Raw genomic sequence first — 280,761 nt, forward strand, 5'->3', positions numbered from 1 at the left:
ATTTTCCATTTCCAGAAATTCCCTTTTATTTTCAAGCCTACCTGTTCATTCCTGATAATCTTTTGTTGCTTACTCATCCTTGCAACTGCATCCATTATTTCTTTAAATATTTTTTTAACATAGTTGGCTTATGTTCTGTAACTGATCATCTGACAACACAAGTCTATGAGGGTCTAAATCTGTTGTTTATTTTTTCTGCTAACTCTCATTCATAAGGGCTCACCTTCCAATGTGCAGATAGGTTTTTGTGAAATGACTGCTTAACCTGCAAACTGAATTGTTGAAGATTTCCTCCAGAGACGTTGGCTTCTGCTTTTGTTCATGTTGGCTATCCCATGTTCAATTTGCTCACCAGTCCTCCAGGCCAAGGCCCAATGTCTTGGCAGCAGCTGGGCTATTGACCTCTGCTCTCAGGGAAACCCTGCCTCCTGTTTTCATTGCCCTCCCCCACTCTACTGATTGATATACTTGTCGAGAGAGGGTCCTCGGAGACTTCTACTACCTCTCATGAGACCAGAGATGCCTGAGAAAGTGAGTTCTAGAGCGTCACAACTGCCAGAAGCAGTAATCTGACTGTGGTGGTTTGTACTATGTTAACTTGGTTAAGCGGCAATTGGTTCCCAAAATCCTCTTCTTCCACGGTTGTAGGTTTGAGTTGACCAAGAGGAACTTGTGTGAGATTTAGAAGGCAAAAGGGAGGCCTTCTAAGGGCAATGGCCACTACTCTCTGAAAGCTGTTGTAGTCACACATGGTGACAGCAATATACAGAGGTGCCTGCCCTGCAGGGTCACGCTTGTCCTTGCTCTCCTGTTCCATGTTCAGTTCTTCTTCCATGACCCTGTTGACCAACAGCAACCTGACACCTATGCCCAGACACACAGGTGGTAGCCAAACAATTCCCCACAGACCTGCCCTGAGGTTCCCCATCACGGGGTGGGCGTGGCTTCCCTACACCTGGCTGCTGACCTTGTCTCCATTATCTGACTCCCTTCCTGAACTTTCACTTCCCCAGCTCCTTCCCAGTTGTATATGATCTAATTCCGATAAAAATCCCTTATCCCATAGCACTCATAATGTCTCTTCTCTTCAGACTGAACTCTGACGAATACACCCCCATGGCTTTTTTATTTAGCTTAATCAATATTTTTTTCTTTTTTTTAAAGCCAAAAATGTCTCCATAAAGCTTTCATTCAACCAACAAATCTTTACTGTTCCCCGGAGACGTGCTAGACACTGTGCCAGTTTCTGAGGACGTTTTAATTGCATTCAGGAAAAGACAAATACATAAGCATCACAATGTTATGAGGTAAATTAAATGATAGAACTCTGTACAGACCCAGGAGAGGGGCCTCCAAACCAGCTGGGTTTGTCAGAGAAGACTTTCAAATGCAGTAACCCTTGAATGGAGTGTTAAAATAAATCTCTCAAACTTGAGAAATGTGGGGCCTCTTCTTTAAAAGGTTAAAAGAGCATTATTATTAAAACAGGACAGATGCTATACTGGTTTTACAGTCTTGACAATAATTATAAGGAGTTCTAATAACTCAGACAAAGCATTCAAATGTTCTGTTTTTCTGTTCTCTTTCAGAGCTCCTCAACTTGTTAGCCTAAGTAATTGCTTTAGCACACCATTGCTATTCCCACATGCTACTGATAGAAAGTCATCCTGCAGACCTATAACATTCAGGTGACCTGTATCTTCAAAGGAAAATGCTAACTCTATGGGTAGGTTGATAATTTTGGAAGGAAGGAAGCTGCCAAAGCAGACAGATTCGTTCATTCACTCATTTATCAAATATTTATCAAGCAACAATAACATGCCAGAAACCAGTTGGCACTGAGGACCCAGTACCTGTAGTGGAAAACGACCAAGTCCCTGCCCTCAGCGTGTGTACATTCAATGATGACAGATGGTTTAAAACATTAGTAAATGATCTAAGTTCTGATATAATAAGTATTACAGGAAAACTAAACCTCAGTGAAGAAAGAGCCACTGGAAGTGGCTATTTTTGGTAGTCATCCCCAGGGGTTTTCAGATAAATAGGGAACTTTTTCTCTTGGCATCCAGGAGTTTGTACTAAAACTTTCTGGCTCCCTCTCCTAACTTCTATCCAGATGTTAAGAAATTGAGGCTTAGTATATGACCTATTTGTTCCCTTTTGGACCACATGGGAATGGTTGGCAAAAATTCCCAGGGGGTTACTGAAAACAAAAGTAGTAATTCCAACCACCTGTCACTTAAACAGAAGGAAATTCAGACTCTTTTGTTTTATTAAATACTAAAAAGCTTTTCATTACAACAGGTCTACTAAGACCAAACAAAATATGGTCTTGAATATTATTCAACCATATAAAAGAAGGAGACTCTGATATTTGCAGAAACATGGATGGACCTTGAGGGCATTATGCTAAGAGAAATAAGTCAGGCAGAAAAAGACTAACACTGTATGATCTCGCTTATGTGTGAAATCTAAACAAACAAACAAAATGAACTAATAGATACAGAGAATCAGTTGGTAGTTGCCAGAGGCAGGTGGTGGAGTGGACAAAATGGGTGAAGGAGGTCAAAATGTACAAACTTCCAGTTCTAAAATAAATAAGTCCGGTTATTAATAAATAGTAATGTACAGCATGGTGACTAACGTTAATAATACTGTTGTATAATTGAAAGTAGAGTAGATCTTAAAAGTTCTCATCACAAGAAAAAAGAATTTGTAACTGTATGATGATGAATGTTAACTAGACTTATTGTGGTGATCATTTTGCAATATATACATACCAGAGGTGCCAAAAAAAATGTACACAAGTGGACACTTTGGTCAACATTGCTCAAGCAGTAGTTCGCCGTCATCAGAAGTGTCTGGATGCTGATGGTAACCACCTTGAGCACCTCTTGTAATTGCAGAAGTCAAACGTGACTTGTATTCATCTTTTGCTGTCAGTATATATTGAGTATTACAATTAATAGTTTTTTCCTTTCTTAAAATGTGTTTACATTTTTTTGCACCCTCTGTACATTAAACCATCATGTTGTACACCTGAACGAATACAATGTTATATGTCAGTTGAATCTTAATAAAAAATAAATAAGTTCCCAAGTATGAGGTCTCATCACTCTTGAGTTCGACAGTGGTTGAGATTTGGGGATCCGCCTACAGGATTAGTCAACAGTTGCCTGAGTGTGATGAGATATTCAGGTCTAACATCTCTGACCCTGCAGCTCCATATCTTTCCAGGACACTGACCAATTTGCAAGGTTGGTAGATACCATGTGGTCAACATAGGCCCGTAAAATTCTTCCAGCAGACTGTTCCTAGGTTCTGGCAGTTTATGAACTGATAGAGTTCCTCTAACTTATAGTATTGTACTTTCTGGAAACCATTATTAAGAGTAGGAGCTAATCTCAGGGGCTAATCAAGAAATCCAGTTGAAAGACTGGGCCTAATATCTAAGAAACTTTTATCTAAATAAAGCAGTGTTTCTCAAAGTGTGATCCCCAGACCAGCGTCATCTGAGAACTTGTTAGAAATGCAAATTATAGGGCCATGTCCCACAGTGAATCAGAAATGATGGCGGTGAGGCCCAGCAATCTGTATTTGACAAGAGTTCCAGGTAATTCTGCTGCACACTAAAGTTTAATAAGCACTGATCAAAGGCATCCTAAAAAGGAATCGTCAGTATTACTAAGAAGCAGCACAGTGGTAAATAATCCGATAGACAACACACCTAAAAAATTCCAAGAATATGGCAAGCTGATGGAAAAAGTAAATCAGTAGGCTCTTCTTTGTTTGTTTGTTTCTTTTCTAAGAATTGGGTGCCAGTAACATATGGAACCAGTTAGTTCTCTGGTCTAACTAGCTGGACAGAAGCTGGGTCTAGATCTGGACAGAAGGCTAAGGCCAGAGAAGCAACTACCAAAAAAAAAAAAGAAAAGAAAAAAGTTCAGAACACCAGCAGATTTTAATATTTTATGGTAGAATTGGCCATTCTCATGCTCCACCCCATACCATGACACACTCAAAACACATCCATCTGCTTCAAGCACAATCCCACCCTGCCTGTAAATTATTTTCTTGCCCCCCAAATATGGCACACATTTAAAAAGACGTCACTGCATTTTATGGATCTGTGTTTTTTGCAACGCAAGGGCCATTAGTTGCATTCACAGCTGTGGCCTTCCCCACGCTAGAACACGTCAGGCTGCCAGGAATGCATTCTCTGAGAGCTAAGGAGAAAGGCTTCCTTTTGTCCTATGTTATGTAGTGGCTTCCATGTGCTCTCAGGCATGAGCAACACAGAAAATCTGGTCCCTTGGTATTCTGTCAATAAAAATTAGAAAGAAAAAACAAGAAACTATATCCTCCAAGATCACTGTCATTAGGAACTAAGAGAGAATGAATTATACACTTGGTAGAGAAACACAGAACTTACAATCAAATATACCTGTGGCCCTGATTTCAGACCCTTGGACTTGGCTGCAAGAAACCCTTTCTAGGTTAATTCCAGCGATTAATGAAGGATTGGATTCTACAGCCTAGGGCATCTGTGAACTCAAATGTCAGGCAAAATTATAAAGACAGTGAAATTCACCTTTGGTGCCCCCACCCCACCCCCACTTCTTTCTGTAATGCTCTTCATCTCCAGGTAAACCTTCTTCACTACCCACATTTAATCAAATTACTCTACCTTTGCAATGTCTTTGATCCAAATGTCTAAGGATGGGTAAAAACAGCATTGTCAGATTTCATAAATGTGCAGTGATGACTCAAACTGAAAGAAGACATTCTGTCACAAGAGAAACAGAGCTTGTCAAAGAAATTCATATTAAAATTGAGTAACTCTCAAATTACAGGTTAGAGAGCTTTATTTTTAGAGATAAGTTTTTTATATTTTTTTCTCAAAAACTAAATTTTAAAAAATGGTACTTCATTTCAAAGGCCAGGACTAATATTTTACTAGTATGGATCCATTAAAATTTATATTTGACAATAATTATGATAATTTCTATTTTTAAAGAATTTTTTTTTTTATTGGGGAATATTGGGGAACAGTGTGTTTCCCCTGGGCCCATCAGCTCCACATCATTGTCCTTCAATCTAGTTGCAGAGGGCGCAGCTCAATTCCAAGTCAGTTGCCGTTTTCAATCTTTAGTTGCAGGGGGCGCAGCCCACCATCCCATGCAGGAATTGAACCGACGACTTTGTTTTTAAGAGCTGGCGCTCTAACCAACTGAGCCATCCAACCATCCTCCAGGAGCTCAGCAGTAGCTCATTGTCTTCAGTCTAGTTATGGAGGACACAGCTCACTGGTGTATATGGGAATCAAACTTGCAACTCTGCTGTTCAGAGCTTGCACTCTAACCAACTGAGCCATCTGACCGCCCAAGACTCTATTCTTGAAATTGAATAGCAGCTAAATTTCATGCCCTGTAAAACACTTCATTCTTTTCCCATATCTAAGATAAGCTAATATACTGGGGGTGCCAAAAAATGTATACAAGTGGACACTTTGGTCAACATTGCTCAAGCAGTAGTTCACCGTAATCAGAAGTGTCTGGACACTGATGGTAACCACTTTGAGCACCTCTTGTAATTGCAGAAGTCAAAAGTGACTTGTATTCATCTTTTGTTACCGGTATATATTGAGTATCACAATTTTAATACAGTTTTTCTTTCTTAAAATCTGTATACATTTTTTAGGCACTCTCTGGGTATGTCTTTTCCATTTAAATATCAGTCATTTAACAGTTGGCAAAACTGGATATACTGCCTTCAGTAAAGTCCACATTTTTAACATTGCTCTCAACATTGTTTAAATATACCTTTGAATACATGTATATATATTTGAAATATATATTTGAATAGTACATATATTTGAGTATGTTTTTTAATATCTTTGAAAGTATATCTTTGAATAGCCTACTTCTAGGAGTCCAGTTCCCAAGTTTTCTCTGAGCTTTATTCTTCCGTCACCTCTTCTTTTTTCCTTTTCTTTCTGTTTCTCCCTGACAACAAAAGGTCCAAGGAAAATAAACTAAGGGTGAAAATATTTACAGTGTGATTCAGAGGATTTCCATCTGGGACTCCCACTTGAAGGAAAGTGTAAGATTCGGGACTTTCATTTACTACTTTTGTTTTCCCCCCTGCCAGGTGTGGTAGGCCCCCCTGATGGTCTCTTCTTTATCATCTTGCTGGCGGCCAGTGACGCCCGCTCTGTATGCTAACCTCTGGGCTGCCCCAAGAGGAGGAGAACGATCAGTTTATGAGGACAGGTGGAACAACATGCCCCCAACAGTCCTGCCAGGAGAAGCAGACTGCAGCACAACTTGCCTTGGCTCTCCCCTTTCCTTCCAAATTACACCATCAGATAATGTTTATAGGGGATGGAGGAAAGCCCTTGGCTAGAACTCAGCTGGTGCTCCCTGTCCTAGAAGGGGAAACATTTCCACCAAGACCTAATGAGAGGAAGGCCTCCCTGCAGTGGGGCCTCCCAGCCTAATGTGGGGTGGACGGACACAGCCCGAGTCCAGCTTTTAAGTGATAGGTAGTTTTCTGTCAGACAACAGGAGGTCCTCCCCGAAATGGCCTCGCGGTGTTCAGCCCAACGGCCAGAAAAGTACCAGATTGTAATTCAATGATTAAAAAAGAAATCAGCACGACATTCTGGGAGGGAAAGAGTCCTTTACAGAGAAAAGAGAGGAAGCTACAAAGACAATAAGAAAGAAAAAAAAGACTTAGGAAGAAAAGTTGCAGACTTGGAAGGAAAATTATAAAACTTAGAACTATGATAGAAAAGGAAACTATATAAGGTATGGTCTAACTATGACTTCCTAAAAGAGAAAGCAGAAAAAAGAATAATTGTGTTTAAATCTTCAAGAGCTTTTTTATAATTCACTGAAAAAAGTTACATGGCATAGGGTAAAGAAGGAAAGATTTAGGCGGTTACACAGGGACAAGAACCTACTGACAGTACAGGTTGATAAACAACAAAATGAGTTATTGAGTAGTTCTGGAATTTAATTATTTGGAGAAGTGTAAAAAGTGAATTCTAAAAATCTTTATCACACAGAACCTATTGTCTAGCACTTTATAGTTACCTGTCCAGACTACTCTATAGGGTTGTTACAAGTATCCAACAAGAAAGAGCACTTCTAATTCTTTCCATTCAGTCAGGTTTGTTGAATGAATGTTCCCCACTCTCAACTATTTCATAAATGGCATCTGGTTTAACCCCCATGACAATCCTGTATGGTTGGCAGGAAACATAATCACGTTCAATGCTACACTGAGGCCCAAGGAAGCCAAGTGTGCGTTCTTGGTCACAGAGGTAGCTACTAGGATGGTGTGAAGCATCAACTCCCTGTAAAAGCATTTTTGAAAAATATTAGTGCTGGTTTCCACTTCAGAAAATTCATTCAAAATAAGTTTTATTATTATAAGGGTGGAAAAGTAAATAAACAGAACTCTTTGATCTAGTTCATTTACTTGGGGGGATGGGTATATCCTGTGACATCTTCCTAATGTTTGAGAATCTGAGGCACTTACTGTGTTTGGGAATAGGTGCCCAAGTGTTTTCATATAACCACTCTCAACCAACAGAGCTAATAAACTAAAACGTACTGTGTTGCATTGATTCCACGGAAACAAAAGGCTGCCTTTTCACCGTGACAGATAACTGAAATGAAATATTTTCTGAATAAATATTTTTGGTTTGCTAAGTCACACAGGCAACTTTCATATTATGCATCAAAACAGACAGTCTTTTCCAAGTTAAAAAAAAATCACAGCTATTTTGTAAATAAAACGTTAGGTCAACATGATCCTGAGTATCTCTGCAGGGGCAGACTTGAGCCCAAGCTTTGATGACTGATTCTAAATCCATCTGTTATAATTAATAAAGATAATGTCAGTGACGTAACTGAAATTTCTTATATAATGGTAACCTCTAGATTATTCAACTTTTGATTATTCAAGTTATAACGAACTTCCATCCAAGATCATGGGAGAGGGCAAAGAAACCCAATGTTACATGGCCATTTAGACAGACTACATCCATAGCTCTTCATAAAAGTGCAGGAAGAGAAAATGAAGCAGATGCTAGAGAAAGGAACTGACACTGCTATGGACCATACATTTAGATTTACTTAATCTGCATTAGTTTGCATGGTAGATCATTTTACCATTATTTTAGTGAAATGGAAACTGATTCACAGAAATGAAGTCAGATGTCCAAGATCATAAATAAGAGGAGAGGCCAAGATTTGAATCTAGATATCTCAAGAGTCTAAAGCTCAGATGTCCAGAGTGCCTGAGCTTGTACCTATGTACCTCCCCCAGCTGATGCGCCTTCCTTCTCACTCACATACTCCAGCTTCAGCTACCCCAACAGGACAAGTTCTTCCCTTCATCAGGACAACTGACCTGTTTTGTGCTTTTGCTTAGAAAACTCGTATTACCACTTTACCTTGCTGGCTCTTTCTCGTCTTTCAGTTCTCAGCATCAACATCACTTCCTCAAAAAGTGGTGCCCCAATCCAAAATAGGGTCCCCTGGTATATGTCTTCATAGCACTCAAGACTTTTCCATTTCATTCACCATGTTTTGTAATTACACATTTAATGGTATTTCCTCCTTTGACGCCACCTTCCCCGCTGCTCTACAAGCTTCAGCAGTGCAGGAATCACATCCAGTTACTCTTTACGCTCTACCCAGGACCTAGCCCAGGGCCCAACCCACAGAATGCACTAAATAAATATCTTTGAATGAATGAGAAAGTGAGATATGGGAATTGTCTAAAATTCTCTACTACTTAAGGTGCCCCCAAATCCTAGACTATCTAATTAAGGTTAAGTTAGCCAAGAGCATTTACAATTTATGGTGGTAGAGGACTTCTTTAGGTTTTTACTGGTGTGCCCAAATGGGATAGTAGCAATGAGAAAAGAGACAATTACCCACGCCCTCCACAACTAAGATTGAAAGGACAACAACTTGACTTGGAAAAAGTCCTAGAAGTACACACTGTTCCCCAATAAAGTCCTGTTCCCCTTCCCCAATAAAAATCTTTAAAAAAAAAAAAATTCCCTAATCAAAACACGCATGAGAAAGCCATGGCAAACCTCATGCTCTGAAGCCGCTCACCATGCTGGGGCATCAGCGCTATCCTGGGTGGCAGTCAGTCCCCTGACAAAGAACCCATGGCTTTTCCTCATCAGTGTCACAGGTGTCACAGCCTGTCTGTTCTGGGTTACCAAAAGGCTGTCTGATTAAACCATATGCCTAGTCTCTTTACCAACTCTTCCATGTTCATTACTGCAATCGAATCCAGGCTAATCCTTTCAGGTTTTACACTTAAATGCATGAGCCTGGCCTTCCAATGATGTTCCTGATATTCATTCTGGGCTTCGCTTACAAAATTTGCTCAGGTGACTTCCTGTGGGTTAAAAGCGAATGCATTCTTGTTGAGCAAAGATTGGACAGCAAGTCAAAATTCCTCAGTTTCATGCAGTTCTGTTACCACCTAGCTACGTGCACTTGGAGGCCAAATCATTTTAACCCCTCTAACTTAACCAGCTTAACTTTCCCTTTTGTAAAATTATAATCAGCACTCTGACAGACGTCATAGCTAGTCTATGGGCTTGTAAGATCCTCAGAGACATTTGGGTGACTGACCCTTGTTCTAATTCTGCAGCTTGAAGATCAGAAAAGGTCCTAGACCAGACTGTGCTAGCCTGGGGAGAATGGGTATGTTAAAAGAGGGCATGGTGCTCGCTTCGGCAGTACATACCCTAAAACTGAAACAATACAGAGATTAGCATGGCCCCTATGCTAGGCTGACATGCAAATTTGTGAAGTGTTCCATATTTTTAAAACTAGAAAGAAAAAAATAAGGTATTTAGAGGTTTGTGTACACTGTATTATACCAATCTCTGTGGTCATGTGGTGTAACACCAATACTGGTGAGATGAGCATAAACGTCCATGGGTGGGGTGGGGTGAAGGATGGTTCTGCCCATTGCTCGGTGGAACTTCCTACAAGCTCCAATGTGATCCTCAGTCACTCAGATCTAATCATACACAGCGACGCGGAAGCCCTCTTTGAGAGACCCAGAGGTTTATACAGTGTCTGTCATTGGAGAACTTTGGTAATCTCTCCACCAGGTATCCCGATAGCACTTTCTTCCATTTCTATCCTTTAGATAAATACACCTTGACTCATTTCTCAAGTAGCATCTGTGTCTGGCCTCTATATCAGTCAGAACCTACTGTTGGTGTTTCTCAACATGGTTCAAATGCGCTTTTGAAAAATAAAAAGTATTTCACAAATACGAGTGATTATCACCAACTACCTACAAAGGTGAATTTTTTGAGCTCTGATTTCTTTTCTATAAGAAATAGATACAATATGGGATATGCAATTGAAGCAAATTCGGACTCTGTTGCTGCTTGTAGGCTTTGTGTCTTTAGAGAAATCAGTCTCTCGGAACCTGAGGATCACCTGAAAAGTGAAAATTCAATAATAGTTGTATAGAGTAGTATCACGCTCAAGATTGTGAGGGTGAAGGGAACCAAAGTTTTGCTACCCTGAGGCTGCCTTTGAGCATATTGATTTTAAGCTGTTTATTAAGAAACAAAAGACTTAGAAAGAATCTTTGACTCTCCCCTTTCAGATGAAAGACCTACTCCAGGAAGGCATCTGAGCATATTCACCTTAGCATAATTTGAATTAAGTATGGTAAATAGCAGGGCTACAGGCAGAGTCCTGTTAGTGAGATACCCCTGTTCACAATTGTTCCGGAGCTGCCCACCAAGAATTTACCTGCCATGTATGTTCCCTCTTCCTCAACGACCTGTAAATTGCCCATTCTCACTCCAGAAATCTAGGGCCCCTTCCCTGCTTCCCTTTCTCCTTTGTCCATAAATGTCTTACGTATATATCCAGTGTTGCCTTTCTGTCTTTGGAATCCCCATGCTTGTGTGAATTCCCCATGCGCATGTATTAAACATTTGATTTTCTCCTGTTAATGTGTCTCTATCAATTTTACTATTAGCTCAGCTAGAAGAACTTAGAAGGTGGGAGGAAAAGTATTAATATGTTTTAGCCCCCACAAGGGCAAAAGATAATACAGAAAATACCTAGTGCTGCACCAGCACACTGAAGGTGCTGATATTTGAATGGGAAATCAGAAACCCAAAAGTTGAGAGAAGTAAATGAATGTAAAAGTGTTGTATCTGTCAGAATATTTTATGATAAAATAACGAAGTTAAACTCCAACTGGCTTACATCACAATGGGAATTCATTGACACTGGTAACTGAAAAGTCCATAGGAAATGTAAACATCAGGCATTGTTCATTCCTGGAAGGTCCAGCTCCAGTCTCTGCAGTTCTCCTGGCTCCACCTACGCCATATGTTACCTCTCCCCAAGGCTGGCTTCCTTCACTGTTGCTGGATGCCTACCAGCACCTACCAGGCCCAAACGCCTTCTCCTTCACATCCAGAAAAAAGAGAACGTGACTTCTCACAATGAACGGGAGTCCTCAGTGTTGGGGACCCTTGAACTAGCCATTGTGCCCAGGTGCGTGCCAGGCACTGTGGCATGTAGAAGTAGGGAGACTGAGTACAGAGCCTGTCACACAACAGGGAAAGACAAATTAATGTCACAAAGAGAACCATAACATCCACTCTACTAACGCAATCAATGCTTCGCGGGTGACAACGCATTCCAAAGGTTTTCTAAGAAAAGAAAATAGCTATGAAGAAGCGTTGACTTCTAAGGTTTCTAGAATCCTAATAAGCCCAGATGGCAGGGAGAAAGAGTGGGGAAGGAACTGGCAGGGACTCTCTGAATAGCCCAACAAAAACCCCAAGGTGTAACGCAGCTCAGCTTGGAGGCGAAGTTTGCTGTCCTGGAGGGGTTCCTGGGAGTTTGAGCACCACCATCTTCAAGGCTGCTCTGAGGCCCCCAGAGGTGAGAATCACGGCACAGTCCTTCCTTCACTTTCTACAGATCTTAAATCAATAGGAGAAATAGAAAAAAAGACTTCCCAATGCCGAGGAAGTTTAAATGATGAAAGTTCCTCTCCTTACTTTTCCACAGCAAATCACAAACGCTCCATCAGTACCCCTGGAAAAGCTGAAACACTGACACAGATGCATCTCTGCTTAGAAAGAAAGTAAAACCCCCAGCACAAACCTCTTCAGATGATTTCCTTTCGCCTAAATAAAGCATTTGATTAGATCTTGGGGCTCAATTATCTGTACAGAACTGAAATCCACTCAAGGTACAAAGCAAAAAGGGAATTTGTTGGATGAATACCAAGTATCTTCCAGCCAGGAAGTACAGCTGGCCTCAAAAGGGACAGGAGTCACTTGACCAGGAAGTGAATGCCCAATTGCTTTAGTTTTCTATTCTAACCAGCTCTCCTGGCTTCACTTGTCCATGGGTCAGCTCTGGATTTACATATTCCTTGTTCAAGAGCCACTACTAAAATGTTGAGTAGTTCCTATGAACCAATTTCCAATTTCTGAGCGAAAGAGCCCACTGTTACACGAAGGGTCAGATATCTCTCCCTGGCCAATCAGTTCTGGCTGGGGAGGACAGGGTCATCAGGTTAGGTCTGCTGCCCACTCAGGATGGGTCGTAACAGCGGACTCTGAGGAAGGAGTGAGCGAGACGGTCAAAATGACCGATATGCAGACGTTAGACATGTCAGTCCTTTTCTATCAAGGTACAGTCAGTGTTGCTTGACATCATAAAAACATCCGAGAAAAAGAAACCAGTCAAGCAACATGGCCTAAGTTTAGATAACTAGTCTCTCAGCTTGGCCACATTCTAACTTTTTATGTATCCTTCATACAGCACAGTGTCTTAGTGCTGCATTGTTTTCACCTGCCACATAAAGGTAATTACTTTTGTCCTTGTAACTCACAGGATTATAGAAAGGCCAAAGAAATAACAGATACGAAAGTAACTGAACACATTGAAATGATGTTATTTGTACTTTGCACACTATAAAGCCTCTCTTTTGAATTCTAACTCAAACCCCACTGTTTCTGTGGAAACACTTAGGATTTCAAGGATCGGTTGTCAAAACAGCCATTTGGGGTGAATTCTTCAAGGGGGACACAGATTTTATGTCTCGCACAGAACTGGTGGAGTGTTTTATAAGTTACATGGTTACACAGCATATACATGGCAGACACGAGAGAGGAGAGCTACAAAGATTACAGAGAGGCAGAAAACTAAAAACAAAAACAAAAAATAACAACAAACTAAAAACAAGAGAAAAAAAATAACCCTCACCCCCAAGAAAACAAAAATAGATAAGTTAGAAACAGCCTGCAATATGTATTCCTTATCCATTCAGGATAAAAAGAATGGAAAGGGGCTGTAAATGAGGGCTTTGGATTCGATTTAAGAGAGAAATTCCTGGCAATGACAGCTGCTAAGCTTGTTCTGCTAACAAATGTATTTGGTTACCCTTTCCCATGCAATGGATGATGCATGGTTTGCCAGCAGGCTTGGTTGCATTCACCTGTTTCCCTAGCATCCAGAATGGCACCTACCCCTCAGTTAATACTGTCGAGGACATGAAAGTTCAGAGGCTGAGAGGGACAGCAATAGATAGCGGAGCCATTCTTGTCCCTTCTCTGAGCAAAAAACCAGTTCCTTAGCACCATGCAGAGAAGGGGGACATTTAACCTTCTCTGTTCCAATATAAAGTGTACCCATTATGAGAAGGTTCTCGTTTTTGTGGACTTTGAGGTGATCCCCAAAAAGCAAATGTCCCTCTATCTTGTTACCATTTCAGAGCAGCCTGACACAAAAAGCCCGCCGTGTATCAAAAAGCCTCCTGCTTTAGGTTTTGTGTCTGTTGATCTGCTCACAAAGGTTGGGCCCAAATTCGTCAGTAATCAGCAGTCTTTGGTGCTGTGTGTCAAGACACTGACTGAGCTTTCAGTACAGAGAACATCAATGTGGAACTGGCAAGTATCCCAGAGATGGGGGAGAGTTCTGATCTTGTCAATAACGGTTTCTCTGGCATTCGGTATCTCATTCAGCTTCTCCTGATCTGTTTCCTCATTGGTAAAAGAAGGGAGTTAAACGAGGTGATATCTCACGCCTCTGTTCTATCTATGGTTCTTAGAGTTACTGCACCTAGACAAACAGTTATTGCTCAAAGGGCAGACGAAAGCAAGTGTGATATTTCTTGAATGTTTTAATTCCATATTTTCAGCAACTTCTGAGTACATTTCAAGTCTGAGTCTTATATGATGGCTGAGGGAACATGTTTTTATCTCTGAGGGGAATGGGCCATCTTCTTCATCCCCGTTACGATGAGGTCAAAGGGGCAACACCAAAACACATTTTAAAAATAAAAAGCCAACTTCACTACCAAAACGACTTGAAAGAAAGAACTCAATGAAAAGAATTTTAAACCCAAGCAAACAAACACCAAACAGCCAAACTCCAGTCTGCCAAATATAGTAATATGTGATTTAACACATCCCTGCTGAATTACTTAAACTGGGTGACTAGCAGGTCCAAGCAAACAAACATCACCAAGTACAGAAATGATCATCTCAATTATGCCATGATCCAAAACAGTTTTTAGACAGACGGAAATATGTTGTTCCAAAGAACAAACAGAAACAGATCAGAACTTTCTTTAGCTTTTGTAGTAATAAATTAGGCTAGCAAATGGCTCTTCAATCTTAAGCAACTTCTGCCTAAAGGATTCAAATTGACTAGAATAATCTACAAGACCCCTTCCCAGTCTATCCCCTAACCCCTAATGTCCTAAGTCATCCATTGTATGTAATGAACTAACTTCTCTCTTTGGCAAGGGAACTTTCCAGGTACCATCCTAGGAAGAATTGAGAAAACAGTCATTCACATCATTTTCTGAAATACAGTTCAGAAAGGCTGATTTAACAGCCTTAATACTCTGCACTCTTTACACTTCACCTCTTCACAGTATTTGGTGGTCTCACAAGCCACAATAATATGCCATGCTGACATAATGGAGTGGATAAATGGAGTGACATAAATTCTATCGATTATTTATTAAAGAGTTTTATTGAGCGCCTTTGAACTTAATATTACACACAGATAGTTATCTTTATCTTATTTGTCATTTGGTTTTTTTCTAGGTTTTTGTCTGTTTGCAACTTGCCCAAAACTGACAGACTTCCATAATGCCTGAGATAATGATTGCACCAATCAAAAAATCATAAACTGTGTTTTTAAGTATTACTATTCTGAAATTATTTTCAAGTACTGTGGGATACATCCAATTAGTAATTCAAGTAGTTGTCATTGAGATTTTTTAAAGATTTTACTGGGGAAGGGGAACAGGACTTTATTGGGGAACAGTGTGTATTCTGGAACTTTTTCCAAGTTAAGTTGTTGTCCTTTCAGTCTTAGTTGTGGAGGGCGCAGCTCAGCTCAAGGTCCAGTTGCCATTGTTAGTTGCAGGGGGCGCCACCCACCATCCCTTGATGGAGTCGAACCCACAACCTTGTGGTGGAAAGTCCGTGCTCCAACCAACTGAGCCATCTGGCCACCTGGAAGCTGAGCAGCAGCTCATTGACTTCATTCTAGTTGCAGAGGGCGCAGCTCGCTGGCCCATGTGGGAATCGAACCGGCAGCCCCGTTGCCCAGAGCTCGTGCTCTAACCAACTGAGCCACCTGTCTGCCCCGAGATTTTCAGTATGTTTGAAAAACAATAAAGATGTAAAGTCAATGAGTTTAAGTGAACACTGTATAGTCCTGAGTTGGAATTGGAAGTACCCACACAAAACCATGATGTATTTGATGTATTTTATAGAAAAAGAAAATTATCGCTAGCTCCATCCACTAAAAAGGCCTAAGAACAATGACCAGCTCAGTGTCAATGAGCATCCCTAGCACCTAGATTATGACCTCTAAATACCATTTCCCACTAAGAGGAACCAGAGTTCCTTGGAGAACTAGCTAATTCCATGTCTCGGGCAGGAAATTTCCAAGATGAGCTTGGAACCCCTCGTCATAACAGAGAGGAAGGAAGCTATCAAGCTATCAAATGCTAGAGTCAATGTCAAAAGGGACTCAGGAGCAAACTAGAAATGGTCTCACAGACCAAAAATGGGCCAATTGGAGCAGGAAGGAGGACAATAACTGCCAACCGATCGAAACATATCAACTATGCTAGCATCCAGGATTTCATAATAATACTTAAAAACAAACAAATAAACTTAATCACCTTTGGAAGATGCAATGGAACCAACTTTTTTGTTGTTTTTTTTACTGTTGTAAAATACACATAGCATAAAATTTACCATCTTAAACATTTTTTTTAACTTTTATTTATTTTAAGTGTGTTTTCCCAGGACTTATCAGCTCCAAGTCAAGTAGTTGTTTCAATCTAGTTGTGGAGGGCGCAGCTCACAGTGGCCCATGTGCGGATCGAACTGGCAACCTTGTTAAGAGCACCACGCTCTAACCAACTGAGCTAACCGGCCGCCCCAGCACCTTAAACATTTGTAAGTGTGTAGTTCAGTGACGTAAGTACATTCACATTGTTGAACAACCATTACCACCTCTAAAACTTTTTCAACCTCACCAACTGAAACTCCAGACCCATTAAATACCAACTGCCCATTCCTCCCTCATCTCCATCCCTGTCAACCTATTATTTTGAACTGGTAAATAAAGGTTAAAAATGAAACATTTATCCTGCCCTTCCAATATGATTTATACCTCAGGGTAACCAAATGAAAGGATTCTCTTTTTGGAAGTATTCCAGGTAACAAATGAAGAAGGAATGCTAAAATTAAGAATATCACCATTTTATAAACACCAATAAATTAATAAATCAACACAATGATTAGTAATGGCAGATAACAGCACAAAAGGAAAACATTTTATACCCCCTGATGCTTCAAAGTATAAACTGCCACCTATGAAGTAGTAAACACACACACACACACCACCACCACCACCACCACCACCACCACCACCACCACCACCACAAACAACAAAATTACCTGAATCTGATCAAGCCTCTATAGCTAACTCCCAAATGTGTAAATACAACCAGCAAAATACAGTCCATAAAAAAACTACAGAAAATGACTTGAATTTTTTTCCAATAAAATGCAAACAGATAAAAAAAGTTTTTAAAGAAAAAGAGAAAACAAATATAACAAAAGAGACTTAAGATACATCAAACAATTACAATTGTAAAAACCTTATTTTGATTGACAATTGAAGCAATGTAAATCCTAAGTAGCTATGATATTAAGGAATTAATAATTTTAAGTACATTAATACTAATTTGGTTATACTTAAAAAGAGAGTCCTTATCTTGGAGAAATAGAGATTAAAGATTATAATATCTGGGATTCCTTAAAAATAATCATGAAAGAAACAGAAATGGTTATAAATTGATCACTGTTCAAGTTGGGTAATAGATAAAAAAGCATTCACTATATATAATATTTTGTCTACTTTTGCATACGTTTGAAAATTTCCATAACAATTTTATTTTTAAAGGCAGAAAACTAAAACCCAAAATGCAATTCTTGGGCTTAATGTATAATTTGAATTAGGTTTGGTCAATCTAAACAGCTCAATCTAAAAACAGCTGACATTTGTGCTTTTCTTCTGCTATCCACGAAAGTGATTTCCAGCACCAATTAAATTTCAAATAGTTGTGGCTTTCCAGGGTAATAGAAAGCTCAGAAAATCTCATCACTGTTTATCATACTTGTAACAGCACTCCTATTAAACTTATTCTTTAGTGTGAAATGTTGTCTAAGCCATTTATATAAATTTCATTTTAAACTTTCTAAAGATATTGGCCAAAACTTCAGTCATGCATTCTGCAGTCAAAGGTTGAAGAAATGGTCAAATGAAAATGTTTGTATGTCTTCTTTAAAACTGTTGAAGACATTCCCTAGAGCTCTTTACATATAAGCCGGACAATTCGGTTTGCGAACTCATCCTAGAAAAAGTGCTATATACCTCATTGCTGACTATCACTACAGTCACCTTCTAAGTACTCCCCTTGGGAAGCTATGCACCGACACTAGCACTTGGTCCATCCTTCAAAGCAATTTGGGAACTCTTTTTCAGGAATGACCATCAGAGCTGTCGTTGTATTACCCTTGATGCCTGAATGTCATCAAAATGTCTTCCTTTCAATATTTCTTTTATCTTTGGGTAAAGAAAGAAGTCATTGGGAGTCAGATCAGGTGAGTAGGGAGGGTGTTTCAATACAGTTATTTGTTTACAAGCTAAAACTCCCTTGGAGACAGTGCTGTGTGAGCTGGTGCATTGTTGTGATGCAAAAAGTTGTTGTGATGGCAAAAAGTTCAGATCGCCTAACTTTTTCACATAGTCTTTTCAGCACTTCCAAACAGTAAACTTGGTTAATTGTTTGTCTAGTTGGTACAAATTCATAATGAATAATCCCTCTGATAGCAAAAAAGGTTAGTAACATCGTTGCAACAAATTTGCGAACTTGTCAGACCTTGCATGCTCAAATCAGCAATTCTTTTTATAACTCAGTTCCAGAAAAAAGGTTTGTCTTTCAAGGGGGATAAATCTTTTCAATCATTCAAAAAATAATATAATGAATTTTGTTTTGCTTTTTGCCTAGTCTTCCAGGAAACTCAAAGCTGTATTTAATTACAACTGTGGGTTTTTTTTTAATGTGTTCCCCCTTTCCTTTATAAAGTTTAAATATTTTTTATATGAGTTGAGTCATTTACTGTGAAAATGTATCCTTTAGAATTAGTAATAACATATGTGATTCATGAACATTTTATCCACATTTTAACATCTCTGAAATTGGCATGCATCTTATAATCACCATAGTTTCCCAGAAGCATTTTTCTTATTTAAAATTACATTAATAATAATGTGTCATATTTTATGGCAGCTTAGATTTGACAAAATGTGAAAATGTCTTCAACAATTTTTAGCAGAATGGTAAAACTAGAAAAAGTAGGGTTGGAATTAAGCCTTATCAAATACTTCAATGTCTCTATGCCGTATTTCAAAGAACTGTTTCTCTTGCCCCCCAGCTTTTTAAAAGTAACATGTAACAAGGAATTGGCCTTTGCTATACATAATAATCTGGAAACATTTTGTACTCAGCTTATACTCTTTGCTCCACTAGAGAAAGTTATATGAGCTTCACATTTTAGCCACGCTATCAATATAGACTTGCCCAGAACTACATGTACAAAATATTTTATTTCAGATCCTAATGGCTCAACAAAGTTTATTAAATCAATGACTTCAGAGAACCATCACTGTCACTATCATTTAACCACCACACCACACAGCAACCACATCTCCCACCATATATATGTATATTATAGAAATCATTGCAAGAGTGGACCCCTGGAGAAAAAGATTTGGGATCAGCACCAATGTCCACCTATCTTACAAACTAACTGAATCACATTAGGCTTTTGCTCCATATAAATATATTTTAGAAATTTGTTTGACCTAAATATTAAGAATATGAGCAGAACCTGTGTATTTATGTTTGGAATACATAATAATATTTTCTAATTATCTTGTTATGCCAACCCATGAATTATGTATTTCTCTTGAGGATGTACCAATTTCATAGCAGGTATTCTTAAGGGCCCCACACACCTGGAAGATCTCAGCAGCCACTCCCACTGAGAGATTTATTTCTTCTTTTTCCATATTCTCTTAGCCCTTGTCATTTCCCTCACCTTCTGGCATTTATTTAAACCTTTCCTGTGGCTTTATTCGGCCATGATGAGGCAAAATACAATATAACCAGGAGGGTGAGAGAGTGGGCATTAGAGACCTGTGTTTGAATCCTGGCTCTGCCCTCTAACAGTGTGGCCTGAGACATGGCTTTTAATAGATCTCGGCATCAGTATCTTCACTTATAAAATTAGGATGACATGTTACAAAAATTCTATGAGAACATACCGGAGGTACCAAAAAAATGTGTACGCATTTTAAGAGATGTTATCAATGTATTACTTTGCGAAGTTGAATTGAATTATGGTAGCAATGTGTAGTATGACGTTCACTCAAAAGATGGCGTTAATCAAATGAATGCTAGTGTCACCATGGGACAGGCAGAACAAAAAAAATGGCGGAAGCACAGTTGTCATTCGAGGAGTGCAAGACCATTTTGAAGTGGTATTTGAAATTCAAGTAGAAGTGCAAAGACAATGGAGGCGGGAATATGCAACAGAACCTCCAACACGCCTAACAACTGCACGCATTCATGATAAGTTTGAGACGCATGGTGCTGTGTCTTCCCTTGTGATGTGCACAAGGGAAGATCCAGGAGGCCTGCACAGCAACAAGTCCTGCTTCTTCTGCTGTGGTGTTGGAACAGTTTACATGCTCAACACAGAAGTCTACCGAACAATGTTTGCTGTAATCACAAGTGTCTGGACGCTGATGGTAACCACTTTGAGCATGTCTTGTAATTGCAGACGTCAAATGTGACTTGTATTCATCTTTTGTTATCGGTATATATTAAGTATTACAATCTGAATATAGTTTTTTCCTTTCTTAAAATGTGTATACATGTTTTTGGCATCTTCTGTAGTATATGAGGAGCTTGACACAGTGTCAGGATTGCTATTATTAGTAGTATTTTTGATTACACCTTTGCCAAGAGCCAAAGGGGCAACTTCCTGGCCCAAATCTTACAGTGAGAAAGAAGGATTTATCAGAGAACTCCCAGGACAGGCAGCCATGGGCCATTCATTACAGTGGTGACTGAGCGCCCCTTCTGTGCTCCAAGCATTGCGGAAGCCATTGGGAAAACGGAGAAGAATACGAAACAGTCCCTGCCTTCAAGGAGCTTACATATAACCTTTTTGAGAAGAATTACCACATATGAAAAACAAACAGTAAATAAATAAACAGGAGAGAAGAGACTAATCTCCCCTACAGAAGAATTCCCAATAATTTATGTTGCTACTCTGGTCTCAGGTGGTTGAACATAACCTCCCATGCCTCAAGTGTGGGCTGCATACAGTGATGTCTTTCCAAAGAGGGCAGCATGGAAAGGGGGAACAAAAGACCAACTTCACAACAGAAAAATCTGGCAAACACTGCCTCAGCCAGGTAACCAAGGTCAACCTCAACAGTGATGTCATGTTGATAGTATGTACCCTTGACATGATGTGATGAGAATGTGATTTCACCTCTATGATCCTCCTCCCGAAAACTCATGACCCCAGTCCAATGATGGGAAAAGCATCAGACAAATCCCAGTCGAGGAACATTGTACAAAATACCTGACCAGCACTCTTCAAAACTGTCAAGGTCTTCAAAATAAGGAAAATCTGAGAAAGTGTCACAGCCGAGAGGAGTCTAAGAAGACGTGCTACATAAATGTAATGTGGTATCCTGGACAGGACCCTGGAACAGAAAAAGGACATTAGGTAAAAACTAAGGGAATCTGAATAAAGTGTGCACTTTAGTTAATAATAATGTTATCTGTATTCGTTCATTAATTGTGACAACTGTACCATACTAATGTAGGGGAAACTGGGTGTGGGGTATACGAACTCTACTATTTATTGATTTTTCTGTAAGCCTAAACCTGTTCTAAACAAAAAGTTTTTAAAAATCAATACAAGATAGCAAATCACAAGACAGAATGGGATTGATTCATTTATTCAGCAAATATTTCTTGAGTACCTTATTATTTCACTGGGGACTAGGGGTAGCGTGATGAACAGAGAAATTTGTGACCTTGAGGAGCTTATATGGGATGTGTGCTGGGCGTTGTAGAATTAATTGATGTTCCCTGTTGCAGCCTTCCTTGCTTAGGAGGAAAGTCCCAGTGGCATTCCAGTGGCAATGTGACCCCCATTACTTTTTGTTAAATAGGGGCAAACATGATTCAGGCCATAATTTTTCAGTGAGAGGATGAATAGAAAGAGACCTTGCATAAAAAAGGATGGGTCCTGGGACAGCTGGGAGCCAGCTGGCACAGCCAGCGTTCCAAACCCTGGGAAACAGCACATCCCTGGAAGCCCAGAGAGCATTTGCCCAATCACAGAATGTAGCCAGTGTAAGGTCCCTTTACTTTGTAGGAAAGGAAACTGAGGCCCAGAAAAAAAACGTGATTGCTAGTGGTCACTGGGCTAGCTCTAAAACAACTTTTTATATTTTCACTCCCCAGAGACTGTGGATATTTATTCCGTTGCTAGAAATCATCAAAAACTGAAAGGTTAGATGTATATATATTGCCTAATATTAGATGTGAACAACAAAAAAGAATCAGGAAAACTAGCCGTAGAATAAACATAACTGTGGATTAAATAACTTCAGTGATGGGAGTTTCTAAACTGATTATGTTCTATAACCAATCGTAGAAATTTATGGGATAATGCAAAATAAATGTATACTTCCAAAAAGGAAACAAATTCACTTTCAGTTCACTGTCACTGAAATAAAACCAAGTTACGTATTTATTATAGGGTTTCCAGGCGGGAATTCCCGCCCAGTCTCAGGAAGTTTTTTTGCTTTCCCGTTCCTGAATCCTGAGATAACACTGTTTTCTGTTCTCCATGATGAATTGTTTGCACAAAGTGATGGCCAATACTACCAACCACCTGGGTTCAATGAGCCGATTTTCCCAATTTCCCAACCAAATTTTCTCGGGATTCAGGAACGGAAAAGCAAAAAAAAATTCCCAAGAACGGGTGGGAATTCCCACCTGGAAAGCCTAGCAATAAATAGGGAAAATGTCTAAGAGACACATTGTGAGTACTACATTTATTTCCATTGTGAGTATTACTAGGTTCAGGGAGCCAGTTTTCCCGACCAACTTGCCTCAGGATTCGGGAATGGGAGAGCAAAAAAATTCCTGAGAACGGCAGAAATTCCTGCCTGGAAACCCGAATGTATTGCATTAGCTAAAAATAGAACAGAGAGGGGACCTTTAAAGTAAGAGCTTATCTACGTAAGTAATGAGCCACATCCAATCAGATAACCATACTATTCTTGAGAAACTTTTTAGGGCTCTCAGCAGCATCCTGAAGCCTGAAGATGCCACCTTGAGTATCAGTTTTAGAGGCAGCTCACTCCCCTACCAATGCCAGCCCATTCTGCACAAAGTTAGAAATACGACCAGATGGCACACTCAGGGAAAATTACTTTTGAAATTCAGTTTTCAACCTTTCTGTTAAGGATTGTTTTTAAACAACCACCAGGGCAGAAGATGCTTCCATGTTTTATCAGGGGAACACAGTGCCACATTTAAAGTGGAATTTGATTGAAAAAGAATGAAAAATTAGAATTATTAGCTTAATCTCTAACACTGAGCTAAGTATTATGCACCTTGGGCAGCACATGAGAGTCACCTGGAGATTTAACATGCATTGGCTCCATCCCAGACCAATTACATTAGACTCTCTGGGGTGGGACTCAAGCTTCAGTATTTTTTAAAGCTCCTCAGATGATTCCATTGCGCAGTCCAGTCCAGAATCTACAGCTCTACAGGGAGTTTGTCTAAATTTGAATATCAAATATACTTAATTAAAGCAGAGTAAACTAACCTGGCATTCGAGGAGTACAATGCCCTGAAATGGTATCCAATTAAATACAAAGCTATAATTTTAACAATTTGTCTTTTAAGTCAAATGTACCCAGATTGCTTTGACTTTTCCTCTCGTTTGCAGGTATATCCACAGCAGAAGCAATTACCTCTTTAAGTTCAGGTATTTTTTCCCTCAATACACTTACTGGTGAGCACGAGGTACAAACTAAGTGAGAATGAGAAATCTCATTCCCATTCCCACCCTCCTTGGTTGACCTTTCAGAGCAGAAAAATAAAGACTAACTTCTCTTAAATGTTTCAAAACAAAATAATTAAAATGTGTCTTTGGGTAAATAACCATGAAACTCAATGAGGTATTTCCTGTATTTTTTATAACACTCACAGACTCAGGGTCAATCATGGAAATAACTGCATAGTTTTGACTCTGCCAAATGGCTCCGCGGAATTACATCACAAGAAGCTGTTCCTTGTAGTTCTGAATAGCACGCCCCTCTTCAGCTATTTGGACACCTGCCTGCTGCCTTGTAGAGTGGTAGCATTTTTTCCCCCAGGATGTGAATTCTCCCTAATTATATAGCATCATGACAATTTGTCCAGACTAATTGGATGTGGTTATTCCACCCTGATTGAGGACATTCCATAAACAATAATGAAAAAGATAGCTTAATTTCGCCAAAGGCTTGAAATTTCTCCCAAGGAAAATATCAGGGATGGTGGCTAGATTACTAATGGGTTTCTAAGAGAAGGGTCGCTCTATCATGGAAGGGATTAAATCTTTAAAGCAGCCATGAGTATGAGAATCAAAAATCTCCCAGCCCACAAATATTTAATTGTTATTGTTTCTTTCTCTCCATAAGATATTCAGGTAGTGAAGGGAATGAAATCGACACTCCCTGGTTGCCTGGTGCAAATACTGGCTCATTCCAGATGGAGAAAATAGCTGTAAGACCACTACAACATTTGGCTTCCAGGCGGCCGTGGTTTAGGTTTCCTAATATAAAATGTACGGGAATACTATTCAGCAATGAAAAGGAAGTAAGTACTCATACATGCTACAACATAGATAACCTCAAAAGCATTTTATGCTCAGTAAAAGAAGCCATATATTGTATCATTCCATTTATATGAAATGGCCATAAAAGACAAATCTATAGAGCTGGGAAGTAGATTAGAGTTGCTTAGGGCTGAGGGTGGGAAAGGTAATTGACGGCCAATGGCCAGAGGGGATCCTTTTGGGAGTGACAGTTAACATTCTAAAATTGGATTGTGGTGATGGCTGTACAACTCTGTAAACTCACTAAAAATCATGGAATTGTACACTTAAAAATAGATGGATTTTACGGCATATAAATTATTGTTTATTCTTTCTAAATAAAATCCTATTCTTTGGACTAAAGAACATTAAAGAAAAAAGTTATCATGCCACCTCTCCTGGGTCTGGGTGTCTAAGCTGTCAGTCATGCAGGTCATTATTCTGTCACACCCCACATGAGTTCTGCTCTTTTCCCATTTCCACCTGTAAAATGTTATCAGGATTGGGGCGGGAAGGGGACATTTACTAAATCTCAGATTCTGTGCCATCACGACACTGGGTCTGGGAATTTGGAAAGGCGATCAAACAGAAATCCTTCTTGACCTAGAAAAGAAAAACAGGCGAATGTAATGAGGGGTCTTGGTCGCCTCACAAACGTGGCCCTCCTCGTTACAGTAAACGGAGCCCGCTGGGGAAAATCCGATTCCAGCAGAAATTTAGTCGGAAGGTTGGATCCCTAAGGTGCACAGCGTAACCAATCAGTCGACAGGATTTCGAACAAACACAGGGCATGCGTTTACCAAACCTAGGTTGGTTTTACTTTAGAAGTAGGAACAGTGTTTCCACGGGGGCACGAAGTTGCGAAGTTTTACCCTAGGGCCGCGTGCACCTGGTCGCCCTGCTGGGCCCCGAGGCCTCGGGGCGGGCGGTGGCCCTGCGCTGCCTCAGTCGCCTTGGCCGAGGCAGAGCCCGGGCTCCCGGGGAGGGCCGCAGCTCCCACCGTCGGGGACTGAGCGAGGGGAACCGTCAGTCCCCAGCCCGGGTGAGGCCGTCTCCGCAGGGCGGCCCCGCGCGGTCGCGGCACGTCGGGCAACCTACCCGCCCAGAGCGCAGTCCAGCTCGCGCGCACAGCGCCGTGTGCTCCGGTCTCACCCCGCGCATCCGCAGGCGTGGGTCCCGCCACTGTGCCACACTCGTCCCGACATCCCTGACGCCGGCTCCCGCAGGGTCTCCGGGACTCTGACCTGGGTCTTTGCGCCTCCCCCGGGGACCGATGCGGCGTCCAGGTGTCCGAGCCCCGCACCGCGGGGGGGTGGCGCCTGGGCGCGGGCCTCACCCGGCGGGGGGTGGGGTGAGGGTGGAGCCGGACGCCGCCGCCCTGCCCCGGGGGACCGGCTCCCGGCCCCCTCCCCGCGTGCCCCCCGCACAGTGCTCATGCGCGCGGCCCAGCCTTTATAGCGGCCGCGGGAGCCCCGCTTTCCGCACTCAGGCGCAACAGGGCGGATCCAACTCAGGTGTAGAGCCCTGGGCGTCCGGCGCGGGCGTGCGGGTCTCTGAGCCTGCTTGTCGGCGTCTCTCCTCTGTCGCTCCCAGCTTGTCTATCTTCATATCGCACCCACCACCCTGGTCCGGGTTGCACATCGATTCTGGGTTTGGCTCGATTTGCCGCCGCGGGAGCGTCGCCCCAGATCGAGAGGGCGCTAGCTCCTGGGTGTCCGAGGGGTGGAGGATCTCCGCGGGGCGGCGAGCGGGTGTAGTGGGGACGCAGGGACTTCTGTTCTCCAGGAGCCTCCTTCTTATTCTCCGTCTCTCCCAGGTCCGAGCAGCCCCCTCGACTACCATGGCTGCAGCCTGGATCCCCGCTCTCTGCCTCGGTGGGTACGCGCCCCTCACCGCCCGCTTCCCCTCGCGCCGAGCCGCGGAGAGGCTGGAGCTGGCCCTCGTGCTGTCCTCTCTTCGCAGGTGTCTGTCTGCTGCTGCTGCTGCTGCCGGTGTCGGCGAGCAGCCAGGGAGCCGGTGAGTGGCGGGTTCCTGGTCGGGGAAGCAGGCGGTGGGAGGGGCTTAGGGCCGGCAGGTAGCAGCGCGCTCAGGTGGAGCCGCTGGACTGGAGAGTGCGCAGGTTGGAACAGCTGCCGGGGGCACCCCCATTCATAACCACAGCCGATCTACTCCTTTACACATTTCTTCCAAGCGAGGGGGCCTCTGGGGTCTGATGGGGACGTTCTTCCCAATGAGCAGAGAAGGACCCCCCGCCCCCCCCCCGCCCGCGTCCATACCCACATCCCGGTATCCACGAAGGCAGCCGAAGGTCAAGACAGGGGTATTCGTTGAGCCTCACCGGGGACTCACTAGTCCCGGGTGTTCCATAGCGTTTGGGGACAGGGAGAAAGAAGCCTTCCAGACCCGACTTCAGACTGTCAGAGCTGACAGAAAGACGGAGAGATAGAGGCAGAGAGGCTTACATCATTGTCCCACCTTGTTCGACCCCCTGGCTGTTTCTAGATGTAACCCCTATAAAAAGCAGCATTCGAGAGAGTCTAAAGTTTGTTCCACATGGAGAAGTTCGAGTATGGGTGTGTGGTTCGGTTTGTTTTCTACAACATAAAAGTCAAAGTTTTTTCCCAAATCTATCCTTCGTTTTCCTTGAAAGGAGAAATGAGGGTAAGACCCCAGCCCCCCACACACACTTTCACTAAAGTCAGTGATGGCCACAGAAAACGGGAAGAAGGATTAAGGCTGTTTGATGACAGGTGTGAGGCTCATAGCTATGAGGCTACCGTTTTTGGTGAGAATTTTAGTTTTCCCAGCAATCTAGTGTGTTTCAGAGCTAAGGACTTGACCTTGTACCTGGCATCCTGCCTTCCCTTCCACGGACATGGACAGATAGGAAGGTACAGCTCCACACAGGGGGCTCTTAGAAGACATTCTTGTTAGACGAAGGCTACTGAATTGGGCAATATGACCAGACAGTTTTATTCTGTTTTGGAAAAAGTTTGTTATTAATTAACACTGTTTCAAAAAGGTTTGAAATAATTTCCTGTGTCTAGAAAATAATATTGAATAACATTCTCAATTGAATGTTTACAATAAATTGATGAATTAACATGTATTATGTTATCTTGTTTCATATTACCAAGGGCTTGTTTCCCCCTAACATCTTTTGTAGAATCAAAAACTTTGATTCTTTGTTAGTCAGGTTGACCATGCAAAACTTGAGAATATGAACGGTGCTTTCTAAAAATGCATTCACTGCCTGATAGAGGTCTCTGGACAGATCTGGAGCAGAAATAAACAGGTTTAATTCAGATAAAAATGCTCCATTCTGAAGGACTAACTTCCCTGTTTTCTGTCCTGCAGGAGTTGTAGAATGTTCCTTGGGCTGTGACCTTGGGCAAATTAACCCCATGGCTTTAATTTTCATTCTGTAAAATGAGTGATTGAGCTAAATGACGTTGAAGTCTTTTTACTGGTTTGCTTAAATTATGATTTAAAGGCACTGCCTTTGGAGGAGAACTGATATAAATGGTCCTCTGAAGCAAAGGATGTATCTATGAAAATGTTCCTCACAAGAGCAACCCAGATGTAATATCAGCACCTCAGCAACTATGTACACAGTTGTCATCAGAAGTGAGATTTTTATATTTCTGGAATGAATTAATAAATGGTCAATGACTAATGTTATTTTCTAATTCTGATCGAGTTCCCATTATGTATCTTTAAACTGATCAGAACAGAAAATTATCCCATTAGAGTTGATAGTGGCTGAGGACTAGATTAAATTGGAAAACTGATTTTTGGCTTGCTAAAAGCTGGAATGGTGTGGAACAGTACATCAGTCAATATTCCTAACTAGAAGTGTAGAAATCAGGGAAGTAAAATTTCAATCTCATATCCTAGTTTCCCTACCATCACTGCCCTAAGAGTCTTAAGAATTCCCTCCTTACTCTTCAGTTCCCATCGCTATCACATGCTTAACCAGAGGCCTGGACATCAGGAAAGAGAAAGCAGATGTCCTCTGCCCAGGGGGCTGCTCTCTTGAGGAATTCTCCGTGTTTGGGAACGTAGTATATGCTTCTGTATCAAGCATATGCGGTGCGGCTATCCACAGGTAAGCCTCACCATGCCAAGGCAGAGGGAAATGCAAGTGTGATTATTTCCTATCTCTACCTCGCCATCTGGATTTCCCACCTTTTCTTTCTTTTGGTGCCAGTTTTGGCATATAATATGGATATATTTTTAAGTTTTTCCTGAATATCCTTGAATGCTAGCTGCACAAGGGAAGCTTTCTGACTAAAGGCAAATTGCATTATTTCTTGATAGCTAGATTCCTGGGGTTCTAAAACATTCTTAATCATGTAACATACTACTGAGTTTTTACTATGTGCCAGCTATTGTTTTAACTTCCATGACAACTCTGCAACTGTACAAGGTAGGTAGGTACAGATTTACTCCATCTGACAGATGAGGAAACATATTACAGGTGTGTTCTTATCAATACTTAGGCTTAACAGCACAAAACAATCTTCCCAGGCAGATTTTTTACCCATGTAAGCAAATTTTTTAAAAGGCTAGCAGCATCCTTAGATGGCTTTCCTGCTGAGTTATTTTCTTGATTAATCAGAGCAATAGATGCAATATGGCACAAGTCAGTTGGATGCCCCTGAAAAGTGTGGATAGAATCTCAGCTGTTATTCTTGTGTTGCAGGGGAGTCATCAGCACCTCAGGGGGACCTGTGCGAATCTACAGCCTACCAGGTCGAGAAAACTACTCCTCAGTAGAGGCCAATGGCATTCAGTCTCAAATGCTTTCCAGGTGGTCTACTTCTTTCACAGTGACAGGTAGGTACAATCATTGTTCTTACTTTTGTGTAAATATTGCTTCCCACTGCCCCCCAAAAAGTTTTCTGCTTTTCTCAGCACCACCACTTTGACCTTGATAGAAAAACCTGTGATCAAAACTGAAGGGGTCAATTATGGGTTAAAGTCAGGGGACTTAACAGGTCAAGGATCCACTCAAGCAAAACCTGGGTAAATGGGGGAAGAAGAATCTTGCTCTCAGGAAGGCAATGGAAACTTGAATGCCCTGGCATTTACCAAGTAACACTAAATTTAAAACAACGAGTGAATGAATATGAATTCATTTTTGGCAATCTTTTTAAAATATCTAATAGATAAAAATCCATTTTGGTTCTTTGAAACCAGAATATAGCATTTACTCCTGCGGTTGCCATCACTGCATTTCATTTCTCATCCTATAAGACCCTACATTAGATTCATTATGCTTTGATGATAAAGAAGGAAGGGATAAAAATAGCCTTCCCTTTATTTTAACAGAAGGCAAAAGTGCTGCCCAGGAAGTCACAGGACAAGCAGTGTCCACAGCACGTCCATCAACAGGTATGAAATATGGAACCTATAGTTGCCTGGCACAGCACTGGGAACGTCTTTTTAAGAATGACACTACCTGTCAGGAGTTTCCCTATGTGGGCTTCTTGCTAGGGAGCCATTTACCTTTTGCTAATGCCAAATGCTTCCTTTGTTTAAGGTAAACGACAAAAGAAAACACCTGACAAGAAAGCTGGCAATAAAGGTAAGAGTCCAGATATCCATTTGGGAAAATAACAGTCCTCCCTATTTCCCTCCCTCCTCTCGAAACTGCTAACAAGATTTGTTTGGGTGTTCACAGACTGTAAAGCAGACATTGCATTTATGATCGATGGAAGTTTTAATATTGGGCAGCGCCGATTTAATCTACAGAAGAATTTTATTGGGAAAGTGGCTCTAATGTTGGGAATTGGAACTGAAGGACCACATGTGGGCGTTGTTCAAGCCAGGTACCAAACTTGTTGAGATGGGAAACTTGAATGATGCTTTGAATGATGACAAATGATCAGTCCTTTTAGTAGGTACATTAGTTTCAGTTCAATATAAGCATACTGAGTTGTGAACAATCTAGATTCCCAAACTATAAATTCAGGATTTGAGACTGCCTGAGCAGATTGGGTAGGTCTAAGTGCTTTCTTTTTGGAATAAAGGGATTTAGAGAATTAGATGCTATTTGAGGACCAGAAGGTAGACAGAAAGGCCTTGTTGCTCATACAAATTACCTCTGCACTCCTACTCTGCTCAATTCCTAATTTCTCTTGACTGAAGGAAGAAACAGTGATATGTCTATTCCTCCTCTCTATTCTGTTGTTATTCTTTTCAGCTCTTTCCATATTCCCTTGATTGGAGATCTGAAGTTTGATCTTTTAATTTGTATTCATTTAAAAATATTTATTGGTAGCTTTTAAGATTATAATATGTTCATTGTAAAAAGTTTGAAAGCCTTTTATATATAAAACACAAAGACAACTAATTTCCTAAATATACCCCCTTGAGATAATCACTGTAAACTGTCTTATTTCCTTTCAGTATTTTAAGAAAATATTTGATTGTACACATAAGTGTATTTCTTTTACAAAAGCTCTGGCTATAGAAATGTCTTATATTCTGTGTTTTTAGCCCTTAGTTTTCTGAGCATTTCACCTATCACAAATATTCTTCAAAAAATGATGTTTCATAATGTTCCTTTGCATGATTATTTAGCCATCCTTCCATTACTCCCTCACCATTACACATCACACTGCGAGGAACATCCTCCTGTCATCTGTGTGCCTTCACTGATGTAGCTGGATTCCTAGGAGTGAGATTGTGTCAAAGGGTTTCGACACTTTTAAGGCTTCTGAAATAAACAGTTAAATTGCTTTCTGGAGAGTTGTACGTGTGGGTGTTTCTCACCATTACTGGTTCTTAATTTAGATAGAATTTTTTTGGTGTGAGAATTTAACTTTGTTGTTCTACATCATTTAACCATTTGTTCCACACCTTTTTAAAAATGTGTTTCTTATCCATTAATTTGTGATATAAAGTTTACAAATTTAGGCAAGCCTGTTTCTTTAGTCCACTTGCTAATTCTCACATCTTTTCTACAATGCTTTCATTATTGTAGTGTTTTTTCTTTATTGTACATTTTAACATCTCATAGGGAAAATTCCCCTTAGTCCTTTTCTTTTTGTATTTTTTTCTTTGCTATTTTTACCCAATCATTTTTTCAAGATGAAAGCTGTATTACCTTGCAGACTCATACAAAGACTAGCTTCTCTCTAAACTTTCTGGTTTATAGTTTTTTCTATTTTAGAAAGAGCATTAGACTAGATAAACTACATCAAATGTTTCTATTTAAGCAGAAAAACAGAATATATCATTAAAGATGCAAAAATAAGACTAAATTTCGTAAATCATAATTTGGATAGTTAAAAAGTAATCATAAATGTGAAAAGGTCAGCAACATATGAAATCTGATTTTGTGACCCAACCCAACATTCCACTAGGTATATAGAAATCATACCTTCGGGTATGCAGAAATACAATCAGTGCTACTACACTTGAACCTCATTTTTTTTTTTTTTTAAGGAGGGTACAGCTCACAGCGGCCCATGCAGGGATTGAACCGGCAACCTTGGTGTTGTTAGCACCACGCTCTAACCAACTGAGCTAACCAGCCACCCCTCAAAATTCATGACTTAATGGCAAATGATAATGCCAAGATCTTACCATTTTGCACTTATGAAATATTGAGTTATCTAAACTTAACACAACAAATTGTGCTTTAACTGTTTTTACTCAACATGGTCTCTAAGGAACACAGAGTCCTTCTAAAAGTGAGCTGAAATTCTTTTAATAAATATGGCAATAAATAATAAACATGGAAAAATCTCAAATCTCTTACAAGACACGTAATTTTAAGATTAGGAAATGTCAGTATCATTTAAGAAAAATTCAGTATTGTAATACTTTGTAATTCATTGCCTTATAACTTTTCTCATTTTAAAACTGTTGGCCTTTGTGTCGTTGCGACTGCCTCTTCTGGGTGAACAGACCCAGGCTGTTCAGTGCTGCCAGGGTGCCCTGCTGGAGCATACCTAGCCTCACACCAGGCTGCCTTCCAATACCTGCCGCCCAACTCTGCAGATTTCCACTAAGCACAGTGCCCTGCGCCAAGCCTGGTTTCAGGAGCACCCTACAGTTTAGGCGTGGACTTTGGCATCAGACAAATCTGAGTTTAAAGTGCGGCTGTGTTTTGATGGGCATTTAGCTAAATGCTCTGGGCCCGTTTCTTCATTCATATGATAGGGATAATACTTTTCACCTTATAGAGTTATAATCAAATGAAATTACACATATTTCACACATTACTCAGAATATAATAAACCTTCAATGTGTAGCAATTGTTTTTGTTATATTTCTGAAAGACCCCTAAAAATTCAAGTAGGAATGCAATGCCTTAGGTGACTATATAATGTGGGATTAAGAAAGAAAGTTGGGCAGTGTCCAATTTAAAGTTTTTTTTTTAAGGTGTATAATATTGTTTTTCTCTTCAAATTCTCCCGGGGTAACATTTTTTGTTCATTTTTCCACTTAGTGAACATCCCAAAATAGAATTTTACTTGAAAAACTTTACATCAGCCAAAGATGTTTTGCTTGCCATAAAGGAAGTAGGTTTTCGAGGGGGAAATTCCAACACAGGTGAGTAGACTTTGGGACCTGGGATGTAACACAGGAGAGGGCTAGGAATGATCAGATATGTTAAACTATATTATACTCTTATATAAGGAGATGTGAAACTCTTTCTCCTGGCACTGAAACGTTGGGCAGGTGTGTACTTAATTATCTGAGCTACTCAATTTCTAATGGAAAATATACCAAAGGGTTGATATGTCTTATTTAAAAAATAATAAAGCACTGTGATTTACAATCCTTCCATCGAATAAGGCAGATGTCACTTTAGAGCAGTACCTGTTTGGAATGCTAAAAGGAAGCAAAGACCAACAGACTTATCTAATGAATGCAGAGGCAATGGAAAGAACTAGAGCAGCACTATGGATGGACCCTCTAGGGAGACTTCTTGTTCTGAGTCCTTAGAGGGACCAGTCACTAAGGGGCAAGATACACAGCGCAAGGACCTGAGTGGGAGTCATTTCTGTTGTTTCTGACTGATTGATGTATGGGAAAGAAATGGAGGCTTCTGGGAGGGGATGGGGTATGTCATGTGGGTTGTGAAGACAAAAAATAGGCCTGCCTTTCCCATCTTATGCATCTATCATAGAACCGGGTTCTATATAAAATTCTTAAACTAGGCGGCATCAAGCTGGTACAGGGAAATAGAAATGTCATTTGAGCAGTGGTGCTGATCCAGTTTCTTTCTTTTTTCAAACCTAGGAAAAGCCTTGAAGTATACCGCCGAGAAATTCTTCACACCAGAGACTGGAATGAGAAAAGGGCTCCCCAAAGTGGTGGTGGTATTGATTGATGGCTGGCCCTCTGATGACGTGGAGGAAGCAGGCATTGTGGCTAGAGAGTTTGGTGTTAATGTATTTGTAGTTTCTGTGAACAAGCCTATCCCAGAGGAACTGGGGATGGTTAAGGATGTTGCATTTATTGACAAGGTAAGGAGGTGAGGGGTGTCTTCTGTTACGGTACTGATTCCCTTTTGGACCTCAGTGCTGACTGGCCCTTATCTGGGCTAAGTTTGAACGTTCAAGACTTAATGCTTTTATAACATTTAAGAAACAGCTTTTGATCCCGTTGGGTATCTTTTGTGTCCCCGCCACCCATTAGGTTGTCTGTCGGAACACTGACTTCTTCACCTACCACATGCCCAACTGGTTTAGCACCACAAAATATGTCAAGCCCCTGGTACAGAAGCTCTGCACTCATGAGCAAATGCTGTGCAGCAAGACCTGTTACAACTCGGTGAACATTGCCTTTCTAATTGACGGCTCGAGCAGTGTGGGAGAGAGTAATTTCCAGCTCGAGCTCCAATTTGCTGCCAACATAGTCAAAATGTTTGAAGTATCCGACATTGGTGCCAAAATCGCTGCTGTACAGTTCACCTATGATCAGCGCATAGAATTCAATTTCAATGACTATAATGTCAAAGAGAATATCCTCGAGGTTATCAGCAACATCCGCTATATGAGTGGCGGAACAGCTACTGGTGAGGCCATTGCCTTTACCATGAGAAGCGTGTTTGGTCCCGTGAGGGACAGCCCCAACAAGAACTTCCTGGTCGTTGTCACGGACGGGCAGTCCTATGACGATGTCCTTGGCCCTGCCGCTGCCGCACAGGATGCAGGTACGGTCCTTGTCCTTGGTCTGGGAAGAGGGGCTTCTGGGAACACTAGGAGTAAATATAAACTGAAGCATTTATTTTATTGAACAAACACCTAGTGTCACAGTCATGTTCTAAGAGCTCTTCCCCGTAACAACTGATTTAATTGTCAAGGCAGCTGTACTCATCTCATTCCACAGACAAGAAAACAAACTTCCCAAAATACAGTAGTGGCTAGGCCAGTATCCAAACCCAGGCAGTCTTACTGAGCCCCCACTCCTCACCACTGTATGGCTGGGGGAGATACCAGGAGAACCCTGTCATGTGTCAAGGAAATGTTATAGGTTCTTGCATTTGGCTCAAACTTGGAATATATCCGCCCCCCATTCCCTATCACAGTTTATCGTAATTTACTATGAACCTATTTGATACCTTACCCTATTTAGTAGTTTTCAGTCTGGCATATGTTTTCTTAAGATGGTAAGGTTAAGAATAAAGATTTTAATTCTATTCCATCTAAACTTCCGTTTTAGTCTTTTCTTCTTGAGATAATGAAAACACCACTGTCATAAAAGGGTGTAAAAAGGTTTTCTTTCTCCCTTACCCCAACCTTAGTATTACTTCTGGCAAAGGCCACTAGTTCCTGAAGACATTAGCATGTGTTGCTGAGATGAAATAGGTCAACCAAAAGCAGAGCTTCCCTTGCCTGCCGTAAAACTGAGTGATTGGAGTCCAATATTTAAAAAACAAAAATGCTAACTTGGGAGGGGGGAAGAAGCCTTCCATTTTTATACACTCTTCTGCACTTCATTTTCCCGATTTATTTCCTAATGACTTAACATTTTTCCTTTTGTTATTAGCACTTCTAATGCATTTACAAAGTTTTCTAAATATTGGAGTATCGTTTTTATTAAGTAGAATTGATACATGCAATTGAAATGATACATTGGCTTATTTTTGTACATCTGCTTATTTTAAACATCAGCAACTAACCTATGTTGAAGACCCGTTTGCTACCACACCTCTTAAAAACATAGCTTACTGAATTGTTATGGTTAACAGGATTGGATTCAGGCTCAAGTGAATTCAAACATTTTTCCTACGTGATTAATTGAACTTTAGGAGGTTGGTCATACTCTTTTCAAGAAAATTACCTTTAGTGATAGTGAAGTAAAAGTTAACAATCAAAAGCTAGAAAATAGAGGATGCTTTCAGGGCTGTCATAACTATATATATATTTTTCAAACTGCAACTATATACTGGGTGTGAGCTAAACCACCTCAGCTTGAATACAGAATTAAGAGGAAAACTGACGGGGAGGGAAATTGACTTTTTTTCTTTAGCCAGGGAGAGGGATTGGCTGGTGGTCAAAATTGTTTCAAGTAGCTTTTACACCATCTAAACATGCTTTCTTTATATCTTAAGCATTCACAACTCAGCATCATATACCACTAGAGGGGGATGAAGACTTGGAGGGAAGCAGCTATTTCAGACACTCAAAATGTTATGGGAATTTCACCCAGAAGACAGATCATAGTCTACATTAAGAATCTACTAAACCACTACTTTTACAATAGGGACTGAAGTGAATCAAACTAATGTAATTATCACGCTGACCAAAATGTGTCATTGGCGTTAAAAGCCTTCTAGTAGTAGTTCAAGGGAAGGCAGATGAAATGTCTCAATGTAACAGAGAAATTCCAGCTTCACAGACATTTCTCTGTGGCTGTTTTTATCACCATATTTTTGCCTTTTGGGTAAAGACTAATCATCTCTATTGGTCAGTTTGCCAATGTAACATATAGATGGAAATGGAAGAAAGTTACTATTCAGACTAGTCACCACTCTCCCAGACAATGCAGCAGCCCTAGAAAACTTGCACCATTTATGCATCCCATCTTTTGTGCCATTCTTTTTCTATTGTAACGGCATATGACTCCAGTATAATATGGTGATGATAGCAGGCAGTACTCTGCCAATCTCAGACGGAGTTTTGACCATTTCATTAAGTATGTCTGCAGGTTTTTGGATTTTTTTACATCGTTTATCAGGTTGTTTCTTTTTTCTTCTAGCTTACTATCATGAATGGGTATGGAACTGTATCAAATATTTTTTATCAGTGATATGATTTATGTTAATGTGGTAAATTACACTGGTGGCAAAGCTTCTGGTTTTGACCAAACTGTTTAACCATGCTCATCACAATAACTGTTGAAACCTACCTAACAATTTGGTACAGGGGATTTAGTTCAGACATTACTAGGCAGTTTTCTCTGCAACTATGTACTAATGTATGAAAAATATGTATACGTAATCTTATATGTATGCTGGAACTTGGTTTTAATTCACTTAAAAATATTTCCGTTGTAGGTATCACCATCTTCTCTGTTGGTGTGGCTTGGGCACCTCTGGATGACCTGAAAGATATGGCCTCTAAACCAAAGGAGGAACATTCTTTCTTCACAAAAGAGTTCACAGGATTAGAAGCACTTGTTCCCGATGTCATCAGAGGCATTTGTGGTGATTTTGTAGCATCCCAGCAATAATGATGACATTTTGACAACTGAAAGAAAAAGTGCAAGAGAACATAATGTATGTTATATTCGCCTAATACTGAAATACTATAGAGCATACTAGGATCTGACACAAAACTATTAAAGATGGCAACAGCTGTAAGCAAATAAGCATTCATTTAAAGCTACTACCTTCTAATTACAATTTAGATGTAATTGTTCAAAACACTCTGCTAAGGCTTCATAATCGTGACCCTTAGAAACTCAGGAAAAAGGATATATTGTGGATTGAAATCTTAAGAGTTCTATTCTAACATGCGTATTAAATGTGTATATGTATATATATGCAAATTGCATAGCTCAATAAAATCTGATATTTAGACCAAAAGCAACATTGCTTCTCTAATCATTCTGTATTATATAAGGAAAATAGAAAACAGCTCTTTAACTTAGTTCAATTATAAATATCTTGACCCTAGATGTTGTCTTAAAACCAAACAACAATGATGTTATTTAGTACTAAAAATGTTGTAATTATGGATGAAATGGGAGAGAATTAGGAATCAGGTTTGTTTTGTAGCGTATTTTCACAATAATTTACAACTGAAATATCACACTGAACAAGAAAGAACTGTCTGGTATTTTTCTATATCCTTTGATGTGTATAGATATATTTGACTTGCACTCTAAGTCATCCATATACTGAAAAAAAAGTTGCTAAATTTTTACTTACCACTTATAAACACTTAGCTTTAAAGAAAAGCACATATTCAAACAGAAATGCAGGAAAAAAATTAGTTTTTGACTAAGCAATAAAACGACTAGTGAATATTACTCTAAGCTGTCTTATTTTTCAAAGTCTCTCTCCCTAGGGCATGGTAAAATTTCTATATTCACTAATGCAGAAGGACCAATCTGATTTTTTTCCTTAAAATCATGCAATAAGATTTTTTTCTTTCATTCAATTTATTGAAATGCCTATTGTTCTAGGCAGTATACACAGCCACTACCAGATTAAATAGTAGATGCTTCTGGTTAAACATGCTCGTGAAGTTGGTTCCTAAGAAGTGATCAGAATTCTATTAATTATCATTACCTCACCAAGAACTCTCCTCTGAGGTAGAGTTGCTCCGTCATCCCATCCTGTCTTCTCTAAAAACAGGACCTGTCCTCCCCCTCATCCACCTGCACACCCTGTCTCCCATCACTACCTCCCTGATGCTATCTGAATGGTTTTACAACCAGTTGACCTGAAAAAGGTGCAACTGGTTGAATATATCTACACCAGTAAATCTTTTGAGCCTAACAATTTACAGTTTGTGTAAAAGGAATGAAAGGACTATGTATCGGAGAGACATAACTGATATTGCCATTGATACTAGATAAAAATTTGATAAAATGGAGTATGGGAAGATAACCCCCCACCCCTCATAGAAAGTGGCAAATATGATGAATTCATGTAACAATTTTCATATAACTAAACAACTAAAATGGGTTCAACATGATTTTCCAATAGACCACAAATTCTCAGCTGAGAGTACCACACTCTTTAAAAATTTAAACTTTAGTGAAGACAGCCCTCTAATCAGTAGCCCTTTTTAAAATGCTTTTTCTTTAATTCTATAAAAGACTGAAGTTTTGAGGCATCTGAGGTAACCAGGGAAGCTAATATGTTAACTTAAAAGAGCATGACAGCAGTAATGAACGCTTTATTAAGTTACTATCAATTACTTTAGTAAACATAAGATCAAGAATTAACAACTAAAAAGGAGTAAAGAGATTTTTAAAAAGATGTATTATAATCAAACTTTTGTAGGCATGCCTAAATTTCAAATATACTAGCTAATTTATAACTTTTAATGCATTAAGTCGCTAGTCTTCGGTGAATAACTTTGAAATAAGAAAAGTACATGAATAATTAAAATACGAAAAAGTAGAATATGATTAAATATTGAGAAAGTCAACATATAAGGTTTGTATATAAAAATATTCTTAAACTTTTTTTAAAGTACCATTTAGGGGCGGCCAGTTAGCTCAGCTGGTTAGAGCGTGGTGCTCTTAACAAGGTTGCCAGTTCAATCCCCACATGCGCCACTGTGAGCTGCGCCCTCCACAACACATTGAAACAACTACCTGACTTGGAGCTGAAGGATCCTGGAAAAACACACTTAAATAAAAGTTTAAAAAAAAATAAAATTTCCCATAAGTCACAAATGAAAGCACACAATGAAAAGACATTCTTTTTGTATCCTTTTAGTCTTTTTCCAAATGTTTAATATTGTAGCGGGGGGAAAAAAACCAAAGTAGGTAAAGAGAAAAATAAACATATATACTAATTTTTATTCATTTAAGTTTTGATACATTCCAAAAGAGCCATGATGATAATCACATTTCAGTTCGACAGTAACGCATTGGTTTAGAACAGCTGCCAGAAATACTAGCAGCTTTGGAAAAACTTGTTCTTAAATTGAGAGAGAGATAGAGAGAGAGAGAGAAATACAGAGAGATCGAGAGAGAGAGAGAGAGAGAGAGAGAGAGAGAGAGAGAGAGAGAAAGAGAGAGAAAAGTGACCCTTTAATTTGTTCATTAAGTTGAATCTTCAGAAAACAAAAAAGCTAGTATTTTTAAACAATTTCTGAAAAGTTTTAGTGTTTCACCAGAAATGACAAACTGCCACTTGGATTTTTATGCTAGATGACAAAATTTCTCAATGTACACACACGTAATTTTTTTTGCAATAGGCATTCAACTAGAATTTCGCCACAAGTTTTCTTAATGTTACCTTCTAATTCCATTTGCAATTCCCTTCAAAGAAAAAGGATGATACTACCCTGGTGAAGGAAAAAGTTGAGATAGTAATACTTAACATTATTTTTAAGGACAACTTTTAATGAGTAATGCAGTTTATCCTCTGTTGAACATTTTGTGGAAACATGTATGGCTAAATAAGAATGACAACACTACTAACAAATTCATATTTAATAAAAGTAATAGGATGTTTAAAGAAATGCTTTAAAACTGCATCCCTGGGTTCTTTTTTTGTTATTTTGCGTTATCTAACAAATTTATTTCAACAATTTTTTTATAACCAAATACGATGAAATACTTAGAAAGGCTTTCTTAATAGTGTTAAATTATTCTAATCTTACTAGAATATAAATAAGCAGTACAAAGTTCAAAAGAACAACATAAAAATGAAGGACTCACTGTGAAATCATCATTTCCTAGTTTAATGATGGAGCGTAAAGTATTGCACTTTATTATTCAACATAAAATAATGTAGCCAACAGTAACATACAGGTACACAATTTAATATTTATTATATGCATTTTATATACATTATTTTGCAACAGCTGTATGTTTGCTATGTGGTACAATCTTAAAAATTTGCTGATTCATAGTTTGTAAAACAAAAACCTTACAAAACTCGCAAACTGATCAGAAAAGTTTTTTGGAAGACTAGAAAAAATATTTTATTGTCTTAATCATGCATTACACAAACAAAATCTTCAGTTACACCATAAAATTAAGCACATCTGGAAAAAATAAAACAGGGATAACTAGTCCCAACACTGATTTCTGTATCCTGATTCAACTATTTTTGTATCCTATTTGTAATGTAAATAAAAATTTACTCCAAATATTTTTAAACAAGATAGTTTTGTTTGGAATCATGGTAAACCAAGATATGTATCTGGGGGGAATCACCTTGGTATGTAACTTAAACTATAAAATATTCCATTTTTAGTCTATTTTAGACTATTCAATGGTTCCAAAATAGATATACAGGTTCCTTTAACACATTAATAAAAGGATAAAAAGACCAACAAAAAGTGAAATAAATAATAGGCTATTAGCAAGATGGATAATCCTTGATAAATAAACTTGTAAATACAGTAAGATGTACAAAATATCACATAGTGATAGAATGCCAAGATTAGTTTTTTTTACTTTTTTAAGAGTTCATTTGGAGTACTAAACCCCACTGTTTTCATTTTAATACACTTAATAGTCCCCGGTTTATGAAGACAATTATGTGATGATGAAGGTGATTTAGCATCTTATGGAGGACTTAGCTGAGCTGTATTAGGCAAAAGAAGGAAAGTGTGGTTACACGGCAGCGGGTCAGTGAGATCTCTGTGTTTTAGGGTTGTATAATGCAGGAAACTTCAATACAATCTTGAGCACTGTTGTGACAGGCTAAATATATAAAAAGACTTATAAAAACTAGAATTTTATCCAAACATTTTGTGCAACTAATGCTAAAATATTTTAAGTTAAATTTTCTTTTCTTTTTTTTTTTTAAAGCAAAATAAGTTTAAAAGGGAATCTGTGGCATTCAACTGATGAACAGAAGATCACTAAGAGATGAAAAAAACTACTCTTGGAGCTCACTTCCCCCCAACAAGAGCACCACATTCCTAACCCTAAGGCAGCACACAGAGTCCAAAATAAAAGTCCTTTTGCAAGATCAGACTCCACATTGGCTTAAAGATACCTAAAAAACAGAAATACGCTCAGTTCATATCCAGTATAGGCCACAAATACTGGAGTCCTTTTTTTCTGTCCCACAAAATACAGTAATTACAATTAAATTAATGAGCCTGACATTAAGATGTGATTCCCACCAATTTCTGCCTGCCCTAAATAGCCTTCATCAGGCAGATCACATGTAGTGTCATATCAGTAACCTTTTTTGATGGCAGTGATGTAGACCCTCTTTCTGTCCAAGCCAATCTGTAGTTATAATGCAAGTTTCTGTTGATTCACACAAAAACTTTGGCAAGGGCATCAGCCCCTGCACTGGCAATATATGCTTTTGATGGATGGAAAGCAACATCATAAATTGATTCATCTAATTTCTTCCTATGTGCTGTTATTTCTTGCACACAAGTCTTGCTGTCCAAATTCCACAATCTAATAGAACAGTCATGGCCTGTAAAAGAACAAAGTGTGACTGAGTAACAATTCTCTTATAAAGTTTGTGGGCAATACAAGAAGTTCAGACTTACTTCCAGACATCAAATAGATTCCATTAGGATCTACTGCTAGGCTTGTAACAGCATCCAAATGAGCTACCATAGAATGGATCATTTTACCTAAATAAAACATAACAGAGAAGATTAAGTTCTAACAAACAGCTACTAACTTGAGAGATCAGCAACTATAAAACATCGACATAAAAGAGACAATCACTACAGCAAACTTTTTTATTGTGATAAAATATACCTAACATAAAAGTTACAATTTTAACCATTTGAGAGGGTACAATTCAATGGCTTTTAGAACATTCACTGATGTGCAACCATCACCATTAACTAGTTGAGAACATTTTCATCACTGCTAAAGGAAGCCCCAAACCTATTAAGCAGTCACTCTTGTTTTCTCCAGTCCCCCAAGTCCCTGGTGACCACTAATCTGCTTTCTCTATGGATTGGCCTTTTCTGGATGCATCATGCAAATAAAATCATACAACATGTGGCTCTTTTGTGTCACTTAGTATAATGTTTCCAAGGTTCATCCACTCTAATATCTTAAAGAGAATTTTAATTCTAATGAAGAACTTTCCCAGTTACTTCTTATAAAGATGTCTGTGACATGAATTTGACAGTATTTGATAGAGGAAAACATAATGACTATAGGGTTGCACCAAAGGCTTAAGATCAGGTAAACTGGAATTAAAATGAAATGAGAAAGGATCTTTCTCATTAAGAGATATAAAGATTATTTTATCGACACGGTTGATGATAAATCACTAAAGAATATATTCCTACCTAAAGATTCTAGTATAATCAAATTGATTTATCCTTTGAAATGTCAATCATTTTACATAGTAGAAACAAGAAAGGGGAGGAGGGTGGAAGTATATTAGAGAAATTATTCTGGATTTCCCCATAGTAACAAAAACACTATTTTGGAAAATGTAACTTAATGAATACCTTCGCTGAAGATTTGGCAAGCAAATGGGATTTAAGGGCAAGTTGAAATTAAAAAACAAGTTGTGAACACAAAGTTGTGTTGCACAAATACTTTGGAACAAGGGCATTAGCCTCTGCACTGGCAATATATGCTTTTGCTGAATAGAAAGCAACATCATAAATTGATTTATCTAAGAAAGGAATAAAATAGCAAATACTGATACTTTAAAATTTTCCTCCCATTTCAATCAGCAGAGTCTTATTCAAATACCTGGGTTGCTCCTAATGAGAGATGGAGACCTTCTCCAGAATTCTAATTATAATCATCTGACATGCTTCTGGTCCCCTGATGACATATCACACTGGAACACGAACTAGACCTACTTTTGTGATGGGGCTACTTTTGCTATGGGGCTAGAGTTGTTAACCTGAATATAAAACCACAACACAATCAAGTATGCAAAAAGTTTCTCTGAAAAACATAAAACGTCCTAGCATTTTCTGGTAATACTAACACCATGTTTCTCCGAAAATAAGACCCAGCCGGACCATCAGCTCTAATGCGTCTTTTGGAGCAAAAATTAATATAAGACCCAGTATTACATTATTATATTATATTAAATTATATAAATAATTATATTATATTATTATTATATTATATTATATTATATTAATTACACTACACTACACTACACTATACTATACTATACCTGGGTCTTATATTAATTTTTGCTCCAAAAGACACATTAGAGCTGATTGTCCGGCTAGGTCTTATTTTAGGGGAAACACGATACCAGTTGAGGACAAAATTAAAGTTTCTCATCATTTCAAACCACATTTGTCTGATTAACAGAATAATTTTAGAGATTCTTCTCCACTATCCTTGAAGAACAGAAAAATCATGCAACTACTATCTTTAATTGCTTATTCCAACATAATTGATTTATCAGTTCTAGAATCCATTTCTCTCAGAATTTCTATTTAAAAATAAAAGAAATCCCAGAGTATGAAACTGTTGGCCTCCAGGACAATAATCTCAAAACAACAGGGTTTTAAGTAACAAACATCATTAGCTTCCCTAAAAAATGTCAAACCTATGATGGTAACTCTTAATTCACAAGTCTAGTTCTGAATTCTCTCCTGAGAATGATCCCGTATGTCCTAAATTTAACATGTCTTACACCAAAGAATGCTTTCATTCAAATAGCAGACCGATCCATTTCTTTAAGGGTGCTATAATTTTCCAAGTTTAACTCCCAACTCTCCTGCCTGTACACTAAATGAGTCCTCACTGATATGTTGTCAATTTAGAGTCAACCCTTCCTCTCCACATACTCACTTCAAAATGTGAGAGACTCCTCCCACCTTCATTGGACAACGTACAAAGAGGTGCAATGCTGAACCAAGTTGGATGCTGGGCTTCCACTGGTAACCACAGGAGTCAGAGCTTCTAACCCCTCCCAAGAACTAACAACCCCTCCTTCAGCAACACTAATTTGTAACTTCTCACATTTAACCAATTTCACTTTGGCCCCATGTCTCTGCTGCCACCCCTCGTCCCCGACCAAGATTAATTCTTTCCTCCTATAACTGATGAAATAGAGGATGCATGCAGTCACCTGTTGTCCCCTCCCTGGCACCTTAAGCCCTTTGACTTAGTACTGTGGGCCCCTATGAAATGGAGAAGAAACAGACTGATGTAAAACATATAGGCTCTACAAGCAAACTACATGGGTTTGAGTCTCAACCCCTGCATTTTTTCTGTTGTGTAACACTGTACAAATTTCTTAACTTCTTTTAAGCTTTTTAGTTAAACTGTAGGACGAAAATAATAGTACTGCATATGCCTTACGGAGTTATTAGAAGAGCAAATGTTAATATTATGTAAATCAAATAGAACAATGTCTCACAATAAGTAATACGCCATTAGTTTATAAGCTACAAGAGGACAGGGCATGTCTTTGTTTTGCTTACTGAGCACTGAGAACTGTGCTAAGGATATGGCAGATACTCAGTCAATTTTGCTGAATGAATGAGTTCACAACCAATCAGGATCTTCTTCCCACAAGTCCTCCAGGTCCCTCCCCTATACACCTTCTCTCCTAGACTCAGTCACTAGCTAAGTCTCGTAGGCACAGTACATGGAACTTAAATTTGTATCTCCACTAAAATTTTAATAATCATGAGCCCCAAAGACCTCTCCGCAGTAAACAGAAATTGAAACTTTTAAATTCTTTAAAGTCAAGGATCTCCCATATAGTACAACTTAAATAATCTTTCTAAACCAATTTTGCAAACCCCTGCTCAAATATTTTAAGTGGGTTTCACAGTGCAGGGCATAAACCAAAATCATCATTCTTAGCCTGGCTCTGAGAAGTCCCCCTGAGTAGATTCTGTTTTCCTCCTCCAATCTTACCTCTTTGGCTTTGCCTATAAAAAACTTCTGCATGAGCCCAAGCTCCTACCACCATGCTTCAACAAAATAGGCCCTGATCTGAAATTTCTACTACCTTCCTCACTTAGAAAATATATCTTACCATTCCTTCAACGCAAAGCTCAAACCCTCACTCTGTGAAGACTCCTTTATCTAGCAGGGCTCCTCTTCTGCACGTATGTGTGTGTGCACACACTACACACATCCTATTTCTCCCAGACAACAGGCATTCTCCAGAAAGCAGAAACCACATTTTCTACACGATAGTAGCCAGTGCAGTACAGAGTACAAAATGCTAAATACATTTCTGTTTTTAAAATCTAAATATTCATTGAACCCATTCATAGTATTGATTTCTATAATGTTTAAAATGAAAAATTCAGTAAATTTACTAACTCAATTGATAGAATAATATTCTATTAATAATTTAGCTAGCCAGAAAATACCAGTTATGGGGCTATGCTAGTTTATCACATTTAAATGAATTACCAATTTTCAAAGAAGGATTTCTTTGAAAACAATATATGTGAATACAGTTTAATTTAACTCAATGTTGTATGTGTATGTGACTGTGTGAGAGTGAAAGTGAGAGAGATTGATTTAGAAAGAATTTTTTCCATTGCTTGGAGCCTATTGCTTCAGTTATCTTCAGATAAAGTACTAGACTAGTTAACAGAAATAACAAAATAAATTGGTAGCACTTACAAATAATTTGAAAGGCTATAGGCTCCTTACTTGTTATTAAAATATTATTACCACTCTTTCTTGATTTCTTTTCAGTAAAAAAGTTCGACTCACTTTTTGCTTTTAATACAACTACTAAAATTCCTGAACTTTCCCATACAAGTGCATATCCTCAATAACTACTAAAAGAGAATCTTTTTAGAAACAAAGGAGATTATCTCTTTGCTCTTGAAGCTGGAGAAGATCTTTAGCTTCATAAAAAATGTTCAAAGAATTGATTTGATAAGGTGTTAAATTGAGAACATTCACGTGAATATGAATCGTCTTTCCTGTGCAATACACACCTGGGACTATCCATTCTCTTCTCAAGTGTTCTACTGATTTAAAAGGAATCTATCCATGAAAGTGTTATTTGAATAAAGGGATTTATGTTAAGACTCTAAACACTAAAAATTATGACCATGTCCTATATAACCTTCAAAGAGAAATCTATAGTTCTGATTCGCTGTCTTGCTTGGTAATTTGTTCCCCTGCAATAATCTTGCAACTAACATTTAAGTTTCTTATTTGGAAGTCTTTGAATACCCCTGTTTTAGCTTCTCCTCAAAGAAGCCTCTCTAGCTGTCAGATCTTTCCTGAAAGAGCAAACGATATTTTATGTAGTATTCTAGGCAATAACAGATGAAACAGGGGTCCTTAACGTAAAGAAACAACCCAAATTAAAATTTGATTTGACTTTTATATAACTGGCAAGTTTCCTGACAAGAAATACTGGGAAGATAACAATAAATCAATTTCCACTATATCATTTCATCCACCAAGAAATAATTTTAAGAACGTATCTGAAACACCAAACACCAGAAAGACACCTCTTCTGCTATACTAATTCACAACAGAATCTGAAGGAAAAAATTTCAAATGGAAGGGTTTGTATTTAAATGAGGACATGAAGAAATAATAGGTAGGCAAGGTATTATATATATACTTAAGGATAACAGTTAACATATATTATGAGTGTGCAACATTAAGTAAAGCAAAAATCTGAGTTATTAATAAAATGGTTTAACTTGGCAATTTTGAAGTCAAAAATCCAATATATCTTAAATGAAAGAATGTTATTTTTGATCACCTCAAATTTACAGAATATGATTGTAAAGAAAGTAAAACAACCTACTTACCCGTTTTATTGTCAAAAAATTTGATGTGTCTATCTTCATGAGCAGTTATTGTAACAGGAAGTGTGGGATGACTTACTACTCTGTTAATGTGATTATTGGATTGCAAATCTGAAAAGTAAAGGAAGATAATGCACTAAAATTCAAACCTTCAATTAGAAACTAAATGATAATTTTTTCAGACTTAACAAAAACCAAAAACCAAAGCTTTCGTATATTACAAACTAAGAACAAAATTAGGGCTCTCAAGTGATACAATTTCTTTAAAAAAAAAAAAGTTTAAGCTATTATGTCCTATTATATGGACAGGACTAGGCTCAAGTTTAGGAAACAATATAAGTATTTTAATGCAGACTGTCAATAGATGTGGTTTAAAATTGTTAAAAGACTTAAAAACCAAAGATCAAGCTCTTAATTTTTGATTAGAGATGAGGGAGAACAGAGAAGATTCAAAACAAATGGGAAAACATTACAATGTTATTTGACTTTAAGTAAATCAATCATTCCACATGTATACATGAACTCTTAACCGAACTTAAACACATTACCAAAAAACCCTGTGAGAGTGTGTGTGTCTAATTACCTATGTAAGAAGCAAGAGAGGCACTAGGGTTGAAAAGACACTGAGACAGACACTACTTTGATTATAATTTGGTTTGAGATTTGATCATGGAACTATGTAAATGTTTTACATCATTATAAAATTATTTTTTTAAAAAGTCACGAAAAATCAAAAGTAAAATTAAACAAATGAACTTAACTGCATATCCAATTGGTATAAGCACAAATAAATGAAATACTTCAAAGCATAGTAATTAGACTGCCCATCCCTGGTGGAATGAGTATACATTAAGTACAAAATACTAGCTGCCATCCAACTGTTGTGGTGGTTTTGGTATTATTCTGAAATGACTACATGTGTACTGTGGGATAAATAAAACGAGAAATTACGATGATTTTGCTGAAAACCAGGAGTTTTGGTATAGTTAAAATGAGGTAAAGACATGAACTCAATGAGATAAATCTGAATTTGAATTGGAAGTATTTGTATGAATTTATCAGTGTTTTTCTTTTTAAAAAATGCATATGTGGCTCTGTCCACTGAAAAAGCCTAAACTAATGACCAACTCAAGAACCATGAAAATTATGAGGACCAACCCAATAGCCTAGCACCTAGACTGTAGTATCTAAATGCCATTTTCCATTAAAAGAAACCAGAGCTCCTTAGATATAAATGGCTGATTTCAGATCTGGGGCACAAAATGAACAAGATGAACATAGAACTCTTATCATATCAGAAAGAAAACTATCAATGACTACCAGGGTTGTGTCAAAAAAAACTCAGGAGCCAACTTGATTAAACTCCCACTAACCAAAGATGAAATAATCTGAGTAGTAATAAAGATAATACCTGCAATGGATTGAAACACACCAAATACATTTATCTCCAAGAGATTATAATGATAATAAAAACAAACAACACCCAAAGCCTCTGGAGGATGCTGAAGAACCACTTCATTATTATTTTGAAAACTGGTAAATAAGGGAGGGAATCAGTAATTTATCACACCTTTCCTTTATAATCTCTAACTCTAAAGCAACCAAACTGCTGATGAGGGGTGTTCCTTTTTATAGAAACATTCTACCTAATAAATGGAGAAGTAATGATAGAATTAGAAAATCACTTTCAACAGCTAATGAATCAATAGACCTATGTAATGATCATCAAGACTGAAAACATAAGAAAAAAATAAACTAGAAAATATTTACTTCTGATGAAAGTTCACAAATTTCTATGAAGTAGTTTTGTCAAAAAAATTTGAAAACTTGAAAATGAAGACAATTAAAAACAATGAACCTGAATTAGCATAAACCTCTAGAACTATTGCCAATTTATAGGAAGTAAATGAACAGAGGAGCATGTTAAATGATACCCCAAGGACACAACTGGCAAAATCCAGACTGTGGGAAATTCTATTAAGACGAACTACACAATTTCTTCAATTAAAAAATGCAAAGGAAATAAAAGATGGAGGGGGAACCTACAGGTGAAAAGCGACTTGAAAGACCGATTGCCAGTCACAAATACATGGGCCTTATTTGGACTTGTATTTAAATAAATTGTAAAACATATACCACATCATACATTTACAACATTGGCCATTTATACATAATTATTGGAGCTGGATGAGTTCTTCAGGCTCATTATTTTTTTACTTCCACATGTAGGAGGTCTGACAATTAAGTTCGTGAACTTGTTGCAACAATGTTGCTAACCGTTTTTTATATCAGAGGGATTATTCACTATGAATTTGTACCAACTGGATAGTTAATCAACTTTACTGTTTGGAAGCGCTGAAAAGACTATGTGAAAAAGTTAGGCGATCTGAACTTTTCGCCAACAATTCATGGTTCTTGCATCACAACAATGCACCAGCTCACACGGCACTGTCTGTGAGGGAGTTTTTAGCCAGTAACAAATAACTGCATTGGAACACCCCCCCTACTCACCTGATCTGGCCCCCAATGACTTTTTTATTTACTCAAAGATAAAAGAAATATTGAAAAGAAGACATTTTGATGACAATCAGGACATCAAGGGTAATGCGACGACAGCTCTGATGGCCATTCCAGAAAAAGAGCTCCAAAATTGCTTTGAAGGGCGGACTAGACGCTGGTGTCTTTGAAGGTGACCATAGTGATATTCAGAAGTGAGGTATGTAGTACTTTTTCTAAGATGAGTTCGTGAACTTAACTGACCTCATATTTCCATTAAATATTTAAAATTATTCTGTTTGTTTTCAACTTTACATTCTCTACTCACTCCTCTATCACCTTATACCCACCCACCCAAGCTTTTAAGAATAATTTGAGGAAATGGTAGAAATAATGTAAATAAGTACAATTATAACACACTGAAGCTATTTTTCTACCCAAAATTCAAATAGTCAAAATATGAAAATTAAAAGATCACTCTCTATTGTGTAGTAATTCATTTTAGTTTCAAAGAAACCCATGAAAACTTACCAGAATCTATTTGTGATGAAAGCATCACCAATGATTGTGATGTTTCTAAATCGTAAATTACTGTACTACCAGTGTTGAAAGAGGTAACCATATGAGCTGGATCACAGCCTATAAAGTCAACCGATGTAGGTATTCCATGCTCTGAAAGGAGCCCAAAGAGATACAGTGTAAACACAACATTTTAGAAATCTCTGCTTTTCGGGTAAGAAAAAGGAATTAGAATATTCTTGAAATGTTAATAATGAAAAAGAAAGCACTTGTGTTAAGATGGTGAGCTGTAATAGGTAACTTCCCCTCAATTATTTAAAGTTTTATAACATCTATTTAACATATAAGAAAAATATAGCTAGAGGGCTCTTAAAGTGAGAGCAGACATGTACAAAAGTTATTTGTTCTATGCATTTTCTTCTAAGAGAGAAAAAAAATACTGACTGAGTCTTTTGGTCCACTTGCCAATGACAAATTATAAAATGATATAAAATTATGAAAATTGATAAATTATAAAACGATAAATTAGCATTCTCACATCACTGTCTGGGGAAATTGTTCACCTGGCTGAGACCTATAAGCCTTATCAAGTTGCTCATACAAGTCAAAATTTCAGATCTGTGAAAATGAAGCATGGACTCTGGAATTCACTGATGCAGTACTATCCTCAAGTGGCCTGAGCAGCAACTTCTCTCTTTAACATAATAGAATGAACTAGCCAGATCAATGCACAACTAGATTAAATCTGGAGTCAAGCAATTAATTACCTGGATGAAGCTAGAAACAAATATCTAAATGAATTTTTACCTCTAAAGCTTGGGTAATTGAAAAACTATTAGAATCACTAAGGTATCTAAGAGACCCAATAAAATTAAGCATATAAACTATTCACCCAATATGTTTTAAAACAAAACATACTTTTTAATAAAAATAAAAGGTCTGACTTTAAAAAATAACTTGGAAAATAAGACTAATACAGGTATATAAATATATGGATTATCACAAGGTAAATTGGTTACAGCCTTTTTTGACTGTAAAAAAAAGATTTGAAAGGAAAAGATTTGAAACCATGCATGTAACTCAGTTTGTACTTCTAGTTACGGGTGCTATTGCAATGATTATGGCTAGACTTCTCAACCACTGTGCTCACACATGTTTCCAGCTGAACTTGAGACTAATCCCTGCAGTCTCTCTAGGCAGCTGCCTGAAGCAGGCAGAGGGTCTCATGCTGTCCCCATGAGTAGCCTCATCTGTCTACTCCACTTTTACATACAAATAGTTTTATTTTTTAAAGAAGACGTGTCCTGAAAAAGGTGAAAAAAAGCACTGAGCTACAGGTTATATGTGCAAAGCACCTTTCTTGTTTATGTAATAAAAAAAGACAAAAAGATTATCACAAGCTTTATAAAATTCTTTCAATGTACCTCTCGGAGTAACAAAGAAATAGTAAATCAGTTGCTTTGTCCTTTTTTTTTTTTTTTTTAAATAGAGGCAAAATTTACTTACCCTTGTCTCCATTGTAAGTGCAAATACATGGCAATTTTTCTTGTGGATTCCATAACCTAACAGTGCCATCTGCTGAACAAGACAGTAATTGATTTTTTATGCCACTATAAGCAAGACCCCAGACAGCATCTGTATGAGCAACTAAAGTGCCAGCTAGAACATTTGGCTCTGGGAAGAAACAAACAAACAAACAAAAATTAGCCAAAATAAGTTTAATAGAAATGCTTTGTTATATAGCAATAACTTACCACATAATTAAGTATAAGACTACACATACCAACTATAAAGATAAATCAAAGTGTATACAATGGCCATCTCTTCTAAGTTGTGGAGTTACAGGTTATTTTTTCCTCCCACCCATACATTCCTGCATTTTTGCAATTTTCTGTAAGGAACATATACTTTTTTAAAAACTACTTTATTGAACTATAATTCCCACGCCACCAATTTAAAATGTACAATTCAATGTTTTTAAATATGTTCACAGAGTTGTGTCATTACCATACCAACATTAGCACACTTTCATCACTCATTAGCCATTTCCCCCAAATTCTTCCTCCCTCCCTTTCCACATCTACTGTTTCTACAAATTTGCCTATTCTGGACATTTCATATAAACGACCTTTTGTGACTGGCTTCTTTCACTTAGCATAATGTTTCCACAGTTCATCAGTATTGTAGCATGTATCAGTACTTCATTTCTTCAGTTTTTGAGTAATATTCCATTGTATAGATATACTACATTTTATTTATCCATTCATCACTTGATGGACATGGTGGCTAAACATTATGAATCCTTTTGTTCTGCAATCCTGTTTCTCTAGTAAACTCCCACCTTCCACAGATATTTCTTATCATCTCTGCAATTCACACAGTTCCCAACCTCCTTCCCTAATGAAAGATTATCGGGTGGCCGGTTGGCTCAGTTTATTGGAGCGCAGTGTTCATAATACCCAGGTCACCGGTTTGATTTCCACATAGTGGAAATGAGCAGTGTGCTGAGCCCTCCACAACTAGATTGAAAAAAAAACGACTTGACTTGGAGCTGATGGGTCCTGGAAAAACACACTGTTCCCCAATAAAAAAGAAAAAAAAAGAAAAAAGAGAGAGATTTTCTCTCATACTTCATTGAGAAAATACAGCACTGAAATAGAAGCCCTCCCCATCTTCCTGCCTCCCAAACTAGAAATCTGCTAGTGTCTAAAGCAGGGGTGTCAAAACTGCAGCCCGCGGGCCAACAGCGGTCCGCAATCCATTGTTAACTGGCCCGCAGCGAATTCCAAAAATATATTTAGTTTACTTAAATAAACTAGGTGAGGCAATACGTACTTCACCCTGAGTGAGTGGCCCGGCTGTTTGTGTATTTTACCGCATATGGCCCTTGGTGAAAAATGATGAAAAAAGTTTAGACACCCCTGGTCTAAAGCTATCTTCACTGCACTTGCAGATACAAGTAAGGAACTGTCCTCCTTCCCATCAAAGACTAATTCCATCAGGTGATTCTGGATTCCATTCAACTCACTAACTTGCTTTCATGTTTCCCTAGGACACAAATTCTCCTCCTCCTTGGGATCCACAAGCAAACAAATAAGCTCCAGCATCTCACAACATTAAAAAAAAACCAAAAAACCTTCATTACCTTAAACAGTAGGAGAGCGTAGAATAAATATGCCTTTTTATGTCCCATTTACTCTCCAAATCACTCTAACATGATTTCTAATACCAACACCACACCAAAACAACCCTTGCTAAAATCACCAATGATGAACTCTATCCTACCACAAACTTAGTAATATTTTTCTTTCTTTGATCATCTCTCCTCCTCTCCCCTCCTCCTCCTAAGCACAGTGTTTTTCATCCATAAAGTGTGTATTGAAAGGTTACCCAGAGGTCCCTTCACCCTCTGGTTTTAGCCCTAGCAATCAACCTCGTTCTGGCTGGCCAAACCTGGGTAACCTATGTCACTTATAAAAAGGAACCTTTCTATCCTCATATTATTAGACCTCTCAGTGACATTTGAAAGTGCAGACTGCTTCCTTCTTTTCAGAATGGTTTCTTCTTTTGGTATATTTCCACACTCTCCTGCACTTCCTCCAACGTCAAAGGCCAGTCCTTTTTCAGTTTCCTTTGTTGGCTCTCTTGCTCTAACCACTTTCCCAATATCAAAGTCCCTTCTCTTCTTTCTCTATACAACACACTCTCCATGTTATACTATGCATTCTCATATCTTGATATTGATTTTACCTACTTGATAATGCTGTCTCTTAACATGCCTAAAAATCGAACTCACCATCTTTTATCTTCTCACACCTGTTCTGCCCATTTCACTAAATGCTACTATCACATATGTAATCACTTGTGTCCAAAAGTAGTGATGAAAACATTCTGAATTAGATAGTGGTAATGGCTGCACAATCCTGTAATATAGTAAAAACTACTGATCTGTATACTTCAAAAGGGTATTTTGAACTACATAAGCTATTTCTTAAAGTTTAAAAGATTGTTCCTTAAGTTTTGTTCTTTTTTATAACTAATGCTGAAATTAATCAATGCTTTAATTAATATAGTTTATTTTTTGGACAGCATAAAACTACCATAAAGTACCAGCTTAAATATTTATGGCATAGTTAATTTTTCTCTTTAATAAAGCAATGGAGTGCTTTATTGAATGGAAGAACTAAACGAGGACATTAATATATGTTTAAACAACCTTATAATAATATTTGAGGTATTTACTTTTGCCAGCTCCAGTCACTTAAAAAAATACATCCTGAACCTTTTACTTACCATATGTATCATATGGATCCACATTAGGGCTCGGCATATTCCACCATTGGATGGTCGCATCAATACCACCACTAAAACACTGTTCTCCATTAGAACTAATAGCTAATGATAGAACAGGACCACTATTATAGGGAAAGAGGGAAAAAATTATTTATAAAGCCTAAGAAACAATTTATATCTGCATCCCCCAACCTCTGAATATATGTGGTATCTAAAAACTGGTTAAGGTAAACATGTACATTTGAACAGTACTGATTATATTCTCACTAATACAATTATTAATCAAATAAAACATTATTCAACTATTGTCTTTCTTAATACAAAACAAACATTAAAAAATCACAAGGTTTGAGGATTGATAAATAATAGTTAACAATAACTATGGCTATTGATTAAGTATTAATTCAATGAAACTTACATGTGGGCCCTGAATGTGTAGATAGGCTCTACATCTAAAGAGGCACTCCTAAAAGGGGGAAAGAGGTGGGGAGGAGAAGACAATTAAACAATCATACATCACTGGTTGATATTCAAGAGTCATTAGTTAAGATCAAATGAACACATAAAAGACATGGGACCATAAAGAAGAATTACTTGTAATTATTAGCAAACTTGGAAGAAAAAAACACAGGATAACATTAAAATATTTACTTTTTGGCAGGAACTGTTTTTTGTAAGTTCCAAAGTTTCAGAGTATGGTCCTCAGAAGCAGTAACCAACACAGGTTCTACAGGATGAAAAGCTAATGCCCGTACTCCATCAAAATGACTACGTAGTGTATACTTGGGGTTCCATGTCTTTCGAAAGGCATCTTTATTGGCAGGCAACTAAAAAGAAAGAGCACAATATTTAGTGGTAAAAGTAGTAAATTGATAGGCATGTGGAATTTTTGTTTCTTGGTTTGGTCTGTTTAAAACATATATTTAAAACTGCTTTGCTAAAATGTCCAGTAGATATTTAATGTACCTTAAAAACTATAATAAACCTTTATCATTTAATAAGAACTAAAAAGAAAATTTCACTAGCTTTCAAATACCTAGATCAAATGAGGAGTCCCTTAATCTCTTTTACCTAATCATCAGGCTAAACCTAAAGGTCCTATTAAATGTGAGTGACAACACCAAAAAAACTACCATGTAGCAATACTTTACATGAAAACAATAAAAATTATATAAATTACTAGCAAAAATCCAAGGGTACAATATTAATAATAAATTGTTATTATTGAAAATTAGCATGTGAATTTTTTAATGGCAGCAAGTTACTTTCTAAAAGTCTAAGAATATTTTCATCCCGTTTTCATTATCGTTGATACTGATAAGAGGTTAATTTTTACCTTCATTTCTCCATCTGTAAAGATAGGCTGTGAAACCTCTTCCAAAGTAGTCAAAAGTTTACTAGAATTTATTTCTTTATGTACTTTAAAATTTTAATAAGAACAATTCAGCCCACCAAGGCTGATGTCTCAAAAGCATGCTAACATTAAGTGTAAAATGTAGAAAAACTGAATTAATTAAAAAGGAAAAAATTAATTTGCTGAAGAACTGCAAATGCATTAATACAAAATCTAAGTATAGTTAACTCTCAATTGAGTCTTTATTGTCTATAAAAAATTTAATCCACGACTAGTTTCACCTCTAACGCCATCCTTCCATCCTACCTCTGTCCTCCCCCATCCCTCAAATGTAGGACTAAGTATTCAGGAAATGGCAAGCTAACTTTAACAATTATCCTTAAAAAAAAAAATAAAAGTTCAAAAATAAAACTTGCTTTTTAAGAAGTATCCTGAAGGCAAATAAGTGATTCAGGTTCTCTACTTTTCTCTTATTCGCACCAAAATATGGCTTAATTTGAGTAGGTAATTGAGAGTTGACTACTCAAGATAGATATTTATCAACCAGTATTTTAAGGTAATCAATCATCCCAGACTCCTAAGGAATCCACCACAATATCTAAGAAAAATTTAAACACCACAAAGAGAATAGTTATAAAGAAGTCACTTCAACATATTGAAACGCTTAAACTTATCTTTTCCATGCACCTTGACATTAATTCTGTTTTATAAGTGTTTCCAAAAATTAAGGAGCCTTCTATTAAATCATTAAAAAATTAAAAATAAAACTGCACTTACATCATAACTATAGTCTGCATCATTTGTTACCGTCAAGTCTGCAAGGTCTCCAAGGCCCAGTACACTTAACAAAACATCATCAGAACCCATAATAAATGACTTGCCTCCTCCAGATGGAAACGTTATTGGTTCAGCTATAAAGAACAAAACCGCTTCTTAAATGCTGAAAAATCATACAGTACAAGACAATATTGTGGGGGGAATGTAAGCACTTAACAGTTACAATACAGTAATATAATTTTTATTTTCCCACTTCCCTCCTTATTTCTTCCAAAAACCCTGTTACTGAGTAGCAATAAATGAGTGTTTATTTAATAAAGAAACTGCAACATAATCTTCCACAAATCAAATGTACACTAGATCTATTACTCCAGGTTGGGAGGTGGGGCACAAAAGCTTTGTCGATTTAAATCAGTTATTACTTCGGTACAATTAAAACTATAGTATTTTTTAAATGTTATAGGTTATTGCGAAGTCTTTTTGCTTTGTATCATATTTGCTTAGATGTGCTAGGTATTCAAGTCCCTGATAAAAATTAATATAAGCACTCAAATATAGGTGGTCGCCAGTCTGTAATCCAGTGTATCAGTTTACTGAAATGAAGCCTTAAATTGCTTAGATTCCTCCAATAACAATGGTCTAGGAAGAGAGCAGTTCTACCACCAAAAATGTCGATTTCCTTTCTGTAAAAGATTAATCCATACGATATTCAGAATGTCTTCCAGCTTTCAAGCTGTGGCTATGACCTTTTTATTTTAACTTCCCTTTTATTTACCATGATACTTCTAAAATAACTAATCTATATCAACTAACTATAGACTTTAAATTTCTGCTACTTGGAACAATTAAAATCAAATACTGCCATAATTAGAATAATTATACTAATACATATTTTGCGTTAACAGTTATAGTACAAACAAAATTCTCAATATCATTCAAACATGCTTTGAAAGCAAAATTTTAATCTTAAAATGCAAGAAAAGTACACAAGTCATTGTAATACAAAACAACTCAACATATCAAAACACTTTTAAAATTCATGAGCAAATTTAAAAGGGAAACAAAAACTCAAGCTAATTATCAATTTAAAAAAATTCCTATGAATAATAAATTTAATATACTACAGGAAACGTAACAGGTATAATGAAATTTGTTAGTCATCACTAATACTACTGAAAATAATGCTGAGAAGGTACAAGGCAACTTCTCCTAGATACAAATACTACAGCAAAAGTAAAATTCATCTTTATTTAGAATATCTTATTATTTATCTAAGAAAGCTATAATATCAAAGTAAGCTATATAATTTGACCTAAATCAAATCCTAAATGAGATTACTAAAACTAAGTAAGCTATAATATCAAAGTAAGCTTTATAATTTGACAAATAAGGTCCTAAGTGACACTGCTAAAATGTTGTGAGCCGGCAACTAATGTAAATTTGATAAAAAATATGCATATGGATACTAATACTATTTAATGTTTCTTTTTTCTTTAAATTTTTTTAAAATTAAAATACAGCTAACATACAATATATTAGTTTCAGGTATAATCTTTCAATGATTATATTTATTGAATCGGAATAATCTGTAGCACTCACTGATTCTTCCTACCAATATCTAGTAAGCAATTATTGGTAATACCAGAAGCAGTTAAGAATGTTGAAATCCATAGTTTAAAATTATGTTTAAGAACAATTATATGAAATTCATTAGGTAATATTCACTCAAAGAATTTTTAGCCAGTACAAGGACAGATTTTTCTTTTAAGCTCCTAATTTGTTTGTAAGACAAGTTAGAACAAAATGCCACAATTCCTCCCACTCACAATTACACACTCAATAACACAAATCTTGATAAAAGCCTACTAAAGTAACTTTAACATACTAGCAAATTATTTTGCATTATCATTATTTGTGCACAGATATTTCTAATCAGTTGTTGACCAATTTAGGGGCATGTGAAGGGAAGTGCCTGGGCAGTATTAGCTAGTTATACTGGAGTTTTAGATTAATTGTATCAAACAAAAAGTTAGTATTATACCCCTTTCTAATTAATCATATGACTACATTTCTCTATCTCTATATACACAGATATTTATTTACACATAGCAACCTATGCTGCTTACTCAGTATTTATTACATCTATATCGATGTGAAAAAAATCTTTTAAGCTACATTTCTACTTTCCATAATCACCCATCAACACTGTGCATGTGGTAATCACAGTAAATATTCAATTTATTTGCCCTTGTTTCCTCGCAGAGGGAATTAATTTGTATTCTATAAATTCATTTTCTTAATGTTAATTAATTACAGCACGATTCCAAAAGCATAAAAATGTCATTAGTAATTCAAATAAAATTTATTAAAAGCAGTTTTTAATGATGGAAAATATGACACTCTTTATTTAATAGACTAAGGGATTTCACCAAGCAATTTAAGAATACTATTATCATATTTGCATTTTCCTTTATGAAAATCTTAAGAGTATAAGATGGGATCTTCACAAGGTCCTTTATGTACTTCTATAACTAATCCTTCTTTATAGATACCAACGGCCAAGGAAATCTGAAGCTAACATATCAAACTCTTCCTTTAGCTTTCAATTTTATCAAACCTAAAGAACACAGCCCAATAACTGATTCCATTTATACTAACATGACATATCTTAAGTCTATTAAAAACAGTCTGAACAGTTGTAATGCAGAAGTTTCTCTTTGAAAACAGACATTTTTTCTCTATAAACTGAGGTAAGACACAGGCTTCATCAGGAAAGCATGAAGCTGGAAGTTGTCACTGAAAATGAGAGATTACGAACTCTAACGTCTCCTTCTTAGCTCTAAGTTGAAGCTGAATTTGAATCGTCTAAAATAAATTCTAAGATCTACCCTTTGAAAAATATAATGAGGTTTGCGCTTAACTCCCCATCTCCTCCTCCTTCCAGCATTAAGAATTAGATCACTGACTTACATTCTCTTCTTTAAGAAGCACCCATATACATAAGCACGCACAGAGAGCTCTAAATTGGTTTAAGTGCAAAATCTTCAGTTTAAATGTACAATGCAAACTACAAATATTTTAGGAAGTTTTCCTCTGCATTATTTGGTGAAATAGATCAAAAGCTAAAGAAGCTAAACTACCACTAAAATGCATAAAATAAAAAATAATGGAGTTGGTACGTGTATTTTAGAAAATACTTCCTGAAGTAAAACAGGAAAATAGATCAATAATAGAAATGAGATCTAGAAAAATTAAGACTATTTTACTTTTCCTGTTGCTTTTCATGCTTTAATATGTTTTGGGTTTATTATTTTAGTGATTTTATCTATTCTTCCTCAAATTTTCTTACAGATTATGATTGAGTGGTAAATGCATACAGAGATGACTGTAAAAGAAAAAAAGGCAAAATTATTTAACTTTAACTGTACGAAAAATGTGCTATTAGAGAACTCGTAAAAGAGAATGAGATGCATTTAAAATTTTTTGACTGGGGCATCAAACAAATTCCATTACATATCAAAAATAGAAACATCAATGAAATTCAATCAATATGCTAAATTATTAGATAATGAATAACCTTATATATACCTGACATATCACAATAAACCTTTGGTAAGAATTCAGTCTTATTACTTAGAATTGTAATTATCAGGACCTAGAATTATAAATTACTCAAGTATATCTACATATCGTCAGCTAACATCAATTCTGGAAGTAATGCCTGAGTAGTTCTTTATTTCCTACACATTTCTAGTTTAGGCAAATTTTAGAAAATTCATTACCAAGTAGTATATACTTGGTACCAAGTTAAAGAACAATGATGCTGCCTTATTCTACATTGATTAAAGCAGGCACTGTTACATATAATTTTAGAAATAATATACACATAAATTTCCAAGTACAACGTCTGTCACTTATTTGTCTAATATGTGGTAGCTGTTACTAGTTGTTCAAATTTAAGCAAAATTACTAAATAGTTCTTTTCCATTACGTACTTATTTTAAAGTCTTTTTAAAAACAATTTTCCTGCTACTAGATCTATAAGCTAGATTTCTGAGAGACACTCTAAATTGACCCCTATAATAGAAACAACTCCACGTAACATTAAAAACAAAAACAAAACAGAGACATAGAAGCCAAAAATTTCAAAATCCTTAAGACAATTACACAAAGAGCTTGCCCAACACCTTCTCTGAAGATCATATAAGATGATCTTCAGCATTCTAAAACAGCAGCAAATTTACAATATTAAGGATATGTGATCTGGAATTAACGTCTTCTGAAATGTAAATAAACACAGTAGCTAAATTTTGTACCTTCCTCTGCTCTTGCACCTTCATGATCAGTCATTCTAGTAGAGGCTGACCTAGACTGATTAATGATTCCTGAAGGGATGTGGGGCAGCTCATCATCTCCCAGATCAGCTATCATGTCGTAGAGTTTTGTCCTGTTGACCCCTGTAAATTAATGTCAGCAGCAGAGGTTCATTTAATGGCTACCGCTTGACTTGCTCGTAGCCTTTAAAACCAATTTACTAACAAACAGGATTTTTAAGAAGTTCCAGTTACAAAAATCTCAGATAATTAAAGATGTCTTCAATTTTTCACACACACCAACCCCAAAATATTAACGTGATTTAAATATTTAAGATATTCATTTTCTGTGAATATGTGTATACATATATATACATAAAATTGAGTCTTCTGTCACTCAATCAAAGTTCTGTAAACTAACAAGACACAAAAGGTAAACAGAGGAAATTTTGGTGTTTAAGGTTAATATTCAAGTGTAAAAAATAAAGCATGAGTTTTTCCAACTTAATTCATTCACTATTTTGAAAAGTTAAAGAAATAAGTACAAATGATTTTTATGAGGGTGCAACAAACAATTAACTTTCCCTGGTGTTTATGTGGATATTTTCCTGCCACATTCGAACAAATCTGTCATTAACAAACCAACCCCAATTTTCCTCTAAATATTTTTTCACTTTTCCCAAATATGAAAAACCTGATTTACCCATAAGCTCTCTGATTTTCTCATATAGTATGGAAAGTCAACACTGTCACAGGCCATACATTTAAGGGGAAATTTTCAGCTGTTGCCTGGATAATTGAGGCCAAAATAGAAAACTCAAAAGCACCTGCAGTACAGTGGGATCTCTAACTATGAACTTCAGAGAAGCATCTCTTACGTATTTTGAAAGAAAATAGTTTTAAGAATGTTAGAAAAACTAATTTGCAAAGACAAAAGAAAATGCTTCCTAGTCAATATAAAGTAAAAATTAAAATAGGCAAATCTAAGGTTATACATTATGACCTTATATTTACTAATGTCAACATTAATGGACTATGCAATTATTAAATTTCACTATAGCTATTAGAATATTAGTAACTATATAGGAACTATCATTCATCTATGTGTCCTTAATAAAATGACAGGTAGTGAGATGGTAAGACAATGAAAATAGGTAGAATCTTATACATTTATTAATAAGCTCTATTTTACAGTAATCCCTGACATTTTAGAAATGCTTATGCTTAAGCAACTCTACTTCTGTACTTGACATACAATATGTCAAGTAGTCTGAATTTTCTAAAATAATTATAATGGAGAAACTTGGTATAATTTGAGGATTTTCCCCGACAATGAAGTGACTGTCAACAAATTCTCTAATAAATGAAAAACTGTCAACTGGATGTCTAACCATCAGTTAAAATCAACATGAAAGAAAATAAATGTTATCCTTTCTCACAAAATAGCTCTCCTTTATAATTTTCCCACTTACGAGTATCACCTCCATTGATTTGATTTCTGTTCTTAAAATTCTGTAACTACATCTCAATAATTCTTCTTCAACTTACAAAATAGGGGTAGGGACTGTTTTTAAAAAGAATCCTCCCTTCAAGCAATCTTCAGGTTAATCTCTTTGTCTCTATTGACTTTATTCTAATCAAAGATTTCATTCTTAGGAATTACTGCAATAGATTCCTAATTGGTTTTCCTATCTCCCAGCTCCAATCAATTCTGAGTATCGCATTTATTGTATCACCCTTACTCAGAAACCACAGTGACATTTCAACACTCTTTGGATTAAGGTTAACTAACATCTTGTACTTAACCTTGCAGGTGCTTCATGATCTGATCCTATTTTTCCATCCAATCTCATCTTTTAATGATCCACAATATAAATCTAATTTTCCAGTCAAAGCAGTTTCCCTATAGTTAAGTATCAACATTCACTAAGGTTATTTCTACCATATTGTGTCCTATCTGTCCTCACCTATTCCTCACAAAGGTGAGACTGCACGTGTGCGCACGCTCCTATCCTCTAATGTGCACCTCAGCCTACCACAATTCTACCCAATTCTCCAAACCAGTTCTATCTACTGTGAAGCCTTTATTGATCTTTCCCTGCTCATTCTTATTATTCTTGTGTGTACCCTAAAATTGACTTTATTAGATATTATCTTATAAATAATTTCATCATATGACAGCTAAAATCAAATACAATAAAGGATTAGTTTGTCATTATAGATCATGTGAAGTCATACTCTTCCTGACACATAGACTGGGACATATGGAAGGAAAGAAAAGTCAGAGACAACATGAAAGTTACTGTTCAAAGTGAGGATCCTAAATTACATAATTATTACTTTTTTTTTGCATTAGTCTCTATGTAACATAGTGACAAGCTTAGGAAAAGCTGTCAAGTCCCTGCTTTAATTCTAGTTTCTCAAAAACTGTTTAAGGATTAAAGCAGATTTCATAACCAGATATATACCATGTTTCCCCGAAAATAAGACCTAGCCAGACAATCAGCTCTAATGCATCTTTTGGAGCAAATATTAATATAAGATCCAGTCTTATTTTACTATAAGACCCGGTATAATATAATATAACATAATATAATATAATACCGGGTCTTACATTAATTTTTGCTCCAAAAGACGCATTACAGCTGATGGTCCGGCTACGTCTTATTTTTGGGGAAACAGGGTTAACAGTCTTATCTAGCATCTACTTTGTAAAGCATCTTTCAACTGTAAATTTAATGCATCTTCAAGTTCTTTCTAATTCTATCCAATATCCTAAATAAATGTAAGAAAAAGCAATTTCAAATAAAACATCTGAAGTGTGGATAGCAATGAGAAAATTGTTAATGGTATTAGTGTAATAGAATAATATATAATATCAATAACAAAGTATTATAACAATACTCAAAAGCATAACTGAAGACTCATGAAACATTAATTAAAAACTGATTCTCAGTTATTGCTAAAATCCATAGAATACTTTTTCTAATTTTTATAGCAAGAAAAACATTTCTTACCATTATGAATTATAAAACAACCTACTCAACCTCTTAACCATGACCATCAAATCTATACAAATGCACAATCTAAAGATTACAGGACAACAACAAAAAATACTAACTACACCATGTATAAACCAATTTACTATGGACTGACAACCGTTGTTAGGGGTTTTATACATCCAAGCTTACAGACAACTTATGACATATGAAATTTATCTTTCTATATACTCTCTTATTCTAAGTAAAACAGTATTTTTTAAACAAATCTAACGTTTTCTCTTTCTCAAATGTTCCTTCCCTTTGTTAATCATATATTCTGAAGTGAAACCAAGTGTTGGCAGGCAATCTGGAAAAGATAATTTTATTTTAGAATAAGAATTTAGTTATCCTTCTTAGATCTGTTCTATTTTTGACTACCATTCCAATTAAAATAAAGCTTTCACACAACTGTCATCTTTTTAAAAATGATACAATATTAAGGAAAAACAACTAATTTAGCTGCAAAGTGATTCTGCAGTTTAAAAAAGCACACTAAGGGGCAGCCGGATGGCTCAGTTGTTAGAGCGCGAGCTCTCAACAAGTTTGCCGGTTCAATTTCCACAATGGGATGGTGGGCTGTGTCCCCTGCAACTAAAGATTGAAAACGGCGACTGGACTTGGAGCTGAGCTGCATCCTCCACAGCTAGATTGAAGGACAATGACTTGGAGCTGATGGGCCCTGGAGAAACACACTGTTTCCCAATAAAAATTAAACAAAAATAAAAAAGCATACTGATTGAAAGCGCATAGATCTGATATTTTCTGTCATCAAAATGCCTAAATTATTTTCTTCGGGGAGAACAACAACAAAATCAGTTAAAGAACTCAATGGTCTGTGTTAAAAGTATATTAAGCCAGAAATATAAAACAACTGCATCTCTTAGGTGAAAGTAATATTCCTTTATTATGAAACAACTGTGTTTTTTTCTTTTATTTGATGCAGGAGAGACAATATTAAACTGCTTATGGGCTCTTTGAATTTATATTCTCTCTTAAATAGAAGCATATTAATCATCACAGATATTTTATAGTGTGCCAAAGTGTTTTGTAAAGCCCACTGAAGGTTATTGCTACAAAAGAATAATTTCTCCTTTAGTGTATTAAAATGCCTAATATACAGATATTTGGACTAAAGTCACACTTTAAAAAATATTCCATTTTCTGGTGACATTCTGAAATCTCAAATCTGGAATAGCAAATGAGAAATACTAATATGAAACCTAAAAGAAAGAAAACTAGAAAATGATCCAGGGATACTCACAATTTACTTTAAAAGAAATATATAAAAGTTAAGACTTCCCCTCTCCAATACACTGATTGGTAAGTCAGAAGATGTATATCAATTCTATAACACCAGTAAAAGAGAGAAGCGGAATGACAGATAAATCATATTCTACATATAGAAAATACAGGAAAGTCAGGATAAATCAGAATAATTAGGAAAACTAAAATAAATCCATCACTAGGAACCAGAATTGTAAACATACATATTCTCAGAATGTGAATCTTTGAAATGGGAAAGCCTCTAAATCTTTTGAAGAAAGTAAATGAAATAATTTAACCTCTTAAGAAACCTCTATTGTACGGTATAAAATAGGACAGAAGTAACAATAAGCCATAAAAATAAGAGCATCTGTCAAAAGAAAATACTATAATCCACAATTTAAGCTTCCCCAATTTGAAAAAGACAAAGATTTTTAACTCCTTCCTCATATTCTAAACAAAGATTCCAGAGTTCAGATGCTTCATGCTTACTTCAAATGTTATACACTGTATGGTTTTAAATTGTTATTGATTTTGATATACATGTTTTTATAAGATACAAAATAAAGAAAAAAGGAGACCATAGAAAACTAGAAAAATCCTACCGGACGAAGATTTTAACAAAAGATTAGAACTTGCCCCTCATTCCCTTCCCCAATTACAGAAAACTTAGAAATTATTTAAAAAATTAAAGAAAACTGAGTAGACTAAATAACAGTATTGTATCACTATTAATTTCCTCGTTTTCACTGTTGTACTGTGGTCATGTAAGAGAATGTCTTTGTGGTCTGGTAACATTCTCCGAAGTATTTAAGTAGCTAAATGTCTACAACTTACTCAGTTCTCTGAACTGTTTGAAATAATAAATGTATATATTTACAGAGAGAAAAGGATAAAGCAAATATGGTAAAATGTTAACATTTGGGGAACCTGGGTGAAAAGTACATAGGATTCCTTGTACTATTCCTGCAACTTTTCCTTAAGTCTGAAACTATGTCAAAATAAAAAGTTAAAAGGAAAAGGAAGCTTAACTCTTTTGAAGCCTGTGATCAAAATCACTGCATCAATTCTCTTTAATTCCATGGTCTTGACTTTTAGAAGTATTAATAAAGTACAGCTCTTAAGTATACCTCACTTAGCAAGAAATTAATACTGAATTGTATTTATAATTCAAGGCAAGGTTGTCACACTTTTAAGTCATTTTCTTTTGCCTCGAGTAGGAAAAAAGAAGGGTGGAGTGAACAAGTCAGAAGACAGATAAACATTAGCTTCTTAACTCTTTGATTTTAGAAAGTTTTCCATTTAAGAGTAAAATTATGGTTGAGTCTTAACTAAGTTAAAAAGTTGACATTCTTGTCGCTTTTTTCTTTCATTTAAAAAAAAGGTATTTAGATTGGATTACATCTGTTGATTCTATATGGTAAAGTTAGCAAATAATTTTCTTCCCAGTAAGAAGCTGGAAAAAAAAATCTTTAGAAACTTAGTGCTAGGATCCAGTAGATATGAGTCATTCATGTGGAATAAGGGGGGGAAATATCAAAAGACTACAGTTTATGAATTATTCTAACTTGTACAAAGCTGTATCTGGGAAAATGCCAGAATAAACAACCAACAAAGATAGATATGCCAGAATAAACAACCAACAAAGATAGATAATAAGAAGGCTAAGAAAATTTATAAGTTATCTTTTAATGTTAAATTACATATTAGTATTAACATGATGATCTATGTAGATAAGACCATTCGAGGTTTATAATTTGTCAAATATAAAAAATTGTTTTAATTCCCTAAGTTTTATCTGTATGGCAGGGATTCAAGGCCAAAATTTTCTTACTGAACTCTGTATTTAATATTAAAAAGTATTTATCAAAATTCACAAAGGAAGTGTAAAAAGAAACAATTTATTATCTCCTAATTACTCAATCCTAAAATACTGCTGGAAACCTCATCTTTCTATCTACATACATAGGTAACCTTAAAGACACTGACGTTTACAAAAACATTAAGTGTGTGACACATTCTAAAGGTTTAACTTATGGAGGCTAGATTAATCCACAAAATGCAATACAATGTAACCACTAAAATCATATTTTATTTAGATGACTATAAAGTAGGAAAAAATTAGTTTAAAATAATATAGTGACAGTCTTGTTGAAAAAATTTAAAAGGTTTATGTATAAACACACTTAGAAAAGGTTGGAAATATATATGCCATGCCAAATATTAACCTCTAAGTGGTAGAACTGCAGGAGATTTTGACTTTTTCTTTGTTTCTATATACTTTGTATATTGTCGGAATAAGAAGCAGGTATTATTTTTATGGTTATATAAGCAAAGTTAGTTTATTTTTTGGAAAAAAGATACAGAATCAAAATTAAAGGGGTTGGCTGAAAATACAGTACATCTGGATAATAAAATAGTACTGAGACATGAAAGCCTCAAGCCATGGCTCTGAGGTCCCCCAACTCCTGATTTAATCACAGCAGTTCCCTTTCACCCATTTCACATATTAGGTTCTCTAATATTCTGTTGGATAACAGGGTAGCTTGTTTAAAAAAATAAAGAAAACGTTATACAGAGGAATATTTGACAAAAAATGATGTTTTCTATAAGCTAATGTTAAGTAGGCAAATAATAAAATTTTGTGTACTATTGGCCTATTAAGGAAAATTAAAATTTTATGGGAATTTTAAATGTTAGTTTAGTTCATCTGTTTCTAATATTTCTTAAACAGACATGTTTTTTAAATAAAAACTTTTAGAAAACTTTAAAAACCTACAATTAAAAAGGACCTTAAGTTGAGTTATATGTTATTTCTAAACCTCAAAAATGTATAGATCTAATATTCTATCAGGAAAAAAATGGGGTATTTTAAATTAAAAGCAACATTTGACATTTTTTTCTAAAGAAATCTTCAGCAGATAAGTCAGTTTATGAATAATATAATACATAAAATAAGTAATGTAATATTAAAATAAACTGCTTAATTTCTTTAGAAAAAGACTTAAACCCTAAAATTCTAATGCCATTATATCTATATTAAAATAGTTAATCATGCAAAAGTACTTTTATGATCAACATACATGAATTATAGAGGTAAGTGATGTTATAGTTGAATACAGCCTCTGCCCAGCACTAAAGGTTTTAAAATACAATAAGCAGTTCATCATAGTCTGAAAATTCTTAGAGAATAGCTTGTCTTTCTTATTCACATACAGTAACAAATTAGCACAATGTTATAAAAGAAAATTGCCTAACAAGATATAATAAATCCCCAAAACTCCACTTACTAGCCTCGACAATAAATTAAACCATTCAAAAATAAAAAGGCCTTACTTAAGGAAACTTACACTCTTTTCCATTACACCTGCCATTTTATAAACTAATTTATTTGTCACCAGAGAAAGGAATATGAAAGATGTCTATATAGTTTCTGCCTGTATCTCTTTGACAGTCAAAAAAGTTAGACTAGTAAGAATGAATGGTCAGTTCAAAATAAAGTTTCCCATAAATAAGTTTCTCCATTTAATAGTCACAGGTCTGAAGATATTTTTCATGTGGCTGTTTTTAAGTTTGATTCACAAAATGAAAATGAATTACTTCCTTGAGAGGTGCTATAGCTAAGTTTATACTTTTACAGTACATCAGTCAGGATACAACATCGTGAAAAATACATCAAAGCACCAAAAGACAGCTATTGAGCAAACAAAATCTACTGCCATCACTACCCTCTCCTCTGGCCTTCATCTACCAGAATAGCCAAAAAAAAAAAATACTACCCAGGAGAAATTTTTTTGCTGTTGTTTGTGGTTGGGCTAGGCCAGAAAGCAAAAATTATAGAAAGGGCTTCCCTATTCACTGTACTTCAGGATTCCCTAACCAAGAAATGTAACCTGGCTATGAACTGGTTATAGCTATAATACACTACGTATCAAAAACAAGGAAATTTATACTCTCCATTTTAAACAAATCTCTATTAATTTTAATCCCAAGGCCAGTATTTCTTACAATTTGGTAAACTTTTTAAAGCTTACAAAAAACAAAAAACCCTTGAAATCTTTCCTTCATCCTTAGCCACAGATCAAAATGATTTTCAATTTGATCAATTAACACATCCTAAATCATATTCAAATAAATTTCAATTATACAACAGACAAAGTTTAAAGTTAGTTGCCCCTTTATGAAACAAAAAGAAAAGTAGACAAAAAAACAGAACTGAAGAATTTTTTTCTCAAAGATTGGTATACAAAAATTATAATAGAATCTGCACTTACTCTTCACCCCTTTCTTCCCCTTTCGTTCCTTCTTGTACTGTTCCTTCAGTTTACTTATTAGTCCCTGGTCTACATCCCAAACCTCAGTAGTTGGGGAGAGGTCATCTTTATCTACATGCAGCATATTATTAAAAGAAAAAGTATCAGCAGTTGGCAATGCAAGCTGTTGGCAGTAAATGGTTATAGCTCTACATAATCATAATAAAAATGTACTAACAGCATATACTCAAAATACTTTAAAGGTGCAGTCTCAGTTTTGGTATTCACAATTCAAATTCTAAATGCCCTGAGATCTCATAAATTTCTAAACATTTAATAGTAACAGTTAAATAGTGCTTCATTTCTATGAATCACATATTTAAAGGTTATTAGTCTTTCTATAACTGATATTCTTTCAATGGACTGACCTTAGAAATCTAATGTTATAAAAAATAGATCACTGCATCTTTATTAAAACGTTAATAAAATTATTCAGCCAGCATCATAAAAGCAAATGAATGAATTACATGCGAAGTACTCAAAAGTGCAAGCTGGAAAGGTCAGTGCCGTTTTATTGATGAAAATATTCATGCACCTTCTGTCACACTGATTCTGCATGCACAGGATTGATTATACCAATGGAGAGGCATTCTAATTCTAGTCCAATAAATACACACATATAGTTCCAAAACACAGTCTCAAATAATCTGTACAAGGCATTCAGAGAACTGCCACCTCTACCCCACCCAAACCAAATGATTCAACATCTCATTACCTTCTTCCATTGTCTACAACTAAGATTAACAAAATCAAACAAAAAACCCTCAAATTCCACTGAAGAATTTTTTTCAGAGTTGGTTTTTTTAGGTAAGATGAAAGCAGCGACAAGCATGTAGAAGTGAAAATATACATTGCTGTGCATCTGCTAAAATGACACTCAGCTTTTGGCTGAATATAACAAATCTGTATTTCTTTTAAGTAAATACTTGTGCCTAGAAAAAATTTACTCTATAGTAAACTAAAGGAAAAACAGTATTAAAAAGCAGTACAAAAATAAGTCTATTAGAATTATTTTAAGTATTAAGAGATTTTCTTTCCTCTAATTAGTTTTAAAAGAGCCATGTTATTAGGAAGTTTAACATTCTGTTACAGAATAACTTAATTACTAAGAGCTTACATAACACTGTTATGAAATAAAAATTACACCAAAATACACAGGCTAAGTCAATCAACAAGACTGACAGAATTGTGAGATTTTAGGGAAAGCATACTTGTTAAATTTTTGATAACTCATTATACTCTGATTCACAAGTCTTACAAACTCCCTAGATCTCACTGACTTAAATCTATACAATGGACATAAAAAGGTCTTTTTTTCCTCATAGATTGCTACACGTAGTAAACGTAAGAAATTCACATCTTTGGATGGCACACAGAAATTCAATTATTTACTGTACTGTCCCTTGAGTCTTTTCTACTGCACTTGTTATCACTATCTCCCTTATGAATACAGCTACGATCTCAGGTAGTCAGTATGTAAAAAGCTAAATCCAAAGTTTAAGTTAATTTGCTAACTTGAATTACTTGAAACTAGATTGTTCAAGACTGAAATTTATATGTAAGATCATTTGTCATATCTGCAAATTGTAATACTGATTGTAATACAGCTGTAATACTGATTTAAAGAGAAATTTCACTTTTCATGTACTCTAATCATGAGATTTCCTGAAAACTATGCTGTATCAGGAATCATCAACTTACTGAATACTCCAAGAAAAAATGTGAAGTCTTAATCATTTGCACTCATTTGCACGTATGAGTATGACAAACAATTCTTAGTAGTCACTTTGAAAAATACAAGACAATTGTATTTTTACAAGACAATTTGATACATTTTTAGCAAATACTTTTTAAAACTCATAGAAACAACAAAAGAAAACCTAAGTGGTGCAAACTTTATACAGGAAATCAGATAGGACAGAAAAATGTAAAAAGATAGCCAAACAGTTTTTAAAAGACCTTTGTAGAAAAAAATAAAGCTGTGACTAGCTCTAAAGTAAAGTAGCAAAGGGTAGTGGAGAGTGAAAAAGCACAGGGAATAAAAAAGGATAAGCTTAAGGAAAAAAACAAATATCACTTGCAAGATAACCTCAAGTCTAGAAAATAAAGGTAAACGTAGGCAGTGCAAAGAACAGGTTGGTGAATGCATATGTGCACAAACAACATCCTGAAACTTGCCTGGTAAGTAACAGCTGATTTGATAGTGCTTATAAGAAATAGTTAAGAGCAAAAGGGAAGAGCCAGCATAATCTTCTACATATTAATTCTGTTTTTTAAAAAATCTACAGGGAAAAAAATACCAAGAAATGAGGTTGAATCAGTTACGGCAACTTTTTTGTTTAAATGAAACACAAGTATGTATTCACAAAAAAATTGACCCTTTACTCAAAACCACAAAAACATAAAATTTTATTATGGTAATTCTAACTATTAAAGCAGAGGAATTATACAAATCTATTTAATGCAGCATAAATTTTTAACTTACTTTATGCAAATATTCAGTACTTTACCCATTATATTCAAATACAAATATTCAGGTATTAATTGTATTTTGTAGTCCTATAAATTTCCACAGAGCACAGTTTAATAGTGTTTACCAGAAAATGACTAAACGTCCTTAAAATGTCTAGTCTTCATGAGAGAAATAGCAAAGTTAGAAGTGCCCGCTAATATTTTTGATTGTGAGAACTAAAAACTACTAAAATTAAGCTCAGACTACCTAACATAGACGGAAGAAAATCAGGATTTAAAAGCTTTCTAAAAAACAGTGGTTTCACAGGATAAAAGGATTCAAAATTAGAGGTATCTAAGCAGACTGATAATATACAAAATAAAAAATAACATAGATTATCCAATGGGGGTAAGTATGAGATATGTTTCATTAGGACAGACTATTTTAAAAACATCTGTGTCCTTTACCCAATAACTTAAATCTGAAAACCACTACCTTCCCATTTATAAGTAAATTCAAATTTCAAATAAATGAATTAAATATACAGGAGTATGTCCATCTTCTTTGTTTTGGAAAAACTGAATATGACACCTGCTGAGTAGAAAAGATAAATTCGGAAACACTGCACAGATCCTATGACAGTTTTCATTTCTTAAGGAAAGCAACTACTTGAACCATTTTGTTCTCAAGAGAGTCCTTTCCCTTAAGAACTTACAATGCTTTAAAGATGTTTCAGTCTCTTCTGGAAGGAAAAAATTTTGTCAGTTACTTCCATTTACAAAGATACTCAGATCACTCTCAAATACTCTTAGTAAAAAGTAAGTTAACGAATTGACAGGTATCATTCACTAATTAGATCCTCTCTTGAAACTGCGATATTACAGTCAAGTCTTTGGACAGAAAGACCAATTAGTTGTATGTAATATGGTACTTTTATTAAAGAAATAATGCCACTTTATACAAATCAAATTCCTGAATTTTTTTCATGTTCTGACTGAGAATTAAACTTCCAGCAATTTTAAGCGAAAATAAGAATAGATTATGTGTCAAAATTTAGGTATCCAAATGTACAAAAACTGCTTTGATCGTTTTTTAAAATGAAAATAATCTAAATGTACATCAGCAAAGTCCTGGTTCAATAAAGAAAGAAACATACTGACAGAATATTATGCAGCTATTAAAAAAATGATGTTTCAGAAGAACAATATGTTAAGTGAAAAGTGTAGGCAATAAATCAGCACACAGCAAAATCCTTTGTTAAATAAATATACACATATTTATATATAAATGTTAATCATGGTTTTCTCTACATAGTAGCATAATAGGTGATTTTTAATTTTCTTCTTTACACGTAGTTGTAGGTTCTAAACCTCCTATAACATACATGAATTGAAAAATAATTATATATATATATACAATGTAAATATCTTTATATAATTATAAAATAATCCAGAAGAACATAAATAGTAGTTTAGAAATTACTGTTAAAAATTAAGGTATTTCCAACACTGAATGGGTTGCACAGAGAAGCTAAAAGAAAACTTAGATACTTATATTGTTTCCCCTGAGCAAGACTAATATTTAAGAAGAGTAAACTTCTAGAATACAGCCATTTTCAAATAAGTATAAAAATGTATATTCAGAGTCTAGAAAGTTATTGTGGAGTTGTTTTCACATTTTTAATTAATGTGCCTCTTCTCTTTCCAGTTAGGTGAGAAATGAAGGTCTGAAAATAATGCTTGAGAATTATAAACAATGAAAAAGCTGATAACAAAATTCAGATCTTTTAGGTATTTGATTTATATCAGGACAGCCAATAAATATATTATGTATAAGGTTTTATCTCTATTAGCAACATTCAGTTTCGATACAAAATTGAGGCATTTAAAAAAACCAAGTGTGCTTTCCATCACCAAAGCAATGTTTAAAAATCCAGTGATAAACCTGAAACTAAGAAAGAAAGAAAGAGAGAGAGAGAGAAAGAAAGATAATGATAATGCCTTTTGCTAGTAACTGCAGGTAAGCAATGATGGTATTCATGTGAAATATGCTAAGGCACTTAGAAACCTTCTCTAATAAAGCTCTATAAACACAATTTGAATTCTACCTACCAGATAACATGCTGATATTAAAAGATTGATTGAACATTTAATAGGAATAACATACTGGACCTCAACTACTATTTTAAAGTATTTTTTACATTTTTATTTTACTTTCTAATGAGGTTTTTAAACCTGTATAAACTGAACAGGGTTTTTATCCCTTTTAGTTATGACTGGATTATTATTACCATTACATATCACTTCCAAAGGCTAGGCCCTAACATTTGAACTGTGAATATTATATATAATAAAGGTTAATAACCTTCACTAAATCTTGTTCAATATAGAGCTACAATTCAGGTTTAGTAGCTTTATTGCTTCCTAGCAATAAGTCAGATAATAAATACCGTACAAGCATACCAAAACAGTTAATGCTTCTTGAAACCTAGATTCATTACCAAATTAAATAATGGGAAGTTGAAAAACTGTATACATGCCTATTTTTAATCTGCTAAGAGAAAAGGAATTAAATTTCTAAACTGACTAAATGTTTCAACTTTAAATCAAGAAAAATTTCAAAAATCAAGCCATATACAAAACAGTTTAGTCACTGAATGTAAATAAATCGATGCAAAATACCCTAGAATTAGTCAATACCACCTCCTCTTGCTCTGTTTCACTGCCACTGTACATTCAGAGACACACATTTCCACATATAATATTTAATAATAATAATACATCTTTAAGGGCTAGTTCTCCCACCCCCGTAATTCTTTATCACCTTACCCCATTCTGTGCCGTCCCCTGAACTCCGTGCTTCTCCAGCTCCCTCACCATCTTCAGCAGTCACTAAAAAATCAAATTCTTTCAGTGCTTCTTCAGTATCAGGATCATCAGTTAGGTCAGCAGCTAAACCTTCATTACCTATCTGTAAAGGGAACATAAGCCAAGAATTACTTTAATCATAAATTTTAAAGGGGTCCTTTATGTTTTCATACTATTGTCTTTACACTTGCACTCCCATTTTTAAATCACTTAGGTACAAAATTTTAGATTTTCATGTAGTTAACCAATCCCAAATTGTACCTTAGATAAATGGTTTTCGACAGTGTCGTGTGAAGACCACTGTAATATGTGATGCAAGTGATGATTTTAAAATGCTGATCACCAAGAATAATTAACTTCTTTAAATATTTCACAGTTATCCTTTTAAAGACCCATTCACTCACTCACACTCTGATGTGTTGTGCTGAGTTGATCTCACTGCATATGTAGTCCATAACTCAGTGATATGTAACAGCTAATAAGTATATTAACTAATGTAAGTCAATAGGTGTGGTAATTATGATAGTGCTTTACATCCCAGAACAAATAAAAAAAGGAGGAAATGTCTATTCACCCATGTTACACATACTGAGTATTTTATACATATGAAATGTGGCATAAACAGTAAAAACCGCTGCTATAAATTAGAAGCTTTAGAGGAACACTGGCATTTCCCCACATTACTGTAACATCTCAAAGAACCACAACTGAACCTATCCACGTTTTTTACTTGAAATGCTGTACACTACTATGACAATTCATAAATGGATCACCTAATCTAGTTTTGCTTCTGTAGCTAATACACATCACCACTAAAACAGATAAACCCGTTCTTTAGGTTATGAGCAAAAGTAAACTATTAATCCTTACCAAAGAACGAGAATGTTGTCACAAACTGCATTGTGTATAATGCACTCCCGTGTATAATGCGCACCCACGATTTTGGCCCAAATTTTCAGGGGAAAAAAAAAATCTTTTGTTTTAGTTTTTAATTCAAATTTTCATTTGTTTACATTTAGGTACTTGTTTTTTGTATTATAAAGGAATTTTAGCATTTATTTTTTAACATATTATGGTACAAGAAATTTTTATGTAACAAATAATTACAAGACACAAGAACAGAGACAAAAAATTTTCTGTACTGGTAAGAACTCCTTGTCATTACAAGTTCATTGTAAGTTCAACAAAACCGATTATCATATTCCAGGGTATTATTTTGCATACAGATATTGTTATTGATTTCTAGAGTTACACTTTTTACTCATAGGCATAAGTAAAAGAATTAAAAATATTTATATAGATATAGAATTAGTACTACCCATGTATAATGCGCATCCTTATTTTCCTGTCACAAATTTGGGCAAGAAACTGCGCATTATACATAGCAAAATACGATACATTTAGAATCCAGTTTACTCCCTCACCCACCATGAGAATCCCCACTGAAGCTTCAGTTAATTTATAACCTATTTACCGTACAAGAAAAGACTGCAGCAGTGATTCTCAATTGTGGCAGGAGTGGAACAGGTGTTGCTTTTTTAATAAAAAAGGTTCAAACCACTGGACTAGTCCTTTACATTTTTATTACTATTATTTTTTAATTTATTGGGGTGACAATTGTTAGTAAAATTACACAGATTTCAGCTGTACCATTCTGTATTATATCATCTATAAATCCCATTGTGTGTTCATCACCCAGAGTCAGTTCTCCTTCCATCACCATATATTCGATCCCCCTTACCCTCATCTCCCACCCCCCACCCCCCGCCCCCCTTACCCTCTGGCAACCACTAAACTATTGTCTGTGTCTATGAGTTTTTGTTTCTCATTTGTTTGTCTTGTTCTTTTGTTGTTTTTGGTTTATATACCAAATATTAGTGAAATCATGGTTCTCTGCTTTTTCTGTCTGACTTATTTTGCTTAGCATTATACTCTCAAGATCCATCCATGTTGTCACAAATGTTCCTATATCATCTTTTCTTACTGCCGAATAGTATTCCATTGTGTATATATACCACAACTTCTTTATCCATTCATCTATCAAAGGACATTTGGGTTGTTTCCTTGTCTTGGCCACCGTAAACAAAGCTGCAATGAACATTGGAGCACACGTGTCTTTATGGATAAATGTTTTCAGATTTTTTCGGTAGATACCCAGGAGAGGGATTGCTGGGTCATATGGTAATTCTATTCGTAATTTTCTGAGGAACCTCCACACTGCCTTCCATAACGGCTGCACCAGTCTGCACTCCCACCAACAGTGTATGAGGGTCCCTTTTTCTCCACAGCCTCTCCAACACTTGTTACTATTTGTCTTGTTGATGATAGCCATTCTGACCGGGGTGACGTGATATCTCATTGTGGTTTTTATTTGCATTTCTCTGATGATTAGTGATGTTGAGCATTTTTTCATGTCTATTTGCCATTTGTATGTCCTCTTTCGAGAAATGTCTCTTCAGGTCCTCTGCCCATTTTTCAATTGAGTTGTTTTTTCGTTGTTGAGTTTCATGAGTTCCTTGTATATTTTGGATATTAGCCCCTTATCGGAGGCACTGTTTGCAAAAATCTTCTCCCATTCAGTTGGTTGCCTCTTTATTTTGTCGATGGTTTCTTTTGATGCGTAGAAGCTCTTAAGTTTCATATAGTCCCATCCGTTTATTTTAGCTTTTACTCCCATTGCCTTTGGAGTCAAATTCATAAAATGCTCTTTGAACCCAAGGTCCGTAAGTTTAGTACCTATGTTTTCTTCTATGCAGTTTATTGTGTCAGGTCTTATGCTTAAGTCTTTGATCCATTTTGAATTAATTTTGGTACATGGTGACAGATAGCAGTCCAGTTTCCATAGCTGTCAATGATGTATTTAAGTCCCCTAGTTGGTCAATTTCTCCCTTTAGTCTTGTTAGTAGTTGCTTGGTATATTTCGGTGCTCCCTGATTGGGGGCATAAATATTGATGACTGTTACGTCTTCTTATTGTATAGTCCCCTTTACCATTAAGAAATGTCCATCTTTGTCTCTTGTTATCTTTTTCACCCTGAAGTCTGTTTCATCTGATATAATTATGGCTACACCTGATTTTCTCTGGGTACCGTTTGCTTGGAGTGTCAATTTCCACCCTTTCACTTTGAGTCTATGCTTGTCCTTGTAGCTTAGATGTGTCTCTTGGAGACAGCATATGGTTGGGTTTAGTTTTTGGATCCAATCTGCTACTCTGTGCCTTCTTATTGATGAGTTCAGTCCATTTACATTTAGGGTGATTATTGATAGTGAGGATTTCCTGTCATTCTATCTTTAGTTTTCTGGTAAGGTTGTGTTTCCATTGTTTCTTTGCCTTTTTGTTGCTGTCTATTATTCCTGTGTGGTGGTATTCTATGATGTTTCCCTCTGTTTCTTCTTTTATTACAGTATATATTTCAGTCCTGGATATTTTTTGAGTGGTTACCCTTAAGTTTATGTAAAGAAAGTTCGATATTTAGAGTATTCCATTTTCTTCAGCACGCTTACTTTCTCCATTCCCATATTCCGGTTCAGGCCTTTACTCTCCCCCTTTTATGTTTCGGTTGCCACAAATTGTCCCTGTTTATGGTGGTCTTACAGCCTCCTTTAGTATTTCTTGTAGTGCAGGTCATGTATTAGAAAATTCCCTCAGCTTCTGTATGTCTGGAAAGATCTTTATTCCTCCTTCATATCGAAAGGATATCTTTGCTCGATATATGATTCTTGGCTCATAATTTCTCTCTTCAATAGTTTGAATATTTGGTTCCACTCCTCCTGGCTTGTAGAGTTTCTGCTGAAAAATCTGATGATAATCTAATGGGCTTTCCTTTGTAGGTTACCGTCTTCTTTTCCCTGGCTGCCTTGAGGATTCTTTCTTTGTTGTTGATTTTAGACAGCTTCAATACAATGTGCCTTGGAGAAGGCCTGTTGGGATTGAGGTAATTAGGTGTTCTATTTGCTTCTTGGATTTGAGGATCCATTTCTGTCCATAAGTTTGGGAAATTCTCATCAACAATTTGTTTGAATATATTCTCTGTTCCCTTCTCTTTCTTCTCCTTCTGGTATGCCCATTATTCTTACATTGCTCTTTCTGATGGAGTCAGAAAGTTCTTGTAGAGTTCTTTCATTTCTTTTAAGTCTCAAGTCTCTGTCTTCTTCCATCTCTGTAATTTCCAGGTTTTTATCTTCGATGTCACTGATTCTTTCCTCCATCTGGTCAACTCTACTACCTAAGCTGGTTATTTAATTCTTAATTTCTTCTATTGAGTTCTTAATCTCCAGAAATTCTATTTGGTTCTTTTTTAAATTTTCAATGTCTTTCGTAAAATGCTCATGTTGTTCTTTGATTGTGTGAGTTCATTAAACTGCCTTTCTATGTTTTCTTGCATCTCGTTGAGTTTTTTCAGAACTGCAATCTTGAATTCTCTGTCATTTTAGTCACATATTTCCATATCTTTAAGTGCCTTTTCTGGAGACTTTTCACTTTCTTTCTGAGCTGTCTTGTTGCCTTCGTTATTCATGGCAATTACTGAGTTATTATTTCTCTTCCTAGACATCTATAGGAGTGGCTTCTGCAACAGGTTGATAGAAAGAGGTCTGTATTTTGTTTTCCAGTATTTGTTGGTAGAATGTTTTATTTTCTCTCCAACTGCAGCCTTTTTTTTTCTCTCTCACACGGTAGTGCTATGTTTTCTTTGCTCTATTCCAGCTTCTCACACAATGGGGGGAATTCCCTGGGAGACGGGCTTCTCCTCTGTTAATAGTTAGCCTGGGTCACAGGGCGCAGTGTCCGTGTGGGTATGCGGAGAGCTTTTGAAGTTCCAAAGCTCTTCATGCACCAGATTCAGAGTCCGTATGTTTCAGCAGTTCTGTTTACTCCTGCAGGGATCCACCCAGATAGGTGGGGTCAGGGGCAGGGTGAGTAGTGAGAGGTGGCCCAGAGCAATGGCAGCGCCCACCACCACAGCACCACAGCCAGTCCTGTTTCTACAGCTCCCTCCCCTTTGCCGGAACTAATTGGGCTGCGAATCTGTGTCTGCAGTCCACAGTTCTCAGAACAGCAAATATTCTATTCTTTTGATCTGACACTGCTACTGTTCCACTTCTAGCACCGGGCAGGTGGGGGCGAGCTCTGGGAGGGTAGGGAGAGGGCGGCTAGTCTCAGTGCCTAAGGCTTCCTTCCGTTCTCTGCTCAGCAAGTGAGGGCTTAAACCGCTGTCTTCAGCCTTCTTCCCTCAGTCTTTTCTCCGAGGTCTCTGCCGTGAGCGTTGGGTTCAGCCGTGTTATATGCTGTCCCCTCAGCCCTGTGGGCCATAAACGGAGCCCTAGCAGTCCGAGTTCTTCTCTCCCGCAGCTGCAGTAGTTCCGGGATGCAGCGAGCTCGGAGCACTGAGCCAGGTCTGAGTCCTGCGCCCCCGCGGCTCCGTCTCCACACTTCTCCCTTCCTTCCTCCCCTGTAGACGCGATTTGCCCACCTTTAGCTGAATTCAGTAGTGGGCAACTTCGTCTTGCCTATCTGCTGTGCAGGTAGTCCTTTGTGGAGTTATTGTTGTTCAATTAGTTGTAAATTCCAGGGGAGATTTACAGAGGCTCACCTCACGCCGCCATTTTGATGACGTCTCTCCAATTTTGGACTAGTCCTTTAAAAGCGGACTCTTTCTTGCCATTTAGTGAGTAATATAGCAAATAAAAATTTCTACTATATGTGGGTAACTTAATAAGAACTGATAGATAAAACTTTCAAGCGACATCGTAAAATCAAAAATGATCACTTGCAATGTAACTTAAGACTCATAAAGATTTCTATTTGAAATATACATGAATATATATGTTGTAGATAGTAAGAATAGAAAATCAAGTCCGTACTTTGTGTTTATTCATCCGATGTTTGTCTTTCCCTTCTGGGATGCCTTCAATCATGTCATTTTCCTCTTCTTCATCACTGTCATCAGCATTTTCTAAGAAATTGAATGTCTCAAGCACATCACCAGAAGGCCTGTAAGAGGGGAAAAAGATGAATCCAAATGTTCCAGAGATTATTTCTAATATTTCTCTCTGGTTCCTATTTTAACACAGTACCTGAAAGTAGTACAGAGATTCAAATAATGTATTGCCTAAATGTTGTACCCAAGAAAAGAATGTCGAAAGATTATTTATGTTCTCTGATTGAAATAAAAGTGACTGTTCTTTGTTAACTGAGTTTCTCCTATGCACATTGTCCAAAATATTTTAAGTAACCACTGCATCAAAATAAAATCCTATAGTAGAAACCAAATGTGCTATTATCTCTCAAAATAAAGCCACCATAAGCAAGCAACTTAAGCTTAGCATTTCTTAAGGCTCTACAACCTCTTACAGCTGGGCCCAAATATTTGAGGACTAAAACCAAAGTTTAATTTATCAGGTTGCCAGATTTCAAGTTATATCAAATCAGGTGTAGAATATTCCAATGCATTTCACAAATTTTCTTACCTAGAAAACGGGATCCTTAATATACTGAAAAAATACTTTCAAGTCTTTCAGAACCACTCATTTAATAGGTAATAGTGATAATCTATTTTTATCTACTTATGAAGCAATTTTTAAAACTATAATCTGAGTTCCTCCTTTATGTACAAAAAAGGGGTTTGAGCAGTTGTTTAAACATCTAACAAAGGTAGCAACAGAACACTGGATTTTCAGCTGAACACAGACTCTCACAATGAAAGGCTCTGCTCTTCCATTAACTAGCTGCCTGAATTTGGCCAAGTCATTTAAACCTTTTGGCATCAATTTCTTCACAGGTAAGGAAAAAACATCTTTTTTTTTCCTACCTGTAAACTGTGGGGGTTTAACTAGATGACCTCAAATGTCCTTATCAACACCAAGAGTGTATGGTAACAAAAAGAATAATCTAAAATTTAGGGTTTTCTTCCTCCATGATTGGTGCTATTAGTCCAAATGAAGGACATAATACAATTCAAGCTATTAATAGCACCTTAACATGGCACAGGGTTTTAACAGGCCTAGTACCACTCTGCCTATTCCAGTACATTAAGGACCTATTTTTAAAAAGAAAAAAAAAGGACCTATATAAAAACTGAATACAGAAAGATATGGTGTTACCAAATGCAAATTAGTAAAAACAAACACAAACCTACCACAATAATAAAACACTTTTCAGCTCAACGTTTATGGTATGTCTTAATATTTGGGAATTAAATGAAAGGCAAAGAAAATATATGACAAACTGGCACATCAATAAAAAAAATAAAAAATACAGTAAGTCCTCACTTAACCTCGATGATAGGTTCTGTGACTTTAGAGGGAAACGAGGTATAATGAAATCAATTTTACAAAAGGCTAATTGATATAAATAGCATCGTATCAATGTAATAATGAAACTACACTGAAGGAAATGATGTTATTCGAGGATCTGCTGCAGTAAATTTAAAATACAAGAATTTTGTTTTGAACTTTGATAAATTAAGAACTGTTATCCCTTGGATAGAAACTTTTGTCTCTAAAGTGAGAACTCATATTTCAGATTTTAAAAGTTGTATTTGATCACAGCAATACATGTGCATGACTTTAAACGTAAAACAGAGCACAATCCATAAAAGATAGAATTGATGAATTAGACTTTCCCAAACTAAAACCTTGCTCTTTGAGAGACACTGTTAGAGAATTTAAAGAGAAGCCCACAGATTGAGAGAAAATATTTGCAAGTCACATATTAGATGAAGGACCTGTGTCCAGAATATAAAAAGAACACTTAAATCTCAACTATAACAAATAAAACAATAAAAAATTGGGAAATTATTCAAACAGACACTGTATCAAAAAACATGTGATGGCATAAACAGATACTCGACATCTTCAGTCTTTAGGAAAATGAAAATTAAAGTAACGATGAACTGTGAAGGTCTGAGACTTTACTTGCATGCTAACATGCTGTTTCTTTTTAGAATTCATGACAATAGTCTTTGTACGGATCTTTTTAAAATTAATTTTATAGTGTACTTGTAGGGAATCCTTTCAAACTGAAAAAAAAAATCCTTGGAAATACATTCTGTAAATATATTCCAGAAAACTTTCTTTTATTACTACCTTAAAAATCTTTTCAACACCATTTTACCTGTTCTTCCTGAAACTCCTCGTCAGATATTGGCTCTCCTGGACTGACCTTTGATTTTACCCCGTTTTTCAGTTCTACTTTCTCTTTTCCCTTTCCTGGGACAGTCCTTCAACCCTATCTTCCAAGTTTTACATGGAAATTATTTCTATCGCACTTTTTAATTTCTATTAGTTCTTTTTTGATCTCTGACTAAACCTTTTAAAATAACACCCTATTTGTTTTATAGATGTGTTATCTTCTCTCAGCCATCTCAGAAAATTAATTACAGTTTTAAAAGTCTTCTGCTTCCTGTTTTCTGAGTTCCTTTTCTGTTCAGTTCTTTGTTTTTAATTTTTCATAATAGTAAAGTCTTTCCTTAAGTGTGAGACACTGAAAGGATAAATGGATGTTCTGTGTACATGAATGAGGTTTGTCAAGCAGCTAGAATCACTTTTGCATAATAGGACAGAGGCACAACAATTTCACTGGCAGATCTCAATTGTCAGTTTCATTAGGTCTCTTCTATTAATGTGATCAATTTTAATATCCTGCCTGAAGAGATATAAAACCAGCTGCCAACGTATTAGAAGCCAAATAGCAGAAGAAAACAGGGGAGCTCACTGCTCAGCTGGAGATTTTCAGATAATCCTGTTTTCTGTACAGTAACTGGCCCTACAGTTCCTTGACTTCTTAAGAAATCATTGATTCAACTTCATCAGAAAATATACCACCATTCTTTAAGATAGCGTAGGGGTATTCAACCAGCTGCACAGGATAAAAGAGGGTATTTGAGATTCTAACTACCTCTTACATAAACTTTAAATTAATTCTCTATTGACAGCCCCCCCCTCTACGCCTACCTCCAGATGTACCTGATACCTCCCATTCCTTAGACTTTGGAGTTTTACTGACATTTTGGGACTTGAATTGGTTTTTCCTTTTCTTCTTCCTGTTGTTCCTGAATACATTTAGATTTAAACTCAGTTGACATTCCTCCATTTTCTTCCCAGCTTCCAAAACTGTTAAATTCTCCCTATCTGATGGACAGTAGCCTCATTCTTTCTATGTAATCAATTTTGTCCTTCTGTGCTAATGCATCTTAAAAGGTCTTTGTCATTTCAGCTGAAGTTCCAGACGGCACACAAATAAAATATACCTTTAATCCACTATGCTTCAGTGGAAGTCTCCATCTACGGTGTATTCTAATTTTCTTCTCTGTCAACTATTTATTTACTATCCTCTCTCATTCTAAAAAGGCAATCAACAGAATTTAAAAATTAACATATCCAGATGAAGGGAAAATAAAATGAAGCCAAAGGTAAGGTTGGTCCGTAAAAGGCTAAAAGAATCAGTGCATTTTTCTAACGGTACCTCCTCACAAAATTGGCAAGATTGTAAACAGAGTAAAAAGAGAAAGGGAACAACTACTGGAGGTTCAAAGGCAAATCAGCCCAATGACTAAGAAGCAACACAGCTTTTCCCAGTTAAAAAAATCTAAGAGATCTGTCTCTCCCAAGGAATCCTCATCAAGTGAAAGTTTTGTGATAGAATGCACTATGCACCCACTACATTCCCCTACAAAAAAAAACAAGGCATACATTCACTCAGCAGAGTCCAGTAAACATTACTCTTGGTAGGGTTACATTTCAACTGGATACACAATATTCTATAAAAGCTAACACTATGTGCCTGGCATTGTTCTAAATGCTTTATACATTAATTCATTTCTTCTTCACATCAACCCTATCATCACCATTATGCAAATGAGGGAACTGAGGCAAAGGAAGGTAAAGTACCTTGCCCAAAGTCACAGCTAGTAAGTGGTGAGTCAGAATTCAAACCCAGTCTGTTTGTCTTCAGAATTCATTCTAAATCATTAAGCATATTGCCTCTAATAATATGATCTAAGATGTATCATTCCTTTACTGTTTAATATAAGACTGCTTCTAATCTTTTACTATTAAAAATAAGAATATGATAAACATCTTTTTGCTGAAATCTCTACAATTGTGTTAAATCATTTCTTCTTCCTAGGCATTTTCAAAGGCCCTAATAGCTGAATCATATACACATTCATTAGTGCAGATTCAGAATATATAAGTATACTCATTAAGAAGGAAACCAGCCTTGATTAAAAACAACTATTATCGAAACATCTGTGGTCGAATGAATCGATGAAGAAAATGTGGTATATACATACACAATAGAATATTATTCAGTCATAAAAAAGATGGAAATCTTGTCATATACTACAACACTGATGAACCTTCAGGATGTCATGCCAAGTGAAATGAGTCAGTCACATAAGGACAAATACTGCATGATTCCACTTAAAGAGGTATTGAAAGTAGTTACTCATAGAAACAGAAAGCGGAATGGTAGAGGAAATAGGGACTTGCTATTCAACGGTTATAGAGTTCCAGTCCTTCAAGATAAAAAAGTTCTAGAGATGTGCTCTGCAACATTGCACTTATAGTTAACAAAACCGTACTGCACACTTAATAAAACTGTCAAGAGGATAGCTCTCATGTTCTTTTTTTTTTAACCACAACAGAGGGAAAACTTATTTAATAAGACATTAAAGTCTTAATCTTGCAAAGGCAAGAAGCTTTCAAAGGAGAAGACACAGTGTTGTGAATCTTTAATTCATATTCATATGTGGTACAGTAAACTGCATTACTCTAAAACATTTACAAACCCTATAAACTACTCAGCCTGGTTAGCTAATAAGTTTAGTGAAAAATGCATAACACTGTTCACCTTTTCTCTTATGCTACAAAAACACTCCATGCTTCTTCAAATCTAAAGTAAAGAAAATAGGGGCTCTATTAGATACCAAGTTGTTTTTATTCAAAGACTTCATTTCTCAGAATAAAGAGCCTAAACAAAGGCTTATATTACCTTGAAAGTTATAGAATGTTTTAAATAATTGCATAATGTCAAAAAATGTATCTAAGATATGAAATAATGCTAGTTTATAAGCTGTACGTATTATTAATTTCTTAAGTTCTAAACGAACTCAAAGAACTCATTTGATTTTTTCCCCCATCCTCTTTTTTCTTTTTCTTTGTCCTTCCAACTTATTCAGCATAGTATCTAATGGTTAAAAAAAAGAAGTTCCACCTGCTCTACTTCTTGCATTTATCAAGTCAGTATTCACCAAAATTATACCTGGTAGACAGCAAACAACAAGTGTTGACAAGGATGTAGAGTAATCAAAACTCTTACAAATTTCTGGTGGGAATATAAAATAATTCAGCCACTTGGGAAAAGATTTTGGAAATTCCTCAGTAAGGTAATCAGAGTTACCATATGACTCAGCAATTCCACTCCTAAGTATATACCCAAAAGAACTGAAAACATGTCCACACTTGTATACCAATGTTCAAAGTAGCACTCACTATTCCAAAATGTGGAACCACTCTCATGCCCATCAACTGTACAAGGAATGGATAAACAAAATGTTATATATTATAGTACAGAATATTATTTGGCAATAAAAAGAAATAAATTACTGACATATGCTATAACACAGATGAACCTTTAAAATAAGAAGCCACTTGCAAAATAATCATTTATGTCAAACTTCCAATACAGGCAAATCTAGAGACAGAAAGTAGATTAGTCAAGTCAAGTTGCCTAAGGTTGGGGGTGGGAGGAGTGTAGGGAAAAATGGGGAGGGGCAGCTAATGAGTAGGGGTTTCTTTTTAGGAATATAAAAATTTTCAAAACTTAGATTGTGGTGATGGCTGAACAATTCTGTGAATAACCCATTAGGTTGGTGCAAATGTAATTGCAGTCTAAAAGGTTAAAAATAACTGCAAAAACCGCAATGACTTTTGCACCAATCTAATAAAGACCATTAAACTATAAACTTTAAATGGTTAAAATTTATGGTATGTGAATTATACCTCAATAGAGACATCAAATTAAAAAAAAAGAGTATCTGATAGCGTCTGAGTGAGTCCAAACAATGCAAAGCCTTGTTCCTCTCACACTAGTGTCTAAATAACCATTGCTATCCTGGTTATAGAGTAGCATTATAATTTATTGAAAATACTCTAGCAAAAATTTTAAAATCAGGATGTTAAAATAGCTCTGAACTACATGAAAATCACCCTCAAATTTTAATTTTGCACTCTTTCAGAGTTACAGCCATTCTCTAGGCATCAAAATTTAAGATACATTTTAAAAACATCTAAATAGAAAATTTATTTGCCCATGGTACTATTTGGAGGGGAGGGGAGGAGTTTTTAAATCTGAACTCTACCTGCTTTAAAAATTGTTAACAATAGTAACAAGAAGCTTAAGAGATTTATAAAACCCATTATATAAACAATGTTAACCTATAAGTATAGATCATACCTTTTGATTTCTTGTCCTTTTTGCTTAGGAGATTCACCTCCATTCAGGATCTGTTCTAAATTCTTTGTTTCTACTGATCCATTTGGTTCTGAATTGGATAGTCCAAGTAATGACCTTACCCGCTGAGACCGTACATCTAATATTGTATCTGTGTAACCTACTTCCTGAAGATATCTATAAGAAAAAATTAAAATATTAAACCCCACATATTGTTAACATCTGCAAACTTGTTAACTCAAAATTGTATCAAAGCATTTTAGTATTTACGATCCTATAAAATATACTCTTCCTTTGCCTCCATAACTGTCCTCTCTATAGACTGGTTCCAGTTTTAAGAGAACAACGCCAATTGCAAACCAAACTTTAATTAAGAAAGCATACAGTATGGTCAATATTAATTAAGGACAAATTATCCTAAAACCTAAAAAGCCCTGAAAACTTAAGAGGCTTTAGGAGTTGATGATATATATATATTTTTTTAAAAGTCCAGAAAGTGGCAAAGAATGAGTAGAACAAAACCTTAGAAGAATGACAGGCTAAGTTTAAAGCTGGGTTATTAGCCAGAGGTGGATGGACAAGTTAGTTCTCCTTCTAGGACTTAAGATCTCATGGCGTTCCTATAATTTCATGGTTTTCAAACTTTCTGTATATCTACACCAGAGTACTTAAGCTAAGATCGAGGATGAGACTGAAAAAGAACAAAGGGACCAGATTATGACATAAATATAGATGATGGGTCATGAATGGCTTTGTGTGACAAATTTAAAAAATTCTTCCTTAAGTATTTCATAGGCTAAGGAAGGATGGTAAAAAGGAGCTTACATACTGCTGGCAAAAGAACAAAAGATTTTTTAGGTGAAAGCTAACTCTAGGAAGACTGATTAGAACACCAACAAAGGAAGAACTAAAGCTGGAGAAGAGGAAAATAAACATGAGAAAAATAAGCAAAATATAATCTTAGTGATTTAGTGCACTAATAAACATGGCAGTAGAATGAAAAAAAGACACAGAGAATTTTGGAAATTTTTCAGGTTTCTAGCTTGGATGGTTGGATGGTAGTCCTATTCAATGAAATAAAGAATAAAGAGTCAGAATCTGGTTTATAGGGTAACTATCAGATAATCATGTAATGTCTATGAAAGTGAAAACGTTTATTAGGCACGATAAAGGTCAAAAGAAAGGCCAAGAAAGGTCAAAAGCTCATAAGAGATTTAACTGGGTAGATAGATTTGGGAGTCATTAGTGTTTGGTGGTATTTGAAGACATGGATTTAAATGAAGTTATCCAGAGAAAAAGCTTAAGTAAGAACAGAAAACCTGAGTACACAAACATCTAACGGGCTAGAAGAGTAAGAGAACTCACAGGAAAATTAAAAGGAAATACTTGAGAAATGGGGGCCAGGGGAGGGGGGGCGTGCAAATGATAGCGAGACCATGAAAGTAAAAAAAAGTTTCAAAATGGAATGAATAGTTAATGCCAAATGTTTGCAAAAGATCAAATATGAACAAAAAAGGTCTTTTAAATATGTGATAGTAGCATCAATGGAACATCAAAACGAAAAACAGACGAGAAAGGTAAGAAATGAACAAAGCAAACTATGGAGATAAAACTACTCTTAGAAAAGGTGAAAACAGAAAGAATATAAATCCAGGCAATAGGATTAGACATTTAGGAGAGAAATAATACTGTGCAACTAAAGAGCAAGTTAAAGTGAGAAGGCAAAAACATGGAACTAGAGTGAGAGGTGGAATATAAGATGACTGTCATCGGATCATGGAATATTCCAGAGGTAGGGTAGCTCTAGGTAATAACAAGATCAAGCATCTGACCACACTTCACTGGATTATTGAAGGTTGCATAAATGTAAATTACCCAGGATATTAGGAGTATACAAGTACCAAAGTTTTCAAAGCATAAGGGAGAAGAACAAATATAAACAACAATAAATAAGATTCCCCAAGACAGAAGTACTTCTAATACAACAAAGAATTCAAACATCAAAAAGTTCCTCAAAAATTCAAAGGTAGGATTTGGCAAGACACTTCTAAAGTTTTAGATATAGCCAGTTGAATTCCTTCTTTAAACCAGTCACACTGTCACTAAAACCAAATATGTGAATTGTACAGTGATGGGAATGGGAGTGTCTACAAGTATGAACTCTATATTGTTTTTGTTTTGGCCTTCAAGGCATCCTGTCTTTATGACATTCTACCCAGCAAATAAAAAAACATTATCATCCTGAGAAACGTTCAAAGTAACGTTCAGAGGAAAAAAGATCCAAATATCGAACAAAGCGTATAAAAAGCAATATGAAAACTATACAGATTGTCCTACTATCATTAAATAATTTTTCACTTGCAAAGTGAATATAAGACTTCATACCTAGATACTTAAAGCTGAAAATGAACCATTACTCACTGTCTTAACAGCTGTCTGCCTTGCTTCCACGTTAACTGGCTATTCTGAGGCGCTGTGGGAGCCTCTATGTCTTTGGTTTCTTCTAAAAAGTAACAAAAAACAAACAAAAAAACAAGAAAGTTTCATATACATTATTTCAACTACTGAAAATATTGCCAAAGTTCTAAGGGATAAATTCCCGCAAAAATAAACCTAGATATTTTATAAAGAACAGAAGCAAATTAATTTTTATTGAGTATTTACTGTGAGCAACTTATTTTAAGTATGTTTATCCCAATAACTCCAACACTTAGGACCCTCTCTGTTTTAAAATTGGGAAAAGCCAAGTGTACATTAACTATAACTACCATGGATTCAAAAATCAAAAGCCCAGGCCTTGAAATAAAATATTAAAATTATTTTTTTAACTACCAGAATTCTACTGAGTTGAATGCTTTTGAAATTAAAAAGCTGTTTAACATTCCCATGAGTGATTTAAAATCAACATTACTAAGAAATTAGTTCTATAAAACTAGTGAACAACTTAATTTTGAGTCGGTATCAGTAGACTCTAAGTCTACATCACAAGACTTTATATAGTCAATTTCATTTTTTAGATCTAAAAGTTAAACCCATTTTTTACTGTAAGTAAAATGTCACTTTTTATTCTTAGGTAACAAAGTAGATGTACCAAAAAAGGATTTAATAAATAGTATAATTTCAGATGAGTTCTCAATAAATGTCCCTAGAGTGAAATTTAAATTTATTGGCACTAATGAAGTTATAGAACAATTTTCCCATAAATTCCTATTATAAAAACAAAGATAAAGCAGAAAGGGCATTAAAGACCAGCCCTCACACATTTGAATGCTGAGAACCTAGAATGGCTCATAGTTGTTAAGCTCCAAGACTCTTCAGAGTCACATCAACAAATATTTATTGGTAGTAATTCAAATATTCTCTGCAGGTATTACTTCTCCAACCTTAACAATCCTATTATTAATATCTTCTCATTCTTCCCCTCAACGTAGGAATTTCTATAATTTCTAGAAATGTTTATTTCATTCTAATAGTCTCCTTATTTTTCTATTTATACTTTTTTCTATTTATAACATTTTATTTTTTAATCACGTATAACATAATCAGTGGAGAAAAAAACATTAAAAAAAAAAGAAATACAACTGCCCAAAATCTTATCACCAAAAGTTAGTATTTAAAAGTTTATCATTCCGTATTTCCCATCTGAAAATACATACATAAGCTTCTCCCCATTACAAAAAAAAAATGGGCCAACGTGTATACTGCACTATAAGCTGCTTTTGACAATGTGTCTTGAACATTCTCTCTGTGGCAATAAATATAGATTAACATCACATAAAACGATTGCATCATATTCCACAGAAGATATATTTACCTATTTAATTTAACCAGTTCCCTAATGTTGAAATTAGTTTCCGTTATTCACTGTTATAAATAATGATGCTAAGAATATCCTTAAAGTACACCATAAGCTACAGCTCAATTTAATACACCTATCAGTACCTAGATGAAGAAACAAAACATTACCAGCATCCCAAAAACTTTCTTTGTGCCCTTTTCCAGTCACTTGATACTCCCAGAAGGGCATACTATCCTGAATTCTAAAAACGAAATTTTTAAATTTGATAACATTAAATCATTTATATCAATTTTTAGTTTTATGTGACGCATCCATGTTATCAGGTTTATTTTTGGTTTGTTCACTTTTGCTGCTAGACAGCATTCTATTATGCTAATATCACAATATATCCATTCAAAGGCTGAAGGACATTCAAGTTGTTTCTAGTTTTTTACTATTAAAAATAATAATACCGTGAACATTCTTATACAAGCCTTATGATGAACACATTAAGCATTTTAAGGAGTGGAATACCTGGGAAAGGAATTACTGGGTCACAGGGCATGCCACGTTCCCTTTAGGAATACCACAGACAAGTCTTTTCCAGAGCAGTTCTATCAATTTACAATCCCAACACCAGTAGATCTACAAGTTCTGATTGTTCACATCCTCCTCCACACCTGACTTTTTTTCTTTTACATGGTAGCCATTCTGGTAGGTGTCTAACTATATACTGCACTGTGTTTTTAAGTTGTATTTCCTCAATAACTTAAAATTGGGTATCATTTCATAACGCTTATTGGCCATTTGGGTATCCATTTTATGGGGTGCCTTTTCAAGTCTTTTGCCCATTTTTCTACTGTTACAGATGTTTTTCTCTCAAACGTAGGGGAAAAGGAGATCTTTACATATTTGGATATAACACCTTTTATAGCGTTAGGTTTACTTTATATATATTGGGATTATTGAGACAGGAATAAAAACATGCCTATCTTCTTCTTTTACCAAATCAATATTTTGCATATCTTCTCTTTTTTACATTTTGATTTATTTTAGGCATATAAAAGGCAATATTGATTCATTTAATGTTTGTCTCTATACTTTGATGTAATGATTTTATCCACCTCTGTTGGTATGGTGTATTTTTGCCCATCCCTTTGTTTTCTTCCCCAGTAAACATCCTTAATATGTTTTTATACCTCTGTAAAAACAATCTACTTTGTTATTACTGTCTCTTATAAATCAAATACTTGATGTCATTTTATTCCTCAACTTTAAGAAGTTGTAATAGTTAAGTTTAAAACAAGTTTAGGACCAGTTTATTTTTACCTGACTTCAGTTGTGGACAGGAGAGGTTTACCTGCTAATGATTTTGCTTTCTACAAACTCTAGCAGCGAGACCAGCTGGCCAGTTCTGACTGTGGCTCCAAGAACAACGAGCCTACCACTAGCCTCCCTCCTCATACTACACAGACCAAGCTGATGGTCAGCACTTGAGCTCTAGAAAGTGACTGCTTGAATATTCTAGCCATCTTAGAAAGTGGAGCAGACCCCAAAATAAATCAACTGCAGGTTGTATGTATGTATGGAGTGTTTCTGCCTAGTTCTAAGTACTTTATATCAAACTAAAAATAAATTAACTGAATTTTTTAAATTTACTATAATACCCAACTAAAAAAATCCACGTTAGTTTTATTGTCCCTACCATATACGGTTTGACTTTTTAGATATGTAAACAACCATAGAGGAAAAAGAATAATTGTATATATAAATAAAGACATCTTTTATTAGCATCCAATAACTGCATAGAATTCAATTTGTACCATCAGTGTGTATATAAATAGGTTTTAAATATAACTGAGAAATTGCTAATATTTCCAAATATTGTATAATATAAATCCAAACACTTACTTATTAGACTTTTGGAATACTCAAACTATAATCATATGGAACGCTAACCTTAACATTAAACTGTTAGCTCTTTTCTCTATCCAGCCCTCTCTTCCCCGCATAACTGTTCATCAGATGGTACTCTCCAATTCACTATCTGTATAGAAAAGAGCAAGGCCAACTGGATGTCATTTTTTCCTTCTCGGATCATTATTTGGCTGTCACTGCATTTTCCAAATTCAATCAAATTTCTAATTTCTTTGGAACTAAATTGAGTTAATCACAGCTTCTCCAGATAAAAATAAGTTTTTAATTAAAAAATTAAGCTTATATAGGATGGAATAAGAATTGCCTGCTGGTGGAGTAAGTGTTCTTTATTACTTCATTACCTTCCCGTCTAATTACTACCAAAAATGCATCTGCAGTTTGACATAGGTTTCAACACAAAGAAAATAGAACAAATAACTTCAGGACTGAGATGTAGATGAACTACTTACTAACTTTTATTCATTAATTATTTTCTCCAAAATTATAAACAGTAGTACAACAGTCAACCATCAGACTGACCAATGCTATCAAAGCAAAATGGGGGGAAAGAGAACATGTCTGTTAAGTAAAAATAAGCTTAAACCAATTTTTCTTGAATTGCGGGAGGGGGCCACAGAGGAACAGAAGAATGGAGTTTACCTGATTCAAAGGTTGGCATTTTCAAATCACCTTGGTTCAGTTCTGTGCCATATTTTAATTTGTGATATTTTGCCCTGAAAATTTAATAAAAAATTGTTGAAAATTTTTTTCTTTTTCCATACAGCTAAGTAATTATGTTATTGGAGAAACATAACAAATAAAACATGATATGAACATCTGTTTCTTTAAACTTGCAAAGGAACTTGGATGAAAAAAATGTACCACTCAAAAAGGTAAATTACCCAACTATATTCCAAAACTTAGATTCTATAACAAAAGATGCTATTTCAATTTAAAACTTTAATCTCATCCTTTTCTCACATAAGAATTGTATCAAAATATCCTCTTATATTTTGGGCATGGTTTTGTAACTTTCAAATAGCTTTCAAATACACTGTACAATGATATAAAAGAGAATGTTTTAATTTATTTTATTCATATAATAAAATGAGACACACATACCTTTCTTGTTTTAATGCATACTCTAACATCTTTATTCTTCTTACTAAATCCTTCTTCAAGTTTTCTTGACCTTTTCTTTCTCCTTGCAAAAATGCTATTCGAGCCTAAAAATATAAATGGTCCATTTATTTTCATTTTTTTTAACTATACATAGGGACTTGAGAAAAGGAAAACAATAAAGGTAGACTTCTGCACTTTTATTCATGACAGCAAGACTTAAAATTCATAGAAGTAGTTGACCAAACTTTGTATTATATACACAATCACGTTAAAAATAAAAATAACTACAAATTAGCTACTTGTTTATAATCCTAAAGATTACCAATAATAATTTTACATAATCTTGAAGGAAAATTTTATACCTAAAATTGTATCTAATTCCTAACATGTAAGTCACAAGATACTAAAAAAGATTATATTCTCAAGTAGATAAATATTTTTCCCAAAATAAGATGTTTCAAAAAACAGTTTCTAATTCCTAACATGTAAGTCACAAGATACTAAAAAAGATTATATTCTCAAGTAGATAAATATTTTTCCCAAAATAAGATGTTTCAAAAAACAGTAATACTGCCTCAAAAGCCTTTCTTTCATGAGAAACTTTAAAATTTATGATAGTTTCCATTCTACCCACCCCAATCTAAACTGTAATTCTTGAAACAATACCAGAGTATTGCAAATACAGCAGTCCCCCACTAATTCAAGGGGATACGTTCCAAAAACCCCCAGTAGATGCCTGAAACCGCAGATGGTACCAAACCCTATATATATATGCATACGCTATGTTTTATCCTATACATACACACCCATGATAAACTTTAATCGATAAAACAGGCATAGAACAATTATAACAATGTAATAAGAGTTATATGAATTGGGTCTCTCTCTCATAAAATGACACAGCTATTAAGTGACTAATGGGTGGGTATCACGTACAGTGTGGTTACCCTAGCCATCACCCAGTTTCACATAGGTTTCAAATGAAATGGCTAGTTTGAAGTGGAACGGCTCGAGATTTCATCACACTACTCAGAATGGCGTGCAATTTAAAACTTATAAATTGTTTATTTCTGACATTTTCCATTTAGTATTTCAGACCAAGGTTGATCACAGGTAAAGGAAACACAGAAAGTGAAACCAAGAAGGGGGTTAGGGGATGGGTGTGACTACTGTAGTTTCAAATTAAGCCACAATATATGATTAATGACCTCAGTACTTTCTGTTGTCAGTTTTCTGTAAGGATTTTCTTTTCTTTTTAATTGCCTTATTTACTGAGAGAGGCAATTCTCCATCTTTTTCTGGCCCTTCTCAACATGTCAGTATCTTCCATCCACTCCACACTAAAGAGTAATGTTTAAAGAGGCTAGCATCTGTATGGGGACATTTCCATTATGCAGCCATTTACAAAACGAACATTCACATGGGAGAAAATGGTCTTGCTGAGATGACTCATAGGTGTTCATTACGAGAAAGTAAGCTAATTTATGATTTTTTTCATTTTAAAAAATTTCAGTGAACATGGAATTAGAACAAATGAATTCAGCTGGATGATTTAATCAATTCAATTTAGATGTGTTCATTTGCATAACAGAAATACACCAGCCAGCAGACCAGCTAACTGAAGTTAATTAATAAAAACACAAATAAATGTCTACTGGCATCAAAACGAGTTCTTCTCTATTACTCATTTAAAAAAATCATATACAACTCCATAACACTTAAATTATAGATAGCTACATAAGACTTTTAAATGCAAGTTTCAAAATAAAAGGTCTTGGAGAAATGGTAGATTTAGAACCCAACAGTCTAAGATCCTAAAAAGAAAAGTAGCATTTATGACTCTCAAGTTTTGAGGCAAAGGCAAAACAGGTCAATTTCATTACAGAGCATAAAGCAACTCTGACTGAGGTTTTTACCTGTATTGGCTTTTTTAAAAAATATTTTTTAAAAATTTTCAATTACAGTTGACATACAATATTCTACTCTGCTATCTTGACCAGAAATCCTGTACTGGCTGGTTTAAGAAAAAAAATGTAAATCACATACTACAGAACCATTAATATGACTCCAATTTCCAGATCTTGTAAGCATTCTACAATTAGCCATGGAAAAAGATGAAAGAAGCTCATTTTACTCTGCTTCTTAAGAAGCAGTAGTTGGTGATTTTCTTATTGAGAAAGGCATTACAAACTAAGTGAAAGTTATAATGTCCTCTAAGGGAATACAAATAAAAGACTACAGAATGGTAATGCTGCCTATTAGAATCTTACACTGTAGTGAGAATTAATTTCCGCTTTTCTTTGGCATTTTCATATTAAAAACCATCCATACTTACAGAATGCAGTTAATTAAACAAATAAACACAACACACACATACACACACTGCATGCCCTAAACCCAAAATCCCAAAACAACTTCTGAACAGAAGCTGAAGGGAGATAATTCACAAAGACACAGGACCAGGTAAAGGTGAGAATTCATCAAAACAAAACTTTTAAAAAGACATAGTCTAACCAAAAACACCTGGAGAGGGCAGTAAAAAGCAGATGACAGATTAGTAACTACTGGTACTGACCTTTTGACCTCGTATCACCAAGTATCTAGACAGACAGTTTGTCAGAAAAGGTAAAAATTAAGTCTGATAGTGGTAACAAAGTCCAATTTAACAGATTTGGCATTTTGTAAGGATCACTGACAATGGACTTTTCAACCACTTTTACAGGTTACATAATGCACCAATAGTATTTATCATCTCTGCAAATAATCACTTTAAAAAGTAACCAGAAAGGGATGGCCTGGTGGCTCAGGCGGTTAGAGCTCTGTTCTTCTAATGCCGAAGGCTGCCAGTTCGATTCCCACATGGGCCAGTGGGCTGTCAACCACAAGGTTGCCAGTTCAATTCCTCGACTCCCACAAGGGATGGTGGGCAGCGCCCCTGCAACTAAAATTGAACACGGCACCTTGAGCTGAGCTGCCGCTGAGCTCCCGGATGGCTCAGTTGGTCAGTTGGTTGGAGCGTGTCCTCTCAACCACAAGGTTGCCGGTTGGACTCCCGCAAGGGATGGTGGGTTGCGCCCCCTGCAACTAGCAACGGCAAGTGGACCTGGAACAGAGCTGCGCCCTCCACAACTAAGACTGAAAGGACAACAACTTGACTTGGAAAAAAGGCCTGGAAGTACACACTGTTCCCCAATAAAGTCCTGTTCCCCTTCCCCAATAAACTCTTTTAAAAAAAAGTACCTAAGGATAAACCAATAAAGATGTGCACGATCTCTGCACAGAAATTTTAAAACTTTAACTGTGATATAAAAAATTAACCTAAATGGAAAAGTAGACTCACTATGGAGAAACACCAATTTTCACACAAATTGTACAAGGCAGTTAACATAATTCCAAACTGCCAGTGTGATAGCACCTCTTTTCACAATAACCAAGAGGTGGAAGCACTCAAGTGTCCATCAATAAATGAATGGATAAACAAAATGTGGTATATACATACAAAGGAATATATCAATAATTCAGCCTTAAAAGGCACGGAAATCCTGTCACATGCTACATGAACACTATGCCATATCAAATGAAGCAGTCACAAAAAGATAAATACTGCAGAATTCCACTTTTCTGAGGTATCTAAAGCAGTCAAAGTAGAATGGTGGTTACTGGAGAGGTGGGGCGAAGAATTGTTGTTTTAATGGGTTTAATGTTTCAGAATTGTCAGATAAACAAAGTTCTGGAGATTTGTTTCCAACAATGTGAACGTATTTAACACCACTCACTGTACATCTAAACATGGTTAAGATGGTAACTGCTTTTTAGCACATTTAAAAAGTATTAAAAAAATAAAGTTTTTCTAAAAAGGCAAAACAGATGGAAGGAGATATTTTAAAACATATAGCTGAGAATGCACTCATAAACATAATATATCATTCCTATGTGCTCCCCAAAATGACATACCACTTAATTAAATAAAACAAAAAAACAGCCTGATAGAAATATTGTAAAAAGAATTAACACTACCAGATCACAAGATACCGAAATTACCAATCAAGATATGAATCAGTTCTCAACCTCAATAGTAGGTCTACAACCTCAATTTGCAGTCAGAGAAATACAAATTAAAAATACAATAAAATAACACAATACCAGACTGGCTAAAAATTTCTCAATTATTTGTAAAGGAAGATGTGAATCAACAGATATTCTTATAAACAACTTATGGGACCATAAACTGGTATAGTCTCTGTCTGTATCTATTCAAATTGGAGACATAAATACATTAAACCAAAAAATCCCTAGACATTTACCCAAAAGAAATGCACTGTATGTATGTACATACTAAGAGACATATAAAAAAATTCCCTTTTTTTAATAACAGGCAAAGACTGCAAACAATCTAAATGCCCATAATTAGAAAATAGATAAATTGTGGACTATTAGTACAATGAAATACTTAGAGCAAAGAAAAGGCAATACTCTATTTCTTGACCTCTCCAAGAATGGTATCATGGCTGTTCTCTTTATAACAGCTGATTAAACTGTGTGATTATGTTTTCTGTATATAAACTGTATTTCACAATTTAAAAATATTTTAAAAATTAGTCTCATTCTTAAGGATTTAAAAGTATATTTTTATTTTTATTTAAGAAGTGTATTTTTATTGTGAAGATAGGGTCAAAGGATCTAGGTCCAGTAGTTAAGAGGAGAAAAAAGTTCTACAATGAAATGTGTAGTAACTTCAATAAAGGAAAGACTTTAGGAACCATAAATTTTCATTTTTTTATTTGCCAAACTTACGTAATTTTAATGTTTCTAATTATTTGACTTCAAGAGTATAAAAATGAATAGATAATTAACTTGAAATTCATTACTACAAATATACGGTACAGGCAAAAATGAACTTTTATAAATTTGTTTCCATATCCAATCTCAGTTAATTTGGAGAAACAAATCTTATCATTGAGTTTTATGAAAACTTTTCTCCCTTTTAATGTAGGCAAAGGTACTCACTGGGACCATATTTTATTTAATCACTTGATTTTACTCAGCAATCAGCATGTGATTGTGACATGACAAGCTAAAAAATTAACTTGATACCTATTTACAACGGATCACTTTTAACTGCATGACCACTAGAGGTCACCAGTGCCAAACGATCAACACTGATTCAGCTAACATCGACTGAAGTGATTTCACAATTACTGTAGGTTCCAATGTTTCTAAAATAAGAGTATCTTGCTTAAAACAAATTCCTTAATCAAATTTGTTTTACTGTAAGAGTTTTATTACTCTAAACAAAATTTAAACTAAATGCGATATAGGTGAGTTTTGTTTTATTAATATTTAATGATTTTAAGACACTCTTCAGAACTTACTGAAAAACAGAGACATTTAGAAACTACTACCATTTGGGAACAAACTGTAACATCCAAGTAATTAACAAAAAAAGCGTTAACTACTTTAGGTTTAGAAGCAAATTAAACACAATATCAGGTTATAGCAGCTAATAATAAACTCTTAACGCCACTATTTAAAATAGTAGGCTATATTATTATAACTATCTAATCACTATGTTATTTTGCCCACCTGAATCTAGTTAATAAAAAAGTAAATAAAATAAATAGGCCATCAACAAATGTCAGTACCCTCTCAACTAAAATTATACCTGTGATTCTGTTCCAAGCACTTTAAATAATACTTCAGGTTAAGCAAGTTTCAGTTGTAAATAATTTAAGCTATACATATATAGAGTCAGCTGGCCCACCGACATTTTACATAAAACATAAAATATAGAAAAATTCAGATCATACAAAAGTTTCAAAACCTAGCTAATTAATACAATCATCAGGAAGCTTAGATTTTAAAACACACACACGTAGCCTTGTAATTCAGTGTATGGAGGCACACTGCACAGAAATCTTTGTATAATCATCCAGTAATACAAGCAATCACCTCCCCACTAAAAAGGTGCATGCAAAAGGCATACACTTTTCAAGAACAATAAATAAACAAAAAGCTTGCTTGCAACAGTGTATAAAATTTTTCATTTTCCAATTTTAAAGCAAGCTTAGAATTACAGGTGAAAGAGAAACACCAACAAAATACTAAGATTTCCAGAGGCAAATAAAACCTATATTTTTATCTCTTCTATTTACAATTAAAACAAAATTTAATAAAAATGCCACCACCACCTTCTAAAATCCCAACGTCATTTTACATGGCAATAGTTAGTTTGCTTTAAACCAACCAAATTATGTCTAAGAATGAATGGACTCTGCTACTTCTAACATATTTTATTGTTATTTATGTATCTTTGAAAAGAGAATGAAATTCTTCTTGGAGTATGGCTGGTTATAATTTTTTAAAAACTGACTAGTAGAAAAGGCTTCCATGTAAGTGACTTTCAGCTTTTTTTTTTTTTTTTTCTGCTGACAAGACTGATTCTTTGGGGAAGCCAATAACGAGAACGTTGACAAAATGAAAGATGACTATACTGTCAAAAAATAACAAAATGGTTTTCACAGTACTTTACAATTAGCAGGGGAGAAAAACATCTTTCTTGTTATTGGAGGGCAAACTTACGTTCTTAAGACTGGTATCTTTCTTGAAACAATTTTTTGAATACCCAAGAGATATTTCAAATTTTATAATAAAAATAAACAGGTTACAAATAAAAAATTTTACAAGTAAATTTTCAAGAACAGCAGCTTAGATTAATTTATTACTTTTTCTCTTAAAACTCAAAGCATTTTGAGTAATTAAGGAAATTACTGATCAGGCAAGCTATTTAAAATCGTTACAATCTTAAAATTACTGATGTGAGAAAAAGACAGGCTTGGCTATGTAGTATAATTTTCACTAGTAGAGGTCCACATTTCTTAACCAAAACCCTTTAGGGCAGATGTGTTCTGGAAATTATTAGTCAAGTGTATGTAATAGATATTCCATAACACCTCATCCAATGCAAACTGTGGCAGTAACAAATACAATAAAGTATATTTGTTTTCGGTAGATGGGATAATTAAACACAATTAATAGCCTATGCTATTTCAGTTAACATTTTTGCCATCAAATGGTTAACAAAAACCTTTTGATTTCAAGAACTTTTGGACTTCAGAATTGTAAATGAAAAGCTGGAGGAATAATAACCATCATAAATATTTGTCAAGTATGCTACATGCCAAACACAATTTTAAGTATTTAAGTGTACACACTTACTTCTCACAATGACCCTGAGCTGGTATTGAGTTGGTATTATTTCCCCCACTTGACAGAAGAGACAAATGGGGTACAAATAACCAGGTTAAGTAATTTGGTCGATATCACAATTAGCAGCGGAGGTACTAAGATGTGAACTGGGCAGTCTCAGTCCAGAGTGTGCGTTCTGCTCATCAAACTACAAAGCTGCTCAAAAGAATGGGCGGAGAAAATCAGCTCGAGAGATAAGGGAAGGGTTGATAATCTCAGGATGCTTCTAGTTCCCCTCCCACACCCAAAACAGACATCAATAACTGCTTCAGAGTTAAGAATTCTTAACATAACTTAGGCTCCAGGCAGCCATGATAAAACTGTTTGAACTGGCAAGCAGGATGAAAAATATCTGCCAGCCCAATTTCATACTAAGAAAATTGGAATACCAATCAACTACCCTTGTTTTCCTAATTAGATAAATGCTACGAGAAATTTAAGCTACATAAAAGTATGAATATTTGTATTTTGTTCACCGATGTATTCCTATTATGCGAAACAATGCCTGGCATTATGTGTAACTTAATGCCAATAAATATGTTGTTTAAAAAACAAATGAAGTCATAATTATTAATAGTGTCTCAGTTTTCTCAACTGTAAAATATGGGAATGACCAGGTATGTACAATCTCTTGCTGAATCTCAAACCTGGAAATACTTAATTCATCTACAGTAAGTGACATTACTTTTAAGAAATTCAAAGAGATTTTTCACATGCATACAAGAAAAATTCACTTTGGTTAAGCACATTTGTGATTCCAGAAATTTTGCTTGTCAACTCTGTCTAAATTCAGTATTAATGATCAAAATTAAGAAAATATTTAAGAAAGTTAACATGAATAAGCTAAAATTCCTATTTTAGGAGTTAGGTGTTTATACCCTCACATTTATTGTTATAGTACTATTATTGTTGTTATAGTACTAAGTCCTACCAATGTACAATTAGTTAACTTAAATTTTTATATTTCCAAGGGAAAAAAAAACCTGAACACAACTCTGATTTATATTTAACTAATCTTAAGCAAGTCAATGAAGAAAACAATAATGGCTTCTGGAAATTCCCTTTAACGACTCACATAAACACTATTACTTAATAAAGGTTTCCCCAAATAGGACATCTCTAATTTGGCCCACAGCTACCACAGCTGTGGCAAGATACCCTGGACTTTACTTCTTTGGAATTCCATAACATCTTCCCACAAAAAGGCCTATAAAAGTTTTAAATTTATTCCTCTTCTTGAAAAATCCTAGATAAGAATTAAAACAGTTGTTTTAAGTCAATTATCTTTACAAGAAAAATGGCTTTCAAATATCTAGGGGAAATTTTTCTCACGTAATTTCTTATTAGCTCATGTTAAAACTATTCACAAATATAACAATTAAAACGGAATACAACACTCAAGCAATTTCAACACCAAGAATTCTAATAGCTTCATTTGTTGTACCCTTTCAAAGCAATGGACACTTAATGATATCAATAGATGAGAACTAGGCATACAGAAATTCCTAGAATCTGTTTCTTTTTTATGGAACTGTTGTAAATTCTTTAAAAACTGAATGCAACACAAGAAAGCTATTGTTTATTACTGATAAAATGTAATACGGTAATATATTTGTTTTCATACACACTTTTATATAGGAAAATACATCATTAAGGAGAATTTTTCTTTCAGATCCTTACATAAACATATGTAATGATGATCCATGTTTTGACTTATGTTTATTTATAGTTTCACCGTAAGACATACAACACAATATGAAACTTGATAATTATTCCCAAAATTGGATTCGGGACAAGAGGCTCTAAATTCAAGAAGAGTTTATGTATCTTGTACATATTTCCACCCCCACCCCCCACCCCAAAATAATCCTGTCCCAATAACCCAAGGAGCTAAACAAAAGAAATGTGACAGCAAATCAGAGTATTCTAGCAGGGTCTTCAGGGTACTGCGGCTCTTAAGAGATACCACACATTTGATACAGTTTTAAAAAGGGGGGACCTTCCTTAACCTGGAAGTGTATAAGGAGAGTGCCAGGAAATGTGACCATACTGTCTCCCTAAAACTGACACTGCACAGATTTCATCTGTGACAGTATTGAAGAAGGAAGGGATTGGGATAAAGATAATTTGGGATTAAGATGATTTATTTTACCCCTGACTGATATGAGAAAGAGAAGACACTAACCACGTCTAATCAGCTGCCTCAGGGTTATCAGCCTTTGACCAGTTATGATCGTATCTTTTAGCCTTATTAAACTAAACGAGGCCGTTAGACTAAATTGGCTTTAATGCCTTAGCAATCTACATAACCAAAAAACAAAAACAAAACAAAAACCTAAAACTGAATGTAATGCCTCAAGGTTAACAAATCAAAATCTAAGGATAACCAATCACAAACAGCCAGCTAGGCTTTCCCAAATAAGCAAGCCCTTAAGCTACAGCCAATCAAGTAATTTCCTTGCTTTGCTTCTGCCTGTTCTGTTTCCCATGGCTCCTGTCCGTGGGGGACTCCTAACAACTTCCAATTTGTTGCTGCTCAATTGGAAATTGATTTTTGCTCAAATAAACCTAAAAAATTTAATATGCTTTAGTTATCTTTTAATAACCTATAATTCTGACTATTAAAGGTTATGTAGAGTAGGGCAAAGTAAGAGGAAACCCCTCTCTCCTCTTAGATTTTAAGCTGCTTGAGTAAAAGAACCATTGCAACATATATGGTCCTGTTCAAAACGTCCAGGCTTAGAGGATATCTCTTGGTTTATATGTTTATTTCTACTTTTGGTTTACAGAATTTTGTGCAAACTATGGATCAAATGTCTCCATGGACATCTTGGGGAGGACCAAATGTCTTCATTGACATTTTGGACTGGACCAAATGTCTGCTAATCAAAAGAATCTGTGTTCTACTTTGTATCAACCAAAGCGCATTACATATATTAGAAATTTGTTGAAATAATATTGGTACTGGTGTTCATTCTTGCAACAATTATTTACTGAGTGCCTCCCATGGCTCTGCGGATACAATAATGTACAGGGCCAACACAAGCCCTACTCTCACAGAGCTCACAGCCCACTGTGGGAGAGACAGGAAACAGACCAGGCATGTGCAATGCAGCTTAATAAATGTTATGATAAAGGAAGTTCACCACGTAGGGAAAGTACCTAATTTACACTTGTAGACTCAAAGATGGTTCCCCAAAGAAATGACAGCTAAGCTTTGAACTTAAGAAGAGTAGAAAACAGTTCAAACGAGGGAGGAAGTATTCCATGTAGAGAGAACAACATATGTAAAGGCCTGGAGGGCAAAGAGAAATAAAAGTTTAGAGAAATAAAAGTCTGACTGGAACCTTACAGGCAAACCTCATTTTACTGTTCTTCGCTTTACTGTGCTTCATAGGTGCTGTATTTTTTTTACAAATTGAAGGCAAGTCCCTCCACCATCAAAAAGATTATGACTCGCTGTACTGCGAAGCTCGCTTTATTGCGTTGGTCTGGAACCAAACCTGCAATATCTCCAAGGCATGCCTGTATGTGTATGTTTGGGGGGTAGGGGGATTGAAGAGAAGAAGGAGAAGAGATACAAGGGAGATAAACCTGGAAGGTTAGCAGAAGCCATATTGTGAAAGGATTTATTAGAAAATACCACTAAAAAGCTGTATTTGGCGACATCAATGCATACAGACACTAAAAATGTTTATAAGAACCCTTTTGGTCATTCTCAAACACAATGGTGGAGATAATAGTATGTGGAAAGCTCAATAACAACAAAACAAACCAATTAAAAAATGGGCAAAGGATCTGAACAGAAAGTTCTCCAAAGATGATATATAAATGGCCACAAGCATGTGAAAAGATACTCAATATCACTTATCATCAGGAAATGTGTATCAAAACCATGAGATATCACCCCACATCCATTAGGAGGGTTACTATTAAAAAACAAACAAACAGAAAATAAGTGTTAGCTAGGGCACAGAAATTAAAACCCCTGTGCACTGTTGATGGGAATGTAAAACGGTACAGGCACTATGGAAGACAGTGTGGTGATTCCTCAAAAAATTATAAACAGGATTATCATGATCCAACAATTCCACCTCTAGGTATATATCCCAAAAAATTGAAAGCAAGGTATGGAAGAGACATTTGCACACCTATATTCATAGTAGCCCTATTCACAACAGCCAAATGTGTAAGCAACCCAAGTGTCCATTACAGATAAATGGATAACAGTGCTATATGCATACAATGATATATTACCGTATTCAGCCTAAAGAAGGAAGGAAATTCTGACACATGCTATAATGTGGATATACCTTGAGGACATTATGACAAGTAAAATAAGCCAGTCACAAAAAGACAAATACTGTGTGGTTCCACTTATATGAGGTACCTAGAGTAGTCAAATTCATAGAAACAGAAAGCAGAACAGTGGCTGCCAGGGGCTGGGGGGGACAGGTAAACTGGTATTATTTCATGGGTACAGAGTTTCAGTTTTACAAGATGAAAAAGTTCTGGAGATTGCACAAAATCTGAACACACTTAACAGGACTGGATTGTACATTTAGAAACATGGTAAATTTTATATTATATGATATCTACCTCGCCCACACAAGTATAGAAGTCCTTTGTATCCGTTACCTAGCTTCCAAAGAGTATCAATGTTTCATTACCTTGTTTTTTGTATTTCTTTTTTGCTTGTTTTTTTTTTGTTTTTTAGATTTTTATTGGGGAAGGGGAACAGGACTTTATTGGGGAACAGCGTGTACTTCCAGGACTTTTTCCCAAGTCAAGTTGTTATCCTTTCAATCTTAGTTGTGGAGGGTGCTGTTCAGCTTCAAGTTGTTCTCCTTTCAGTCTTAGTTGTGGAGGGCGCAGCTCAGCTCCAGGTCCAGTTGCCGTTGCTAGTTGCAGGGGGCACAGCCCACCATCCCTTGTGGGACTCGAGGAATTGAACTGGCAACCCTGTGGTTGAGAGCCCACTGGCCCATGTGGGAATCGAACCGGCAGCCTTCGGAGTTAGGAGCATAGAGCTCCAACCCCCTGAGCCACCGGGCCAGCCCCTGATTATCTTGTTTCATCTCACCTCTTCCCTGCCATTTTTTCTCTTTCTCCCTCACCCACTGGTGTATTTTAAAGCAATTCCCAGGTATCTCACTTCACTCATAAATACTTCAATGCACTTGGCTAACAAATAGGTGTGAATAAAATGCCACTACCACACCTAATAAAATTAGTTAATTCTTTAATGTTCTTTGATATTATCAAATAGCCAGCCCACACTCATATTAACATATTGTTACAAATGGTTTTTATCAAATCAGGTCCACATGTTGCATTTGGTTATGTCTCTTAGGGTGAATTATCTTAATAGTGTAGAGAGTTGTCTGTAAGAAAAGAGGAACACAGGAATAGAAAATATGCTGAGAGAAAAAAAAGAAAGAAAAAATCTAGACACCAAGAATACATACATTAAAATCACAATGTTAATATGTAAAAACAGGCAAAAATAATCTGTCATGACAGAAGTCAGAATACTAGTTACTTCTGGTGGGGCCAAGGGATGACCAAATGAAAACAAGATAGAGAATATTTCCAGTGCCCCAAGTATGTCTATCTTGTGTTGGTATATAAATTTGTAAAATATCATCAAGTTGCATACTTAAGATTGGGGTACTTTAACTAACTGGATGTTACACTTCAATTTACAAGTTCACGGGAAAATATATTAAAATATCACTCACACACATACCCCAATGCCAAAATATTAATAGTGGCTATCTCTAGGTAGCAAGCCAAGTGATATTCATTTTCTTTTCTAGGCTTTTCTAGTCGTCCTCCCCCCACCCCCAATTAAAAATACATTTTAAAATTAAGAATATTGCTATCAACCTTTAACATTCCCTCTAAACATTCATTTATCTTCTCTCTTCTCACATTGATAAAAAATACGTATTTGTTTTCTTCCACACAATCTGTCCTCCTGCTCTAAATTTCAGGTTTTAAAAAGCTCTGTTATTAGTCAAAACAAGTATTAAAATCCAACTGTTGTGCCCTGGCTAAAGAAAAATACTGGGCTTATGTTATGCTTAGCATGTACAATACACTTGTCTAATCACTGGGGACGAACAGGGATGAACAGACGGAGACACACACACACCTATTCTCAATTCAGCAGCCAGTGGGCTCCTGCCAGTAAAGTCAGATCGTGTCACTCTTCTGTTCAAAACCCTACAAGGGCCACCCATCTCACTCAGAACAAAAACCTAGGTCTAAGTCCTTACAAAGGCCAACAAGGCCCAAATCATCTGGTCCTTTCTGCATCTCAGATCTCCTTTCCCACCACTCTACCCCCAAACTCCACCCACCTCAGTCACACGAGTCACCTGGCTAGTTTCTGAAAACATCAAGCACCAACTTGCCCTGAGGCCTTTGCACTGTTTGCAACGCCAGTGAGTTCTTCCTCCACATAAATAACTGCCTTACTAAATCTTTGCTCAAATGTCATCTTCTCAAAGAGACCGATCCAAAAACACCCTTTAAAAGTTATAAACTTTCACATCCCTATATATTCCCAATTCCCCTTACTTCACCCTCCTCTACTATTTCTTCTTACCACACATTCCTAACAATTTATCCATATCATTTGTCAATAACTTATTTATGCATTGTTTGTCTCCTCCCACCCTCCCTCCTCCGCAGGCCCCACAAGAATTTAAGTTCCGCGAGAGCAGGGATATTTGATTGTTTAATTCAGTTACAACCCAAGCATTTAGAACAGTGTCAGACAACATGCAGGTCAGCAAGGAATGAGGTAAATAAGCAGGGAGGAAGGGAAAAAAAAGACCTGTGGAAGGTTTAATGACATACACAAATGGATGATAATTAGAAGGAAAATTACAGACAAATAATGTCGTAAGATTGCAAATTAAAATTAGTGCAGTATCTTCTCAAGAGTAAGGACTCATTCAAAATTTCTATTGGCACTCAGTTCATCATAATTATTTTTATACACATTTGTATTCTCCCATTATAATGAATAAAAAAGTAATAAACTATAAGTAGTGTCTGACCCAAAACAGGCATTTAATAAATATTGGAGTTATCAAGTAAATGTTACCAGGTAGGTAGGTCATGACTAGTCCATCATAAATACTTACACTCTACTAAATGGCAATCTGCCCAACTTTCAACCTACAAAACAAATTAGGAATTTTTTGGTTTGTTTTTTTTTTTACTGAGAAATAACTGACATACATCACTATATAAGTTTAAGGTGTACAGCACAGCACGACGGTTTGATTTACATTAACTGCGAAATGATTACAATAGGTTCAGCTAACATCCAGTTTCTCATATAGACACAATAAAAAAGAAAAGAAAAAAAAGGAAAATTTCTCCTTGTGATGACAACTCTTAAGATTTATTCTCTTAATAACTTTCCTATATATCATACAACAGTGTTAGTTATATAGTCATCATGCTGTACATTACATCCCTAGTAAATACTTATTTATCTTATAACTGAAGTTTATACCTTTTGACAACCCCTGCTTCCCCGTAACCAGAACTCTGACCTTTTCTTCTTTAGATTCCACATATAAGTGAGATCATACAGTATTTATCTTTCCCGGTCTGACTTATTTCACTTAACCATTCAATTCATCCATCAATGGACACTTAGGTTGTTTCCACGTCAGACTTTTTTTCAAGACTTAAGCACATTAAAAAAGTACATTCACTAAAACATGAGAAATTATTATTACTGTTGTTAATTGAGAAGTACAGTGAATCTCTGAAGACTGAAATTATCAAAACTTCCTCCCAGTAGTTGATGATATCAAACACTTTATTCAGAAGAAATCTAACTCCTATTATTATAACTTAAAATACTTTTTTTGTACACAAGAATCTTCCCTTTCCTCCTTCCTTACACACACACACACACACACACACACAATATGACTGGAACATTCATTACAACTTTAATATACTTTAAGTGGGTACCATTAGGTGGTCTCACATCAACCTCTTTAACTTAGAACTCTGGAGACACAGATTCTCAAATTTCAGTAATATACAGACCTCTTTAAAAGAGAAATGGTCCTGTAACTTCTAACATTTACTTACATTTTTATCCTAGCATTAATTAAATGTATGCAAATATACACCTTTAAGTAAAGTCTTTATGCATACAGATCTTACATAAACATAAAACCAAATAAACTAAAAACTAAATCAAAACTTTCAAACAAAATTCAGTTTAACAAGAACACGTAAAAAAAAATGCATGACGTAGTTTTGCTGAATTTAAACCCATTCTCACACCATGAAAATGGTACTACATGCCTGTACTACTAAATGCCTCATGTCAAGGCACGTACTTTTTCTGTTTCACATTACCATGAAGCATTGGTTCCACATGCTAGAAAATCAATGGTATTTACTTACAAGCATTTTATTAAGACTACCTCTATTATTTTCCTTAATATTAGTCCCCAATAATCAAAACAGTATTACTTGGCACCATCAAAAATAAATACAAGTGCAAATTCTAACCCAAGAGTCAAGTGACCGTATTCAATTACGATACAGATGATCCAAAACATGTTTAATGCAATTTACCACTAAAACAATGTTTAAATTCTACACCACTTTCAGACCTCGTAATTTGAAAATTATGTTCACTGTGTAATCCTGCCATCAAATAAACAGTGAAGAGTTTCCATTATCTGATAACACAGTCATCAGAAAGAAGTTTCCAAAGCTATCTGTGGAATCATCTTCCAGTAAGGTTAAAAATAAATCAGGTTCACCTGTCCAAAATAATTTCAGGGGTGATGAAAATGTGAGACTCCAGAAATTGACTTTATTATTATCACTGTTGTTATTGAAGCACCTATATGTCATGTTTCCCCGAAAATAAGACCTAGCCAGGCAATCAGCTCTAATACATCTTTTGGAGCAAAAATTAACACAAGCCGGTCTTATTTTACTACAAGACTGGGTATGATATGACAGGATATATGATATGATATGATGTAATATAGTGTAATATAATAATGTAATACTGGGTCTTATATTAATTTTTGCTCCAAAAGACGCATTAGAGCTGATTGTCTAACTAGGTCTTATTTTCGGGGAAACAGGGTTTTGTTTAACACTGTTCCAAGGAGCAACAAGATGACTTAAAAAACTCTTGCTCTTTCAGAACCCTAATTAATTCTCTTCTTAGAAATTATAAGAAACTGATTAAATTAATAAGTGTTGATAAAAGAACTCTAGTCTGGGAGTTTGGAGACCTACATTCTAATCCTCACTTGTCAATAACTAGCTTCATAACTTTCTCTCTCGTTCTCAGCCTCATTTATCAAATGAGAGGGCTGAATTAGATGTCTTTTTATCTGCTAGCTGTAAATTTCACTCTCTATGATTAGTGTGGGGACAGAGTCCCAGAGAGCAGTTTCCAGGTTCTTGACCTCACCTGGAAAGGTGCTGGCTCAGGTAGTAGATGGTCATCAGCTGTGACTAGTTGGCCATCAGCTGTAACCAGTGAGCCACTGGCCACTAATATAACTGCTGTGGCTGAGCTAGCAAGTGTGGATGGCAGTTAGCAAGGGGTTGGTTGGCAGAGAAGCGAACAGCAGATTGCGGCTCTTGCTTCCTGTGTCTCCAACCCAGCCACCAACGAGAATATAGTGGTGTGACTCCCCATCCTTGGCTCCATTGGTGTTCCTTTTTAGCCTCACCATGTCCTGCATTCTTGTATGGGGAGTGGGAACTGAGACCCCACATGACACAAGGCGCTGCGAGCAGGGTATGGTGCTGGCCAGAATTTTCAAAGGGGTAATGGAGCAGTTTATACGTATGAACACTCAGCCTCAGGAAGCCTGTGAGGAGCAGCTGCTGCAGAGCTGGACCCCGTGGAGGGGTGGGAAGCCATGGATGATTCTCCAACCACAATAGGCCAGAGAAAGCGAAGGTTGTTGCGAATGTGTGGGCTGGGAAGTGCTTGCTGGAGCAGCCCAAGTGCGGGACTTGTAGTCCCAGGAGGAAACGCTTGCTGAGTCCTTGGTGGGAGATGTGGGTGAGGTCAAGGTCGTTCCTCACCCCCAGGATGGGGAAGACTTGGAACCCTCGCCCTGCGGAGAGGGCACACATTGTGAGGCCAACGCACAGCCCTGGCAAATGACTGTGGACTGTGGGGAATTGCCTTCCATCCCTGATTTGATGGACCGCTTGACTGTGTTGTATGGGAATGTACCACCATGTAGTGGAACTGGCAGACGTTTGCTTCCTGTGTCTCACCTGGCCGCCAGCAAGACTGTGGTGCAGGAAGACCTCTTGTTGGGGTGCAGGTGGATGTTTGCTTCCTGTGTCTAGACCAGCCGCCATTGAGAATATGTAAGCACCTTGGCTGTGAGCCACTATTGTTCCAGCACGGTGCCCTGAGAAACCCTGGCTGTGCCCAGAAAGCCTGGCTATTGCATTCACCTCCAGGTTCCTGACACAGGGCCCCTCGCAGAGGACGCCTGTCGTGAGACCCTGGAGGGGTGGAGTGTGGGGACAGAGTCCCAAAGAGCAGTTTCCAGGCTCTCGCCCTCACCTAGAAAGGGACGGGTTCAGGCAGTAGATGGTCATCAGCTGTGACTAGTTGGCCATCAACTGTAACCAGTTAGCCATTGGCCACTGATATAACTGCTGTGGCTGAGCTAGCAAGCGCGGATTGCAGTTAGCAAGGGGTTGGTTGATTGTTTGGCAGAGAAGCAGACGGCAGACTGCGGCTCTTGCTTCTTGTGTCTCCAACCCAGCAGCCAGCGAGAATATAGTGGTATGACTCCCCTATCTATGGTTTTGTGGGTGTTCCTTTTTGGCCTCACCATATCCTGCGTTCTTGTGCAGGGAGAGGGAGCTGAGACCCCGCATGACAATTTGTATCTCAAGAGTTTATAATGAAATTTCTGGTATTAAAGCTATTAACTCATTTACACACATCAAAACTAAAACAGCTCAGTTTGCCTTAGGAAGATCTGTCCATCTTGAGTAAAAATGTATGGCTCTTAAAAGAATATTTTATAGCATTCTCGTGAGAAAAACTGATTCATTAAAGAAGAAAAGGACCTCAATTTAAAAAAAAATTTAAGAAGAAAATTAGAATTAAGAGAACTCACATAAAGCTGTATGTAGCAGACACTGATTTGTTACTCAGATTCCGCTTCAGAAAGGAAGGATTTATTGTCCAGCTGCTGGAAGTATTGCTGGAAAACAGCCTTCACCTGTCAGGCCCTTTCAGGAATTGCCTTAGCTGAAGACAGCTGCCTACCCAAGTGGCCTTCATCAAGTGACTGATCAAAACAGGGGCGCAGGGCCCAGCACCCTGCCACAATTTTGGACAACTCCAAAGGTTTCCCAGCTACAGAGTTCCCCAGGGGGTCAACTGTGGCTTTTGCTGATACTACATTACAGTCCAAATTATCCTTTTAATTCCTTCTACAGATGTCGATCCTAAGAACATTCCCTAATAAACTTCTGTATGCTAATCGCCATCTCAATTAGCTTCCCTTGGGGAACCCAATTAGCAGGCACTGGTGATGAGAATGGTTCAAGAAAGCAGGCTTTCACTAAAATGTTAGACTTGGATCACTATCCACCTAGCCGCCCAGCTGGCAGAGAACCCCACCACTAGTGGTAGAGAGAACAGAGAGCCCCTAGCACAAAGCAGTTGTGCAACTGTTAAAACTTTCACGGTTGGTAAACTGGGTGGTTTTGCAATGGAAGGAAATACACAAGTTGGCAAATTCTTTGAAAGGGCCTGATAATAGTTCATATTCTTCTTTGCTGTTTCTGTTTTATAACTCTTTAAAAATGGGGCATTACAAAAACAGGCAGGCCCAGGACTGGCCTGCAGGCCACAGTATGCCGATCCCTGTGCTAGAAGTATTTGAAAAATGTAAGGACCATGAAATTGGGTGGTTGTTGGCAAAGGCAACTGACCCTTTGGAAAATATAATGAGATGAAAATGAGTAACAGGGAATGAAAAGCTAAGTGTGAACACCAAAAGGTTCTTTGGTAGCACGGGCACTAATCTCTAGCATCAAGAGACCACAAAAGGCTAAGGATGAGGCCCAGGACTTAACCACAGGAGCGGCGGGAGCTCCAAAGGAAGTGAAACTCTTAATCTGGACACGTCTGCTATGTCAAGGGGAAGGCACACATGGGAAAAAGGGAAAGAAGAAGTACGTAGAACCCTGAAAAAGGGGGATATGGATATGGGTTGATTAATCTGAAAATCCTTAATCCCCACGTCCCTTCGAGACCTCTGAGCTTGGAGAGCAAACCCAAACATTCTTCGTAAGCGCCAGTGTTACTCTCATCAGCTAGAATGGCAAAGACCTCTGACATTCTCTCCTTCATAAAAACAACGAGAACACTGGCAAAAATTTTAAGAGTCAACTTTTTCAGAACTTGGGAAATTACAAAGGACTGCAGCAACCTGGGGAGTATTTATTGAACAAATATGGATGAATCTTGTTAAGAACAGCACGCTTTGTGGCAATTTAATTTGCCCTATTTCCATTCCATCCCTTCCCAGTTCCATGTAGCCATGAAAACAAACAACCTGCAAGCACAGTGAAAATAAGCAGCCACTAGAGGGGGCAGAACAGGATTGGAACTCTTAAAAGTCCCATTCCCAGAGGGCTGTCATTATTTGAACTGTCTGGACTCCAGTAGCAAAGATGTCTTTATTTGACCTGACTCTGAGCTCATCCAGGGCAAACAGCCTTTCTCTGGGTGCCTTTTGTCAGAAACAATCAGAGACAATTGTCAAATATTGTGGCTGCCCAAGTGAAGGACAATATTTGGGGCAAGCAACAGGATAATAAAAAAGGCTAAAAAGGAAAAGCTGGGGAATGAGATGTCCACGAAGACTTTGGAAAGCTGGAAGTCTAGAAGGCCACTCATGCATAACCTGTGCACATGCTCAAAAAAGTCTTTAGAAGGCCCGAAAACTCACTTCTAGCTAACCTTTAGGCTCTAAACAAGCAGGAAAAGAAAGCTAAGGCAGAGCTATAAACTTGTTGAGTGCTGAAGGCCATGTCCCACTACATACACACAGCCCCTTAGCAAAGACCGAAAGACTTACATGTTCCAGGAATCAAAGGAACTCTCATTAGCTTAACTGCAAAGCTAACTGAGCAGACTTTAGTAACCATACCAAACAAAAAAATACAGACATTATAGCATTAACTCCCCCTCCAAAATCACTAAACAAACAATAACAGATAGTAACAATAAATAATCCTGGGGGAAGTTTGGAAAATCTAATTTATACAGTTGCTACATTATATTAAAATGTCCAGTTTTCAACAAAAAATTATGAAGTATGAAAAAAATAAAAATAAAAAGTATGGTCTATACAGGGAAGGGGCAGTCAATATAAACTGTCCCTAAGGAAGCCCAACACTGAACTTACTATACAAAGACTTTAAATCAGTTATTTTAAGTATGTTAAAACAACTAAAGGAAACCATGTCTAAAGAAATAAAGGAGATTATGAGAATAATGTCTCACCAAGGTGAGAATATCAATAAAAAAAATTATCTTTATAAAAGACCAAATAGAAATTACAGATTTGAAAAAGTGGTAACTAAAATGAAAAATTCAATAGAGGGATGAAACAGCAGATATGAGCAGTCAGAAGAAACAATCAACCAACTTGAAGATGAGTCAATTGAGATTACCCAGTCTGAGGAACAGAAAGAATAAAGAATGAAGAAAAATGAACCGAGCCTCAGACCTGAAGGACACCATTAAGAATACCAACATACACATAGTGGAGAGGAGTAAAGGGAAAAGATGGATAGAATATTTGAAAAACATTAATCTACACATGCAAAAGGCTCAATGAGTTTCAAGTAGGGTAAACTGAGATCCAACACACATCATAACCAAACTGCCAAAACCCAGTGAAAAAGAGAATTATCTTGAAAGAAAGAAGTGACTCATCACAAAGTATCTTCCCAAGATCAACAGCTGATTTCTCATCAGAAACCATGGAGGAGTGGGATATATTCAAAGCGGTGAAACAGAAAGACTGACAACCAAACATTCTATATCGAACAAAATTACGCTTCAAAACTGAAGGCAAAATTAAGATATTCCTGATAAACAAAAACTAAGAAAGCTTACTGCTAGTAGACTTGCCCTAAGAGAAATACTAACAGGAGCCCTCCAATCTGAAATGAAAAGACACTAAACAGTAATTCAAATCCAAATGAAAAATAAAAAGCACCAATACAGGTATCCTCATAGATAGCTATAAAAATTAGTATAAATACCAAGGGTGCCCCAAAAATGTATACACATGACTTGTATTCATCTCTTGTTATCAGTACATATTATTATAATTTTAATATAGTTTTCTTTCCTTTCTTAAAATGTGTATACATTGTTTTTGGCACCCTCTGTATATTTGTTTGTAAATCTTTTCTCCTAGCTGACTTTAAAAGTTTTATATGCTATTATAATTAAGCAGGTATTAATCTAAACTAGGTAAAATGTTAATTATAATGCCTAGGACAACCATGAATAACTCAAAGAACAAGGAAATTAAAATCGTACACTAGAGAATATTTAACATAAAATGTGGAAGAAATGGAAGGAGAGGAACAAAAGCTATCTAATCCTCAGCAGTGAGGTCTTCCTCAAGTACCATGTTTAAACAGTAATCTCTTACACACAAATCCATTCCTTATCATCCTTCTCTGGTTTACTTTTCTCTATAGCATTTATCACCATCTACCACTTCATTTTCTTTCTCTACCCACTAGAATTTAAGCTCCATGAAGGCAGTTTTGTTTTGATTGTAGCTGTATTCCCAGTGCTTCACACACACCTATTGAGTGAGTGCTCAATAAACAGCCAACGAATGAATATACAAATGAACAATCAGTAGAGATAAGCCTTATAAGAAAAGAAGTCTCCCATTTTAAAAGTGGCCTAAGAGAAAGAGGTGTGTGTGCATACGTATCATTGATAGATTTGGTAGTAGGAATATAAAGAACTCCCCAGCTGATGGGTTTTGACTTTCCTTGTCAAGTAGGAGGTGAAGACATCTGCTGAGTTAGAGGGGGAGGTGGTAGGGCGGAAGATTTACAGATAGTACCTAGCTGCCTTGCGTGCTTCTGTTGAATTTAGTATCTAAAATCAGATTCAAATTCTGATAGGTCTGACTGGGCATTGTTGTCTGGAATCAGCAGTCACATGACTATGTAAACTGTCTACCAAAAATTCATGCACTTACAACTTAAAGGAAAAAGTGTTCAAACTTTGAAAGAATCAATAAAAAGATATGAATGCCTTGAACTCAGCATTTGAAAAGAACAGTATACCTGATAAAAGGAGTCTACAACCTATGTACTGAATTTATCAATTTTATTGTCAAATAAAAGTCAGTTATACCAAAACAATTGAAAACAGAATTTTGAAAAGATATTTGTACACCCATGTTTTAGTAGCATTACTCACAATAGTTAAAAAGGTGGAAGCAACCCACGTGTTCATCAATTGATGAATGGATAAACAAACCATGGTGTATGCATACAATGGAATATTTTCAGCCTTAAAAAGGAAGGAAATTCTGACACATGCTACAACATAAATGAACCTTGAGGATATAATGCTAAGTAAAAGAGGCTAGTCACAAAAAGACAAATACTGAGTGATTCCACCTACATGAAATACTTAGTCAAATTCAGAGACAGAATAGTAGGTGGCTGCCAGGGAGTGGTGGCACAGGGGAATGGACAGTTACTGTTTAGTGGTACAGAGTTTCAGTTTTACAAAATGAAGAGAGTCCTGCAGATGGACTGTGGTGATGGTTGCACAATATAAATGCAACTATATCACTTAGTGTATACTTATTAATAAAAATGGTTAAGATGGTAAATTGCTTTGTGTACTTTACTACATTAAAAAAATGTGGAAAAAAGAATCAGTTATAGTATTTTTTTACATATTAAAGCAGCACACATGACACACGGTTACTTTTAAAGAAAAAAGAAAAACATAACCACTTTTTACTTTAGAGATTGAATTTAAATCAAAAGAAACCTGAGGCGGCCGGATGGCTCAGTTGGTTAGAGCGTGAGCTCTTAACAACAGGGTTGCTGGTTCGATTACCACATGGACAAGTGAACTGCGCCCTCCACAACTAGATTGAAGGCAGCGACTTAACTTGGAGCTGATGTACCCTGGAAAAACACACTGTTCCTCAACATTCCCCAATAAAAAATTAAAGAAAAAGAAAAAGAAAATAAATAAATCAAAAGAAATCTGTACCACAATGCAATCCCTAGCAAAACACCAATGGCATTTTTCACAAAATTAGAACAAATAATCCTAAAATTTATATGGAACCATAAAAGACAAGGAATAGCCACGGCCATTCTGAGAAAGAAGAACAAAGCTGGATATATCACACTACCTGATATTAAATTATAAGGCTATTGTAATCAAAACAGCAAGGTACTGGCATAAAATCAGACACATACATCAATGGAACAGAATGGAGTCCAGAAACACATCCATGCCTATATGGTCATTTAATCTATGACCAAGGAAGCAAGATTTTACATTGGGGTAAAGACAGTCAATAAATGGTGTTGGGAAAACTGGACAAATATATGCAAAAAAATGAAACTGGGCTACTTTCTTATGCCATATATAAGAACAAACTCAAAATGGATTAAAGATTTAAATGGTAAGACCAGAAACCATAAAACTCCTAGGAGAAAATATAGGAAGTAAATTCTCAGACATTACCCTTAGTAATATTTTTACTGATATATTTATTTGGGCAAGGGAAAACAAAAGACAAAGTAAACAAAAAAGTTTTTTCACAGCAAAGGAAATCACCAACAAAACAAAAGGACATCCTATTAAATGGGAGAAGATATTCACCAATGATACATCTGATAAGGGGTTAGTATCCAAAATTTATAAAAACTCATACAACTCAACACCAAAACAAACAAACAATCCAATTAAAAAATGGGGAAAGGGCCTGAATAGACATTTCTCCAAAGAGGACATACACACGGTCAACAGATATATGAAGAGATGTTCAACATCACTAATCATCAGAGAAATGCAAATAAAAACCATAAGAGATACCACCTCATTCCTGTTAGAACGGCCATCACCAATAAATCAACAAAAACAAGTACGGGTGAGGATGTGGAGAAAAGGGAACCCTTGTGCACTGTTGGCGGAGTTGCAAATTGATGCAACTACTATGGAAAACAGTATGGAGGTTCCTCAAAAAATTAAAAATAGAACTATCATATGAGCCAGCAATTCAACTCCTGGGTACTTATCCAAAGAAATCCAAAACACTTAACTCAAAAATATATGTGCACCCCCATGTTTACTGCAGTGCTACTCACAATAGCTAACATATGGAAACAACCAAAATGCCCATCAATAGACGATCAGTTAAAGAAATTTTGGTACATTTATACAATGGAGTATTACTCTGACATAAAAAAGAAAGAAATTTTACCATTTTCAATATACATGGACCTAGAGGATATTATGCTAAGTGAATTAAATCAGACTGAGAAAGACAAATACCATACGATCTCACTATTATGTGGAATCTAAAGAAAATACACGAACAAACAGAACAGAAATAGAGTCATAGAGAGAGAACAAATTGATGGTTGCTAGATGGGAAGGAGGTTGGGGGATAGGTGAGAAAAGTGACGGCATTAGGAAATACAAATTGGTAGTCACAAAACAGTCATAGGGATATGAAATACATTACAGGAATATAGTCAATAATGTAAAAACTATATATGGTATCAGATGGGTACTAGACTTATAGGGGGAATCACTTCATCAATTACGTAAATGCTGAGCTGTACACTGAAAATAATAAAAGATAATACTGAATGTCAACTACAATTAAAGTGTGTGTGTGTGTGTGTGTGTGTGGTCACGGGATGTAAAGTACAGCAGAGAATAGTCAATGGTATTGTAATAATTATGTACGGAGTCAGAGAGGTAGCAGACTTGTTGGGGGCATTACTTTGTGAGGGGTGTAAATGTCTAATCATTATCTTGTTTTGTACATTATGTTGTTTTGTACATGAACCAGATGTCATGTTTATTTGTTTATACCAGAAAGCACATCAGAAGCTAAGGGTTTGAGATACCTATTGACTTAGAGGACTTCGAAAAAAAATTAAACCTTTTACAAAAGTTAGAATTTAAAGATACCAGAAAAGATGAAAATATCAGCATAGAACAAAAGGACACTATAAACCAGAAAAAGAGTATGGCTAAAGGAACAACTAAAGGAAAATGAAGGACCTAAAGTTTATATAAGCCTGGTAAAGCAGAATGATGAGAAAGTGACCATATACTAATGGAAGATATGAGAAAGAGAATTCTGGAGAGAACTGACAAAACACTTGAAGAAAACCAGTCTCCAAAAAGTTCAACAGAGATAGAATATCATTCTGCAGGTATGCTCTAAATAAAATGCAGCACAAAAATGGTAGTTTCTAAATAGCTAAAAAAAATTTAAATTACAATGACAGACATCTGAGACCACCAGAAGTCTACACAGGAAGTTAACTGGAGAACTCTGAAAAGCGTAAGCTAGGAGAACCAATTATAAACAATTAGAAATTTAAGAAAACAAACCTATGGCAAGGCTAAACCAGATTAAAAATCAGTCTATTTTTAATGGAAATAAAAATGAGTTTTAAGAAAGGGGTAAAAAACAGCTCATATCTACCATTCAGCCTTATAGTACTTCACTCTTAACTATAAACAGATAGTCAATAGTCACCAATATTTGAGGAAAGCATTAGGTAAGAAAGAAGCAAAAGAAAAAAGAAATTCGGAGGAAACTGACAATTCAGGGAAAGAAAACTTCAACGAAAACTCTACACTAAAAAAGAATCAATTAAAAAAAAAGAGTCAAATAAAAACAGAATACCATTCTAAAAAATTCAAACAAGAAAATGCTTTTACAAATGTAACTGGATTGAAAAATACAGTTGAAGAAAATAGACCAAAAAGAGAAGAAACTCTGGAGACAAGATACACTAAATCAGCAGGTCCATCATCAATTGAATGGAAAAAGTGCCTTAAGGACTTTGGACTACAATAATGCTTCTCAAATAAGATTAGTACTGCTTCTCCCTAGGGGGTGTTTGGAAATGAAATGTCTGGAAACATTTCTACTTGTCTCACTACGGAGTTATACTGTTATTTAATGCCCAGGAGCCAGGGCACTCAAAGCCTGCAAGCAAAAGAGTACCACATAAAAGTAGTGCGTACTATCTAAATGCCTACAGTGTCCTCCATTGAGAAATACTGAACTATGGAATAAAAGACTTCTTTCAGGGTCTAATGATATGATTTTCATGAAATTTAATAAAACCAGGATAAACAAAAGATAACAAAACAATCACGCACACAAAAAGAGCATCAGAATCAGAATAGCATCAAACCCTTCAAAAGCAACACTGAAAGTTCAAAGACAAAAGAAATGACTTCGAAATACTAATGAAAACTTATTTCCAGCCAAACTACCAATCAAGTATGGGAATAAAATACAGATACTTTAAAAAGATTCGAGTCCCTAAAATTTACCTCTTATGCAACTTTTCTCAAGAAATTATCACATATTTCAGCAAAACGAAGGATTAAGCCAAGAAAGGATGTGGAATGATATCCAGTGAAAGAACAGCAGAGAGACTTTTCAAAGCAGTAACTCTAACAAACAGGAAAACAGCAGGCAGAGGTTTCAGAATAACAACTCTAACAAGTCTTAAGAACAAGACTAGATCAGAGCAAGGGGGCTGAGAGCTCTGGAAGGCAGGTCCTCCCTACTCCACTCCACCCGCTCCACACAAAACAGACATGATAGATGTGATGTGCTTGCAAGGTTGAAAACCCTGGGGGATTTGTAGGAACTTTTGGAAAAATAGATGCATAAAAAACTAATAAACGAATTAAAAAGGAGGCAAATAACTTCAAGGAGAACAAAAAAAAGTACAGAAAAGGGAGAGTATTCAGTTTGCTTTTTGACTCACAAATTATTTACATGGTCATAATGCAAAAACTAGTAATTTAACTAGTTTTATTACCTACATTGGAATATGGTGAAAAGAGATGTAAAAAGTGTGATAAATCCTCAATTACCATAAGAGGAAGTCAAAGGTAATGTTTAACAGTGCCAGAGACAAGTAACAGTTGTATAATTCTAGTATTTAAAAATGTAGTGACAAGCAGGGTTTCTAACCTTAGTACTACTAGACATTTTGAACCAGATCATTTATTTTGATGGGGGTGGGGGTGGGGGTGGCCTGTGCATGTTTAGCGACATCTCTGATCTCTCTATCCACTACATGTCAGTAGCAGCCCCCTCTGATTGTGATAACCAAAAATGTCTCCAGACACTGCCAAATGTCCCATGTGAGCAGAATTCCCTCCAGCTGAGAATCACTCTTGTATATGTATAAAAATACACACCCAGAAAGCCATCAGTAGTTGTTTCTGGAAGATTAAAATTACCTAGAAAAGTCACTATTTTTGACATTCCTGTGACTTAACTTTCATCGAATGTATTACTTTAATAATTGACATTAAAAATTAAAATAAAAACTTAGAAATTAAAAGCAACTAAATACAACCATAAAACAAATTTTTAAAGCATCAGAAAATTAAAATTGTAGTAAGTAATAAAGGGTATTTGGCAGTATTTAAAGAAATGAGGAAAAAAAGGAAATGGAGAAAAGATAAACTAGAATATAAATTTGTTAAAAATACTAAGAGGTTGGACGGGTTATCACCTGCGAGGGGTGTAAATGTCTAACTATTACACTGTTTTGTACACCTGAAACTAAAAAAAAATATGCTAAGAAGTTCAACTTGTTTTATGATTATTTTTCAACAATGACTATATACGTATACATAAAAAATAAGCCATTTCTATACTATCAATTTTAATAACAGAAAATACATAGTCTGTTGTGTTTCCTGAGTCATTTTCTTTTTTAAATAAGGAAAACAGAAGTTTTCAAAAATCCCATCACCCAAAAATCACATTTGCACTGACTTTTTCAACCTAATTTTTATATAGCTGATTTAGCACTTATTATGCGTTTCTGCTTTTATTTTTAATTTATCATAAGCATTCCTAGTCATTAAACATTCTTCATAAAAATCATTATTTATGGGCGGCCAGTTGGCTCAGTTGGCTAGAGCACAGTGTTCATAACACCAACATCGCCGGTTCAATTCCCACATCGGCCAGTGAACTGCACCCTCCACACCTAGATTGAAAACAATGACTTGGCTTGGAGATGATGGGTCCTGGAAAAACACACCATTCCCCAATATTCCCCAATAAAAATGCTTTTTAAAAAATTATTATTTAAGGGGAAAAAGTAGTCCGTTCCCCCCCCACCCCACTCCCGCAGTACATTAACCCCAAGCAGCAATTCATTTTAATTGAAGTTGTGATTTCTCTTACACTCCATTGGGGGGTGGGAGTAAATTATTTTGAATAGTATGCTTCCCCAAAAGTAAGACCTAGCCGGACCATCAGCTCTCATGTGTCTTTTGGAACAAAAATTAATATAAGACCCAGTATTATATTATATTAGACCCGGTCTTATATTAAAATAAGACTGGGTCTTATATTAATTTTTGTTCCAAAAGACACATGAGAGCTGATGGTCCGGCTAGGTCTTATTTTCGGGGAAACCTGGTACCTTATAATAAAGTTTGGTTTCATTCCAATATCAAAGGAAAGGGTGAGGAAAGAGTAGTTATTTATATGTTATCTCCATCTTGTGGACTTTTTTCCCTGTTATGTATTACAAAAATTACAAGTCAGCTTCTCACATCTAAATTCTGCTTAATGGAATGTTCTCAGGAACTTCACTAATTTAACAAATATTTAGCAAACATTTATTATGTGCCAAGCCCTTTACTGTCACACTGGGTATACATGAGAAGAAAAAAAAACAAAAAAAAAGTCCCTCTCAAAGATCTTATAATCAGTCTTAAGGGGGGGAAACAGAAAATAAACAAGTTAAATTACATTAAGTTTTAAGAAAATGACCAGGGTGCAGTCATATACGCAAAGTATAAAGATTCTTAAGTATGGATTTTTCTAGAATCTGATCCCCACTCCCACCTGCCCCTTTTTTTAAGATAAGCTTATAGAAGTCTGGTCCACTTTTAAAGCTCTGGGAAAAAGCAAACAAAGGCCACTCCGAAAGTTTTACTATCTAAGATAACTATTAGTGGCATATCATTACCCTCATCCATTGTTTTTCTAGCATTACCTTATTCCTCTTCCCATCCATCCCCTCCTTTTTTCTATTTCATCTTTTTCTTTGTTTAGTCTTTCTAGGCTTCTTCATACTCCTAGATTTCAGTAACAGACAGACAGCTCAAATGAAACCAAGCCCTGGTTAACAGCTTTCAAAGCCGAAACATTCCAGACCCGTAATTTAAATTCAGGTTTCAACGAATTCATTACATAACAATGCGTTACAAAAAATTAAAAAATTTTTTACAAAAGCTAATATCTCTAATAAAACAAAAAAGCAATACAATAGGGTTTATTTTGAGGATTCAAGGCTGGTTGGTTACACATTTAAGAAGAAACATAGTTAATAAGTGTTTTGTGAAAATGTAACACAACTTTCCAGCAACAGTGGGGTTAAACCAACTACGGTACATCCACATAGAATACTCTGCAGCTGTTAGGAAAAAAAATGAGAATGCTCTCTATTAACAGGTTTAGAATGATCTCCAAAAAAATGTTAAATGAAAAAGAAAAAATAGGGCTAGCATAAACTGCTGTATCAGGAAATGAGGAAAATTATATATATATTTGTTTATCTGCATAAACACTGCAGGGATCCATTATAGTACTAATAAAAGTGGGTACTAATGTGGAAGTAAGGGTGGACAGGTTCATAGTTAACATAAGACTTAATTTTGAACAATATATTACCTATTCAAAAAATAAAAGAGTTTGAAATTTTTTAATTACATTTTTAAAAACCTTTTTACAAAGTCTATCAAAAGGTGATCCAAAAATTCACATTTATAACTGCTTCAGTTATAGTCTTTTAAATCTTGTCACACTGAGCCTATTCATTAGTCATTTGTTGACAGTTCTTTACCACTTAAGTGGTCCCAATGAATACCAGGTACTGGTATTACCTTAAGATGGCATAAACATATTGGTCAAAAGAGACTCAACAGCTCCTGGCTTCGTACCTACTGTTTATGTTGAGTGAGTTATTAATCTCTTGTCCATGTTTCCTTCTCTACAATGGAAATAACTTACCTATAATTTAGGGATAGTACAAAAATTAGCAATGACTCCCAACATACAGAAAGCACCCATTAAATGTTAACAAATGTTCATAATAGTTCTTTATGAACATATAATGCTTTCATCTATGTAATCAAACGCCACAGTGTATTTCTAGAGAAAACAACAAAAATTCATAGCATATTCAAAAGTTCCCGTTAAATGTAAGTATAGTCGGTGCAAGTCGCTGGGAGTGCAGAGAAGGGAGTAAGTAATATACTGCTCAAGTTTAAAATACCAGTTGGAGGAATAAGGATATTGAAGGGAAAGAGTTTAGAGAAATGGATTGTACCACATCATTGGCGCCTTTGATCATGCAGGTTCCCAAACCTGACTGATAATCGGAATCGGCAGGTACATACTTTAGAAAAAGATCCCACTTCAGACTACTCTACTCAATCACAATGATCAGGCACAGAATGTGGGAGTCTGTGTATTTAAAGCATCCTAGGTGATTAAAATTATTAACTAGGTTTGTGAGCCTCCACAAGTCTCTATTCTCTTACAATTAGAGACTTTACAAGTTTATCTCCAGGTAAAATAAATTTAATCATTGACTTTGGTAACTTCACTGGAAGGAGAGCCTCAGTAAGGTGATATTACAATTAGGCATTCCTTTAGATTAAGTCATGAAAGAATATTTTAAGGCAAATATATAAGTGTTATAAGCAATACTGTGGCTGCCATTTATTGAACAATAACTCATAAATGACTGGAAACAAAGCCCAACATCATTCCATCCAAAACAAAGTATATATATGGTATTGAGAGAGAAGAAATACAGACAAAACAATTTAAAAATGGGACAAAGACCTTAACAAACACCTCACCAAAGATATAAAGGTGCTCAACACTGTGAGCCATCAGGGAATTGTAAATTAAACTGAGATACCACTACAACAAACCTACTACGATGGGTAAAATCCAAAACACTGCCATTGTAGGCAGCCAAGGATGTGAAGCAACACGAACTCCCATTCACTGCGGGAGGGATGCACAAAGAAAGAAGTTTGTGCAAAACACTTTGGAAGAAGTTTGGCTGTTTTTATTTGGCTGTTTCTTACAAAACTAAACATAGATCCTCTTATCATACAATCTAGCAATTGAGCTCCTTGGTTATCTACCTTATTTACCTAAACTACTTGAGAACTTACATCCAACAAAAACCTGCACATGGATGCTTATTCATAATTGCCAAAACTTGGAAGCAACAAAGATACTATTTAATAAGTGAACGGACAAATAAACTGTGGTACATACATACCATAGAGTGCTATTCAAAATACTCCTCAAAGGAGAAAATCTGTCAAGCCACAAAGACATTCCTAAGTTAAAGAAGTCAGTCTGAAAGGGCTACATATATGTACTATATGGTTCCAATTATATAATATTCTAGAGAAGGCAAAACTATGGAAGATAGTAAAATGAGCAGTAGTTGCCAGGGGTTTGAAGGGAGGAAGGTAAAAAACAGGTGGAACACAGGGGATTTTTAGGGCAGTGAAACCATTCTGTGTACTATAAAGGTGGATACATGTCATTATACATTTGTCAAAACCCAAAGAATGTACAAGAAAAAGAGACAAATGTACAACCCTAATGTAAACTACGGACTTGGGATGATAATAAGGGTCAGTGTTGGTTCATCCATGGTAACCACCCTGGCGGGAGTTGATAGTCAGTCAGCCTTTGATGGGGGAGGAAGTTACATGGGAACCGATCAATTTTGCTGTAAATCTAAAACTGCTCTAAAAAATAAAGTCTTTGAAAGAGATGAGGGAGGGAGAAAACACAACTTGGAGTCAAAAAAATCAATTTAAATACGTTCAAAGGAAAGGCATTTTGTAAAATGTATATATTTTAATAATAAAAATACAGTTCAACCTTGAAAAAAAAGTTCAGGGTGGCCCTACACCCCTCCTACATTACTGATGGGAAAGTAAAATGGTGCAGTCACTTTGGAAAATAGCTTGGCAGTTCCTCAAAAAGTTAAACATAGATTTCCTCAAAAAGTTGGACATGACCCAGCAATTCCAGTCCTAGGTATATACCCAGGAGAAGTAAAAACATATGTTCACATAAGTGTTAGCAGCATTATTTATAAGAGCCCAAAAGCAGAAACACCCAAATGTTCACCAACTGATGGACAAACAAAATGTAGTATAACCACACAATAGAATACTATTCAGCCAACATGGAAGAACCTTGAAAACATCATCTTAAGTGAAAGAAGCCAGTTACAAAATGTATGATTCCATTTATATGAAATGTCCAGAACAGGCAAATCCAGAGACAGAAAATACATTATTCTATCACAGAGACAGAAACTCGTGGCTGCCAAATGGGGAGAATTGGAATTAACCACTTATAGGTGCAGGGTTCCTTTGTGAGGTAATGAAAATGTTCTGAAATTAGACAGTGATGATGACGGCTCATCATAGTGACTATATTAAAAAACATAGAAATGTACACTTTAAAGGGGTGTATTTCACGTTATGTGAGTTACATCTCAATTTCTTAATAAATTTTTTAAAATCTAAGCATGGCCCTAAGGAATGAATGTTGCTAACACTAACATAAACAGCTAGCTGCTAACATCACAAAACACAAACAACGGATGTGTGCCTTCTGATGGAAGCCATCTTAACTGCCTGTGAAGTGGTCTTGTTCTCCGCCTCCCACCCAAAAAAAGGAAATCAACCAATTCTGATCAAGCCCCTAGACCCAACTAACCAAGTAATTGGGAAAAACAAACAGAACAACAGAACACGTTAAACTGTATCACAGGGGAAGCATTTGGCAAAACACAGACGGTGGGAACCTCTACAGGACTAAGACCTGATTTCTTCAATTAAAATTGACAAGGAAAAGGAAAGAAAGATGGAGAGGGTTCCAATCACAATGTTTTTTGAATCCTGATTCAAAGAAACTGTTCAAAGATAACTGAGAAAATTAGAAATTTGAAAAGTGGCTATTTGATAATATTAAAGAATTGTTCATTTTTCTTAACAATTACAATAATAATATTGTAGTTGTCTTTTAAAGTCCTTATCTTTTACACATATACACTGAAATATTCATGGATGAAATTATATGCTCCTGGGATTTGCTTCACAATAATTTGGGATAGGGGCAGGAGTAGAAAGAAGTATAAGTAAAACAAGACTGGTCATGAGTTGCTACTATTTAAGACAAGTGATAAGCTTGTGGGAGGGACAGATACTATGTTACTTTTGTGTATGTTTAAAACGCTCCATAATAAAAAATTAAAGGGTATATGTAGGGTATATGTAACACAATCACATTTACAATATAGAGGATAAACTGTTGAGAGGGGTGTGCATGGAGGGAAACTGTTAGATTGCTACAGAGAATTCAGGCAGGAGGAGCAACCTAAACTACGACAGTGGTATTCAAGAAATGAAAACCAGATGAAATCAGGGTTATTTCCTTACGTCCGTAGTTAGGTTTCATGGATATTTTAGGCAAAAATTTTTATTCGCCCACTGAGCTAAGGTATGTATTAAGACCTTAAAATAATTCTTGGCATTTAGTAAGTGCTCAATAAATATTAGGTATTTATCTGAAAACCCATTATCTATACAGGTTTCCCACCACCATTTATTTTCTTAGCATCCTGTTAATTTCTGGTTTAATTACACCTTATTATTTCTAGAGTACAAGCTCCATGTGGGCAAGATCCTTATTTCAAATATCATTATATACCACTATTTGTATGCCTGAGTGTGCAAGCACAAACACTAATTAAAATTTTTATATTTGCTGGAGAATTAGTAGTTTTACAATACAAACTTCTGGACTACATTTTCCATGAATTATCTGTATCATATTTTCATAGTTGGTAAACAAGCATTTTGTATACACCGTAAGTGTATTTATTACATACCAACTACAGAAAAAAACACAAGAACATGTTGGCAATATACACCAACTAGACTTGACAACTCATGGGAGCTCAAAAAAAACTTTGTTGAAGTATACTGAAATGGTGTATGCCATTTAATGGTAAACAAAAAAAATTACAGGGCAGATTCCACTTCCACGAAAAATGCTAAGATGACAATACAACACAGTGATTACAAGAGTGGTAATAAGACCACAGGCTTGGATTCAGACAAACCTGGGTTCAAATATCAGCTACAGTACTTAAGGCAAAGTTATTTAACCTAAGTTTGTCTCCTCATCTGTACAACAGAAATGATACCTACTTCATAAGGTTATACTGCCAATTAAATGACAGTTAGAATTTTCATGAAACATGAACTGCCAAAATCCCACAGTCCATTTTTTTCCTCCATCTCTGGAGGATGAGGCAGAGCCCTGCATACTTTTCACAGTTTTACAAGGGATTCTGACTAGCACTCTATTTAGGAATCACTGTCCTAGAGCCTTATTAACCTCAGTCCAAAGTAAGGAACCATCACAAAGATAAAATGAGCTTTAGAACATGATTCTTTGGTTTATTTCCAAGTTTCTAAGACAGGCCTTCACCCCAAATTCCTTTTACAGAAAGAACCATACTGCAAAGTTCCAATTTAAAGTCCTTTCCAAAGCCAGGAAAAACATGATTCCATGTTGAAATTTTACATCAAAATTGATATACCTTAGCCTCTTCCTATTCCATTACTGAATAGTTTCAATATTGAGTGCTTTAAATATATGTGTAGATGACCACTGTACCCAAGGCTTACATATACAATACGTAAGCTGTCTTATTTTTCATCTTTCTTAAAAATAAGCTTACAGTTTAAATCTATTGATGCTTCTTTAAACCCACCTAATAAATTTTTATCCAACACATGCATTTTTAAATATGCACAAGCAATCTTACTAAAGACTGACCGCACCTAAAGTAAATTTAACATTCCAGAAGTAAATCTGAAACCATCCTAAGTAACCCAATAAAACATTGCCGAGAAATACATAAACACATAAACTCAATCATGAACATTTTATTCCAAAACGATCAGTATGAAATAATGAAAATCCCTGGAACAAATTAAGAGTTTAAAAACAGTGTAGAATTTCTTCAAAATAAGCAAAGAAACAAAACACTTAGAATGGTTATATATCAGAACAAATATGCCAATAGTTGATCAACTGAAAGCAAACAAGTAAAAGAAATCTCCCTTAAAAGACTTTTCTGTTACTGTCAAGGAGAGAGTAAGACAGGAAAGCAAGAGCTAGGGCAGACAATATAAACCTTATTAATATATATATTTTACTAATTTAGACAAAAGACATTTTCTCAGCTACCTACGTTAGTGAAGCTTATGAATGACTAATGCAATTGCAAACTTGAAAATTGGTATAATCCAAGCTTTCGTACAACAGTACAAAGGTTATAAACATGTATCGGGGACTGGTGAAGTATTATTTAGTGAACCCAAGCCTCAATGCATTTGCACATGCAATTTTTCAAAATAAATGCTTTACTATCTTCATTCACACAGAATATTGTTTATAACATGGTGTAGTAGAAAGCTGTGTATCAAGAGAACTCCATAAGTCCCAAATATGGCAAAGCAGACTATACACAAGTTAAAAGAAATAAGACAATTTTGACTTAAGCTTTTGGAAAGTTACATTTTTAAAAGCCCAGTAGTACATCAAAGCACAATTCTAAAACACTGATTAGACTAACAGGTGTTAATTTATAATTAATTTTTTCTAGACTTGATAGTGTTGAAATATATAAGTATTCTCACTTTTTAAAAGTTTAACTTTGCCCACTTTATGGAGTCAAATAAAAGTTTACCAGTTCAAAATCAAACTGAAGAGTTATACATTTGTTGAAGGACATCCTTTAAATTAATCCAGTATTCCTTCTTTACACACATTTTCCTAACTATATACTGTCGGCATATATGACGTATATGTCAGCTAACAATACTGCTTATATTCTAAATATACATCAGTCTGAAAAACAGGTGCGACACTACTTAGATCCATGCTTTTTTTCTTCTAAGCCTAAATTTGACCTGGGAAGGGTTCAAAAATAAACACAAATACCAAAAAACGTTGAACAATCCTTTTAAAAAAGATTCTGAAATCCAAGACATGAGCCCTCAAACTATCAATATCTTCCAAAAGTTAGTTAAACCAACCTATCCAAGTTTCTCCTTAGCAGGATCAAGTCAGGCTTAATTGTGAAGGGTCCTGAGAATCTAACTTTGCTTCCCCTCAGTTAGTAACGTGAGACACGTACGTTACACTTCCAGCTAATACTAAATCTTTTCTCAATCGTTTCACAAAGACAACACAAATAAGTCTGGTTTGGCTTTTTATGGGTAAAAACGGGGATGGAGGAGGGGGAGGCCTCCTGAAGGGTACCCTAAAACGAAACATTCAGTACAGGCATACCTCGTTTTATTGCGCTTTTCGCATTATTGCGCTTCACAGATGCTGCATTTTTTTCAAATCGAAGGCAAGACCCTGCACAAGCAAAAGATTGCTATTCGCTTTATTGCGGCGGTCTGGGAATAAACCGCAATATCACCGAGGTATGTCTGGAGAAGGCTTGCTGAGTCAGTCGCTAAAGAACTGATAGGGACTCTAAAGTGATTACGGCAGCATCCCAGGTAAGAAGGTACTTAAAGTTGGCGGTAGGAAATGAAAAAACTTCACAGTTCAGCGGCGAGCCATTGTGCTTGGTAGTAGCCCTGGAAAGAAGCGTGGCTGTCAAGGGGCAAGTGCGTACCAACTCCAGAGGAGGGGGCCAGACGTGCCAAATCGGAGAGAGGGGTGATCCGGCAAAAGGTGGTAAAACGCCCATCCCAGTCCCTCTCCCCGAGTTCTCCATCTCAAGAGGCACTAACAAGAGCAAGCTCGGTGTCCAACAGCCCCCACGCCGAACTATCCCACAGAGAGGAGCTCAGCCCCAAGCCCCGGAGGCCCGGGCAGGCCGCCTCCGAAGGAGCCCCCGCAGACGCCATACTAAAAGCCAAAATGGCTGCCCCTAGGAAGCCCGCACCGCGCAGCTAGTGAGGGTTGGGGAACAAGCTTCTGCGGGAAAGGGGAAGGAGGACTCTAGGAAGCGCCGTGGCCAGGTCCAACGCGCCCCGAGCCACACAGGTAGGTCCCTCTTGTCTTCCCAAGGCCGCGGGTTCCGACTGAGGGAAGTCCCGGCCCCACCCCCCCACCGGGAACCCCGCGGCCGCAGCCGTCCCACACACCGACCCCAGGCGAGGTACCTGCAATTCGGCCCGCTCCACCTCCCAGTGCGCCCGCTCCATCTCGAACCGAGCCCACTCGTGCTGGATGTAGTGCAGGATCCCCGGGATAGTGTACTGCTGCGGCCGGGACAGCTCGGGGCCTGCCGCGGGACCCGCTCCTTCGGCAGCCGGAAGACCCCCGCTGCCCGCCGCTCCATTCCCCCCTGGCGAAAGGCTCATATTCCCCCCAGGTCCCTGCTGCTGCCGTGGAGGGGCCGCCATCCCCGGGCCGCCACCACCGCCTCCGGCGAGCTCGTCCATTGTGTGTGGGGCCCCGGCCGGGGCTCAGGGCGAGACGCCGACGGCTGGGGGAAGGGCCGGGGAGGGTGGCCCCGCGCTAGTGGCGGGGCGGAGGCCGGCTGGGAGTGGGGCGGGGAGGGGGTGGTTGCTGTATGCCTGCCGTGGGTCAGAGCAGGGAGCTGCCGGCCGCCGCCATTACAGTCCCTCCTCCATCTGCCCGTCTCACTCACTCACTTTAGGGAAAGGGGGGGACGCGGCGGGAGGCGGGGAGAGAGGGCAGGGTTGGGAAGGGAATAGACGTAAGGGCCGTCGCTCCCGCGCAGCATGCCGGGTAGAGAACGCCGCTGCTGCTGCAAGCCTAGTAGCCAAATAGAGTCCGGCCTCACCCTACGCAGGCGCACTGAGGACGCCGTCAAGGTTGCCGTTAGAGGCGGGTCAGGCGCTCCGGCCCCGCCCCTAGGCCCGCCCCACAACTCGCTCCGGGTGTCAAGCGGAGGAGGGTACCGGATAGTGGGCCACTGACTCCAACTTTTGGAAGCGAGTCGGTTTCTGGCTCCCCAGTAATCAGTTTCCCTCGTTCAGTCAGCCCCTAGGCGCCGTTCTCCACCCAAGGGTCGCAGCGACGTGCCTGCCTTTGGAGCTGGGTTTTAACCTGGCTGATCGCTCTGGCCGGCGCTACCCGTCCCGGATTCCTGACGTTTCTTTTGCATTCCTAGCGTGTTTCAGGCGGTCCCAGAGGGTCGGGCCTCTTTCTCTGCCTGTCACTCGCTCTTTCTCTAGTTCTTAGCACCGGCTAGTTGCGGGACTTTAGGGACATTCTCTTGTGGCAAATAGCCCAGATCCTTCCCGACGTGGTGAATGATTCCCCGTCTACGTTTCGAGCCCCGGCTTTGGTCCCAATTCTGTACTCCCGGTCGCCGGTCGCAACTTGTTCCACTTTGCCTCCCCTCTTCTTTATGATTCTGGGTTGGGTTGTGTCTTGGGGATTTGGGAGGAGAGCAGGAGCGATTGTTTTTCTTTTTTTTCTTGAGAGGAGGGGAGGTAATGAAAAAGTTTAGATCTTTAGACGGTGGGTGGGAGAAAGATAACTTTGGGGGAGACTGATGAGACTAACAATTTGATGTTTTAGAAGTGAATGAACCTTGCGAGTATTATCATTCATAACAGAATCTCTTGATGGAAATAAATGAAAGCATTGTGAATACAACTTAGAATCCTAGATGAATGACTAAAGATATTTTCTTGGGTCATTAAATGTTGTGTGAGTGAATGTAATGCATAAAAGTCAAGGTTAATCTTTTAAGTACCCTGGTGTTTTTATGTGCTTAAGTTGCCAGGAAACATCCTTAATAAACTAGTAAGTTTCTAAAAGTTAATATAGCTAATAACCATTTGGTTGAAAAATAGCACAAAAATAATACTTAACAACATAATAGGGAAAAGAGGTTTAGTAATTACAGCTATGCAGGAAACTTGCATATAAAATGGATTACGTTAATTTTTTTTTCTTCTCTACTACAAAGAAAGTTTTCTCTGTGGAATATATACGACAAGTCAGGGTATAATTTCAAAGAGATAAAGTAGTACATCTTATTCTATCATATCTGCTGTACTGTTACAGTTTAATGAAAGGCAGATTGGACTTGTCATCCATGCTGCCATGTTTTATTTATATACGAAATTAGGTCTCAGGTCACAGTATTATTAAGAATTATTTCTCCATATTATTAAGAACTACTCCACATTGTTAAAGTATATTTCTCCATTTTATAGGGACCAACATACAACCTGCTTATTCAGTCCTGTTCCTTTTTGTGGGGCCTCATAGCACATAAAAGTTCAGAAATCCCATGCTACCTCAAAACGTACGTACCAGAAACATTTGTGAGAGGATGTGGCATCCAAAGGAGCAGACACACACGTTTATATTTCCCACGTGCGCCTCAAGCTCAAGTAAAGACTGGATTTATAATCCTTTTTCAGCTTCAAAAAAAACTGTTCCTCTTCTGTTATCTATCTCATTAAGTGACACTTCATTCAAACCTGAGGCCTGGCAGTCATTCTAGTGCCTTTCTTTAACTCAGCCCCCACATCCAACCTCTTTCATATCTATTCCATTATCTTCATTCAGTGTCTTAGGTTAAGGCTTCCCACCTCTATCCTTCCCCTATCTCTCATACCACTGATGTCAGAGTCATCTTCAAAAGGCAAATCTGATCCTGTCATTCCCTAATTAAAATATTTTAGTGATCACCAAATTTAGAATAAAGCCCAAATTTTAACCTAGTGTATAAAAGTCCTTCAAATTCTAGATACTCCCTACTACCTAATCTACCATCACACCATCATGGCACCCCATTCTCCTTTCCAGCCAAACTGCACTGTTTTTGGTTCCTCAAATGTATAGTAATGTTTCATTCCACAGGACTTTAACACATGCTGTGCCCCATTGCCTTTCCTTACCTTTTTCCTTCAAAACCTAACTCAAGTATTACTTCCTCCAAGCTTTCCAAATCCTTGAATTATTTAGAGACCCCATCCTAAAAGTATTGCATGCTTAGCTCCTAGTACATATTACACTGTATCCAAATTGTCTATGTACTGGTCAGTGACACTCATCCTGATCACTGAAAGCAAGACCTGCACATAACGGGTACTGCAAATCTTTGCTTCACTCATTTATTTTTTTTAAAGATTTCTTGACTGGCTACTATTTTTCAGATTTACTCCTAGTCCCTGATGGTCCATTGTGAACCAAGGACATAATCTCCACTCTCACAGGATTTCCAGTCTATTTTTAGGCAAATTACTTAGCACCAACCACCATAGCTTTCTCAATATCTGTCCAGATCCATCTTAAAATCATTTCTTTTAAAATTTCAAGTGTGCTCCCTATTTGAAGAATTCCAGTTTGAACATGTCTACATTCACTTTCACCACGGTTTTACTAATGTCAGTGTAATCCTTCGCCATGTTCTTCCCAGATCATAGTCATTTATCTGCAGGATCCTCTTGTTCACAGCTGTACCTCCAGGATCTGGGACAGTGAGATCCCAATAAATGTTTGATGAATAACTTAAAATTAGACTACACTAATATAAATATTTTTCCTTCCCCTCAATCATTTTTTCATAGTTTTTGCTAACATTATAGCAGTTATCACTTAAGGTTCAATCACCAGAACTGAGTATTAAAAGTACAGGACACCAATATTTTCTACTCTGTAGAGAGAATTTTTTTAATTATTTTTTTTTTAATTTTTCAATTATTGTTGACATACAATATTACATTAGTTTCAGGTGAGAAAATATTTTTTACCTTATTGACGTTGTGTTTTGTGTCTATGACTCCTGAGGACACTCTACAGTGAGCTCCTAGAATCTTGTGTTGTGTAGGTAATGAGCTTCCCCAGGCCATATTGTCACCTACTGCTCACCTAACTGGAACTTCCTCCCTAAACTGTGGCTGAGTCATTTCCTCTCTTCAATCTCATCTTTGAAACTTCCTATTATTTGTTCTGTCCTTTCATCAGTCTGTTCATTCCTCCTCCATGCCCATTGATTCTCTCAGTTTTACTATACTACTGATGATCTTCGTGAATGCTGCTTCTATCTTTAATCAGTTTGGAATTTTAGGGTGGTTTTTTTTTTCTTTCCCATTATCTAATCCTAGACACCTGTGTGCTCACTCTATCTGACCAAAAAGGGACTTGTCATATATCATGTACATAAATTATGTCAGCAAAGGTATGTTAAGGAATTCCAGGCTTTTAAATAAGTTCAAAATAGTTAACACTCAGATGTCTTCTCAATTTTTATATAATACCTGATGTACAAAGTTTTGCCTCTGCCTTTGAGAACTATATAGTGTCCTGTAATCACTCACCTGAATATCATTTTATACCTTGCTGACTTCTAACAAACAGCTCAAACTGGTTCAGAAACACTAATCTAGTCATCTTTTTTCATCATCTGAAAAAGTTATAACAAGTATTATCTCCATGGGAAGGAGAGAAAGCTGAAATAAGAGTTCTGGGTTACTTCCATAGTTCCTTAGTAGACTAAGAAGTGGTTCCGACTCTTACATCACTGAGTGTATATGTGTATTTGCAAGCAAGAAATAAAGTCTCCCTTCACTATTCTGCCTCCTACTGTCAATGGGCTCAATATTGCTTTCTCTGGTTCCCAAATTATATGCACTTTTTCATTTCTAATTTTTTTGTCTTTTAAAATTTGTTTTTTAGTTATAGTTGACATACAATATTATATTAGTTTCAGGTATCCAACATAGTGATTAGACGTTTATATACCTTATGCAGTGATCACCACATCATTTGCACTTTTGAAATCCTTTTTAGGTAGTTTTGAGGTGATTCAGTCACTTGGGGAAATTACGTAGTATTTACATGTATAAATATAGAGAACAAATGAATATTTGAGCCCAGAAAAAGATCTTTGAGAAGAGCTGGCATGTGTTCCAAAACCAAAGAAGCAAACTGTATAATGCAGATGGAACAGAAAAGGAGGAGGCAGCTTTGACCGGCACTATGGTTTGACCTGCCAAATAAGATCAGGTATCTACTTCTCATTACAGTAGTTGCCTATGGCTAAGAAAATTGTAGAAATACATTGCAGGGCACTTGAACTATTCCAATAATATATTGTGTGGTAAAGAAAAGGAAAAGGATCTTCACAGGTTATAGACAAATAGGCACCAAAACCTTTAGAAAACTCAGCATGCTGTATAAAATTCTAGTTCAAATCCATTCCTGAATTGTCTCCTGGGTAATGTGAGTCAGAAAGCAGTAAGCTATGATAATATTGTATAATAGCTAACTCATAGAGATGTCAAAATTGAAGGAAATGAAACAAAGAATTGCCTGGAGCTAAGTCCCTCCTGGACATTGGCTTAAAGTGAACAACTAGGTCTATAAACATGAGAACCAAATGACTGGAAAATGTGACTTGAATGGGAAATTGCCAAAGCTCTTTCGAAGGTAATAATTTAACAGTCTTGGAAATGTGGTTTGTCTTCTGTTGGAGCAACAGGGGAGAAAGTTTAGAAGAACGATACCAGACACGATCACCTTTCCTGGGAAATCTGTGCTCCAGACAGTGTTCTCTTTAGAGAATATTTTTAATTTGGCAAAAATTCACAAAAACTTATTTATAATATATTTTTAAATGATAGTAACTTTTAGTTTTGTCTTTCTATTAATAGACTAACCTAAAATACATGACAATTACATCACCCAAAAAGACTGAAGAATTTTTTAGAGCGTTTTAAAATAACTCCTATTGCCCTTTGCTCCTTTTGTTTTATAGAATTTAATGTAGTGATCAGATGTTTTAAATTGTTTTCTACCCAGACTTTTTTAAATGCTTTATTTTGAAAGTTTTCAGTCATGAAAACAAAAAAAAGTTTAATGAACTACCATTATCAACAATTATCAAGATTTGCCATTTTTATTTCAACTATTACACTTTTTATCTGTGAAGTTGTTTTTTGTTGTTGTTGTTTTTTTGGAGTGTTACAAAATATTTAACAAAAAAATTGACATCAAAATGTTTTACATCACAATAAAACAGGCCCTTCGGAGAGGGGACATGTGGAAGCAATTGGTTTCTCTAGTGAGCACAGCCTTTGTTCATACTCCTTCAAGTCTTCTAACATGATGATACTCTTTCTTCGTATTACCACACTCCAGTATTGTTCTGTGGCCCCCTACTTGCCATCACCACACATTCATCTACAATCACAAGATTCATAAAGGGATCAAATCCCCACAACATTTCCTTGGACATGTCTGCCACCATTTAATTTCAATGATAACTTCTTGTCCATAAATTTTTCAACCCAGGAGGATGAGCTTTGCTCCTAGCATCTACTCCACAAGCTCAAAGATAGGTACCTTGAAACGGAACCGTGGCCTCCCTCACACTCTTGCGGCAGGCCCCAGGAATGTTTGAAAGTAAATCCAGACATCCTAGTATTATATTGGTACATGGTTCTCTAAGTATCATTCACAGATTATGACCTTTAAAAAAATACATATGCCACAGTACCATTATCACACCTACAAAGTTAATGGTAATTCCTTTATACAGTCTAATGCACAGTCTGTATTTAGTTTCCTCTGGTTATCTCAAAAATGGTTTCTTTAATAGTTGATGATCTCAAATCAGGATCCAAACAAAGTCCACATATTTAATTTAGCCAATATAGCTTTAGTTCTTTTTTGATCTGCCGACCCCTCACTCCCCATTTATTTGTTGATCATCATGCCATTTATTTGTTGAAGAGACAAGGTTATTTATACTGTAGAATTTACCACATTTGGCTGATTGCATTATCTGGTATTATTTAGCATTTACCTTTCCCCTCCATATTTTTTATAAACTAGAAGTTAGACACAGAGGCGAGGTTTGATTCAGGTTTCAAGTTTTTTGGCAAAACTACTCCTTTGGGGATGCAGTGTACTTCCTGTTGCATTACTCACACTAAGTGGCATATAATGTCTATTGTCTCAATTTTAGTAATATACTGAACTTGATCACCTTGATCTAGCTATTGTCAGCCTTAACTGCTAGCTAGCTGTCTCTTGACCCTCAACAGTTTCTCCCCAGCACGGGGCCTGTCTTTCTATAAAAGATGTTCCACTGGGTGTTTCCAGGCCTTCGGGGTCCAGGATGGAACCTTTCCTTACAGTCATTGACAAAAGAGACCCTGCCAAGCCTCCTCTTAGTTCCCACTGTGGTTCTTAGATTCACTCGGGGTTCTCATTTCAGCAGGGGCGCCTCCTTTGGATGATGATTTGGTGATATCTGCATTCTGTGCCTCTTTGGACCCTTACAATTCCACTTTTTCAAACTTGCACTTCTGCCAGCACAGCTGTGGTCACCCCAGTTTTGTTGCTAAGGGTAATTTGATTCTACCTACTAGTGTTCTAGAGTACCAGGGAATGTTTGTTACCTGGTTTTTGGTAAAGATGTTGCCTGTAGAATTTTTTCTTTCCCCTAGCTGCTATCACTGTTTTCATGAAGGGATCCTGGGTGATCGGAAAACTATTCTGCTGCTATCACGGCTCCCTTGCTTCTCCACACTCTTGGCATTTTAAAGTTTAAAATCGCCTGCTATTTAACCTAAAGTTATTTATTATAGCCCTGCTGTTGAATTATTTTTGTGATCACTACTAAGCAAGTGTGATATTTTTGCTCTTCAAAGATTGTGAGATATAAATGAGTGTAAATTTAAGTATGAATATCCTCTGGGCGACGGTTGGGCAGGCTCTTGTCTGACAACTTGACTCTCCCATTTACAGTTTCAGCGGGAGTTGGAGCATGTTGCTATACTTTTTGTGAAATTGAGAAAAGCAAAAACAGGCTCCTGGGCAAAGGGCAGCCAAGCAGGCCACCTGAGAGGCTCTGCATTTACCCTGACATTTGATCTGACCGAGAATGATACTAAATTCAGATACGTGTCTGTAAACTTGCCTTGGACAACATTTGCTGGTATGTTTTATTTATTGGTAGTAGAAAGGGAGATTGGTTGGAACTCACTAAGAAAGCAAATCAGACATAAGAGTTTTGGAAGTTTAGGTCCAATCTCAAATGTTAAACACACTATGGTAAATGTAGTACTGTGAACTTTACTGTCCTCAATTGTCACGTTATCTGACTGAGCCACTTCTGAGGCATTTTAGTGTTGAGATTAACTAAAAGTAAATAATCTGTTAGAATTGTGCATTTTGTGATATGCTCCAGGGTTAAGATTGAAACTGCCAGAATACCTATACTAGCCAGTAAATGCTTTTGTGTAGAGGTTAGAGCTAGGTTGACACTAGTGAATGGGGAGTGGCATTGTGTGTCCTTGTTAACGAGAGCCATCACTCAGTTACTGGAGTCTTGATGCAAACCTGGAGATAAAGAGCAGTGGGTAAGAGTACAGACGCTGAAACTAGTTTAGCAGAAATTGGGTCCTCCACCATTTTAATGGGTGATCTTTGGCAAGTGACTTAAGCTTTCACATCTGTAAAGTAGAGAATAAAAACAGTCTCTAACTTGTAGAGCTATGACGAGGATTAAATGAATGTAGGTAAAATGTTCAAAACAGTACCTGTTGTTTAGTAAAGTACTGTGTAAGTGTTTTCGACTGTTTTTAATCTCTCTTCATGTGTTGGTTTGTTGGGTCATTTTTGCACATCATATTACAAAGAGTGAATAATTCTTCAGGTTATAGCAGTCTTTCATGACCACCATCAAACATCGGGAACATTAATTACTTATTTGAATTAGAGTTAGTTGTGGCCATGTCACTAACAAAAAAGATAGATCCTATTGGGTAAATAAACTGATCCCCAAACTGTCGTTTAATACAGTAATTTTTATGTTGCTTCTTTCAGAGTGATGAGCTATAATATCCTAAGTGATATCTTCAGGCTCTAAAAATATTAATATAGCTTTTAATAGTCCTTGATTTTAATTCAGGACACACTTTAATTAGGAAGATCTTAAATAATACCTTTAGTATATAGCTGTAGTTTCATAGTATTATTTCTTACATGTTTTCTTAGGAGAAAATTCACGTGGTAACTATTAATAATTCTTTTCCCAGGTTATGTGAACATTAGAGAACAAGACTTTATAATGTTCAAACAAAGTAATTGCAGATAAATTATGGAGTGATTATTTTATAAAAACATTTTCCATAATCCTAATATTGCACTTAAATTCCATTTATAGTCAACTTCTCAAAGATATGTTTTGGGTAAAGTGAGATTCCTCTGTACCCCAGTTAAGTTTTGTTTGTTTCTTCTTTGTTTGACACAAAACTTTAGGAGCCATCAGCAAATCAAATTTTAATTCTAAATTCCTTTAGTTTGATTTGAAGTTAAACATTGTAATTGATCTTGTAAGAGCACTTACATGCCTGTCATTTGAATGCTAATATACTACTAATAGATCACTACTCTTCAAAAGAAGGAAAAACATATCAGAAAAACCTATGTTTGTATGTCTTTCACAGTTTCCATGGGAAATCAGATGTCTAACGAGAATGAAAAATATCTGTCTTTAAGTTAAGAAATACAGAAGTTTATCAGTATCCAGAACATCTGACTTGAAATACATTTTTTCAATTAAAGGGGAAACTTGATTAACCATTTTATAGGAATGGAAAATAATATATAATAATTTTAGTTCTCTTCCTCCTTATTGACACATTGTAACATTAGCAAATCCTGGAGGATCCCAGCCAGGAGTCCCCTAGATCTCTGGTCCCCACTGCTTTTTCTCTAAAATTAAGATATTGGATGTCTTTTTAATCTAAAAATTCAATGAAGATTTTTAGTCATTAAGCACAAGTATTTAATTTGTGAGGCTAATTTTAACCAAACAATTTAGAATAAGATTACCCACACAGGGGTGTTTTTTCACTATTTCTAACCCATACCCATATTGTGGCAAAGTAAAATTAAATTTCAAAATAAATTATCCTTGACACTAAAACCAAATAAAAGAAAGAAAATTTTAGAAGAAAAATTTTAATTTTAATTTTGAATGATACCTATTATTATCTCCATTGTATGTAGTAATGGGAAGGTTGAGACCAATTACTTGCCCAAAAGCAGCTTTTCTACCCTCAGAAGAGGGGAAGGTAAGCTATCAACAACAGCAACAGGCTCGAGTGAACTCTAGCCATCAACAGTTTGTACCTTTAAACTGGGCGCACCTGCCACCACCACCAGGTCTGATAGTCAGTAAGTACCTCACTGGCAAATGACTGGTGGACAGTCTATTCTCAATCCCTCCATCCCCCACTCCACACACACAGATGACTAAATGCATAAAAATAAAACAAGTACTTTAAAAACAGACAATGTAATGGTCTATTTATAGTATATAAATTCCTCATCCTCAGTTTTTGAAATATGACTTTTCTTCCTCCACCTTAATCATATTACTGTAAAGACCTTAAAAATTCTTTCATTCACCACACACACACGCACCCCGCCAGTTTAGGAGAGAAAGTCTGACACTTGAACATCTCCAAACATAGTATCTACCCTTTTCAGTAAAACTTCAAGCTTGTCTCTGCTTTATGAGGTGTGATCAGACAATATGGTGACTGTTTAAATTTAAAAAGAACAAATTTCTTACAGTATAAGACACATTGCCATTAACCCCTCTCAAAATACTTCCCCTCGCTTCGAACACATTTATCCCATCGTTCTTGCCTTGTTCTGAAACAGTTCTGAAAGTCCTCTTTCATGAGTGTCTTTAGTTGCGCTGTCGTGGCTGCCTTGATGTCCTGAATCATTTTGACTTTGGGGAAGAGCCAGAAGTCACACGCTGCCAGATCCAGTGCATAAGGTGGATGAGGATGCACCGTAATGTTTTTATTTGACAGAAATTGCCAGAAGCAATGTGTGACATGGAGCAGTGTCATGATGGAAGATGATTTATGGCACACTTTAAAACACACCTTCTCTCAACCATAGCTCACACCCTACTGACTGCACTGAACAAGTTGAAACTTGCCACACACTGTTACTAAGGTTTTATGTGCCGCTTACCACATGGAAGATCCCTGTCTTTCTGTTGGATTTACCAAAGTGGCTTTAGACCAAGATCTGAGAATCACAGGTAGCTTTAGAAATTTTTCAGACATACTGTTAGAAAAATGGTAGACCAGACTATTAAGGTTTATTCTCAAAGGGTTCTCCTAATTTTTCTGCAGAACTGATAGCATCAGGATTTCTACAAATTCTGAATTTGATTGGAATGTAACATTTTATAGTGTTTTAGCTATTTTAAAACTGTTTGAGTTTAAAAAAAAAAGTAGCATACATATAAATGTGTTCAAAACCAAATTAATCAAATGTGGTTGAACTATTTCTTGACTGACCCAGGGATTTAACAGAAAGTAAAAGTCTCATTTGAAGGCTACTAAAAATGTATTCTGAGTTAAAAGAAAGATTTAGAGAAAGAGAAATGGGGAGCAAGGAGGAGGAGAATGAATAGAAAGTAAAGCAGAATGGGTGACAGGTTTCTTTGAGTCAAATTTCAGTAGTCTTAGAAGTGCAGTAGAAAGAGTCCCTTAGGAAGAATATCTAGGCTGCTCTGGAGAGGAAGATGAGCAGGGAAAAGGGGGCCTCTGTCGAGTGCTTTACATTTCCTTTATCTCATTTAGTCCTCACAGTAAGTCTGTGAGGCAGCTGTCTTTATTTCCAGTTGACAGATGAGAAAACTGAATCATCATAGTTCCCATAAATTCTGAAGCAAAGAAACAAACTGTTTTAGTGTATAAAAAATAATATATAACATATATTATAAATGCTGAGGGCAGCGTTCCAAAATAGATTAAAATCTGCTACTAATCAGGATTATTTCCTCTCATGGAAGTATGGAGAAATTCAGACACAGCTAAATTACTTTGAGGCCTATGGAATGAATTGATATGGTGTGGCAACTAGAACCTAGCAATTGCTATTTCCACATTTCCTCTGTTTAGGCCATACTACTTAGATGTTCTCAGCACATCCATTTTGAAAAACGGTACATATCTTAAAGAAATATGGCATTTAGAAATGCCACAATAAACGAAATGATAGATTCATTATTCAGAGTAAACATTTTCAGTTGGATAATTTCGTAAAAATATATAATGCAGCTCAATATTTTTTAAACAAACTTTTTGTGTGTGTGACACGAAAAGTAACACACCTCTTAAAACTTGGGAAATAAAGTAAGGATAGAGAATTAAAGTTGCCCCTAATCCTACCATCTAGATTTAAGCAAAATGCATTTGGGTATATAATTCCTTCTTTTTCTGCTTGTTATTTTATAGTACCTCTAAACTTTGAACAATGTACATGTACAATGATTTTTAGTAAATTTGCAAAGTTGTGCAAATATTACCACAATCCAATGTTAATAGATTTTCAGCATCTCTATAGTACTCTTTTATAGGATCCAACCTGGGCTTTGTGAGTGGACCAGGTTCACTTAAAGGTACCAAAAGAAAATAGACACTAGGCTAGCTTCTTGACATTTTAGCGTCCATCGATCACATTTATGTTTAAAAAATAAAGTTGCTACACATGCATGCATATTTATATGTAAATGTACAGAGAAGACCTAGAGGGTTACGCACTAACTTAAAAAACATTGGTTCTATTTTTGGGCAGGAATTGGTGTACCAGGATAGTTTTGTGTCTGCTTTGTTTGAATAGTCCTATGATTCTTTTAAAGGAAAATTAGTGCTAGAAAAAAAGGTTTCATTCATTATTTCATTCATTCAATCAACATTTATTGGCTGCTCACTCTATACTAAGCACTCTGCAAAGAAGTAAAGTAAGATATATAGACATTACTCACAAGTTCATGTTCTAGTATAGAGTTTTGCACACTTTGGGTCACAGTTCTTTCACGGGTTCTGAAATTAAAAATCAGTGAGTCGTATTGGGTTATAACCCAAGATATAAAATAAAATATCTGTCTGTCCATCCTTATATCACAGCCAAGAGAATTCTAAGAAGACATGAAAATTAAATATAATGTATTTTAGATGAGATCCTAGAACAGAAAAAGTACATTAGGTAAAAAGCAAGGAAATCTGAAAAAGTATAGACTTCAGTAATAATAATGTATCAATATTGGTCCATTAATTGTAATAAATGTACCATACTAAGATTAGATACTTATAATAGGGGAAACTGGGTGTGGGGGTATACGAGGACTGACAAGTAAGTTACAAGCTCATCCTAGAAAAAGTGCTACATACCTCATTGCTGAATATCACTACTGTCACCTTCAAAGTACTCCCCTTGGGAAGCTATGCACCAACACCAGCACCTGGTCCACCCGTCAAAGCAATTTTGGAACTCTTTCTGAAATGGACATCACAGCTGTCGTCGTACTATCCTTGATATCTGAATGTCATCACCATATCTTACTTTCAGTATTTCTTGTATCTTCCGGTAAAGACAGAAGTCATTGGGGGCCAGATCAGCTGAGTAGGGAGGATGTTCCAATACAGTGATTTGTTTACTGGCTAAAACCTCCCTCACAGACAGTGCCATGTGAGCTGGTGCATTGTTGTGATGCAAGAGCCATGAATTGTTGGTGAAAAGTTCAGGTCGTCTAACTTTTTCATGTAGCCTTTGCAGCACTTCCAAATAATAAGCGGGGTTAACTGTTTGTCCAGTTGGTACAAATTCATAATGAATAATCCCTCTGTTATCAAAAAAGATTAGCAATGTCATTGGAACAAGTTCACGAATGTAGTTGTCAGACCTCGGTATGGTAACTGTACTATCTTTGCAGTTACTTTTCTGTAAATCTGAAAATGTTCTAAAAAATAAAATTTATGAATTTAGTAATATCAGTAGGCCAGAGCTATCATTTTTCCTCAACTTTTTATTATGACGATTTTCAAATATACTGCAAAATTGAAAGAATTGAACAGTGTACTTACCATCTAGATTCTACCAATAACATTTTACTATGCTTACTTTATCATATATCTAACCATCTGTCTATCCATGCATTAATTTATCTTAGGCTTTAGTGCATTTCAAAGTAAAGTATAGATATCAATACACTTCCCCCAAATACTTCAACATGTATATCACTAACTAGAATAACTAGAGTATTAGTTTCTTTTTATGCAAAATTTATAAATAATAAATGTATGAATCTTTAATATACCTTTGCTGACTTTTGAAAAATTTGTGCATCTATGTAACCCAAATCCCTCAGAAATGCAGTTTTTACAAAATGAAATGTCAAAGAAAATGCTGGAGTCCAGTATACATAGTATGGCTAAGCATTGTTTTGTGAACTTTTGTTTTAGATATATATGTACCTATATCCAGGGTCCCAGTGTGAGATCTCTCTCTTACTGTCCTAGTAAAGTGAAAATCACTGGTCTAATAGGGGAGCTCAGCATGTAATCAAGTAATGATTATATAGAGTAACAGATTTTCCTTCTAAGATAGAGTGATGGGTTCAAACAAAGGATAAGCAGCTTTTTGTGGTTAGAAAGAGGGAACTGGGATAGGCAGGAAACACTTCACTAAGGAAAAGGTGCTGTATTATCATAATGACCTTGGCCAACACTCCATAAGCACTCACTGTGTGCCAACTACTAAGCGTTTTTCTGGGAATGTTACATGCAGTTTCTCCTCTCATACTCACAACCAGAAGATAAGTACTATTGTTACTCCATTGCACCTCACACTGAGTACAAAAACTTGCCCAGGATCACAGTAAGTAATAGAGCCAAACAGTCAAGCTCCAGTTTATGCTTTTGACTATAATACTGTACGAGTACTACACATTTTCTTGGTAGAAATTTGCTTTTTAACTTGGGGGATTTTGTTTCAGTCACTTTTATGGAGGAAAAAATGTTTTTGTCTGATGTTACCTTGATGTGTGTGTGTGTGTGGGGGGGAACCTAGAAAGCATTTAGACCTAGAAAGGATGTTAGCCATCATTAAATACCACTTTCATTTCTAGAAATGTTATACTCTAATGTTTTCACGCAGTGAATTGGTTGGTATTTTCCACATGGGTTATGCAGCGGTAGTAGAAAAGAGACTATCGACTTGACCGTCCCCAAAGCTACCTGACATTGAGTTTGTTAAGCTTAAGTGAACAACCTACTGACACTAACTCACTGACTGAGCAAAGACCCAATGTGATAAATTAAAGACAGCCTTCTATTATGAGTCAGGAGACCGGAATTTAGGACTTCATTCTACATCTCAGATTATCGGTTTCCCATCTGCAAAATGAAGGGAGTGCGTGTCAGGAATGACAGATATGAGGGGCATATGTCGCCACACCCTGCTTCCTAACCCATGACTGGCATGGCTAATCATTCTTGGCATTCTTTTGTTCTGAACCTGGACGCAGCTCGAGAATCCTTCCCAACGCAGTGCTCAAAGCAGCTAATACAGTTAGTCACATTGGCACCCAAGTAGAAATCTGTTTGTCAACTTTGGATATGACAATCCGTGAAGGCTCTTCCAGTTCTCACTCCTAGAAATACACCATCAGAAATTTGAAAACTTCTGGGTGGTGAACACACAATGGGATTTATAGATGATGTAATACAGAATTGTACACCTGAAATTTATGTAATTTTACTAACAATTGTCACCCAATAAATTTAAAAAAAAAAAGAAATTTGAAAACTGTGCCCTAGTCAATATGTACTTCAGTCTTTCTAGTTTCTGTTTTCTGTAGGCATTGTTAAGTTTACATCACGTAGGGTCGTGGGAAACTGACCTGTTCCTGCTGTGACTCTAGTGGCTGCCCTAAACTTGGCCTTTAGGCATCCCAGCTCTCACTGTACAATGCTTTCCCCGATGAAGTTCCCATTCTTGATTCTTCCTGGGTTTTTCATGCACATTCTCATGAGTTCTTGGGTGTGGAACCTAACTTCCTGGCAATCAAAGCATCATCCCCAGCCTTGTGTGTTGTTTATAAATAGAGGAAGTTCATACCTGCTCCCTGACCACTCCCGGCACTTGTCTCAGCATATGTCTTCTGGTTGCCCTACCTCAGTGTGATAGTTATGTGTTCTCTCTTCCCCTCCTCCCAGCCCCCAGTGATTAGTAAGTAGGATAGGTGCTTAAAATATTCAGCTTCAATTCTCAAATATGTATTAATACTTGTCTCCCAGTCTCCGCATTATATATTTTGGCATTGTCTATTTTCTAATAGAAATAATTTACAGTTTTGTTTGTCTGTTTTATTACCACTGCATAATTCTACATTTATAAATTGTGTTGTTTATGAAAAAATGTTGTAGTCAAGTCTTTAGATGCCTTCGCCTACTGTTTTCAAGACTTGCATTCTAATGAGTATTGACTCAAGGCGTCCTTGTTTGTCATCCTTGCTCTTGAAGTCACTGAGAAGGAAAGCTGTGCTTGTAAGGTGGAAACCAATTTGATCCCTTGGTGTAACATCGCAATGGGATCATTTTACATCTCATTTTACCACTAAATGCAACGAGGGCATTTAAAGGCAAAAGTTTGGCCATGAGTTCCTTTGAGATAGTATTTTTTTTTCTTATACCTGGCAGTTGGAATCCGGGGTATTGTAATTCCTAACTTTCATAAAGATGGTTTTAAAATAAGTTTACTGAAAGGGAATAAAAGAAAGAATCGTAATCTTAATTTACTAGTCACCTGCCATAATTTACTGGCAATCATTTGTAAAGAGAATAAAAGCGGCACATAATACCAAGTGATTAAATAGCACAGTGTATGTTGCAATCCCACTTACAGAATGAGCGTATCTTTCTGAAAAAGGGAGTGAATGACCACATGCCTCCCCCATAGCACAGCTGTCATGTCCCAGGCTGAGCTGGTCTAGATAACATCCCGTTCTACACGCGGAATGAACACAGCAACCCCAGGCTTTGCCAGGCTGGGCCCGGCTCTTTCTAGCTCTTAACGTTTTGCAATTGTGACATAACCACCTGTCCAATAGGGTTTAGGAAACAAGAGATGAGTTGGGAAAGCAGAACATAATATAAAACTTAGTGCAGGTATTGTCTCATAATCTCTTGCAACTTTTCTGTAAAATTATTCCAAATTATAAAAATGTAATTAAGAAGTATTGTTAACCTTGGTGTTTTGCACAGATTTTCACAAATATCACAAAATGTGAATATACTATCTGATGAGCCAATGAGGCAGGTGTGGGGCTCATGACGAAACAAGGACTGGCCCTTGGTCAATATTGTGCTGTTTTGCATTGATTATTTCAAAATCTATGTTAAGTATAAGTGGAACAAACATAAGATTCAATACAGCTGAGTTAGGAATAAAACCACTAGCTTGAACTGCTGAATGATGAGGACAAGTTAGGAGGCATCACAGATTCATACATGTGCGTGGCCTGTCAGCTGCAGCTCACTTCTCACGCAAAATAATGTGAGGATTTCTGGTGTCTTAACATCCCTACACTTCAGTTTGCTTGTCCTTGAAAAGGCAATGACAGAGGTACCTACCTCAGAGAATTGTGAGAATGAAATAATATATGTAAATTGTTTAGTACAGGTCCTTACAGGACTTGTTATAGGGCTCTGTTAGAGGACTTACACAGTTATTACTGCTACTGCTTCCAACACTAAGGAAAGAAAAGCTTCACTATAGATCTTGTCTCCACTGTCCATAAAACAAAGTTCATATTCCCTAACATGACTTCTAAAGCCCATTTCATCTTACGTGAGCAGCTCGATTTCCAGTGCCCATTCTTCCTGCCCCCTGAACTTTCCGGAGTTTTCATACCCCTGTTTTCTCTGCCTCCGAGTCACTTCCTCTACATCATTGTTCAAGATCTTCCTTAAATGCTCCTGCTCTGGGAAGCCGTTTTCCCAGCTCGCCTGTGATGTTCTGCCCTCTTCCGTCTGTGCACCATAGAAGGCTACCTGCCCCAGTTATATCTCATCCCCTTGTTTCCTTGTTTACCTGTCTCACACCTTTGCTGGGTGTGAACATCAGAAATCAGTACTTCAGCCCCATATTCTCCTTTTGTTGTTGACACATAGTTGGCGCCTAACAAGATTGATGAATCAAGTGAACAAATATGAGTAGTACTGCGGATACTAAAAAATGTTTTGGAAGATAACTAATGAAAATTTATGTTTAGTTGTTTATTAAAACTTCATTTAGTTCATAGTAGTGAAGACCATTGATATCAGAAGACATTTACTGCTGGTTCAACTATAGAACACATTTAATATGATTCTTTGAGAAATTTGATCTTGCCCTTCTGTTATTCTTTCATCCTGCAGGTTCTAGTTACAGCCACCCCTTCCCATAAATTTTGACCTATATTTGGAAAAATACTGGCCAGGAAAAAAAAATGATAAAATTTTTCCTCATGGTGAATAAACAAGGGCAGACCCGACTTTCTAAGTACTATGAACATGTGGAGATTAATAAGCGCACACTTTTGGAAACAGAAGTCATCAAGAGCTGTCTTTCTCGATCCAATGAACAAGTAAGTTTCTGATTCTCTCTTTTATCTCTGCCTTCAACTCAGCATTGGAAGATCTGTTATTACTGAGTCTCAGGGGCCATCATTTTCTTTGAACTACGTTCTTTCAACAGCTATTAGGGAAAATAACAAATGAAGTGAAATGAAGACTGAAGCATAGCTCTCCTTACATCCCCTTAAGAAAAATAAAAACGAAGAAGACCAGGAAAAGTCTTGGGTTCGTATTTAGGTCAGCATATTTGTCTCAATCCACCATGGAAGTGACAGTTCCAATTTTCTCCTGCTAATAGACACATCTTCTTTTCTTGTTCCTATGAATCCAGCCCTTGGAACTCTTAGGGGTACCTGCAGCAGGTGGCTTTCTTTAGGCCAAAAGTTGAAGGTTAAGTGAGTGGTTCAGAGGTGAACACTCACAACCCACTTTATGCTGGAGGATGATTATGTGATTCTCATGTAGAGTGCAGACTTTTCTGCTTACCATTTTTGTGAATTTACCACTAACATAACACTGGAACTAGTGCTTTAAAAACAAACTTGATTTAAAAAAAAAAAAAAAAAACTTTATTTGAACCTGCCTTCTCTTGTTGTGTAGATGGGAGAAATGGAAGTTAAAAATTCATATGAGACAACAAATCTATCTATTCTGCCAAAACTGACATTAAATTAAATCTTTAAAATAATGATAAACAGGAATTTTTTTTTACACTGCATTTATTTTTACAAAAATCTTTAATTGAAGAAGTACTTAATCCAGGTCCTAAACTTTGAATCCATTGGAAATCCCGGAACAAACTGAGGCAAAATCAGAAAGCTTGTGTAAATCACCCATTTCACCAATTCTCCATTTCACCGCATATGTAGAAAAGCTGCCTGTGGGAACCACTGCTAAGTCATAAAATATTAAGCTACAACAGTGCTCAGAAGTTAACACGTTAGAACTGTGTTTCGCTTGGCTTCTAAATTGATTTTCCAGTCGGAACATCTCAAGAGTCCTCTTTGAGTTACTGCTTTGGCGTGCCATGGCACGTCCTCCTTCACGTAGTTGTCAAAAGGAAACAGAAACTATTGAAGGGCTGTGTTGATAGCCACATACTTCAGGTAAAGGTAAACATGCTGCAGAAGCATTCCTGTTGGAATTTTTCCTACAATTTCAACTCCACAATTTCAAACACCCTTTCCACTGATAGGTCACCCTTTGAAATATGTGTTTTGGAATGAATATACTAGTAGATATTTTTGAAGCATTCTAAATTATGTTAGACTTTAACAGGAACGCACTGGACTTTTGGCATAATCAGGCACCCAGGTAACACAATCTCAGCTTAGTTTTTATTTTATCCACAGAAGTGCTTTGATACTTTTTTTTTTAATGTCAGAAACTCCTGAGAGGCTGTGAAAAATGTTCTTCAGTTCTTTCAATTAGGTTGTGTTTCCTTGAAAGAACCAACTGAGCAGAAATCACACTGGCTCTATAGTGAGCCAAAAGCTGCAGAATGGTCCTATGTTTATTACCTTTACCTTAATTTTAAATACAAGCCTCAAATCCTTCCATTTTATAGATTGTCAAGCGGTTTTTCCCATGGAAGCAATTCCATAATCAAAACTTGCATCTTTACTCCCAAGTGTATCAGAGCCCCCGAGAACAAGATATCAAATGCAAAAAGCCGTACAGTTGATTGTCAGTCACATTTGGGCAAATACACCCAAAAGTCCAGAGGAAGGGCAGCACTGTGCCTTCAGCATCCTCCCCAAGACAGTCCCCCCATTACTCTGTACAATGGCTTTAGGGGAGCCCTGAATGGGAAGGGAGTTGTTTTATCCATAAGCCAGCGGTGGTCAGCTAGTTATTAATTCATATGAAGCAATGTTTACAATAAGAGATTTTGTCTAGCATCTGCCCCACAAAAGCCATCTTTAAATAATTTATGAAAAAGTCTACATTGATTCTTTTAATACGTCTAGGAAACAGAAATCAAGATTTGTTTTTTGATTTTTTTTTGGCATTTGTGTATACCACATGTATTTGGCTCTTCGGTGACTATTAAATAATACAAAACGAAACCTCTGATTGCTTCCAAAAGAGCCTAGGGAAGGTGGAAAGAATAAAATCTTTATGGTGTTGGCTTATTTTCACATTCCAGGCAGGTTAAGATGCTGGTTCTTGAGTAACTTTGCCTTCTGAGTTGCACACAGAGCCAAGCAAAGGAATACGGAGTACAGGTGGGAACCCCTGTGCACACTCAGACTTTTTTCCAAGACAACGTCCCACTAGAGATGCTTCCAAATAGTCCTGAATATTGTGAGGAGGTGGCCAACCAAGGCTGTGTATGTAACATTTTAATGTTGTATATTTCTTGGAATGAGTTGACAGATACTCAAATCAGAACCTAAAAATTACGCATACCGTTTTGAAGAAATCCCCGTCAACCACAGGAATTAATTATCTAATTGTGTTTTGCCTAGTGCTCTTTCATTGAATTCAAGGATTTTAAGCTGGTGTATCGGCAGTATGCAGCGCTCTTCATCGTGGTTGGAGTTAATGACACAGAGGTAAGATAATAGAAGAGCCTATAGAAAGAGCAAGAAAATTAGGAATGGCAGTCTGATTTTTTTATTCCTCCTTACACTGACATTGTCTTCCCTACTTGTCTCCCTAAGAAGTATCTTGACTCTTTTGGAAGGTCTTGGTTTCCATCAAGGCTAGGACAAGCTATGTGGACGAGAAATACCTAGGATTTTTTTTGGATTGGATGAGCAGCTTGTAGAGAAGCACAAAACCACAGAATACCTTTCTTGACCCTAAGCAATATTAGTTTCCTGCCCTTGTTCTGTATGGCTCAGTGGGGCAGTGTAGGCAGGGGAGAGGCCAATCAATTGTTGCGTTATACATAGGCTGGCATATCAGAAGCCAGAGCAAACTCTAAATATGACTGTGTTGTGCTTATGTGTCCTCAGATTTTTAGTTCCCCTTCTCAGAAATGTCAGTTCCCAGTCAACAGCACCTGTGGCCATGGGATCTCTGAAAGGGTGTTTAAGGTCTAAAATACTTTGAAATCTCAGTTGATTTTTTTTTTTATTTTTTTTTTATCGCTGAACCACACGTTGAGGTCGTTTCCCCATCTTCACAGATGGAAATGTGATGGCATGAAGAACCTGCAAAATTGCTTCAGCCACTTGGTGATGAAGTCACAGGGTGGAGCTCAGAACTCTAAACACCAGACTCAGTCCAGTTTCAGTCCAGCTAGATTCATCTAGCTCTAAAAAAAATCTTAGAAGTTAAGGTTTTCTATATTTCTCCTATTAACAAGCTTCTTTTAAACGAGTGAGTCCTAGAACTGTTCTCAATGTGTGTCCGTGGGAAGCTACATTGTTCCCATCATCTGTAGACCAAGCCACACACTCTAAAACCTGGTCACTGACTGGGCAGCTCCAAGTCTGATTCACACATAGGCCGTGCTAAAACCAATGACACCCTTCCTTTTTTATTTCAGAATGAAATGGCGATTTATGAATTCATCCATAACTTTGTAGAAGTTTTAGATGAGTACTTCAGCCGAGTGGTAAGTCTAATGACTAAAAAAATGGTTTTCTTCCGCAGGCCACTTCCCCAGAAATGTGTCTATATCAAGAACATGTGTTAATATAGAGCTTTAATATGTAAAATTTTAAATTCAGATAATGCCAGATTTCCCTCACCTTTCCATCTGGCTCATCCGATGTGTTACAAACATATATGTGCCTTAGATCTTTATAAAGAAACTAGTTCTGCAAGACTAAGAATCTCTTACGTCTTTCTCTCAAGAGATTTAGCTATGTCACTTGCTCTCTCTTTTCTTCTTTCTTCTGTTTGCCTTCCTAATACCAGGAACCTTTTTAATTTAAGAATCGGGGTGACTGGTTAGCTCAGTTGGTTAGAGCGTGGTGCTAATAACAGCAAGGTTGCCAGTTTGATCCTCACATGGGCCACTGGGAGCTGCACCCTCCTTAAAAAAAAAAAAGAATCATTTCTATCCAGACCCTTGCTTTGAGGGTCAAAACCAACTTTCCCTTAAGGAATACATGAGTTTCTTTCCAACAGTCCTTTTTTTTTTTTTTTTAAGCTGTCCTAAAATAATTTATGTACCATACAATTCACCCATTTAAAGTGTACAGTTTTTAATATGCACACAGAGTTGTCCAAACATTACCATAATCAATATTAGAATATTTCGTCACCCCAAAAAGAAACACTATACCCATCAGCATTTCCCTCCCAATTATCCCCCTTTACCTGCTCCAGGCCCTAGGTAATAACTAATCTGCAGGTTTCCCTGTTCTAGATGTTTTATAGCAATAGAATTGTACAAGGTGTGGTCTTTTGTGACTGGCTTTTTTACTTAGTGTAATGTTTTCAAGATTCATCAGTGTTGTAGCATGTATCAGTACTTCTTTCCTTTTTATTGCTAAATAGTATTTCATGGATATACCACTCGATGGGTGATTTATATTTTTGGGCTATTATGAATAATGTTGCTGTGAACATTCATGTACCCATTTTTGTGTGGAACCTCTTTTCAGTTCTCTTGGTTATATACCTAGGAGTGGAATTGCTGGGTGATAATGGTAACTCCATGTTTAACATTTTGATGAACTGACAAACTTTTCCAAAATAGCTGCATAATTTAAATACCAATCAGCCCTGTAATGAAAGTTCTAATTTCTCCACATCCTCATCAAAACTTGTTATTATCGGTGTTTTTTAATTATGGCAGCCTAGTGGGTATGAAGTGGTACAGAGGTCAATCATCTGAGTTTTGTTTGATTTGTGTTTCACTAATGGTTAACAGTGCAGAGCATCTCTTCTTTCATGTGTTTATTTGCCATCTGTGTATCTTTGGAGAAAAGTCTATTCAAATCCTTTGCCTGTTTTTCAACTGTATTGTCTTTTTATTGTTGTGTTTTAAGAGTTCTTTATATATTCTAAATACAAATCTCTCATGAAGATATGATTTAGAAATATTTTCTCCCATTTAGTGGTTTTCTTTTCACCTTCTTGGTGGTGTCCTTTGAAGCATAATATTTTATTTTAATGAAGTTTAATTCTTTGTTGTTGTTGTTGCTTATGTTTTTGGTGTCATGTCTAAAAAAGCTTTACCTAACCTAAGGTCATGAAGATTTACTCGTATCTTTTCTTCTTAGAGTTTTATTATTTTAGTTCCTAGATGGGTCTTTGATCCATTCTGAGTAATTAATTTCATACTTGGTGTGAAGTAGGGCTCTAACTTTATTCTTTCATGTGTGGATGTCCAATTGTCCCAACACCATTTGTTGAAAAGACTATTCTTTCCCCTCACTGAATAGTCTTGGCACCCTTGTCAAAACTCAGTTGACTGTAATTGTAAGTGTTAATTTCTGGACTTTCAGTTCTGACCCAGTGATCTGCATGCCTAGCCTTCTGCGTACCACACTGTCTTGATGACTTTAGCTTTGTACTTAGTTTGAAATCCAGTCGTTTTTTACAAAAGAATCAGTGACGATGTTGTACTCTGCTACCATAAGCCTTCCTGAGCCTTGGTTAGTCATTCTTGAAAAGTAGTATTGGCACAAACTGACTTTTCAAAGTTGTTTTGTTTATTTCATTTTGCTTTTAAACAAAATAATTAGGAAGGAACTGTTTCCAAGCTGCTTCTTCCTGAGGCAGTAAGTGGAATCTGCTCTCCATAGTTAGTAATATTGAGTGCCCTGAAGCCTGCTATCAGCAAAACTCACGTATGGAGTTCTGTCTTCTGTCTGATTCCTAATGCCAGGGGTAAAGTGGGGCAAACTCCTTCATGGGACAGCTAGCCTGTCTTCACTGCCTTGTGCGGAGGTTCGCAGCGTGTGGTTCCTGGAGCAGCAGCATACGCATCACCTGGGAACCCATTAGAAATGAAACTTCTGGGCCTACCCCAGTCTCTTGCATCCGAAACTCTGGGTTGAGGCCCAGCAATCTGTTCTGACAAGCTTTCCAGGTGGTTCTGATCCATGCTGAAGTTTACGAAGCACTGTCTTAATGCATGAGGCCCCTTCCTGTCTGCCATACCCTGATTCAGACGTTGGAGCTGGGAGCTGCCTGGTGGCCTGTGACTTGGCAGTGCCTCCGGCTAGGTAGGGATGGGTGCCCCCCAAACTGGAAGAGGGCAAGAGGTCGGGCCATTCCGGAGACTGGCTTTAAAATCTATCTCGGTATTGCTTTGGATTGCTTGGAGCGAGCACCATAAAGCAGTGCTCTGCAAAAGGACTGCTGCAGTCATAGAAATGTCCTGTACCTGTGTCGTCCTGTGCGACAGGCACAAGCCACGTGTGGCTCTTGAACACTGGAAATGTGATTAGTGTGAATGACGAATTGAAATTTTTATTTTATATCATTTTAATTAATTTAAATCTCCCCATGAGACTGGTGGCCACCATGTTGGACAGCATAACTGTTAGTTCCTGCTTATCTCCGGACAACCACTCTCTTCAGGCAGATTGGTTACAAGACAGGGTCTGTGATTTAGAGCTGGCCATGACAAGCCACTTTCAGGGAACACCTATCAAGAAGAATATAATTTCCCAAAATAGCAATGTTTTAAACCTGGGAGAATAAAGAGTGGGTACAAGCACTATTATTGCAAAGGTTTCTTAAATTATTATTATTATATTCGGTAACTGAGCATAAATAGCATGTTGCTGAATTCTAGCTGTAATTCTAGGGAGAGTCAGTGACCACATAAACCACAGAAGTAAAGATCAGAATTTAATTTAAACCTGGTGATTATACAGGACCTGGAGGACCTGAGTTAGGATGACAGTAGTAGCAAAAGGAAGAGAAAGAGGAGGGAAAAGAGTGCCATGGGAAAGAAAATAGAAACTGTCCCACTCACGGAGAATGCCTTGTCATCTAAAATCTATTTTAAGGTTTCTGAGTTTTAAACATTCTTTCTGGGACTATTTTTAATTTTAGAGTTTCTACATCTTACATTGGAAATTTCAGTCTCATGCGGCTGAAAGAAGCATCTCAGCATCACGTTTCAAAACAAAAAGCCAACCCAGCCTTCAAGGAGGCAGGTTTGCAAGAGACCAGGGCTGTCGCGATGGGGAAGTGGGATCAGGGTTGTGGCTGTTGATGTGACATCCCTGAAGTCCCTTCAAATATGAATTTAACTGTTTACGTCTTCTCCCTCTGTAACTTTTTCGTGACATAAATATCTATGTTCATTGGAAAAAATTAAAAATACATATAAGCAAAAGGAAAAGGGAGATCATCAGTAGGCCGATCACTTACTGACACATAGTGTTCGGTACATTTCCTTGTAGGCTGTATGTATCTGTGTACGTAACTGTATCTGTATCTCTCTATCTACATGGGGTAATATTGTATATACCAATTGATAACGTGCTTTTTTAGTCAACAATATGTCAGTACTTATCTACATCATCATTTGTGGATCTGCTATAATTTAACTGATCCCCCTTGTTTTCAGTATTTGTTACTGTAAACATTCCCCGGACATCCTATTTACACGCTGTTGTGCCATTATTTAATTATTTCCTTAGGATAAACTTCTAGGGGTAAAATAGGTGGATTCAAAGGGCATACACATTATTAAGGTTTTTGACACACCTACCAAATTACCTGTTATCTGTAGAGGCTGAGTTCGTTTATTCCTTCTGCATTCTAAAGATGAATTGTTCAGGCCTGTAACTTTCCTCTAAACTGCAGCCTATTGTTTTTTAAATCACAACCTCCGACTCAGGGCTTTCCCCCTCTTACGCTTCTGTGTACAGCCTCTCCCACCTGCTGCCAGGCTTGCAGCCAGAGCAGCCGCTAACTCTGCTAATTAAGTGCATTGTGTCCCAGTGTCTCATTCTCATCCTTGCACTCTCTTCTCTTTTCCAGAGTGAATTAGATGTATCCTTTTCCAATGCCGTGAGCCAAGGTTTCCACAGTCCTTGGCAAAGCATAGGCTTTTTTACCTGATCAGGTAAGTGCCCTGGGGCAGGAAAACGATTCCGATTCCGTAGAATCTAGAATGCTAATGAATCATCAGCAACTCTGACATGACAGCTAGAGGGATAGAAACACCCTTTTTCACAAAAACAATTCTTAGTAAGCAGTTTGTATTTTTCAGACAGGGCAATGCTATGGTAGCAGTTAATGATAACTGTTCTATATTCATTTAACTTCTTTTAAGCATATAGAATAGACCTTTTGAGAATTTAAGTAACAGCCAGAAAGTGCTTGGTCCTCATAGACAGAATGGATTTTCATGGCTCCAGCTATAAATCTCCAGAAATTCCTCACTTGATCAGACGAAGGCCTTCAGAGATAATACACTAGAGGGTTAAAAAAATTGCCTGGCTTGTGTTCATTTCCTTTTACAGCAGAGCATGCCTTCGTTTTCTTCTCTTCTCCCTTTTAAATCAAAGTGTGCAAGGGCCCCAACAACAAGCAAGATTAGCTTAGAATATCGCAGGCCTGCAGATTTTGGCAGGGGCCACTGGGTTTTGTGCGGACGCTCTGGAGACAAGTTGACTTTTCAGTTAATTTTTACTTAAAAAATCTGCTTACCACTTGAAAGCAATAAGTAGAAGTCCTTAGAGAAAATATTCAAAGTTGAATCTAAAATAGTAATGTTGCTATAACAAGTATTTATTATTTATAACATGTTTATGTATGTGTATATATACATACATTTAGACACCTATTCCCAGAGCCAGTATATTCTGAGGAAATGGCCATTTACCTTTCACTACTGATAGAAAATGTCATCATGTTGATAAACTTTATTTGGAAGCCTCTTTAAATTAACTGGGAAAATCTTAGTGCCCTCTAGTGGTCAGTGACCTAAATCTGTAATCCCTTTGACCTAGGAGAGCCAAGATCAACATGTTAACATTCCATTTCAATTAAGCCTTTTCAAGCAGTTCAAAATAAATCTCTTCCTCCTTGTATAGGGAGAGAAAAAATTGCCTTTTGATTTAAAAATTAATCGGGAAGATAGCAAAAGTTAATAGACACTTCCTCAGGCGTACAGAAACCCAAGTTCCATTTTCGGTCCTGCCATCAACCAGCTGTGTTTGTTGGACAAGACACACAACCCCTCATCTCAGAATGATAGAATTAGGCTAGAGGAGCTTTAAAAGCCTCTTTGTCTTAATATTTGATGTTGCTATGATTCTGGGTAACTGAGCTGAGTTACCTTACGCCTAGAAGGAAGGGAGAGTCTTACAAGTTTAGATTTTCAGAGAATTAAAGTCAATCAGATACAACAGGGTATGTATTATAGTTGGACTCGTTGTGTTGCTGTGTCTTATATATTGACTAGATGTTTATTAGAAGTAGAGATGGATTTGTCTTTGCATCCCTCTGGTGAGTGGCATAGGTCCAAGTAACAAGCTCCAGCATTCTTGTTTGAATTTAATTTGCACACCAAGGCACACAATTTATGTCTTTTCCCCTCATTTTACTTAGTTTCATTTTTGCCTTCTCTTCCTCTCTGACCAACTTATATATTTACTGTCCTTACGAATTACTTAGGCATATCCATCTGACAGATTAGGAACTTTGCATCATTTAGAGAAGGGAACTGAGTCTCTCCACACCTTGAGCGTATGTCTTTGCTCCAGGCATAATTTCCCATGGATCTCCAGTGGTCTAAAAGTGGAGCAAGTTACAAGGCAGGCAGGACCTGGGGCATCTCTCTTCTACTGACATTCTTAAAGGGTTTCTACTCTTAGCTGTCTGAAGTAAAATTAAATGAAAATCCGAGGACTCTGCTCTGCCTCATGCATAGTTCTTTCGACCTATCACATGTGCAGGCAGTAAGTACCTCTACACACCAGTCGGAGAACAATAAGACAAGGCAGCCTTACGAGGTGCATCCTGTGTCCTGCTCTCTCTGTGTAGGGCCACAAATGATGTGTGTCACCACTCCGGTAGCATGTCACCAGGAACCTGCTGGAGCAGCTAATGTTGTGGAGATCTGCTTGGCCAGGAAAGCTTCCCTTAGGCTTTGAAGGGTTAAAGACAGACGAGTGATAGCATTGCGACCTGGGGCTGCTTCTCCCAATGCTCAGAACATGTCATCTTCTTGTGTTTGCTCAGGCTTAAGAAAGCCTTCCTTGTTGGCCCACATGAAATAGACACGATTTAATAAAGGCTCAATTTTGGTACAGCAACAGGATAGAAATGAAAACCTCATGGAACCTCCAGAAAGCCCTTTTACTTGCAGTCTTTTTCTTCAGAAGCTTTACCACTCTGAAGCCTTTTAAGAAGGAGGCGGTTTTCCAGAGTCTGCACAGTTAGACTTTGAGAATGTACCATTTACATTTCTCCCCAGGATGGGCTCGTTCTACTTCTAGTAACACTAACATCACAGAACAAGACAGATGGGATTTTAAAAAGAAACGACCTAAGCACAGAAATCAGGACAGAAATTCTGGCTTGTTGAAAAACCCTTCTACTAAGTAGAAACTCTCTATTGCAGTCGTGTCAGGCAGGGCAGACGGCACCCTTGGGACCAAGCACGTCAGTGACCTAAATCATTCACGTGCCATGAATAAACTCCTGTACACGCTTCACATTCCACCTCACCCGCCGGGCGGTGTCGCCCGAGGCGTCGTGGGGCCCTGCCTCTGGAAGGAAAGCTTGCCCCATCACCTGCTTTAGGAGACTACTTACGACTTCTAATCCATGAATTTAGTTAGCTTTTGGGAACCAACTCATGAGCTTCCCAAAATGTGCTCAGCGCTGGAGCCCCAGGTTTGCTGAATTCTTCAGACAATTCATAATTCAAACGAGCTGCCTCCATCGCCTTCTGCTTAGTATTCAGGGCCTGGCACCGAGGAGCAGTACTGGTCGGGACAGGTCCAGCTCTGCTTCCATTCAATGTACACTTACTGTGCATGTGTAGGTACAGAAAACTTTCACAGCCTTTTGGCATTTGGTGCCTTTAAAGAGGCTTTAAGATTTGGTTTATTTGGGCTAGAATGGAATGCAGCAGTACTGCCTTGGATATGGACAGCCAGGGTCCTTTCCTGGGCCCTACGCTTTAGAGGGCACCCCTCTAACTCTCCCTCAGCAGCACCCCTCTCCTGAAGGTGGGGTGAGGATGCTTACTCAGAGCCTATAGGGCCCCCATGCACTTCTTGACTGTTCTCCAGCAAGCTGGGTCCCCAGAATTTACTGAGTGCCAGAAATCCCAGAGCCTGCAGCAAGGGCCTGTACAGGCCTCTCCCCACTCCCACCCCAGGACTGGGGCCAGGAATGATAGAGGCTGGGATGGTAACTGTGGTATCCCACATACATGCATGGGACGGGAAGCAGGGAGCAGTCTGGGTCCCTATTTAGATCTCTGTGCTCCCTCCGCCACAAATACAGCGTATGCCTGGAATCCAGGTTTTCTTGATTCAAAAATATCTTTTAAAAAAATCTTTAGAACATTCATGTTTTGATTTTACAAGTCCTGAAAGCCCAAATCCTGAGCCATGAAATCTAGCACCCTAAAGCTCGTATGGGTAATGGGAAAGTGCCCTGAGTCATGCCCTCTCTATTGCAGTGGAGGGCGGGGGAGTAGGAAGGGTCTCCATCCTGCTTGCACTCTCTGTGACTCAGCTAGTTTTCTACCACGTGCTTCCTGGAGGAATGCAGACGCCAGGCAACAGGAGTCACTACCACCAAGATTTGCGTCAGGCTCTGATCATTGCCCACCTTGGGGCTTCACGTTTGTTTACCGTCCTGAAATCACAAACACCTTTAGAGGTCCAGAAACCAGAATAGGGCTTCTCCAAGTCGGAGATCATTTCAGCCTGACTTAATGAGACATCCCAAAAGTACTTGTTCAACTAGGGGCTATGGAAATACTGGCAAGAACAAAGAAATTTCCCAGGGAAGCCATCCTACTCCAAAGTGGCAGCTTCTAAACGAACTGAAATTTCCTCAATGGTGTCTCAGTAAATAATTAAGTCTGTATTACAAAAAGATTTCTTCTGAGGTCTGATGGAGTAGGTGACTACATCAGGAATAGCATGATAAGATTAGAAAGGAGTTAACGAGCTCAGTTCTCCCTGAAAGTCACTTTCAGACTCATAGGATATGAACACTTTGGAGTTGGGAGAAAACTACACAATCCAGAAAGTTAAAACCTCACTTTCCGGATTAAGAAGCTGCGGCCCAGAGGTTCTGTGGCGTGTCCCAATCCAAAGAGCTGCTCTTGGGCAGCGCTGGTTTCTGGGTTCCAAAGCCCTGATTCTAGGGCTATACATTAGATACAAGATTAAATTTGACACATTTTTTAAAAAATTCGTAGTCATCTGACGTAGACTGTGGCCATTTAGTCTCTAACGAAACATTAAGAAAGTGGCTGTTACCATGCTACCTTGATGTTGTCAAAGCTTTTTCCTGAATTAGGGAAGAAGTTTTAGAGAAACGCTCGTCTTTGGTTGGAAGAGTCAGAAATGAGAGAGAATCTTGAGGAGGGCATCTGAATGGCTTGATAAGAGCATACTCTCCAAAAGTGGAGTCCACATTCAGAGATTGCTAAACATCTTTTTTTTTCCCTTTTGAAAATATGCAAATGGAAGCAGGGCTTGAAGGGGTGAGAGCTGGCCCATGGGTTGGAGGGAATGTGCAGCTAGTGGAGTGTTTGGAAAGGGCAGGCCCTGAGGGACAAGAGGTCAGGGCCCTCTCCAGCCGAATTCTGGTCAGTGCTGTCAGGACTGATGAGTCTCAGAATTATGAACAGGCCCCGAGGGAGTCAGCCATTCAGCTGGGAAAGGGATGCGAATGTTCCCGATTAAGCACTTCTGTCTTCCAGGCTTTTTTTGGCTCTCACTAGCCTTAGCCAGCTCTCTATTTCCTTTAAATGTGTTCTCTGGAGAGTCCTTTAGATGCCATGTCCATGGGCTACTATTCCCCCACCAACTCCCTCTGCTGTACCCCCACTCCTTTTGTTCCATGCTTCTGGGCTCTGTTTTCCTCAGAAATAGTGACAACAGTTAAGAAAACCACGAGAGAAATGATGGGTTTATTTGACCCAGAGCTGATGTTCGTATTTGTGTAATTTTACATGTCTATATAAACTTTAAAAATAATTACACCTGGATGTCTTGTTCTCAGAATACGAATAGGTCTTTAAGGAAAACCTACTTGGGGAAAAAAAAAAATACATTCCTTTTTAGTTCCTTAAAATTAACGAGATGATACTTAGCCTGAAATTGAACAGACTACACTCCAAGGAGAGTATATGCAGAACCTTCATGATAGTCTTCTATGCAGTAATAATCAATGTTCTGTGGGCAATGTGAACAGTGGCCTTTTGCAGAGTACCTAATTTCATGGGAAAGTGAATTAAAGTATAAATAATGAGGGCAAGTTTTTCCCCACCCTAGTATATGAAAGAACTCTTCCTTAGCTAGGAACTTAAAAAGAAAGAAAGAAAATCAAGTAAGACAGAGGATCTGAGACCAAAATCTAGAGTTAGAAACTCCAGTTTCTAGGCTGGGCTTTCTCTGCCTTGGAATTGCTTCTGAGCTCCCATCTGAAATGTATGCTGCTTGGTTTTCTCTTATTCGAGGATAATGAGGCCACTACAGTGGTGTTAAAATACTATGTGAAAAAGTGTTTTGTGATCCAGAGATCAAACTTCCAATGCAGAAACCAGAAAGTTCAATCACTTCCATTAAAACAGTCATTTCAAGTGGCACTGGTATCAGTTGGGGCCCCAATATGTTCAATTCCGATCTACATACCATAGAAATTCAAAGGCTCTTAGGTTTCAGCATTGGGGGAAAGTGGGGCCTTACGAATCTGCTCTTTGGGAGGCTGTTTCTATTTCACGTCAGCTCCAACCTTAGGTTGCCCGTGAAGGGAAACGGTTGCCTAAAGGATCTTGAAGTCAGACCAGTTCAGGATAGCCCGAAGGTAGGGCCTTCTTGAAATAGTCATTATCAGCTCACCACATTAAAAGACCAACAGCCTGGACCTTTCTTGCTTCGTCCTATTCCAAATGTCAGAACTGAAGTGTGTGTGCTTATGTTTATTGCATGGGGCTTGGCATATAGGGTATTTTTTTGGTTCCTGCTCACCTGGCACGTAGCCCAGATGCCATTACTCTTGGCTTCACGAGTGTGCACAAGTTGCTCATAAACCAAATCAAGATGTGAACAACAGCTGGATTCTTATTTTAAAGGAGTCACATGATTCCAGGGGGAAATCAGCTTTCTGGCTTTTGCCTCACATTGGATTTGGTCTGTGGTTTCCCTACATGGTGCCAGAAAGCTGCATGATTGTTAGGGGTTTGAGCCAGATGCTCGGATAGACAGGCGTCACATGCCCACGGTACAGAATGACCTCACTGAGCAGCTCATGTTTCCAGGATGTTGGGAAACAGACGAGCTGAGGAGCCTCGTCCTTGCAACCGTGAGGGTGTCAGTGGTTGATATGATTCAGCAGTAAATTCTAATCTGAATTTCAAAGCAACTGGCCAGCTGCTCAAGGGGACATCTGAATTGCTGATCATCTACTTGCCAAAGGTGGAGCAGTTTGATCCCTGAACTAATGCAATTAGAACAGATGCTAATTAGATCTTCTGTCTCAGAGAAAAGCATCAGGGATGAGTTGACATTCTCAAAGGCTCTAAGGCTCCCACTGCCCTTAGTGAATACAACAGGGGGATCTACAGGCCATGTCTCATGCCGCCACCTATGCTCCCAACTCAGCCTGTCTTTGCACCTGGTTGTCATTCCTGCTTTGTCTTGGCTTCTAATAAGTTCTGGCTTCTGGGTCTGGGGAACAGGATTGAGTCAAGGGCTTAACATTCCAGTCCCAGTTTGGCCATGGACAAAGCAGTCATCTATATAATTGGAAGATATTATTAATAGGTGTATCTGAGTAAAGCTTTTTTTTTCTTTTTCTGGGTCACTTAAGGACAGTTCCCATGGGCTCCTGAAAAAGTTTATTCTGCTGGAGGACTATTTGCACAGAACTTAATGAGATATTACCGCAGAGCCTAAGAGAAACTTAAGTTGTCATTCATAGGGTTGCCTCATTCTCTATAGATGTACTTCACTAAACAAATACAATACAGATGAACATCTGACTTACTGGGGATGGGGGGGAAACAGGTGGCAATGATTCACTTTACAAAGATTCACTAATTATGAACTCCCCTAGTGCATTTCATCACTCATGTGTTGAATTAATCTGTGAGCTGGGTTTTTTTGTTTTTTTTGTTTTTTAAGACCAGGATAATGCTCTTTAAATAGAGATGGGAACTTAGAATTCATAAACATTCAACCATTGTCATCATCACATTCTAGTTCCCCCTTCTCCTTTAACAAAAGAAAATTTAGGTGCTCGAATGAAGGGGCTGCTGAGATAAGAATTTGGCTGTTTCTAATTAGTTAGGCATCATAGTCTAACCATGCCTTATACTAACTTTCCAGTAAGAACCTTAGTAAGCTAGTGGCCCCATAATTCTCCAATGAGTATTTTTAGGACTGTCCATTTATAAGAGGTACTCTCTTAAAATTCAGAATTGTTATCTACTTAGGAATTGAGTCAACATTGCCTTGCCTTCTTCATTCATTTCTCCTCACGGTTATTTTTAATTCAGCCTGTCTGACATAGAAGATAGCTTAAGATGCAAAGTTGTAAAGGTATTTGTTTTCGGGTGGAAGTTTGAGGGTTGAGGAACAGTGTGTACGCAGTAGCCTCAGGCCACTCCTGAAAAATGTGAAAGCAGAGCAATCAAGGGCAAACTTTGGGCTGAAATTCCAGCTCTGGCAATTACTAGCCGTGTGGCCTTGGAAATGGCTTTGAGTCTGTTTTCTCCTGTGTAGAATGAGGATAATATGTAACATGTACATCAAGGAGTTGTAGCGAAGTCTGGAATAACATGTTAAAAACACTCAACACAATGCCTGGAACAGAAGGTGTATTCAGTAAATCGTGGCTATTGCTGTTGTTTATTGTCTGGGAAAACATTGTTCTTGAGGCCAGGTCATGCTCTTGCCAAACATCCCTTGCTATGGTTCTCCAACTCTTACTAGATTCCCTCTCCCTCTGGCTAAAAGTTGTAGCTGTTCCATTCTATGCCTATTGTCTAGTTAGCTTACCCAAGGTGAAACTAGGAGTGTATGTGTACAGGAAGGTAATTTATAACATGGACACTAATTTTAAATTTAATTTCAGGAATTGTTTTTAAAAAAGCCTTTGTGTTTAGACTGATTTACACTAGAAAAATTCCAGGCTGAGTCATAAGTTATTACTTATTGAATGTTTACTCTAAAACTAATTTCCTTAATATCACCCCAGATAATGTTTAATTTAGATAAAGTACACATCATTTTGGATGAGATGGTGTTAAATGGCTGCATTGTGGAAACGAATCGGGCAAGAATTCTTGCCCCTCTGCTAATTCTTGATAAGATGTCAGAAAGCTGAAAAGTGGCTCTGCCAAGCAACATCGACATAGCAAATGAGAACATGGTAATATACCTCTCAACATCTATAGCCCAAAAGAATCTGGAAGAGCACACATTGCAAAATGGGGTATTCTCCCAGAGACATTCTGAATAGGTGTTTTTCACACCTAAATGGAAAACAAAACTGTATTTTTAAAAATGATATACAAAGAAAAATCTCTGAGAAAGAGACAAGTTTTATTTTTTAACCATAAGCATTTTTTCCCCCACTTGTTTAAATTTTCTTAAAATTTTTTGGGGCGGCTGGTTAGCTCAGTTGTTGAGTGTGGTGCTCTTAACAACAAAGTTGCTGGTTCGATCCCCACATGGGTCATTCTGAGCTGTGCCCTCCACAACTACTAGATTGAAACAATTGCTTGACTTGGAGCTGATGGGTCCCGGAAAAACACACTTAAAATAAACAAAAAAGTTAAAAAAAATTTTTTTGGTCTCTGCTTCCCTCTGCAAATGAAGTTCAGGAATAGCAGCATGAGCTGGGAAGAAAGTGTGGCAGCTCTTTATCAGCCAAAAGGTTAAAATTGACTTAAACATACATAGCACTCGGTCTTCGGAATGCTTTATTGTTCCTTAAAAAGTTAAAATTTTACTTACTGTATTATGTACCTAATGAAAACTGCAGAATTAAATTTTATTTGCTAGTTTGCAAAAGTGTGATATCCATTTTATGGGCACTTGGCAATTACAATGCCATCAGTAACTTTCCATAGAGAATGTTACTACCAAATAATAAATGGTTAAACATTAAAAGAGAGCTTTTACAACTATCCTTTAAGCCATATTATAAAGGGTTTGTCTTACTAGTAAACTTTGTAAATGAAATTTACTTTAGTTGAAAGGTTAAAAGTAGAAGGCAAAAGGTATTTGTGTTCACGGTGGTATGAAATGAATCCTCCATCTTTCCTCCCTAACTTACTCCTTCAACCCCTTCTCCTGGAATGTCTCAAAGCAAAGAAAACTGCTAAGTTGCTACAGAACAATGCTCTACCCAAACTCTTATATATGCTTTTGCTGCCCAGTCAACAGAACATACAGAACTGTCTTAAGTAAAAGCATATTTATGGGCATGTACAGATAGGAGGACATAGTCTTGATACATTAAGATATTGTGCCATCCAACAGAATTCCAAGAGCTTTTTCATCTGTAATACTCTATCCTCCACATGGACATAAATGGACACTCTAGGCACTGAAAATGCATTCGGTACAATTTGATTTTTTTCCGTCTGTGTGTAGGAAGGGAGGATTTTGTTTTAAATTCTTTATCTGTTTCTAAAAATCTACTTACATATTTCAAAGTTTGCACCTGCAAAGACCCAGACAATAATGGAGTCATTCAGGAAGGCAGAGGAAACACTTCTGACCTACTAGACCAGTAGTGGTAGGTGTGTATAGATCCGCCTTTGCTTTAGTAGCCACGGTCTGGGGAAAGCCCAGTCTAGATCAAAGTGCTTTGGAGGTCTTTCTGAGACATATTTGTTGGGAAACACTGTCCTAGTTGGTAGGCACTTAATCAGTAGCATATTGAGGTAACTGCGGAAACTGGTACACCAGAAGTAACTAGGGAGTGAACAAAATTAATTTTTGGGTCACTCCAAAATAGCACTTGAATAACATCTTGGCACAGATTTTAGTACCCTGAGAGATTAACAATTAGAAAAAAAAGATACTAGGTAGACAACACAGGAAAAAATACTCAAGTACCTAGTATATGTGGAGACCCTAACACTTGACAGATGCAAAGTGAACTGTAATGTGACTGTTCTTACAGGGTGTGTCATCACCACTTCAGATTTATTGCTGAACTGTGACTGCCAGCTTGAAGTGATTCTCACACTCATGAAATTTATATCTCAGATTGGTCAGTTTTACCTTATTCTTGGGCTTTTCTTTCTGCAGGAAGACTCTGACATTTCAAAGAGTTATCTGACCTTGTAAGACTCATCAATTTTACCTGCTGTAGTAAGGATTCAGCAAACTTTTTCTGTAAAGGGCCAGGTAATAAGTATTTTAGGCTTTGTGGGCTATGTGGTCTCTGCTGTAACTACTCACTTGTGCCACTATAGTGCAAAAACAGCCATAGATAATACATAAATGAATAAGCATGGCTGTGTTCTAATAAAACTTTATTTATTTATGGACACTGAAATTTGAATTTCATAAAATTTTCACATCATAAAAATTTTTTGTTTCAACCATGTAAAAAATGTAAAACCATGCTTAGTTTGTGGGCCATACAAAAGCAAGCGGCAGGCCGTAGACTGCTAACCCCTGTGCTTGGCTAGTCTTGGAAGAAGCTGGTTATTGACAGACATTTTAGAGACTTAAATAATGGCAATACTACACATATACTGGATTTTAATTCTCATACTGGTATAAAGTTTTAATCATGCATCCACGACTTTATTGAGCAATCACCACCACTATTTTTTGGATTAAAGCATAGGTCATACATTTAAATATTGCTATTATGTTTTATTTTAAGTTTTATTCTCACAGAGAACTGTGAAGGTAACAATAGGTTATTTAAATGCTGCCTCTGATTACATAGTCACAACATTCTCATGCAGAGAATAAAAACAGTACTCAAATGATTGTAGTGGGAGACCTCTTCTAATGTAGAAAGGGAACGTACCTTTTAAACAGGTAAGTAATGGGCAATTCCAAAAAACTGGTTTTCACTCCTAAAAAAGCCATTTGGCTAAATCAAGCCTAGCAACACTTCTTTCACCTAAATGTACAGATACAATAAATCAGAGGAGTTTGGAAAATGGAAATAGAGCTCTTCATTCAAAACCAGAAAATAGCAGTATCCTGGTGATTTCTTTTTGCAATAACACATTCAAAAATCATTCTTAGATCTTAGATTTACACATCCCTGCAGATAAAATGGTAAGTAGCGGACCTGGAGTTTAAAAACTTGACATAAATAACTTGGCCATTTTTAGCTGGAGAATGCTTTAAGACAAAACACAACAGTTGGGTCACAATTCAGCATGTGAACACATATTTCTTCTAGTTTTCCAGTTTCAGTAAGTGTACCGACTATAGAAAAATACATTTCTTCATGTAGTAATTTCAAAAAATTAAATCTCAACAATTCAAAATGAAAAGTATCTGGTGAAGCTCTTACGTCTGGTGGTTGCAGTGAAATAGTCACATGACACAGTTTTGTACGCTGCAAACATTTTAATGATTATTGTTGAGCATACATTTTGGAAATTCTTTACTTCAAACTGCAACAAGTTAAATAAATGTTTATAATATACAAAGAAAATACAACCAAAAGTAAAACTTGCTTTAAGTGTGCCTTGCATTTTGACCAGTGTTTCTTTTCTTTTCCCCTTAATATTATCTTTATTTTTGAGCTGCACAAACACACTTAAGAATTTGATCTTTATAGTATGGCATTTAGGAAATAAAAATATACTCCCACCTCAAAGAAATAAAAGGTTGTGCATGATTATATGCCAAACAAAGAGAGAACACTAGAATACTCTGATAGTGCAGGCATCATTAAAAAGGGAAAAAAAAAAAGAAAAAAAGAAAGAAAAAGCTTGAGATGCTCATTAACTCTCTAAGTTTTAAGGAAGCAGGATTTTTGACCAAGTAGCTTAAAAGCCAGCAAAACAGGGATCAATGATGGCAACTGTAGTGTATGAAGTATGAAACAATAAACTTTACACAAATACACTGTTAGAAATTTACCAGTGAACACTGAAGATCTGAGAAGCTGCTCTTTGGAACAGTCAGGTAGAACCACCTTATTCCAGTCGCATAAGCCCTTGTAGCAACATACAGTGTTCTGTGCTATATACTTGCTGGCTGGGTAGTTAAAGGATTTGTTTTGTCATTAGCAGCTAACGAAATTATTCCATATGTTCTTAAAGCCTTAATGGTGGAAAAAAAGGCAAGTGTCATCAGCATGGAGGATCAGACACTTTTCTGCACACAAACACAAGAGGCTTCACTGGTATTTTTAAGTCTCTGATGTCTTCCATTGCACTTCAAAGCTCAATTGAGATGAAAGCCTTTCTCCATTGTAGCAGCTAGCAGGCGCTCTCTCATGATTTCCTCTGAAGAATATTCTGGCAATTTTAGATAATGCACACATGTATTCACTGATGGATAGCTCGCATCAGTAGCATCAACCTACAGATGGAAGAGTGACAATAACAGAAGACCATGAACTTTATATATTTATTTCTTTCAATCCTTAAATAACTAAACTGGATTCTCCGTTAGCTAGAGTTTGTACCTTGCGTACAACTGTGAGCCTGGGATGCAGGTTAGCCAGTCCACCTGGGGGTAGAGTTGAACAACCAGTGGTAAACTGCAGGAATGCTTTCCTTTCATCTGAAGACATGCCACACAAAACCCTCACAAACCTCAGGAAACCAGGGCTAAAAGAAGAAAAATAGTTTTATTGATTTGTCAAGTGATATAAATGAAAAACACTATTACCACTTTGTAAGCCAGCAAGAACCTCCCCCTGCCAAATAAAACAATATCCATAAGTCAGAACAGCACTGTGTAGAGACTCTTGGGTAAGTATGAAATGAGCCAATACAAGCTACTTTAAAAATATGCTTCAAGGGGCGGCTGGAGGGCTCAGTTGGTTAGAGCGCAAGCTCTCAACAACAGGGTTGCAGGTTCAATTCCCACATGGGATGGTGGGCTGCGCCCCCTGCAACTAAGTTTGAAAATGGTGACTGGACTTGGAGCTGAGCTGCGCCCGCCACAGCAAGATTGAAGGACAATGACTTGGAGCTGATGGGCCCTGGAAAAACACACTGTTCCCCAATATTCCCCCCAAAAAGTTTTAAAAATATTTATATATATATATTCTTCAAGACTTTTTCTGTCCTCAGTAAGAACTAAACCACTGATGGAATATAAGGGTCAAATATTCAACAAAGCCAGGAAATCAGAAAAGCTCAAAATGCGTAATATATCCAAATATGACTAAATTACCAAAGGGAATCTGAAATAATTCATTTTTATTATACTGAAATAAACTGCAGATCAATTTCATTATTATAATGTTAAATGAAAAGATGACAGAACTTAAGGAATACATAACTGCATGATTTTGTTTAATAGTGCTCAAAAGCAAGCAAAATTAATCAATGGGAATAGTGTTTTAATGACTAGAAAAGAATAAGAAGACTTTGGGAGTTATTTCTTATTTTGGGTACCAGTTATACAGGTGTGTTCATTTTGTGAAAATTCTCCAAGCTGTACATGCAATTTATGCACGTCTCTGTTATACTTCAATAAAAAGGTTACTTTAAAAAAAATTGCTGTTATTAAAGTTTAAAATAATTCATAAATTTTTTTTACATTAATTTGGTAACTTTTTTTAAAAAGTACTTATAGGGCCTTGTAATTATACAAAATGTCAGTGGTATAAAAAAAAAAATAGTTGAGGCACTGTTCCAGAAAAACATCAGAGAGGCTTCCAGTCAAAATGGCAGAGCACATAAAATGCTGTAATGGCCTCATGATCACATCAAAATTATAACTAAACTACAGAACAATCATTGGGAATCACCTGAAATCTAGTTGAACAAAGTCCTATAAGTATATACAGAGGAAGTCACATCAAAACTGGTAGGAGGGGCAGAGACATGGAACACGCTGGTCACCCACGTGCGGAGGTTAAAAATCAGGATGGTATCTTGGAAGCAGAGCCCCCAAGGAGTGAGGAATCACAGCCCCACACCAGGCTCCCCAGCCCAGGGTTAAAGTGCCAGGAAGAGAAGTTCCCATAACTTCTGGCTGTGAAAACCAGCAGAGATTCTGTCAGGTGAGAGGGAGGGAGGCTGGAGTCCCAGGTGCTCCTCTTACAGGGCTTCATGCACAGACTTACTCACTGACGGACTCACTTGCTCTGAGCTCCAGAGCTAGAACAGCAGCTCTAAAGGTGCCAGGGACATACGGGGAGGAAATGAATTGTCTGGCTCTGGAGCGAGAGCTTCCTCCCAGACAGAAGTGCAGGCAGAAGCCATTGTTCCTGTGTTGAGCCCTCTCCCTCACCCCATGCAGACTTAGGCAGGCACCATATCTGAGTCTCCATAACCTGGATAACACTGTTCGCTCTGCCCCGGTGATTCCCTGAGACTCTACCCACTTCCAGTGGCTTCGCCATACAAACAGCCTGTGTTGGTTCATGCTGCAGAGTGTCCTAAAATCTCTCAAAGGTTCACAAACCCCAAACAAGCAGCATCTGGCCTCAGCATGCCACATACCTCTTGTTAAGCAGCCACAAGCCCAGCACTAGCAGCAGCCGGCCTCGGTTCACAGCTTAGCCTCTCCCAGTACCTCTAAGCCCAGCACAAGTGGCAACTATCTGCAGATCACTTTGCAATTCATACCAAGTGCCCCGGGCAGGGCACAGGCAGCAGCTAATCTTGGCCTGTACCAGAACCAACACACCCAGTGGCCAGCTTTAGAACACTCCAGAGCACCACCCAACCACCTCCACAAATGACACACCTAAGGGCAGACTACTAAAGTGAATCCTGCTCCACAGGGCCAGCCCCACCACAATGGCTCCTTCTTTGTAGTCAATGCCAATCAGCATGAGGATCAGTCCCTCCCACTGATATCCGAACACCAGCCAATGCTCAAGTACAACAGGAGGGCACAGAACCCACAAAGGACACCTGGCTCAGGTGACCAGGGAGACTGCACTAGTAGGCCCCACAGGACACCTACATAAGGCCATTTAGACTGGGTGACATAGCAGCCCTACCTAATACAAGGAAACAAACACAGAGGAGCAGCCAAAATTGGGAAACAAAGAAACACGACCCAAATGAAAGAACAAAGCTCTAGAAAAAGAACAAAAGGGAGACAAGCAAACTACCAGATGCAGAGTTCAAAACACTAGTTCTAAGGATGCTCAGTGAACTCAGTGAGAACTTTAGAGATAGCAAACATAAAAATGGAGGCAGAAACCAAAAAAAAGCCAGTCAAAAATGAAGAATACAACAATTGAAAAAGAATACATTAGAGGGAATCAACAGATTAGATGAAGCAGAGGATCGAATCAGCGATTTATAAGATCAGGTAGCATAAAACACCCAATCAGAACAGCAAAAAATAAAAATAGTTTAAGGGTCTCTGAGGTACCTACAGCCTTCTGAAAGGTGCCATTTGTGTAGGGAATATTGAGGGATGTATTAGTATGGGTGTCAATATATATATATATTTTTTTTTTTGCTCATATTATAGGTTCCCTAGATTTCTATATCACATGTCTGTAGGTCTGAGAGTCTGTTAGGTTCTGTGTGAATGGGTATGTGTTCTTAGTGTGGTAAGGATGATTTAGGTAAGAATTTGAAAGTGTGCATTTAGAATTGGAGGGCATCTATGCATTCTGGTGTGTGTGCATTTTAGAGCATTTAAGATCATTTAAAAGTATCTTTGTGTGTGTTTGTGGGGAGAAGGGGAATTCAGTGTGTTGGTATGCATTCATATGTTCGTATGTGTATCTGTGAATGGTACGTTTTGTTGGGTAGTATATGACTAGTATAACTTATCATCCATATGGGAGATGTTCAAGAATGAAATGTGTGTGTGTGTGCATGTGTTTGATAATTACATTTGGACAACAGGTGACTGACCCAGGCAATCCAGGATATACTGACAACTGTGTGTGTGTGTGTGGGGGGGGGGGGGTTGGGAGGGTGTATGTCTCTGAATGGACATTGTATTTAATTTTTTCTATGTTATCAGCGTCAGGAATTTATAAGAATAAAAGAGGAACAGAAATCAATAAATTATTTAGGTCTTTCTCAGATTGTAGACTTATAATAGAGGTATTAATAGAATTAACAGATAAGAGCAAAACAGCACCCCAAAATTGTTACAAAACAGAAATAAACTCATAGATACAGAGAATATTTTGATGGTTGCCAGATGGGAGGGCGTTTGAGAAGATGGGTGAAAAAAAGGGAAGAGATTAAGAAGTACAAATTGGGGGGCCGGCCCGGTGGCTCAGGCGGTTAGAGCTCCATGCTCCTAACTCCAAAGGCTGCCGGTTCGATTCCCACATGGGCCAGTGGGCTCTCAACCACAAGGTTGCCAGTTCAACATCTCGAGTCCCGCAAGGGATGGTGGGCTCTGCCCCCTGCAACTAAGGTTGAACATGGCACCTGGCACCTTGAGCTGAGCTGCCTCCCAGATGGCTCAGTTGGTTGGAGCGCGGGCTCTCAACCACAAGGTTGCCAGTTCAATTCCTCGATTCCCGCAAGGGATGGTGGGTAGCGTCCCCTGCAACTAAAATTGAACACGGCACCTTGAGCTGAGCTGCCGCTGAGCTCCCAGATGGCTCAGTTGGTTGGAGCGCATCCTCTCAACCACAAGGTTGCTGGTTTGACTCCGGCACGGGATGGTGGGCTGTACCCCCTGCAACTAGAAATGGCAACTAGACCTGGAGCTGAGCTGTGCCCTCCACAACTAAGACTGAAAGAACAACAACTTGAAGCTGAACAGAACCCTCCACAACTAAGATTGAAAGGACAACAACTTGACTTGGAGAAAAGGCCTGGAAGTACACACTGTTCCCCAATAAAAAGTCCTGTTCCCCTTCCCCAATAAAATCTTTAAAAAAAAAAAAAAAGAAGTACAAATTGGTAGTTACAAAATAGTCATGGGAAGTAAAGTACAGTATAAGGAATACTGTTGATATTAACTTAGTATGGTATCAGATGGGTACTAGATTTATCGGTATGATCACTTCGTAAGGTATATAAATGTCTAACTATGTTGTACACCTGAAACTCATGTAATATTCTGTCAACTGTAATTGAAAAATAAAAAATTATTTTAAAGAATCAATTTCCTGATACAGCAGGTATAGGGGTCAGGAGAGTGCTATTAAGGACATTATTGGAATATGGACACTATTAGTTAATAGCAAAGCATCATGAATTTGCTAGCTAATATGGATACATGGGAGAATGTCCATATTTTCATGAAGTGTACATTTAAGTATTACAGAGTAAAGGGCCGTACATGGAATATATTCTCAAATTGTTCAGAAAAAAAAGAGTGTTCCAGTGTGTCTATACATACACACACATTTAGTACATGTAGGTATACGTGTGTGTATAAATAAAGATAGATAATATAAAGAAACACAGCAAAATGTTAAATACTGGTAAGTCTGGGTAAAAGAATTATGGGGACATCTATACTATTCGTCAACTTTATTTGAAATTTTTTGAAAATAAAGATTACTATAAAAGCAATAAAGCCTAAGGGTTTATCCAACTTTTAAAATAATGAACAATTAAAACAGTGGGAAACGGAATCTTAACATTAACCAAGACTCAGCTGTCTTTCTGTGTAAACTCAGTCTTATGAATGAATATGCATCTTAACTGCTTACTGAATGTAATTCAATGAATCAAAGTTCTTTAGAAATTATTTGCCATTTGATTTGGGGACAGAAACAATTTTGTTGATCTTAGAAAATATTCAACACATACCTGTCACGTGTATAACCCAACTTAGGTTCAGTATAATTGATAATATCCTCTGCTGCCCAGGATGGCGACTGGTTTCCACAAAGAATCATTTGGACTTCTTCATAGCTGAAGGAACTTAATTTCTCCATTGGAAAAACTTTATTAAACCCATCTACATTATACACACAGCAAAAAAAAAACACAACTCAGTTTCTAAGTTATAATTTCAAAATACCAAATTTCAAATCAAAAATATTAATAAAAATAATCAATTGCTATTTTAATATTTTTAAATAGCTTGAAGTAAAAACTGTGCTATGGTTTTAAGCACAGAAATCTCTACTTAATCACAAATGTGAACAGAGAGAATACTCAGTCACTCTGGTCAAAAACCAAATTCAATACTTTCCCAACCAGCACTTGGCATCCTAGAAGCCAGCCAGAGCTATGTTCCCACTTTCAAAACTAGTAAGTGATAAACAGTCTGAAATATTTTCCCTCAATTTTCATCAGAATTTACGTTCTAACATGGTTTGATTCATCCTGATCATGTAACGTGGAAAGAATGCAACCTTATGACCACTTAAAAATGAAATGGAGGTCAAAAGTCGGTCCCCATTACTCAGGGGAAGCAAGCTGAGGGTATGCTACAGCTTGTGAATGTTCCAACCTGTGCAAGACTGTTATCTGGGAGACAAAAAGCTAGAGGGCAAATCTAGAGATTACCAGCAATTCTTGACCACAGCAGTGCCTTAATTTCAACTCTCTCAAAGTAAAAGGAGAGGGAGTAAGCTCAAGAGCCTTGAAAATTACCTCTAAAGGCTTCCATCTGTTTCTGAATACCCGTATGCATACAAAAGTCAAACATCAAATCCACATATTCTTCTGCATTATCCATTGTTATCATCTGCAAAGGAAAATTTGCCAACATCATTGATAATACCTAGAAATACTTCAGGAGCGCCTAGTACAATTGGCTTCAGTAAGAGGATGATTATGAACTTAAAACTATGTCAAAAGCAAAATTTTTACCTCATCTTCACCACTTGGCTTGAGATCCACAGCTGTAAAACCATATATTCTTGAGGATGGGCAAAATTGGAAATTTAAACTGGGAGAACGAAAAAAGGAACAGATTAACATTCAGCTACCACCGGTATTTAATTTATATAACATTGCTGCCAAAAGCATGAACCTCCCCTTCCAACAACAGATTCAGTGTACCAAGAAGAAACTAGTGCTTCGCTAGTTATTCATGCTGTGCCACCACCCCGCCACCCATCAAACCTTGAATATGAGGGAGGAGAAGAAGCAAGCCTTGTAGTTAACCCCAAATCACAGTAAAACAAACCAAGACTATAATTACATGTGTACAAACCAATATAATTTTATCAAACGATCTGCAACATCTTAGTTAGTCAATGCAGCCACTGGGGATAGCCTTACACAGAAAGCAAACTATTTTGAGCTTTGCCAACTTAGGCTATATATATTAATTAGCTAATAAATTTGTCAAAATATTTTTGGCTTTGGACTCTTTTACACAAGATATATACACGTATCACATTTAATAAATCAGATAATCTTTCAGGTTTGTTGAGTAATAAACTATTTTTTGATACTCTGAGTTATCTTTATAATATTAACAAAGGTTCAAATCAACAATATTTCTTATAGCATATTATCGTTCTTAACAGACTGTTGACTCATATATTGCAAATTAGTGGGGACAAAGAAACAAAAGCTTTGGAACTTATTAATTCATTAGGTTGAAGAATATTTATATACAGCTTACCCTAAATCCTCTATGCTCAGTGGAGGCCCAGAACCTGACGGATTCTTCAGCACTAGTTCCTGTAATTTGGTGTTCTTCTCATCTTCAGAAAGACCTTTGTTGCTTAAAATCTGGCGTCTCTTGATGGCAAGGTCTTTAATTTCTTTTAAAAATCTGGCTCTGTGTGGATTTATTAGTTCAAAGTCTTCCCAAGTTAAAATTCCATTAAACCAAGCTGGGGGTTTTGGTTTGGGGGGATCTAGAATAAACTCTGATTTTGAATCCTCTTCAAAGCTTCCTACTGAGAGTGAATCGTGACCTTCTTCTGTAGAAGCTTCAGACTGACTTTCAGTACAGTGTAAGTCTCTGTCACCTCGTGACTCATAAATCAGTTTACTCATATTGCTTTTAATGTCACCCATACACATAAGTTTAAAAAAAGGTTTAGAAATAGGTAAGTCCACAAGTCTATTGTCTTGAATGCATTTGGCCAAGAAAATTCCAAGAAAATGAAAGAGTTTTGTGATCCTTTCAAGCTCATCACTATCTTGTGGAAAGGGTGCCGTGAACAGTCCACATGATCTCTGCACGTAATATCCAGGAGGTTTCAATCCACCTCCAAGATCGACCTAATTTTTCAGAAAGAGAAATGCAAATAAAATTAAACAAAGATCCATAAACATTAAACACTATCATCAATTTAACTATCGAAATGTATTTATATACACATTTTATTAAATTATTTTTGTGAATAAATATTATCCTTTAAAAATATTTTAATAATATCAAGATTATTCAATAATTAACTAAGAGTCAGAAAACCTGGCTGAAGTTCTGAAAACATAACCTACTTTTAACACTTTCTAAAAGCAAAATCGCAAATCAAACCATAAAATGGCAAATAAATCTTACATGACGAGACTCATCATCTGGAAAGTTATCATCACAAAGCCAAGCTCCCAAGTCAGTTCTCTGGAATTCTGCTGCCACCAAAGCATAAAACTCTAATGTGGGTCCCAAGCCAGTTCCTTCTTCTCCTAAAAATTCAACCTAAAATGTGAACAAAATTTGTAGGGAGAGGTGAGCTTAAATGATCCCATTCTTGCCAAAATTAGTCATATCCAATCTAATTATGCCTTTTTTATAGCAGCAGTATAATATTATAAGCAACATGGAAATTTTTTTCTGTTTCTATACGGTATTACATGTTTAAACACTGTGGTGAGCAATGTTCATACCTTAATTCTCCCAACAACTACAAAACCGATTTCAGTAGTCTCTCATTTTTCCATGGGGAATACGTGCGTTCCAAGGTCCCCAGTGGATGCCTGAAACTGTTGAAGTACCGAGCCCTATATATATTGTTTTTTCCTATATGAGTATACATAACTATGATAAATTTTAATTTATAGATTAGGCACAGTAAGAGATTAAGAACAATAACTAATAATAAAATATAACAATATATGTAATAAAAGTTCTGTGAATGTGCTCTCAAGATATCAGATAACTGAGACACTACTAAGTGAGTAAAGGGCAGGTAGCATATACAGCATGGATATACACAGATATCCACAGATACCAAAGGGATGATTCACAGATGGCACAATAGTGTGTCTCGCTCAGAATGGGGACAATTTAAAACATAAGAATTCTTTAGTTCTAAAATTTTTCATGTAATATTTTCAGACCACTGTTGACCGAGGGTAACTGAAACCACAGAAAGTGAAACCTCGGATAAGGGCAGACTGCTGTATCATCTCCTTTTTACACCAAAGGAAACTAAAATTCAGATAAAGAAGTTGTCGTTTGCTTGAGGAAATGATGGTATGTAACACCAAAACCTAAACTCTTCCCCTTATTTCTGACTTTAAGCAAATCACTTTAACGGTTTTTACCTATATTCCACCTGTTTCAAAAATGATTTGAGGCAGCTTATAAAAATATATACTGCATAGTAAAAAACAAATAAATAAAAAATTGAGCATTATCTCGATTAGAGGGGTAGGAAAAATAAGATGAAGGCAAAGAAAATCTAAAGTGAAAGACATAAGCCTTATATATTTCCTGAAAATATGTCTGTTGTGATCCAAAAGATAAACCAAAAGGCTGGTTCACAACTGTTGACAGAAGAGGTATTTCTTCCACTGTTTCTTGTACAAGGAATAATATGTATATAGCATATAATCAACAATGCCCACAACAACATCTCTGGAATAAATATATTGAATTTCATATTGCCATTTGTTATAACATCTCTCAATACAGACCAGTGATCTAATACCAAGCACAATTTAAGTGAAACAATATAAACAGTGTGCTCTAAAAATGGAGATACCTAATAGCATAGCTTAATATATAGGCAACATTTAGAGCATCAAAAAGAATCCTTTGTGAAGACTATTATTTGGTCTAGGCTTTGTTAAGAAATGGAATAGTATTGTCCTTTCTTTCAATAGACCAAGCACTTTCCATCTCAAGAGTAAAGATATTCTTTGCTGCTCATTAAATTACAAGATCCTGAACCCTGAGGTGAGCTGACAACCTCTTATGAAAGATGCTCTGCCAGAGGAGGCCTGTGCATGGTGGGCAAAGAAATCCCTATTCCCTTCTAATTAATGCAGTTTTTATGCAGGGAACATACAGATCGGTTGGTTCTCTCTTATGCCTGGCACACACACAAATTTTATATGAGGTACCTCAAGAACTGATTTCCGATCTGCATGTATCTGCATGACATTCTCAGCCCATTCCATCAGTGATTCACCACGTGGAACTTTTACTCTTTCATGCTTGAGACGACCAACTCGAAACTCTCCCGGGTCATCTCGCCTTACACTACTTGTGGTCCTTGTTCTCTCCACAGTGGCTTCACGTCGGTTTTGTAACCACACTATTGCTCTGAAATAAAAAAAATATCTATGTAACTGTAGCATACAGCAACAGGTGAATGTACTACCAAACCACTATATAAAAACACAGACATTTCAGAACTATCAGAGAAACTAAAAAATGGTTAAACTATCTTTATTACTGTGATACAAACTGAAAGCCATCATTAAAATAGTATTATGATTTTAAAATATTTTCTTTTTTAGCAATTCAGTGTTAACCCATCTAGGGTGAAAGAAAGAATCTTGAACTTGAAATAAGATGAAAGATCTACTCTTGTGTGTTACAATTTTTTTTGTTGTTTTGGTAACCTCAGGCAATAGCTAAGTACTTAGAGAACTTCCTCATCTATAAAACAGAAATCATAACCAATGCTATTTGTCAAAACAGGCCTCTCGTTCCATGTATACAAATGCTTTCTAAGTGGTATAAAATGGTACAACAATATAACTTATCAGGAAAACAACTCCATTTTAAATTATAACTTTTTCACATCTACTTTGAAAGGACTCTGGATATTCAATCATTCAACAAATATTTATTGAGCATCTACAATGTGCTATCCACTGCTTTAGGAACTGCAGCTAGAGCAGTAAACAAAAACAAACAGAAATTCCTGCTCTCATGAATCTTTCATCTAGTGGAAGGAGACAGAAAAACAAAAATAAGTAAAATATGTAGTATATTAGACACTAATAAGAGAAAAATGGCCAGGAGGTAGATATATTTCAATGCTATCAAAGCTATCTGCAAACATTTAATTGGTATTCCTGGGACTGTCAGCAGCTGATCATTTATGTAAGCTAGTTAAGAACTGGATAGTACAGGGCGGCCAGATGGCTCAGTTGGTTAGAGGGCGAGCTCAGTGGCAGGGGTGCTGGTTCGATTCCCACATGGGCCAGTGGGCTGTGCCCTCCACAACTAGATTGAAACAACTACTTGACTTGGAGCTGATGCGTCCTGGAAAAACACACTTAATATAAAAATAAGTAAATAAATAAATTTTTAAATTAAAAAAATAAAATCCAGAAGGATTAAAAAAAAAAAAAAAAGAACTGTATAGTAAATGCTAATAGAAAACAGTATAGTCAGTCCTTTGTATCCTCAGATGCAGAACCTACGGATAGAGAGGCTCACTAAGGGACTTGAGCATCCATGAACATTGGTATCCTTGGGGTCCTGGAACCAATCCCCTACAGATACCAAAGGATGACTGTACTCTAACCTACACTACTCCAAGAGAACATACAACCAATTGGAAACAAAATATTTAAATACTGACAAGTCTTTAAAAGAAAATAAGGTAATGTATTCCCTCCATCAGTCTTGATCTAAAGTATTTGTACACTTTGAGCTTACATAACATTAAAAGAATTTTATTCTAAAATTATGAAACAATACACTTCCTACCTTGATGCACCAAATGCAGTACATGTGAAATAAAGCTGTCTAGTTTCAAATGGTATTAGAAAAGGACACTTGCTGGTTAATTGTTCACACCAGTCTGGCAGAGCCCCACTTGCCAATGCCAATGGTTCCTGAAAATTAACAAATAACAATGTTTTAAGGCAATTATTTAAAAATACAAAAAGTTAATTCTTAAATGTATTAATAATTAAAGAAATGAATGCAATAGATATAATGGCCCAAATTATTGAATCAGAAGGAAGGGAGAGACGGTGGGAGGTAGAAAAGTCTAACAGTAGAGTTCAACTATCTGATTTTATTACCTCAATCTGCTGCAAAATTTTTGTTGTGATTTTTTTGCTAGTGAATTCATCTGGTGGGAAAGTAAACTGAGGCTGTTCATCACCTTCTGTAAAATTAATAAAATTAATAAAAACATAAACTGACTTGCTTTTAAAAATGTCATAGAAATGAAACAGGCTTCTTACAAACCTTCTTGGGATATTCTGGAATAAGGGTCACTTGCAACTATATACAAAATACGCAGAAGCTGAAGGACGTCTTCTACTCCACAAGAATTCTGTCCATTGCCTGCTTTGGCCTGAGGTTGTTCTTTTGTCAAATTAAGAATATCACTACTTTGAAGAGTAGAAATGGCCCCCTGGTTTAAGCCAGACTTCGTACCATGCTCACAAAAATCCTGAGGATACAATTAGCAAAACTAGCCATTAACCACATTTTCAAGACAAGCAATGTATCATCCTCTTAGTATTACTTTGAAAAGGCTGGAAGTTTTCAAAGAATTCCCTTCTTTTCAAAATAAAAACAGTATCACCCAAGTTGAAAATTAATACATTCTAAGTAATTAAAATTCCCAAATAAAATAAAATCACTATAAGCCAGTTAAAACTATGCACTTAGATTCCAATGCCCACAAATCAAATTTGAAATTTTAGCATTGGTATATTACAAATGTTAATTCGACCTCATTTGTTTAGTATGTCCCAATAAACATCTCTTCCTTAAAAATCTTTAAAAGCTGCAAAACAAAGCACAAAGCATTCCCAATCAAAAGTGTTTTGATGCCAATATATACCTTATATGCAGCTATGAGTTGAGAACAATTTCTGTTTTTCCTAATACTTTTATTAGTGCCAGTTAATTTCCAGTGGCGCAGGAAAGCGGCGTCTGCATTCTTCTGCAGGTAGGTAATCAAGTCATTCTTTGGTAATTCATCAGTGCCAAGGTACTGTTCCACATGCTCTATAGACCAACAACCCTACAATAGCAAAACCAAATGTTGGCCTTTCCTGATTATGAAGTCTGTGCTATTTCACATGCATTACCTAAAGTAGCTTCAAGATCATGCATTTAGTCTAATTTAAAGAATTCCATGTTCATGATTCTTCCCTCGAATGTTCAATTGAAACAAAGTGCTAGTTTTTCTTTCTTTTCTTTTCTAAATAGCCAAGAAGTAACTTACCATTTTTCCATTTTCCTTTTCTTTGTCAGAATCCTTCATTTCTCTGTACATGATTCTAAACATGAAGATATTATTCAAGTTAATTCATAAATTATTTGTGGTTATTTCCAATAAGGCTTCGATTTTTAAAAAAATACATGAATGATGCCATTCATGAACCATATGCTTACATTAAATTGAATTCAGGGAGAATTTATCAGAAAAAGTATTTGTTAAACATACTGGAAAGTAGGAGGACTTTTATTTCTGAAAAAGTTACCATTCATAAATTTAGCATTATTGTTAAGAAAACACACATCAAATCTGGAATTTTCAAAGATATGAAGTAACATGCTATATCATGTGTTAACAACTTTCAAATATTGTAATAAAAATAAAATGAAATGAAGAATGGTTTGTTTCTGTGTCTAGATGAAAAGAAGGATAAGAATAACAAAGACCAGGAGCACTAATGTTCATGTAAGACAGCTGAGATCAAATCTTAAACTCCAACAAAAATTGAAAGTGTGGGGGAATTACCATGATGACCTTCTGTTCTATCTCAAAAGGACCTAGATTAATTTATTGGCCATTATATGATAATCAATGTTGTTAAGCACACATCAGAAAAATATACTAACAAAAGTTACAAAAGGATAATTATAATTATTATTTGTATAAATGATATAATACAATATAAAAATATAATATATAAGTATATTAATATATTTTATAAAAATAATTATTGTAGGTAAAACTGAGCACTCTCTACATTGCAGAGTACTGAAAACTCTTTACATACACGAGGTGTAATCAAACAATATGGTAAAAGTTTAAATTTAAAAAAAAATTCACCGCATTTTGCCGTGTATAATGCACACGTATACAGTGCACACACACTTTTGGCCCAAACTTTCAGGGAAAATAATCTTTCATTTTAATTTTTTAATTCAAATTTTTATTTGTTTACATTTAGGTAATGTTTTTTGTATTACAAAGGAATTTTGGCATTTATTTTTTAACATATTATGTACAAGAAATTTTATGTAACAAATAATTACAAAACACAAAAAAAGGTACAAGAAATTCTTTGTACCGGTAACAAATTTACCATATTTACACGTCATATAAGGCCAAGAACTGTTCATCGTTGCAAGTTTGTCGTAAGTACAACAAAACCTATTATCATATTCCAGAGTGTTATTTTGCATATGGATATCGTTATTGATTTCTAGACTTACACTTTTAACTCACAAGCATAAATATAAGAATTTAAAACATTTATATAGGTACAGAACTAGTACTACCCATGTATAATACACATCCTTATTTTTCACTCACAAATTTGGGCAAAAAAGTGTACATTATACATGGCAAAATATGGTATTACAGTAAAAGACACACTGTCATTTATCCCCCTCAAAATACTCTCCCTCGCTTGGAACACACTTATCCCAACATTCTTACCACTTTCTGAAGCAGTTCTGGAAGTCCTCTTCGTGTCTTTAGTTGTGCTGTTGTGGCTGCCTCGATGTCCTGAATCATTTTGATTTGGGGGAAGACTCAGAAGTCACACAGTGCCAGATCTGGTGAATAAGGTGGATGAGGACACACCATAATGTTTTTATCTGACAGCAACTGCTGTATACTAGAAGTGATGTGTGACACGGAGCGTTGTCATGATGGAGGATGATTTACGGCACACTTTAAAACACACCTTCTCTCAACCATACCTCACACCCGACTGACTGAAACCCAAACAAGTTGAAACCTGTCACACACTGTTACTACAGTCGATGCGCCACTTCCCGTATTGAAGATCCCTGCCTTTCTGTTGGATGGCACTCGGCAGCAGCATTCACATATTTTGTGATCACAACGGAAAGGCTCTGTGTCACACATCGCTTTTGGTATGGCAATTTCTGTCAAATAAAACCATTATCGTGTCCTCATCCACCTTGTTCACCAGATCTTATACCACACGACTTCTGGCTCTTCCCCAAAGTCACTATGATTCAGGACACCAAGGCAGCCACAACACAACTAAAGAGACTCATGAAAGAGGACTTCCAGAACTGCTTCAGAAAGTGGCAAGAATGATGGGATAAGTGTGTTCGAAGCGGGGGGGGGGGGGGGATTTTTGAGGGGGGTTAATGGCAATGTCTTTTACTGTAATTTTTTTTTTTATATTTAAACATTGTATTTTTTTGTTCACACCTCATATTAATTCATTGATTCCTCACAACCACTCTCATTTTACAGATTAGGAAATGTTAAATAAATTTGCCCAAGGTCACTGATAATTATTTGTTGAACAGATGAATGAACAAAGAGAGGTAGGCTTAACTCAAGACTCCAAAACAAATAATAGAAAATATTTAGTAGTTCACACACAATCCCAAAGAGTTCAACAATTATTATGTGAGGAACTAGTTTAGATTATTCCTAGAGTTCCTTTCAGTTGCAAACCTTAATCTTTCTACATCAGGAGTCAAACATTATCTTATCTGTTCTTGTAAATCAAGAGAACAAAAACCAAATCGTTTCTGTTCCTACAGTTCAAAATATACAAAAGCAATGCTTCTTGGCTCATATACTATGAAAATATCTACTTAAAAGTTAAATAAAAAATCTCTTACGTGTATGTCGGCTCCCAAATACGCCTAAGTTTATCTGATTTCACATTGCCATTACAGGACAATTGAAGCAATTTCTGTACATAGTAAAAGATAGTTGATCTAAAATTAGTGAGTGGTAATTCAACTTCACGAGTTGTTCCAAGACCCGTTACTTTCAAAGTGAGGGCTAATCGAGGTGACGGAGTACATTCAACTTCTTCCAAGAGTTCTGAATGAGGTGTTCCTAAAAACATGGAAGATGTGAAAAACAATTACACTAAAACAAGCAGTCCAGGAAGAACACTGCACTAGAAGACAAGGCTACACGAAATCTAAACCCTTCTGCCATGTATTAGCTAAAGATGTCAGCTAATTGACTCCTGGCCTCAACATTTTTTTTTTAATGGGAATAATACACCTAGGTTACTTAAAGACATATTATAGAGTAGAACTTATGCATATGATATGAATCTTTCATTTTTATTAGGGAACACATACTAACTATGTAAATACTTAGGAGACATTTTATTTTTATAAATGAGAAAACTAAAATTATTTATATTTCCACATCTAGAGAAAATCATATACTTCAGTCAATGACCTCTCAACCTTTTGCTTACACAGAATGAGTAGGTTATGAGGTAAACACATACACAAATACCATTAGGTTCATGATGTATTCGGTGGTGTTCTCTTCTTTTTTTATTAGCTCAGGAATCTTTTCCTCATATCATTAAATAGAGCTTCCAAAATATTTTATTCGCTGCATGACATCCCATTGTACCTTTAGTCAAATCCCCTTCTCTGACTCTGAGCCTCCTGTTTCCCTCTTGTTAGGAAACTGGTGATAGATACACTGGGCTCAACCAGATAATCCAGGATAATCTCCCCATCTCAAAATCCTTATTTAATCACATCTGCAACATCTCTTCTGTCAGGTAAAGGTAACATAGTCACAGATATGGAGATTAGGGTCTGCGTATCTTTGGGGGGCCGTCAGTGTGCTTACCACACCCAAAATAGTACTGTAAGAGGGGGAGCTGCCACTGAAGCTGACTGACGCCAGAGGCCATAACTAAAACCACCATATACCTTTTCATAGTCACAGATATGGAGGTTAGGGTCTGCGTATCTTTGGGGGGCCGTCAGTGTGCTTACCACACCCAAAATAGTACTGTAAGAGGTGGAGCTGCCACTGAAGCTGACTGACGCCAGAGGCCATAACTAAAACCACCATATACCTTTTCAAAGTAAAAGATAATTAGGAATAATCCTTAGCAATTTTGATCCAGTGAAAACAGAATACAAATTAGCTACCTGTAAATGAAGCCTTTCTTTAAAAATGACACAAATACAGAAGTGTTTTTAAAATACTGTAATCTGCTTCTTTTGAAAAACCCATATTTTTTAAGGACTTGTGGCTGATACAGTTTTTCCTGAAAACTTGTATTTATAACCTGCATATACATGTAGCACTTTACTTTCCTAATTGTACATAATTATCCTATTGGTATCTATTAAAATTAACTCACAAAAACTAAAATATACTATACCTGGAGGTGGAATTTCTAGATCAGTTGTCTGCTGCACATTAGTACGACCAGGTCTAGGATCAAAAGCAGGAACTAAAGCAGAAAATTGCCGCTTTAGCACATAATCATCATCCCAAGTTCTCCGGCGTCCTCCTTTAGTTTCATACTCTTCTTCTTCCTATTAAAATAAAATTTTGCATACAACCATTATAAAACTTCTTGTTATTGCGAAAGTGATGAGCTATCTATAAAATAAGATATATGTTTAAGTACTTCTCCATATAGCTATTACACCTCCTTCATTAGCCATATTTCTGAAGCACAATATGAGCCAACATAAATATATATATATAGGTACATACATTTCTCATGATTTAAGTTTATCAAAAGAGAGTTGCATTAGTGGTGGTTATACAAATCTACAGGAGATAAAATGACAAACAATAATATACATACATAGTATCATTGTCAATTTTCTGGCTTTAATAGTGTACTCTTAATTGTGTAAGATGTAACCATCGGAAGAAATTGGCCAAAGGGCACATAAGAGCTCTTTACCCAAAGATGCTCTTTGCATCTTTCTGTGAACCTGTAATTATTTTTAAATAGGTTGCTTTTTAAAAAATGTAAATTGCATTATATACTGAATTACATACAAAAGATATAATGCTTGAGACTTCCTTCAAATTACTATAGGGCAACTGGATCAAACAAGTTTGACTAGGTACTGATAACTGTTAAAGTCAAATGATGAGAACATTATGTTAAGTGAAATAAGTCAGACAGAGAAAGACAAATACCATATGATCTCACTTGTATGTGGAATCTAAAGAAAAGAATAAGTGAATGAACTAATCAGAAACAGTTTTGAAGACATGGAGGAAAAACAGGGTTGCTAGATGGGCGGGGAAGTGGGGATAAGGGGGAAGGGAAGGGGTTTAGAAAATAGTTGGTAACCACAAGATGGCCACGGGGTTTTGAAAATTAATTTGGGGAACGTAATCAATAATGGAAAGATTTTGTAGGGTATCCGATGGACACGTGTCCCATTTGGGAGACCACCTCAGGGGTGATGTAGATGCCTGATCTCTGCACTGTATACCTGAAGCTGAACAATAATGAATGCCAACTATAATTTTATATATGTATATATGTATATATATGTATGTATATGGTTACAGGAAGCGGAGTACAGCATTAGGAATAGAGACAGTGGAAATGTAATGGCTCTGTGCGATGTCAGAGGCATAGTGGATGGGGGGAGGGGGGATCACAGTGTGCGGGATATAAATGATAAACGTCTAAGTATTGCTTTGTCTTGTGCACCTGAAACTAATAAAATTTAAAAAAAAAAAGTCAAATGATGAGTTCTTGGGGATTCACTGCACTGTTCTTTCTACTTCTAGAATGTTTTAAAATTTCCATAATAAAAGTTTTTTTCAGGAACTTTTTCTCCTGTTCTTCACTTTTAGTATCAACAAAAGAGACCAATGAAATATAAATGTCTGATACAATAATTTTAAAACAATTACATATGTATTTCTATGCACACACAGACCCTTATATTTTGAACATTAACTGAAATTAACTTTTATAACAAATCAAACTGAAATTTGACAGCTTTGGAGCCAGAATGTCTGGGTTTTCATCCTGGATCCAAAACTTCTAAGTGTGACCTTCAGCAATCACTTCATCTGAAAATTGGGGCTAATAATAACCCTCATAAGGATGTTAAAAAAGAACTGAATTAGTTAATATATGCATTGAAAAAAGTGCCCAACACTTAATTAATGATCAATAAATGTAAGTTAATAGACTAAAATTATTACCTCTACTGCTACTATGAAAACTGTAAGTCTTAGATAATAGCTATTTATTAACCATTTTATTATATATTTACTGCTAACCGAAGGCCAAGATGAAGGGGTTTCAAGTAAGAAACTCCTGGAGGCATTATGCCAGAGCAATCAAGGACTCTATCTGGAATATGAACCCAAGCAGTTGGGGACGTTTCTTTGTGTTAACTCTGTTTTGTCACTCCCTCTCCTTCCTCCGTATATTTTTCTAAGCATTCTAGTTGGTGCTTTAATGTGGAAGGGGAAAAAATACACTACAGGGAAGATAAAAGATAAAAATGAAGACTGTACCTGCTCCCCAATAGGTCGACTCCCTGCTCCAGCAGGAACCTGTGGGAGCTGCGAGGTGACAGTGTGGTGCATTACATCAGAGCGGGAGCCGGCTCGCCGCTGCAGGGATGGGCGTCTCAGAATCTGAAGTTTAAAAATATGAAGAGACATGTCTAATTATTGATCCATATATATCCCCATGCAATCTTGACCTAAAACTATCAACCCATATTACCAAAACTCGTTAGAAATCTTCATATTCATTAGCCATCTTCAGGAAAGCTATAAAATGAATGTTTTAAATTTATCATGCATTATATACTAATAGCCGCTAAAAAATATGCTAATGTACTGTTTCCTAAGCGAAATACACTAAAAGTGTTTCCTGAAGTTCTTCGTCCCATTAAAACTCAACTTAGGAAGTTTTTTGAAATCTAATAATATTTTATAAGAAATATAAAAAATATACAAGTTACAATAAAGAATATTTTCGGGCAAAATTTTAATTCAAAGATAATCATAGTGGTTAACCATTCGGAGTTCTGGATCATACTGCCTAAGTTTGCTTGGGCCCCCACTTTTCTACTTAACTTATTAATTAGGGCAAATTATTTTTTCTATACCTATACCTCATAGCTCTGTGTAAGGAATGATGAAATAATAATATAAAGATACTGCTTGCAAAACAGCAGGCACTAAAAATTTTATGTGTAATTATTGCAGAAGAACCATGAAAATTGTATGCTTTCAAATTAGTGCAGTTCTTCGCACTTTTAAACGTGTTAAAACATCAGCGTGTGACAGTGTAGTATTTTTCATTATAATCAACTTATTTTCTTTTAAAAGAGAATCATAAATGTTCAGATTAAAAGTATTTTTCTTAATTAACCCCACTTTCATACTGGTACTGTATTTCCTTGCTTCGAAGTTTAACCAGGACTTTGCTTTCCCTCTCTCCATTTCAGCCCCTAACAGCCTCTCTTAGTAAGGACAATGGGGACTGTCTCTCTACCATAACCTCCTCGTATTCTTGGTCCTCCTGATTATCGTCTTCATTCTCATCGTCTTCCTCATCTGGCTCAGGCAAATCCTCATCATCATCCAGTTCTGCTAAGAGAGTGCTGGCCCGGCAGCTATCAAGAAAATCTAGAAACAAAACCAACAACCTTACTCACAACACAATTCAAACATAACAAGTAACTTTGTGTTTTGGTTTCACAAAACAAAGGTAAAATTCCAAACGGACCAGTATAAAGACCACACTTAGTGATACCACTCTTCTTCCTCCATCACATGTACAGGATGACTAACTTTGTTCAATCATCACAAGCATGGCAGAAAACAACATGGGATAAAGGGTGACCATACTAAATCCGAATCTACAGAATCATAATATAAAAGGTCAACAATAGGGACTATGTTCAAAAAAATAACAACAATCCTGTTATGTCTCTGCATAAGTCACAGGAAGCATAAAATGGTGGAAAGAGAACAGTAACTTGGTGTCATTCATTCTGTCAACAAATATCTCTCGAGTACCTACTATGAGCCAAGAATTGTGTTAGGTACCAAGTATATATACTTATACGCCACTTAGTCAGTCAATATTTTCTGAGGACAGATTATTTTACCTATAATAATAATATAAAGTTTTTTCATACAGTATGTGAAGAATGTTTGTTGGTGGTTGGGATTAGAAGGGTACTTGTGTTTTTATGCCTTTGGCCATAGAAATGGTTGTGATGGGTTTTATTTGGAGACACACACAACACACACATACACACACACACATTTTTTTCATGTCTTCATATCCAATTGTTCGTGTGCTGGGCAATCCCAAATGACATTTGCAGATGCTAGACCCTGGAAGAACAAAGCCTGCCTGATCGCTTGTGTGCACGCACATGCTCATGCGCACTCTTACCATATATATATATGTCTTTTTTAGCTATACAGCCACACGCCACATGAGACGTTTTGATCAACAATAGTGGTCCCATTGAGATTATAATGGAGCTGAAAAATTCCCATCGCCCAGTGAAGTGCACAATGTAATGCGGTAGCACAATACATTACTCGTGTTTGTGTTGATAACGCATTGCCAGTGGTATAAAAGTATAGTCCACACAATTATATACAGTACATAATATTTGATAATGATAATAAATGACTGTGCTACTGGTTTATGTATTTATTTAATATACTATACTTTTTATTGTTATTTTACAGTGTACTCTTTCTACTTATAAAAGTTTGCCATAAAACAGTATGCACCAGCAGCAGCCTCAAACATCTCGTGTGTAGTGCATCTCTTGATTATTTTCCCTTGTGCCTGATTTAATCTCATGTTTTATAAATTCAGTGTAGCTTAAGTATACAGTGTTTACAAAGTCTACAATAGTGTACAGTAACATCCTGGCCTTCACATCTACTCACCACTCACCAGAGCAACTTCTATTCCTGCAAGCTCCATTCATGTAAGTGCCCTATACAGGTGTACAATTTTTATCTTTTGTACTGTATTTTTATTGTATATTTTCTATGTTTAGGTATGTAAATATTTCACATTTTTGTTACAACTGCTTAAAGTATCCAGTACAGTAGCATGCTGTACAGGTTTGCAGCCTAAGAGCAAAAGGATATACTACATAGCCTAGGTGTGCTGTAGGCTGTCCCATCAAGGTTTGTGTAAGTGCACTTTATGATGTTCACACAATGATGAAACTGCTTATTGACACAATTCTTATAACATATCCCAATTGTTAGAGGTGCATGACTATTGCTATAAACAAAATAGGCATGGTCTGATCCCCCATGAAGCTTACAGGGGAGAGAGGCATTTAAAAAGTAAACAAATGAATATATTAATATAAACTATAAAAGCTCTTATGAGGGAAAAGAACAAAAGTAAGTCGTCAGAGAGACCTGGGCTTAGCTATGTGACCTGGCAAGTTACTTACTGATGACTACTTAAGGATAATACCGATTTATGGAATAACGTATGTACCACCTTTCTTATGACCCATGTATCTAGCACATAGGGAAGTTCAATAAACAAACTTGAATCCTTTTTATCTCCTTCTTTCTTAGGATCTCTCTTCCTCACCCCGCAAAGAAGACTGTGTCAAATTTACATTGTCCCACATAATAAAGATGCTGACAAGCTGTTCTTCACAAGAACAGAAAACAAAATGAGGACTAAGAGAACTAAAACAGAAGTTTTTTACTGGATTCAAAAGAAAAAAAAAACCAAAACTTCCGTTGATGAAAAGATAACATATACCCTACATTTCAAACATCCAGAAGACAATTTAAAATTATTTAGTAGACACTTGCATCAGCAGATCTCTGAACCAAATACATTTTTTTAAGTCTAATAATTACACAGGACTAAAAATTCAATCCCTTTTACTGGATGGTGAGAAGAAAGAGGCCTGATACTACCTTCAATTAATTTCTAAGGTATACATTTCTTAACACTTTAATATTCTGAAGTTAGAATGTATCTTACAAGCAATGGCAAGTCACGTTTTCCTTAGTGACATAAAATAATGGTGTCTCTTAAAATTAATGGCATCTTAAATTTGGTGCAATATATTACCCCTAACACATGTAAAGCACCATCCTGCAATTCAGGCAGTGGTTCTCATGAACATGATGTGGTAGTACACAAAATAAATGAATTCTACTTTTGGTTTATTTAAAGGAAAAATCATATAACTTTATATTACTAAAATTCCATTTCTTACATGTTACAATTCACTGAAGTTAGGGTTTTGTTGTGTTTTTTTTACTCATCATCTCTTTTCTATCAGAGTATAAGAACATATAAAAAGGTGCTTATTTCATAGATTTGACCATATCACAGAATCAAATCAAATCATGTCCATCAAAATGTAACTGTAAAAATTTGCAAATACAGAAATTATTTATAAGACAGATATCACTTTGATCCTTCATAACAGCCCTGCTAGAGTCCACAAATTTTAGGAATGTAGAAAAGTAAATTTTAATCATCTAACAATTTTTAAAAGGCAACCAATAGCCCTAACTCTTTAATATTCTCTCCCATTAGCATATCCACAACCTTCTTAACCTTCACATGATCAAAAATTAAGGCTTGATGTTAATATATTAACAAATGAGTAGGGAGGGGCAGAGGGCCTCCAGGAGAAAACCTGAAGTGGAAAATAGCTTATTCAATAAATTGGCAATACTACAGTATAATAATCATCATCATTTTGCTACCTACACATTTAAAAGATAAAGTAAAAACAGAGAAATGTAATGATTTGCCTAAAACCATAGAACATCAGTCTAATTCTTAGTTTAGAAAAGACGCCACATCCTCAGAGAAAGAAAACATTAAAATAAGGTATTCTTAAAATATATCTTCATATAAACTTTCTTGTATCTGAAATTAACAAAAATAATTTTTTCAAACAGAATGGCAATGTGATCAAGGATTTGTGGTAAAGCGTATTCCAAAACAATAATGACAGGAGTACAATCTTTTGGAAGGCAATTCAGCAATTACTCCTTTAGGTATTTACCCTAAAGCAAACATACAAAAATACAATTTAAGGATGTTCATTCATAACAATGTTTATGGTAATGAAAAGTTGTAACTTAAATATGCAAAATGGGGAATTTATTAAACAATGATTATACAATCAAACAATGTAATATTTGGCAGCCATTTCAAGTAGTAGAAACCTATAGAACAGTATGAATATATTTTCACAATATACTGACTGAAAAGAACTCTCTAGAAAGGATATAATTCCTTTTTGTTTAAAAAAGAGAGAACATATACCTCAAACGGTATATATCAAGTAACAGTGTCTGGAGAAGATAGGGACTAGATTTTTCATTTTCATCTATATTTATTTTCTAAAATGTTTTACTTTTCTAATAACATAATTAGAAAACACTTTAACTGAATCCAATAGTTTTATCACTGACGACAGCATGGAAGCCGTGATGATATAACGATAGAACTTTCTAATTAATTTGAAAAATTCAAATGTTATCTAATTAAGGAATTATTTCCAAAAGACCTTGATAATAGTTGTGATATTATGATTTATAATAAGAAATATATATTTGGTCTTTGTCTCTGTTCCAGGCACTGAATTCCTGAAACTCTTGTTAATTTCCTAAGGGATAAGAATAAAGGTGTCTTTTGTTACTCATAACCAGAGTTGTTTTACCAAGGAGACTTTTGGAAAGCCCCTAGGTAATCTAAGGATGGGGGCTGGCTGTCAGTGGAACCAACCATAATTAGGTTAGAACTTTCATCCCACACAACCCCTTTCTCCCACCTCTGAGGAGGAGAGAGGGGTAGGGGATTGAGTTCAATCACCAATGGCTAATAATTTAATCAACTGTACCTAAATCATGAAACAAGTTCCCAAAAAAACCCAAAGAATGAGGTTCAGAGAGCGTCCAGGATGGGGGACAGAACACAACCATGGGCTGGGAGGATACAAAACTCCAAGGGGAGAGAAGTACCTGTGCTTGGGACCTTTCCAGACCTCACCCTATGGATCTCTTCTATCTGACTGTTGCTGAGTTATACCCTTTTTATAATAAACCAATAATCTACTAAATAAAATATTTTGCTGAGTCCTCTGAGCCACTCTAGCAAATTAATCTAATCTAAGAAGGAGATCGTGTAAACCTCCAATTTATAGCCAGTGGGTCAGAAACACAGGTGACACCCTGGACTTGCAACAGCTTCTGAAGGAAGGGGAAAGTGGGGCAGGGGTGAGAGTGGTGGAACTGAGCTTTTAACTTGTGGGATCTGACACTATCTCCAGGTAGGTAGCTAGTGTCAGAACTGAGTTAAACTGTAGGACACCCAGCTGGTGTGTCTGAGAATGGCTTGGGGTAGGAAAACTTCATACACATTTGGTAGTCACAGGTGTCAGAAGTGACGTATTCTGTGAGTACAGAAAGTAAACAGAGGAGTATTTTTCCTCTTATATTAGTGTATAAGGAATATCACTTTGCAAAGTTTAACCTATTACACTTCTATTCCCTGTTAAAGGTGTCAAATATCTTTGTTATATGGTTCCTCTAATTAAAGTTCATTAGTGACAAAAGGTAAAAAAAGGATGACACACCAAAGTTCCTAGATGTCTTTTTGTAATCCAATAACTTCTTAATAGTCCCTCATATCTCTGTAACTTTTCTCATCTTATATGAAGATGTCATATTTGTTCAGAGGAGAGAATAATTCTTTTCTAACCAAAAGTTAAAAACAATTCAGCAGAAAAACAATAAAAGCATCACTATAAAAATATCTGAATATTTTACACTGTAACTTACCATATAAGGAATATTCTGCTTCCTGACCTGTGTCACTCTCACTGGACGTTGATGTGAGGCTGGTGGTTAAAGTATTACTTAACGATTGGCCAACTGATAAGACTGTTGTTGCCGTAGCTACATTGCTGCTGCTGGTAACACTGGATGTTGACATAGTCACTGTTGATGTAGTACCAGGTGTGGTCAAATTAGGGAAACTCTGAGCACCCATAAGAGGAGAAGCTAAAGATAAAGATGAAGCAAGTCAGTAGAAATAGGTAGGACTGCATAAACCCTACAAGAACTAGGTTATGTATTTAGAAAAAAGAATGAGGTCATAAAACACTAAATTATTAAAAGGCTAAAAAGCAACAACTTTGGGAACCCAACTGAAATCCAACTAAAAAAATCTTGTTTTTATAGCACTATTATTTTTCAAAAAAAATTAAGCCTAGCTTTTTAAAAATGTGAAATAGGCAATGGTATAATTCCCAATGATATCTTCCAAGGGAACTACTTTGACCCATTAGTAGCTTAAATTAGAATAAAATAACTTTCAGCAGCTAATAACAATTTAGAACCTAAGTAAAAGTTATGCCAGTGTGATGCTGATTTCAATCAACTATGGTTATATTTAACAGTCACTTCCTCATGCAACTGGCTTAACGATTTATCATAGAGGAGTGAAAAAACATAAGCATATTATTGTTTCATCCTTTCAGAATTAGAGGTTCTTTGGCACACCTGATCTGAATTCTTAAAATATCATGATTATCATATAAGCTTTAACTTCATATTTCTGAAGTGCTTAATTTGACGTAGTTGTATCTAACATGGTAAATGATCTAGTTAAAGACTGAAGCCAGAACCCACTGAACAAGAAACCCTACTATGCATCCCTCAGAGTGGCAAAGGCATTGGGTTCCATAAGGAAAAGCTCACTTACTTGCTGTGCTCATCACATTCCTCCCCAAAGTATTAGTGTTGTTATCACTGCTGCTTCGGCTTAGATTCATGTTGTTCGTGGCATTAGTCCGTGCTATGTTTGCCACTCTCCTTACAAAACTCTCCAAGCTAGATGTTTCTCTTGAGGACAGGTTAGGAACACTTGCACTAGAGCTCATAGGTGCCCCAGCAGCCAACAAAGAACTCACTGACAGTCTGTTACTTGCTGAGGAGCTAAGGGGTCGTTGCGAAGCTGCTTCTTTATTAGTTAACTCAGATACTGAACTAACATCAGGAGAACTAACACTAACAATTCCCATGGATATTGCACTAGACTCGCCAGGAGTGCGAACAGAACTATCAGGGCCTAACTTTCTTTCAGCATTTTCACTTCCCGTTTCCGCAGTTAAGGTACTGGTGCTTGCACTGGAAGACGACCCTACTTCTGTTTGTGGGACGTTTTCAGCAGATGAAAGAACAACAATTGGTTCATGGACATCAGCTCCTGAAACTATACTGTGTTCCATTACAATTTCTGATCTCCGTTCCGTTTTGGTCGAACCCAAGCTGATGTCGCTGCTACTGGCCACGCTACACACAGAACTGCTGCTTCCTTTTCTACTTGAGGAGCCTGCAGCAGCAGACGTCTTGTCTGGACAGTTGTTTTTCACCAAGCTGCTCCATGATTGCGTTGTGCCTGAAACAGTGGATGAAACAGGTTTGGGTGATGCCACTGTATCAGGGTCGTACCCTGGTGCAAGCTTGAGGTCAAATTTTCCTTCTGCGCCCATACGGTAAGAGTTTGAGCCACCAGCATCCCAGGTGACATCAATCCAGCCTGGAAAGGGACAGGAGTTTGTGAGACCCAGCAGAAAGCAGATAGGAGCGTGTCAGACAGTAGCTCCACAATATGGGATCAGCTTTTCATCAGTGTTGTACTTCTCTGAATTTCTATAGTCATTAAGGTCTGCCAACTAAAATTAAATTCTTCCTTTCATTTCTATTATTTCTGAACTGTTCACTCTGGTGATTTTTAAAAACAATGTAAAGGTCATGTTTATGAATATTGGGGTATCTTTTAAGGGAAAGAACTGTTAAAAATTGTAAGAAAAAAACTGGCACAAATGGTAAAATACTGCAACTTCAACAAGTATAGATGAAATGTAAGTAAAAGGTTTTTTAGTTGCTAAATATGATTATGTGTGCGAATGTTCTTTATGGAAAAAAGTGCTGGCTTACCATTAATTTCTGAGCTTGGGCTAAATCCTATAATTGACAGACACAAATTCATAGATCACTAGAAATTTTAGGTCACTAGCTCAAATAACACTAAGTTAGCATTTCGGTTGTGTTCTCAAAGTTCAGTGGTTACTTGGTTCTCTTATGATTAAGTTTAATAAATTTGAATAAGCACAGAAAATTCTAAAAACAAAAATTTAAAAGTATGCTAAATTCTTTTACTAGAACCTACATGCCAAAGCTAATAACGTGTAAATAACTAATGAGCAAAATGATATTCAATCTATATTTACTTGTACTTGGAAAATGATACTTATTCTTTCTTTTGAAGCAATTAGCTTCCAAAAGCAATAAAATAAAGTGCATGTTAGAAAGGAAATTAATAGAAATTTGACAATCTTATTTTAGTGTTATAAACTAACTACTTCAGGGAAAAACACGACACATAAAAATATTTATTTTTAATTATAACAAATCTTTATAAAGTTTAAAAGTACGTTACCCACACACCCACTTCCATGCACGCACACATACACATATACACACACGCCAAGTTCATGTATGTTTAGGATGAGGCTCAGAGTGGTATAAATAATATTGAATTACCTGTGGGGATTTTCTGCATATGAGTTCTTTGAGAGGAAAACTGCCCCAAATCTACATAATCTAGTTTATATGAGATTTCAATTGCCTCAATTTATTCTTTAGGTTGAAATAACCTCTGAAGAACCAACATTTAACTATCTCTTCTGCAACATGGAAAAGTGTGAGAAAAGGAAAGGTTCAAAAACATATCCCAATGCCAAATAAAAATAACATTTGCATTGTATTAATTGGTCCAAAAATACACTGATAATTTATTTCATAGCATTTGTCAAAATTTGTAATTTTATGTTTATCTGTTTCACCAAAAAGGCAGGGGAGCGTACTTTGTTGTTGACCACTATATATCTGAAGTCTAACAAAATACCTTTACATAGCAGATGTTCATATTTGTGGAATAAATAAAAATTACTGTCTATGCCTTGATTGGATATCCCTACCAACACACATAGTCTTTAGGAAAAAAAGAGATTTAATTGATATAATGTGGAAAAATAATTTCAAAATGTAAACCTTCATAAGGCTTGAGAACATAGTTAAATTGATATCTATCTAATAGGAACTAAGAAAGGGTACATACATACTACCCATAAGGAAAAAACTCAGAAGTCTTCCTCTGCTCCAAAAATAGATAAAAAGATAGTTAGTAATAACTAGCCATTATTACAAATGGTTGGTTTAAGTATTTGAAAGCTAAGAACCCTCTCTGACATGAAGGTTTTAGGTCTGACTTAACAGCAATGGCCATCTTAATGAGCCAAAACTCTGAATCTCTACATTTGTCACATCAGCAAAAATAAGCCTTTCTGAAAGTAAGATCCCAATTTTTCTATACTGTCGCTTTAGTTGATTCCAACCTGAGAAAAATGAACTGCATTTACATATCCCTAATCAGATCACACACTTAAAAGCTGAAACAAATAATTTAGGAGACACAGAATAGAATCTTAACTATCATTAAGATTCTTAAAAAACAGGAACATTTGAAATTTCTGAGTTGAACAGTACTACTGTTATCTCAACTATTACTGGTTTTTATAAATTTTGGCAGTTAGATACATGCTTACTCACTGTAAACCTGCTAGGTGACAATGATTTGCAATTAGGGTATAATTATAGAAAAATGCATTTGGTAGTAAGGTAATTCATGGAACAGAATCTTAAAAGCAATAAAATCAAAGAGTTTATATAAGTAAATTAATACCTTTACTACACAGAACATAAATATATTAAGATATTAAACGTTATTCTCCTAAGCACTCTCATTATAGCTCTTTAAATATTATATTTGGTGTAAATTGAGAATAAGAACATTTTCCTTTTTTTTGTTTTTAATGCTAGTTGAAACTCTTAAGAAAACACTATTGGTTAGGCAAATTATTCACTAATAAATCAGCCTAGTAAATTATAAGAAAAAAATTAGTCAAAATACTGCTTCTGGGAGTTGACAGCAATTTATTAAGGGGGCACAGACTTCCCTAAAATCTACAGCAACAAAGGTTAGAAATGAACTTAAACAACAATAACCATTATAAAACACAAAGGTTTAAAATCCAAAAGAAAAAAGCTGGTAGTCTGACAAACACTGTGAAATAGTTTAAAATCTAATAAATGAAGAGTGTATCTGTGATTCTTGTTCTATGCTTTACTGAAAAACAGTAAAAATGTTAGTGCTTTTTCTTCTATGTGACATAGAATAAAAAATTATTGCCTGAGTCCTGTGAAGTTAACAAGGTAATACATAAGAAATTAAGATGAAAAGCAATGGAAACTTATGAATAATAAACACAAAAAAGCAGAAAATGTGCCTTGAGAGTAATTCAACTTATATTAGTTTACTAATCACTTCAAAATATTAGCAATAAGTTTTTAATCAAAACCTAGGAATTTAAATTTTTCCCTTATGTCTAAATAAATGATTTTTCCATTTTTAAAGTTCTACATAGTGCTGAGACATTTATAGTTTATAAATTATTCCAAGATAACAAAAAGAAATATATTTTGTCATTTAAGTATTGATTTCTATACTACAAATGCTAAGCACCTACTCACCATTATGGAGTTCTCCTGTGACTGTGCCCTCTCCCTGTGGGCTGCCATCCTGATCTCGCCATTTCCAATCAAGACCTCTGATGACACGAGCCCCCGGAACCATGTATTTCAGAACCTGGGAGCGTACTAGACGTCTCTGTCTTCTAAGATTAGCTTCTGCTTCCTTAGCTGCTTTTCCTGTACAGTAAAAATTAAAAATAGAAGCAAAATCACTTTTGATAAATGTAATTGTTTTAGTAAGTTAGAAAACCCTGCTATCATCTCTTTACCTAGCTGATCTTCACATACTCCATTCACAGTGCCATAAAGTTCGAATCCAGACAGTGAGAGGTAGTGAGTTTGTCCACTGGCATTCTTTCCCATCTGTTTAATTCTCACATGTCGCCACCCTTGTTTCTCATCCTTTGGTGGATCAAGAGGCCACGTTGCTGTTGACCTGTAAATGTGTTAAGGAAAAAATTGTGTAATGTTTTAAAAACAGGTGAAAAAACTGTTTAAAGTGGGGAAAATTTTTTACATAACAGAAACTATAGGAAAAACAAACCAACTTTCATATTCAGTCTACAGTTTGTTATACAAGAATCAAAAAATCAAAGCAAGGAAAACAGTTAAGAAAATAAGATACATATGAAATGTTTAAATGTATACTATTAATGACATTAAATGATTTATGATTAATAAAATTCAAAGAAAAGGTAAGAAATTTTATGAATAACAAACATGCTTTTATGATGAAAAAGATTTTTGAAAATTAATGCAAAGTTAAGTGATATTTAAATACTAACTTTAAGATTGAAAATATTACCTATTAATCCTAATATTAAGAAGCTCCTTCCATATTACACCAACTGCAGAAAGTAATTTAACTCTACACTCTATCTACCCCTCAAAAGGTGCCACAATGTACAATTAAAACTTACTAGAACTAAAATTTTTAGAAATATAATACTGACCTTCTGTCTTTAAAAAACTTATATATAATCAATATATAAAATTTAGGAAAAGAGATCCATAAAAATAATAGAAATTCAAGTCAGCCATAATTCAATAACCAACAATAAATCAGTCTTAATTTGTTTAACATTCACATGTATTATGTGAACACAGGAGAGTTTAGTAAAAAGCTAATTTCATTTTTTTGGTTTTTATTAGTGTGCTATATACACATACACACACACCACTACATATCAATTTCTTTTTAAATAAATATGCTCAGCTTTCTAATAATGTTTAAAGCTTTTGAGAAAATTTTGGTGAAGCCAGCATTTCAAGTTTTAATACCTAAATTGTATTATCAAGTGATGTTTTTACAAAGAAAATCTTGCTTCAGTATCTGACGAAGAGAGCCCTAAGGGTATACAACTGTAAAAATAAACAAAGCTCTTTACTGAGTTTTCCAATTCACAAAGACACCTCCACTAACCCTGGTTCATTGAGACTGCAGTCATCAACATGGGTATACAAAGAAGTCCAGTTCTGTCCATCTTTGGATACCTGGAAAACCCAATTTCTTAGTGCAGACCTTCCATAACCACGAGCATGACGAAGTGTATATGCTGATGGTATCACCCAGAGACCAAGATCTATGGCAAACCACGCATTCTTATCATCATTGCTATGACAATTTAAAGCTGAATTATCACGACTTAATATGTCTTCTAAGCGGCCATAAGGTAGATTTCTTCCTTCTGATGATGTTACTACTACAAGTCCATAAGCAGCTGGATTTACCCATTCATATGCAGTTCTACACAAAAATAAAGAAAATATTAGGAGTTAACACTATTAAAATATCTGCATTTATTAGTATTAGCTTTTTTCCATATGAAACTATTCAAATTTTTAAAATTCTACAATTAACAATTTAGATATTTTCTTCATAAAATTAATTTCGGTAGTCTTAAATTTAACCCACAAGATAACATTCCTTCAACTACGGGATACTGAAATTTTACTCTACTACCTAGAATTCTTTTTCCAGGTGAAATTTTTAATGCTACATTAAATAAATCACTCACTTGGCATTTGTCCCAATCCAGTAAATGATTCCATTTTCATCAAAATCATGCTGGTGCCGAAATATAAAATTTTGGCCTTCTCTTAATTTTCGAACAAAAACAAATGAAGATCGGTCAAAATCATACCACTGCTTTGCTACCTAAACCAAAGAAAAAGAAAAGACATCTTAATAATGCTATTTTCAAATATATTGCCTACTTTTTACTGACCCTTTAATATGAGTTGTTTTAGTATAACAAATACTCTTTAAAGAATATTTGCAGAAAAAACAAAACAGAAAAATAGAAATTTCCACAACCAATGTATCCTACTATTACTATCAGAGTATTTATTTAGTCTATTATTTCAACAGAGAGACAATGAGATCTTGATCGTACAATACAAAACATTTTTCTCTTATCAGTCTTTATATATTTTAATAATAGTATTCAAACTAATGGAAATAATTACCAATTTGATATTCCTTTATTGATTAGCATTAAGGTTTTGTTCACTATTTTAGTATCATAAATAACTATAATAAACCATTTATAGTGTATAAAAATTATTTTCTTAGAACAGATTCCTGAAAATGGAATTACCAGGTCAAACTGTATTGACATAACTCTGGATACATACTTCCCAAACTACTGTTCTAAAGAGCTAAACCTCAGCAGAGAATGCTTATTTCACCATGCCCTTCCAAGCGCTCACCATTTTTAAGAGATACTGTTCCAAAGATTCAACTGTAGCTAAGGGTTCCATCTTCAACATCCTGCCAGTCCTGTCTATCAATGCAGTTTCCCCAGGTGCACGTTCCAAACGAAATCTTAATCTTCTTGTAAGTATCTATAAAGAAATGATCAAAATGCTTCAGAAAATACCTTGCATTTTTCTTAGAATTATAAAAATGAGGCATGTTACATGAACACAGTAATTTAGGTTTATAAAGATAATCATAAATGAAGGATCAATGTCTGTTTTCTATTAAATGATTTTTTAAATTAAAAGAAGGTACACTGAGTAAATGACATTGGCTTTCGAGAAAGAAACAAAGTTAACTACTTAATAATTTCTAAACTACTTCAAACATGCATGGTGTAAATAAAATTATTATAAAACACTTTAACAGAAGTATTATGCCTCTAATTTATAACTTGTTAATTTTCCAGGTAAGTAATGAAAAGTACCTAATTAGCTTATTCCTTTAAAGCTAGAATATATGAAATAATCTATGGCTAATAAACTTTTAAAAATACAACATAGCTCCCAATCCATTTTAGTAAGCAACAAGTACGAGACTAGCTTCATTTCTGTAGAAATCTTAACTAATTCCTATAGACATATAATTAAATATTTATATGTGCATTTGCATAGCATTTCAGACTGCAAAATTACCAGAGAGCACATTCCTAGCCATCCTTTTATCACGCAGTCTCCTGAAATGAGAAGTACATAATAAAAGAGGTTGGTACTCCTAAGCCTGTGTAAGCAAGGGAATTTCCAGTCTTTGAGACTATATTTCACTGACTTATCAAGGATGAAACCTTAAAAAGGATGGACCAAAAAATCCCCTGACTCTTGTATATTATTCTGTCTGAAATTAAAGAAAGTAGACCTCTACCTCTTGCTTAATAATATATAGGATGTGTCAGGTGTACTAACTGCACTGCAACTTCCTAGACAAGCTCTCTTGTCTGGGAGTCTAATGGCTTTGGTAACACTACTGGGTTCTTGGGGGTATGGCAAGTTTTTTACCTTGAGTAGGCACTGTTTGGGCAAACATAGATTCTTAGTCACTCAGTAAAGGCTACATTTAAAATAAATTATTCCATGCAGTGGAATGCAGGACAGGTTGCACAAAGGCAAGATTCAAGGCCAAAGGATCTGCTGGGAAACATTAAAGTAACCCACAGAAGATGTGATGAAGATATTAATAGTACGAATTTTTGTTTGGTATGTTCATATCTGGATAACAGCTGCTAACAAAAGAATAACTGAATGAATGCATGAGAATGTCAATCAAATAACATTTAGAAAGAAACAGGTTTTTATAAACCCATATGATAATGAGAGATATTTGAAAAGATCAATAGGAATAGCTAGGGAAGGTCATCTGGCTCTAACCAATAACAAACATACAAAAAGCAAGATAAAAAAACATGTTTAAAATATTTTCACATTTTCTCATATGTTGACACACAGAGAGACAAAGGGACTTAACTCATAATTCTAGAATAAAGGGACCGTTTTTTTCTTTTTTTCCACTGATAAAGTGTCTATTTTCACTTATACTTACCAAGTATGATTACTTATAATACATATTCTATTGAAAATCCAGTGAATGATTAAACAAAACAGAACTGAAATGCCAATACATTCAAGAGTCATTAAAAAAGAACAATCAAATGGCATTAGGGTTAAAGTCTTTTAATAATTAAGCAGAATCATTATTTAATACAGTATGACAGCAAAGTTTTTTGGGTTTTTTTGTCTTTTTTAAAGAAAAGTGTAAGACTACTCCTAAATGTATTCAGCAATAATAGCAACTGTATTTTTCATGGTTACCTGGAGGTTGTATGTGGATCCTGGTGTATCATACAAATGGAGAGGTAGACGTTCAATAGATTCCAGTACAGCTATTAACTTCCGAATTAATGCAACTGCTGGTCGACTGTGAAGAAAAAAATTGTTAACAGTTTTTATATAATTTCATGCCAAAGTTCATATAGAAACTGCAATAACCAACTTCATATAGAGCCCTACTTTCCTTATAAGTGCAAAGAGAAGTTTAATTATCACATTACATCTGAGTAAGCAAAGATATTCTCAATGCAATTTCCTTCACTTAAGAACAAATTATTGCATTTTTCTTATAAAAACTTGTAGATGTGTAATTTAGTGTTTAAAGTTTAAACAATTTTATTATGTAATATTTGACATATATAAAGGAACATATAAAGCAGCAAAGTCTTGAAAATGATAGTATTTGTTGGGAATGCAACATTGGTGTAATGTTTCTGGAAAATAACTTGACAATTTGTATCAAGAAGTTAAAAATCATACATAACTTTTAACTCAGTGATACCAGTTAAAGGAATTTATGTAAAATGATGTTTTTATTGAGGTATTTATTAGCATTAAAATAATTTGCAAAGAGCTAAACATTTTAATACAGTAATATTTAAATCATCACATCCATAATACGCACTATTTTAAAATGCCATTTAAAATTAATTGAATTTCAATTATTTAAAAAATTCAACCACATTCAAAAGCAAATAAAATAGCAAAATGAACCTTCATCAACCCAACTTTCATCAACTTATGACCCAGCTTCAACTATTATCTACTAATAACCAATTGATTTCTATCTACATCCATACCCATTTCTCTCCAATATATTTTGAAGAAAATGCAAGAGAACATATCATTTTATCCAGAAATATTTTGGGTATGTATTTCTGCAGAATTCTTAAAATCCCAAAATCATATCATTATCACACCTAAATAGGAATAAACTATTACTTATCACCATCAAATATTTAATGTGTTCAAATTTCCAGTTGTATCTTAAAAGGGCATCTAATTTAAACTAAATGGTCAGCTGCATTCATAGCAGACATGTAATTTTCCTTTTATTCCATTAGATTGACATATGCTTTAAAAATCTTTCTTCTTCTTATGCATTTATAACATAAGCTACTTTTTTATTGAATATAAAGTTCCTATTTTCTGTATAAACACTGTATTAGATTCTATTTTAAAGTAAGTACCCCAATTTGCAAACAGTGCAAATATCAAATTAAAAGAAATGTGGGCATTTACCTTTCATCATCTTCATTTTCACTAAAGGCTGTTTTAAAAACATTTATTCTCTCTACCAGTTGACTACAATCTTGTTTCATATCTAAATCCATGCTCTAAAGAAAACAAAAAATACAAAAAAAAATGTCTTAAGGCTGTTACTAAAGTTATCAAAAATACATGCTGCAGAGATGAATATTAATATTTACAAAACAATAAATACAACCTAACTGAAGTCATTATTTTCTTTCCATTAAAATTCTTTTATTGTATGACTAGTAGACCATAACCAACAAACACATTTTTCTTCCTTCTTCAATGTTAAAAGGAAGTAGAAATGACACTGTTAAATCAATTTGTCCCAAAGTGTAGCACGCAAGGTGATTTCCGATTATTTATGAATGAATATTTTAACAGTACTATTTACTTTAATTAATTAGAAAAAATAACTTTATAAAAACAATGATTTCATAGCTATTACTAAGTGATATGTGATATACCAATATAATTTTATTCACATTCAAATTATAATGGGAATAAATGCAAATGGTAAAATTAATATAGAAAACATGAGACTGAAGTTAAAGTGAATCTTTAGAGTGTATCACCACATACACTGATTAAGATCAAGAAATTAAAATGGCCAATTGAAATAACGAGAAAACTTTCACTTTTTATACTTTTGCTAGAATTTGTTTCAATAAGTGTTTCATTAAAATAAAAGAAAATTTTATCACAATAAAGAGATATTACAGGTAGAAGAAACTAAAGAGAAACATAAGGTTCTTAGTAAATACTTGTAAAATATTCACATAAACTTCCTAAACTGTCACTGCACATAAATTAATTTTGTGCAAATAATTCAGGTATTTAAGAATGTCTATTGACTAACTCCATTTTTTATAAGGAAATCAGAGCAGTGAATAATGTTAAATCTTAGGCTAAATAAAGTGTTTTGTTGAACAAAATCGTGAACAAATTATAATCAGGTAACTCAAAAATCTAAATAAGTAGGGGCGGCCAGATGGCTCAGTAGGTTAGAGCACAAGCTCTGAACAACAGGGTTGCCGGTTCGATGGCAACATGGGCCAGTGAGCTGCGCCCTCCACAACAAGATTAAGGACAATGACTTGGAGCTGAATAACCCTGGAGAAACACACTGTTCCCCAATATTCCCCAACAAAATTAAATTAAAAGAAAAATCTAAATAAGTAAACTCAATGATTTAATTCAACTGGCTCAAATTAGTAATACAACTTAAAGGCTGAAAAAATTATAAATATTAGTATTTATTACTCAGCTTTTAATATTTCTTGACAAAGTAAATACCACTCCACCAAAAGTGTAGCTACAAATAATTTTTAAAACTACATACTTTGGTCTGTACTACTTCATAAACTTACATTGTTTAAAACAGTAAGAAGTGCTTGGACCAACCCACTACTACACATTTCATATGGTGAAATTGTGTTTTCATCCTTCAAAAGTACAATTAGATTTTCTAAAGCTGTCTTCATTAAATCTCTCCAAGTGTTTTCACTCTCAATACACTAGAAGAAAAAATTTAATAAAGACAATCAAAAAAACAAACAGGTCTTAACACAATTTATCAAAACATGAATTACCATGAAAATAAACTAGATTATTAAACAAAATTAAGAAATTCAAATTATTAATGCAAATTATCTCTACACGGGTCAGCAAGTTTTTTAGAAAGGGCCCATACAGGCCATGTGGTCTCTCTCATACCTACTCGACTCTGCTGTTGTAGCCACCAAAGCAATCACAGATGATATGTAAATAAATAAACATGGCTGTGAGCAATAAAACTACTTACAGACACTGACACCACATTTTCATGTATTGTGAAATATTCTTACTTTTGTTTTCAACCATTTAAAAATGTAAAAACTGGTTATATAATTCTCATCTAGCAAAATAAAATAAAAATAAAAATATAAAAACAATTCTACCTCACAAAGCCATACAAAAATAGGTGGCAGGCCAAATTTAGCTCGTGGGTAACAATTTGCTGACCCCTAATCAATATCCAGAATGCAAAGGGTAAAGGATTAAAAAAACTAAATCAAGATCAGTGTATGTCATAAAATCTAGAGGCTAACATACTTGTCTATTTGTATGAAGTTCCCAAGATGACTCTAACTGAGTTGCTATGTTTCTGAGTGTTACCACTACTCCACGAGGCATGCTTTCAACAGCTTTAAAGTGGTCATCGTACAAATCTCGAGCCATAGTTCGTACCTATCAAAATTAAAATAGCAAATGTGAATTTTTACTACAATTCATAATTTTACTGTATCTTTCCTTTTACATATATATATATATATATATATATATATATATATGGAACTTTTAGAATTAAAATGTTTGTGCCATTATCAACCTCCAAAAAATGATACCAATACCACTTCTTTACATACATGTCAAAGGGTTCTAATAGTTGAACAAGTGTTCTAAGTAGATTTTAGCAAAGAACTCAAAATTTTAATTTTTGGTTATTTAAACTTAGTATTCATATACCAAAACTGAGCTTATTTCATTTAAACTAAATTTAACGAACTGTAAAATATTAACTTTGCTTTTTAAAATTTTATATGAAAGTAACCTGTTGATGGTGAACCATTTAGAAAATATAAAAAACCCAAAAAAAAGAAAAAAAAATAAAGAAAATTAAGCCACCTGTAATTTCATCAACCAAAGCTGAACCTTTGAACATTCTGGGGTATACTTTAAGTTTTATGTCTTTTTTTCTATTTATATTATTCACACAAAGTATTATTTATATCACGCTCAGATATCTACATATTTCATCATTGGAAGGAATGACTGTATTTCTGGCTTGGACACTAATTACTTCTCATTTAAATTAAATTAATACTATTTGAGAGAACAACCGATACATGTCCAAGCCTTGGGTCTGATGAAATTTAGTACATAACACTGTTTCAAAATAAATGCTTAAAATATATATGATTAAATAATGTAAATTTAGGCTTTATACAATTTCATTTAAATCACAAACCAACCTAATAGAACCCCCATGTAATAGAAAAATATTTGCTCCCTTAATGAATTAGTAGTACCTTTCCATTCTGTTGTGGTATGCCTTTCAGAATTAAAAGATAAGTAAGTTCTGGATATTAGAAAACACTGAAAAACTATCCCTTTATAAACTACTATTAATAATTAAAACCTGAGAGTAAAACTGTTAAATTATTTTTACCTAAAATTAATGTATTTTGATACGTGTTGTTTTCATACACAAAATAGCCACGTGCTCACTGAGTTACTACTAATTTCAAGAAACTGAATCAATGATTATATTTTTTTGAGAAAATGAAAATATAGGACAGACTGAAATGATATTCTCCTTTTACTTTTCTTTTGTATTGTAAAATTTTGGTTCCCTGTGAGTTAGTCTAGATTCATTGGTTAATACCACATGTTAGGTATTCCAAGAAACTCCCAAGATAGCGGAGTAGTAGCTTTATAAAGAATTACAGTAGATCCTCATTATTTAACAGTTCCCTATTTGTGAATTCACTCACTAAAATTTATCTGTAATACCCAAAATAATACTTGTAGCACTTTCAGTCACTTCTGGGCATGCACAGTGAGTGCAGTGAAAACTTAGTGCTGAGGTCAATCAAGGTGATCCTCCACCTTCCTGTATTAGCTCTGACACCATAAATAAGTTTCCTTTTCACACTCTATTTTGTGCCACATTTTTCATAGTTTTGTGCTTTTTGTTGATTTCACTTTTTTAAATGGCCCCCAAACACAGTCCTGAATTGCAGTCCAGTGTTCCAAAGTGCAAGAAGGCACATGTGCCTTATGGAGAAAATACATGTGTTAAATAAGCTTCATTCAGCCATGATAGTGCTGTTCGCCACAAGTTCAATGTTAATGAATCAAAAATACCCATTACATACGGTGTCTTTAAATAAAAACACACATAAAACAAGGTTCTGTATGGATTAGATAACAATAACGTGACCAGAGCCTCACAGAAACCTAACCCTTTATTTCCCCTAGGAGCAATGATTCAGTACTCATGTCAACTTTATAGAACATCACTACCGTGAGTAATAAAAATCAACTGTATATAGTTCAAATTCCTTTTAGAACCTAATGGCTATCTTCAATTGAGATTATATCTTCCTCAAATACCCTTAAGATATCCTGAATTGGAAGAAATCTCTGGCCTCACACTCTTTTTTAAAAAACATAGAAGCAATCGTGAAATAATACATGTGGTCATATGCCACTTAATTACAGGAATACATTCTGAGACAGGTGTTGTTAGGTAATTCCATCATTGTGCAATCATAAAGTGTACTTACACAAACCTAGATGGTACAGCCTACTACATACCTCGGCTATCTAATATAGCCTATTGCTCCTAGGCTACAAACCTATACAGGGTGTTACTGCAGAAAACAACACAAGACTAAATCAAGCACAAGAGAAAATGATGCAATCAAGAGAAATATGAGATATATGGTAAACATGAGGTATATGAAGCTGTTGCCAGCATAACTTCGCTTACGGTTTTACAGCAAACCTTTTTTTATATAAGTAAAAAGAGAATGTCTAAAATAATGATAAAAAGTATAGTAAATAACATAAACCAGTAACACAGTCATTTATTATCATTATAAAGTATGTACCGTACATAACTGTGTGCACTATACTTTTATACAACTGGCAACGCAGTATCACCATCAACACATGAGTAATGCATTGTGCTAGGACACCGGGCAATACGTAGGAATTTTCAGCTCCATTATAATTTTAATGGGACCACCATGGATATGCGATCTGTTGTTGACCAAAATGTTGTTACACTGAGCATAACTGTATAGCAGCAGAAGTAACAGATACAGAAAGACAGAGAGATAGAAAGAGAGAACATGCACAAGCAAGTAGGCTATGTTTTTCCAAGGTCTAGCAACTGGAAATACTCTGGCATGGCCCAGCACATGAACATCTTTACATATTTAAAAAAAAACAAAAAACCATTACAACCATTTCTATGGCCAAGGCCATCAAAACACAACTACCTACCCAATCCCAACCACCGAAAAACATTCTTCACACACTGTATGAAAGAACTACTTTATATCATTGTTATAGGTAAATTAAAAATAATCCATCATCAGAAAATTTCGAATCTACTAATTTTGTTTTCTTTTAAAAATGGAAAAAAAAATCCAAGAACTGATATAATAAAGATGGAAATGTACTGGCCATATTTTTTTAAATAATAAATACTTAATGGATAGAATTTAAAAATTAGTATTATGATTTTGATTTTGAAAGTGGGGTTAAAAACACATTTACTCCTGTATCTTTTTGAAATACTGATTTCCTCTAAGATGGCTATTAAACCAAGCCATCAGAATAATCTGAATCTACAACCAGACATTCAAGTTTCTTTATCACAAAGTGTTAAATCAGGATTATTAAAAAAATGATGAATTTTCAATCCCACTGGAGCACTAAATATATTGCTATCAATAATAAAGAATGAGTTTAAAGTTTTTGTGACAGTAAGTCAAATTATTTTAAAATAATTTAAATTTTATTCTGTCTGCATTTCCATTTTGTTCCTGTTTTAATGTTGCTATTTAGTATATGTGTAGTTGGCCCCTGAATGACACAATTTTGAACTGCATGGATCCATCATACGCAGATTTTTTTTCAATAAATGTGCAGTCGACCCTCAGTATCCCCAAGTTCCTCATCCACAATCCAGCCAACCACAGATGAAACACAGTATTTTCGATCCATGATTGGGAATCTGCAGATGCCAAGGGCCAACTGTATGCATTGTTCTACGACATTATAAAGGGACTTGAGCATCCTGGGTCCTGGAACCAATCACCCATGGATACCAAGGGACAACTGAGTTTTGGGGAATCAAAAGTTATACATGGATTTTCTACTGTACAAGGAGTCAGCGCCCAACCTGTGTTGTTCAAGGGTCTACTGTATAAAAATTATAAGTAAATGTATACATATTATGGAAAAGAAAGCAATGAGCACAGAAAAAGGTAAACTAAAACTATGTTAAATTATGGTAGCTTATGTTATATGGCTCAATTATTAAATGCTTAGAATCTACCATTGAAACCTTACCATGTCAGGATAAAAGACCAAAAAAAAAACCAAAAAGCCCAGCAAAACCCACAAATATACCTTTTGCTTTGTTTTTTCTAACTTAGATTTCAGTTTTCTGCCTCTTTTGCCAGTCCAGCCAGTCACAAACTCTGAACCTTAAAAAAAGACAAGGACATTTCACAAGACATTTTTTTTTACTGCAATTTAACATACTCATTTGTTTTTATCTGCTAAATTTACATACCTACATACTTACCCAGAGAAGTTTCTGCAGTAAATGAATGTTTGGTTCCTCTGTTAGATTCAAATACAAAACCAGGTAAATCTTCTTTCAATATTGTTGCTTGCTGACCATCTGAGTTATGAATAGCAATTTCTCCTTCTTTCAAACATGTTAGTGACCAATTCCCTACAGTGAGCTTCGTGGGTCCTGGTGCTGAGAGTATAGGTTGACTTGAAGTAGATGGCTTTACTTGGCCTCGAGCTCTTTGTAACTTCTCTAAGAATTCACTTCTGCTCTCTATAAAGACAAAATGATTGTTTTTAAAACATCACTCCTTTCAAATACTCCTTTTCTTTTTAAAGAAACCGACCTATTGGAATATCAATCTTATACCAAAAAAAAAAAAAATTAATAGGGTTTTGCTCTTTGGTATACTCTCACTGGTTTGATATATTTAGGTTCAGGCATAAAAGCAATCCTACAGCCAAATTTTTTAAAGTATAAGGCTTCTCAGAAAAGTTATAACTTGAGACAGCATCAAACAAGTACAATTCATCATTACATGACAAAAGGCAGCTTTACCTAAAGACTGGAGAGATTAAAAGCAGATACAGTGCTGCTATTCCTTGTCTCACACAATAAAAAGGCATTTATGAAATGCTTTCATGATAGGGTAATTTTTCTGTTGAAATTAAAGAAACCGGCCATATGACCATCAAGGATGTGCTATTTCTATGACAATGGTAGCAAAAATATGAGCAAAAAATCAAATTATCAAAATTACAGACACTAGTAAAACATTTTAGTAAAAAGCAAAATATTACCTGAACTATCCGATCCACCTTCAGGACTACCACTTGAATACATGGTGGCAAGTTTTCCATCCAAGATAAATCTGAACCATCCATTACTGCCATTAGATAATTCCAAGGCTGCTGCATCACTCCATATATATAAGCAGTCCCTTCCCCTAATGATTGACCAGTCTCTCCAATGATATGGTTTACCTTGCTGCAATTCTTTAGCATCTTCCTGTGGTTCATCTTCCTAAATGTGTACAATTACTCAATGAAATATGGAAAATAATTTCTATTCCAAATATTCATAAGTATTTTTAAAACATGAACATGAATAAAATTTAGAATTAAAACATCATGAACATAATATTCAGTTGCCTGTAGCTTAACATGGATTCTGATTCAACTAATTATCTATAACTAAGTCTTACAAACAAGTTCTAAAAATGCTAAGAAATTCATGTAAATAATGACCTAAGTTGTAACATTTTCAGGTATGGTGGTAAAGAAGACCAATGGATTAGGTCTACACACAACTAGCTAATTATCTAGATCCTTGGTAAATTCACCAGTTCTCGGGATCTAATTGACTATTTGTAAAAAATGAATGTTTAGACTGGGTCAATGGTATCCAAACCTAGCAGTGCAACAGAATCACCAGAGAAGTTTTTTCAGAATAAATTATAAGGCCCACCCTTAGTCAAGTCAACTAAATCTACTGGATCATTCCTATGATCATAAAAATCTTTTAATTAGAGCATGTTTAAAAAACTGTAACTATTGTTTGCATAGCCTGGTATCCTAAAAATTTTTTATTTTGTTTACAACATTTAAATAACATAGAGAATATTCATTATAAATATACATGAACTTGGCATGTATGTGCGTGCTTGTATGTATGGGTAAAGTACTTCTCAACTTTATAAAGATCTTATATTTTAAAAAAATATTCTACGCGGTTTTTTTCTCCCTGAAGTAGCTTATAATGCTAAAATAAGGTTCTAAAATATAGACAATAATTTTCTGTAACTTAAGCACCTGTGCTCCAGGCCACAGTAGATTAACAAGGACCAAAATTTGCACTTCCATTATAGACAAGAAAAACTAGACAATACATTAAAATGTTTTCAAAGACTAAACAACATAGGACTGTGATTCCCCCAGAAAATGAAAACAAGGTAAGTAAGCCCCTTAGGCTCAGTCACAATTTTCGGACAAAGGTCTTAGGAGGAAACGCAGAATCCAGCAGTATGAGTTAAAGAAATGGAGATCTGTGTTTGACGAGGCTAAGTCAAAACACAGGAGGCTGAGTTCAGGGACAGGGAGTCCAGCAAAAAAGACCTCTAGAAATTTGCAAACTGGTCACCATGAGTCTCTACTGAGTAGTACACCACCTGTGCATAGGGTGATACTCCCTAAAGTTGAAAAACTGAGAGCTGAACAATTCCCAGAGATCACACAAGGTGGTCAGATATTTGCATTCCAAATAGCCAGAGCTGAAAAATACTTGCACTAACAGCTAAAATTTGACAAAAACTACAAGCCCACAGACGAAAACTATAAACCCACAGATCAAAGAAAACAAAACAATCCTGAGCAGGGATGGACACCCAAATCTACACGACACACACACCAAACACAGCAAAGCTATCAAAGTCAAATTGCTAAAAACCAGTCATGGCTTTTTTAAAAAGCCAAAAGATAAAAAGATATGTAATATATAAAGGAACTAAAATGAGAATTAGAGCAAACTTCTCAGTAGGGACTACGCACATCAGGGGACAATGGAACATCTCTGAACGTTCTGGAAAATAATCATCCAGGACTCCCTGTAGGCACTGAAAATATCCATTAAAAATGAAGGCCAAGCAAAAATATTTACAAACAAAATCTGAGAGAACTTTCTGTCCTGCACTTTTATTTTCTAAACAATGTATTTTGAAGAGCAGAAGTTTAATTTTGATGAAGTGCAATTTATTGATTTTTTGTTTTTATAACATTTTGATGTCCTCTTTAAGAAATCTCTGTCACGCTCAAGATTACTAAGATTTTCTTCATTTTCCTCTAGAAGTTTTATAATTGTAGCCCATACATTTCACTCTATGATTTACTTTGTTAATTTTTGTATATGGTAAGGGTCAAGATTTCAATTTTTTGCATATGCTATCCACTTGTTCAAGCATCATTTTTTGAAAAGATTATCCTTTCCAGAATGAATTGCCTTAGCACTTTGGCTGAAAAATCAATTGACCATATATATGTGGGTCATTAATCTATCTTTACACCACTACCACACTTTCTTGATTACTATAGCATTATAATAAGATTTGAAATTGGCTGATGTATGTCGTTCAACTTTGTCACTTTTCAAGGTTGCTTTGGCTATTCTAGGTCCCTTGCATTTCCACATAAATGTTAGAATCTGCTTGGTAATTTCTACAAAAAGACTGCTAGGATGTGTAACCTATTTCTTGAATGCAAGACTCCCAAGGGCATGTACCCAGAGAGCACCTCTTTTGTTTTTTGCTAAATCTCACAGTAATTTAGGAAACCCACAAACATACACACACACATACACACACACACATTCCCTCACTCCCTCTGGCTTCTACAATTACAACACATACTCCACCATTATCTCAAAGACATCACTACTCTGTCACTAATATATAGTAAGCATTCACTGAATGTTAGGACTAAATCATTGCTGGCAATCAGTAGAGACAGATAGGTATATTTTAAATTTCTAATCTAAAGCAAGAATTATCAATGAATACGGTAAAGGTTTAATGAGGAACAGCATATTTACATAGTCTCAAATTATCTCACCACAAATTACTTATTAATTACAAAAGGAAAAAGAGTGACTTTACAATAGAGAAACCTGGCAGAGACAAACATAACCAAGTGATCTAAATTAACATCATCAGCAAAACAGCGAACAAAACACCATGGACCTCTGAGAAGGCCCACCGTGAACCGAGAACGGAACATCACCTCTACAGTTGTCCTGATAAAAACACATAACCTGAATCTAATCATGAAGAAACGTGGCACAAAGTGAGGGACATTGCCCAAACTAAGGGTCAGTCCTCTTCAAAAATGCCAAGACTATGAAAGAAAAAGAAAAGCTGAGAAATTGTTGCAGGTTCTCAGGAACATGATAACTAAATGTGGTATGTTCTCCTGGACTGGATTCTGGAGCAGAAAAAAAAAAATGCTGTTAAGGACAATGACAAGTTTGAATCTTGTCTCTGGACTAGATCATTTTATATAAATTATTTCCTGATTTTGATTACTATACTACCATTATATAAGAGAATGTCCTGGTTTTTTGGTGAAGTTTTTAGGTATAAAAAGGGTCAATATGCATCTAGCTTCTGTCAAATATTTTTAAATGTATACACACACAAAAAAGATATGTGCAAATGATAAAGCAAATGGGGCAAAATATCAATAATTAGTGAATTTGGATAGAGGATATTCTGATATTATTTATGTGCAACTTTTCTGTAAATTTTAAATATCAGTATTTTTTAACTGAGCACATTTTTTAAAACATAGTACTACTTCATATTGCCATTATTTTGTCAAAACTTATTGTAAACAGGAACTAGATTTCCTTGAAAGAAATCTTATTCCTGATGCCACTGCAATTAATAATCACTCACTTTTTCTGGTTTTGATTCCTCTTCATTCTCATCATCTGAGGAAGGACCTGCCAAGGTTGACACTTTGCTAATTACACCAAGTCTTGCTAGTTGATCCAAAAAAATATCACCACCTTTATCTACTAAATCCCTTATGATCTGCAAAGCCAGCAAATGGCCATCATCATCATCCTGGGGAAAATAAACAAAGGAAATTAAGGAAAAATAAAAACAAATTTACTTGCCTGTAATAGACAAATACAACAATTTGCACAAAGTAGTTTACTGAAATTAGGACAAAAATTAAATTATTTTACTGTCCATTACCTAAAGGGAATCTACAGGAGTTTCAAAAACAATAAAAAACTGACCTCTTGATCAAGGACAGTTGCAGTGATTTCCACTAGTACTGTAGGCAAATTGTGACCAACATCAGAATCGCAAACTTCTTTTAACAAGGCTTCAGAGCAAAAATGAATCATTTTTCGAATCAGAGCAAGACTTGCTTTCCTTGAAAAGTAAAAGAATTTTAGGAAGTCATGATAAAATAAAATGCAACTATACATTAATGAAAACTAAAATATCCCATGTTAAGTTTTATACAATCTGCTAAAAGGTACCCTTAGTAAAAGAATACAAAAAAATTAAAATACTAGCATTAGTTTATGCTCCTTTTTTAGAAAATTTCATTTATTTCCTAACACTAATATATTGAGCTCATCAAAACTGAAATTAGTTTTATAATTTTCTTACGTGTGCTACTTTATTTTATCTTCAGCCAGCATCATTGTTAATGTGCCGTGACAATTTTGGAAATACAAGTAAAGATAATAAGAAACTACTAAGAAAATAGATGGTATCTAACCTATAATTTCCTATAGCCAAAAAATACAAAGCTCTAACAATTTATAACATCTAGTAGTTTATATGGAAATCAAATTTCGAATTAAGCATTTTTGTCCTTTGTCAGATAAGATCCTAGTAATCCCATGCCCCCAAAACATCCGCACTCTTAACAACTTGGCATGCCTTCTTTCCCTTCCATTTATCCAGTTTTGCTTAGAACATAGGAGATACTCAATACTAAGTCACACAAAATGGCCTCAATTTTTATAATAAGCAACCTATTCTTTTAAAATAAACATATATCCACACATCTTTAAACTATAATAGGTCAAAGGGAGACTGGTATATTACATAAAAGCCAGTAATTCATTTATCATGTATTTGATAATATAATAGGCCCCAACGCTATAGATATCACTACCCTTGAGGTGACTTCCGCAGAAAGGATGGAAAGGCAAAAATCGCCATTTATGTCCAAGAGAGGCATGTGACACAGTTGTATTTCTATAGCATGTGGTCTCTATTTTATGTGTTTCATAACTCTCTCTAGGGAGAGTTGGTAAAGGGTACAGTAAGTCCTCATTTAACACAGTGAATAGATTTGTCAACTTTAAGCAAAATGACATATAATGAAACCAATTTTTACCATAGGCTAATTGATATAAACAAGAGTTAAGTTCCCTACATCTCATCAACATTATAACAAAACAATATTAAACAACTGTTATTCGAGGACCTGCTGCACAAACTTACAGCTATAAGGTCTGAGGATCTAATGTAAAACATGGTAACTATAGTTGATAACACTGTACTGCATCATTGAAATCTGCTGAGAGTAGAATAGAACTTAAATATTCTCACATACACCCCTCAAAAAAAGATGAACATGTGAGAAAGGTGATGGAAGTGTTAATTAACTAGATGGGAGAATCCTTTCACAATGTATATGTAGGTATATCAAACCTTCAAGATGTACGCTTTAAATACCTCACAATTTCATATGTCAATTATACCACAATACAGCTGGAGGGGGAAAAGCTGTTAACAGCTTAAATTATCACTCGATACAGATGTACTAATTCACTAAAATATTACTTATTAAAAAAAAATTCTTAAATGTCTCATGGGTGAAAATGAAATCATTTTTTTTAATGTTTTGTTTTTTACTAGTTAGCAAGGTAATACGTTTTTCCACATTAGATTTTTACTGTTTCCTCCTCAGCACTGTGCCATAATGTCATTGGCTGATTTAAATTGGCTCTTACATTTTTACTAAAAATTTGTATGTTCTCTTTGTATAATAAAGATAGCATCCCTTGGTCATACTTTCTAGCAAATAACAAACTGCTAGCATATTCATTTAGATTAAGAGTTTATATTTATGGCACTTTTATGGCTGTGGGTAATACTGTTTCTCATATGTAGTTTTATGTTTTTTACATAAAATAAACTTAAAACTACAGCTATAACTAACACAAACAAGTTTTGAAAGTCATTCTTCCTATCAAGTTCTGATAAACATTTAACATGTTTTTGTTTTCCTAAAGTTTTAAAGTTTTTTATAATCCATTTAAAATTTATTTAGATATGCAATGCAAAGAACAAAGCTGATTTTAAATCAAACCACAAAGTAGATATCCTGGTACCATTTACTAAATAATCCTCTCTCAAATGACCTATGCAACTTCCATTATAATACATTCAATTCCTATATATAATTGGCTCTATTTGGGGAGATACTCTATTCCACTGATTTTTAAAATTCTTGTGCCAGTTATCACAAAAATTTACTAAAAGTTTACACTATTCAGATTTTTCTTCAATAATCTCACCTATTTATTCTTGCAGATGAACTTTAAGATCTGTCAAGTTCTAAAACAAATTCTAATTATTTTCTTTAAGACTGCATAATCTATCAATCAATTTTGAAAGAATTTATCTTAGATTACTTAAATATCTCATCCAAGAATAATTTCCCCCTTTATCCAACCAAGTCTACTTTTCTCTCAAATTGTGATTTTTTTTTTTTTAAATTAATGGAAGATTTCCATTGCTGAATCCTTCGTCTTGTTACTGACACTAACTTCAAAGATATTTATTTACCAGACCTCTTCAAAATTCAATGTAGCCTTTCTTCAAAAACAAAGTGGGAAGTCCTCAGTCTATCTTACAAGAGACACATATCAAAATCATTATTTTGACACTTTAATACAATGTTATATGTCAATTATATCTCATTAAAACTGGGGGAAGGATCTTACCAAGAATACTCAGGTTTTTACAAACTATTCCACCATTAACTGCTATCCTGTTTTAAAGCCTTCTCTAATCTTTTGCCTGCCTTTTAATTCCTGAACAGATACTGTGCAAAAGTGAATACTGACAGATAATAGCTAAAGTCCATATACAGAGATCCTCCTTTAACTGTCAGATCATAGTACATGTTTACTCTTACCAAATTACAAACTGAAGTGGTAAAAAAAATTAAGGTGTAACCTATTCTCCTTTGTTTTTAATATTGCTAAATAATTTTTTTAATGAACTATCATTTTTCAAATACCTCTTAATATTAGTCATTATGCTAAACACTTAACACACATCTCATTTTTATCCTCATAGCTAGAGAGAATTAAGTATAATTATCTCCACCTTAGAGATGAACCAATTAAGATCAAGAGGCTAAGTACCTTGCCCATGGACACCTATCTAGGTAGGAAGTGGCAACAATGGCATTTGGACACACTTTGAGCTGGCTCCAAAATCTGAGCTCTTAACTGAGACATCATGCTATTTTACCATAATTAAATGTGTCTGCTAATTATCACCCTGGGAGAATTTAGCATCAAAAGCGCTAAAAGTAAAATTATGTTTAGACAATCTTCAAACATTTGAAAGGATGATAGAAAATAACCATCCAATAAGGGAACTCTGTTATATGGCGCATACCTTATAATTTTCGAATGGCCTTATCATGAAGCAATTCTATGCCAATCTTAAGATTCTTTTATTGGCATGACAGCTAGTCCTGTAAGCCCTATTCTATATCTCCTTGTCTTTATAGAAATGCCGCAGTACACAAGACCAGCTCTCACAGAGTTTACTTTAGAGGGGGAGACAGACAATAAAATAAACAACAAAATACCCCAAAAACAGTTGGCCCCACTACCTCTGTAGCTATCTGGAAAAGAATAAAAACCAAGTTCTTAAATGTTCACAGTGAATTATTTTACTGCCACTGTTTTGTCATTTAAAGAAGACTGCTTGTAGTTTAATGTCAACGCGTAATACTGGTATTTAAGGCCCTTGAATCCTAATGACCTCCTAAACGAAGAATGACAGAAATCAAATTCTCAATCACTCAGCCAAAAATTCAGAAGTCATTCCTCACCCCTTCCTTTCCTTAATCCCTGACATCTAATTGGTCATCAATCCCTACACAACCCATCTCCCAACCTCTTGAATTTGTTCACGCCAATCCAGTCCCCCAGCAACTGGAGTTCATGCTGCAATGAACACTTGAGTAGTCTATTTTCATTCTTGCCTTCCTCCAGTCCTTTTCTCTACCAGGCTGCCAAAGTGATCTTTATAAATCACAAATACGACTGTGACAAATGTCCTCACAAGTCTTTAATGATCCTTCTTTAACTGTGGGATAAAATCCTCACTCATTATCATGGACCACAAAGGCTTTCACAGGTCATAAAAACTTCTACCTTTTTAATATTATTCACTGAGCTATCCAAACATATTCCATATTCCATTAATATCAAACTACTTGCAATTGTTAACAAAACACACTTCAGTCATTCAGTAAATATCTATTGAGGACTTACTAAATATCAAGCCCTATTCTATACCTCTTTGCCTTTGTAGAAAACACAGCAGCACACAAGGCCAGCTCTCAAAAAGCTTACTTTAGAGGGGAAGACAGACAATAAAACAAAAACAAAAAATTCAAAGAGCGAAATTTCAGACAGTGCAAGCTCTGTAAAGACAGTAAACCATTGTGACAAATATCAAAGGTGTCCTAGAGATAAATTTAAATTAGGTGGACACACATCAATGGATGTAACATTTGAACTGAGACTTGAATGATATGAAGCAACCAACCATCGAAAGACCAGGGAACAGAAAGTTTCAAGCAAAGGGAACTAAGTGCAAAAGGCTTAAGGTAAGGATATACTTGGAGTGTTCCAAAAATAGGAAGAAGGCTAGCACAGTGTAAGTGTGATGGGCTAGGAGTTAGACAGTACTAAACGAGGCCAGAGAGCTGGGTGGAGCTTATGTAAGACCTTGCAAGCCTGAGACTTCAGGAATTAGGTTTCAGTTAGGGCCAATTGGAAGGTACTGAAAGGTTTAAACCAGAAAGTGATACAATTATGATTTTTAAAATAACTCAGCTTAATATGTAGGAACAGACTGTAAAAAGGGTAAGAGAGAAAAAGAGAAGAAAGACTACAGAGTAGTCTTTCTACAGACTATGATACCTGCGACCGGAGCATTAGCACCTGACGGACAGAAATGGCAGACTGTGGACACACTGCAGAGGGAGAGCACAGGACTTGCACCAGGACGGACTGACTCCAGGCCTTTGCACAGACTAGAGCCCACTGATCCTTCCAAATCTGTCTGCCTAGAACACTCCCAAGTAGCCTTTAAAGCCTAATTAAATCTCACCTCTGCATAAAATCTCCAATTTGCATAGCCCAATTAGTTGTTAAATAACCTATATTCCCAGAGAACTCTGATTAAATGTCTAATCTATCACTTACCATTCTATATTATTACTCACGTCTTCCTCACTAGCCTGCAAGAGCCAACTCTCATTTCTTTGGGCAATTCCTCCAATGCCACCTCACACTGACTCAACCAAAATGACCTCCATAAAACTCAATAAATGTTTGCTTACTCATCAAAATTTCCCTAGAGTTGACATTCAGAGAGCTACAAAAACTGTTAGAAACATAGTCTTGATTTTCTAAAATTCTTCTCTTAAATCAGATCAGAAGATTTAACTCTCCAATCTAATTTCCAATCTAATTTTTATTCTTACCATACCTTTTCAATATTAAAATAAACTTCAAACCCTCCTGGAAAAGGGAGATAAATAAAACTATATAACTGGTGTAATTTAACTAGGAAATATAAATAGTACAAATAACTACCTTATTGAAGGCAACATAGTTTGCTGAAATGTTTGTGCAAACACTGGCAATAACCTTTTCAAGTATATGGGTGCCATTTCCGGATCTCCTTTTGGCTCATTACATTCTTCTTCATCTTTGTTTGTATCTTTCTTTTTCTTATCATCTCCTTTATTAACTGGACACATCCAATCACCTGTAGATAAATATTGTTCAGTAAAATAATTTTTTGGAAAATTTTTCTTTCAATGAAAAAATATGAAAACATACCCAACTCCAAACTATCATTATCCCAGTTAAACTAGAATATCCACCATTAAGCTATAATTAAACTGAAATTAGAATGTTGTATCTATTAAAGTTGCTTATAAGAATATAAAGAACATTAGTACCTCCAATAAGTTGAATCACAACTTAAAGACATAATTTTGGATATTCTATTTGCTGTCAAAAATTATTTCACAGAGACTCTGCATTTATCTACTCTGTGAAAACCTAAAAATCTGCTCAAAGTACTTCATATACACAATACCAAACTATTCTTTATGGCATTCCCAGACCCCTCAAACTTTTGATTTGGTCTCTCTGAAAACATTCACTCACAGTCTCAAAGGACACAGAATAGTATACTGCTAAAGGTTTATCAAATATAAGGGAATAAATATATAATTACTTGACTTCATAGGAATAGGTTTGTTTATACAACATTACTACATCTACAGAAAGTTACTTTTATGGAAGTGAAGCTGAAAAGTAATAGCAGATGACTTAAAAGGAAAGATTTTACCACTTACCTGGAGACTGAAGAATAACTACTACTTCACTATGGCCCCGTTCCCGAGCTTTATCTAATGGAGTTTTCCCATCTTCATCTCTCAGATCTGGGTTTGCACCATGTCGTAACAGAGTCTAAAAAAGAAAAGTATTTAATTTGGTTATAACAACTACACTTTATTTCTTTAATACGCAGCTCTGCAATCTTTAGATTGCACCCATACTTTAGATTGCATACTTAACAGAATTTCTTAATCAAGCAGATACCAATTCAAATCTCTGCCTTCATATATATCACCCTAAAAGTAGTCAACTTATAACTTGAAAAAATTAATTTCACTTGGTTATTAACAACTCAAATTAAGTATGTTAACACCTGAACCTGTCATCTTCTCTATCAAACTACTTCTCCCAATTTCTTTAATAGAGCTACTAGCATTCATTTTGTGATATGGTAGTATCTTCATCATTTCTTACATATTGCCAATAGCCAAATTAAATCAATTCTTCTAGAATGAACTACAAAATTTTGGTCTTAAATACTAAATTGGTGAAATACTGTTCACCAATTTATAATAGACAATTGACTCTCTCCCCAACAAACTGTAAGCTCACTGGAATACCGAATACACCTCAGAGTTACAGTTTTTTTTAACTTAATCATGATGTAATAAATATATATATCTGACAAGTAAGTGCACACAGACACTTTTGGAAAGTATGAAGTACTACTCTAAAAATTCCAAACTGCTGGGGTTTGAATCACAATAATTCAATATTTCATCAAATCTAAAATGCCATAGATTACTCAACATATCATTAAGAACCAATAAGAAAGGAAAAACAAGGCCAATTAAATTTTGCAACAATGCTTTTTTATTGTCTGGAATTAATTTTTTTAACTCATTGAAAGAACTTTTTTAAACGTAGATATTTTTTCATATATTACTTGGACAAATAAATTAGAAAATATAAATGAAACGTAATACAGTATTTCTGTAACTGCTTCATATTCTGCGCACAATTCTTCAGATAATTAATAACTTTTTGATTCAAAGTAACTTATATTTGTATTTCTACACAAAATGCTGTCATCGGTGCCATAAAGAGCACTAGTGACACAGCATTTCTGAGAGTGCTCCTCTGTCAAACAGGATTTGTCATTTAAGTTACTAATATCCATTTTACAATTTTTGTTGCATGGACAGCTAATAATTATGCTGCAATTTCTATCTGTCCAACAGCAATTATAAGACATTTTCCTATTTAAAGATATTAAAATGTGTTTTGGGGGGGAGAATGTGGAGGTATATCTTAGAATCAATTAAAAACAAAAGAACCTGTGAAGATTAAGTTAAATAGAACAAGTTAAATGCTTAAGACACCGGCTGGCAAAAAAGAAGTGCCTAGTGATCACTACCTAATATATCATTGTTAGTAAAGGCAGCTATAGCTCATTATGGGCTGATGTGTAATCAATACAGGTTAGGGTTAGATACAATGCATTTGGCTCCTCTCCCACTCACCACTCATAACTGTGAAATACTATGGGTCGAAAGAAAATGTCTCAAAAAAAATTTTTATCACCCTTAGAAGTACCATTCTCTCTAAAAATTAATTCAAACTGATAGTATTCAAGTTTGAAGAGACTACCTTTCACAGGTTGGAAAACTAAGTTATTGCTAAAAATTTTCTTAGTGTAAAAATGGCAATAACAGCAACTACCAGTTGAGCATCTATGATGTGCCAACTACTACTATATTAAGTGCTTTTCATGGACTTTTTTTTAATTATCACAATAATCATGCTAATAATATGCATACATTTTACTGATAAAATTGCAAGTCAAACTTAAATTTGCCCAAAGCCACGTTTTGTTAGAGCTGAAACTTGAATCCAGGTGTGCCTGACTTTGTAGCCAGCTGACGACACTGCACTATGCCAAATTACTTCCCAACAGGGAGATTCTAGATACCTAGATCATACAGTTGGTTCAACCCTTATCATTTGACCTCTGTGAACCTCAATTTCTCCTAATTGTAAAAAGAACTCTCCAACGTCCTTTGGTAAACTAAGAGTTAAAGATATTCTGATATGTTTGCAAATAGAATATCTGGTTTATTATTAAATAGAAACAACAGAAATAGTGCAGGCATAACTCGTTTTATTGCACTCTGCTTCACTGCACTGCACTGACACTGCATTTTTCACAAATTGAAGGCAAGACCCTCCACCAGCAAAAAGATTATGACTTGCTTTATTGGGATACTCGTGCTTTACTGCAATACTTGTGCTTTACTGTAGTGGTCTAGAACCAAACCCACAATCACTCTGAGATATGCCTATACAAAGCCTATACATTCATTGCCAGTAATGAAATTGGAAACAACCAAGTATGTAGCAATAGGTGACTAGTTGGATAAACCTGTAGTACATCCACACAGGATAAGCATGCAGATGTAGAAAAGCTCTCCAAATATATAAAAGGTCTTCCATCTATATTATTAAAATAAGAAAAGCAAAGTATAGATCAGCATATATAATGTTACATTTTGTGTAACAAAAGGAGGTAATAAGCATATAAATATACTTTTGCTTGTATCTGCATTAAGATACTCTGAAAAGATAAACAACAATAAAAAAACAACAAAAAATGCTTACCTATAGTGGGCAAAGGGGGAATGGAGTGACTAAAGATGGCATGGAAACATACTAGAATAAAAGTTTTTCTATCATTCTGATTTTGGAACCATGTAAATATCAAATACTAACATAATAATTTAAAAACCTGGATTTTTACCTTTGCTACTTGAGGTCTTCCAAAACATGCAGCATAATGTAATGATGATGACCTTTGACCTCTATTAACATCAGCACCTCTTTCACAAAGAAATTCTACCTATAAAACGATGAAGAATTATAAAGTTGCTTTATTAATATTTCTATATTTGATTTAAAACATTAGCTTTTATTTATTAGCTTACCATTTCCTGAGTTCCAAAAGCAGAGGCCCAGTTTAATAGAGTCTGACCCACATCATCCATGAAATTTACTTCAAAGGCTGCAAGTTTGAAGAAAAATAAATTTTTTAAAAGCCAACAAAATAATATTGAACTTTTCTAAAGTGGGGACCATTTATTATTATTAATAATCACTAAATACAGAGCCTATATTAAACATTTAGGTCAACTAATGTTTGAAGTAGTAAATAATCAGCCAATGTAAATTCTGCTATGAAAAAGTATTCTAAATTAAAAAGTATTCTAAAATTTTAAACCACCGAGGATTCAAGACTTTAAGCCTTAAAAATAATCATAAAATAAGAAAAAAATCTACATATGGAACACAACTCAAAGAGTACTAGCTGCCTAATGCCTAATGCCATGTGGAAAAGAAACTAATCCACATCTATAATCAAAAGAACACAGACAAGTCTAATGATCCAGAAGCATCTTTTACCAATTTATAATTTGCTCATCATCTCACGAAACAGTCTAAAAAAATTTACTATATATTATTTCACTAGTGTCAGTTTCATTAATCTTGAGAAAACAATAGCCCTAAAATCAATTTGCAGTTCCTCTTAGAATTGGCACAATCTCCTTCTGACGATAAAATAGGTAAATTTCATTTACTCATTCAACAAGTATTTACTCAGGTCTTACCATGAACCAGGCAGATAATTATACACATGGGGAGAAGGGAGGATATGGAAGAGGCTGGCCATTCTGTTATCTCACACATTGCTAAAAATACTGTCCAAAATCTAGAAGTTTCCTATGTAATTCCTTATCTTAGTTTTCTTTTTATATTTTAAAAAATATTTTCAGACCTCCTGTGTCAATTGCATCTATAAGAGCATCGGTATCTTTACTTCGAATACAGTCTATAAGCTGCCGATGTGAGCGTTCCCCAGAACTATCCAATCTCCGGAGTCCTGGGATTCTCCCTGTAGATCCAGCACTAGACTTTGGCAAAGCCTTTCGTCCTTCAAATAACAGCACCAAGAGAAGGTCAACCAAACGCATGGTATCAAGCACACATCTCTCATCACCCTGCAATGCACTTTCAATTGAATCTGGAAGTTCCGACCTCAGGAGATCCTAGAAAGAGAATGGGAGAAAAGAGTTTAATTTATTTGCATTATACAAAAACACATTTCGGGGCGGCAAGATGGTTCAGCTGGTTAGAGCGCAAGCTCTGAATAACAGGGTTGCCGGTTCAATTCCCACATGGGCCAGTGAGCTGCACCCTCAACAACTAGATTGAAGACAACGAGCTGCTGCTGAGCTGCTGGCAGGTAGGGGTGGGGTGGGGTGGAGTGGAGTGGGGTGGGGTGGGGTGGGGTGGGGTGGGGTGGGGTGGGGTGGGGTGGGGGCAGCCAGATGGCTCAGTTGGTTAGAGCTCGAGCTCTCAACAACAAGGCGGCCAGTTCAATTCCCGCATGGGATGGTGGGCTGCGCCTCCTGCAACAAAGATTGAAAACGGCGACTGGAGCTGTGCTGCACCCTCCACAATTAGATTGAAGGACAACGACTTAGAACTGATGGGCCCTGGAGAAACATACTGTTCCCCAATATTCCCCAATAAAAAAATGAATAAATACTTTTACTGGGGTGGCTCATTAGCTCAGTTGGTTAGAGCGAGGTACGAACAACACCAAAGTTGCCAGTTCAATCCCCACATGGGCCACTGTGAGCCATGCCCTCCTTAAAAAAAAAAAAAAAAACACTTTTCCTGAGCGATTAAAAATCAAAGATTGAAAAGCACTCTTACATGAGTTACTACCGGAGAGCCTCTGCAAAGTGTGGAGAGCAGACTGACAATTGTTGACACCTGGTTACTCAATTTGGAATCTGCAGCTGTGGAAGGTGCGCCTGTGGTGCTGCGACCTGGTTTGCAAGCTGACGACGGCCCTGACACAGCGCCACCAGCAGCGGCCATTCGAGATAACAGCTCCTCGGTTAATCCATGCTTGGCTAATGGAGCTGGATCAACACCACGACGGGTAAATCGGTCAGCTAGTGATGCAAAACATCGCAGAGCTCCATCCGAAACCTAATGATGTAAAAATAGGCATACAGACAAACTTTACCTAAATAAAAAGGGCTACTACTGCTTATTTCAATAGTAAGACTATAAGAAAGGCAGTTGTAGCAATGAGATAAGGCATACATTCTGTCTAGATTTGAATCCTGGCTCCACATTCTGCTAACTGACCTGAAGATGTTACTTAACTGCTCAAGGCCTCGGTTCCCTTATCTGTAAAATGGGGATAAGAGTTAACTACTGTGTTTCCCAGAAAATAAGACCTAGCCGGACCATTAGCTCTAATGTCTTTTGGAGCAAAAATTAATATAAGACCCAGTCTTATTTTAATGTAAGACCGGGTCTTATGTAATACCAGGTCTTACGTAACACCGGGAATATCACATCATATCATATCATATCATATCATATCATATCATATCGGGTCTTATATTAATTTTTGCTCCAAAAGACGCATTAGAGCTCATCGTCCGGCTAGGTCTTATTTTCAGAGAAACACGGTATAATTCACTGTCTGAGCTTTAATGAGATGACATATGTAAAGGAACTAGATGTACAGTAAAACCTCAATAAATACTATTATTATGTACAACTTTGCCAAGATAATCTGAGTATCAACTGAAAATAATTAACATCTGAATGGTAAAAAAGCATTAAAAGTCAAGTTTTATTTTCTCAAGTATACTAATTCAACATAAGTTTACACATGTAAGATTTTAAATACTGTGTTATTTTACTTCAGTGAGAGTTATCTTTTTAATTCAACAAAATTGTGCTGAGTCAAGAAATTACACTGAGTATAAGAGAAGCTTTAAAAATTATATTTCTAAAACATTTCAATTTTAAGAATAAATATATTATCACTTTTACAATTTAAAATGTTTCATTGCCAAAACAAAAAGATTACCTTATAGCGATATAAAATGAGAGGAAGAGGGAATTACCTCTACTTCATCAACTGAAAAGTCCAAATTGAAGTATATCACAGCTATAAATAAGGAACAGTATAAAATCCCTTTTGAAATCAAAGTAAACAACAGTGATTACTTGCCTGATGATCTTCATGTTTTAATAAACTAGACAGAGATTCTACACAAATTTCTAAAGAAGAATCTTGAGGTTCCATTTTGCCACAGAGTCTTGAAACCACAGCCATGGCCGAGTGCAAGGTATCTTTATGAACCAGGTGTCCACTGTCACGAATGAAGGTAAGCACACAATTCAAACCACCAGCCTCGAAGACTGCTCCTGACTCACGAGTGCATATCAGTTCTAACACCTATGATAGCAAAAAAAAAATTAACAAAAGACTGTAAGTTCAATTTTAATTTTCTAGAATCACAGAAAACATAAGGCACTCTTCAAACTTATTAGTAGCCACATTTTAAAAAGTAAAGCAAAACAAAGAAATTGTATTATATTTTATCTAACTTAATATATCCAAGGCATCATTTCAACATATAACCAATATAAAAAATTATTGATACTGTTTATATTATTTTATGTATTAAATCTTCAAAATCCCATATATATTTTATACCTACAACACATCGTAATTTGGTAGCCACATCTGAAGTGTTCAGTACTCATGTATGGCTACTATATTGGACAGTATAGGCTTAGATAGTGAAACCTACACGGCAAGCCAAGGAGCTACAAGGAATCTACCAAAGTGTGTAAAGATGCTAGACATTAAAAAAAATTTTTCCAATAAATGCTAGCTATTTATATTATTCATCATCCTCATTCTATGAATATCAAAACATTAAAATCAACTTTTATTTTCTAAATTATGTTGATGTTTAAGGTGTACAGGTAGAACTAAAAAGTTGGAGCGGATGGGTGGCTCAGTTGGTTAGAACACGAGTTATAGGCAACGGGGCTGCCGTTTCAATTCCCACATGGGCCAACGGGCTGCCACCCCCCCACACCCCCCCCCCCGCAACTAGAACGAAGTCAATGAACTGCCATCAGCTCCCGGGTGGCCAGATGGCTCAGTTGATTGGAACGCGGGCTCTCAACCACAAGATTGCCGGTTCGACTCCTCCACTCCCACAAGGGATGGTGGGCTGTGCCCCCGGCAACTAACAACAGCAACCGGACCTGGAGCTGAGCTGTACCCTCCACAACTAAGATTGAAAGAACGACAACTTGACTTGAAAAAGTCCTGGAGGTTCACATTGTTCCCCAATAAAGTCCTGTTCCTCTTTAAAAAAAAAAAAGAAAGAACTTTGGGGAAAAAAAAAAAAAGAACTGAAGAGTTAACGGGGTCTATAAATCATACAGGCATACCAGAAATATAGACTTTATTCTGAAAGCAAGAAAAATGTTTTAAGCAGGGAAATAATATGATCAGATCTCTAGTTAATAACTGTGGGAAATGGAGTAGGGGGAGTAATGCAAAAATTCAAGCATTAATATTCAAGAGAGGATGAGGCAATCACAACAGGGACAAACAGGAAATAAACCAGAAAAGAACGTGATCATTAATTACATGTGTGGCGTGGAAAAAAGGAAATAAGAGATAAAACACAGATTTCTGTCTTTAGTGACTAGGTGAAAATTAATGCCAATTATCAGAATAAGAGTTTATCTGTAGTGAAAGATAATGAATTCACACATCCAACTGGAGATGTCCAACAGGCCTTTGAATATGGAGTCTAGGACTCAAGCGAGATCAGGTTTAGAGATAAAGATGTGAGGGGTACTGATGCTGATAGGTGAGATTGTCTAGGCAAAGTATGTATACCGGGGGTGCCAAAAAACTGTATACACATGTCTTACATTCATCTTTTGTTACTGGTATATATCAAGTATTTCAATTTTAATAGTTTTTCCTTTCTTGAAATGTGTACACATTTTTTTGGCACCCTCTGTAGTTTTAAGAAGGCAAAAACAGAATCTTAGGAAATACTACAATTAAAGAACCAAGACTTAAATAAGAATAATCTGCAAAGGAAACAGAGAAAGGGAGAACAGAGTGTAACAGACCAGAAAAAATTTGAAAATACAGATTAGTGAATAAACAGTAGAGCAAAATCCCAGTACTGGAAGAAACAAAGTGATGTGATCGAGAAAATAAGAAGGAAAAAAAGCTCTGAACAGGAACATGGTTACCTCTTCCTCTGAGACTACAGACAGAAATAAACCTACAGACACAGAGGCAGAAAATCAAGACATTAACACCTATGAACAGCAGCTCTCAAAGTGTGGGGAAGACATTTTCAGGGACCCTTGAAGTTAAAACTTTTTTCATAATAATACTATAACAGTAATTGTTTTTTTCATTCTCAATCGTCAGGAGTGTACAGTGGAGTTTTCCAGACGCTTTGTGAAGTGTAATATAACAACCAACTAAATGCAGAAGCAGATGTGAGGACTCAGCTGTCTTCTCTTAAGCCAGACATTTTTCAGAGATTTGCAAAAATGCTTAACAATGCTACTCTTCTCACTAATTTTCTATTTGTTCAGGAAATAGTTATTTTCATTAAAAATGTAATGCATGTTAACATGTAATGAGTTTGTTATTTTCAGATAAATTAATAAATATTTTAAATTTCTCAGTTTTAATATCTAATATATGGTAAATATAGATAGACTTAACCTATACAACAAAAGCTCTTTGGAGGTCCTCAATAATTTAAGACTTGTAAAGGGATCCTGAGACAAAAAGTTTCAGAACTGCTGACCTAAAGCAGCAAGAATCATAAAGAGAATGAAACAGGAACCATAAAAAGAGAATCATGTAGGGTGACCAGTTAGCTCAGTTGGTTAGAGCTCAGTGCTCTTAACAATAAGGTTTCCGGTTCGATCCCTACATGGGCCACTGTGAGCTGCGCCCTCCACAAGTACTAGATTGAAACAACTACTTCACTTGGAGCTGATGGGTCCTGGAAAAACACACTTAAAATACAGTTTTTAAATAAAAAAAGAGAGAGAATCGTGTAAAATCTAAATGTGGTCACAAGTAGTTCCAATAAACTGGTGACCCAATATTGCTGCTTCTAGTCATATACAGTTTATAATTAGCCCCACCAGGAACAAAACAAAACAGCTAACTCTAAAGGAATATAGCAAATAGTTCAATCCATGGGCCCTAGAACCAGACTTCCTAATCTTCAAATTTGTGATCTTCAAACCTTGGCTCTACCACCATTCGATCACCCCAAGTCAGTCAGTTAACCTCAGTATGCTTGAGTGTTTTTTACCTATGAAATAGAAATTATATTAATGGCACATACCGCATAGAGTTGTCATTAGGAACAAATGAGTTAGATCAAGTTGTATACCTGGAATTTATATAATGCAATTAGCCAGTATTATCCCAATAAATTTTAAAAACGATTAAATAAAGTAATCCATATAAAGTGTTTATAGTACAGTACCTGGCACTGCTGGTCAGTGTTAGTTGTCGTGGTGGTAGTTAACTATTTTCATACAGTATCATTTTGGCTGAGAACATGGACAACCTACCTCAAACGTGTTAGTGGCTACCTGGAACTGGAGAGCACTGAGGCACCACAGAAGAGCGTTACCAGTGACTTCATTTTCTTTCAAAAATAAGATTTCTTTTCCCAAGCTATATGGGATCTCCTCTGGTGCCACAAGGACTGTGGTTTCCACTGAACTATGACTCTCAAAAAGTATAAGACTGATGACTGAAAGAATTTTATTTTTTCAGCAAAACATATTTGTTATTCCCTAAGTGATTTTCAAATGGCCAATAAATAATTAAGACTTACCTTAACACACTGTTCAGCCAAATCTCTGCTAGTCCTGTTGTTAAGTTCGACCACAACCAAACGATTACAAAGTGCTTTTATAGCTCCATCTACCCCAACAATCCTTCGGGTGCATTCCGCAGATACATCCAGGTAGTATGTTATGGCACGGGCTGTTACCTCTAACACATTGTCTGGGGCACTTTCGTCAAGAAAAATTTTGCAGAGGGCTGGTAAGAATGTGCGAGGAGGACATCTGTAGCAAAAGAAATCACATTACACCTAGAATTACTAAATTCTTAACATCAAAATATTTTTAAAAATAGATAATAAAACTAACATAATAATACATCACTCTCAATACTGTGTCTGCATGTGTATTAGGTAATATTTATCACATTACTTTTGATTCCGTAACAATACTCAGATGCTAATTTCACCATCGCTGAAAATATTGTTGTAAACAGTTCAAAGTAGCAGCATTAACTTGAAACCATGTTAAAAAATTTCTATTCAGTTCTCAGCTCAAACATCAACTGAATCTTCTCTAACTTCCCCAAATAGTTTAGTGGTACTTTCATATTCCTAAAACCTCATAAAAAGAGTTCCCACAGTGTTTTATGTATCACTTTATTTCTTTATTTACATTAATAAGAGTTCCCAAAGGCCAGAGACATTATTCAGTTCATATTTTATAGGAACAAATGCTAATTTGTGGTTTAACAGACCGGGTAAAACATAGAACAGCAGCTCTGTAACTTTCTGGTTCTGTTTCCTCATTTATAAAACAAAGATAATATCTAAACAATACCCACTTTATATGGATATGACGAGCAAATGAAATTATACACATTAAAACACTTAGCTCAGTACCTTGGCATCATATTAAGTTAAGTAAGTTTAGCTCCCCTTCCCTCCTACGAACCGTCTAATGCGTGCTATATAAACCTGCGAAGACAGTTTTATCAAAAGTAGAGTTTCTGAGGTATAAATAATATCCCCTATATTTTAATCAACATTTAAGATATGAAAGACCACAATTTACATTTAGTATAAATCTGTTACATGAGATCAAATACATTATTCGAAGTTCTCTTCATAGACTAAATTTCAATGGGCTGGCTACAGATAACACAGAACGTAGTACTACTCTCCATGTTTCAGTGAAATTATTTTTCCTCCAATTTTTAGTGTATGCATATATTTAGTAGCTTTTCAAAAATATCTGTATGAACCTCAAAGTAACTCTATTCTTTAACATCTGGTTAGATAATCCTAGCTTAAGGTATACGGCAGCAGGAATTTATCAAAGAAGATTTTAGAAGCTCTCGTGCATTCATTGATTGACCAGCTACTTACTAAACACAGCTGGTTTTTATTAAACAGCAACACTGAAAACCTGTGTCAAGTAGTCACATAACTTTTCTGAGGTGGAAATGCTTTGAGACTAGGAGATACTTCTCAGGTAAGATCAGAAGACTGACTAGTGCATCAGAATCTTAAAGCATTTATGCATGTGTAGTAAACTGAAGGGATAACAAGAGATTGTAAAAGTATTAATACTACTGAGGAAAAATACAGTCTAAAAAAGTAATGTTTTTTTCTTTACAAAACAGTAGCTTTTGAATAACTAAAATGTAAAAGTTGATAGTCCTTGAATCAAATGACAAAAATGGATCTACCACATGCTTTATATTAAAAATAATTCATCTCTATTTCTATCCAGCACAAAAAACACACATCAAAAAAGTTAAGGCCAGCCTGGTGGCTCAGGCGGTTAGAGCTCTATGCTCCTAACTCCGAAGGCTGCCGGTTCGAGTCCCACATGGGCCAGTGGGCTCTCAACCACAAGGTTGCCAGTTCAATTCCTCAAGTCCCGCAAGGGATGGTGGGCTCCGCCCCCTGCAACTAAGATTGAACATGGCACCTTGAGCTGAGCTGCCTCCCTGGTGGGTCAGTTGGTTGGAGTGCATCCTCTCAACCACAAGGTTGCCGGTTCGACTCCCGCAAGGGATGGTGGGCTGTGCCCCTGCAACTAGCAATGGCAACTGGACCTGGAGCTGAGCTGTGCCCTCCACAACTAAGACTGAAAGGACAACAACTTGAAGCTGAACGGCACCCTCCAAAACTAAGATGGAAAGGACAACAACTTGACTTGGAAAAAAGTCCTGGCAGTACACACTGTTCCCCAATAAAGTCCTGTTCCCCTTCCCCAATAAAATCTTTAAAAAATAAATAAATAAATAAAAGTTAAGAGAAACGTTTAGTGTAACTTTCTCTATTTCAGAGGGAAATGTACTACATATTTGCTAATTTGTGGAGTAACCGTTCCCTGCTGTGTTCCCCAAGATGTGATGAATCTCCTGAATGAACAAGTAGGGTTAAAGGGCCAGTATAAAAACCTAAAAACAGCAAGTTCTAAACACAGGTTCTCAGACTTTAACTGTTATCAATTTTATTTCTAAAAAAAAAAAAAATAAAGATGGTCTGCATACGTAAGAGCTTATTTCATGTCAACTATAATGAAACCCTGCTTTGTGAACTGTTCATAGGTATGATACAAAACATCTGTAGTACTTCTGGCTATTGGGCATGAAAAAAAATGTTTTTCTAGCTCTTGAGGTACTCTTTCAACAATGAGAAGGTATTTAAGCATACCGTGTTTCCCTGAAAAGAAGACCTAGCCGGAGAGTAAGCCCTAATGCATCTTTTGGAGCCAAAATTAATATAAGACCCAGTCTTATAGTAAAATAAGACCTGGTATATTTATTGTATTATATTATATTACCTGGTCTTAGTTTACTATAGGAAAATAAGACCAATAGACGCATTTTTTTTGCTCCAAAAGATACATTAGAGCTGATTGTCCGGCTAGATCTTATTTTTGGGGAAACACAGTATTCATGTACACACACACACACACACACACACACACACACACACATAGCATTCAGTGAAACCCATCTATCGAAAGCATTGATCAAACTGTATTGTATTTTCCCATTTACTTGTCTCATCCATGAAAACATGAGCTACTTGAGAGCAGGGTCTGCACCTTATTTATCTGTTTTCCTACAACAAATCCCAGTAACTTATATCTAATGAACATTAAAATATTTGATAAATTGATTACATGAAAATAATCCATCTCAAGAAGTTGTTTAATAAGGAGAAAGACGATGTAATTAAGTAAAAATAAATATATAATGAGTGCTATAATAAAAACCTAAAAGTAGGTTCATAAAAAGTTCTGAGAGGGATAGCTCAACTCGGGATTTGCCAAAGGGAAGACCTCACAAAAAAGGAAAATGTCTGAGTTATAAATCAAGGTATTCTCTACCTTGAAGAGTTATTGCAAGGATTTAAGATAATGTATATAAAATATGTAGTACAGTGCTCGGGGCATAAAAGATGCTCAATAAACCCTATGGCAGAAGTTGGTCAAGCAGACAAGCCCTGTATTCTAAGTAAGGAGAACAGCATGCGCAAAGGATGAAAGCCTGAAAAATTATATAATGTGGGAGATTGTATTCCTGAACAATATCTACAACATTATATCCCATCCCACATATCCATATAGTCTTTCTTATAATGTAAGTTTGATACTCTTCCTATTGAGAGTATTAATATTGAACCTGGGCAGGTTTACAATTACAATAAAGTGACCACTTTGTGACTTCTAAAGCTAAACCAATAAGAGCTTCTACTAGCTTCTCTTGGGACCATTGCTCTTGGAACACAAGCATCATGCTGTGAGGAAGCCCAAGTTTGCACCTAGTGAGGCGGGCAGGTGTTCCAACTAACAAACTTAGGAGATTCCCAACTAGAAAAAGCCAGTATTCAGGGCACATGAGAGAACAAGTAATGAGATGATTCCAGTGCCTACTCATCAAGCTTTTGGTATTTACAAGTAGAATCATACTATAAATACTACCCTATAATTTGCTTATTACCTGAATCAATATGTTGTGGCCACCCGTCCACAAATAGAAATAGAACTCAATCTTTCTAATGTCTACATAATATCTATTATAATGAATAGCCATATGTTATTAACCATTTAAATGATTTCCATGTTTTTACTATTTGAAACAGTGAACAGTCTTGAAGTATATCTTTGCATACCTGTACCAGTATTTATGAAGATTCTTACAAGTGTGTCTGTGTGTATATTTTTATTTGACAGATATCAAACTGACTTCTAAAGAAGCTATACCAACGTATAATCCCCCAGAAGCAGAGTACCTATTTCCCCACTCCTAGGCCAGATCAAATATTACGTTAAATTGATAAATATTTTAAAACTATATTTCATAAAATTTGGCTAGCTACAGCAGACTAACAAACTTTTACAATTAAACACAGGATATTCAAACCCCTACCAAGAAAATAAAAAAGAATCTAAAGCTGTACACACACACACACACACACACACACACAGTCTCTAAAATAGCAAAAGTCATAAATAAATTCCAAAGTAAATCAATCATTCATATTTTATTTCTGTATGTTTGATACAGACTTTATTTCTGTGTGAATATGTACTTGAAGCGGATACAAAACATAAAAAACTACCATACTGGCATACATTAACATCGTTTTAAAATTTTCATTCCAATTTCTCTTAGAAGATAAAAATCAAAATTTATTAACCTACTCATCTGTTCTCCAAGGAATGAAAACTTGTAACATTATCTTCAATTAGATTTTCTGACAATCAACTCTAAAGTTCAAAACAATCATAAACCACAAGGACCTCTACCAAAAACAGTACCATTTTGCAGTTAGTAATGAGAAGGTAATTTTAGACAAACATATTTGGTCAGACTTCTAAAAATAATTAAATATCATTATTTGAAACTGATAAGGGAACTTTGATTTCCTCTTATATGCAATTTTGAAGTCAGCAGTTCAATAAATATGTTATTAGGCAAAAATGCGTGTACAAAGATGTGCACTGTGAGCATGTTTTGTAATATATATATGACCTATATATCTAATAACCAGGGCGTGATTAAGTACATGACACATACATGATAGATTATGCAGGTTTTTAAAAAAACTGCTTACTAAGAACTTAGTATGATACAAATATTGTTTGACAGAAATATTAGGTAAAAGAGAAGGAAAAATTATACCCCAAAATTATATCTATTAGGGTGTTTATAATGAGAGAAGAAACTAGAGCGAAAAGTTAAAATGGCTTATTTCTAGATGGTGCAATTGTAGATAATTTTCATTCTCTTAATTTTGATTTTTCCAAATTTTGAAACAAACATATTAGGTTGGTGCAAAAGTAGTTGGTGCAAAAGTAATTGCAGTTTTTGCAATTGTTTTTAACCTTTTAAACCACAATTACCTTTGCACCAACCTAATATTTTGTAACTCCTACAAAATAAATGTGAAATTTGGACCTAGTCAACTGGAGTAAGCTTATTACAGCCAGTATCTCTCAATAATTATAACCAAATACTTGGGACAGAACACAAAAAAGTAATTATCTAAGGACTCTGAAAAGTAGATAACAGCAGATGGATGGGAGAAGGATGTCAAAACTTAAATGACACTTGATGGAAGTGTGTTTCAAGGGCTTTTTTCCTCTCCTGTTTTCTTTTCTGGTTCTGACCCCTGAATAGGCCAAGTCTGAAAACTATATAGCAGGAGCACACAATAAAACTCGGAGAGAACCAAGAAAGGGGGCCTTTGTGAGCCAGAGGATGTAGGAAGAAACTCCTGGGGTTTCTTTCCTCTGAGTCTGGCCCCAAGGTCAGCCCAATGTACAAGCCCCAGACTCAATCATTAGTGACATGTGCACAGTACAGTGGAGGTGCCACAAGCATCTAAGGCCCAGGAGAACTGAGAACTAAGAAAAGGAAACCCAGTGGTCAAAACAGCAAGAGAAGAATCCTATTATTTTCTTTTCTTTTCTCTCACTCCTTTTACCTGCAGGGCAGTCCCAGAAAGTGAATGACAGCACAAGGGGGAAGGGAAGAGGATGGAGAGAAGTGTGGCTAAAACTCCAAAAGAGCCCCAGCTTTCTAGCTAGAACACTAGTAAAAAGGGCTCCTGGTAGCCAAAAGATGTAAGAGAAATCTCGGAAAGAGCTAGAAAAAGGATCCCTGACACAAGTCCCAAGCTCACCTTCACTGTACATGTGAAGGACAGAGCTAATGACTTTGACAACTGAACTATGACACAATCTACTACCCAAGTCCCAGACTAAACGCTAAGTGACACATATACAGCATAAACCCAAACATCATAACAAAGGCCTTGAAACCACAGACCCTGGAACCACCACACACAGATGGCAAGTCAGAACTTGCAGTCTAATTTACCTAGGTTGACTACATGACAAAACAAAACAACAAAAATCAACATACTCCATAAAATCCAGTCTCACAAGATAATAATCCAAACGTCTAGGATAAAATCCAAAGTATCTTGAAACACAAAGAATCAATACAATCTGATCTTGAAACACAAGAATCAATACAATCTAATCTGTCCAACTCAAGAAGAGTCAACAGACGTAAGCCTGAAACAACCTAGATGTTAACATTATCAGAGAGAACTCTAAATCAGCTATAGCTATACTCCATGAAGTAAATGTATGACCATTCTTGAAATAATTGGAAACAGATGTTTTCAAGAGAAATAGAAAATGTGAAAAACATTCAAATGAAAAATACTACTTATGAAGTAAAAAATTCACTGGATGGACTCAAGAACAGAATGAAGATGACATAGTGAATGTGAAAACAGATCAATAAAAACTATCCAATTTGAAGAACAGAGAAAAAAGCTTAGGGAGTTGAGGAAGAAGTCTTAGGGATCTAGGGGACATATCAAAAAGTATAACAGTTGTGTCATTGGAGTCCCAGGAAGAAAGGAACAAAAAGCTGGTACAGAAAATAGATTTGAAGAAACTTCTCAAATTTCTTGACAGACATACAGATTCAAGAAGCTCAGCAAACCCCAAATGCAACAAATTCAAAGACAACAATGCACAGACAAATCATAATTAAACTGCAAAAATTCTTGAAAGCAGCAAGAGGAAAAACAACACAAAAATTAGAATTAATTCAGATTTCTTATCAAAAATCATAAAGGCCAGAAAACAGCAGAACAACACCTTTAAAATGCTGGAAAGAATTGCCATACCAAAATTCTAGATCCAGCAAAAATGTCTTCACAGGATGAAGGCAAAATAAAGACATTCTCAGGGCCGGCCCGGTGGCTCAGGCGGTTAGAGCTACGTGCTCCTAACTCCAAAGGCTGCCGGTTCGATTCCCACATGGGCCAGTGGGCTCTCAACCACAAGGTTGCCAGTTCAACTCCTTGAGTCCCGCAAGGGATGGTGGGCTCTGCCCCCTGCAACTAAGGTTGAACACGGCACCTTGAGCTGAGCTGCCTCCCGGATGGCTCAGTTGGTTGGAGTGCAGGCTCTCAACCACAAGGTTGCCAGTTCAATTCCTCGACTCCCGCAAGGGATGGTGGGCAGCGCCCCCTGCAACTAAAATTGAACACGGCACCTTGAGCTGAGCTGCCGCTGAGCTCCCAGATGGCTCAGTTGGTTGGAGCGCATCCTCTCAACCACAAGGTTGCCAGTTCAATTCCTCGACTCCCGCAAGGGATGGTGGGCTGTGACCCTGCAACTAGCAACGGCAACTGGACCTGGAGCTGAGCTGTGCCCTCCACAACTAAGACTGAAAGAACAACAACTTGAAGCTGAACAGCACCCTCCACAACTAAGACTGAAAGAACAACAACTTGAAGCTGAACAGCACCCTCCACAACTAGGTTGAAACAACTACTTGACTTGGAGCTGATGGGTCCTGGGAAAACACACTTAAATAAACAAAAGTTTAAAAAAAAAAAAAAAAAAAGAAGACACATTAGGGCTTATTTTATATTACGAGCATCCTGAAAAACCATGCTACGGCTGATTTTCCGGGAAACACTGTATGTTCTCTGACCACAATAGTAACACAAAAAGATCTGGAAAATCCCCAAATATTTGCAAATTAAGCAACACACTTCCAAACAACCCAAGGGTAAAAAGAAAGTTTCAAAGAAAATTTTAAAATATTTTGAACCAAATGAAAATGAATATACAACATCCACTAAAGCAGAAAAGATAAATTTATAGTATTAAATGCTTGTATTAAAAAAGATCTCAAGGGCTGGCCCGGTGGCTCAGGCGGTTAGAGCTCCATGCTCCTAACTCCGAAGGCTACCGGTTCAATTCCCACATAGGCCAGTGGGCTCTCAACCACAAGGTTGCCAGTTCAACTCCTCGAGTCCTGCAAGGGATGGTGGGCTCCAACCCCTTCAACTAAGATTGAACAAGGCACCTTGAGCTGAGCTGCCTCCCAGATGGCTCAGTTGGTTGGAGCACAGGCTCTCAACCACAAGGTTGCCAGTTCAACTCCTCAAGTCCTGCAAGGGATGGTGGGCAGCACCCCCTGCAACTAAGATTGAACATGGCACCTCGAGCTGACCTACCGCGGAGCTCCTGGATGGCTCAGTTGGTTGGAGTGCGTCCTCTCAAACACAAGGTTGCCAGTTCGACTCCTGCAAGGGATGGTGGGCTGTGCCCCCTGCAACTAACAACAGCAACTGGACCTGGAGCTGAGCTGCACCCTCCACAACTAAGACTGAAAGGACAACAACTTGACTTAGAAAAAAAAAGTCCTGGAAGTACGCACTGTTCCCCAATAAAGTCCTGTTCCCCTTCCCCAATAAAACCTTTAAAAAAAAAAAAGGTTTCAAATCGGTGACCTCAGCTTCCACCTAAGAAAATAGGGGGAAAAAGAGCAAATTAAACCCGAAACCAGTAAAATCAATGAAGTTTAAAACCAAACGCTAGTTCTTTGAAACGATTAATAAAATGGTTAAATTTCTAGCCAGATTGATTAAAAGATAAAAATTACAAATATCACGATGAAAAGGGGAATTATCACTACAGACCATACAGACATCCAAAGGATAAAAAGGAATACTACAAACAACTCTATGCCCATAAATTTTAATCTGTATTAAATAGACTAATTCCTTGAAAGATATACTACACTAAAATTCACTCAAGAATCAAGTAACCTGAACAGTCCTCTATTATAGAAACTAAATTAGTAGTAAAGCCCTTCAAACATAACAATTTAATCTCTTATGGACTGTGCTTCTGGTGTTCGCTTAAGTATTTGCCTAAGCCAGGGTCACAAAGGATTTCTTCTAGAGGTTTTACAGTTTTAGGTTTTATATTTAGGTCTATGATTCATTTTGAGTTTATCTTTGTATATGAGGTAGCATATGGATCAAAATTTTTTCTTTTCTGTATATGGATATCCAATCGTTCCAGCTCTATTAAAAAGCTATCCTTTTTCCACTTAACTGCCTTTGCACCTTTGTTGAAATAACCTATCTATGTATGTGTGAATCTATTTCTGAACCCGCCATTTCATTTATTTATCTTTTACACCAATACTACAGTTTTGATTACTGCAGTTGTATAATAACTGAAATACAGTAGCCTTAGTGCTCTAACTTTATCAAAATTGTTTTGGCTGGTCTAGGTACTCTGTATTTCCACATGAATTTTTGAAATCGGTTTGTCCATCTCTACATCTTGTCAAATTTATCGCTAAGAATTTTACAAGAAATGAAAATTCGTATTTACATAGAAATCAGTATGCTAAAGTTTGTAGCAACTTTGGTAATAACCACCAAAACTAGAAAAATCCAAATGTCTTTCAAGAAGTGAATGGACAAACTATCTGTGGTACACCCATAAAATGGAATACAGCAATGAATGGAAAGGAACTATTACACACACAGCAATACAGGTGACTCTCAAATGCAACATACTACATGAAAGAGGCCAGACTCAAAAGGTTACATACTATAAGATTCCACTTACATGACATGCTGAAAAATTCAAAACTATAGCAACAAAGAACAGACCACTGGGCACGCTGGGGTTGAGGATTTAACTTCAAAGTGACAGCTCTAGACAATGTTTCAGGATGATGGAACTGTTCTGAATTTCCATTGTGGTAGTAGTTACACAACTCGATGCATTTGTCAAAACTCAAATGTCACCATATATAATTTAAATAACTTTCAGAAAAAATTAAATACCATGCATATAATCACAGCCGTCCCTGAATAAAGCTAAAAGTATATATCTATCGCACAAAATTTTATATACATTACAATTAAAGAGTTATTTAAAATTTTTAACTTGCTAAATATTTACCTCATATTACAGGTAGACATTATTTTGATATATTAATCTCAGTACTATACTATAATACTTATTTATAGACCCAAAGGTAGCCTAATTAGGAAACTGTAAGATCACTCAAACTTTAAGAACTACTGTCAGACCAGTCAACCACACAAATGATATTAAGAAGAAAACTCAGATGAATCCAAATTTAAGCACTGGTTTCCAAAATGCTATATGCAATGATATCAGATTCTTTCCCTGAAAGAAACAGAGGTAAGTAACTTAAAACAATTACAAAAGGTTTCATGAGGTTCCCAAGAGAAAGAATTCCCTTGGGAATTAAGTTTCTATATCATAACTACCACATGTTTTTTCCCAAACTATATCACTTGGACTTGGGCCAAGATTTCAGAAAGATTTGTTACAATATAAGGAAATTTAACTTTTTTTTTTAAATAAAAGAAGTTATCTGTAGTGGCAATATTTTACTGGATATAGTCTGTAAATAGGACACCTCCTTTAGTTTAAAAAAAAAAAAAAAAACCTAAATATTTTAACTGTAAAAGATTAATAAACTTGGTTTCTTGAAAATAAAAATAACATCTTTTGATCCATTTCATCTTTTATTCTATTATTGCCCCTGCTCCCAGCCTTGACTCTTTCTGTATTGCTTAATTAAAAATAACTCCTGGCAAAGCAGTTGAAAATTATGGCCTTTCCTCTCAAAGAAAAAGGATTAAGTCAAATTCCAATATGTAGACTTGCTTTCCTCCAATTAAAATATACACACAAACCTAACTGCAATTCATTCAACAAGTATCTACTGAATGCCTTTTTATGCCAAGTATTGTGCTAGTCATTGCGGGGTAGGCTACAAAGATGAGTAAGACAGTGCTGAGCTATGAGGAACTCAAAGGTCTAATGACAGTCAACAAGGATGCACAGTAAACATACACTGCTATAAACTAGAAGTGTTTTGTTTTTTACATTTTTAAGGTCACAGACTCTTTGGTAAACTTAATGAAAGCTTACTGAAGCACACTATCTACTGGCTCCCTAGAGCCCAACTTTAAGAACCCTGGCAGAGAATGTCTCTCATCTTCCAGCATCTGCCGTCCACTGCCTTGAATGAAGCATATACTGTACACACAGTTGCTGTCTACAGAAATGCACTTATTCAACATTTCAGGATTGTATGTATTTGATATAGTGAATATTCTGTAATCAGGGAAGGAAAGCTGCAGGGCTGATGAAAGAAAGTAATTTCACTTCCTTATAAACCTGCCATTGGGTAGAAGGAAACAAGAGTCAATATAGAAAAGGCAAGTCCATTAATGTTAAGGGGGTAGGGAAAATACATAATGATGCCATTTCTACTACAAGAATACAACGTTCCTTCTCCTGCATGCCCCACAACCAGTTTGGTTTGGGTATATAGAAATACCTTCTAGAGGCATTTTAGACCTAAATGGAAAACAGGCACATTATAAAGAATTTCTCCACCTACTCAATATCCGGATATTAGCTATTGTATACCAGGCATTATATTTATCAATAGAAAAATAGTAGGAGTATGTATGTGAGAATGCAGGAGAGATCTTTGAAGGAATTTAAATCTTATCCATTAGGTAAAGAATCTAAAGGATTTCATAAAAGAGAATGGTACAATCAAATCAATATTTTAAGACTATCGTCAATTATACTTCAATAAAAGACCATAAAAAATATTTTAAAACTATAATTCTGAGTATAGTTAGCTTAGAGGCAGGGATATCTATTACAAAGCTCACAGCACTATCTGATCATAACCACTCCCCCACACTAATCCTAGATATTATTCTTTTTTCTCTTGTACATCAGGGAGAAAATAGATGTCATCAGACAGAAATCCCTTCGACTTTTTACTATCAAACCTAAAACATATGCATCTAACCTCTCCACCTTCCCGGTTTTACAACAAGGAACACTACCTAAAACTTATCTCTCACTTTGAGGAGATTTTTTTCTGACCAACAGCTTCAGCATTATCTGGGGGCTTATTAGGAATGCAGAATGTCAGGCATCACACCAGTCCAACTGAATCACAATTTGCATCTTTGATCCCCAGGTGATTCACATTGCCCAGATTAAAGTTTAAAAAGTACTGCTCCTGACAAGAGCCAGTTCTCTCCCAGCTACTCAGAACCTTTACACTATGAGTTATTCATTCTCTTAGACCCTTAAAAGAAAAAGTCGCACTCCTCCATATCAATCTAACTTCTCAAAAAAGTTTTTCTCACACTCTGTCTTCATTCTTCATGTCCTTCTTACTCCTCAACCCACTCAAATCTGCCCCGCATCACCACTCCACTCAGCCCTCATTAAGATCAATGACCTTGAGAATGTTGCTAAATCCAAAGTTCACCCTACTAGACCTCTCACCAGTATTCAACACAATTGTCCTGTCTCTTCTTGAATCACTTTCTTTCCTGTGTTGACATGTAAACTAACAATGCAAAAGCAATGGTGGATAAAACTGCTTGTGCTTTAGCATAAATCAAAGCAGCAGCACTAAACTGCACTTAGTCTGTACAAGCTCTAGCGTGGGAAAAAATTTCAAAAACCCAGTTTCACTACAGAATAACCTTAATGAAGCAAAAAATTATTAATTTTACTGATCTCAACCCTTAAGTACATATCTTTTAATATTCTAATTAAGGAAATGGGAAATAATCATAAAGCACTTCTGCATACCCACAAATGATGGTTATGTCAAGGAAAAGTACAACCTTTAGAGTCAAACTAGCCACTTTTTTCATGCAACACCATTTTTACTTGAAAGAACTTCAGACAAACTGTGGTTATTAGACTTGGATATCTGGCAAACATTTTCTTAAAAATTAATGAAGTAAGCCTTCCACTTCAAGAAAAACAATTTGGGGGGCCGGTCCGGTGGCTCAGGCGGTGAGAGCTCCATGCTCCTAACTCCGAAGGCTGCCGGTTCGATTCCCACATGGGCCAGTGGGCTCTCAACCACAAGGTCACCAATTCAATTCCTTGAATCCCGCAAGGGATGGTGGGCAGCGCCCCTGCAACTAAGATTGAAAGATTGAACACGGCACCTTGAGCTGAGCTGCTGCTGAGCTACAGAATGGCTCAGTTGGTTGGAGTCCGTCCTCTCAACCACAAGGTTGCCAGTTCAACTCCCTCAAGGGATGGTGGGCTGCGCCCCCTGCAACTAGCAACGGCAACTGGACCTGGAGCTGAGCTGCGCCCTCCACAACTAAGACTGAAAGGACAACTTGAAGCTGAATGGCACCATCCACAACTAAGACCGAAAGGACAACAACTTGACTTGGAAAAAAAGTCCTGGAAGTACACACTGTTCCCCAATAAAAAAAAAAGTCCTGTTCCCCTTCCCCAATAAAATCGTTAAAAAAAAAAAAGAAAAAGAAAAAAGAAAAACAATTTGGGGGCCAGCCCGGTGGCTCAGGTGGTGAGAGCTCCATGCTCCTAACTCCGAAGGCTGCCGGTTCGATTCCCCCATGGGCCAGTGGGCTCTCAACCACAAGGTTGCTAGTTCAATTCCTCGAGTCCTGCAAGGGATGTTGGGCTCTGCCCCCTGCAACTAAGATTGAACACGGCACCTTGAGCTGAGCTGCCTCCCCTATGGCTCAGTTGTTGGTTGGAGTACAGGCTCTCAACCACAAGGTTGCCAGTTCAACTCCTGCAAGGGATGATGGACTGTGCCCCCTGCAACTAGCAACGGCAACTGGACCTGGAGCTGAGCTGCGCCCTCCACAACTAAAACTGAAAGGACAACAACTTGACTTGGAAAAAAGTCCTGGAAGTACACACTGTTCCCCAATAAAGTCCTGTTCCCCTTCCCCAATAAAATCTTTAAAAAAAAAAAAAAAGAAAAACAATTTGACAGTATTTGCTGCCAATGATAATACTCAAGTGTTCAAGCAAAAATTACAATTTTGGAACACTTGTATCTGATACCATGAGCTTGACAGCTTCCCAACATTTAAAGACTTTTCTGATGAACTCAGTAGTCATATTAGCAAATGTGTTTGTGATACTGCAGAATGACATGTCAACATTTGGAAAATCCATAAAACTCAGTAGACCAACACTTTTCATATGACCGGTGTATGATTTTACTAACTTAAACATGGGTTAAAAATCCACTCAATGTACAAAAGAGACCAATAGATTTTAATGTACCAGAGTACAAAAAGTTCATTGATATGATTTCAGAATCCACATTATAAGTAACTCCCTTAAGAAACTATCACTTGTCCAGTTTGGTATGGTATCAAAGGGAATATCCATATTTACGTGTTAAAAAAAAATCATTACAACAGCCTTCCCTTTTCAAACTAAATCAACAGAGAATGATTTTTTATATATGTATTTCAATGAAAAAAACATAATGCAACAGATTGAACGCAGAAGCAGATATGAGAATCCAGTCAAACACAAACTCATGATCTCAGCCCATCAAAACAAGGTCCTCCTTCCAGTGTTCTCTCTCAATGAATGACATCATCACTCATTGTAACCTGAGTCACCCATAATACCTCCTTCTTTCTCACTCTCATATCCAATCATTCAACAAGTCCTATTTTACCTCCTAAGTCTTTCTCAAATCTACCCACTTCTTTCTACTTTTATTACAACTCTCTCTCTCTGGATCATACCCTACGAAGTCTACAAGCATTTGTTCTTTCGGTCCTCCCCACCCATCTATTCTTCATAAAACAGATAATGTTTTTAAAAGACAAATTGAATCACATCACTCACTCTTTTCTTTTTTTTTTCTTTTTTTTTCTTTTTTTATACCATGACCTCCAGCACAACCCTGGCCATCCGTGACCCTCTCAGGGTCCGGGGTTGCCAGCCTCCAAGGGCATGCAGAGGTCATCAGGCCCACAGAGGATGAAGGCAGAGGGAATATTCTGCCTTAATGGGGGTTCTAAAGTGAGAGCAGCTCCCCATCGCCAATCAGAGGCTCTCAACCCTGGGAGGGCAGGGAGGGGCGCTCAGGACACTGACCAGAGCCTGCAGGACAGCAGCCTGTGGGCTGGCTACCAAATGCCCTGTGAGCCTCCTGCCCCTCTCCCTCCATCAAATCTGGGCCAAAGACCTGCCGAGGTCCCCGGCTCCTGGTCCTTGGCCCCCATGGCCTCAGCAGGTTGGCACTGGGGGCTGGGAGGGGGCAGGCCGAGCCTCCAGAGTTTAATTTTCTCATGTTTCTCCCAAACACATTCTGCTGATCCCCCAAATAGCAAACACCAAGATGCTCAAATGTTAAAGCTCAACATCACTCACTCTTTAACAGCACTTCAATGCCTTCCCATTGCTAAGACAAAATCAAAAGCTTTACTCAGGTAGCATATCCTTTTGTGCCCATAATTAGGTAAAACGATTTTTTTTTTTTTTTAAATAGAGCCTTCCAGTACCTAAAAGCACTACCCCTAATATTCCATTTTCTAGATATTCTGGGGAGATCTTAGAGTCTTCTCAGAAAAACATCACTTTTAAATTATATTATCTAAAGATTTAGTAGCAGGATCTACAACTGCCCAGGATTTATCTACTTATAACAATATGCATGCTGATCAACTGTTTTAATGTGAATGTAAAACAGTCATCTGTAACATTAAACTTAAAATTTATATTAAATTTAATTCAATGATATCACAGATGAAAGCAAAAACCAACCCTGAACCGGAATTTTACTTTCTAGAGCATTGCCTTAGGTTCAGGCATTAATAAGAAGCATCCCAGCTTGGGTTGGCCCAGTGGCTCAAGCGGTTGGAGCTCTGTGCTTCTAACGCCGAAGGCTGCCAGTTCGATTCCCACATGGGCCAGTGGGCTCTCAACCACAAGGCTGCTATTTCGATTCCTCGACTCCCCCAAGGGATGGCGGGTTACGCCCCCTGCAACTAACAACGGCAACTGGACCTGGAGCTGAACGGCACCCTCCACAACTACAATTCGAAGAACAACTTGACTTGGAAAAAATCCTGGAAGTACACACTGGTCCCTGATAAAGTCCTGTTCCCCTTCCCCAATAAAATCTTAAAAAAAAAAAAAAAAGCATCTCAGTTTCACAGAATTTGTGTATTCCTTAACTGGAAAAGGCTAGCAAAATGGGTACAAAAAAATGGAGAGCCACATACTATACCAGTTAAAGGAAAAGAAATACTTTATTATGTGGAAAGTACTGTGCTAGGCATTTCACAAGTATTATCCCATTTAATCCTCACAAAAACCTGAACCCAAGTCATCCCATTCCAAAGGCCATTATTTCTACCACGCCTTCTGCCTTTCCTGACTAAACAGACATTTAACTATTAACACAAGCTAATCAGGCAAAAACATATCTGAACATATAGACATCCTGTGCTTTACGTGACCTAAGTAAGGACTATTTGCTACTATCTTAACAAATTAAGTTGGTTTAGGAGATTTTCACCAATATCCAAAGTATGATTGATCATCTTGCTTTTCCGCTGCCTTATTTGTTGACAGTTTCAAAGAATGTAAAGACTACAAAATCAATCAGTCCCAAAATAAAATTCAAAATTAAATATTTAATAATAATGATATTTAATAGTCCACTTTACACAAAACACTTTTCACATACATTCTTTCCTTTGCTCCTCACAAGAAGCTTACCAGAAATAAGATTACTGCCATTTTAGAGGAAGAAAGTAAGGCTCTCAGTAGCTAAATTGCATGTAGCTGACCAAAAATCTGAACCCAAGTCTCTGATGCTACAGCCCATTCTTTCCACCTCACCATGCTGCCTCTCTGGTTTAAAGGAACCAAGACAATTTTCCGTCCTTGCGAAAACAAGAAAATCTGTCTACATGTAGAACAAAGAAAGGAAGCAAACTATGGTTTAAAAAAAAAAAAAATTGTCATAAATTAAATCAAATGTCTAGTTTTGATAGACAAATTACAGGTATGCTACATGAAACAGGGTTGACCATTCCAATTTGAATATTCTTATATCTTCACTTTGTAAGTTATACAGATGTATAACCGCTGTGCTATATTCCTGAAACTAATAGAATATTGGATGTTAACTGTAATTGAAAAAAATTTTTTTTAAATTTAAATGAAAAAAAGGAAAGTAGGATCTGATTTACAAAAATTCATTCAACAGAAAATTTTCAAGAACTTAACTTGTGTAAATATATTTTCTTATTACAGATTTCAAAACTTTTTGATAGACATGTGTTCAATACAGTTTAGCTGTATGTGTATTAGTGGAATTACATAATAATTATATAATTTTGAAGTTTTCTGAATATTTGCTGGTAAGGAATTTTTGTTAATTGTTTTGGTTTTTTTTCAAATTTATTGGGGAATATTGGGGGACAGTGTGTTTCTCCAGGGCCCGTCAGCTCCAAGTAGTTGTCTTTCAATCTAGTTGTGGATGGCGCAGCTCAGCTCCAAGTCCAGTCACCGTTTTCAATCTTGGAATTGAACCGGCAACCTTGTTGTTGAGAGTTTGCGCTCTAACCAACTGAGCCATCCAGCCACCCATAATTGTTTTTATCTATGATAATTGTATAATGGTTATATTTTCTGAAAAAGAGTTTTCTTCACTTAGAGAAGCATACCAAAATATTTATAGATGAAATGATATAATAACTAGAATTTTCTTCAAAATAATTTGAGGGATCAGTGGATAGAGTATACCTGAAAGACAATTGGCCATGTATTAAGAATAGCTATTGAATCTGGGTCATAGGTACTTGGGGGTTCATTACACTAGTATCTATACTTTTGTGTATGTTTGAAAAATCTCATGAAAATGGTTTTTAAAAAATATATGGGAGTCGAGGAGGATAAAGGAAGCAATACTGATATACTGGCTTTGAGACAATCTGATAGAAATATTTCTTAATTTTAAATGATGACATCATTTAACCTAATATCTGTGCAATCAGAGATCGCTATAGTTATTTATTTAAACATTTTAAAACTCAAAATAGTTTAAGGGTGTTCCTATATTTTTTGTTACACAGTAAATTAAAGAGGTAACATTCTAAGGGAAAATGGAAGGAAAAGGTATCTTTAATAACTTAGAGACATTTATACAGAGCTTACTATATGCAGGCACCGTTAAAGTGCTTTACAATTACTAATTCATTTAATCCTCCTAAGAACCCTACATGGGAGATAATGTTATTGTCTCCATTTTACAGATAGGGAGATCAAAACCTATAGAGATTAAGGAACCTGTACAAGGTCACGCAGCTGGTAAACAATAGAAAGGCTGACTGCTAAAGGGCCTGGCCTTGTCCTCTGCTATCTCTCTGAGTTAAATGATTTTCCTCCTGATGATAAGGAGAAATACACCTTCAGAAATCAAGCCTATAGAAATCATAGTATCTGAGTGCAGAAAAATAAATATACTAAGATGTGTATTACATCATTTTTGTTTCTATTAAATATTGGAAACAGCCTAAATGTCCCATCAATAGTAAAGTGAACAAATCGTCACAGATCGTCTTATCTATGCAGATGTTGAAAAAAAGACTGACTGGGGTGGGGTGGCCAGTTAGCTCAATTGGTTAGAGTGCCGTGCTCTTAACACCCAGGTCACTGGTTCGATTCCCACATGGGCCAATGTGCACTGCACCCTCCACAACTAGATTGAAACAACTACTTGACTTGGAGCTGATGGGTCCTGGAAAAACACACTTAAGATAAATAAAGTTAAAAAAAAAAAAAAAAAGCAAAACCCTTAAAAAAAAAAAAAGACTGACTTAGAAAAATGACAAATATTTTGAACTAGATTAGAAAGTTGCAGACTCATAAACCCATTAAGATCACATCTAAAAACTGTATATAGTTTGAATAAACATAAAGGGAGAAGTTTAAAAGAATATACATTAAACTGTTTAGTGATTTTCTGAAAAGTAGATTAGAAGAAAGGGAATAAGGGAGAGCACTTTGATTTTTTATTTTGTATCCCTTTTTAGTGTTTGAATTTTTTTACAATCGCTGTTGCAATTAAAAAAATTTTTTAATGCAATGCATACATTACATACAGTGGAAGAATTCCGATAGAGTAAAAAGAAAAACAATAATCATCTACCACCCTGAGATTATTATTTACATTTTAATAACATTTGTATGGCCTTTTTTCCTAGATATAAACACATAAAATCACGTATATTCCAGGTTGTGACCATATTATTAAGTCATATGAAGTTAATGTAACATTAAACAAGTTTTAAGTCTTTTTGTTGGGTTTCTTATATCACCAAAGTCCAAAATTCACCTACCTGTCACCATTCAAACTCATGTGTTATTCAAGGAGTCCTTTTTTAAATCTCTTTTATCAGCTAACTAAAGAAGTGTCAGGGCCAGGTTTTGATTACCCAAGCAGGAAAACAAGCTGATTTACTTCAGCCATGAGAATTAAACTTCTACTCCCAGAGATCAGTGTGTCTGCCATAGCAGAGTTAAAGAGGGGAGTTCAAGTAAAATTGCTTAGGAGGAAAATCATCTAGGTCATTCAAAACCAAAATTATCTTTTACTTCCCTGAAGGTCATTTGCCATAGATTATCTAAGTTCTTGTCTATAAGACCTAGGAAGGTAAGTCAGAATTTAATATAAACATGGAGCTCAGGGAATGGTGTTTAATTGACGAGGTAAATGCCAATGGTTTGATAACACCTGCAGACCATATATGCATAATTTAATGTGGGAATGTGGATATAATGAGGTAGTCTAGAGATTTCCTTCTTGACCGAGGAAAACCTTCATGATTATATGGCTTCAAGGGTTCTTATTATTCAGTTTCATTAGATTTATATTCAATTTTTCTGATAAGAACATCATATATATCGTATATACATACATAAAATTTATATGTACATAAATGTGTATATATCATATGTATATATATAAACTTGTAATAACAGCTTTATTAAAATATAATTAATATACCGTGAAATTCATCCTTTTAAAGTGTATAGTTCAGGGGTCTTTAGTATATTTACAAGGCTGTGCATTGCTTACCATTATCTAAAATAAAACCCATACCCATTACGTAGCAGTCACTCCACAGTCTCTTCAACCTCCAGTCTCCAGAATCCTCTAATCTACTTTCTATGCATTTGCTTACTCTGGATATGAATGGTATCATATAAATGGTATCATACACTATGTGGCTTTTTATATCTGGCTTCTTTCATTCAGCATTATGTGTTCAAGTTTCACCCACATTGTAGCGTGTATTATTCCTTTGTATGGCTGAATAATATTCCATGATATGGATATACCACATTTTCTTTGTCTATTCGTCAGTTCATGGTGACATTTGGATTGTTTCTGGTTTTTGGCTTTTATGACTAATACTGCTATGAATATCCATGTACAAACTTTTTGGTGGACATATATGTTTTCAATTCTGTGGGGTATATACCTACGAGTGGAACTGTTGAGCCATACAGTTTAGCTTTTGGAGGAATTGCAAATGTTTCCCAAAGCAGCAGTACCATTTCACATCCCCACCAACAGTGTATGAGGGTGCTAACATGTTATAATCTGTTTTTGTTTTTGTTTTTGTTTTTGGAGGGCGCAGCTCACAGTGGCCCATGTGGGGATCAAACCAGCAATCTTGCACCACACTCTAACCAACTGAGCTAACCAGCCATGCAAGCTAACCAGCCACCCCCTAGTTTTTTGCTTTTTTTTTTACTGTAGCCGTCCCAATGTATGTAAAGTAGTATCTCATTGTGATTTCGATTTGCATTTCCGTAATGACTAATGATGTTGAACATCTTTTATGTGCTATTTAACTATACATATATGATATTTGGAGAAATGTCTATTCAAGCCCTTTGCCCATTTTTTTAAAACCTTTTCACATTTTTATTTAAGTGTGTTTTTCCAGGACCCATCAGCTCCAAGTCAAGTAGTTGTTTCAATTTGGTTGTGGAGGGCACAGCTCACAGTGGCCCATGTGGGGATCTAACCGGCAACCTTGTTGTTAAGAGCACCGTGCTCTAACCAACTGAGCTAACCGGCTGCCCCTTAAATTTTTGTGAAGTCCAATTTATCTATTTTTTTCTTTTGTTATATATGCTTTCATTATCTGATAAACCACTGTGTAATCCAAGATCATGGAGATTTACATTTGTGTTTTCTTCTAAGAATTTTATAGTTTAAGCTCTTACATTTAGGTTTATGATTCATTTTGAGTTAATTTCTGTAAAGTCCAACTTTATTCTTTGTTGCACATGAATATCCAGTTGTCTCAGCACTATTAGTTGAAAAGAGTGTCCTTTCCCATGAATTGCCTTGGAACCCTTGTTGAAAATCAACTGACCACAAATATAAAGGTTTACTGGACTCTCGATTATGCTTCATTGATCTGAATTTCTATCCGTATTCCAGTACCACCCTGACTTGATTACTGTAGCTTTGTAGTATGTTTTGAAATCAGGAAGTATGAACCCTCCAACTTTGTTTTTCTTTTTCAGGATCATTTTAGCTATTCTGGATTTTTTTCATTCCTTATGAATTTTAAGATCAGCCTGTCAATTTCAAAAAACACAACAAAAACAAAATACCAACTCTAATTTTGATAGGGATTGTATTGAGTATGTACATCGATTTGGGAAGTACTGCCATTTTAATAAGTGTCCCAATTTATAAACATGGAATGTCTTTCCATTTATTTAGTTCTTCTTTAACCTCTTAATGATATTTTGTAGTTCTCAGTGTACAAGTGTTGTGCTTCTTTTGTTAAATCATGGAGATGTTTCCACGTATACTTGAGAAGAATGTGCATTCTGCTTTTGTTGGTAAATGTCTGTGAGGTCTAGTTGGTTTATAGTACTATTCAAGTCTTCTATTTCCTTGTTGATCATCTGTCTGGTTGTTCTAGCCAGCATTGAAAGTGGAGTATTGAACTCTCCAACTACTATTGTTGAATTGTCTATTTCTCCTTTCATTTTTATTCATGTGTTTTACTTCATGTGTTTTGGGGCTCTGTTGTGCATTTGTGTTTATAGTTGTTATGTCTTCCTGACAGATTAAACCTTTTATCACTATGATATATCCTTCTTGGGTTCTAGAAACGTTTTTTGTGTGAAAAATAACTAAATTTTCCAAGACAAAAATATATTAGTAAGACAAGTGGCATTGTTTTACATTTGTGCAAATTTCTTTAGTGTCTGTTTTAATAAAAACAACTGGATTCTCATCTTCTGTATTTAATCTGTTGTTACTAGTTTTGGTTAAAGTATGTGAAGAAAATCCAGTCTTACACAGATATGTGATTGGAATAAGGAGCAATATTTTAATAGACTTTTCAGATAATTCGTGGATTTTTTTTTTGGGTGCAATTTTTTTATAGTTCAACAAGTGCTAATTTTTTTATAGTTTAGTTGTAATGTGGACTCTGAAACCAGACAAATGAAATTTTTGTATACCATTACATTAAAATTCATTGATCTGTGTTATACTTTGAATGAGTCTTCTACCTCTGCATGATTCTGTAACATCATCTACTGGCCCTTCAGAAAATATTGGCTGAGTTATGCAGATCTTCCGAATGTTAACATCTGTCACTATGTAATACCAAAATATCTCATTTGTTATCACCACCATGGACTTATTATCAGAAAAGTTGATAACATGTTGGGAAACTGTCAAACTCAAGATAGTGGGTGTTGGTTTTCCGAAATTCTAAATTTTACCATTGGCAACAAATGTTTTCATTTTATTTTATTTTTAAGTAGCAGGCTCACTTTCTTCCTTTGCTAGAAAATGCCAGCCTAATGCCGACATCTAGATAAACCATTTGTCTGCCAGGAGTTATTTTAATTAAAATGGTGTTCTATGAAAAAAAGCAGCTATGTAGCTCACAACTCCATTACTTGAGTGCTTAGTACTAGTATATGTAGCACGAGCACGTTATGTATATTTCCCATTTTACCATACAGGGTATTAAAAAGATGTGGACACAGGGTCAAGATTTAATAAAAGTAGTATTTTTTACTGATTTATCCAGGCCATTCTTAAATGAAACTGTTTTGTTTGTATTTTATTACAAGTGTGTGGTAGTAGAGAATATAATAGCTATCTATGAGTATAGTTTCACGCTGCCTGGGAGAAAACATTTTTTCCATATCCTCTTAGATTCAATTCTTGGGAGCCTGTGAAATAAACTGACAAAAAGCAGATTAGCAAGAAAAAAAAACAGAAGCAGAGAAGAGAGCAGGTATTATTATTCTAGGGCCTGAAAAACAGATTCCCCCGCTAGGTGGGGAGGAGGAAGAAAGAGAAGGTTTGCAAGACCTAAAGGAGTGGAGAAAAGCACCTTACTTTTTGGCACCAGCACGGGGAGGGAACAAGACTCCAGAAAAGAATAGCTGTATAGGGCACCTTGGCAAACAGACTGTAGGAAAACTTGGCAAAAGATTCTTTGCTTTGGATGGCCAGATGGCTCAGTTGGTTAGAGGGAGAGCTCTTAACACTAAGGTTGTGGGTTCAATTCCCACATGAGATGGTGGGCTGCACCCCCGCAGAGTTATAAATATTTTTAAATATTACTTAAAAAAATTTTTTTTTATTGGGTAACGGTGTGTTTTTTTCCAGGACCCATCATCTCCAAGTCAAGTCATTGTCCTTCAATCTAGTTGTGGAGGGCGCAGCTCAGCTCCAACTCCAGATGCCACCTTCAATCTTTAGTTGCAGGGGGTGCAGCCCACCATCCCACGCGAGAATTGAACGGTCAGCCTTGTTGTTAAGAGCTCACGCTCTAACCAACTGAGCCATTTGGCCGCCCTTAAATACTACTTTTTAAAAATTGAGGTAAATATTACTTCTTACAACTGGGTTTATAGGCCTAAGTTTACTGACTTTACCTGCATCATCTTGCTTAATCCTTGACAATTGTATGAGGTAGATATTATCATCATTCCCATTTTACAGATGGGGAAGCTGAGAAGTTAGATGATTTATGCGTACGTTATGCACAGCTAATAAGTGGCAGAGACAGGATTAGAACTCCTTGAAAGCTGGTGCTCTTAGCCAGCATACACTCTGAGTTTCACTTAGTATGATTTCCTTATTTTAATTCTCTATTCATCTAACTACTAATTTCCCTGGTCACAGGATCAGGGAGAGAGAAAGTAAGATACTTAGCTATGATGCTTGTATTAACCCAGTTGTTTCTGGGCTATTCTAGCCCTAGAAAGAAATGACCTAGGAGATCCTGAATTCCGGTCTAAAATGATCACTGGAAGAAAGGGATGGCAGATGTTGAATGAAGCTGGTGAGTGCTGATACATTTACTGTGAGACTGCCCAGGAGGCCTACAGGTAGTGAATGGCTCATCTCCATAATCTCTGAGTCTCAGACCTGAAAGGAAGGCTGATACTTGAGATATGGAGCCTTGGAAAGCTCTAAGGAAAGGGTAATCAGACCCTGTGAATATAGGATCAAACATGCAGCCCTGTCAAAATAAAGTGACTAGGTCTCCTGTCAGGCATTCCTTTAATTATAGAAACACAGTACCCCTAGCTGGCATGTTCCAAATATTCCAAGACACTCGAGAACTTGAAGAGTGTTGTGGTTTAAAACATGTCTACAAATCGAATTCTTTGACACTCTTCTCATCAAGAGCCAGATTCTCATCCCCCGTCTCTGTAATATGGGCTGGTCTTAGTGACTTACCTTCCTGGAATTGGGTGTCGCCAAGTGATAGCTGGGTTAAAAAAGGACATACAGCTTCTGTCTGGTTCTCTCTAGATACACGCGCCCTATGAACTCAGCTGTCATGTTGTGAGGAAGCCCAGGCCATTTGAAGAGCCATGTTTATGTGTTCTGGCTAACAGCCCTGCTGAGGTCCCAGCTGACAGCCAGCATCTACTGCCTCAGGCGCCAGATAGGAGAGAAGTCTTTGCCAACACTACAACCTACTCACCATTGACTTCAGCTGCATGTGAGAACCTCCTAATTGATCCCAGACAACACCTAGAACCATGAAAAATAATTTATAAGTGATTTTTGCTGTTGTGGGGGCTACAAAACTTAATACTTTTTCTCCCACCTTTCAAGTTCTTCTAGCTGGGCTAATAATCAAATGAACAGAGATAGATTAACAGGAGAAAATCAAATTTTAATGCATGCACGTGGGGATTCACATAGGCATGAAAATTCTAAAGACACTGAGGCAACATTATATATATAGGTCACTTTGGACAAAGGAGGGAAGGTGGGGAGCAGGGTATTAGGTTTCAGAAGTGAAAATGGGCGATTTACAGGTAGGTAAGGAAGAGGGAACACATCTGGCCTGTAAATTCTTTTTTTTTTTTAGATTTGTTTTTTTATTGGGGAAGGGGAACAGGACCTTATTGGGGAACAGTGTGTACTTCCAGGACTGTTTTCCAAGTCCAGTTATTGTCCTTTCAGTCTTAGTTGTGGAGGGCGCAGCTCAGCTCCAGGTCCAGTTGCCGTTGCTAGTTGCAGGGGGCACAGCCCACCATCCCTTGCAGGAGTCGAACAGGCAACCTTGTGGTTGAGAGGATGCTCTGCAACCAACTGAGCCATCCAGGAGCTCAGCGGCAGCTCAGCTCAAGGTGCCGTGTTCAATCTTAGTTGCAGGGGGCGCTGCCCACCATCTGTTGTGGGACTCAAGGAGTTGAACGGATTACCTTGTAGTTGAGAGCCGACTGGCCCATGTGGGAATCGAACCAGCAGCCTTTGGAGTTAGGCACACGCAGCTCCAACCGCCTGAGCCACCAGGCAGGCCCTGGCCTGTAAATTCTTGCTGGGCACTTCAGAAACTATGGGACACAGAGGGTATCTAGAGAATGGGATCCTGCCTGTAAGCCCTCCTATTTACCACATTGAATTCGAATTAGGCTAAGATGAATATCCTCGCTTACCTTCCTGAAGCAGGTTTTTCTGTCTGAATCCCTTGGGTGGGAAAGTGGGTGTCATGCGGGGGACCCTGCTCGCTGCGCCATCCGTCGTGCGGGACGGCCCGCGGGGTCTCTGCTCCCGCTCCCCACATAACGCAGGATATGGTGAGGCCAAAAAGGAACACCCACGGAGCCATAGGTAGGGGAGTCATACCACTATATTCTCTCTGGCGGCACCATACTCTCACTGGAGGCTGGATCCACACTGTCCGCAAACCGCCATCCGCGCTTGCCAGCCCAGCCGCCATCTTCTTGCTGATCCCCATTTTTTTTCCTCTCTCCTCCTCTGCTAGCATAGCCACAGCAGTTATATTAGTGGCCAATGGCTCACTGGTTACAGCTGATGGCCAGCTAGCCACAGCTGATGGCCATGCAATCACAGTTGGCCATTTACTACCTGAGCCAGCACCTGTCTATGTGAGGCCGAGAGCCTGGAAACTACTTTCTGGGGCTCTGCCCCCACAGTGGGGGAGGAGCAAAGGTTTTTTTCTGAGTCTTTTGTTTCTTAATAAACAGTTTAAAATCAGTTTCCCAAAAAGGCAGATTCGGGGTGGCAAAATGTTGGTTCCCTTGACTGTTTTACACCACAAATGTTGGGGTGTTTTGGTTGGCAGCGATCAAGAACTCAAACTTCTTCCTTGATTGCTCTTCCTGAAGTTGCCATTCATTAATTTAATAAATATTCACAGAGTGACTTTTCTGTCCTTGCCATTCCCACTGAATTCCTCTTCCCTACCCTAAAGCCAGGGATTTTGTTCTGAGGCTCAAGAATGGAGTCAAGTCTTTGAAAACAAACGTTTCAGTTCCTATGGTGTGCCCAGACTCACAGTAATTCAGGAGCTCAGGAGTGAGTCTCTCACATGTTTGGGTGAGTCATTTCTGGGGCTGCTGAAACATTGTGCCACCCATGACGGTGTATCTCCAGCCAAAGAAGCATTCTGATTGAGAGCCTGAACTGGGCTAGTTGAAATTGTGATAGGCCTGTAAGAGTGAAATTCAGTAAATCGATAAGATAATTAGACTTAGCTAGTTTGCAGTTTGACTCACCACATAACTATCTAGCCACTTGGCAATTTGGTCCACCCTGATATTCAGCTATTTTCTCTTTGTTTCTCTCCTCACTGATAAACTCAAGAACTCTGTTTTGTTCTCTTTCTCAAGGCTACCCATACCTCATTAATTCATTCAATCAACAAAATCCTAACCTGGAAAGGGCAATTTCAGGGTGGCCAGTTAGCTTAGTTGGTTAGAGCGCAGTGCTAATCACACCAAGGTTTCTGGTTCAATCCTTGCATGGGCCACTGTGAGCTGCGCCCTCCTTAAAAAAAAAAGAGGGAAAAAAAAGGGCAATTTCTTAATCCTCAGGCACCCAGACTCCAGAATACACATAAAGCTTCAGAGATAATGTTATCTCAAAACAGACTATATCCCAGGAAGCATGTCAGCCCTCAAACCTGCCTGACCGACTCCCCCTTTCCTTTGTTCTTCTTGTGTTCCTATAAAACCGTCTGTCAGTTCTAGGAGCAGGGAGCAGGTCCTCCATCCTCCCAGAATGCCGGCATTCTGAATAAATCTGCTTTTCTTTCCACCAACCATGTCTCTCAATTTTTAACTTTTTCAGGTGGTAGGCAGCCATACCTTAGGACAGCCGTCAGGCCCACGATGTGGCAATGGCTTTCGTTGGGCGTGGGGCTGTTTCTGGCTTGTTGTGTCTACAGTGGCTGCTACAGGAAATGGGAAAAGAATAGACATGTAAGAGGAGGAAGAGGAGTAGAAGAATTTATGGCATCAGGAAGAGGAAGAAGAGGAGGAAGAAGGAGCCTACACGAGAAGGAGGAAGAGAAGGGGTTATAGTAGCAAAAGGAGACAGCCAGCAAGAGAACTGCTATTTCAAAACATGCAAACATTGAAAAAGAAGCTCCTGGTCAATGAAAACTAAAATATATTGAGAATTTACCGTGTGCCATTGCTCTAACTGAATTAAATGTGACCTTATTTAATCTATTTCACAACCCTAAGAAGTAGGTACTATTATTATCTGTACCCCCATTTTGCAGGGAGGGAAACTCAGAGACAGAGAGGTTAAATAATGTGCCCGACCGAGTGAGTGGTAGAGCTGGGAATCAACCCCGAGCAATCTGGCTCCAGAATCTGTACTCTTAATGACTAAACATGTTTTCTCTTCATACGCAATGTTTTTGAGGCTACCCCTCTGAACACAGAGGCATATTTGTTCTTTCATGAAAGAATGAGGATGGAAGAAAAAGAAAGAAGGGTGGAGGTAGGCAAAGACAAGACTGGAGAAACAAGAAACCATAAAATCAGAGACAAGAGAGAAAAAAAGTTGCAGAACAGAACGTATCATATGATCCGATTTATAATTTAAGACTTAGTGAGCGAGCATGCGCACACACACACACACACATTCTTTAGAGGAAAAAAAGGATATTTTAGACTCACTGATGTCCTGAGCTGTCTGATTAATTTTTTGTTTGTTGTTTCCTTTATTTTTCAGAATATTATTTATACCAAAAATGGTGAGAAAGTTGTTCCTTAGGAAAGGAAAAAAAAAAAAAGCCCTAAATTCCCTAATCCAGAATCTAACAGGACTTCCTGCCTCTGACACTTGAGTGTGAAAATAAGACTCATCTTCTGGTGGTCTTAAAAGAACAGGATATCCTGACTTAATGAAAGCAGCCATGTGAGACCTCCAGGTGAGAGTCCTAACTACTTTTCCTGTTACCTGAATTCACTTCTCTGCTCAAAAACAAGATCCAGGCTGGGATTCTCCGCTGTCCTCAAAAGATAGATCCCAAAAAACTGGGCTGGTGGGTGACCGTGGCCCAGTGCCTTCTTTGAGCCTGGAGCAAAGGGGCCTGGCTCCTTCCCATGGCTCAGTGGGCTTTGTGGATAGGCATGTGGTTTTGTCACATCTTATAATGGGGCTTTGCCCAGCAACCTCCAAGGTTAGAGGTGGGGCAATAGCTATCTGCCTCTGCTGAGCTTTCCTCGCTCGTCCCAACGGCCCTGCTGTGGGCCAGCTGAGTGTATGCTCCTTAGCAACCAAATGGAAAAACTTCTCCAGGAGAAGTCCTTGTGGTTCTCTCAGGCTCTCAGCGGCTCGCTGGAAGGCAGATGGAGTAATTAGAAGATACTAGAGTCACCACGGGGCTTAACTGCCCTCCTTCCTCTAAGAAACAGAAATCCAGAAGGATCTTCTCACTTGGTTACCCCATGGGAAAGGCCTTGAAAACATCTAAACACCTAAACTAAAGAGTGTGTGTACTGAGTGTGCATGAATGCTGATTTATGGACACATCCTTATTTCCATACAGGAAGATTACACCAATTTTCTTAAATACAGCAGCTTAATGCGCTAATGCTTTTTGTTAGGGTTTCAGTAGCATGAATGACTAATGGAGATTCAAAAGCTGCCATCAAAATACAGAATCTTGTTAAGCACAGATCCAACTCTGAGATTCTTGATTTTCAACATTAGGAAGGCTGATGATGCTTCCAGAGTGTTGGATAAGATAGCTTTTTTTTTTTTTTTTTAACTTTTATTTATTTAAGTGTGTTTTTCCAGGACCCATCAGCTCCAAGTCAACTACTTGTTTCAATCTAGTTGTGGAGGGCGCAGCTCACAGTGGCCCAGGTGGGGATCGAAGCAGCAACCTTGTTAAGAGCACTGCGCTCTAACCAACTGAGCTAACCGGCCAGCCCCTAAGATAGCTTCTTAAATGCATTAACACATTTTTTTGTTTATCAGTATTTTAAATGACAAGTTTTGTGCTCATGTAAGGAATTCAACAGTAAAGAGGATTATACGGTGATTTCCTCGTCCCAGTCCTTAATCACCATTTAGAACTCTTATTAGACTTCCTCCTAGAAAACCTCTATGCTTATAAAAGAAAGTGTGTGCACTCACACACTACAAGAAATACACAAATTTGTATACAAAAAAAATTTGTATTATATCTGTATAACCTATAAAATCACAAATAGGCATCTAATATGCATCCTATTCTGCAACTTTTTTTAAACAATTAAATGTATGTTGGGCTTTTCATATATTAGTATAATTGATCTGCTAAAACTGAAAATAACAGTTTCATATAATTCCAATGTATCTATTACTATGCTTTAACCAGAAACTTGGCAATGGACATTTAGGCCGCTCTTAAATTTTTTTTTAAATGGTGTAGGTATATGCCTGTTTCTGAATACCTCTATTGTCAATGAGGATTATCAAATAGATTTTAAATTTTTTTCTAAATCCGTCTTTTACAGTGGAAATGTATATACAGTGAAAATGCATGAAGTCAGCACACTTAACCTGAGTAAACAAACTAGATTCTTGGATCATCGTAAGAGAAAAGGTACAGAGGAATCACTGACTGGTGATTCTCTTCTTTATTTTCTGCAGATTTGGGACTTGGAAAGGATTTTCTCCTACAATGCTCCAAGTGGTGAGGGGATTCGCAGACCAGACAGTGATATTGCAGAATGGAGTGTGCAGTTTCCAGCGTACTTGCAGTTAACGTCCCCAAAGTATAAGGCTGTGCTGGTAGTTTGAGACACTAATCACTGTGTTTAAGCATGTTGTATGTTTGTGTGTGTGGGGGGAGATATGTAGCCGTCCAACTTGAGAGGCCAGAAACACATTTATTTCCCTGGACTGCAATGACAGAAGGCGTACCTACCATATCACCTCTCCTACGTTCCTCACACTGGGAGACACGTCTTCCCCAGAGTTTTGGATCTTGGCAAAAAGCCACTCCAGTTACCTCCTACCATTACTGAATGAAAGATGAACTGAGAAACTGAGACTAGTAAATGGGAGAAGGGGACAGAGCAGTGGGGGAAGGTAGAGAAAAATCCCCCTGGCTATGGAGGAAAGGCCAAGGGTTTCAGCTCCCTTGTTGACAAGGCAAAGATGGCATAGAGCCCCAGGAACAGGCTCAAAATAGTGATCCTGGCAGGGCATGCCAGACTTCTGAGATTGATCAGAAAAGCTTCCAGCTTATGAAGTCTCCAATGTCTTGTTTCAGTCAGCAACTGAAATGCCAAAGGCAAAGCATTTTTCCAGTTACTTGATGTACTTGCTACCAACCAGTAGTTTCTTCAGACCTCTTGAGGGAGGAAGCAAACAGTTCTCTCCTCTAACGAGGAGAAGAAACCTGCTTCCTGGAAAAAGCTCTGTCATGTTTCACCCGAAATACCTGCATTGGTTCTAGTTCACAAGGCTCTGATGATCTATGTTCTCAGAAGGGAGGGCAAGTAAGCACAGATCTGTTTCAGCATTCTGGATGCTGGGTACGCAGAGCATCGTCTGTATACTGTCATATCTAAACCCACCGCAGAGTTTGTTTCTGGCACTGAGAAACATCATTCAATAAACCCAGAAACACTTGGGTGTTTTTGTACAATGGCAATTGGCTTTTATTTTTGTATGTTTGTTTGTTTGTTTTTTACTAATCCTTACCTTAAAATGTCTATCACCTGTTTTTTTAATTTTTTATTTTTCAATTAGAGTTGACATTCAATAGTATGACAGTGGTTAGACATTTACATAACTTACAAAGTGATCCCCCCAATAAGTCTAGTAGCCACCTGACATACATAGTTATTACAATATTATTGACTTTATTCCCTATGCCATAATTTACAGCCTCGGGTTTTTTAAATTTAAAATCACAGCTTTTTTGTTGCAGTTTTTAAAAATAAATTATTAAAGCTATGTATTAAAGAAATTCAGATAGTTATCAAATGTTTTCCCTCAAAAAAAAAAAAAAACCAGGCCTAGCTGATTTTCTAGTGAGTTCTACCAAATCTTCAAGGTATACTTAATATCTATTTTATGCAAATTGTTCTAGAAAATAGAAAAGTTCAGAAATGTCTGGCTCATTTTTGAAGGATAAAAGTCTTGTTTTAAAAACCAGATTATGGTAATATTCGTATATAAAAAGAAAATTATTGACCCCAAACATTTATGAATGTAAATGCAAAAATACTCCTAAATAATTAGCTAAACAAACCCAACAATGTATTAAAAAAATTATATACCAAAATCTAGTAGCTTTGGTGAACACACAATGGGATTTCTAGATGATGTAATACAGAATTGTACACCTGAAATCTATGTAATTTTACTAACAATTGTCACCCCAATAAATTTAAGAAATAAATTTAAAAAAATATCTAGTAGCTTATTCTAGAAAGGCCAAATTTATTCAAAAAATGGAAAACCTACCAATATAATTCAGCACATGAAAGAATGAAAAGAGAAAAATCATCTTGATTGGGAAGAAAACATTTAATAAGTCTTAGTGCTTATTTATGATTTTTTTTTTAAAAAAGCAACAACTCTTAGCAAACTTGGGAGTTGAATGGAGCTTCCTTAATTTGATAAATATTTTATACCAACTTTAGATACATCTTTTAAAGACTGGAAACAAATAATTGTAATTTAACATAGTGCTTCTAGGGGAGGGAAAATAATTTTCCCTCTGCCCTTCTGAGTTTTTAGCTGAGACCCTTGTAATGAAAGAGAGATTAACAAGAGAAAAACAAACATGTTTATTAACATGTATACATTATGTATACACAGGGGATAGCTAGAGAAAAATGAATTACTCCCTGAAGTGGCTTAAAATTCAGGATCAAATACCAGCTTGACAGGGAAAGGGGAAGGGAGCTGTAGAGCCCTTAAGGGACAGTAAATGATTTTTAGGAAAGATAAATGGGCCCTTAGAAGAACAGATGGGAGGTATGGTAGTTTGATACAAAATTTGTCCAAGTGTGGTTCGACTTCTAGTCTCCTCTCCTGTGATAAGAGTCAATCTTCTCTGGTTCATGAAACTCCCAGGGTGGGGATTTATGACAATAGAGTTCCGTTTGGAGGATTTGTCTTTAGGCAGATAAGGGGAGTTAAATCCTCTCCCTACATTTGCTGAGTGCCTACAGATCAAAATAATATACCAAAGTGACATCATGTTTCAGGTGGCATGTCCTGAACTATAGTCATAATTTGGGGTGGCATTATGCTACTACTCTTCATGCTATAAGGAAGGAAAAAGTCATAGTAGTTTATTTGATCAGATTCCACATTTAATGTAATTTCCTTGAAGATGATTTGTAAAGTGTTGAAAACATAAAAAAGGAAAACAATTGTTGTGAACTTTTCTCATGTTTTTGGTTGTCCAATTTCCAACTCTTCTTCCTATATGGGAGAAATCCTTTAATTTTAATTGTTATTATTATTATTTTTAAAACTTTTATTTATGTTAAGTGTGTTTTCCAGGACCCATCAGCTCCAAGTCAAATACGGGGATCAAACTGGCAACCCTGGTGTTAAGAGAGCACCGAGCTCTAACAAACTGAGTTAACTGGCCACCCCAGAAATCCTTTATTTTTGATCATGTAAGTGAGATGCTTCCCATGAGGGCAACTTAGGTGGGGACATCTTCCCTCTTCTTGAACTGTAGCCCTTCTGCTGCCAGTGATGTATATGATCTTGGCTCAGCCAATGAGATGAGGAGATGCTCCTGCCTAGACAGATGACCAATGATAATTTAATTGCAGTAGTTGTGGTAGTGTTCAATACGGGCAGTGTCCTGTTGTTCCTTCTTCTTGGTTTCTCAGAGCTGCCTTCATTACTCCATGTCTTCTAAGTTTGGCGTTCCTTTTCCGTTGATTCATTGAACCTATGGTGTTCCTTTCCATTAATTCATTGAACCTTCAGTAAATTCTCATTTTTCTTTTCATTAAAAAAAATTCAAGTTAGTTTTGTGTTATATGCAACTAAGAACCTTGACTAATATACCTTTCTTTCTATATCAAGAAGCAATCCTGTTAATATTTTATTCTATTTCTTTCCATACTTTCTTTGCATTTTTTAGTATAATTAAGACCAAGCTCTATACATTCTTGCATTTGTTTAGCTAGCTTAACTTGCACAAATACATTATTTTAAATGCTGTATAAATAAAATTCTAACGTTCACATAATTTTCCATCGTATTTGTACCATAATTTCCTTATCTATGATCCTACTGGATATTTGTTCATTTTAAAATGTTTGAATTACTTGTATCCAGAATGTATAAAGAAATCTGACAACTCAACAATAAAAACATGGGCAACTCCATTATAAATAAATAAATAAATAAGTAAATAAATAAAATGTTTGAATTATAAATAATCCTTCAAATAAACCATTATATATGTTTTTCTCAGTTTGTTCTCAATATTTCCTTAGGATAAATTCCCAAGAGTAGAATTATTATACCCAAAGTAGGAGTCCCAATATTAAGCTTGTAGCCAATAAATACTAAATGCATGGGAACAAAGAATGGAGAACAGGCACTGGTCATTATAATCATCAAAAAATGTATTGATGCCCATCAATGGATGATTAGATAAAGAAATTGTGGTACATTTATACAATGGAGTATCACTGTGCCATAAAAAGAATGAAATCTTACCATTTGCAACAACATGGATGGACCTAGAGAATATTATGCTAAGTGAAATAAGTCACACAGAGAAAGACAAATACCATATGATCTCATTTATATGTGGAATTCAAACAACAGAATAAATGAGTAAATAGAACTGAAAAAATAAAATAAAATGTATTGAGCTTTCCTGGGCATTGTACTAAACTTTTTTTTTTTTTAATTAAAGTTTATTGGGATGACAATGGTTAGTAAAGTTACATAGGTTTCAGGTGTACAATTCTGTATTACATCATCTATATATCACATTGTGTGTTCACCACCCAGAGTCAGTTCTCTCTCTCTCTCTCTCTCTCTCTCTCTCTATATATATATATATATATATATATATATATATATATATATTCTACAGAAACAAACCAAGTACAATGTATGAACAGGACACTGCACTAGAACATGCTGTGATGGAAGACATAGAATGTTAGTTCTAGAAGGGACTTAGTGATTTTATGTTATTAAAAAATGAATATAAGGCAACAGAATGCACAAGTTTTTTCCAGGTTTATGATTATAAAAGTTTGAACAAATAGGTCAATGAACTTAAGTACTTTAGGTCAAGGTAAACTTCAAAAATTTTTTTTTCTGGCTATAGATTTATTCAACACAAAACAATCCCCTCTAACCTGAGTTGGCTGACCAAATTCACAACCATATCTGCCACTACACTGGAATTCGGTTGCTGACCCAGCAATCCACTTATAGGTGTCTCTGTTGGTTTCCCTTGGGTGAGTCTTACAAGTAACTTGCCCTCCAGACCTTTCAGCTGGCCTTCCAGTCTCAGGATGGCAGCGGTGCAGGGTGGCAGGCACAACCTCAGTGGTCACATGGGGGTAATCATGGAGATACTGGTTACCCTTGTTGGTTAGGTACCAGTAGAAATGCCTCCAAGCAAACTATTCCTTCCTTCAGTAACTTTGCGATTTGAGAGACTGCACGGCCTTCAGGACATGAAGGCTGGGTACATTCTTGCCTGCCAGCTTGGAGTGCTTTGACGTGTTGACATGCTTCTTGACCACCATCACTCCCTCCTTAAAAAGGACTTCGTAAGTGGCCATCTAGTTCTCTGTGGGTATCAAGATTATCTGTGGCGGGGGCTGGAAAGCCAGGATATACTATTAAACGTACTCCTTTATAATAAAAATTCAGACAGTCTGCATCTTAGGACCAGAAGGAACTGCTGGAGGAAGGTCCAGTTCTTTTCTTGTTGTCCATCTAGGGCTATTCCCAGAGAATACTTAAAGAGTTCAATTTCTTGGAAAGGTTGAGACACTTGGAAAGAAGAAATCCTTTCTTGTTCATAGTGCTAAACAAGAACAATATTTTTTTAAAAGTCTTATTTCATTTATGCGTATCCTTAAAAAGTGGAAAGGGCATAATAATCAATCTGTAGAACTCCCCAATCAGTTATTTGTGCTAAATTGTTAAACCTCACCTTTACATTGCCCAATTGCTTCAATTTCCAAAGGCAGTCGGGGATTTTTTTAGTCTGCCAGATGAAACAGGACTTTACAACAAGACCTTTAAATCAGTGACCTACAAAAAAGGAAAGTTTGGAAACCCACTGAAAAGTTTTTCTGGAAAGTTTGGAAACCCACTGAAAAATGTACCCCCGTTTGGGAGGCAAAATGCAGATCTACTTTGTTGCATTTTAGATTGATACCAGAGCCTGGGGCTCTCAGTTTGTTGGTTGCAGCAGGAATACCCCACGCAGAGGCCTGGAATATTTGGGGCCAGAACACGTGGCGTAAATGCCATTTTTCTAGTCAGGATAGACCTCCATCCCACCTCCAGTCAGCATTTCATGTCCACAGCAAGGTGATATTTAAGTTCTGGGTAGGAGAACTTAGTGGTCATGAATTTAAGCCTTTTTTCCTCTTTACAGAATAGGCTTACGATTTGCATTGGATTTGGAGGAGAACAACATAGACGGTGACTTTCATCTATGAAAGGTGGCAAAGAGAACCCCTGACAACCAAGTTTCAGAGGTCAGTATATATGAGGTCTGACAATTAAGTTTGCAAACTTGTTGCAAGGATGTAGGTAACCTTTTTTGATATCAGAGGGATTATTCATTATGAATTTGTACCAACTGGACAAACAGTTAACCAAGTTTGCTATATCAAAGTGCTGAAAAGGCGGCATGAAAAAGTTAGATTACCTGAACTTTTCGCCAACAACTCATGGCTCTTGCATCACGACAATGCATCAGTTGATACGGCACTATCTGTGGGGAGTTTTTAGCCAGTAAACAAATAACTGTATTGGAACACCCTCCGTACTCACCTGATCTGGCCCCCAGTGACTTCTTTCTTTATCTAAAGATAAAGTAAATATTGAAAGGAAGACATTTGGATGACATTCAGGACATCAAGGGTAATACGAAGACAGCTCTCATGGCCATTCCAGAAAAAGAGTTCCAAAATTGCTTTGAAGGGTGGACTAGGTGCTGACGACGGTGCATAGCTTCCCAAGGGGAGTACTTTGAAGGTGACCATAGTGATATTCAGCAATGAGGTATTACCACTTTTTCTAGGATGAGTTCGTGAACTCATACATAACTTTACTATTAAAAACACAAGAGTCCCTGACAAAAACAAGGCTTTTCTCATGAACTCACCACACGTACAAACTCTCCATCTTATAGGAAAAAAAAAATGGAGAGGGGTTTGTGCACCTTCTCAGCTGAATGTCCTCCGCACACAGTAGGTGCCAGGGGGTGTCTCTAGAGCAGGACAGCACTGACAGCTGGGTACAGCACCACAAGCCTGACCATGAGTATGATCCTTCTGATATTCAGGGCTAAATCAGGCTATGCTTGGACCTATTTGGTCCAATCTAAGTTTTTGTCAGAAAATCCTTACCAGATAGAATTTAAAGAAGTTGAAAGCGTTCCTCCACCCATCCCCCAGCTCCACAGATGAAGAGTTAAACTCAAAAGCCAGGAGACAGGGCAGGTAGCTCAATCTTACCAAACAGAACTTCGGCCACCTGCCAGTGTACAAAGCAAACCAGTACACATCCTGTCATTTCTTCACAGTCCATTAGGTAACGTATAATACTCTTTGATGAAAGAGTTTAGTCACATGCCTAAGACCGTCTGATTTAGCCCAGCTCTCCCACGTTGACCATGCATCGCCAAAAATATCTTCTGTAGATATTCATGCTACTAGATCCCTTTACTACTATCTTGGTTATGTGTAAACAGGATTTGTCATTTGAGTCATAATCAGTCTCCAGATAATTAACTCATGAACTTGTGGCTAAAAGTTTCCTTTGTTAACATAGTCTTAGATTCTACTTGAGCTCACAGAAAGGGGAGAAGAGTACATTTGGTTGGGGAAATTACCATTTGGCACACACTTCTTAAACCAGTTTAACTTGATTTCACTACATTTTTGATTGGTTAACTGTGAGTAGAGACGTTACATAACTGCTGTCTTAATTTGCTGAGTTAGAGGAGTTCCTTCATTTGTTACTTAGTTCCTTAAATAGTTTGTGTTAATCTAGCTCTTTTGACTTTCTCTGTGAACATTCATTCTATCACCACTCAATAATTATTTGGGGCTGTGTTTTGCATCCAGCTGTTTAAGAATGACCAAGAGGGAAAGCAATTGGGTCAAATTTATTCTACGTGGTGACATCAAAATAGGAGTTGATTTTAAGCATAAAACCAAAATGAAATCAGGCAAACAGATAATATACAACGTGATTATGAAGTTTACTTCTAAATTAAATATAACTCTGCGGCAAGTTGGATCTCTTTTCAGGGCCCACTGGCAGCCTCCGTATTCCCTTGCAGTGTGCTAAATCCACTCAAGACTTTGAGTTCAGTTGTCTTCCCTCTTGAGTCGTCATCCAAGGATCCTTTTACTGAAATCATGAAACTACGACAACAGATTCAATTGTCAACACCAGCAGTGGCACTCACTCTATATATTTTTTGTGTGTGTTTAATTTTTAAAGCCCTTATTAGAAAGTTGATTTCATATGCTCTCATGCTGGGATAAGTCTATATCGGAGGATGCTAAAAGCCTTACTGCCAAGCCAGTTTTGAATACAGTCTAAACTGGGAACGGAGGAGCCTTCATTATTGAGATGATGCCAAGAAGCAACTCAGTTGTAAAAGTAGCTTGAAAAGTCATTGGCTCACTTGCAAGAATGCTGGCAGCCTCAACATTTGCTACAAATTCTTATTAGTCAATTGTTTTTTCTTTCCCACTGGGAAACCCAAGAATGTCTCTTGCCTGAGTGTACCATTCTCAGCTGATCTCTCTTCCCCTGAGATGTCAGGAATGATGTCCAGCAGCATCCCCTGTGAGTCACAGGTCAGGAGGCACGAAGCCTTCCAAGTTCTTTGCATATTCAGCCACCACCCTGCCTCTCTGTGACTCAGTCCACTCTCTCAAAAGGGCATAGACAACACACTTTGAGAAGCACTTGAGCCTTAGACCCAGAAGTATCAGAACCAGAAAGGACCTCAGATAAGCTGTCCAAGAGAGGCAATAACCATCCTGGCGTACCTGGTACTAAGTACAGAACTTTCAGTGCTAAAACTGGGAATCCTGGGCAAAGTGGAATAATTGGTCACAGTATGCTCAACTGTTTTCAGAGAAGGAACTGAGGCTCAGGAGGTTGACTTGACCAAGTTAACAAAACGAGTCAGTGGCAGTTCCGGAATTAGAATCTGGATCCGTGGGTTCTAGAGTCCAGTGCTCTGTCTATGCTGGTACTTCCTTATATTCCCACAATGCACTGCATATAATAGGTTCTTAAGTTTCTATCGTGGTTGTTTTTTGAGTTCAAGGCAAATGCTTTCCACAGATAGGATCATTCCTAATTAGGAATGGTCTCCCTAAAGGTAATCATGAATCATTGTGAAATCAGGTTGTGGGGACAGAGCCCCAGAGAGCAGTTTCCAGGCTCTCGACCTCACATGGAAAGGTGCTGGCTTGGGTAGTAGATGGTCATCAGCTGTGACTAGTTGGCCATTGGCTGTTAAGGGTTAGCCATTAGCCGCAGATATAACTGCCCTGGCTAAGCTAGCAAGGTATGGTGTGGCGTGCGGTGTGGTGGTGTGGTGTCCTGGCATGGCGTGGTGTGACAGAGTGTGGATTGTGGATTGCAGAGAGGCGGATTGCAGTTAGCAAGTGAGGTTGGTTGGCAGAGACAAGGGGACGGCAGGTTGCGGATAGTGTGGCTCCTGCTTCCTGTGTCTCCAACCCAGCTGCCAGCGAGACTATAGTGGTATGACTCCCCTATGTATGGCTCCGTGGGTGTTCCTTTTTGGCTTCATCATGTCCTGTGTTCTTATGTGGGGAGCGCGACCAGAGACCCCGCATGACACCCAGCGTGACACAGGTCTACTACTTCCAGACTCAGAGTGAACGAAGTGTAGGGAAGCTTAGTGAGCAAAAATTGAAGTGGTTAAGAAAACAGAAGGATTGTACAAAGATGAGAGATCTATGTGTACAGGTTGGCTGAGCAACACTGTAGCAGGGGACACAGAAATACAATATGGGTGTAAACACCAAAGACAAGGATGTATTATTTCCCTGTCCTCAGAGAAAGAGTGTGGTAGAAACATACCATTATTTTTCCTACAAAGGAAGAAAGGTAACCATAGACACACACACACACACACACACACACACACACACACATGCACACACACACACTCACAGTAATGACCATGTGATGAAAAATTGTATCACTTGACATTCATGGTTATGTTTTCCAAGGACTTCAAACGAATCTAACACCCAGCAGTATTCTTTGTCTTTCTAGATCTGCCCTGTTTTTCTTGCTAATATTCTCCCCTGGATACTGAGTTTTTTTCTAAACTTTTTATTTAAGTATTTTTTTCCAGGACCCATCAGCTCCAAGTACTTGTTTCAATCTAGTTGTGGAGGGCGCAGCTCACAGTGGCCCATGTGGGGATCGAACCAGCAACCTTGTTAAGAGCACTGCGCTTTAACCAACTGAGCTAATGAGCTGCCCAATACTGAATTTTTAATAAAATAGCATAAATTACTAGGGATCATTAGCCTGTTATACCTCGATCTCTGTGATGTTACCTAAACACTGCTGTATCCCATTCAATGCTAGTCTCACCTGCAAGAGGCACTGGTGTTAACCATACGAGGGAACAGACAGCACTAGGAATGTGACTACCTGAGGATTAAGCCTGGAGAAATGACTATTGGAAATAAGAGTCCAGGAACAAAATTATTTATTGTGCCTTCTTCACCAACTTATTTGTGGGGTAGTGCTTGGCACTTGATTTCTTTTATCTGGAATGGAGCCCAAGGAAGTGGTACATGGAAAGGGAGCAGCATAAACAAAATGGAAGTGACTAAGGTGTTTTGATACTCATTAAGATGGGTGTTCCTCTCAAAATGGAAGCCAGGTACCTACTTTTCTATTCCACCACACCTTTTCCTGCTGGTGACCAGCGACAGAACTACCTGTTCTTCTGACTAATCCCCCAAAATGTAGGTGAACAGAGGCTGAGCTGACCTACTTTGTGAATACTTTTTACAGTGTTAATCAGCAAACTTACTGAACACAGTGGTCATGTTTTCATAGTTGCTCTGCAGTAGGGCAAAGCCCAGACTGGGGGCTGACCTTAGGATAGTGCTTCTCAAAGAACGGACTGTGACCATCCTTCGGAAGTAAGGGTAGTTATCTTTCTCTGACTTATTTCACTTTGCATAATAGCCTCTAGGTCCATCCATGTTGTTGCAATTCTTTGCCCATTTTAAAATTGAGTTGTCTTTTCATTGTTGAGTTGTAGGAGTTCTTTATTATTCTGGATACTAGACTCTTATTAGATCTATGATTTGCAAAATTTCCTCTTCCATTCTGTGGGTTGTCCTTCCATTCTTGATAATGTCCTTTGAAACACAAGGTTTTAATTATTTTGATGTTCAATTATCTACTTTTTCTTTTGTCACTCATGTTTTAGGAATCACATCTAAGAAACCACTGACAAATAGGCACTTTAATAGGCATAAAAAAGATGATTATGAAACTCACATAATGAGATATGCTAGACAAGTTTACACGGAAGAGTATGGAAACTCACCACCTTTTAAAATAGAATGAACTGTTCTAAATGGTTTAGGCATATGTTTGTCCTGGGACAGGTTCTAGTTTGACCTCTGGAAGTTCCAGTATAATGTTAAGGATGTAACTCAAACAACTGAGAAAACATCGTCTTCATATTACAGAAAACTCCACAAATATTTTTATACAACACTGAGAATCAGAATGGTCACATTAATAATGAAAAGAAAAAGCATCTGTAATGAAAAATGGAGCAAATGGCAGAATAACACTACAGCTGACTGCAGAACAGGAAGTGGCCTGGCCTAACCACTTCTCATTTGATATTGACTCAGAATAGGTCTGTTGACTGCTGAAACAAAAGCATGTCTATAATTTAGTAAATCTATTTTTAGGAAGCTTTCGTGTTTAGAAATGGCCTAGACAATGGGTTTCTAGTACCTGACACTGCCAGGGAACAAGCGGCATGGGAAGACTGGTCACACTGGCAATTCAGGTAGTGAGCACTCCTTCAGCATCTAATTATAAAATACAAGTTCCAAAGTTTTGTAAAGCAAGATCAGAAACAAGTAACCAACAGAGAGATGCTGGGTTTAAAGGCCTCATTGTTCAGCAGAGCCTCAGGCTTGCTTGCACAGTGCATGGTTTTTTCTGAGACCACTTGCACTATCTCTGATAGCAGCACCAAAACTGCTCTTGCTGTGTCACTCGCATACTTTAAATTGCTTTTAAAAATGTCTCACCTGTTTTGTTCTTTCTTGGAATATTTTATTTTATAAAGTAGTTGACTACTTTTGATATATATGTATGTGTATATATACGGGGGTGCCTAAAAAATGTATACAAGTGCATACTTTGGTTAACGTTGCTCAAGCAGTAGTTCGCCGTAATCAGAAGTGTCTGGATCCTGATGGTAACCACTTTGAGCACCTCTTATAATTGCAGAAGTCAAACATGACTTGTATTCATCTTTTGTTATCAGTATATGTTATTACAATTTTAATACAGTTTTTTCCTTTCTTAAAAAAAGGAAAGGAAAGGGTGCTTTTTTGGCACCCTCTGTATATGTACATATATGTTGCTTATAGTTTTATGCCTCTTGATATTTAAAACAAAAAAAAGATTAAAATGACTAAATTTTGATCCCGTTAAGCAAAACATTGTCAACATTTGTTTTTCATCAACAGCAATGACCTCTTATTTTCTTTAAAACAAGTAGAACCCTTTTATACAATAAGATTGTTGAAATACATTGTCTATTTAAAGAATGGTATGTGGACTTGGATTAAGAATGGCCTTCAAGTAAAGAGAAATTTTTCCAAGTAGCTTGTGGAATCTTCATTTTAAAATGCCCGAAACAGAATAATGCAGCAGTCCTAACCAAACAGAAACACAATGAAAAGGAAGCCAGCTCCTCTGAACTTATAGAATCTGGGATTGTATTTGTGGTCTGTACTAGAATATTCCAGCTCTGTATCACAACAAAATTTCCCATTTCCTCAAAGCTAAAAGCCCAGGCGTCAGTTTGTAGACCGGGAAACAGTTAAGTGAACTGGGCACAGATTATCATCTGGCTGATTATTGTCTGTCCACGGCAGTTGAATAACTATATTGCTAGCAAATATGAAAATAAATTTCTCCTAATAAATCGAGGACTTGCAAGGGTTAATAAGCAATTTGTAAAGAGGAAAAGTGCATTCCACTGATAAAATGCAATATATGTTATGACCTTGACCCTACAGTTGTAAATGTTATAAATGTTAATGGACTCTGGAAAGATACACATAGACTGCTGAAACTTTAAGACTGTTGCCTTAATGTAAGGAAATACAGTCATTAAATCTCCAGAAGTGATTCAATATTTTAACATTAGTTTTTTTTTTTCTTTTTGAGTACAGAATTTATTTTACATATTGTCAGTTCTGTATTAACATTACCATAGTTTATTAGCTTGAGGGTTGAATTTCTTGTAATACAAATATAGTAAGACAAAGAGAATTGTTTAAGATATAGTATAAGGGGAATTCTTCTCAAAATTAATGTTACAAAAAACTCCTGGGTTATAACTTATTATGCATTTATTTCATTAAGTACTATTCTCTAAGCCTGTATCACATACTCCTTCCATCAAGCCCATCTTGGAAGCCCCCGTTTTCTTTTCTGGGCTCCCATAGCACTATGCTTACACCTCTTGATAGCATTTATTGGTATCTGTTTAAGTGTTCCCTTTAAGTGGATGGTGAAGTTTGAAGTTTTATACTTGTAGAAGTTAAAATTTGCTTCAATCCTTTATGAATGGAAATCTTTTATATCCACTGTTTAAGTCTTTGCATGATAAGCTTTTAAACACTGGGTTAAATAGGATGAGACTGAACTAATTGTTTTGCTCTATTTCTTTCCTTAGAAAAATATAAAGCCTAAGACAGATATTGTATTACTTTTGTTTCATCTGAATTACTAATCAACATATTAAATTTGTAGAGTTGCCAAGCTAGTTAAAGTGCAACTGCTTTATCACACTGAAGACTCGTTAAAATCAAAGCGATGTAAAGAATTTTTGATGTATTTTTCAGATATAACTGTTCACCTTTAGACAAATCAGAACTATTGTTAATATCTAATCATACAATCTATTCCCATGTAGAAAAAAATATTTCCTACTGTATCAGCCAGAAACCTTTTGGTGGCAACGTGAAACGTTAATTGGAAACATCTTCACCGAGTAGTGAGCAAGGCCCCTGAGGGAACCTGGAGCACCGAAAGAAGAGAAAAGCTATATGCCTTTATGGACTCGGGGCTGCCACAGCACTTTTTCTGTCTCCAGTATGGACCCTGGGATCTGAAATATGGGTTCAAATATCAGCAGTCACACCTTAATTTCCTTACCAGTAAGGACATATTTATTAATTCAATGTTGTATTAAACAAGTTTTATTGATGTATTTTTAAGAAGGCTACAGGATAGAGCCTAACTCAGTTCCTAATTCCATGACATTGGACACAGTATTTTTTCATAACTATTGACATTCATATAGCACCTTTAACCCAAACAATTCAGGACACCCTATCACTAAATGATGAGTAGAAATTTTAATGTTTAAAAACTGCTAATAAACAATTCAACTGAGTATAGTTTAAAGATCTTATTGGCTTTATTTAACGATTCATGAGTCAGGCAGCATCCCATCTGGCAGACAGAAAGGAGCTTTCAGGACCTAATCAAAATGAGAGACTTGTAGGCAGAAGGGAGTGGAGTTACTAGCAAAAAGCAGATTGGTTGTGGCAAAGTCACTTTCCTTTAGGGGACAGCAGGAGTCTATCGGGAAGATTACCTCACTAGTGATGATAAGACAATTCCTGACTGACTGATTTAAGATTCCATTTCTGGGAGAGACCACAACTATAATTAAATTTTTGTACGGTGACATGGAGTTTAGCATAAGTGACTCCATTGTGGGCCTGTTGTCTTGTTTATGATAGAACTAAAGGACACAATTAAAACATACAAAACGGGCTGGCCCGGTAGCTCAGGCGGTTGGAACTCCGTACTCCTAACTCCGAAGGCTGCTAGTTCGATTCCCACATGGGCCAGTGGTTCAATTCGAGTCTTGAAAGGGATGGTGGGCTCCGCCCTCTGCACTAAAGATTGAACATGGCACCTTGAGCTGAGCTGCCACTGAGCTCCCAGATGGTTTAGTTGATTGGAGCGTGTCCTCTCAACCACAAGGTTGCCGGTTCGACTCCCGCAGGGGATGGTGGGTTGCGCCCCCTGCAACTGTCAATGGCAACTGGACCTGGAGCTGAGCTGCGCCCTCCACAACTAAGACTGAAAGGACAACAACTTGACTTGGAAAAAAGTCCTGGAAGTACCCACTGTTCCCCAATAGAGTCCTGTTCCCCTTCCCCTATAAAAAAATCTTTAAAAACATATAAAACAATACAAAAGAGCCCAAAAATCTAATTAATAAATTATATCCGAAGAACAATCCATTCAAGCATCTGCCTTGGTGAAGGAGTAAATTACTGAGCTCAAATCCATTCCAAATCAATTCAAGTTTAAGTGCCTAGTTGATGCTACAGAGGCAGTTATAGAAGACAACATTTTTCCCTTTGAGGAGGCACAATCTCAGAAGGAGATAAGATAGTAAAATGCAACGTGATGTTCCATGCGTAGAGGAATGTATAACGTACTACAGCAACACTGATGAGGAAGCAGTTCAATTTGCTTGGCGTAAGAAGAGGGAAAGAACTGCAAAGGAGAGTTACCATGGTAAACTATGGTGACATTTAAACAAGGCCTAAAAGGAGTGGGAGTCTGCCAGGTAGAACACAGG

The 280,761-nt window shown here is 36.5% G+C and overlaps 4 protein-coding genes, 2 non-coding genes and 1 pseudogene across 9 annotated transcripts; 3 read left to right on the plus strand and 4 right to left on the minus strand.

The window, feature by feature from the left end:
• The first annotated feature begins 9,760 nt into the window (after window positions 1-9,760).
• Window positions 9,761-9,864, plus strand: LOC141570830 (U6 spliceosomal RNA). Its single transcript, XR_012495283.1, has one exon. It is a non-coding gene; the product is annotated as a U6 spliceosomal RNA (small nuclear RNA).
• A 16,176-nt stretch (window positions 9,865-26,040) lies between these two features.
• Window positions 26,041-37,656, plus strand: COCH (cochlin). The gene is made up of 12 exons (XM_019754525.2): window positions 26,041-26,112; window positions 26,415-26,472; window positions 26,561-26,614; window positions 28,550-28,706; window positions 29,304-29,437; window positions 29,933-29,995; window positions 30,144-30,188; window positions 30,285-30,432; window positions 33,063-33,166; window positions 33,860-34,086; window positions 34,259-34,775; window positions 37,122-37,656. Exons 2-12 carry the CDS (start codon window positions 26,439-26,441, stop codon window positions 37,295-37,297), a joined length of 1,659 nt encoding a protein of 552 aa, XP_019610084.1. The 5' UTR covers window positions 26,041-26,112; window positions 26,415-26,438; the 3' UTR covers window positions 37,298-37,656.
• Window positions 32,071-32,144, minus strand: TRNAV-AAC (transfer RNA valine (anticodon AAC)). Its single transcript has one exon. It is a non-coding gene; the product is annotated as a tRNA-Val (tRNA).
• Window positions 37,657-40,473: 2,817 nt separating the features above from the next.
• On the minus strand, window positions 40,474-132,937 carry STRN3 (striatin 3). 4 transcript variants are annotated; one of them, XM_019754512.2, is made up of 18 exons: window positions 132,304-132,874; window positions 94,434-94,537; window positions 93,972-94,045; window positions 90,038-90,119; window positions 87,620-87,793; window positions 81,025-81,154; window positions 75,125-75,266; window positions 69,806-69,916; window positions 61,231-61,371; window positions 56,915-57,048; window positions 55,435-55,610; window positions 55,202-55,249; window positions 54,784-54,905; window positions 51,997-52,164; window positions 50,503-50,643; window positions 47,479-47,586; window positions 42,277-42,363; window positions 40,474-42,200 (listed from the first exon to the last, which is right to left on the minus strand). In XM_019754512.2, the coding sequence occupies exons 1-18, from the start codon at window positions 132,583-132,585 to the stop codon at window positions 42,031-42,033; spliced, it is 2,394 nt and encodes a 797-aa protein (XP_019610071.1). In that variant the 5' UTR covers window positions 132,586-132,874; the 3' UTR covers window positions 40,474-42,030. The 4 variants fall into 4 exon arrangements, with proteins under 4 accessions (XP_019610071.1, XP_019610072.1, XP_074184223.1 ...); XM_019754513.2 differs by lacking the exon at window positions 69,806-69,916 and having other exon boundaries at window positions 132,304-132,872; XM_074328122.1 differs by lacking the exon at window positions 61,231-61,371 and having other exon boundaries at window positions 132,304-132,871.
• Window positions 131,836-167,717, plus strand: AP4S1 (adaptor related protein complex 4 subunit sigma 1). The gene is made up of 6 exons (XM_019754517.2): window positions 131,836-132,184; window positions 150,376-150,584; window positions 153,045-153,131; window positions 154,073-154,141; window positions 158,482-158,493; window positions 166,900-167,717. Exons 2-6 carry the CDS (start codon window positions 150,447-150,449, stop codon window positions 167,026-167,028), a joined length of 435 nt encoding a protein of 144 aa, XP_019610076.1. The 5' UTR covers window positions 131,836-132,184; window positions 150,376-150,446; the 3' UTR covers window positions 167,029-167,717.
• Window positions 138,139-143,403, minus strand: LOC109459761 (small nuclear ribonucleoprotein G; annotated as a pseudogene).
• A 1,809-nt stretch (window positions 167,718-169,526) lies between the features above and the next one.
• Window positions 169,527-235,544, minus strand: HECTD1 (HECT domain E3 ubiquitin protein ligase 1). Its single transcript, XM_074329186.1, has 42 exons — window positions 235,534-235,544; window positions 234,682-234,916; window positions 230,991-231,218; window positions 229,667-229,948; window positions 228,723-228,993; window positions 227,875-227,951; window positions 227,691-227,789; window positions 224,911-225,025; window positions 224,138-224,312; window positions 218,498-218,636; window positions 218,148-218,318; window positions 214,504-214,726; window positions 213,713-213,976; window positions 213,535-213,611; window positions 209,440-209,574; window positions 208,716-208,862; window positions 207,334-207,428; window positions 206,074-206,179; window positions 204,220-204,354; window positions 203,526-203,665; window positions 202,931-203,254; window positions 201,777-201,943; window positions 201,508-201,684; window positions 197,615-198,451; window positions 196,690-196,911; window positions 191,369-191,502; window positions 190,378-190,500; window positions 188,252-188,408; window positions 186,720-186,942; window positions 184,102-184,156; window positions 183,715-183,897; window positions 183,111-183,318; window positions 182,942-183,027; window positions 182,622-182,749; window positions 181,019-181,220; window positions 179,232-179,369; window positions 178,341-178,948; window positions 177,578-177,656; window positions 177,359-177,452; window positions 176,567-176,717; window positions 171,325-171,469; window positions 169,527-171,218 (listed from the first exon to the last, which is right to left on the minus strand). Exons 1-42 carry the CDS (start codon window positions 235,542-235,544, stop codon window positions 171,081-171,083), a joined length of 7,704 nt encoding a protein of 2,567 aa, XP_074185287.1. The 3' UTR covers window positions 169,527-171,080.
• Window positions 235,545-280,761: the final 45,217 nt, after the last annotated feature.

This window comes from Rhinolophus sinicus, linkage group LG03 (assembly GCF_036562045.2).
Source record: "Rhinolophus sinicus isolate RSC01 linkage group LG03, ASM3656204v1, whole genome shotgun sequence".
Taxonomy (NCBI): domain Eukaryota; kingdom Metazoa; phylum Chordata; class Mammalia; order Chiroptera; family Rhinolophidae; genus Rhinolophus; species Rhinolophus sinicus.

Bases quoted from the DNA above. Each gene is read 5' to 3' on its own strand.
- AP4S1 (XM_019754517.2), top strand. From the start codon at position 150,447: ATGATAAAATTTTTCCTCATGGTGAATAAACAAGGGCAGACCCGACTT. The intron at 150,585-153,044 runs GTAAGTTTCTGA...TGTTTTGCCTAG, and splicing joins TTTCTCGATCCAATGAACAA to TGCTCTTTCATTGAATTCAA. The intron at 153,132-154,072 runs GTAAGATAATAG...TTTTTATTTCAG, and splicing joins TTGGAGTTAATGACACAGAG to AATGAAATGGCGATTTATGA.
- HECTD1 (XM_074329186.1), bottom strand. The intron at 196,912-197,614 runs GTAAGTGAGCTT...CTTTATCTTTAG, and splicing joins GAATGTGATGAGCACAGCAA to CTTCTCCTCTTATGGGTGCT. The intron at 176,718-177,358 runs GTAATTTTCAAG...TGTATAATGTAG, and splicing joins ACAGATGGAAGCCTTTAGAG to ATGGGTTTAATAAAGTTTTT.
- STRN3 (XM_019754512.2), bottom strand. From the start codon at position 132,585: ATGGACGAGCTCGCCGGAGGCGGTGGTGGCGGCCCGGGGATGGCGGCC. The intron at 57,049-61,230 runs GTACAAAATTTA...TGTTCTTTATAG, and splicing joins AGGTGCAAGAGCAGAGGAAG to CTGAACCAATAACGTTTCCA. The intron at 50,644-51,996 runs GTAAGTAAATTT...GGCTCCTTTCAG, and splicing joins CACTTACAATGGAGACAAGG to AGCATGGAATACCTACATCG.
- COCH (XM_019754525.2), top strand. From the start codon at position 26,439: ATGGCTGCAGCCTGGATCCCCGCTCTCTGCCTCG. The intron at 26,473-26,560 runs GTGGGTACGCGC...CTCTCTTCGCAG, and splicing joins GATCCCCGCTCTCTGCCTCG to GTGTCTGTCTGCTGCTGCTG. The intron at 34,087-34,258 runs GTAAGGAGGTGA...GCCACCCATTAG, and splicing joins ATGTTGCATTTATTGACAAG to GTTGTCTGTCGGAACACTGA.